The sequence below is a fragment of the Necator americanus genome, chromosome IV (genome assembly GCF_031761385.1).
Source record: "Necator americanus strain Aroian chromosome IV, whole genome shotgun sequence".
Lineage (NCBI taxonomy): Eukaryota > Metazoa > Nematoda > Chromadorea > Rhabditida > Ancylostomatidae > Necator > Necator americanus.
Genome location: NC_087374.1, coordinates 8832166 through 9078146, shown reverse-complemented (window position 1 = coordinate 9078146; position 245981 = coordinate 8832166). Strand labels below are relative to the sequence as shown.

The 245981-nt window shown below is 39.7% G+C and overlaps 17 protein-coding genes across 31 annotated transcripts; 8 read left to right on the top strand and 9 right to left on the bottom strand.

Annotated features, from left to right (window-relative positions):
• Nucleotides 1–2059: 2059 nt before the first annotated feature.
• Nucleotides 2060–39472, bottom strand: RB195_000721 (uncharacterized protein; the record flags this gene model as incomplete). Of its 2 annotated transcripts, XM_064197210.1 has the most annotated exons (22): nucleotides 2060–2236; nucleotides 2303–2467; nucleotides 2525–2629; nucleotides 4156–4243; nucleotides 4300–4463; nucleotides 12483–12530; nucleotides 12905–13010; nucleotides 13219–13317; nucleotides 16721–16847; nucleotides 16995–17160; nucleotides 17218–17331; nucleotides 17383–17562; nucleotides 18387–18516; nucleotides 18572–18695; nucleotides 18766–18885; nucleotides 20402–20516; nucleotides 20595–20678; nucleotides 20914–21033; nucleotides 23433–23540; nucleotides 35537–35661; nucleotides 35776–35863; nucleotides 39350–39472. In XM_064197210.1, 22 exons carry the CDS (start codon nucleotides 39470–39472, stop codon nucleotides 2060–2062), a joined length of 2676 nt encoding a protein of 891 aa, XP_064053091.1. The 2 variants fall into 2 exon arrangements, with proteins under 2 accessions (XP_064053091.1, XP_013297281.2); XM_013441827.2 differs by lacking the exon at nucleotides 39350–39472 and having other exon boundaries at nucleotides 35776–35842.
• A 9228-nt stretch (nucleotides 39473–48700) lies between these two features.
• RB195_000720 (uncharacterized protein) lies at nucleotides 48701–52765 on the bottom strand (the record flags this gene model as incomplete). Of its 3 annotated transcripts, XM_064197208.1 has the most annotated exons (5): nucleotides 48701–48850; nucleotides 48969–49103; nucleotides 51660–51847; nucleotides 51973–52122; nucleotides 52564–52765. In XM_064197208.1, 5 exons carry the CDS (start codon nucleotides 52763–52765, stop codon nucleotides 48701–48703), a joined length of 825 nt encoding a protein of 274 aa, XP_064053088.1. The 3 variants fall into 3 exon arrangements, with proteins under 3 accessions (XP_064053088.1, XP_064053089.1, XP_064053090.1); XM_064197207.1 differs by lacking the exons at nucleotides 51973–52122; nucleotides 52564–52765 and having other exon boundaries at nucleotides 51660–51929; XM_064197209.1 differs by lacking the exons at nucleotides 51660–51847; nucleotides 51973–52122; nucleotides 52564–52765 and adding an exon at nucleotides 49610–49714.
• A 2234-nt stretch (nucleotides 52766–54999) lies between these two features.
• Nucleotides 55000–55383, top strand: RB195_000719 (uncharacterized protein; the record flags this gene model as incomplete). Its single annotated transcript, XM_064197206.1, has 1 exon — nucleotides 55000–55383. One exon carries the CDS (start codon nucleotides 55000–55002, stop codon nucleotides 55381–55383), a length of 384 nt encoding a protein of 127 aa, XP_064053087.1.
• Nucleotides 55384–56200: 817 nt separating this feature from the next.
• Nucleotides 56201–73500, bottom strand: RB195_000718 (uncharacterized protein; the record flags this gene model as incomplete). 2 transcript variants are annotated; one of them, XM_064197204.1, is made up of 8 exons in its annotated part: nucleotides 56201–56272; nucleotides 56341–56412; nucleotides 57043–57133; nucleotides 62672–62784; nucleotides 64552–64661; nucleotides 67897–68009; nucleotides 68112–68224; nucleotides 73369–73500. In XM_064197204.1, the coding sequence occupies 8 exons, from the start codon at nucleotides 73498–73500 to the stop codon at nucleotides 56201–56203; spliced, it is 816 nt and encodes a 271-aa protein (XP_064053085.1). The 2 variants fall into 2 exon arrangements, with proteins under 2 accessions (XP_064053085.1, XP_064053086.1); XM_064197205.1 differs by having other exon boundaries at nucleotides 62672–62790; nucleotides 64558–64661.
• A 759-nt stretch (nucleotides 73501–74259) lies between these two features.
• On the bottom strand, nucleotides 74260–92775 carry RB195_000717 (uncharacterized protein; the record flags this gene model as incomplete). 3 transcript variants are annotated; one of them, XM_064197203.1, is made up of 17 exons in its annotated part: nucleotides 74260–74460; nucleotides 74523–74672; nucleotides 83915–83975; nucleotides 84057–84174; nucleotides 84238–84418; nucleotides 84475–84602; nucleotides 87062–87191; nucleotides 87251–87424; nucleotides 88951–89105; nucleotides 89164–89246; nucleotides 89629–89697; nucleotides 89824–89893; nucleotides 90190–90280; nucleotides 91236–91327; nucleotides 92274–92405; nucleotides 92512–92643; nucleotides 92703–92775. In XM_064197203.1, the coding sequence occupies 17 exons, from the start codon at nucleotides 92773–92775 to the stop codon at nucleotides 74260–74262; spliced, it is 2040 nt and encodes a 679-aa protein (XP_064053082.1). The 3 variants fall into 3 exon arrangements, with proteins under 3 accessions (XP_064053082.1, XP_064053084.1, XP_064053083.1); XM_064197202.1 differs by lacking the exons at nucleotides 89629–89697; nucleotides 89824–89893; nucleotides 90190–90280; ... (2 more) ...; nucleotides 92512–92643; nucleotides 92703–92775 and adding an exon at nucleotides 86771–86887 and having other exon boundaries at nucleotides 89164–89242; XM_064197201.1 differs by lacking the exons at nucleotides 74260–74460; nucleotides 74523–74672; nucleotides 83915–83975; ... (5 more) ...; nucleotides 88951–89105; nucleotides 89164–89246 and having other exon boundaries at nucleotides 89625–89697.
• Nucleotides 92776–94257: 1482 nt separating this feature from the next.
• RB195_000716 (uncharacterized protein) lies at nucleotides 94258–96870 on the top strand (the record flags this gene model as incomplete). 2 transcript variants are annotated; one of them, XM_064197199.1, is made up of 5 exons in its annotated part: nucleotides 94258–94299; nucleotides 94629–94861; nucleotides 96044–96109; nucleotides 96186–96285; nucleotides 96799–96870. In XM_064197199.1, the coding sequence occupies 5 exons, from the start codon at nucleotides 94258–94260 to the stop codon at nucleotides 96868–96870; spliced, it is 513 nt and encodes a 170-aa protein (XP_064053080.1). The 2 variants fall into 2 exon arrangements, with proteins under 2 accessions (XP_064053080.1, XP_064053081.1); XM_064197200.1 differs by lacking the exon at nucleotides 94258–94299 and having other exon boundaries at nucleotides 94656–94861.
• A 331-nt stretch (nucleotides 96871–97201) lies between these two features.
• Nucleotides 97202–101252, bottom strand: RB195_000715 (uncharacterized protein; the record flags this gene model as incomplete). 2 transcript variants are annotated; one of them, XM_064197198.1, is made up of 10 exons in its annotated part: nucleotides 97202–97366; nucleotides 97452–97582; nucleotides 98362–98559; nucleotides 98699–98725; nucleotides 98783–98921; nucleotides 99789–99875; nucleotides 99935–100003; nucleotides 100058–100187; nucleotides 100292–100430; nucleotides 101234–101252. In XM_064197198.1, 10 exons carry the CDS (start codon nucleotides 101250–101252, stop codon nucleotides 97202–97204), a joined length of 1104 nt encoding a protein of 367 aa, XP_064053078.1. The 2 variants fall into 2 exon arrangements, with proteins under 2 accessions (XP_064053078.1, XP_064053079.1); XM_064197197.1 differs by lacking the exon at nucleotides 101234–101252 and having other exon boundaries at nucleotides 98699–98921; nucleotides 100292–100428.
• A 248-nt stretch (nucleotides 101253–101500) lies between these two features.
• RB195_000714 (uncharacterized protein) lies at nucleotides 101501–102597 on the top strand (the record flags this gene model as incomplete). The annotated part of the gene is made up of 3 exons (XM_064197196.1): nucleotides 101501–101583; nucleotides 101661–101761; nucleotides 102488–102597. The coding sequence occupies 3 exons, from the start codon at nucleotides 101501–101503 to the stop codon at nucleotides 102595–102597; spliced, it is 294 nt and encodes a 97-aa protein (XP_064053077.1).
• A 14-nt stretch (nucleotides 102598–102611) lies between these two features.
• On the bottom strand, nucleotides 102612–109510 carry RB195_000713 (uncharacterized protein; the record flags this gene model as incomplete). Its single annotated transcript, XM_064197195.1, has 9 exons — nucleotides 102612–102741; nucleotides 105340–105476; nucleotides 107111–107246; nucleotides 107314–107414; nucleotides 107549–107650; nucleotides 107723–107907; nucleotides 108212–108402; nucleotides 108467–108615; nucleotides 109484–109510. 9 exons carry the CDS (start codon nucleotides 109508–109510, stop codon nucleotides 102612–102614), a joined length of 1158 nt encoding a protein of 385 aa, XP_064053076.1.
• A 2091-nt stretch (nucleotides 109511–111601) lies between these two features.
• RB195_000712 (uncharacterized protein) lies at nucleotides 111602–116018 on the bottom strand (the record flags this gene model as incomplete). The annotated part of the gene is made up of 11 exons (XM_013441844.2): nucleotides 111602–111616; nucleotides 111689–111764; nucleotides 111850–111975; nucleotides 112197–112372; nucleotides 112486–112697; nucleotides 112906–113015; nucleotides 115142–115272; nucleotides 115322–115377; nucleotides 115433–115535; nucleotides 115657–115719; nucleotides 115806–116018. 11 exons carry the CDS (start codon nucleotides 116016–116018, stop codon nucleotides 111602–111604), a joined length of 1281 nt encoding a protein of 426 aa, XP_013297298.2.
• Nucleotides 116019–120752: 4734 nt separating this feature from the next.
• Nucleotides 120753–132500, bottom strand: RB195_000711 (uncharacterized protein; the record flags this gene model as incomplete). 2 transcript variants are annotated; one of them, XM_064197194.1, is made up of 12 exons in its annotated part: nucleotides 120753–120863; nucleotides 120926–121021; nucleotides 121282–121504; nucleotides 123220–123344; nucleotides 123415–123516; nucleotides 123617–123697; nucleotides 124346–124417; nucleotides 130315–130470; nucleotides 130935–131005; nucleotides 131071–131132; nucleotides 131193–131203; nucleotides 132450–132500. In XM_064197194.1, the coding sequence occupies 12 exons, from the start codon at nucleotides 132498–132500 to the stop codon at nucleotides 120753–120755; spliced, it is 1161 nt and encodes a 386-aa protein (XP_064053074.1). The 2 variants fall into 2 exon arrangements, with proteins under 2 accessions (XP_064053074.1, XP_064053075.1); XM_064197193.1 differs by lacking the exons at nucleotides 131193–131203; nucleotides 132450–132500 and having other exon boundaries at nucleotides 131071–131110.
• An 833-nt stretch (nucleotides 132501–133333) lies between these two features.
• RB195_000710 (uncharacterized protein) lies at nucleotides 133334–155154 on the top strand (the record flags this gene model as incomplete). Its single annotated transcript, XM_064197192.1, has 7 exons — nucleotides 133334–133501; nucleotides 133613–133640; nucleotides 133694–133711; nucleotides 134955–135182; nucleotides 140799–140860; nucleotides 146618–146739; nucleotides 155142–155154. 7 exons carry the CDS (start codon nucleotides 133334–133336, stop codon nucleotides 155152–155154), a joined length of 639 nt encoding a protein of 212 aa, XP_064053073.1.
• A 57-nt stretch (nucleotides 155155–155211) lies between these two features.
• Nucleotides 155212–173522, top strand: RB195_000709 (uncharacterized protein; the record flags this gene model as incomplete). 4 transcript variants are annotated; one of them, XM_064197191.1, is made up of 19 exons in its annotated part: nucleotides 155212–155254; nucleotides 157452–157572; nucleotides 158164–158287; nucleotides 162470–162623; nucleotides 162684–162765; nucleotides 164788–164858; nucleotides 164946–165224; nucleotides 165485–165625; nucleotides 165713–165788; nucleotides 167074–167183; nucleotides 168483–168623; nucleotides 168687–168793; nucleotides 170409–170556; nucleotides 170617–170715; nucleotides 170779–170835; nucleotides 171311–171412; nucleotides 171606–171732; nucleotides 172995–173209; nucleotides 173293–173522. In XM_064197191.1, 19 exons carry the CDS (start codon nucleotides 155212–155214, stop codon nucleotides 173520–173522), a joined length of 2427 nt encoding a protein of 808 aa, XP_064053071.1. The 4 variants fall into 4 exon arrangements, with proteins under 4 accessions (XP_064053071.1, XP_064053072.1, XP_064053069.1 ...); XM_064197189.1 differs by lacking the exon at nucleotides 164946–165224 and adding an exon at nucleotides 161301–161333; XM_064197188.1 differs by lacking the exon at nucleotides 164946–165224.
• A 1367-nt stretch (nucleotides 173523–174889) lies between these two features.
• RB195_000707 (uncharacterized protein) lies at nucleotides 174890–181674 on the top strand (the record flags this gene model as incomplete). Of its 2 annotated transcripts, XM_064197186.1 has the most annotated exons (4): nucleotides 174890–174918; nucleotides 175545–175680; nucleotides 175808–175910; nucleotides 176161–176246. In XM_064197186.1, the coding sequence occupies 4 exons, from the start codon at nucleotides 174890–174892 to the stop codon at nucleotides 176244–176246; spliced, it is 354 nt and encodes a 117-aa protein (XP_064053068.1). The 2 variants fall into 2 exon arrangements, with proteins under 2 accessions (XP_064053068.1, XP_013297302.1); XM_013441848.2 differs by lacking the exons at nucleotides 174890–174918; nucleotides 176161–176246 and adding an exon at nucleotides 181532–181674 and having other exon boundaries at nucleotides 175537–175680.
• Nucleotides 180842–181243, top strand: RB195_000708 (uncharacterized protein; the record flags this gene model as incomplete). Its single annotated transcript, XM_064197187.1, has 1 exon — nucleotides 180842–181243. The coding sequence occupies one exon, from the start codon at nucleotides 180842–180844 to the stop codon at nucleotides 181241–181243; it is 402 nt and encodes a 133-aa protein (XP_064053067.1).
• A 9564-nt stretch (nucleotides 181675–191238) lies between the features above and the next one.
• On the top strand, nucleotides 191239–213983 carry RB195_000706 (uncharacterized protein; the record flags this gene model as incomplete). Its single annotated transcript, XM_064197185.1, has 29 exons — nucleotides 191239–191305; nucleotides 191915–192029; nucleotides 192098–192282; nucleotides 194455–194575; nucleotides 199649–199757; nucleotides 199808–199901; nucleotides 203120–203219; nucleotides 203376–203563; nucleotides 204700–204834; nucleotides 204888–205040; nucleotides 205101–205261; nucleotides 208061–208181; nucleotides 208239–208398; nucleotides 208607–208725; nucleotides 208788–208921; nucleotides 208981–209058; nucleotides 209120–209195; nucleotides 209482–209641; nucleotides 209701–209761; nucleotides 209820–209943; nucleotides 209995–210113; nucleotides 210166–210237; nucleotides 210290–210401; nucleotides 210900–211028; nucleotides 211078–211233; nucleotides 212008–212136; nucleotides 212202–212387; nucleotides 212643–212767; nucleotides 213906–213983. The coding sequence occupies 29 exons, from the start codon at nucleotides 191239–191241 to the stop codon at nucleotides 213981–213983; spliced, it is 3567 nt and encodes a 1188-aa protein (XP_064053066.1).
• Nucleotides 213984–215783: 1800 nt separating this feature from the next.
• On the bottom strand, nucleotides 215784–242836 carry RB195_000705 (uncharacterized protein; the record flags this gene model as incomplete). 2 transcript variants are annotated; one of them, XM_064197183.1, is made up of 38 exons in its annotated part: nucleotides 215784–215903; nucleotides 215955–216038; nucleotides 216096–216203; nucleotides 216531–216602; nucleotides 216679–216828; nucleotides 216885–217011; nucleotides 217073–217259; nucleotides 217316–217477; nucleotides 217572–217725; nucleotides 217787–217897; nucleotides 217961–218092; nucleotides 218938–219090; nucleotides 219164–219370; nucleotides 219611–219760; nucleotides 219816–219931; nucleotides 220365–220464; nucleotides 220739–220821; nucleotides 221608–221711; nucleotides 222561–222733; nucleotides 222893–223084; nucleotides 223150–223230; nucleotides 224168–224308; nucleotides 224374–224541; nucleotides 224783–224937; nucleotides 225079–225187; nucleotides 228038–228217; nucleotides 228293–228377; nucleotides 228477–228676; nucleotides 229153–229263; nucleotides 229328–229462; nucleotides 230227–230355; nucleotides 236556–236723; nucleotides 237294–237466; nucleotides 238626–238711; nucleotides 239850–240039; nucleotides 240101–240316; nucleotides 240378–240594; nucleotides 242717–242836. In XM_064197183.1, the coding sequence occupies 38 exons, from the start codon at nucleotides 242834–242836 to the stop codon at nucleotides 215784–215786; spliced, it is 5349 nt and encodes a 1782-aa protein (XP_064053064.1). The 2 variants fall into 2 exon arrangements, with proteins under 2 accessions (XP_064053064.1, XP_064053065.1); XM_064197184.1 differs by lacking the exons at nucleotides 240378–240594; nucleotides 242717–242836 and having other exon boundaries at nucleotides 240101–240221.
• Between the last annotated feature and the right edge of the window lie 3145 nt (nucleotides 242837–245981).

The following is a 245981-nucleotide window of genomic DNA, read 5'->3' as shown; positions in this document are numbered from 1 at the left end:
TAAGAACAATTTCTTTTAATGTTTTCCACCAATCATTGTCTTCACATTCGAGCAAAAGATTCTCATCAATTTCATCGCAATTCTGATGCTCCGGTACAGCTAAGCAACTAACACAAATCGGCCTTTTTGTTTTTCTTTTCTCACTGTAATAGATCATCCTAAAAAATACTCTGATGTGTTATGTATGTTCACGTCGATAGAACATTTACTTTGCGGAAAACCTTCATAATGCGCTTGCGCTTAAAACACGAGTGTACTATGAAGGCTCTACAGGGTTGGACTGGTGGGTTGGCGCTACAAAACGATGGAATAAGATGAGATGGGGCCCACCACCAGACTCGAATTGGTGTCAGAGTGCCAAAAAGCAGTGATATAGAATGATGTTGGGATTTCTTATGAAGATTTGAAGCTCGGGGTATAGATTACGGGTATGAGCGTGTTCACGCTCAATTGCCCCTAATTATCCTGGAAATGCCTAATTGTCCGTTTACGAAACCCTAGAACGGGCCACCTTCGTACACTCTCCGCGTCCGCAAGCCGCTTCCTACTTCGTTTTACATGACGTTTCGGGAATTGAGCTAAATTTCCTAATCTGCACTCCGAGGACTGTATTGTCCATGATCCCAATATACTCAATTTCGTGATGCGCTGTCTTACAAAAAAAAAAAAAACTATCGTGGGCGTCAAGTTCTGATACGATTTTTTTTTGAAGGAAAAAAGATGGGCACTAGAAATAACTAATGAAAAGAGTGGTTTTTCTAAAGAATAAAATTTCTCTGATATGTTACATTTTTTGAATGGGCATATGATTTTGACACCCACCTTATTTAACCATTTATTGCCATTGCAATTTACTAAGATACGCTCATTTTTCGGATTTACGTTAAAGGCAGCATACCACGGTAGTATTCACATCCTCAGTCGGTCACCCCATCATAGTTCTCCTTCCACGGACCTCAACTCTCCTATTATTTGTGGAAGTCATGAGGCGACAAAGAACAGCTTATTAAAGACATCACCCCACGAATCTGAGGTGGTACAGATTTCAGGTGAAATATTCGTATACGGCATAGTAGATTATGGAGAATGGGGTGATTCTGTCTATCTCTTCCTAGACGGAATCACCCTTCTCTCCATAATCTACGATGCCGTATACGAATACTCCACCTGAAATCCGTACCACCCGGGGTGATGCCTTTAAGCGATAGCAAAGCGATTCCTCTACGCCTCCACGGATATATCAGAAATGAACCGCAGAATTTGACCATAAGCAGCATAAGCAACGGCTCCGGAAGAGACATACCTATTCTTCATTTCTGTTAATGAAGCAGAACTTCACAGAGTCACTGTCTTTTTTTTTCCTCAGAAGGATTAGATAGATGGAGTACCAACGAATTCGTTCTTACATTTCAAAGGATATTACCAGTTAGTACTAGAAATAGAAGGAACCACTGAACATTATATAAACTTCATGCAATGAATAATAAAAGATTGATTACAGGGTATCTTCGAGAAAAAACCGTACAATTCCAGTAACTAGTAACATGACCATGCGCCGGTCACTTTCAACTTGTACTCTACAGAGGGAAGGAAAGAAAAGTCACTAAGAAAATACATTTCGGTATCTACAGTAAACATTACTACTATCATTGCGCGAATGAATATCACACAAATATATCTAATATGCTCAAAGCAAGGTATCTAAGCAGTTCCGAATGGAGAACAGATAAAGAAAAGTGAATAACTAACAACCTGATGACGATACAGAGAAGTAAGTAAGGTGCCAATGGCTGGGAATGGGAATGAGTTTGTGGAAGTGCAGTCATCAAAGTTACCGCGCGCATTGCCATTCAAGTATGATACTATTGAGCGAATGTAAAGGCATTAGCGCAAAGTGAATGCATATATAGTTACATTTACAGATATGCGGAATGGCACTGTCTAATTCAACTGAAAAGTCATGGACACAGAATGAGAGTAATGGTGAGATGAAAAAACAAAGTAAAGCCATAATTAAAAGGCATTTTCTCGATACATGTTAGAGACCTTTACAGAATAATTAGGTCTTGATTATAGCGGAAGAAGAAGTAAGATTGCTCGGACGTTTCGGCAGAACAGAACGTTCAACTAAATTCTCTCTAGAACGCAAATTCTCTCGCAGTCGGCTCAAACGATCTATGACTTCTTGCTGCTTTTCCGTTATTCTTTTCGTATTGAACGAACGGTAAGCTGGATTCTAAAAAGAGATCGAATAAGTTTTGCACATGAAAGAAAAGAATGGTGGTATACAGATAGAACAAACCATGCTTCTAAATCTGCTCAGATTCGGTTTCGCATCTTCCGCAAGGTTCGATATCGATCCGCGCCAACCAGCAAGGTTTCCAATGGAGCCGCGCAGCGACTGCGAGGAAGGAGTACGACTCAGATTCGCTTCAGCCTTGCGACGAACATCTGGCGCCAGAGCATCCTAAACAGGTGGAATTTTAAACCTCATATAAAATCTGATTGCTCATAAATCAACAACCTCAATGTGCACATTACAGCCTTTTTCCAACAATTTCATGGCATAGGATGAGGATCGTGGGGATGGACCGAGATATGCCGATGGCGAGCTCAACGCGCTGCGAATCTGCAAGAATAATGGATGATGATAATATAATAAGCAAAAGTTAAGGCGAGCATTCGAGAAGAAAATGTTTTAATCTTATGCACTGTTTGAACCTTCCTTTAACCTGAACTCCTGTCTCGTAATTAAAGTTTTTGGAGATCCCACTGTGAAATTAAACGCATCACCGCACGAATCTGAGGTGGTATGGATTTTCGAAGGCTAAAGACTGCACGGGGTTCCGGGATGACCGTTCCGCGACGCTGTTTTCTAAGGTGAGTTCTACTGGAGCGCGCCGCTCTTGCGCACGCACTGCATCTTCCGGGCCGTTTTTTTTTACGGTAATTAGGAAAAAAAGAGCATTATTCCACCCTTTTCTGCAATCTACGACCCCGCATAGCCTTTAGCCATCGAAAATCCATACCACTCCTTATTCGTGGGTTGATGCCTTTAATCCAGTATTTCAATCCACACTATCAATTTACATCGATCTCTAGGAATAAGTGAGAAGCACAGAAAAAAGAAACTAGTATCTCGTATCATTTTTTTCAATCACTCAAACGTTTTTGTTGTAATGGATTGATTTTCGAAGAAGTACATGCACGTGCATGTTTCTCGGCTAATACAGAAGCAGATGTTGTATGGTTCCTTCGAAATCTTAACTTTGACTACTGGGTAGTGGAACATAGGTCTTTTCACAGCTCTTGTTGAAAGAGTTTAGTGCACATGAGGAATGTTTCGTGACAAAAGTGCACGATGCAGTAAAAGAAATAGTGTCTGAGTGTGTTTTCTATACAGCATGATTATGCTTTGGCACGACATGCTATAACAATCACTATAGCGTGAATGCTCGCATGCACGCGTCACGAAATATCTTAAACTGCACCGTGAAAACTTTTTAAAAGTGTTGAACGACTTTACAAAACGCATCCTTTTATTTGTGATACGATCCAAAGAACCGGTTTTTACATCGCACTAACTTGACTATGAGAAGTTTATCGCAAAGGTCAAATGGTGTAAAGGAACGTTAGATGAGAAAGTAGGAGTAGTGGCATTACTATAAAGAAACGGAACGAAAAGGGTTGCGCTCTCCACTTCGCCTGTTGCTCCGAGCTAGAAACTTACAACCAAAGCGGTGAATCGGTGGATGGGTGGAACCTAAGGATTAGATCAGAGTTTTCGCAATTATTCAAGAGGGAAGGGTATGAAGATTAATATTTACAGAGAATGCTTCTTGATACCACTGCAAGTCAAAGTACACTTTTTAGTTGTAAACTATATGTTAGAGAAATTAAATCGACATTATTGTAAAAAAAAAACACGTATGAAATGAAATGTTTCTTTAAAAAGAACTTTAAAAACGTAAATGCGCTTTCCAAACTCACAAATGAGTCAGAAAGAACATATTTGATAGAAACATAATATTCCTTCTTTATCTCACAACTTTTTTCAGACCGCTCCTCAACTTACTTCACCTTAAATAACACCAACCCGAGATTACTTGATGAATATAGTAAAAAGAAAGAAAGCTGTAGATAGGACCAACGAACCTTCAGCTCATTGTTGTTAGATGTGAGAATAGCTTTTGGAGTGGCGTACACATCGTGATTTACGGCAGCGGCCGGGACAGGTGATGGTCTGAAGAAACAAAAATAACCTGAAAAAAATTCACTACAGTAATGCAATATACTTACGCTGCTTCTTGAGGACTGACACTTCCTGAACTACTATTCCCTTCGTTACTTTCCTCTGTCGACCCGCTACTTCCAGCGGAATACACATTCACAGGAGAATCTGACAAGCCTCGCATTCTTTTAAAGCGTCGATGTCGAGTGGCGACAGGCGAGAAGAGAGGATTCTGAATTTCGAAATGAATTTCTACCACGAATGACATAGATGCAAGAAATTAATATTTCTAGCGTTGCTGATGTTCAATCATATGTAATAACAGGGAGAGCGCTTTCCTGTTCGGGCAGCAACGATAGAGTGATTCCTAAGTTGCGTAGCTATGAATCACGAACTTTTCGAACATGCACATTCAAAACACAAAACAATTTAATGCTGAACACCAAAATGCTTGCAATGACATTAGATGCACGGAGGAGAAGAGCCTATTTAAAAGGAGATGCAAAGATGAGAAGTAGCTGATCGAGGAAAAGATGAATAAGAGAGAAATGAGGATGAAAAACGAAAGACGACAGAAACTACCTAATACAGATGAGCACAATCTCGTGTGGAAAGGAAGAGAACAGTAGTGAAGGAGCCAACAACTTCCTAGCGTGACAATGGCTCTCAATAACCCGCCATTTTCACGATCAGTGATTGATCGACCGCAACGACCATCCTGTTTGGTCAAATATCTTACCAGAGACAATCACATGCCTACACATATTCGAAATATGTACTGCAAAACAAATTAAAAAGCTTGTCGGGGGAAGTAATCCTTTTAAGAAGCGGTCATTTCCAATAGCAATTAAACGGCAAGGAGTGACTGACGAAAGTAATCTCGTGCGTGCCGTTTACGATTTAATAATGAACAAAATAAGAACTATGTCATTTTTGTTTACAAAGTAGATGTGTATGTGAAATTCTGCACGAGCATCCTAACCGATAAGTGATAAAGACCCGTGTGCCTACTCCGAAGGAAATCTCAGCTGATTTGAGGAAAAAAAGAAAGGGACTGCAGTATTTATAAAATCAGCGCCACATATGTGATGGAAACAAATGCGGAAAAATCCCAGATAGAAAAGATAGTGAATATGTGGATTACGCTGGTCGTTTTAAATGCTATAAATATAAGGATGACGATATAAAAAACAGGAGCCAATCGATCCAAATTGTTACATGGAATACATTCAAGTACACAAGTGAGCCATGCCATAAATAATTGTTCGCTTCGACGAGACAGCTGCGAGCTAAAGCCATATCAACCCAGTTTGGATGTCATTGTCCATTGTTTGAATGTGTCCTAGTTCGAAGCGCATGAAAATCCGATGAGAAACACCAGCTTCAAAGAAGTTGTTAAGCAAGAAAACTAGTGAAGAGAAACAATTCGCACATCGGGGGTGGATGCACGAATGTGCACGTGATTACCATTTGGAAACACACTAGATTTACACTTATATTGCGAAACGCTGCTGAATCATACAAGGAAAACGCCCCGTATTTGGCGTCAAATGGGGATGGAGAGCGGTGCAGAGCAGATGAAGACCGAGCCCGTTTTGATCGCTTTACTGTAACAAATGATGCGTTCGAGTCCGCCGCCTCACACACTAAATAGACGTCAACAAACGCACACAGCTTTCGAGGACCGACGTTTGTAAACCGCTGCAAAACAGTGTGAAAGACCTCCAGGACATTCTGCAGCTGATGACTCGGACGTCCACTTTTTACAAGGAGGAAACAGCTGCCTCTTAAACTGATACAAGCAAAAGACAGATGCGCAGCAAAGAGCTCTGAAAGTAAAGAAAAAGAAAAACTGTGGCTTTCAACTGGCTATGATTATTTGCTTTTCCGCAGCAGAATCATGAAATGCCCCTATAACATCCTACTCAAGCTACGAAAACACAAACTGCTCAAAATGGTGAAGGATACAGTGCTTGGCGTTGATCAGTCAGTTTGAAGTGTACTAACGCGTTCGAATTCAAAACAAAATCGTATGGGTTTAATGAGCGCAGATGCTGCGCATACGATGACTTACGGATACATCAATAATTTTAATGTCCGAAGCAAACCAGTGACCAGTTTGTCGACACCTGAGAGATAGAAGGGTTGGTTGACCTATGGAAACTTCTTTAGATGGAAATGCTGTGAGACATCTTACGTCTGCGTTACATGCACTGCTCTACTCAAAAAATCACCAACAAATTCGGATGTATGGTCGAATGTCGGAGAGAAGTTAGGAATCAATATTATTCTCAACACTATCGCGTTCCTACATCACTGCTTACCTAAGTCACAAACGACTACTGTAAACACAATGTCCACCTAAGAAAGCGAACTATTTAGGAAAGAGGGTGGTCCTACCAGGCAGACGTGTCAAAACGGTTACCACTAAGGAGCGCCGGCAACGGAGCAATGTTTACTCTATTCTACGTTCAATCCCTTAAATCAAACCACACCCACAATGTTAATCAGAACTTTTATGGGTCAAAATGAACAGTGATGTGAATAGAGTACGGGAACGCACAGTTTCCTTTACGAAAAACAACATATACAACGCAAGATAGGTGTAAGAGTTGGGTTTACACCATCGATATATCGGTCATTCTCAAAACAAGTCCACATTGTAATAACGTCAAGAGGTAGGTACTGAGATTTATAATTTGTCGTTTCAAATCGAAAATGAGCCCTATCCTGAGGAAAAGGAACAAATAGTCTGATGGCTTTGCGAAATGGTTGTTGGTGGGTTGTTAACAGTTAACAATGTCTGTTACAAATGTATCTTCTAAGAATAAGATCATTCTGAACCACTTTTTACTCCAACAATTATTGCCTGTATTAGATTACTGTTGACTAGATACGGCTGCATGCAGTAGAAATTAATGAGATAAGAGAACAATGTCAACAAATTTCTAAACCAAAATAAGCGATCCTACTGGTCCCGACTTTACGATTCACTTATGCTCGGAAACATCTCAACACTTTTTTTTTCTTTAGGAAAAGTGTTCACTAATAGCTTCAAAGCAGTTTTGACGCTCACATGTGCAAGGCGAGCAAGGTGCATATGTACATATGTATGTACCTCAGACCTCCAATTAAGTAATATGAGACCAATTCACTAGCGCAAGTATTGGATTTCATAGCTTCTTAGATCTCTGTAACATAGTAACTATCTTTATGTTATGCCAAACGAAGACTCTCGAAACAGGGATAATCCGTTACAGTTTGTGTCACTCATCTGTTAACGATGTCACATAAATGCGTACGTGAGTGGGAAAGTGCAAAAGCCTTTAAAAACACAAAAAATGTCTTTGTGGTGCCATCGATCATGTTTTCGCGAAAATAAGATTCCATGAGAGGACAATAAATTTCGACAATATCATAAGGTTATGCCGCTTAAGAAAATTAAAAAAAAGTCCAAAAACAGACATTTCATTATCCGTTCATAAAACATTTCGAGAAAACATGTTCGACGGTGAGAAAAATAATTACGTAGAATGGATTGAAATTTTAATTCAAATATTTGCATTCTAGAGTTGGCCAATTAATGTATTTGTAGTATTTCTATGGATGAGATATTTAAAATCGCTAAAATATACTGTTCGCATGAAGCTCGTATTCATTGTTATCAAAATTGTAAAACAAAAAATGTAAATAATTCACGTAAGAACTACATTCCATTGTTACGACCAGTTTTTTTTTCTCACGAAAAAGTTAATGTTTTGTAAACATTGGAAAATCATGTTCAGTACACCCCACGCTTTAAATACGGCTCAGAAATTGGAGCGCTTTATCCTGGAAGATCAATTTTTTGGTGCATCTTCCGCTAGCATTCGACAACTCTAGATGCTAAGATTTAAAGTAAGTCTAGCTTTATATTTATTTACTCCACTTCAGGCAAACCCTTTTTCGCATTCCGCTGCTGTGGTTTTCTGTATACCAGCTGGAATGTAAAATTTTTATTTTCTATCAATTTAAATAGTATACATAACGTATTCCGTACCAACCTTGCTATAAGATTTTCAAGTAGTAAGAGTGGCAACAAATTTATAAGTGACAACGATGACCAACGTCAAGCAAATCTACCACAATTTAAGCTTATCTAAACCTGCTGTCCGTAATGCTTATATATATATATATATATATATATATATATATATATATATATATATATATATCTTTTCATACTTCAGCTATGACATAAAATAAGCTAAGCGCGGAGGAATGCTTCAGATCCTCCTGTTCCACGCACTGATCAAAGCGATATACAACACTCTTCACCTCGGTTCCTTCAACAACATCACTTTCTCAAAGGAGAGCCGTCGTCAAGAACAAGGCGGCTTAGCGCCGAGAAAAATCAAGGTGCAAAGCTGCAAAGTTGACCTTGCCTAGAACTACATAAAATACTACTCTACAGATTCCAAAGTTCGTTGCCTCGTCGGAGCTGTTCCATAAGGAATTCTTCTTAGTGTTCTCGTCTACTTGTAGGTATGAGACACAAGAGTAAGCTTAGGACTTTCCTTGTTGAACGGATAGGGCGCTTGATCGGATAAATCGCGTTCGATTTCAGCCTTTCAGACTTTGAAGAAGGCGATGTTGCCGAAACGTCGACCGCGAATGAAGGACAATAACAGCCTCGAGTCCGGCTCAATTAAAGAAAACAAAGACTGAAATGTCCTTAGTGTACTTCCTAGTATCCTTTCACCCGATCTTCAGCGAAACACATCGCTTTGAGAGAAAGAGACCTGGTTCTCTATCAGAACCCTCCTACATGCGCGGTCAGTTGCTGGAAAAAACGACATGAACATCGAAAAGCAACGTGAGAGCTCTCACATCACCGTCTTGAATCTTTGTTCATTTCAGTTTATATTTCAGTAGGAAAATAAGGAGATGTTCTCGACAACGCTAATGTAGATATATATCAGATTAAAAAAGTTGATATATATATATATATATATATATATATATATAAAATTTTGATGTGCAATGAATTAAGGACGGATAGTACGCATTTTGAGACTTTTCTCTTTAATTCCGAGGGGGATGGTCCATTTTTTTTTCTCATGGAAAAAACAATTCCATATCAAATTGGGGAGCAAGTAAAGCTATTTTTTTGAACCGATACAAAAAGTGGAAATACTTGAGATACTTCTGAAAAGAACAAAATTATGTTTCGAGGGTGGTTCTGAAAACGGTTTTCGAAGGAAGTTGAATTATGAGGGAAAAGGACGAATACGTATAAGCTCAATATACTATCAAATTTCTCTTGAATTTCTAAATTGTAAACTGAGATGTTGAAAAAAAGGATTTCCGAAATGAGGACGATCGCAAGCTTACGAAATTTGCAGCAATCTCATACCCCTCGCTCTGCAAATTCGAATCAAGCAGAAATAAACCCCAATTTATCCTATGGTGAGAACTACATCGATAATCATTAGCTCTAATCAAGTGTACGTCTTCATTTTAGATGCCCTCAGGAACGCCAACAAAATGCATTCGAATGTTTACACTTACTTAAGACCCAGATCCAAAGAAAATTGGATAGTACCAAACAATACTTGACGACAGAAAACTCCCAACTCATCTTTGCGAAATATTAGATGATTTCTCGTGATTACAAGCGTCCATTATTACAGATTATACATCAGCGGATTACAAGTCAAAAACGTCCGAGTATTTCAATGAAAGGACACAAGGGCATGGACATCTTGTGCAGAAAAAAACTTCGAAAACACTTAGGCAATAATCGTTGTATGGCGATGTAATGCAATGAATTGAGGGGCAAATGCCTTACGAAACAATAAATCGGGACATAACAACTGGGAAAATGTCAATCCCTTTACATCTTTTACAGGTATACTGTAGAATTATAACCTGTTGTACTTTAGTACATGGGGAAATAAAAAAGCTGTGAACTGGACGAGAAAACAAGCAAATAGGGCTCATCGGGGAAGGTAAAAAATCCAGTTCAACTGCAGATGCTGCTGACCGAGCGTACTGATTGCAAACAACCTCCGCGTGCGTCAGTAAAGATAAAGGAACTGTGCGTTTGCGACAGTAAATAACTCTAATGAAAAGGAAATCATCACCTCAGCGCGCATGCCATAAACGCCAAGCATTTCATCATTAAGTGATTACGTTGACGCGAACGGAAGGACATTGTTCATGACACTTGCTGGTAGAGTCCTTGATTGACAAAAAGGAGGAAAACTCTATCCTACGAAGAACTTTGCAAAAGAAACCCAAAAAAGCTAATAGGGCAATCATTCAGATATTGACAACATCGGCTTGCTTGTTAGAGCAGAAGCAGCGAGCTAAACCGTCCAGATGAACATATGAAAACAGATGAATGTGAAGCGAGGAGCAAACGGTTACACTCTAATACCGATATCGGCCTCTTTGGGTGGCACAGCCTACTCGACCGAATGTTTTCTTTCCACTTACATATTTCAAATGCTACGGTAAATCCACGTTAAGGGCAGAATCTGAGGTGGTGCGGATTTCAGGTGGAGTATTCGTATACGGGATAGTAGATTATAGAGAGGGGGGTGATTCCGTCCATTTCTTCCAAATTGCCGTAAAAAATGGCTCGGAAGATGCTGCGCCGCACAAGGCTGGCGCGCTCCAGACGAACTCCTTGTAGAAAAAAGTGCGCCAGAATGTCCAAAGCCGTATGTTCCGGGCCGTTTTTACGGCAATTAGAAAGAAATGGACGGAATCACCCGGAAATCCGTACCACTCCAGATTCGTGGGGTGATGCCTTTAAGCTGGCAGTTGAGGACAAATGTCATGGGTTTTGAAATCTGGTTCTTCTAATTTAGTGTTTTAGCAAAGATTTCCCTTGCAAAAGGAGTACAATTCCACCATTTTTCACTACTTTTCAGAAAAGAGCTGCATATTTCACAAGCAGATCCTAACATGATTAACACATATTCAGAAGGAACATAGTAATGGGGGTGGAATTGTTACATACAGTTCTCAAAAACAAGACGAGACAAGAGCTAAGGAAACACAGATACCTTATTCCTTCAAAAATAATTTATCGCTGATCGCAAAACTGTCGCACAATAGGAGAGAAGAAAGCGAAAAAGAAAAAAAAAAGAAAAAAAAACAGAAAATTCCCATTTTCTATTCTGCTATAGTATCAGTTATTTCGAGCGAATCGTTAATGTTCCTTCTTTGGGGCGGATGCAGATGCATGGATAGGTGCCTTTTTACCCGAATAATAAGTATTTTCCTGGCCTCAGGATGGCTGAGAACTTGCAGAAAACAAGGCGGTAGGCGTGTTAAAAATTAACTAGGAAATTTTTAGATTAGAAAATGAAATTCCATGAAATTCAAACTGTAAATAAATAATATGAAAGAATATAAATAATAAAACAGATTTTTTACGTTACATATCTGTGAATATTGTTAGACTTTCAAGTGATATTCGTACTACCTATACTGCCTTGGAACCACTTACTAAAATGTCAGACAATCAATAACATTTGTGAGCTAAACAATCTCAAAAAGCTAAAAATTGCGCTTTAACCATGTAATAATGGTAATAAGAGGGCGGCTGCTCACTGCTTATTTGAGGTTTCACTGAGGAAAGTCATGCAATCTTCATCTGACTCATATACCATCTAATTTTAGGACTGGCCTCGCACAGCTGCTATTCGATGCGCCCGGTGACAAACAGATATTTGTCAATATATATTCCAAGTGTGAGCCTCACCTTTCTCGTGAATTTGCACACTGGACCAACAAACACATGAAAAACCATTTCTCATTTCTAGAAGCCTGCATTGGATTTTGGAAGTCCGTGACAGCGATACAAATGCAGGCGTTACCAATACATTATCAATTAAAATGAAAATATAGTGGGAATCCAAGAACCATTTTGAGGTTCCAGCAAACATACTAGTGTCCATTCGCGCTGAACTACAGTGCTAACTTTACGCTAATCATGGGGCCTAGTAATTCTCAGTTTCTGGGGCATCCTAGGGAACACCCTCAATCTGAGATGGTCAAACATCAATGATTACACCCAGTTTCTGGACCAGACTTTTTTCTTGAAATAGAGTAAACTCTAGCACTAACTTTAAAATGATTGCGAGTGATGATATTCAAAAGAAAATTTCAAGCCTTATTCACTAAGATGTACATGTAAAAATAGAAAGTTGTTTTGGCTGTAAAAAGAAGAGAAAAAATAAAACGAATAAAAACTTACATCTAACAATTCCTTAGATGGTGGTAAACAACTTGGGCGTGAGAAAGCCTAAATAGTACAAAATCCTGCACAGAAAAATCATAAAAAAAGGAGAAATCCCGCATAGAAAAATCAAACAGAGCTTAGCGCTAGCAAGACACTTCCAAACACCTTATCAGAAATGAACTATAACCCGGTACTCCACCATCAGCTCCACCATGTTTTCTTACTGATACGTACCTGATTACCGCTTAAATTTTTGTCGAGCCGTGTATTTACGCGATAAAATCAACAAACGAGACCGAAGAATGAGAGGAATTCACTTGAGTAATGAAAATACAAGTTCTCCGACACGTATTACAAATGTTCTCGCTCTATTTACCAAACAATACACAAAAAAGAATGTCTCGACCGAGATAAAAAGTATGTGAGAAAATACTCACAGTTGACAGACTTTTTGTAAGCTGTACTGGTTCTGCATCAGATTCTGATAATCGGTGATTGGCATGTCTAAGCGGTTGTGGAGGAATCGTGTCAAGACGAGGGGCACTAAACTACGTAATTAGAATCATAAAAATTCACAAAAATAGCCGCACTAAAGACATCAGCGCCACTAGCTTTAAAAAAAAGACAGTGGTTAACATCGTAGATAGTAGTTGGTCAGAGTTAGTAGTACGACACGCTTCTAAGGTACATATGTAGTGCGACAGCGACCCGTCGAAAAAAAAAACGCGTATAGCTCTGAACAATCTTTCACCTTTTGGTTCCATTCGTTATGGGTTTTGCAACTGGAATCTTCGAGGTCGGCATTCCCTTATCTCGCAGTGATGGAACAGGTGTGTGGTCAATTGTTCTGCTAAAAATAAGAGTAAGATATCATATCAGCAAAATGAGCACATCTAGAACGGCGCTGAATAAAACTACTAAGTAAGACTGAATTACGTATAAATTTTGAGGGGTTGTAGGAAAAATTAGAAAGAATGAAACTGGTGCTGGAATAAGAAGCTACACTGAACGGGAATGATTGAGAAGCGATTTCTATCAGAGTCGTATATGTATCAATAAGACTATCAATCCTACACCTATAAACAAGAAGAGTGATGAAGATGAAGATGTTTCCGTGGAAATTGCTAGTAAAATCCTCACCAATAATTAAGCAGTTATTTACGATTTTGGGAATGTTTCTGAACAGGAAATCACAATAAGTTCGAATGCATGATGTTTCGAAATATTCGATTAATAGAAATAAAATCCTGTCAAAGTTCGTTATTGAGATGTTATTGTAAAACATTCCTATTGGACATTAGTGATACTGTCAGAAACGACTAAAATTAAAATTTATTTCTAATTTACTTGGAATTTCTATAAGTCAAGATGCGCTAAAATCAAATCGTACTATGTTCTTTAGAAAATTGCAAATGAATCTTCTAAGAAGATAAACTTGAAAAACAATAGAAAATACTTTGAATCCTCATTTTCTGTAGGCTGAATGCGATATTTCGCATTATCCTAAAATGAATCGCCCAACATTTGAGCAAATCCCGGGGCATGCACTGAAAATGGCAGAGCGGGAGCAATGATGGAGAGGAGGGCTGAACCAATGTTGAAACTATTGAATAACCATTACTGTTAGGCTTTAAACACGATATTCGATTTAAATGGCTGCCTGTAGAATGTTTTCCCATGCTTGAAATGTGCACGTGGACATGTCGACGGTGCTTTTTTTAGCGGATGATTCAAAAGCAATTCCGATGAACAAATTTTGCTAAAAGTGAGGGACATGACATTGTTTACAACTAAGTTTGAATTTTGCTACTTTTCATAGCTATTGTCTTAGTAAGTTTTGTTGTAGTTTCCTGTATCTGCTTGCAAACAAGTCAATAATACTTCCAGATGGCCACATATATAAAGAATGCCAATAAGGAGACAATTTGAACAAAAAAAAAATAATTAGTAGAAAAACGATTACAAGCCTATAATCATCTCAGGTCAGTTAAATCATAATTTATCGTCAAACAACTACCTAATAATGTTCATTGGATTTACATTTGATAGAAATAACCAATGAAAATAAAATAGCTGGATATATTTGCGTTACTATGAAGAATGATGCGTTATAATATAAATCCCAGAAAAAGAAAGTTAAAACTGCTCTCGAACACTAAACATCACTAAGATACTCTCTCTTCAAAGAAAAAAACACTTTTTCTTAAATGTCTACCAAAATGACTATTTTCTTATTATAACACTTAAACGAAAGAAAATATGGAGTTCAGTTTGGAATAGAGTCAAAATGGTTGATTTTTAAATGTTTGTTCTACAACCTTTCGAATGATGTTCGCATAAGAGGCAACGATAGAGATTTAGTCGGAAATTCAGGAAAATGTAAAATAGAAGATGAAGAGCTCTTAGAAAAGAACAGTCTATAGTCTGAATCCCCTCATACCACACTCTGAATACGAGAACAGCATAACGACGAGCCTACGGCGATTTTGCATCTGAATACATCAGCAAAGGCATTAGCGTATCGACGACTACCCCGTTGATTACTAAGCCAACGCGCCATTTGCAAATAACGAATCCTATGGTTCAAATAATCCACAAAAGACTTTCAGTCCTGCAAATGCTCCCTGTAATTAAACTCACATTTAGCTAAATTCAAGTTTGGGAATTCTTCGAGAAATAGTAAAGAAATAGCTCTTAACCTCAACTGAAATCTTTTGGAACTAGACTAGCAGAAGCACGGGATATGACAAAGGAAAATAGAAAAAGGTGTATTGCAATGTGAAGAAAGGTGAATAATTAACGTAAATTCGAAAAATGAGCGCATCTTAGCAAATCGTAATGACAGTAAATGATCAAATAAAGTGGGTGTCAAAATCTTATACCCATTCAAAAAATGTAACACATCAGAGAAATTTTATTCTTTAAAAAAACCACTCTTTTCATTAGTTATTTCTAGTGCCGATCTTTTTCCTTCAAAAAAAAATCGTATCAGAGTTTGCCCAAGATTAAAGTTTTTTCTAAAGACAGCGTATCACGAAATTGAGTATATTGGGATCATGGACAATACAATCCTCGGGGTGCAGATTAGGAATTTGAGTGTGTTAAAGCTCAATTCCCTAAACTCAGTCCTGTAAAACGAAGTAGGAAGCGGCTTGCGGACGCGGAGAGTGTACGAAGGTGGCCCGTTCTAGGGTTTCGTAAACGGACAATTAGGCATTTCCAGGATAATTAGGGGCAATTGAGCGTGAACACGCTCATACCCGTAATCTATACCCCGAGCTTCAAATCTTCATAAGAAATCCCAACATCATTCTATATCACTGCTTTTTGGCACTCTGACACCAATTCGAGTCTGGTGGGCCCCGTCTCGTCTTATTCCATCGTTTTGTAGCGCCAACCCACCAGTCCAATTCTGTAGAGCCTTCATAGTTCATACACTCGTGTTTTAAGCGCAAGCGCATTATGAAGGTTTTCCGCAAAGTAAATATAGGTTCTATCGACGTGAACATACATACCACATCAGAGTATTTTTTAGGATGATCTATTACAGTGAGAAAAGAAAAACAAAAAGGCCGATTTGTGTTAGTTGCTTAGCTGTACCGGAGCATCAGAATTGCGATGAAATTGATGAGAATCTTTTGCTCGAATGTGAAGACAAAACATTTAAAAAATTGTTCTTATATTCTCGTTAATCAATACTAATTCACACGCACGCTGCATCCGTGATGCAAAAAATAGAAAAGACTCTATTAACCGCTAGGTCGTTCAACATCAAACATCATCACAGAAAAAGCATCGATTAATTGGATGCGATATTAGGTTTATTAAGTCACGAGGAAACTACTGAAGCTAAATGTTGAACCATGAGGCTTCTCTTTTTATACAGAATGAAAGAGATAGATGCTATATATCATGATACGAGATACGTTTAATTCCGCTGCAGAATCAAAATAACAGAATGAAGGTAAGGTTCCAACGTGTTCCAATTCTTCGCAAAGAACACAACTTTAAAGCGAAATGGATTGTTGTGAAGGTATCAGAGCTTTTTCTACAGTTAAGAACGATGGTCAACACAAGCTCCCAACAGATCCCAAATTCTTACATGCAATTTTTCAGGGCGTATGATAAAAGTGACTCGATAATGAAGTTTTGACGCACTCTCTGCTACTTAAAACGATAAAATAGTTCGAAATATAGTAAAAAAAAAGGTGGTATTAGGTGCTGAAAGGCGTGAAAGTGAAGCTTCAACTAACTTTTGCGATCGCGCTGTGCTCCGATGAAAATCATCCACAGGTGAGTTTTCCTTCTCTTTTTTGGTTACTCTCACAGACATCCGTCCAGGAGCCGCTCGCCTGATGGGAGTAGATTGGTGGTGCGTGTCTGAAATTCTTAACGAATGAACAAGGCTGCAATCATCAAGAGACGATAACTGGGGAGAGTCAACAAAGTATACCAAGCAAAGCTAATATCTAAAGATAAAGCTTGAATCAATACCATGAAAAGCAATGGGATCCATACAAAACCAACCTTGTGCCGCTGAAGCACACTGAGCATCTTGATCAAAAGTGGAATTGTAAGGACAAATGGATGCGGTCTGTTTCTTGCCAGATACGGTTCTCCTTCTGTCCGTATTCGATTTCGTGCTCATCATCGACTCCGACATCGACTGACTTCTGGATTTTGGCTGCACACTCTTAAAACCCTATTTCTCAAGTGTGAACAGCACAATGAAAACTTTACAATTGTGTACCTTAGACCGAATCCCAGATGGAGATGCTTCTCGTGTTTCACTTCTTCCAGAATTATTACACTTTTTATAAATAGATTCCTGGTCAAGTTTTTTGTGCCGCTCAAGTTGGGAAATCTAAATTGAGAGTTGCTTCAAGTTCTGCAAACTTTAGCTTGCCGAACAAACCTCTTGGAGTATTCTATCCCCAGTTTCCGGATCGACGCCAAGTAGACGTCTTTCCAATTCCGGACTTTTCTCTGCACCTTCGAGGACGTGCTTGAAGACGCGAGCTTTCCTGGTAATTTCAGCTTCTCGCTTGGCTCGTTCTAGTGCCTCTTCCAAAGTTCGTCTGATTCGCTCTCTTTCCTGAATGATGGAAATGGAAAGATATGAGCGAAGGAAAAAAAAATTCACTAGGCCCGCTAGACACTTCCAAAAGTTCCTTACAACAAATATTTGATTCTAACAGTTGTCCACCAGTGTACTTTGATTAAGAAGTTCATTCCCACTTCTTAAAACACAATCCACTAATCTACACAACTCTTCTACGTGTGCCATGTCTCCACTTGCATGTGTTTCCAAACCTAAGGCTTCTTTGACGTAACTAGCCAAGTAAAAAAAAAAAATTGAAAAACAGATATTGTAAAGAGCAGGTCTGATTAATAGATAATGCGTAGATAACAAATCTTTACTGGAGTTTCTTCATGAAGAACTGATAAGATGAAAAAAAGAGCATTTCCTCGACACCAATCACTAATTTGTCACTTCTTACCTGTACTTTCATCTGCTTATCATTTATTGATGGTTGTGATAAACCCGTGAATGCAGCTGATCCCTCCACGACTAGCAATGGTCTCACGCCCCGATTATTTAAAAAAGAAACTAGAATCATGGGATATATAGGTAGGGGTGTCTGGATTTGATGAATGCGTTCAAAAGTTCTAATTTTGTCTAGATTACAACACAATACTACCTACGTTGTGTACACCCAGTAATCCGATGAAAACTAGAGATCACACAAATCCATGAGGAATCTCTATGCATTTCTTGCATAATTACAACATTACTGCATGAATGTTGAAGAAGCAAAGATAAATTGACGGTGGGGCATCGCGGTTATTCATTACCGTTTTTCAATGATCATCCATAGTATTGTAGATTCTAGGACATGATTAAAACCAATAACAAACCTGTTCTTTCAACCGCTCTTCTTCTTTATGTCTACGATCAAGTTCTGCTTCTCGTCGTGCTTTCTCTTCTTTTTCTCGTTCAATTTTCTTCTCTTCATAACGTTCACGTTCAGCCTCTTCAGCTTCTATCCTGAACAAAAAAGAACTAGTCCTGTCAGTTTACAAAGCTGTGCACATAGAAATACCGTTTTTTCTCAGCTATTTGTTCATCATAATCCGTAACAGAGCTGTGCCTATCGCTATCATATTTCGACTCGGCCGTGCTTCGCCGCGATATTGTGCCTTTCGAACATGAACTACTCTCATAACCTTAATTTATATTAAATAATCAAAGCAACATTTCTAATTTAGTATCACGGTGACAAAAATGATTCCAAACCTTCGTGAGTACTTTGCTCCAGAGGAGGTACAACAGCGACATTTGAGGTATGAGGTTGCTGAGCAGGATCTATAGGAGCTCTATGGGGAACCGAAGGTGGAATAGGGTAAGCCATAGGTACTGGAAACACAATTAATAGCATATTATATATATATATATATATATATATATAACAACAATAACAGAATTCAATTATAAAATTACATATATATATATATATATATAACAATAATAACAACATTCAAGAAATTGTGCAAAAAACTGAAGGTCAAAAATAGCAAGAGACCTAATTCACCAGAACTTCAGATGCATGCCAGATGACTTCGTTTAGTGTAAGTATACGAAATCATTAAAAAAAATGCGAAGTTGGAATGGAGGTTCTAGAAATTTGAGTATTTTACACCAATCTCACAGCAAAAGAAGCCTTCTTTAAAAATATTTTACAGAAATGGATGGCTTCTGCAAAGAAAAAAAACATTTTGCACCAAATGGAGCAAGGAAACGATGCAAACTGCACATATTAACAAAACCACATGACTTAAAAATCTGTACTTCAAAAAGAATAAGACGAAGGTGGTGGGTAGAATATGGGGTACAGAAACTCTATGTTGATTTTTTCAGAATTGCTTCCACTTTTTCTTGAGTGAAATAAAAAAGCATAAGCAACTGATAATCCAGTCATATTTTTATTAAAGTCAACGCAAGAGATACTTTAATGCAAAGGCATGAGTCATAGAACAAAAAATTTTGCAGAAAAATCTCATAATTTGCAACAGGATGGGTAAAATCATATACAATACACAGTTTGCAGCGTCTCTCAAATCGAGGACATTTAATCGGTATAATATTTATGCAGCTGTTTTCTGTCATATAGTCGGCTCAAAAGGGTCAAAATGTTGCTGACGCGTGAGCTGCTGGCTCAAAATGGTGCAATGGACGTAGCGGTTGCCATCGAATTGAGATTTACGGTCACCCAACTGCACCGCGTGTCAGAATGAATTGCCCTGAGTGTGGCTTTGTTCGAATACCGCCATACTTTTTAACTCATATGGTTCAAAAGTACAGCGGCATTCGAACAAAGATATAATCAGGAAAAGAAAAAACGGCAGATGTAGAGCAGAGCAAAGAAAGCCCATAACGTCCGCACGGTTGAGAGCCCCGGGCCAACCAAACCTTTCATCCCTACGTGACCTCAAATTGTCAGGACTTGTCTGGAAGAGTAAGGACACTACTCGATACACCCATTCGCCCTTGCAAGTCATTTTACTGGTTTCATGATGAAAGGTTTGGTTGGCCCGGGGCTCTCAACCGTGCGGACGTTATGGGCTTTCTTTGCTCTGCTCTACATCTGCCGTTTTTTCTTTTCCTGATTATACATGTGTTCGTAGACCTCTACTATACTGAACTAAAGTCAGAGGTGTTAGGTCACATCGAAGGGACTGATCTACGTTATCTTCTACCTTATAGTGTGTTTTTTTGCCAATTCTTGAAATCAAAGTGTCGTTAAAGTACCAACAAAATACTACTACGGTTTGCTTAACTGAACCAATCTACTTCTTCAACAGATCTAGGGAAGAAGTAAGCCTACAATTTTCAGAAGAGTGTCACAAAAATCTTCAAAAACATATAAGATCACCGGTCGTTGGTGGAGTAGGTCCCCAACATGCGCTTTGTGAAGCCATCTGAGCTAGTTGTTCGGCAACTGCCACTGGACAAATCGGCGTACCTTCAGCTATAGATTTACTTAGATCCTAAAAATATGTGTGATAATCTTCATAAGCTAGTAAAAGATTCAAAAAACGCTAAGCTGGGGAGATCAAAAAAATCACCTGGATAGGAATGGGTATGGTGCCCGGCGGGACGACGTTGATGGGAATGGGCTGCAGGTAGCTCCACTGCATCCCGTTAGCGCTCTAAACGGTAGACAGCTGTTCTAACGATCTCTTCTATAGTTTTTTTTCGATTCAATCAATGAATGAAGCACACACAGAAACCATTTCAATGCTGCACATTACGCGTCTTACTGTCACGGCTCAATGCGTAGCAGAAAGAACAGAATAGCAAACCGGTTTCTTTCAATACTAACATTAAAAAAATGACCTTAAATCTACAGGCAATACATTCATGATTTTAGAAAAACAAACTCACTGCACTATTAGGAAACCCTGTGGAAGGTACAGGATAAGGGTACTGAACAGGGATGGGATACGCCATCGGTAGTTGATGCGGTGCAAAGGAACTGCCCTGAGGCATTTGACATTTCGATTGCTGAAATGGAAAGTCGACAATTGCTTCGACAATAACTTTTACTTTTCATGTTATTACAACTAATAAGTTATGGCTCAGCAGCGAATAAGTGAATATGAGAAAAACTAGGAACTGTAATTGTAATAGTCTGAAAAAAATATTGTTCCCATCTACCTCCCAGGCTTGAAAAAAACAATGCCAAAAAAAACAGTCCCCAGAAATCGGCCAGAAAGAAAGCAGCGGGAACCAAATCAACGGAAAGAAACAGCACTAATACTGGCTGGAGAACTTTTTCTTGATATCAACACTAACAAACTTTCGCTCAGCTTTAAAAAACAGAGCTCAACTTGGTTATAACTTTATTATAATAGAAACTCTCAATTTCGTAAAATCTCATTCTCTCATTCTATAAAAACGTACATTCATTATTTGATGCGTTCCAATTCAACCCTACCACACTCCATCTTACCCCTCTCCCAGTTTTTCGAGACTGCTATTTTGGGAGCTAATTATTTTATGGCAACCTCTTATCTCCTCCCGACGAAACAAATTGATAACATAGAGATGTGCTACTCATTAAGGCATGAGGGGATTCGTAAGGAAAGCACTGATTGAAATGACCACTCATAGTTGCAAATAATCAACTGTTCCAATGCTATCACGATAAATTTGATCATTATATAGTCAAGTCAAAACGACTGGTGCACGGTGTAGTTGCGCTGGCGGCTGCGCTCGAAGCAGTGCCTTTGGAATCTAAGTGGGACCGTAGCAAACCAAAGCGCAGACTGTTGTCAGCAAGGGTCTCTCCTAGATTCTAACCTCTACGCTTCGAGTGCAGCCGGTTATACAACCGCTCCGAGCTTCACTTCGTTCTGACCCTACTATAGTAAATATTCCTTAAGATCCAATACATTCCTCGGAACTTTCCCATTATAATTTGGAACTCTCACATTATAATTTGGAATAAATAGAGGTTGCTGAGCCAAATGCTTTGTTAAATATTACAAAAAGACGACATACAAGAAAAAAAATTCACCAAATTCTTGGAATTCTACAAAGAAAAACTGCTTCATACATTGCTTTTAGATCGATTTGCTGGAGCTTTAGCCAAGAAAATCATTCTTTCATCTCTCCAGGGTCGATAAATTGGTACTAGATTGGTGCGAGTTGCACGTTCGTAAACCTCAAACAATTCTGAATTGAAGTGAACCTGGTGGCGGGCGCCTCCCAAGCGGATTATTTAACGCCAGACACTCTATCTTTATTTATCCTTAACGTTTCGGGGTTGTCGCCTTCGTCAGAGCATGGGAAAATCAGAGCCATTAGTGACTTATCCTCTCAAGCGCCTCATCACCCTACAGAAAGTATGCAAGCGATAGACAAACTCGAAGAACAACACTTAGGCTAGCGCTTACCTCATTTGCTGAAACTGGTAACGTAGAACACCACTACGTTCCAAAACTACGAATCACAAGGGCTTTATAGGGATCTCTCCATAGATCAGAACATGCACAGAGATTTATAACGGCTAGATCGTTTGTGATCGCAATACACTCACCCTTTCCGCTCATTTTTAGACATGGCGGTTATCCAAGAAGCCTCTAGTGTTCTCCGCTTTATGATCTCGGAATCGAAAAATGGTATTGTAACTTCTACCTCCACCTCGGTATTTTGATTACATATTCTATGATATACTCCGAATCGGGTGGAGTTTAGATTTTGCGAATCCATCTAGGTGCTCCTTGACTCTAATACACAGAGAGCGTCCCCTTTCCTCCTTATAATCGGCACCACACGATCTGCTCGTAATACGATAAACCACTCCTGATACCATGCAATTACCGTCCCTTCAATATGAGGAAACCACGCAGCTTGGAGTTGTGCAGAGTCAAGCAAATCGATCAAAAGGCTACGCCATTCAAGATGCCAAGATTCAAGGACAGCCGAACATGGGCACTACTTCATACAATTTCTCCCCTTCCTCCTAGCTCCAGTGGTGAAACCAATTTTGAAACAATGCCTTTCCGCTTCAATAAAATTCAGCTTTATTTGGCAGCATTTGGAATTAGCTAATTGGTTCAATTGTTATTACAATTCGTCCCGCTGCTCACCTCGTGTGGCGTTTTTCCTTCTTAGATATCCACATGTTCTAGATATATCTTTGTTTTTGTCGTTTTCAACCTTTCCAGCTGTCTACCAAAGAAAGTAACCGGACGCAATAGCCAAATAAAAAATGTTACATTAACATTAGCTACAACCTAACTCACAAATCTAGGACCACCCATGTAATGAAAAGTAGTTTTTTTTTTATTAACATGAAGCTTTTGTCTTTGCATTACGAAGAGAAAAATTAGCAAATGATTTCTAGAGGAAAAAAAAAACAGAATTAATAATGAACATGTGAAAAACGATGAACTCACTCCGTTACTTCGATTTTCTACATCCTTCATCATTCTTAAATTAGTATCCTGTTGAGTTTTCGACTCCGATACGATCGATCCTTTACCAGTGCAATCTGCCGGCTGATCCTTAAATTCATAGCTTTACGGTTAAATAACTCAAAGAAACATAAAATACGCTAAGAAGAAACATCTTGATGAGATCCTCAGATGTATGTGTCAGGAGACCTACTTTGAAATGAATTTCAAGAAACCAAAGCACGCACCCGCAGTAGTGACACAATAGAGTATGATTCTCACGCACATTATCATGGCTAAGGCCGCCTGCTGCGCAATATTCATAACAGGACTTTTCACACTAACGAATGCCCCTCTCTCCAAATAACTTGAGCATAATTTGTGTCTGTCGCCTTCGTCGGTACCGCACGTAGTTTGCGTGGACGTCATAAAAACATACCGCCATCATTACGATGACATAAACGAACAAAAACAAACATGAGAAGGCTGCAAAATCGCATGCGATGAATAACAGCACTATGAGCTCTTTGCTCGAGAAAGAGCTGCAATCGTCCAAAGACCTAACCGACAACAAGTGATGTCCTGACGGTTATAAGCGGAAATTTGTACAAAAAAACTATATAAATCAAATAATTTTACTTCTAGAGAAAAAGAGAAATGCGATACAAGTGTACTTAACAAGTGAAAAAGAAAAACAACGAAGGGGAACGAGGGCATCGGTGAATGTGGTGAGGCGAAGCTATAAGGACTCAGTTAACAAGTGCAGATAACAGACCAAAATAGAATTCGATAAAGTAATCGACAGATGCTCTCCGACGCTAGATTTTTGAAATCGAGGTCATGGATGTACTGAATTAGATAGTCCTAGTCGTTATTAAGGAAAAAATGTTTCTGTTAGCACAACTGTGTCGTTCGTCATTGAAATAGCGCCATCCCTCGCATTTGAGCTCTACAGCCCGTTTGATTACATCTGTACGTCTCTTGTTTGAAGACTATTATTATAAAGGAGTTTTATTGCATTTTCAAAAGCAACGGTCAAAATTGCAGTCGTTCTCCATCTACCTACTTTTGTTGCTAAAACTTGGGAATGTATTTGAAAATGTTGAAAAGTTTGTCTACTCTTCTTTTTTTGTCACTCTCACCTCTTTTAATGTTGAAATGCTCCTACTTAAACTATTTTGTCTTTTTGTCATCATTAATTATCGTTATAATTCCATCTGCATCTGCACTCCATTGTTAGTTCATGCACGGATTTACAAATTTGTTTAACTATATACGTGTAGCCACGCTGATCTGTGCAAAGCATGCGAATTTTTTTCTATTTAACTGACCATGTGTTGGCATGTGGTGAGCATACAAAAGGTAGAGGTAGATTTCCCTCGCGCGGAAAATTTTTTTCTACTAGCAAAAGCCAGCAACTTTATGGGTTATCTTGAATTACAATGGCTGACCATTTCAACAAAGAATTCTCAAAAACTGAGAAAACAAAATTCCCAAAAGATTGAAAATATGACATCAGAAATTGTGCGTTTGCTTTGGAGCAACTAAGAGTCAAAATTTCAGTGAATCTGAGCTTCACCAACCGCTTATATATGAAACATATACTTGAAGGATGAAGCCACTGATTTAAAAGTATCTATGGTTCGTGTGGGTGCAAGAGATCCATACCGTTCTCGTTTTTGCGTTGGCTGCACATGTTTCAATGATTTGTGGATTACGAAATTTCGAAACAGAAAAGTTTGAGATTTCATCTTTCAAAGTCTTAGAGCTGAAAATCATCATCATTACAATGACCAATTAAAGTTAGTGGTTATCCACGTTTTCTCAAAAAATGAGGGAATGCAAATAAGGGATACAACAGAAAACGTGAAAGAAACATCGATATTGCCAACTAATGATAACCCATAAAGTTGCTGAGTTTGCACTCTTATATTTGCTCGCTACGAAAATAGTAAGAAAAAAATCACTTTCCGCGCGAGGTGAAGATCGACCTCATACATTTTAGTATACTTCAAAAAGTGAAGCGAATTACCTGGGCACTGTCAAGGCAAAAGTTTTCGCCTAAATCAGTCAGGAAAAAAATCTTTTCGTTGCTCAGATCTGACTGTGTCTATAACTCTTGAAACCTAAATAAAAGTGTTCACCTCACATCCTGGAAGAGAGCCCGTTTCCTGTTTTCGAAATCGTCGACATTTTCAAAAAAAAAGAGAAAATATCATGAGGGATATGCCGCCGCTATTCATTCTCGAACTCCACATACAGTGACTGTACGTCTCGTAACATTCAGTAAGGCAAACACCTTCAGCGTACGGTAACCGCTAACAAACTTTGTTTTTCATGTTCTAAAAGCTTAGAACTCTCACACTCTGAGCACAGAGAAGTTATGAGAATTATGCACTTCAATGTGCTGTTTGGACATTCAGTCAAAACAGCGCATTAAAAAGTGTGCAAATCCTAAAGCATCCAGCAGAGCATCAAGTATTTGTACACATCGGTTGAGCATCGAAATACCGGATTGTTGTCAGATGTAAACAAGACAGCAACGCTTCACAAATAGACCCATTCGGGATCTAACAGCTACGAGGAGAAAAATCGAAAACAATGGCAACAAAATGTTTGTTGGAGCTTAGAAAATTACCATCTCTTCAATGCAGATTAATCCAATGCTTTAATAGAATCAGCGCAACGGTTTTTATAAAAGTCTGTCCTTAAAAAACTTGCTGTTTCTGACGGAAAATTTTCTTTTTTTTCAAATCAAGGCTTCTTTATCAATACCCAATATCATGAAAAAGAAATCATTCTGGGACGCGTCAGCGCCAACGAGGGATTTCTGTCCAACTTTCATGAAGGCGCAGCACAGTAATGAAATCTAGTGTCTAGTCTAGGAGTGAAGAAAGTCACTTCAAATAGAGCAGAGTCTCTTCATATATCGTAAAGTTTCGTTAGTCCTAGAACGAGATTTTCGCTACAAAATGTTGGAGTGGCGCAAGTGCAATGAATGCAGGAATGACAATTTCCCTTTGAAAAAGTCGTTTTAACTGAATCCCATGGCTTCGACGATTTGCATAAACGATTGGGACTATTGCTCATCCAATTAACAGTGAGCAGGCTAGCCTAGGAGATTTCTTTGAGAAAAATCATTAAAAGAGTTTTCACCTATGTTGTAGATACTAACGTGTTGAAAGTGTCCTGGAGATTTCATTTCGCCTTTGAAAAAAAATCTGAGAACAAGCAAGAAAACTGAAGACATTGATTGAAAACAAAAGAATGTGCTAGGGTCACTGAGAAAACAAAAAGATCAGAAACTGGAGGAAGGTTCATGAACGAGCAATAATTTGTCCAGAAGATTAACGTGCTATGAGAAGCCATCTCCGCGGACCGTCCCGTCGAAGAATGAGCGAAACTCGAGAGAGTCAAAGTAAACAGGATTGGGTTATAATACAGGAGCACTTGACGGTTGTTTGCCGAATAGCCAGAGCACGGGCCGAAGTGGACAAGCAAACCCTGATCAAATTGAAAGAATAACATGAATGAATTTTTACAACGCATCCGCCGTCTAGTGTACCGATGCGATAGCTAGGCAAGATTTTCTGCCCATAAAATGGTCAAACATGGAAGAAACACTTATTCGTGGCAAATACAAGGCCTGATCCCCTTCGATCTCCATATTTTTCTCAGCAAGTGCCGAAATCATCCGCACTTTATTTAATCAACTTCACAGTCCCCTCATACGTTTAAGAATTCTTGCGTGAGAGGGATGAAAAATGGTGCTAAAACCACTGTCATTAGTTACAGTTTAGTGAAAGACGTATGAAGAAGTGGTGTCACTCAGAAAACAACGATAAGTAAAAGACGTTGGACGGCCAAAAGCTCAAAACCAAACAATTATTACTGAGTGAACAATGAACGTCGGGAAGAGTGAAGAATAGAGAGTTATAAGAGATGCATTGATTACATCACTGCTTAGCAGATATTTCCCACCAGATTACTGTATTGGTACTTCACATCTTTCATTGCTTTGCATTCCCTATTTGTGTGAGGACTGATGAGGAGATGTGGGGATGGAAAAAAAATATCTGATTCTTCAAAAGTTTGAGATAAAGATTTTCATAACAAAATTTGTAATACAAATAGTATGCCTATCTGTTATAAGTAATAAACATCAGTATAACCATGAAACGAACAAATTTCTGAAAACTAAGGATAAAAATCAATCGATGTTGGAGATAGGGCCTTTATAAAGGGTGTTTCTCATATTCACATGGTAAAACTTGTTCACACCTGTTATTTGTCAGAAGCACATGAATGAACGTGTGGATCTGTGATCGAAAAAAGTGAGCACTTTGCCTGAGGAGGAGTTCATAGCTTCCGCCACAACTGCATGTAGTGCCTTTAACCTCAGGTATTTTGTAATTAACGATCGATTCGTATCGATTTAACTGTGCTTCATGTACCGCACATTTCTTGAAATATGTAGGTCCGCACAAAACTGCGTAAGGCATAAGGAACACCGGAAATGGCATCGTTTTTAGTTTAAAAAAATCAAAATTATAATATTTTAATTACGAAAACCACCTTTGACATTTACGAATTCATGTAATGCTTCTAGATTAACACCAAAAGTGTTTTTTTTTGTAGCTTTTGTTCTCGTCTTCCTTCTTCATTGCTGCTTCCTTTCCGGAAGTCAACTATGCAACACTAAATATTCATCCCTTCTGGCTGTGGATTTGACATTTCAAACGGAGAATTATAAAAACTAAATCAGTGTATAAAATTAGAACAAAGAAAACACATTCGAGTGCAAAAACATCTTGCAAAGTTTACAGAAATACAAAAACCGCGAAATAGTATAAACCAAACGTAAAAGAACGAAACCAAAACAACATGGTTTTCCCGTTACCCATAATGTAATAAATTCAACAAACGGAGAACAGTGGTTCCAAGAAAACAACTACATTTTTTGATAATAAATCACTTGAATTAAGGACTACTGACTCTTGAGTGCCAAACATTAGGAGATTCACTTAATTAAGGACTCGACATTAAGTATACTTTATTTCTCCATCTCTGTTCCCAATTTCGCCATATCGTACTTACGATTGAAGATATTGCGACAGGTGTTGAAGCAACAGAAGTCCGTGTGGGATGCGGACAGAGGGTCCCTAATCCTAACACTCCCACAACACTTCAGATGGTAGCTATGTAAAAGAGAGCCGCTAGACCATAGCATTTTAAATGTACCTCTTCGTGATCTCAAACAAGGCTAATCTGATCACTCAATAAGCCAATAATACCAATGAAGATTGGATGCCATTCGGAGGCAGGATTGACGAGTCACGAATCCGATTATAGCCACTATGAATCCGATCTGTGTTATTGTGGTGTTCGGAGGCAAGCAACACGCTGACAGCGTATAGTTGGTCCAAAACCATTGACATAGATACATATATCCAACACACTTGACGCGCATGGAAACTCCGAACCGTACTATAGCGACTCCCTCACAAAACATCAAAAAGCATAGCTATGTATATTGACCACGGCAATTTAATAAAAAAAAACTTTCTGAGCAAACTCCGACAAAAAAAATGATGCAGGCTATTTCACATTGGTTAGCATTATTGGTTGGCGTTCTGGAAATATGAGCCTAAAAAGTTTTTTACATCTACAAAAAAACCATATTAACAGTGTATAAAATCTATGAAAGAACTTTGAACATGATAGCATATGAAGGTTCAAGAAATGACAGGGAAATGTCGAAGAACCATGATCACAAGAATTTTTTAAAGGCATCACTCCAAGAATCTAGGATGGTGCGGGTTTCCGGTGGGTTATGCCTATACGGTGTCGTAGATTATGGAGAGAAGGGTGATTCCGTCCTTTCTCCCTAATTGCCGTAAAAAAACGGCCCTGAAGATACGACTTCGAGCGTTCCGGCGCGCTATTTTCTACAAGGAGGCGCCAGCCTTGTACACGCACCGCATCTTCCGGGCCGTTTTTTACGGCAATTAGGAAAAAAGTACGGAATCACCCTCCTCTCCATAATATACGACCACCTATAGGAACTCTCCAACTGAAACCCGCACCACCCCAGATTCGTGGGGTGATGCCTATTCATGAGATTCCAATGAAACAAGAAAAAATGGTCCGCAAACTCTTCTTCGTGCATGGCGCATTTCGAATCAAGTATAGGTTGCATTTTAAAACGATCTTTAAGTATAGGGTTCCTTGATTCCAAGAATTGTCGTTGTTTGTGCTTGGCTGATTAAAAATGTATTGAACAAAAACTACGAGAGAACAGGAAGACGATTACAAAAAACATAAGAGGTTTAGTAGCTTAGCAGAAGGATGAGCAGATTCGACAATTTTCGGTAAACAAACCATAGAAGAAGAAGTCAATACCAGACGAATTCCACTACAAGAAGTCACCCAAGTCAATTTAAAATCCATGGTTTGCACAAATCGAATTTTCGAATGATCAATCGGATTCCATGCGAATCAATCAAACGCGAACCATTACGGCTTGTTTTGTTGAAATCTCATGTATGCAATGAACGCCATTTCAAAATGTTGTTTTGGATTCCAGAGAAGAGAATTTTCATCAGTCTTTGTTATTCCGGTGAATTTCGATAGTGCTCAAAACTAAAACAAGGAAAAGTCCTAGATGTAGATTTCGAAGAATTAAAAGAACGACGGTGATGGCTTCATTCAGGGATGAACTACAGAACGAGATCCTGAACAACAATTTCAAATAGCGGGTTTTGCATACTTCAAACCCATTCTTTCACATTTTCATCTCGACACATAAATCTGCAAGGGAAACGAATAATGTTCTAGGAAGAAGACTTCTGCTGGACAGGCTAAAAAAAACACATATGTCTCGTCAAGCAAACAAAACCTGATTAATGCTAGGGATCTAGCGTGGATTGTTGGATTCCTCAATCCTTTCACAAACAGATGTTCGCTTTTTTCTTAGTTTAAAAAAACCAATGAAAAAAGGCGAACAAGGCGAAACAAAGAAACCTTTCGATCAGTTTATCAGCTCTCATAACAGTGACTTGGTTGTTGTTGTTGTTGTTGTTGCAAAAACTCGCCTTTTAATCACAAGTGTGTTTGTCTGGATGACGATAAGTTCCATTTCAAGAGAATATGACTTTTTTGGGATAAAGCTCTACATTAAAAAAAAGGTTCAAAAGTAGTCATCAATTCACTGCTAACATAATGATACGACTGTTGTAACGGAGAACAAGCGCACTGAACTATGAAGAAAAATGGATAGAATCGCAAATGTGCATGCACTGCACTAATGGAGTGAAAACTGCGCAAAAATGCACACTTCAACAAAAAAGAAATGTCATCAAGCAACTTTATCGCTCAAATCTTTATCTCTGGGCCAGGAATACAACTGTCTTGTAAGTTTCTATGTATTTTGAGGAGACAAGCAACTTTAAATTTCAAATAGTCAGATAAATAAACGTACTCCAGGAGTGATCTTCTGGAACATCCATCACGAACAAAAATCCAAAGTAGGTGATGTTTAGATAATACTCTGACAATGGCAGCAAAGTTCTCTTAAATAATTTACTAAAGTACTTATTCTGAGACCTTTTCTGCTAGTCCATCAAGAATCTGAAGACTTCACTAGAGGTAGGGGCAAGATTTCCCCTATACACAAGGAAGTCTCCATTACTGAAACCAGTTCTGTGCTATAGCGATGCAGAATTTCCAGGTTGAAAAGGGAATCTTTTTTTCCATACGATGACGAAATATGCTCAAAGTAGAGGAGGATCAGGTTAGCAGACGTGACTAAAGGAAATACTTAGAACCTTCACATTTGGTGCACAAACTGAAGAACTTCACATTTTCTAGAGAAGCCACGTCGAAAAGTTCAACTATTACATGTTGTAAAGCATTCTTAGCCGTGAATGTGAAGACCGGCAAGATCTTGACTGCGATTAAACAAGAAAGAAAAAGAAACAAACAATATTTCAAGTAATGCAGTGCAATAAACATAAGAAAGAAAAGAACGTTCTTTGAAGTAACGAGGATTCTGGAAATTCTCTTCTAAATATTAGCATACACATCATTTCTAGGAAACATGCTAGATTTTGAATAGGGCATAGCGGAAAAACTACCAGTGTGGGTACCAAAAACAACAATAACATGAAAAATAAGAGTAATAAGAACGCAAAAGCACCGTAATCCTAAAATTCTGTTTTCTACATTCCCTGAGTATCCCTTTCTGACCGCTTGTAATTAAGTTCCGTTGCACCATCCATCATCACCATATGATGCAGCGTTGCAGGCTAATGGAACACGGAATAGGGAACACGAGAAATTAGAAAATGCGTGCGTTCTTAATGCATCACTTTAAAATGGACTTAAAAACTATGGCTTCCAGGAAGCAAGCAGACATTCCAGGTGCACCTCGTAATGCATTTTTTGCCAAGCCTTTACAATAAGTGTATTCATTCAATGCAACTGCACAAAAATCAAGACAGAATTGTACGCTTAATCTTAATGAACATAGCAAAATTCCTTGTATAGTGGTATGATTCTCGTTACAGATTTAAAAAAATTACACCGTGAAATACGTTTTATCGGAGAAAGGAATCCTGTCCACATTTCCAAGGGGGAAACTATACGAATTTTAAATTCCCGTGATGTTTTTGATTATCACAACGACTTTCATAAAACGAAGAGGCAGTAATTCATTTCGGTGCTCACCAGATATCCACTTTGACGTCTTTTGATTTCATCTAACGAAAGACTAACAAAATAAAGAGACTTGATCTCCTATTCGCTCTACCCCGATAATACTGAAGTCAACGAGTTCAAGTAGAGGTGTGCAAGCAAGCTGTTTTTCAGAGTCGTCTCTGTCAAGTTCAATCGATAAAAACTCTATTTTTTAGTGGATCTATGAGAGGATATTGCTTCTCGTGAAGGATCAGCTGTTGTCAACATATTTATTTAAAAAAAAGCAGATGACTCAAAAATTCTTACTAAAGACCTGAGCGGAAATTTGTGTTACTTCATCAAATTTTGTTTACTATTTGGACCTCAAGTCAAAGATTGCACTCACTCAAAAAAAAATCTAAATTTTCATATTTAAAATCTGGAGCAAACGATATCCAGGAAACGCTGAGTACAACTTCTGCAATGAAGTGGTAAATATCTACCAAGAAAAAGTGCAGAGATCGCTTGTTTCACCGCAAAAAAGGGAAGAAAAATCACTTTTACGGTAGCCTCTAATGAACCTCGTAGTATGTGCACACCAATGGAATTTCGTATCTTTCTTTTCAGAAAAAAAAAACCCTATAACTCTCAAACCACCATCACAAGAGGAGCAAAAAGGTTCTTAAAAATAGATTACATGAAATGCTTACTTCCAAATACTTCATTGTGTAACTCGAAGCTCTTCATTATATTTCATTTCTATTAATCTTTTTATATTTCACCGCAGAAATCCGTTTAGTGTAAGACAAATTTCAAACTATTCGTTGAATCTTTTTACTGATTAGCCAGTATGTTTTATACGCCATTAATCAACAAAACGAGAGAGACAACAATCACATTTTTCACGGGTTGTGTTGATTTCTGCCGCGCTTACTTTTTCGCCACTAATCAATCAAAACGTAAAAGAAAAACGTGTCGCTAGGAAGAAGATTCTACTGCCTACAATTCAAACAAAAGTAGTAAAAGTAATGTTAGTGATGATATAATGATAATATACAGCTATATGTTCTTGTTAAAAAAAGGAATTGTTCTGCACAACCTCCGCCGTTTTTCCTTTTCAACTCTGCGCGCCAAAAAACTTCCTTTACTATGACCTCTTATGATGATCCATAACCTTTTTTCCGACAGCATAGAAAAAGAGGAATGTAGAAATGCCGTTCAATGCATTTGAACGGAGGCAACTATACGAGTTATTCGAAAAACTTACACGACAATATCATAGTGTCTTACTTAAAAACTGCATCGCACCCATTGTTGTGTGAGAGTAACTGCCCACACGTGTTAGAAACACAATTACCTACACATACGTTCCTTGCCGGATGATAAAGACGTCAATAGCTTTAGTCATAGCGTCCGTCGTAAAACGATCACTTAAAGATTTAGAAAAAAAAAACTAGTTCGTAAATCTCTTCCTCAAGAAAGAAAATGAAGTTCGAAATTCGAAGACAAACTAAAGTTTCCAGGAACCGTTTCAAAACGATGAGAACTATCAAAAATAATTAAAGTTGTCACAATGAAATCATAGTGACCAACTATGAATCAAGCAACTTTTTAACTAACAACTACACAAGATTCAGACTGCAAACACCCGATCTTCATCCATTCATCCACTGAAGACGTCAACACATATACAATGTACATACATAAATATTTATTTATTTATTTGTGTAAAATAAAGCGGTTTGACAGTTTTAGAACTGGACCTGAATGAAAATCCAAACTATTCTCAACAGAAGTCAACTCCATGGTTATTTTGAAGAAAAACTGCAACTTTTCACAAAAACCGAAACAATTTATATGTGGTTTAAAGGAAAACGGAAACCAGATAGTAAACTATTTCCATGCAACAAAGCTAAGCTAGTTTTACTAGGAAAAAAAGTGACACGGTTTGTGTATTACCTTTCACATGCCTAATTAATGCTAGTTCAAACATTGATTACACAAGGCACTTAAAGGAAATGTCTCCAATAAAAAGACACTTGCAGCTGATCTTTGTTGAACCAATAAAACATGATCCCACCGCCTAACGTAACCGCAGTTCAAAGCGCTATCGCGACCTATAAGAAGCGATAAGGAGACAATGCATGCAAATAAGCGCATTCCGGGGAAAATTTTCGAGTTGAGTTAAAACGATCAATTAACGACACAAACTGGCGGTAGCAACAAAATAGAAAAAGACGACAGTATTGAGATTAATGTGAGATCTTACAACTTTGGGGAGAAAAACGTTTCAAAAGGTAGGAAGAAGATAAACACAGCAACGCCGAAAAGTGGAGAAAGAGGAAAAAGAGGCGAGCAAAGAAAGAAAAAAAAATGTCCTCTTCTCCTGGTTATAACCAAAACCAAGTTTTAGCGGAATTTAAATTCCTCGAAGCGCGAATTCAGATAAATTCGAATGTTGAGCTAATTCTTCATAGGGCAAGTCACAATCTTTGATATTAATCCCTTTGAATGATATGATAACCAAAAGGAAGGCAATGTTAGGAAAGGAAACAGAAACAAGGTGGTATAAGAAATATGCCAATGTGTATGATTGAAGGGGAGATTCGTTGTACAGCGCATTTGGGACCCGTCAGCGCCCCGGTTACGTCTGGACCCAGCTGTTGCTCGCAAAAACCATCGCTGGGCATCAACAGTATGTAGTGCCATCTGCACTTCAACGATCATGCGATGGAAAGACAATCACTAGCGCTTTGAGAGTGTAAAAATAAAAGATTGCAAATTAAAAAAATGTATGAAAAAACAATAGTTAAAGACGTAAGGAGAACAATTAGAGGAAATAGGAGGAGAGACTGTTACTTATACTACTCCTTTCCCTATAAATAGACAGATCATACAACTCTTCGATTTTTGAATGCTGAAACTCCCACGAAGAGCGAAGATGGGCGTGGGAAAAGTAGAACATCATAGATTCTTTAATATTATACGAAAAATCGGTGATAAATCAAAGCCAATGAGCACAAATAGTGTAAGAGCCAGATCTAATTGAATAAATTTGCACTACAACTGCAAAAAATTGTGATTGTAGTAACACGCCACATCAATCTCGTTGGAGTTGTTTCTACATTGGGATTAGGCACGATATTCAAATTAGTGTTTCGGGTATTCAACGATGCGCAACAAAACACCATAATAGAAAGAAATTACACTCGCTTGAAATAACAGGGGTTCGTAGAAGATACGCAGATAGAAAAACAGAAACTTGACAACGATGCGAACAAGAACATTAAAAAGGAAATAGCGACCACCTAATGTTCAAGTTTTTGCAAAAGGGAAATAGGTCAACGAACGGACTACAGTCGTAAATAGCAAGATGACCACAATTCAAAGCAATACCACAAATCAGAGGTGAATAAAAAGTAAAAACACACCTCCGACAACCTTTGCAGATCGTTCTTCGCCAACGGTGACGTGTAATCAATAGACTCAAATTTTCGATTCGGTGTACCTCCTCCAGGTGAACCGAAAGGAAACCAGATATTCTCCGATTCCTCAGCTAAATATGATGAAATTTTAAAAAAAGCGCACGAATTGTGTTCATGCTTGCGAAAAAAAGAACTCATGATATCCATGGAAACCAATGGCAACGGGCAACATCAAGAAACTCCACCTTTTTCTCGGGCCCACTGGTCTTGCTTTTTCCGAAGCAGCGATCCATCGCGTGGATGTGTACTCATAGCATAGGCTGTGAAGCGTTTCTACAATACATTTCCAGTTTTGAACACTCTTTAAAAAAAAATAACAACTTCCGCCATTGCAGTACTGGTAAATCTATGGAGAAGCTCTGTAGCCGGAATGAATATTGGGGATTTTTACCTTTTACCATCAATAGTATGAATGAAAACAAATAAACGAGCCGATGCTATTTGTATTCGAACAACAACGAGGGATGGACGAGTGAAGCCTAGAGTGCAGTCATATAACTGCGAATAACAAGTGTTTACGTCAACCTAGACTACACAAACCACCAAACAAAGAACAATAAGTGCAAATAGTTCTGTAAAAAGAAATCAACAAGCCGAAGTCCCACAAAAAAAATGTCATGTGACACGAGGTGAGATAGCGCTATCTCGTTTGAAAATTCGCATGCTGTACAAATACAGAACACCAGAGAAGCCAGAACGATACGATGACTATATACGGCACAACCAAATAATGCAGAGATTGCTCCACAAAAAAAAAACATGAGGTGTTTGTACGTCAACATATCCTTGGGAACGTAGCACGCGCCATCCGGGGAACGCAAATGTGGTAGATAGCATCGCCGCAGCCGCCGTCGGCGTGGCCCCGCCCTCGGCGTCCGTACCCAGGACAGAGGTTAGTCATGCCGAGGCCTCGGACGCATCGTAACTGCTCGTGTATTCCCATCGCACTGCGCTCAATAGTATGCGTATTCTGCGCGGGTCAACAGGTGCTCCTACGATCCCTGTGAATCGCCGGCGTTCTTTGTCCGGAAACCCCATGCTCGCTCCCGACGAAAATCAAATTAGCGGCGTGCTCTGGAATTCCACATGCATTTATACTTACACAAAAAAGGTTATGATTCACCGCGAGGGGATCATCGGTTAAGCAATGCACTAGATGCGGTAATTCCTCGTCGAAATCAACTTCTGTAATCGCAGATGCTTCCCCTCTTCTGCAAATGCATCTTAAATTTCCGACACACATGCGCATAAATCCACCGTAAAATGCCCGGCATTTCAGCTATAGCACAAACAAACTGTAGTAGGATCAAAGCGACATGAAGCACGGTACAGTTGCGTAAGCGGCCGCGCTCGATGCGATGCGTTGGACCGTCGCGGTCAGGATCGAGGGGGGACCCCTGCTAGCACCATCCAACGTTGCAGTTCGTGATGGTCCCACTTCGATTCCAACCGCTTTCTCCGCCGTGCCGCTTCGAGCGCAGCTGCTTACACAACCGAACCGTGCTTCATGTCCTTTTGACGGTACTAAAGGAGTGGAAACGGTGTATATATATAAGGTCCTACCACGAAGTTCCGAGCTTGGGTTGCAGTTTCCTTCATTTTGTTAGGAATTATTTCCATAGAAGAGTTAGATTTTTGTTAATTGCCCTGTATTATTAATTATTGTTCAATACCCTTGAAGTCACTAATCAAGATAGGATCGAACTTACTGTGTAGTGGTAATTTTTGGATTTCTTTTTGGTTTTGATTCTTTTACTTCTTATCCTTCCTTTTTTGATCCGGATTAGAATAGAAGTTAACAACTCTTTGCAATAAAAGTTACTGAATTCCACATCTTCCTAGCTTTAATACATTTACGGAAAACGGGTTCACTCGGCTCACTATAGTGGAACCGATCATCAGCACTACAGAGAAACCGATCAGCATGCGAAAGAGCTTAACAACGAGCCTTCAAGTGAAGTATAACAAGTGAGTGAGTCTACAAGAGGTTCGTGGGGGCGATCACGGTTGAAGGGGAGTGTCTCATTCATTCTCCTCATTTCCCATTCACATATTAAAACGCTTCCTTCTCTAGTATTCCGATGATCTTAGTCCGTGATTCGAATACAGCTCAGCCCTTCTCGGGTTCTGCTGCTGATTCATCCGATGCCTATTTATATTACGTTCCGTATTCAACAGATTATTGTCGGGGGGCAGTGGGAGGGGTGGGGTGGGAGGAAACACACAGGGATGAAGCCGTTTCCATCCAACACCATTTTTTCGAACCTTATGCCGACCGACATCGACATAAAATTACTACACCAGGTGCTTACTGCAGTCATGTCCGACAAAAACACACACACCAATTCGTTCCACCCCGTTAAGGTTGTTGAATTTGTTTAAAAAACGAATCTCAACCCAACAAAACCTCCCATACTATTGAAAAGTACGATTCAACGGAATTTTATAAGTTTTGTACTATTTTATAAAATTAGAAGAGATGAGAAGGAAACGAATAATTATTGCACTTGATTCGCATCACAAAAAATATCCTTATCACATTAATGAATTGGTATTGGTTCATTATATTAACATTATAACCGTCCTTAACCGTCACCTTGATACCGAGACCTCCGAAAAAATCACAACTTTGTGTCCTTCTCTTTAAAAAAAAACAGCTAAAAAAACAGCAAATAGCTAGTTTGTTTTTTGTAAATTAAATTGTTTGGTTGACTGGTTTACTGAATTTTGATTTTACTAACACTATAGGGACGAGCGCAAATACCTCTAGAGGCAGCACTCGAATAAATTTTTCCTTGTGTTGTATTTTTTCCTACTTATAGGCGAGGTTCAGGACGCAATTTCCAAGAGTTACTGCAAAACACACTTACAGATTAAAGAAACAAAGACCTAAAAAGCACCAAACTGATCAGTTTGCCCGACGAAACAACTGTTTACGCTCAAATCATTGACGAAATGAAACCGCGCTAAGGGGATTAATATTGAAACTTTTAAAATCCAAGTAAACCAACTTTCCAGAACCTTACTTTTAGTATGATAAAATCGACTAAAAATAAAATCAATAAAATCACACGCGACTTCATTTCGCCAATCCTATTGGTGTAAGGAGTTGCCTCAGTGGATGAGCTGATGATGAGTCGGACGCTCCTGAGACCTCTGATTCCTGAATTTGAGGGGTTGTGCAACGTTTTCGCCGTAATCTTTGCAAACTACGTCTTGACTCCTACCTATTACCTGAGAGAACAGTGGTTCAAGATGTTTTGCAGCAGTGGAAATACTTAATCATTGCGCTAGTTTCTTTTTATACTGTTTTTGCTGTTAATTGGCTGTTCTGCTTGAACATTCCCGCTGGAACAAAGAATCCCATAAACGAAATTCCAAGCCACCAATTAGTAACACCCCGGTTCTTTTTTTTCGGAAGTCATAATCTCATTGTGAACGTCCACGTCAAGCATCCGTTGTAGCAGTTTTTTCTCGCACTGGTAACACATGCTGATTATTGGAAATTTCATTTCAATACGTGTAGGTGCGAATTAACGCCGGGGAACTGTTGTTAAATGTTTGAACAAACTTGTGGACGGATAAAATCCTCATTCACATGGATATCGATTGTTTTTATGTAGTTAGCAAACAAATATAGTTTTAAAATAGCACCTTTCTCGTTCTAATTGAAAAATACCGCACTTATAGTTCACTTGAAAACAGCTCGAGACCTGAAGCGGATCATTTATGCGATCGATGGATGGCTTGGATAATCACCGCGACATTGGCTGAACTTCGGTTTATAGTGAGCGTTGGCTGCGTTGCAGCAGGCGCGTCGCCGTCAACGCTTCCACCCGCTTGAAGCCGTGTACAACGCCGACCATAGGAAATTGCTCCCATGGTGTGGAATAAATTGAAAAAAAGTGGACAGATCTTGCTGAGAAACTTTTCAAGTATAATTTCTAAGATTACGTTCTTTACTATCCGTCAAAAAAGACTCATCTCCCAAATTGACGTCAGCAGCAATTTTTGCTGGAGAGGTCTTGAAGTAACGCATATGGGTTGCTTCCAGACGTTTTTCTTACTTGCCTAATGCTACAAGCTCTTAAATTTCGCGTCCTCATAACTAGACCCGTCCAGTTCATTGCGTGACACTTTTACAACGTAGAACAGCTTTGAACCACTTTTAGAGCAGTGACTACTTTTATTACTCGTTATTTTTATAGTTATAAATCTTCACCCTTACAACGTACAACCACTCCTGAACATGATGCGAGCATTTCTTGTCACAGTAGCGGTGATAGTACTTCACGTTTAGGAATTAGTACCCGACGCCATCCACCTCCGTAATCATGACAGTTGATGTCGTCGTGGTGTCAGGGTTTTTTTCTTTGAAATTACACAACTATTCCTAATTTTTGGCGTTTACTTCGTGAAAATTTCTTTATTTTCCCAACTGTTTATATTTCACTCTTTTCTTTTCTTTTTCCCTAAAATGAACTGTTTTCCTACTTTCCTACTTTAGTTCTCGATAACCAAAGAGGTGATGCGGTTATGTTGATGTCATGCCCTGAGAGAACTTGGTCAGTCAAAACATTGCTGCGTATGAAAAATGGCAGTAACCAAGCAGTATGGTAAAATAGACAGTAGTCATAGTAACAGTAATCATAGTGGTAAAAGATTGCAAAGCTTCTGGTGCCTATGGGGCGAGAGGAAAAAGTCCGTCTCCACGCAACGCTCTGTTGATAGAACTAAAAAAAATAGCAGTGAAGAGTCCGACTCAGGAAGAGCCACCCTCCCCAAATGCGTAAGAGGACTTATGAATGGCTCCTCTGCCTATCCTATATTGATATTACGCTTTTCTGGCGAACATCCTTATTAGACATCCAAGGCGGTAAATCAAAAGCCCATTTCCTTCACATTCATCGAATAGATCTTCAGATTTATTGCATCCACGTTTAGCATCTCTTTTTAAGGAATTGACAAATGACATGAGATGTGTAGGACATGATTTTTGCTGTCACTGGATATTTACTCGATTTGTTGTATGAAAAAAGAGGGAATCCTCAACGTTTATAAGGAAAACTATGAAGAGACATAAAATTAGGTCTTATCCTTTTGATTTCTCACCAGTACTCCATTAATCCATAAATAAAAGTCTCATGGACTCCTCGGTAACTCCACGGTGCTCCCGAGAATATTGGTGTTACCTAGAAATTGAAGAACCCACGTAGTTGTACAAGGAAATGCACCATACGAGCACGGATCGAGGAAAAATTCAGAAATCATCACCGTCTTCCTGCAGATGGTGACTATTTTTTTAAATCGTACACAAGTGTTCGCAGTGAGTGCAAAATTAACAATAAATGCACAACAAGTCCAAGTAAAATCTCACCATCAAGTTTTTCTGTACTTTTTCCACCATTCTTTATCTAAATAAGTGAGGAAAAGTCCAAGTAAACAACACCGCCCTTTAGAAAAAGGGCAATGGCTACATGCTCGTAGGCAAATACAATTTCCACTGACTCATACCGGTAAACAACCAAATTTGAATTCCGATTTTACTGATCACGCTTTCTTTTTCGACCAGATAATAATCTTTAAAGTGCATGAAGAATAAAGTGCACGACGTTGATCAATCCTTATGCATAGGGTTGCGCCTACGCATCCGAGTTCAACTCAATGTTCATTTGAGGTTTATGAACGAGCGTACAGCTTTACAATGACTTCCGGGTGTTTGGCGAAGTATCACGTCAGTGTTTTTATCTTCCCAGACAGGTCTGATACCAATTTATCGATCTCGGGCACATGAAAGGCTTGGTTGACACTAAGAAGGTTTCGAACCATCGACCATTCTGCAACCACAACGGACTTTAAACAGTCCTTACTTTAGTTAATTGCCTAAATATCATAAAATCAATTTTAAAAGGCGGCAAAAATTTTTTAACTTGATAATCACGGTTAAATATGACTGGATTGGAATCTTAATTAAAAACCACCTTTTTCCAGGGAGAAATCGCCCCAGGTTTAGTCGTTTGGGACATACTTACTATGAGCGCTGTATCACAAACTTGCATAAATTTTCCAAAAAAAAACTTGCACTGCAAAATTGGCCAAGAAAGTCTCAAATCAAAATGTTGCCAGCCTAAAATAACCTTACATCTAGAAAAAAAACCACTACGGAAAATGACGTCTGCTATAAAATATGTGTGTGTTGCTAATCAAATGAATCTGAATTCAGCTGGAAAGCAATACGTTGCTGCTTACGCAGAGTTCGAGTACATAGCTTCACATGTTTACGTTAGAGAAGAAAAGTTCGACAAGAAATGAAATAAACGAAAACTTCAGTGCTATCGTGTTATGTTTGCCCCACAAACCTTAACGGTATTTTCGATGATGGCTGCATCATACTCTTGAGCTAGAAGTTTTCAAGTACTCACTGATTGATTCCAATTCTTTTGTACGAAATTCTAGTTTCCTCAGACGATCGCACAATTCTCGCTCTTTCAAACTCATCGCCATCTCTATAACTTCCTCAAGAGCACCTCCAAGAGCGAGAAGATTCTGTCGCAAAAGTCTCAGTTTAAGTGAAAGTCCTCAGCGCAACCGTTTTTTTCATACGCTCCTTCAGAAGATGAGAGATGCCGCCAAAAAAAAGTGGTGGTTTTTTTGTTGTTGTTTGATGCGTCGCTTCCACTCTTCACACACACATATTTCTTTCTAAATATATTCCTATTCTATTTTTGAAGGGACTGATGGAATCGAATTCAAGTGAAAAAGTGTGCCCATAGCAAAAAAAAAAACCTCTGCCCACATTAAATAACGATAGCTGCATGTGGAAAGCAGAATTTCAATTTGTGTGCTGATGACAGCAACCTCAGTGCTGCGACGACACTTTTTTTATTTTTCAAACGGCTGCGAAAAATAAGGTTTTCGTAAAATGCTGTCGATTACCGTGATAATTTGGTGGTTAGAAGGAGGAATAGATGCCAAACAAGCCGAAGTTGAGCTCGCAGTCGAACTGTAAGTCAGGTTCCGAAGAGGGGAATAGCAGCAGATGAATTTTCAGCTGTTACTTCCTCACCGAAGCTAGTTTCGAGTCAATAAGTTACACTAAAAGTTATTTTCTACTTTCATACCTACTTTCTATAGTTTTCTCTGCTGAAAAGTCTGTTGACATGACCATTTTCGCTTAGCTCGAGATTGTTGTACTACCGTACTTCCGCAGTTTGCAACCGATTGATGAATAAAACCAATCCATGTCAGCTTTTGACTATAACAACATGACGATGTTCGTCGGCTAATCTTCAATGCGCCAACAAACACCGGCTGCCGGTTTTGCTTCTTGAAACGAGCAAACCTTTCGAATTGTATCCAAGGACCTGTTTTAAAGCGTCATAAAAACTCGCTTCAGACAACCATGTGCAGTTTTTCTTTTGTAGAGTAAACACAGATTTCTTTTGGCTTAGAATATTCGTGCAGTATAATTCCACACACTAGTACTATGTTTAAACGTGAATACGAGTCAGTTTTTTCGTTATTTTTTTTGTCTAATTCCCTTTTGATTGGTCGTAATCGCAGGAACACGAACGCAGCACGTAATCGAAAAGAAGGGGCTCATCGATTTGTTCGTGAGAAGGCCTTCGTTGGATACTGGGCAAATGTCGTGGACTTGTACTATGCCCCGTTGACGATTCCATTCACAAACGTCTTATTTGAATACGTTGATCGTTGCGTGAGAACAGGAGCACCCATTCTTGATTCTGCGCTTGTTTTGCGCCTCAATGTTAGCGAATAACAACGACGTAGGACTAGGAAAACTCAAGGACACAGCTGAACCCCAACCTCATCATCTCCAATGCGTATATGGGGAAAGTGTTAGGGGTGACCGGAAATTACGTAGCACTTTCTTTGTTGAAATAAAACAAGATCAAAACTACATAATGTGAGCCTTACAAACCACCTTTGACGTCTACGAACATTAAAGGCGTCACCCCACGAATCTGGAGTGGTACGGATTTCAGGTGGAGTATTCTTGTACGGGATAGTAGCACAAGGCTGGCGCGCTTCAATCGAACTCGTTGTAGAAGGTAGCACGCCGGAACGCTCGAAGCCGTATCTTCCGGGCCGTTTTTTATGGCAATTAGGAAGAAACGGGTGGACGGGATCACTCCTCTCCCCAAAATCTACGTATCCCGTATACGAATACTCCACCTGAAATCCGTACCACCTCAGATTCGTGAGGTGATGCCTTTAAAGCTGCTAGATGAACATCGCGAATGTTTTTCTGGCTCTTTTTTTTGCATCACTACCTTTTCGAAACCTGAATGACTTTCAAAATCGAATATGCTAATTCTCTGACACTGCGCTATACATTTCAAAGAAGGATAACATAAAAATGTGTATGAGTTGCAAAATATGGGAGTTTTTCATTACTAAAAATATATTGCGGAACTTCGGTAAACGAAATGAAAAACGAACTAACCAGTATTAAGGAAAAGTTGGCATATGTAAGAAAATTTCTTTCAGATACTACAAGATAAGGTCAGAGGACGATATATGGGAGATTATGGTATTCGGCGGAGTCTGTAATAAGTTCGACTGTGACCTCACGACCGATCGATGGCCGATCGAAGCCGCCCTTCCATCCCTCCAGGGTCGATAAATTGGTACGAGGATGTCGAGGAAAATAAAAACACCGACTTGACACATCGAGAAATGGTTGTAACGCTGTCTTTCCGTTTCTAAACCTCAAACGATTATGAGGTGAAGGCGAACGCGGAGGCGTATCCCCTCGGGGATTAATCAACACCATGGGCTTTATTCTTTTATTCTCTAAATTGATGTAAACTTCAAGGAGGTTTATTTTGATGTATGCCATAGATCAAGAGAAAAAGATTATTGGACTTGGATTATTCAACTTTATCGAGTAAAAATGCGAACAACTATGAATTTTTTCGCGATAATGTTGCGCAAGATACGAGCAGCTCCGCGTTAGCTTCCATGCTTGAAAATACAACGTTGGAATGATTCTGAGGTGAACGTAAGCAAAAGGAGTATGTCGTCATTTTCATTTCAGATTTTTTTTCGTTTAAATTACAAAGTGGGAATGGAAAGGCCCGTCGTCTCTCCCCGCTTTCGCTACCCGACTAGCAATATATGGCGAGAAACGCAAGATTTCAAGCTGTCTGAGTAGCTAGTATATCTAATATTTTGTTCTCTTGTTACTGACCGCAGAATTCATCGTATTCGACTGTTTTTCCTCCTACCAAGTCCTCTGCTTTACCTTTTTTTATGTTTTAACGTTTCGTTCTATCAGTGTCTTTTTCAGAGAAAAACTGCCATTTTTTTGGATGAATAGTTCAGATATCGAGGTTATCGGTAAGGTCCTACAGTTCTACCCATTTTGAGCAATAGATTTCTCCATTCAACACTTAATTCGATGGAAAATTCAGTCAAAGCTATTGGTTAGAACTTCTTGCTCTGGTAAACATGATCCATAAAGAATTTGAGAAGCATGCGAAAAGAGGTTTGTGCTGGACTTCTAAATAAAACATACACTGCAATTCGTCTTGTTGCCCATTTGTTATGGCATGTTCATTAGTTTCTTTTAGTTGTAATGTTTTATATTTAATAAAAGCACGTGTAGGTGAACTGCCTGCCTGGATTGCAATTTATGCGTACATTTACATTTATGTTCATGCGTATGTTATGCGTAGAAAGGGTACAGCATTCTGCGTCGCGAGAAGACGTAGTGAGACGTTGACCGACACGAACCGATGTCTAACATAGGCTCTCTTTGTATGGTTGGTCCTTTTTTTTGTATGATATTCTTTCATTACTTATTCCGGATTGTTTTAATACTTGCTAATGGATATCTGCAGTGTTTTCTGATTTCGTAAGGATAAGGTATGATTTCAGTCTGTCTTATGTGCTCCCTTCTTTTACTTGCTTGATGTAATTCCTTATCTATGTAGTGGTGATTTTCCTGTGTTCCTTCCTTTGGTTAATCTCAGCACGGCTAATGGGTGAAATTTCTTCTCTTGGTGATGTTCAAAATTGAGCATCGTATTCGTTTGCGCGCTCTTTCGTTTTTGTTTGAGGAGACACCAGTGTTGAGAAGTCTTTGCCTTACTTTTTAAATCCAAGCGTTCGTATTGGAAAACCATAAAGCTGGTGACATATTTGGATTCAACCCAGTGTATTGCAGAATTCTGTGGAATTCAAAATTCGATGCTAAAAAAAGCGAAATCAGTATCGAAACACTGAGGTCAGCGTTAGAGTTAGGTTGCCCCCACTCCCTGATAGGAGCTCTATGTAACCTTCTCTCTTCATCATTCATAAGTGCGTTTATTCGTTTTATTGTACTTACAATCCACTTTTTTAAACACCATTTATGTTTTGCTTGCGACATAGCTATCGTCTTATATTGGAAACTTATTTTGCTATTAGTTCTGCTTATTACTCTTCTTTAATGTTTTTTCATTATAGTTCTGCGTGACCTCCATGTGTGGCTTTCGTTGTGGGTCAAGAATTCTTCCTTCCCTTCTCTCTTTCTCTTTCTTCTTCTTTCAGCGATGGGGACGAACCTCGGATAACTTGGCAGATATCACTCGGAAAACTAGGGAACCTCCACAACACTGAGAACATACGGCTGTCGACGCCACAATGCAAGAATGGAACCGAAAATGTAGAAGAAGAATAGAGCTGCTCTGCATTTGCTTCAAAAATACCTACCAATACTCTATACTAACCCATAAATACCCCAAAAATACCCTAAATGGTTTAGCCCATATTTGAACAGTTTCGAACCAACGACCAATCATGCACTCACAGCGGAACCTCTTGCTGACTGCGTTACACCCGTATTAAATTATTGTTTCAACTACCCAAATAACGTGGACAATTATTTTAAATAAGCTAGTATCGCAAGCAGGAGGCTGCTCGGATTAAGCAATTCAACAGAGAAGTGAAATCCAAAGCTGTTTTGTTAGCTGTTTTGTTTTCTTACAACTTGCTTGCTGCGTGGCAGTAAGGCATGAAGGCTTAGGCATCAAAAACGGTCCACTAAAGTGTTGCTGCCAGTTTCCTTACCATGATGGAAAACTCGGAATCAACCATCCCAACAACGACCAGATGCGCCGAGATTGATGGAATCAAGGTGGCAGAGCAACAAAAAAAAACAACAAAAACAAAACAAAGCAAACAATGTCTGTTGCGCATTGTGACTGTAGCTGGATTGTAACTCAGCAAGCATGAAAGCCTAAACGCACTGCAATCCAGAGATTCGCCAATTACAGGTGGCTACCGTTTGGTGGTTCATGAAAGTAATAATATATTTTTCTTTCTTGGTAGTGAGAAATTTCAAAAATTCGAACCAATATATTCAGGAAATAGAAGAAATGCAGAAAAGCAATTTTGGATTTAGATTTGAATCAGAATCACAAACGTAGGATCGTGTTCGACGACAACGTTCGCCTAGAACGGTCAAAAGTTCGAGCGACCTGGGCTACAAAAATTTTAGTCACTCACCTTGCTCACTAGATCTTTTTTATTTTGCAGACATCGAATTTCTTTGGCATCTGAGCCATTTTTTGAAGATAAATATTTTAAGACTCAAAGAGGAGCCGAAAATGCTTTTCAACAGTTTATTGGGCCGAGAACGCGCAGCTTTCTCTTCTGATAAAATTCGAAAATTTGCATCGCGTCGGCAATAGTGCATAGATGGTGGTGGTTTTTACTTTGAATAAATTCATTTATTATTGGCTTTCAGTTTTGAAGTTAGAGTCTCCAAATTTCGACAATTGTCACGAACCAATTATCCAGACATCTTTTTCTTGCACGAATACAGGTAAAACGCAGTTTGTTACACTAGTTTGTATTACAAAATATTTATTTATGCTACAAAATATTAATGTATGATTTCATCAGAAAAAAAACTAACTGAGAACTGTACTAATGAAAATGAGTGCAATATTAGTGAAATTGAAAAAAGAGCTATTAGATTTCAAAAACAAAACAAAAACAGTTCACCACAAATTATCCTTCAGCTATAACTTGATGCACAAACGTAGGCAGCATACTCCTCCTGAAGTTTGTTCCACGTCTTTTCCACATTTTTCTAGCACGAATACATAATATAGGACAAAATATATAAGGCAGAGTGGTTGTGAAAACAATTTTCGACTACAACATGTGCGTATGTACTACCAGGTTTGAGTTTTCGATTGTACTCGCAGAAGTTTCGTGCAACGATAGCAAACGGGAACTCATTTTAGATTGGTTTCATTTTGAATGATTTTGCGTTTTCGTTTTTTGAAATTATCTGGATGGACAGCACCAAAAGTGTGCTATTCAAATAAGCATCATATAGGACCAGGTATATGATTCTAAATTCTGGCGAGTTCTAGCCTTCGAGGATTGCGGGATGATTGTGTCCAAAGACGAAACACTTTGCCTACACTGCAAACTGCTGCCTTATGTGATAATATCAGCCTGCCGATTAACTGAAGTAAATGAAGTCAATGTGAAGCACAAACAGCACAAGGGAGGATGCAATTGAAGGCATGAAGACGAAACAAAACAGGATTGTAGAGACAAGCAAGGGATAAGAACCGTACCATTATAACAATCAACTAGATCGTTCTTCTTGTAAGCAACAAAAATGAGGACTGGTGCGTCTGTGCGACCATGAAATAGAACATTTGCTGAAGTAGTACTCCAGCTATAAAGAACAACCTACTATTTGTTTTCACCCACCTACTAAACTTGTTTAGATATTTGACGAGGGTAGATCTCGAATTTTTTATGTATACTGCAGTAGCTTTCATATAGTAAGTAACCAATATTTATTTATTTATTTATTGAAAACACCTGCAGGTGTGCTATAAAACAAAAAAAAACAAGATGGAACAGAGCTCACTAGAATTTTGCCTGAATTTTACACAACAAGACTGGCCCTTCAAAGCATGAGGAGTGGTGGTTGGGAATATCCTTAAGTAGTATTCGCTTCGGACTCGCGTGCCTTTGTCGTCACCTACAACAGCATAGTATTGATCCTCTCGCCAGTTGCGCTGATCATTCTTCTTGTGTATAAAAGTGGGGGTGTTTTTGCACTAAATGCATCAATCACTCAAGTCCTCTCCACAACGGTTTACCGCCTCTTAGTGGCGTGAAGGTGACTGGGTGTCGAACAGCGGAGTTACGTCCTCTGGCAACGTATGCAAACAAGCAGGATTGATAACTCCGACATTCCGAGTTCTCGGAATCGGAAGCTACCTAAAAGTAAATAACTGTCAAGATTCACCACAGTTTTGGAAAAGTGTCGTAAGGGTGCAACGGCAGTGCTGCTCAGCATGGGAAAAAGTCTACTATTCTGCTACTCATACTAACTGACCTCCCAGACGTAGGACAGTACGGCAAAGGGTGAGAGGCGATCAAATCTAACGTTGCTCATGATGTCTGATTCTGGACCAAGGCGACGCATAAACGATTCCATGCACAGACGCTGACCTACATGCCCTTCTTGGACCTGCAGAGCGTATCAAATACCATGTGATTGGTTTGAGAGCAGAAGGAGCGGCGTACGACAGATGAATGGCCGGTAGGTGGTGTTGGTTTTGTTGTTCTGATCTCTGACCATTCTTCGCCTCCGCCCTTTATGCCAAAAAAAAACCAACTGCTACTCATCACCATCAGCAGCTGATGAATCCGAATCGGACGCGTTTTATGACGAGTTGGAGGAAGTCATCTGTAACGAGAAATCTTTCTACAAATTCGCCATTGGAAACCAGGAAAAGCCATCGAAGAAGAATACAGGATCGGAAGATTTGGACTAGGGAATCGGGTTGAAAAAGGAAATCCTCCCGGCGGCTGTTGTCTGCCACCTGCCTCTTTCAAAAATTGGAAATTCTCTTTTCATGAAGAAAGATCATCGTCGGTGAACATGGGTGAATCGCCCAATGGCACGACACTGCACGTGCAGCATCTTCTCCATTCGTTTCGTTCCCTCGCCATCGTCATACAAAATGTTCTAACTTTCCGTGAGTGACGTTGATATAGTCCTTGAGCCATGACTAGCTGAGCTCTCAGCTGGTCTATCGCACCATCTCGTTGGCAGTCTCCCTTGAGGGCGTTTAGCATCTCTTGGGATTCACTCTAGCGTTCTCTTAGTCCATCTATCGTCGATTCTTCACACAATGTGGTCAGCTCACCTATGCTCTGCTTTCGATATATATATATATATACATATATATTCTGCTGGGTCGGGAAAACGGGACATTGCTAGTAAGTCGGAGCTGCGAAGACCGACTTACTAGCAATGTCCCGTTTCCCCAAGGCTAGGTATTGTGTGCGCCGGTTAAACATTAGAAGACATCTTTCAAGGGCTCCGTGGGTAGTGAGTAGGTTCCTGGACTGGATATTCAAAGAACGAGGTATACGTGTCGCGAAATTTCCACGATTTGAGAGCCTTCAAGTCGTGCTCTTCCGTCCTCGCAGTAGGCGCTCTTCATGAACTGTGTCTTCTTTCTGTTCATTCGCGGTTCTATTCTCTTTCCTGCTTTGTTCAATTTGTCGAGCATCGTTTCTGCTTCACTGGTGCTTCTCGTCCGCAAATGGAAGGTTGGAGAGGGATCTTCAATAAACCCGTATGCCCCTTTCTTCATAAGAAAGTGATTTCATTGTTATACAAGACGCTCAGCAAGCATATCGGACGGTAGTTGCGAAGGTCTTCCCGGTCACGTCTCTTATGAATAAGAACGGATAGCGTGGTCCCAGTACATCGAAAAGACGGGCCGTCTAAGTATTTAAGTAATGAATCAAGCGAAAAGATACTCCAAAAACACAAACAAACGGAAGAGAAGGCACAGAAAAAGTTAATGGATGTTTATTAGCTTAAATAGCAATAATATATGTTACACATTACGATATTTATGGGTGCTCATTCATTGGTGCACCTTTCGGCGGCCTTCCTCTGAAGCAAACTTGTGATGGTAACTAAGAAGGCTTGGGAACACAAAATGAAAGTAAGAGTAAGAGCGGAGAAGAATTGATTTTGTAACATAAGAGGAGAGATGAAAGTTATACAGTGCGATAGGAGAAAGATGAAACTGTTTTGAACGCTTTGAAGGTACATATAGCATGAAAAAAATAGGGAAGCTTCTTGGCTTCATGTTTACTCTCACTGAGGAGTCACAAAGAAAAAACGAGGAAGACAACTCCGAAAATGTGGTCAAACGGTTATGCGCTTAGATTTCAATTGTATATTTTCCCGAAATTGTGCCTAGACCTGCGTTAGGAAATCTAACCTTCTGTGGACTAATCATATTGGATAGCATAGCTGGAAACACGACGAGGAAGCTGTTAAATGTCCTCTTCATTTATCTCCAGAGCCCAGTTTGGGGGAACGGGAATGGAAATGGGCAGAAACACATCCCACATATCTCGGCTCTAACATTGATAGAATCCATTCTAGGTTATGTCACCCAAGGGTTTCACCTTTTCTGGTTTTTGGTTGACCGTTGTCTGTTGTCGCTAATACGATACAAGACAGTTGTCCAATTTGGGTGAAGGTGATGGCAATTTCTCATTTTCTGCAGAAGATCATAGAAATGGTTCATAGTGGCTCAAATGCAGGACCCGAAAATCGAAGACGAAAATGAGCAGGTTTCTGTTGCCCTGAATAAGTTTAGAAGAAAGACGTAGTTATTGCCTAGAGATCTCCTGCCACAACCGTCAGCACTATATGCAAGAAGGTGTTCTTATTAGATGGATTCAGTGCTAATTCGACAAAAGTAAATTGCAAAGTAGAACAAAGTAACAAGTGCAAATTATACTGTATCAAAACTCAACCCTTTTCGTACTGAACCCCTTTCGAAACCATGCTTGCTAGGAAGGCTGCCCTTCATCTAATGTTCTTTCTATCCTGCTTACGATTACTACTGTGAAGCTTGTAGATGACAGACAGTAAGCAGATTCGGCAATAGTTACCGATGACTTGTGGGTCTTCTTATAACAGCACGGTTTTGCTGGTTTTCCATTGCTTAGGAACCCTGTATTCCGACAAATAACGAGAGAAGAGCCTTACCAATGTGTTGATGACGACTGGCAAGAGATATTTCAGATGTTCAGGCTTGATTCTGTCCGGACCGGGTAAAGTACGATTCTTCACCGACATTATGACATGTCCGACTTCGGAAGGGAAGACGTTCGGAATGACATGTCCATCTTCCCTGAGATGATAAGGAGGCAAGTGGAAGATGCTATCGAAGAGATCTGAGTAGAAATTGTGAATGACCTTCTCCACCCCCCTTCTCGATGCTGTAGTTGTTCCATCTGGAGTCCGGAGAGCAGCCATTATTGTTTTACGATTGGCGAATTCTGACGGGTGGTGCGAATACTCTGTCCCGCCTCTGCAGCTTCAGCCAACACATCTGCTTTTCTCTTTTTGAGGTCTTCTTTTATCGTCTCCCTGCAAAGGCTTTCGAGCTCGGGCGTGAGTTCTTGGTCGTGGCCTGCAGCTCGAGCAGCTCCACGCTGACGTATAAGCTCTAGAATTCCCGGAGACAGGCGTCTCTTGGTGGTTTTGAAACTCTTCACTTTCTTTGCACAGCTCTAAGCTGTGTTGTGCCAGTTATGTCTTCCCCTTGAGCTAGAACAGATCGCACAGTCGTGAGGATACTCTACATGTTTGTCGTCGATGTTGTCCATAACAGTATCTTTCCAAAAGCCAACAAATGGAGTTCGCTTTGAGAACATTGCGGCTTTTCTCCTCTCCGTGTGAAAGAAAATCTTCCTCGAAGAAGGCGATGGTCCGATCTCGTATAAAACATTGGTACACCAACAACATCCGACAGGCAAAACCTTTGACTGACGATGATGTGGTCAATTTCATTATGTTAAGCCTCCCTCTCTGCTCTTTCCGTTGAAGGCCGTGGGTTCCGATGTGAAGTTTTCAAGCCTTTTAGGGCCAATTTTGGCGTTGAAATCACCAATTATGACCTTGTAGAAGGAATCTTCTATTTTGTAGAACTTCTTCAGGTCCATATAGAAAGCTTCGACTTTTTCTTCTTCATAGCTCGATGTTGGAGCGTAAATGACGAAGATACTCAAAGGCGTTGAACTACATCTTCTTGTCCGTAAACATCCAATTCGGGTTGCAAATTGTTCGAAAGAGTCGAGGTTTATTGCCATATTCTTGTTGACGCGGACAACAAGGGTATTGCCTCGTCTCGGTCAGTCTGATGATTTCGTACTTAAACTTTTTCATTAGCATTACTTCATATAATCATTACTCTAATCCGCTAACATCACGATTTTGTGGCTATCAAAGTGACCGCTCTGGTGGTGTGCTTTTCTGACGTTGTCTTCGAATAATCTGTTTGCTAAGTCATATCTTGTGAGATGACGAGGCGTTTGAGAGAGCAGATTACACGTGTCTTTAATTTTCCAGGCTCTGAAGAAGGCGACGACGCCGACACGTTACCCAGAATAAAGATCAATAACAATCTTAGTTCTGCTCAAAAAGTAGTGTAAAATTGATCATTACACTAGCTGTTTGTTCCACAAAGCAGACATGCACAGTTCCTCGTTGTAACGAATTTCGACACCAGCCACATTTGGCAGATTTAGTTGTTGTTCTTGTTCGTTGCTTACTGAACGACTCTGTTTGAATTTTTATTGCTACTTTGGGGCACCTTATAGGGCCTGTTCGCAGCGGCCCTTGTTTTACTGAACACGATCGAGGGTTCGAGTGCGCACTTTGGTGAGGTACGAGCTACAGTCTGCCCACCTGTATATTAGCTGCTGCAAAAAGGTGCTGTCGTCAAATACTGCCCATATTCTCACAGGTCAATTATCTAGAGAAAGAGCATCGAATTTTTGGCAACAACTTTCCATTTTTCACCTGAACATTGTCGAGTGAGCTCCAACAAACCTCTCTCTCCACCTCGAAGATATCTCTGTCTGTTAATTCCTGCGCCGTTGGAAACTTGCGGTGAGCGGACCGTCATCAGCGTTAGAGATCGCACCATCCACTGCTTCTATGGTGATTAAAAGAAGATAGAAGGCTGCGTGATAGCTATGAGGAATGACTACAAGTATCTGGTGAAAAAGTTGGCTCAACGTCATAACTCGAGCGCATTTATGCGATTGAGGAGTTGCGAAGATAGGACTTGAAAAACAATTCGAGGTGCTGGGAAAATTATACTATCCCGCAAAGCACACGTCGAATAACGTCTACCGACTTTTTGGCTTATGAGAGCAGACGGGCATCGTCATCACTTAAAAAAGAGTCATCAGCATGTGTGGCGAAGGCCATTCCTTCTAGGACTAACGCGAGAGGAAGATGAGAACTTTCAATTTTAGCTTGACTACATTCTGACAAGTAAAATTCCTCTGTCGGATATCGAAAAATTTAGAAGTTGAAAAATTCTATTCGGGATGTCACATTCGATTCGAAATTCGCGCGTATCTCTTCGTGATGGAGAACGAACCAAGAAGAAAACATTGCGATGCAGATACCTTCACAAAATGTATCCAGAATCTAAAGCCGAGGCGGAAATTTGCTTTTACATCTGCAAAGACAAGAACCTCGTATAATTTTGTCCGCAGCGCCAGTGACTTCAGCTAGCGGAAGCGTCTGAGAATTAAGTTGCATCGTCAGTTGCAGCAAGATCGCAAATACAGGTGGACATTAAGAGCAAATAAATTTGAAGGGGCATGGGAAAACATGAACTTATGGTTATGCAGGAAGCTTACTACTGGTTTACTAAAAACAGTTTAAGATGAAAAGATGTTCACAGTTCACAACACTACCAGTGAGCTCGCTGTCGAAGAGGCAGCCCTACCAATCTGGACGGATCACATCGGCACCTTGCTGAACTAGCAAACGCTATCAGTACTCGAGGGCACATCCACAGACCAACGTGCGCAGTCAGTGAGGAACCACCGGCAGAATTGGAGGATACCGTCTGTATCCAAAACATAAGGAAGGAGACTGGTAGATATGACGAAACTAGCATTCCAGAAATGCTTAAATGTTTCTCTCCAGACTAGATTTGTCAATAGGGAACATCGAAGATGAACGAAAGGATACGCGAACCGTGGAGACACGCTATCATAATTTTCCTACAAAAGAAGTTATGCGTCACGGATCCAAGGAACTATCGAGGAATCTCATTGCTGCGTGTTATGTACAAGGTCTTGGGACGAATTGTCCTCGTCCGATTTATTAGACATAACGAAGAAACAACGCGTAACGAGCAAGCCAGCCTTCGTCCTAGCCTATCTACGATTGACCAGGTGTTCATCGTCAGAAGAGGGATCGAAATCTGGCAGAGGTATTGGCAACCAATGCAGCCAACATTTTTGTATTTCGATGCCGCTTTCCACCTTCCTCATCGACGCCGTATTCTGAACGCGGGCTGATGAACCAGGGAAATTCTTTCGCCATCTTGATGACATGTATCAGCGAACAACTCCTGCGATTCGAACACCAGCTGATGTACAGTATTGTTGAAAGCTGTAATCAGAGTAAGACAAAGTACTGTGACAGAATTCTACCTGTTCAGCTTCGCATCGGTCGCGTCGGTGGCATCATGCGAAAAACTGCCGAGCAGTGTTATGCCGATGTCGTATTCGCAGAAAAATGGACGAAAATTCATCATGTCGTCAATCGTGTATCGAAGATAGCAGCAGCTTATGTACCCCTACGCTTTAAAAAGTGTCATGCAGATGTGGGTCAACTTGAGGCTTTTGACAGGGCTCACTGTAGATGGGAAGACGATCGAATTCCTGAATGGACTCTGTAACCTGAGCTGTACTTTAATGAAGGGACTTGAGGACACTCGGCGTGGATAGTCACTTTAAGCCATAGGTGCGATAGGGAGAAGCCGGACCCTCCTCAGGTGAAGGGAGTTTAGCCCACGAGGTGCATCTCAAGTGAAGGGGTCCTTTCGGGAATAATTGAAAAGTGAAGGGGGTAATTTCACAAACCGTTTAAAAGTGAAGGAGGTCCCTTCCCCGAGCGTTGAAAGGTGAAGGGGCACAGGGCACCGGCTCCGACTATCGCATCTATGGTTTAGGCGAGATGTCAGATTTCCCAGGACGTGGAATAGTGACGACAAGATCAATTCTGTGCAGGCTCTTGCAGAAGATCGAGAAGGTAGGACAAAGCTATGTTCAGGGAAGGCACATGTTGCCGAAGATGCGAGTTTTCGCGTCAAGCATTAATATTACCCCAGATAAAAAGTCAAGTAAGTCACTGTTACTAATATAGTATTATTAATTAATAAGTTGTTTTATAAACATGTTCTATCTCCAAGTCAATGGAGATCGTACAGTTTATAGAATATCCTGTCAGATATGCATGGTATCAAAGACCTCGAACCATTTTCAGGCCTTTGAAAAAGACGAGTTTGTCGAAATGTCAGGCCAATAAAAAAGTTTCACCTAAACCTCGTTGGCATAACAAGAAAACATAAATACATGTACGATGTTTTGTAAAATGTTTAACAATTTATTTCTCTTTCATGTACAGTGGGTAACATTTTCATAAATAAGTGTCCGAAACAACATATCGGAATGTGAGGCATTCATCAATTGTGACATATGAACAGACGCAAGTGGTTAGTCTATCATGATTTCTTTTCCCCTTGTGATCGGGTCTTCCTTGAGATCAATTCGTTGCTTCATTGCAAACTAAAATTGTTCAAAGATTAAAAGTGTATAGAAGTGTGTAAGCAGTAAATATACAGTAGTATAGTTACCTGAAAATGACATGTTCCTTTGCTTAACAGTCGCACAACTTTACGTTGCTCAATTGTAACAACCTGTTTCACCTGGAAAATCATTGCAGAATTATGTGGCAACACTATATGCATATCGCTGCGTATCTTGTTTATGATTTTTACTACATTAACAAAAAGTCCGAGCCCGACTAAAACATTTAAAGGTTATTAAGGGAATTTGAAAAAATGTCAAGAATTACGTTTTCCTCCGTGTTTTCATATTGAACGCACAGATGTTGATTATTGTTAAATCTGTAGCATTTTGGAAAACTTTGCAGTTCCGTCTAAGCTTTGTTAATAAAAATAAAAAAGATCGAGTATAAAGAAAAGTAGCACTCTGCCAGTTGTCCTCATTTATCTATTGCGGACGTATTACTAGCAACAAAACAACTTCTTCAAAACAATCGTTAGAAAATCTTAAATTTCACCCCATCCCTGCTTACTTTTTATTTCCTCAAAAAATGATAGAATAAAATAAATAATAAATAAAAGTAAACAATAAGTAAATAACGATAATAAATGAGTAGAAGATTGGAGAATAACTAAGAGTTAGAGTTTTTGAAAAAAAAAACCAGAGTCTGCTGCAGAATATGAACCGCCAGTGATTCTACTGCACTTCCAAAAAATTTCCATCAGGCGTATGAAATGCTGCTGCTGTTTTCGAACAAAAACAAGACAAACCTCTTTACGGCAGTGAGGACTTTCCAGATGGGAGAGGAATACTTCAGCAATATTCACACGAACCGGCAGGACCAGAGCATCGTCTTTTCTTCTGAAAAACCAGTCTTTGAAAATTATCATGGTAGACCTCTAGTGAATTTAAAAAGTTTGCTTGATTATTTGCGGTGCTATAAATTCATTTGTAACATCATATAGTCGAGTAAATGAATCAATTCTATGGTTTGTAGTGCAGTACTGGAGAAAAAACTGCTAATCTGTCTTTGTGACAAGCGAAAGACGAAGTTTAACAATAAGGTGAACAATAAAAACTGCAGCGAGTGCTACAACGGTTGAGACTGAAGTGACTACATGCCCCTGGATTGTAGCAAGCAGAAAATTATCGACTTATCAGAACTTTTACGAGTATCATTTGAAGAGTTCAAGTCAACGGTTATGTTATCCGATGTAATCCGGAATAAATATGGCCTATTTGGTCGAAAATGATGGTGAAAAGAATGTGCGAAGTTGCTAAGCGAGTTTTTCACATATCCTTTACAGGAGCTACACTTTCACGTAGTTTTTTTTCCTTCTTTTGCATGAGAGAACCATGAGAGACATCAAGATTACTGTAATCCTCAGAACTTCGTGAGAAAAAGTGGTAGTTAAATAATTGGAAATATGACACGATTGGGTACGTACAGTAATATGACGAGGAAAAACAGTGTATTTGGGTATAAAAAATGAAATAAAAGAATCTTGCAGAAGAGTTTTGATGTATGATCACCAAAATTACACATTCACATAAGAATTACTTTCTACTACGAAGGATTGGGATACTTCCTTCCTCGTGCTCTTGAAGAAGAACAGATAGGAGTGGTTTGGAAGGATTGTAAAAAAACCCTGGATTTTTCAACTTCCTGCTGGAAGCACTCAAGAAAATCCTCTGAATGGAGTGTCTTTCAAATGCTATCTAGTAGTTAATCCCTATGAGAATGAAACAGCAACCACTAGCCACATCGTAATCATCTCGTCAGCTCACGCCACCTGTCAGTCTTCCGAAAGGGAACTCATTAGTTCTAAGAAAAGCAGCAAAATCTCTGACGACTAGAAGAAGAGTATTAATGACGTACACGTTGTGTGCATGGATGAAGCGATTTTTTTTTCAAAGTACATGTTAGTTGCAATGGGAGAAATAAGATAAACGAACGACCCAAAATCCAGAAACCCAGGAAACCCAAGGAGCAAAAAATTAGCCTGTAGGTACATCATTATATCTACTTCATTTTGTTTTCTATGTGGCTAGTGGAGTGATGTATCTTTCCAGAATATAAACAACTGTGAAAATGATTGTGTTTTCCTGCTGGTTCATGGGAGTAAGTGAAAGACGCACGACATTCCGGAATTACCACGAAAGAATGGATAGATCGACAAAAATAATTTTTCTGCAATATTTCGCATGTTTAGTATCTAAATTGATTTACAAGGCTGCCTTCCGAAAACTTTTCATTGTACGAGAAGCCCTGCCACATAATGGAGCAGGCACAGGAAAATTAGGAAAATGGAAAATGGAACTCGGAAATACGCAAATTTGGATTCGAAAATGAAGAAAAAGTTTAAAAGTTTGAATTAGGGAAGACACCCAAGCTATCCGTTCCACTTAGTGGAGTTCCACTTTTTCCATTTTTCCGATTTTAGAGCCCATCATATTTAATCTCTGGTAGAAAACATCACCACAAAAGTGGTCAAATGCAAACTGTGGTAAATAGATCTGAACTATTGAGCAGATTTCATCTTACGGTGACTCAGGGATAACTGAAAGAATGATTTCTCATAGAGGAATAAAGAAATAAAGGACCTCTACTTTTGTACTATGAGAAGAGCAGTATATTACTATGAACTACATAACTACGTCAGATTATTAATCTTAGTGAAGCACCCCTGCGAATATTGATTGCATCTCCACGATCCAAGAGTTGTGTTTGAACGAAAATTCCATCAAGAACTTTCTAAAACCTCAGTTCCATATGTGTGGTATCATACTAGAAATTGAAGCTATTACCTCTAGTCCTCTTTCATTGGGTCTTGTTAAATTTTAATCTTTTCACAATCAATTCATACTGAATCGTTAAAAAATTTCTGAAGAAAGTAGACGCTGTCAAGCAGAAAACGTACAAATTGATGCGAACACGATCCTCCAACTCAGCAAATCTATTTTCTTGACAATATGTTTTAGATTCTACCGACAATCATTAATGGATACATGTTTTCTTTCGACAGGCAGCGCACAACAGCCTACATATGCCATTACACTTAGGAAAATGCCACAAAACAGCGCATTATACTGGTATAAGAACAGAATATCCGGATGAGTCACAGTATTTCCTGGACCTGATGAATCGCCTCACATTCGATTCATTGCAAAAACAGGTGAGTTACTGTAGCAGAATTTTCTATTAGGGAAAATTAGTTGGAATTAACAAGACAAATTTGAAATCGCCTATCATTTTAGACGTCAATTTTAGTCGCTACGTTAGTGATCGACTCCTTCACACTAAGGATTATTTGGAGTTTGTCCGTGTATTTGTTAAGAGATTTGATCGCTTAGGCTACATATGAATAGAATCGACTATTTCAGGCTCTGAGGAAGGCGATTTGCCGAAAAGTTAGTCAATAAAACCAATTAACAATCTCGTGTGGAGCTCAAAAAAATCAGTGTGATGCCATTTTATTTATTTTTTCAACATTTATTATTTTTTATTTTTTATTACTTATTATTTATTTTTTTTAAATTTACTATACTGGGGTTCATTGAAAGTTGAAAATTCCGATCATTTCACAATTACTCACCTCTCTAGACACTCAGTAGAAATTTTCTAAGGCAGCAATGAACTATTTCATTCCCAGCCATCGCGTGTTGCACAAAACCGGTACCGTAATTCATTTCATTTGATTAACCAATTGCAACTTAACCTTGCCTTAGTAACCGTAACTTTTTCCCGCATCAATAGCAAACGTTTCCGTCGCCGTGAAAAAAAAAACTTGTTCATCACCGCTCGACTTGACTGAGCCTAAGCGACCGAGCGAGTCCCTTTTAAAATCAGTCAGAATTTGAATTCGAAAGTTCGGAATCGACCAAAAAAGACTGAGAACTAGGCTAATTCAAAAACCTTCTATTCTATACGACCTGGGCAACCTTATGTAATTGCGAATGTTTGTATTTACTTTCATTCATTTGAATACACAAAAAGGTCAGAAAAGGAGAAAAGGAAGGGTCCACTGCTAAACTCTATTAATTTCTTCCTTTTTCCTTTTTCCTTCCTCTCATTTTAGAGTAAAAGTGAAGATGTATTAAAACATATTATTTTAAATTATGTAGCATAGTGTAAAAATACAATTTAAATAATATATATTCTTTTGGGGAGATGAAGAAAATTTTCTTACTCTCATTGTGGAATATGAAAAAAATCACAGTATTTCATATCCATCGAAAAAAAAAACTCTCTTTTCCAACATACATTGCTGAACAGAGTTTGAAAAATTGCACTTTTCCTACATGAAAATTATGACGAGACTCTCCCACGATTAAAAGTGACATTTTCTAGCTATCAACTGAAAATAACTCGCACATCATTCAAATTCAAATTCGTTCACGGCAGATGAGTGATCATCACCAAATAACGATGTGAACGTTTTCGATTTTCTATCTATAGTGCATGTTAATACTATGGCTCTAGAGTATTGATGATGTTGTTTCTACTTGCTATATGAGTTTAATGCCGACTACAGGGACATATAGATAAATAGATATGTAGATTTTGGGAGTATTTTACCATAGACCATGGAATATACTGCAATTAGCACATATAGTTTTGGTTTCAAAGCATCTACTCTATCTGACTACTGCTACCTCTGTCTTACTGCTCTATCCCGAATCTTCAAACGTACATCTTTTGTAGGCTTTGTCATCTTTGAAAATCTCAAAAATCTTAAAATTTAGAGGTATTACATTGAATTTCAGGTGTCCTTTCCGTTCCTCATAATGCCCTATAATAGAAGATCGTTAACTCCAAAAAATCTACGGTGGAGCCATCGCAGCAGATTTCATCAAGTTTCGCGCATTTTTGCACCAAGATGACTCTAGATCTAGATGACAGACAAAAAAGATTTCCACGAATGAAAGAGATAAGAGCAGAAATCTCTTGAATCCATTAAATGTCTTTTTGGACATCTGCGATAAAATTATTGGGCTAGTCCTTTGCAGTGTTGAGAAATTAGCCCAAATCTCCAAAATGCCGCAATACACGCGACGTTCAACAAATGCAGAGTCCTCGAGATAATTAATGAAATGGATTTTGTGAATTTTTCTGTGAGTTCATGAAAATCTAGAGCTAGCTTCTTCGTAGAAAACCTTTGCAAGTTAGCAAGTATAAATAATTTTAAAAAATGAATAAGAAGAATAAAAAATAAAAATGAATAAAAATAAAAATAAAATACATATAAAGATATACTACGTTTTTGATTATTAATTAATATATAATTCACCAATTACAGTATGCAATAATAATTAAACAATTGACTAATGTATACAAGCATATATTATATTATTATAGATATGTATAATAGAATTATAAAAAAATAAATAATTAACTCTTTATTCGTTTCCCACACTTGTCCACTCCTGAAGGGTTTTCGAAGCGCTCGTGTTTCAGGAATCTCTTTTTCTTGATCCTTTTGTTTATGTTTGAAGTAATATTGCCCTTTGTGGGAAATTAAGGTCCTTCATTTAAGGTTGCCCCATATTATCTATACACCGGTATTTTCACTCAAAAGAAACTGACATGGGAGAGGAGGTTATGCGTTCCTCCTCTAATGGGATCCACTGAAAGTGAGCGAAAGTATTTAGTCGTCGTTTTGTTCAATGACTGCCCTCACAATTGAGGTGACGGCGGCCTGCCGGACAGAGGCGGCGCGGACGAGCGATTGCTGTAATGGCGGCGCTGACTGGATGTCCTTCGTTGGTTCAATTAGGCCATTCAAGTCACTATTCGTTGAGCATTTACCGCATACTCGACTATGCAAACAACGACCTCTATCTGTTTGTGGAGGGCTTGACTTCCTCAACCCCTCACTAAGCGATTCCATATGCGTTCCCTAACAAAAGACCGACAGCCCCACCGAGGCACGAGTGCCGCACTCTGTAATTTCCGTGAAATATTAATCTTTTCTTCTTCTTGCGAGCGTAACCTTCAGCAGCATGGGAGAATCAGAGCTTGATGTTCCTTGCGCGAACAAAACGAACAATTTATTGCACGAGTGATAATTACTTTGCTAATTACCCCATTTCAAAGTAGTTTCATGGGAATTTTGAAGCACCTTTTCCCACAAATCCCTTAATTCGACACTAACAGCTGATTAGCACCCTACAGCTAGTGGAATTATCGCGTTATTTCAATTATTTTTATTTATTATTTTTTGTTTTTCAATATTTTTCGTTATCCACTTTTCACTTAGGAAATAGCCAGTAGGCGTCATTTTTTTTCAAATTCCAGTAAATTCTTTTGCACTACGAGAAACTAACAAAAAAGAAGAAGAAAAGATAATAATAATACAAGATAATTCTCATAATATAACTGAGAATTAGCTGCCTTACCGCTTTATTGAAACCACAACCGTTCCCGACAATTTCGTGACCACAGAGTACGCTCCTCGATAGTTCATCTCTTCAATAATTATTGATGCTTCTGTACAGTAATGTGGCGGTACCTGAAACTATCTTCTCTAAGATCTAAACCTACATTTCTCTTGTACTACTTTAAGGAACACATTAAGATTACAAAATTCGGAAAAAAAAAACTAAGTTTTTCATCTCAAAAACGTCTTAGTTTTTATTGCAAAGTTAAAGAATCCTTTAGAAAATTGCAGAAATCAATCAGATCAATTGCAGATCGATTAATCAGGAATACTGATTCTCCTGTCTAATTTTCAAGTATTTTTCATTTGTAAAGTATTCTCGACACATCTATTGAGTATTTTAATTTTTAAGCTCTTATCCATAAGAAGCATTTTTTTTCCTAGCAATGCATTTTTTTTCTAGCAATGCTTCTTGCCCGAGACTAGATATATATGCGATATGATCAAATATACAAATATATACATTATAGAACAACCTGTGTTCTTTAAAAAAAATTTAGAGAAATGCTTCCAGAAATTTAAAAAATATCTTGATATCTATTCTTTCTGTAACTTTCAAAAATTCAAAAGAGCCCCAGGATTATGTACTTTTTTTCCAATACGCGCAGCTGGTTTTCTGCTGCACTATTCTGCAGGTATGTACGTATGCGCATAAATAGAGCGGAACGGACTGTGTGTCGTTTAAAAAAAAAGTGCGTTGTTGGATGTCAAGTGGGTAAGAGCAGGTTATAGACAAACAGTAACATGAGATTATTATCAAAAAAAAAACGGCAATAGACATCTACTACTGATACATAAGAATGTTCTGCCTAATATTGAAAATTATTTGGTTCGATGTCCTAGTTTTCGATCATAACATATCACACACCCATAGAATCAGCTTGAAAAAACACTTCTCTACATTTCCCTTCACCCAGAGTCACCATAACCCGTCCTTTTCTAAAATTTATGAGAATTTTTACATAACAGAAGGGAATTAATTAACTTTAAAGTATAAAAAGTAGAAATGGATGCCTTTTTAACCATTGACTTTATGACCAAAATTCACTTAAGAGATTTACTAAACGTTACTACAGAACATACATCAAGATTCATATTAAAATATTCAAAATTCATATTCGATTGAGAAGACAAACCAACTCCATTTTCTTTTGTGTGATAATTTTTTCTCTCCTACGAGGGAAATTTTCATAACTCTTCTGTAGTAAGGTGGAGCCTAGTTAATTACACGCATTTATCCGAAAATTCAATATCTAAACAATAAAGAAATTTTTTCTATTTTTTCTTTCTCTTCTTTCCATTTTATTCTAAATTCAAAATAAATTCAAATTCGTAGTCGACGAAATGTCAATACTGCACAAGGCAGTAATGTATCCGTAATTTTTATCAGCTAAGCTTTTGGAGAATTTAGTCCAAAGATCATTTTTCTTCAGAAAGGTCACTTAGAAATTCTGCAACATTTGTTCCCGAAGGAAATTGGACAGGACGGTATTTTGTTTCTAGGATAGTTTGACAATGATTCTTTTTATCCGTAAGGTCAACTACTTCAACTTTATTTACAGAACGTAGATAAAAATATAAAAATGCGAACATAAGTAATAAAAAAAGTACAGAGAATGTTTAAATAATAAATAAACTTTGTTAGATGGATTTCACTTGCACACCAGTTATATTATCAAATATTGAAATTTATGCCATACATATCAGGAAAACCTTGTTGACTATTCCGTGTTTTTTCACAATGAATTTTCCGACTTTCGAAGCTCACTTTACCGGTAACGTAAATTAATAAATAGACAAAAAAATGAATTTCACAAAAAAAAATTTGTCATCGCTCACCTGGACATTGCTATCCACTCCCCATGTGAGAATCTCTGTTTGGCAGTTCTCATTAATGTTGTTGAAGTGCATTTCATGTTTGAAGCCTGCCTTGAGTTCAGCTATTTCACCTGAAAAGGATGTTCTCAGGATAATTCCGCCTAAACAACTTGTTTTCTTCACAAACTCCCCGACTTACTACTACACGGGTTCCCGTTTCGAAGCACTCACACGCTCTGCTTTTCAGCGTCACTGAACCGAAAGAAAATAATGACAACTGGAACTAGGAACTGACGTCCTTCACTAGGAAATTTGTTTCCAAACATAAACGAGCACAGCGTCCGTTTGGAGGGAAATAGAGCTATACGGTGGCGAAAGGGACTCGGTGTCCCTTTGATTGCAGGCGCCAACCTTGAGATTTCTATTGCAATTTCCCCGCTTACGTTGCGCCCTTGACTGTTCCATCCTGATTTTTAGGTGGCGTAGGCTATACCATAATGATGTTTTTGCATACATAACAAACAAATGATCCAGATCTGCGGCGAGAACGATTCGACCCTGTCCGTCGTCGTTCGAGCGCAACCAATTTCACTCAACAAACAATTTCGACGTTCTTTCGTCAGCAAAGATTTTTTGTGTCACAGATAGGAAAGATAGAGTGTAAATTATGTCAATTCCTACTGTACCAATATTGATTTTTATTTTTAAATTCATTTAGAAATATCGCCATCTTGGCGATACTCATTCCAATTCGCGCCAACGTTCTTTCCTTCCTGACCTTCAACTGCCTAAACGGTGTCCGGAATACCATTTTGTTACAGAACACGTAACCTTGGATGCTTTCCGAAAACCTTAACTACGTAGTTTTCTCAGATGTGATCTTCTTAGTCTTCTAGAAGCTTAGATCTACTTTCTTTTCCCATTTCTGACGATTCCTGGGGAAAGAGGTGTGCTTTTGACTTCTTTTCCGTATAAGTAGTTCCCAGTAGTATGAAGCGGGAGCTAATCAAAAACTAACTTAAACATACATAAGCATAAGGTCAATAATTCTAGGATTTTCTCGAAGCAGCCACGAAATGGCACTGATTCCCCAATATTCCCACGAGTCTCAGGTTTTCACCCGAAGATTTCCCTCCTTTGCTCGAATGTTCTCCACAGCAATTATGACATCTGTAAGATGTCATGCATCGTTCCAGAGAAATTTAGCAAAACTCTTCCAAATATGGCAAGATAGATTTGGTAAGGAGAACGTTTTTCATACAAAGCGTGGTTAAAGGAGTTTCGGGATTGAATAGATGATACTGTAGAGTTTCGAGAAAATTAAATTTCCACTGCATTACGTTTTCACACAAAGAGATGAATAAATAAATAGAATTAAATCAAATAAAGGTAATTAAATAAATAGATCGGTATCTTGGAAATCTATGCATCATTTCAAGAGTTTCATTTTTATTTGCAACCTTCTGACTTCTGTCTAAACTTGATATTAAGATTTTTGATGAAGGGGGGAAGATTTGTGAGTGGTTAAAAGGAATGGAAAGGGGTTTTGAACAAATTTATAATCTCAAACACTAAAATTACATTTCATTACCGTACAGGTAACGTATCTCATTCAAGGTCATCAGTCAAACCTCAACTTAATGATAAATGGAGCAAATTTTGCAACAAAAAAAAAAACGAAAAAATTCGGAAAACTACACTATTTCTTTGAGTACTTTGATTGATCACTGTGAGATTTTAGCTCTTAAAATCGGGATAGAAAATGTCAATCCACAAAGTTTGTTTGTAATGTTGTGCAAACTTTTCGTGAGCTTGAAGTTACGGGGAGTGAAAAACATATTTGATCATACTTGCAAAGCGGTGAATGCGATCATCGCAGCAGATTCATCTCAGGAAATCTCCGCAATTCAACGGTTAACTCATTCTGTAAGGTTTCCACGAGGTGCTTCAATTTTTTTCATCTTTCATCTTTTTACATTTTATCCAGTAAGAAAAGGTAGTTCAATTTCCTGCGTGGTTCCTGGTTTGGGAACCTTCACCGTATCCTACAGTAACTAACCGTTGACTGCTCGGTACCTTACGTACTTCCCAAACAACTCACCAATTTGCTAAATCTGTCCGCAGCGTATTAAAAGACCGAGCAGAAAATCAATTTCTATCAAATACATGCAGTTACTCTTCTGCTGCTTAATACCATCATAAGTACTGTAAATTTTAGTCATTGCAACCTTGGGAATCCCGAAATACCGTAACTCATTTAAGAAAACCCCACCAGGAAAGCTAGCCGTGATCCGTAATGGCCGATAAAGCGCAACATTGTGCGAGGAACCTCTGGGACTATTTGGTGAAACACACAACGGATCGTGACGGCCGTGAACGCGCTTGATTGGATTACGTGCAACCACCACCGATACACCCTTCCGATGCAATTTCTGACGCCTTCCGATAGAGTTACAGTACTGTACTTTCGCAATTCCCAGTGAAATGACTAAATTATTTGCAGTATAGAGTACTACTGCTACAGTATCCCCGAGTGAGTGAAATAACCGCTGACGTCATCAAGCCTCATTGCGCTCCCATTTCTCAGAACTATGAGTCATCACATTATTAGTGCCGTAGATCCTGGTTACTATAAATAGTGGTGTCTCAAAGGGATTTAGTAGTACTGTAGCTCTAAGTAGCGCAGTGAGTCATTCAAGGAAACCACAGTACGTAGAAAATACTGTAGCCGAAAAAAACGTGAATGAGGGTGGCCAGAAGGCAAATGAATAGGTTGATAATGAGGGGTGAGTTGGGGAAAAAATTCTTTTTCCTCACATAAATCTAATACGAGTACGAGTGGTTAGTTACGAGTTCATTTGAAGTGTTTCAAAAGAAAAATTGTTGCGGAGAGAACAAATAGGCTAGTTAAGTATCACGCTTTTATGAAGGATGCAGTGAGAACAATAAGCGTTAACGACTGAGAACGATTACGAAGGAAAGCAAAAAGATACAGGAAAGGAAATGTGTTCGAAAAAAAATCCATAGATCCATAAAATGAAAGCATTTAAGGTTCAGAGTTTTCCCTACTATTCTCAATTCTCCTATTCTTATTTTTACTTATTATTTCTCATCTCATTTCTTCAATTTCTTCTATTCTAATTCTTATTCTTAAGATTAAAATCAAAACGATAGAATATGTTAACTAGTCTCATCTAGCCATCTGTCCCGACAAACATGGAAAGATAAAGAGATTAAAATATTCTATTGCTTTCCACAAGTTTCAAAAGATTTTCTGCCTCAAGCAAAATGTTTATAAAGCATTCTCAACATTAAAAAACACTCAAATCTCAACGAACAACTGTAGAAAAATGAAAAGAAACTCACAAGGAGTTTTGAGTGTCAGCTCCGCTTCAGCTCCCATTGTATAGCCCTGCTCCCTGGCTATTGAACAAAGCGATTCAGTCGTCCGTTCCGTTTTGAATGAATACTCCTGAGGTCTGAAAAGCACCCAGTCGCTCATCTCATCTTGAATTATTGGACTTTGTTACGAGTTAATGAGAAAACGTTGAAACTGGTAGTAGGCAAATCCTGGAACGAACCTGTTCGTGTTGTTCGTGTAGATCGACTTGAACAATGTGTACGGTTTCGCACCAACCGGCACGAATTCTGTATATTTTGGCTCTTCATTCACCCATGAAAGATGTTTTTTGTTCTGGAAAATTACAAATTAAACACAGAGACTCTAAAAAAGAACGAAATATTTTCTTTCGATTTCTTTCACGCATGTGGCAAAGCGGCTCAAACATCTGTTTTGCTACAGCACTCCTCATTTTATCGAATTTCACGTACCGAAATCTAGAAAACTTTATGGAATCTTTTCTACAAAGACCCTCTCGTCTCTCCGTTACCACCGTAAGAACAGTTCTCCTTATGCGATACTCATCAGATGCCCTTTGATCAATCATTAACACCTGAGTGAACAGTAGAACGGAGTGATCCGATACTTCTCCGGATCGATAACGCGAAACAGCCAGCAATCGCCATTGGCACTAGGCGAGATAAAGGCTGCTGACAGAATTGACTTCGAATGTTGATGTTTTGTGAAACGAATGCATAAATACAAACAAAGTAATCAAATGGAAAATCCAGCCGTCTAAAGGATCCCAAGGGAACTGCGGGGTCAAGTGATATAGTCAAAATAAGGGTCGCTGAGGTCGCCGCGCTTGCTCATAAAGGAATTTGTGGAATTTCTGCTACGCACGAGAATGCGCTAGGGATATATATGAGGGTAAAGCTAGGAAACAGTTTAAGTTGCTTGTCACAAGTGTTTTTTTTAATAGAAAGAAGCTTCAGAGTACTTTTACACGGATTCAAACCTAGTATTGATTAGTAACAGTCAAAAGCCAAATTTGACGGTGGTTCAAGTAATTTTAGGGATATTTACTTCATTATATTCATCAGGTTACAGTAAGAAAGCGAAAAATATTGCGTTAGGCGTCAAACAAGATTTCTGCACTTAATTTGTGAGCAGCAGAAAATGTCATATTCCTTTTATTGAATTTATTGCAGTTAGAATCAGGAGACGATGTAGAAACGTTAGCCATAATAAAGAATGTTAACGATTCTGAATTTTGCTTCAGATTAATAACCGGGAAGTTGCATTCATTACGTCAAAATTGAAAAACGGACAAATTTCTTCGCTTCAGAATCCAGATATGTCAGTAAAAATTTGTTCGTTTTTCGTATTTCTTTTTCATTTCTTTCGAAAAATTCGTCCTTTTTTTGAATTTAATGAAGGATTTCGCAAGAGTTACAGTACATTATGCTGGTAATCATGTAGGTAAAACTATATTTTCGAATAATAGAGTCGGAAGGGATTCGTAAGTGCATCCTGCTTCTTGGATATTGGATCCCTCAGACGCGGTAGATGTGGTAGTATAACATATTTATACGGAGATGAATAGTAGTCGTTACATTGGTAATGTACTGCTATAAATAATCAAACCAAAGCACATATGTAGTAGTTATACGGCCACGGTTATAGCTAAGACATACAAGACGTAAACGTAGAACCTCCAGGAAGCCATTTTATCCCTTTCCGGATAGGTAAAAGTCAGTAAAATCAGGTAAGAAGCGCAAGAAGTGGTGTGCAATTGAATTTTATGGGATTTTCTCCAGAAATAGTGCCCAGCTTTATTTTTTTGAAAGTTCATACTCATATTCAGAGTTTTTTTCTATCTATCCAAGATTCTACCTATGATCTAATGGACGTTGATTTCATCTGAATCTCTGGTTGCTTTCAGTGAATGGGTTTGTTTCTCAAAGAGTTTCTGACACCAAACGGTACCTCCTCAATTGTGCATCCCTCAAATGTACTAAAAACCTACTCGATCAAACTCTAACCAGCTCCCAAACAAATGTTTGATGGGACTTTCCCATGGACGGAGATGCACACTCTGTTTGAACCTCAATCAGGAAAAAAGTGAAGCGACCACGTCTTTCAAAAAAAAGTTCCGTAGATTTGACATGGAGCACGGGAAAATCTCTCAGAAAACAGAAACGAAGATTGAAGGGGAAAAAGCATAGCATTAGTTTTTTGCACTTTTACTGGAGAGGGAAATTATCAGACTACAATTCCTGCTCCTTTACTCTTACAATTATATTCTGTAATAAAAAAATTCCATCAAGTTGGAATATTACAACCTGTATGAAAACAGGTGGATTGCCTGCAAATCTTTACATTGCAGGATGTCCACTGCTGAAAAAAGATCCAAGATCTTTCGAAAATCGCAAAAATATGGGTCAATCATTCGGTTCCCTCACTTCAACTCCGTAACCATATATGTGGGTGCGTGTTCATCACTTCTCGAAACTCGTTCCTCAGGCTACGGTGGCTCGAATTTTTGCCTCAATGGGCGATGAGTCACCGAGGACTACCGTATACTCACGTCAACACACAGTGACACATAACTGGTTGCGATAAACGGTTGCCGTCTCGATGAAAATCAACTTCACGATGACGCGAATGGTTAGAACCCGTGGAAGTCCGCCTACGTCAGCCCATACACGTAGTACATACTTGCGCAATCGATGAAGTCCTTGAGCGAGCGGGAGAGAGAGAGGTGTTATCTTCATGTGCTAATCGGATCCCCCGTGGGGATTCGCAGTCATTAAAGTGACGCTGCCAGTCGCACCACAAATGAATGTTTCCATACAGAGAGCTCCTCGAAAGAGGATCACAACGGAATTGCCAGCCGGCTGTCTGCCTTGCACAGCCACTGGCTGTTTCACTAACGACCCAATTTCCACAGGAGTGCCCGTGGTATGCATATAACTTCGGACGTAATTCGATATTCGCAGTGAAAACGAGATTGCTTGCCCGAATCGCCATTTTACTGCTAATAGGCGAGATTTACAGCACAATGAGCTGAGTGTGTTTGAGTTGGTTACTGAGTTACTTGCTCAGAGAATGGATACGTGTCGGTGCACAGCAATTAAGCGACATTCATCACGAACGCGACAGGGCAACGGGCTTCAGCCCGCTGGGCCGCGACAAGCATTAGATGGAGGCTTAAACTCTCATTCGAGCACTCTCTGAAATATGTGACATAGCACACACACACAGCACATAGAAATCAATTCGATCTGCCAAATTGAGGGAAGAAGAGGAGCGCATTCGTTTTGAGGTTGCAGTTTTAATCGTAGCCATTCAACGCGAGAACAACAGAAGAGGAGATGTGAACAGTCAATGTGCGTGTGTGTCTGTGTGTGGGGAACAAAGGCCTAACCAAACGTGGCCTCTTATTCAAAGGACAATTTTGCGCGTAACATGGCCAAAAATAATGGCAGTTCTACATCGGAGAATCACGTAAAAAGATTTTTTTTCAAAGGACTGAAAACGTACTTTTGCAAAAAAAAAAATCATCTGCGATAATTTCTATGTTTGCCTTACAAATTATTGAGGATGATTTTCTCAACATTTATAACGACAATCAAATTCCGATTCTACAGTAATACGCAAGGAATAATAAAAGGATTAAAATGTGATTAGTCTGCGTCATTTCTGAATTATTCGACCTATACGCCACCATTTTTCTAGTGGATCACCCTAGGGGAAAATTCGTATTTTCCCACTGTTAAAGTGGTTAACCCATAAAATAGTTCCTTAGATCCATCTTTAGGGGATCAATATAGTAAGTATTGTCGTAAGGAAGCAACGTAGCAACTTTATTTCATGCGCACAGAAGTTCTGCAACTGAAAAGATTTGTCCCAAATCCAAGTTGTGCGTACGCATCTCCGAGAATTCGCAGTTGCCACCAATCGTGGGGTAAAGACGGTTGGTGAGAGTTAACCAAACAATGCGAAGCACCCTCGAAGAGCAACTGATTGGACTCATGGGAACAGCCGAAGTGGAACGAACACAATAGCTCATAGTGATGAATCATGCTTAAGCGCCTATTACAACGTGTCCATCCGCCTGACGGCTCATCTACGAACTGACGTTTTCCCGGCTTGCAGTTCCCGCATAGTAGCGGAACTATCTGAGAGCATATGTGTGGAACAGGTAGCTGAAAACTCTCCCGGGTGGCAATTCATTGTTATCCGAACCGAAGAGACTCAGCGGGAAGTCGCACGCGACCGATCAATCGTAGCATCAAACCCGCCTTGTCTCTGTATCAGCCGTATGATCTTCAGAAGTCAACTGTTTGCCGCATAGATGAAAAGATTGCGGACAAGGCTAAGCTATTACGACAACGGATGGAACAAGGTCGATCTCGCTAACTACAAAGTGAGAACAACTGTTTCGCGCAGGTGCAAAGTTTTTTTCGTTGTTCCGTCGCCACTAGCTTCACAATACCTGGCACACTGATAATGAGGTGAGAACAACAGTGAGACGAAAAAAAAGCAAAGTCAGCTTTTCACGCAATCACTACGGGAAGTCGAAATAACTTCGTCGCTTTTTTTTGCGAAAAAGCAAATTTTACTCCTCTGAGGATAGGAGTCTTAGCGTTGAACTCGTCGTTCATCTACCTTTTTGTCCTTTATTCATTATAACGTTTCCCACGAACATTGATTGATTTACTCTTTCGATTGACTTTCTCAGGAAGCCGTCAGACAAGCGAAACAATGTGGAGGTAGTGCTTGAAAGATGGTTCTTTTCGAGGAAAAAAAGTTTCTGCAAACATGGTATCAGGAGAAAGAGATCGAGCATGGCCTTCTCTAGAGATGGTGTGCACAGATTAAGGCAAGTGAACATACTGGAAACGGAAAACGATCGTCGTTCAACGTATTCAAGGAACGCGCAGAAAATGGACAAAATGGTAGAATCACATAGATAAATGTTAAACTATAATAAACCACGGAAAAAAGTTCTCGAAAACACCTTGAAGAAACTTTCCAGGTTTTGGACAATTTCCTGCAGACAATATTTCTTACGAAATTGCGTGGATAACTTTAGATAGTTGCAATTGTCCCGAAAATTTTTAAAAAGAAATTTTTCTGCGACCACCCCTGTGCCCCAGACATAGGAGTCCTTTCTGCTCCAATTTCCTCTCACAAATCCTTGCACCTAATCCTATATAAACAAATTTCCAGCCCCCTAACAATCATATGCGTTCGTCTTGCCGAAGACATGCGAGCCGAACCCCACTAAGCGCCGGTGTTAGCCGCTTCGCAATAAGAGCAAATAAGGAAGCGTCAGTTATCAATGTTTTCGTCACTGATAGGTCCGATTTCAACACTCATGGAACCAAACAAATACACGCGAAAGCGTCCAGCAATTGCAGGAAGGAGCATGATTTGTACAAGGATTATGTATTTGAACAGATGTATGTCTATGAATATGTCTCACTTACAATAATAAACTCGCACTCATCACGATCGAGTGACTTGAACTCATCCAGCCGAGTTTTACGTAACGATTGAATATCCTTGAAATGAGACCATGCATAGTCCTCAAGCAGTTGATCCACATCAACGTGGTTCATTCTGTACAAATCCCTGAAATTCTACGCGCACAGCTTTACATTGACAGACAATGAACAAATAACCGTCGCCACGTCTCCGAACATGGCGTTACACAAGAGAAAAAGGAAAAATCAATAGATTTGAGGGAAATTTTCCGAGAATTAAGTTCACAGCTTGAGATAAACTAGTAAACTGTGAATACCAGGAGGCACTTCATGTGGCAGTCGAACGAAAGCTGAGCGATTCACGTTGGGGCGGAGCATATGACAGGCCGCGCCCCTCCGAAAGACCCCCTCACCGGGGCCGAGAGCGACACCTCGACTACGCCACTGACGGCCGAAAAATCCACCCCTCCCGGCACCGCGAATTACTTCCGATACTTACTACAAATTACATGCTGAGGGCGAGGTGTGTCAGTGTGTGTCGAGACGAGATACGGAAAAAAAATCACTTTATTATTGCGCAGAAATGCTAATATAATACAAACGGAGGTAAACAGTTCAGTACACCTCGCAAGTGAATGCAATTTAGTGCCGACTGAATGCAAAAAAAAATTGGCTTAAAAGAAATAGTTTGCATATCAACAAGTCATAGACTAATACTCTCTGTATTTTCGCTTGAGCACAACACATTAATGTACGATTCGTTTGTCATCACAGTGACGAGATTACCATTATTCAATCAACAATCCTAAATGATCCATGAAAGATCTTATTATTTATACAAACCAACTAAACGAAATGAAATAACACGATGGAAAATTTTCTGAGTCGATCGAGCTAACTCTTTTCCGCCTTCGATGCGCTAGTAGCACTCTCATCACCACTTCTTTCCGAAGATTCCTGTTGAAATGGGTACTTGTCAGTAAACCGAACACAAACTCGTGGGAACCATCCTTTAAGCTTGTCGTTATCCTGTTTATAGCCGTACAACCACCCGCGTTGACCACGTGTGATCACATATTCATCTCCTTTACGTATCTAAACGTGATTGATTTATTGAGGCAATTGGGAAATTCGGAATCGGAAAAATAAGAACCCACCTGTAGACGAGGTTCTTCACTAATCGGTTGACAAACGAAAAGACGACATCCAAATCGAAGCGAAGCGAAGTAACCACCTCGGAAGTCGGTCGCCACAACGACCAGTCGAGACAAAAAGCGCTTTAGCGCCTTTTGCCGTAGTTGCTCGCGCTGCAAACACCAACACCAATTTGCGTAATGAGGGGAAACGAGAGGTGATTCTCATTTGACGGCAACCATCCACTTAGTGGAGTGGAAGAACCGATTACACAAGGTATCTTGGGAAATCAGTCTCTAACCTTCTATCTACTCGTACAATTTTCTCGAGGAGTAGTTTGTAAGTTCAGTTATCAAGAAGAACAGTAATAAAAAAATTTTCTAAGATATTTTTCTTTTCTTTCTCTCTATTTTCAGTTAATTCTCTCAAGCACCACAAGTTTAGTTTTCGAGAAGAACATTAATAAAAATACTTCATAAATTGTTTTTCTTTTTTTTTTCTGCAATCAATTTTCTTAAGCATTATAATTTCAATTTTCGAAAAAAACAATACTAAAAAATTAAGAAAATGCGGTTTTACCTACCAAAAAAGCAGAAGGAAAACAAGGAACGACTATTTCTCATCAAAAAGTATTAATGAGTGTCATTGTACAGAATCCCTACCCCAGCGATATATCACCGCATAAACGTCAAGTGCTGAAAATATGGTAGCACTCTGCCAGGAACATTTGCCTACTACAATACTCATCGCTGTATTTCGCACAAAGCAACAAATGTTGGCTTCCAGGCAATGACTAGGAACATTTGAATCACATGGGCATCAGATGATGCGTCAATTAAGGCAGTTTTCCTATGGTCACTTCGTTTCGAACTAACTCTCGTTAACGTACGTTAATTAACTCTCGTTTTGGCGCATAAATCCTCCTCATTCGAGCTCTATGAAGGTTACAAGAAATTGATCTATGAATACCCTTTCCTTGATTATTCATTCACTCATATATTCTTTCTTTGATTCTATTCATGGTAGATCTTAGGGTAAATTCACACAAATAAATAAATAAAGGGCACGACGTTGATCATTTCAGGATGCGTGAACACGTTTGACTTCAACAAAGAAACTGGGTGGGACCAGCCGATGAGTTAAGTTAAAGGATAAAGGATAAAGTTTCTGGCGTTTGAGGTTCACGAGCATGTAATTACAGCCTATACAGTGACTTGCGAAGGTCAGCTGATATCTCAAGTCGGTGTTTTTATCCCCCCAGACAACCCCATACCATTTTATTGACCCCGAAGACATGAAAGGCTTGCAGACAGCGGAACCTCTAACCGCTACACTACACCCGCCCTGATGAATTAAGTTAGTATTTTTATTCTTCTTCTTCATAATCTGGCACCAATTTATCGACTCCGAAGATGAATAGCCTACTTAGCGGGGAGCGGTTTCGAATAATCGAATTTCGAATAACCACAAGGTAATTAATTAATTAAGCGGATTCTGGATTACCTTTAATTCCCATGTTTCCCTCTTTTATCTCTTTTTTGTTTATTTATTAATAAAAACTCGCTTTCTAACCAGCGTTCATTTACATCATTGAATTCTTCAAAGCACATCACGGTAAGCTGACAATTTTTAGGCAACGGTGTGGAGCTTTTGCCAGACAGCTAAAATTTCAAATTGCAAATTTTTAGCTCTGTGCATCGCTGGGTTACGTTCCATTCTTTGCAAATGTCTGATTTTGACAGGTTTAAAGCAATCTAAATTAATACTCTCAAAGTACCATCTTTCTGCTTTCAGCCTTGTGTGGTTCCCTCACGATGCTTCAACTTCGCCACTAAATTATATTTGACCTATTTTTTGAAAGGTGTGGAATTTTTCGCAAATTTGTCGGAGTGAGTTCCATTTGAAATGTGTTGCACACAGCACATCTAAGAGTAAATTCGAGCAAAAAATGCAATATTTCGTAATATTACACTTTTTGCGCATCTATAAGTAAGGATGAGTTGTATCATGAGACAAATATCTGTTAATCATAGACTCTTTAGATTTACTGTGCTGTGAAATCTGTCCACCAAAGCTGAGTCATCTCGTTAGAAATCAACTTTTTTATGATACAGTAGGCTGGAGTCGTTAGCAGTGAAAAATTGGATTTGCTTTGTTGTTGTTCATAACTATTCAGTGGTCGAATATTTCTTATTTTTCACATTTCCCACAACAATAAAATCAAACATTCAATCACTTTTTCCGTCGATCTTGAAAGTAACATCGCTACATGAGATAAAGTTGAGCTGTCTGATTTGTTTATTTTCTAGGTACGTTTGCAAAACGAACCATTAATTTATGACTAACGTCCGAAAAGAGGATTTCAAGAAGAAAACCAATTACAAATGTGTTTTTGCAAACCCTTAACCATTATGCGCTTCGAAAAGTTCATCTACGAACGATTAGCCGTCATTAGAAATTCCATCCTTAAATAAAGTGAGTAATTTTTTTTCTCTTTATGTTTATTGTAGATTAAAATAAGCATACAGGGTGCGGCAGGAATAGCTCTCACATTTCACAAAAAATATCACATCACCAAAAACTTTCTACTACCCCAATGTGGATACAAAATTTTTTACTTTAAGTGATACAGATTATTTCGTCCAAATGATGGGGTTAATGGCTGTTACGCATTTGGAAGCATTCTTGGAATTTTCACTAGCATAAAGTAAAAAAAAGTGGATAAAGCGCTTGATGTTAATCAATCCGCTTGGGATGCGCCACCACGTTCACTTCAATTCAGAATCGTTTTGAGGTTACGAACATGTAACTGGCCTATACAATGATTTGCGGGGGCTAGCCGATGTGTCAAGCCAGTGTTTTTATCCTTTATCGATCCCGGAGGGATGAGAGGCTTGGTGAGCACTAAGGCGGATTCGAACCTTCGATCGATCGTGCAGACAGCGCAACCTCTAACCGACTGCAGTACAGCCGCCTTTGCGTAAACTTTCACTAGCATGTGAGGCGAAATTCTTTCAATTTCTTCCTGAATGGACCCTTTTAGGTGCTCCAAAAACCGAGGAATATGTTTGAAACTAGACAGATTCCCCAACAGAATAAAGTCGCAGGGACATAAATCAGGCGAGTGCAATGGCCATGAAACTGCTTCGGATAAGGAGACTCGGCGTTTTCGGGTGTTCCCACATTTTTGCAGAGGAGTTTTCTCATCAGTGCAGATCCTGTTGCTCTTACTCTTTCAACTCACAGCAAAATCGTTTTCCGGAATAATCTCATTAAACCGAACCGCGTACGAAACAACCCCTGCGTAGCAGTTGCAGATTCGTCTTTTTCGAAGAAAAAAAAAACACCTTCCCCAGAAATCTTCGATGTTCATTCGACCACGGCATGCTCGACTAAAAACTTTCTGTATGTGCGCTACATAACGCAACGGACCACGGCCATTCACCTGCTTTCTGGACCCCAGGGTGATTTTTCGAAATCTGGGAGTTATTCTGCCACACCCTGTACTTCAAGTCATTTAGTTTAAGAATCAAACGAAGTCCTAACACGCGCGAAATTACCATGAAACAAATTGAGTTATGGTGTCGTCACGACCAGAACACATTGCCATAGCGACAGCCAACGGCTGTACACTCAACCTCATCGTATGCGTATACAGTAATGATTATGCAACATATAATAAGAAGAGTAAATCCCAGTAATAAAGTATTTAAGCGCTCAATAAATCTTGGGTCTAATCTCATATTCGTCTTTGAGATTTCAGGATAATATTGAATACTAACAAGACGGTATTTCTAGTGAACCAAAATGATAAGATGGGACAAACATATATTGCGACGACTTAATTCTTCAATAAAATCTTGCTCATTAACTTGAATTACACCTTTCTCGACCCAAGGTGAGAATCGCCAAAAGATGACGCGTCACGAACTTCTAACTCTTCCGATGCCCCGCCTTTCTCCATTATTTCTTTATTTTTTTCTAAAGAGGTTTTTGATATTTTTACGCAACTAACGTGTAGCAAATGATTTAGCACCTCAAAAATCGACATGATAAAAAATATCTATAATATTTTGATTCCAGATATTGTCTTTATTGGCGTGGAAGAGCGAGTGGTGGGAAGAAGTCCATGTGCGCGCAACATAGTAGAGTTGTTTGAAAACATCGAAGCTTTGTTAGGAAGCTACATAAGCCAAAAAGAACAACATACCAGAAAATGTAGAAGAATTCATAGTCAAAACAAAATCGTCAAAGACGCTTAACTGCAACGTTTTATAGATTACTATGTATGGGTACAACGCATGTATATGTACAACTGCGTGACACTGCACTAGACTTAATTTCGGAGCAATCTATTAATTTTTTTTTAGATAGGATTAGAACAGAGGATTATTGTAATAGTGATAATTTACATGTATATTTAGAAATATAGCAGAAGAAAATGTCTGCACCGTATCCAGTGCGGGATGACCGCGCTGGTAAAAAGATATTGCCTACAGAAATACTACGGAAGTGGCCAAACAACATTCAACTTTTTTATTGGAGAAGTTATTCGGTGATGACATTTCTTACAGTGCGAGACTTAGAACTAGGACAGCTTTCTAGAAAATTAGGCTCTGTTTTCCGAAACCGTGAATAACAGCATTACAAAGATTTTTTCTTTGCATTTGAACTGAGAAAAATATGTAGCGGAATCAAGGAATATCAGATGAGGGAAAAATATGAGATACAAATTGAATAGAAGCTAGTATACTACACCTATGAACCTGGAAAAATGTGCTCGGTGATGATTTCTGGTATAAAGCCGTAAAGCAGAGCGCTGTTGTTAGACAGGATAATATAAGGAGTGGCAAATGGCTATACAGGTGGGAAAAGATAATGACAATTATTATTATTACTGTAACATTACTTTCTATCAATATTTACTACTTTTTTTAATCATTATTTTCATTCCATATCCAAATACCGCATAGGATGTAAATCGTGAATTTGATCTAGTTTAATCAGGAAGATCCGAGTACTGCACCAGAAAATCGATCGGGAGTTCGATTCCGCTCTAGTGCCAACCTCTACCTTTCATCGCTCCGGTGTCGATAAATTGGTACCAAACTTGTAGCAGAATAAAAACACTAACTTGATATTTCGGCTAGCCCTCGCAATTCATTGTATAGGCCAGTTACACGTCCGTAAATCTCAAACGATTTTGAACAGAAGTGAAAGTGGTGGCGAATCCCAGGCGGATTGATTAACATCAGGCATTTTATCATTCATCTAAGAAAACGAATCTGGAGCAATTGAAGATCCGCTAACAAGAGAACAACTTAGTTTTCCTTTTTGTGAAACACAGTAAAATAAGATATGCAATGATGAATCCACAACACAACTTATTTTTTTCAGGCCAAGGTTGAACACTCTTAATTGAGTCTTACGTTTCAGATTTTTTACGTGTTTCGGCGTTAACTTCACAGATGAGTCTAATATAAAGATGAAATTTTACTATCTACTCGCTAGAACAGCCTATTTCCGCATAATTTCTCGGTAACTAGGAAAGAAAACGCATAAAGAGGAGATTAGAACGAAAATTATCCGCTTCCGGGTAATTCTACTGCAGTGTTTCTTAGATCAAAATTTGTGAAGAATTTCTATGTGATTGTCTCGTTACCTACTTTCATACACTCTCTTTTTCAAAATTATTTCTGATTTTTTAAGCCATTGACTGAAACGCTTTCAATTTATGCAAGGTAAAGTTTTGAGTTAAGGGTTTTACAGCAGGATTGAGAGCTATGTATGCCAAAAATGCCGTAATTTTAACTTTCTCGCTGAATTCCTGTAATAGTTGACAGTGCGCAGTTTTTCGGGTCACATAGATTCTCTATATCAGAAATAGGCACTTTTTTTCGTACCGAATTCAAACATCGAAAAAACTAACCGGCTGCAGTCGAGAACCCAATTCCAAATTAGCTGCTCCTTGTGATTTATGAGCAAATCTAAGGTTGTCATCAAAAATAGACTTTCGCTCACCTACGTTCAAACTAAAGCTACGTAAATTTTGCTCACCCTTGAATACATGCGAAGTTTCACTTTGAGAAATCGTAATTTGAAAGGAAAAAATCAGAAAAGTTACAAAGAGAGAGAGAAAGGAAAAAAGTTTGGTTTCTGGATTTTCTTATGTTTTCCTATGGGTGCGGATTTCTTTTTAAAAAAAAGGTGCTGAAATGGCAAAGATGGAAGAAAACGTCGAAAAATGACTGGTAGGATACTGAAACACCTTTAAAGTTGTAACTCAGGGAAAAAACTCAGGGAAAAATAATTACCTAACAATGCCATAAATATACTAGTAATCATGTAATCAGGACACTTCAAGATTGCAAATTCCTACCGTAACTCTAAAAAACATCACATAACAATAACAATTATTTGAAAAATTCTAATCAAAGGCCATTTGGAAAATGAAGAGTGCCACGCAAAACTGCAATAACGACGGTGGTAATTTTGCATTCCTTCGAAAAATTATCGAAAAATGACATTAGTTCCCCTAAAATTCGGAACTAAATGAAATGAAAGAAGAAAGGAAAGACTGAGAAGAAAAAAATTACCTGACTATTTCCTTTTAAACATATTTAAAACAACAAAATAGAACAAAACAAAAAATTTCTCAATTCTTCTATTGTTTTTTTTTCATCCTCTTCGATGTTCATGTTCATTAATACATCGACGCAGTCCATACATTCAGGTAAGACATGCATATATTCTCTTTAAAAAAATGTATCCTATCAAAATGAAGCACAGCTTCACGTTCATCTCATTCCAGTCCGATATCGCTATTGACAAATTTCAGTGACTGGTCATCCTTTGCTCCGCAGTTAATAATAGCGGCGGGAAGCAGATAGTATTTGTCAACGGAAATATCGGTTGTTTTGCCCAGTCGATAAAGGAAAACGATGGATTAACAAGAAAGAAACCAAATATGTAGAAGGCATTTTATAATTCAGAAGTGAACATAAAAAAGGACTGCAAAGCAAAATTTGGGAATAAATCCGAATTTTGCGTTGCCCGCCCAAATTTCCTGATGAGAAATCCACTGAAACCTCAGCTAGCAATGCAGCTTCCTCGTTGTCACGATCAGCTTCGTGGATAACTGGATAAAAATGCAATACGCAGGATGTGTGTTGTTCCAGTTACTTCGTGCAATATTTTGCAATTTGATATGTGCGAATTAATCTAATTGACATTAGCGTTGGAAATTTTCACGGCAGAAGAGGTAAGGAGCAGGTCGAGAATTCGGGAAAAAAGTCCCGCATCTTTTTGTAAAGCTATTGTAATCTACTACTACTGTAAGTACTGTACTTCCTGTATTTCTTCAGAATCTTTCCAAACTTTGTCTAGCGAAGGTTTTTTGGCCGGCTAATCCTGGATAAAACATTGATTTGCGATGAAAACTTTGAGTTCGAGACCATTCTGTGGTACACTACAAAAATTCCATCGCAACCAACACTTGAACGAAACCTTTCTTCCAGAATCTGATGTAAAAATAATGGATTATCATCAAATGTTGACAATGCAATTTTTTTCCCAACCTCACACGCCGAGCAACGTATGTCCCGTCTGGTAATGAGCAGTTTTTCAAACAGGCCCAAAAAGCAACATCATAAACACTAGATCAAAAGAACACAATAAACCTTTGCTCCTATACAAACTCGAGTTACAGTCTTTCGCGGAATGGGAATCAACGAGCTTTGGAGGTTAGGCTTTGGAGGAAGCTATAGGTGATCCTGAGAGCGGGGATCTACTGTAACTGCTAAGTGCTCGAATATCTCAGCAAAGGAAACTCCACTGCGTTTATCTTTCGATGAACTACGATTAATGTAGCTGTGGGACGAATTTTAGATGCCTTCGTGCTTAAGCCTTCAAAACTGGAAGCCTGTACAACTGTGCGAGGCATAAAAGACTAGATCTTGAGATACATAACGCCTCCTTTAAAAATAACTAAGATATTATTGAGCATTTCAGCTTCACAGCCACAATTGTGTCGGTTGACTCAGTGACAGGACCTTTTGATCTATTACTCGAATTACGGATTATCGGAACAGACAAAAAAGGATAAAATCACATAAGACTTCAGAACTATGCATGAAAATCTCAAATAGCGTTTAATACAAAAGAGATGTTGTTCTACATGTCTCGCACAATGTTCCCAGTACTTTCGGAGACTTACAAGTGAAAGTGTCTGGTGTTAATTAATCCACTTGGGATGCGCCACCACGTTCATGTTCAATTCAGAATCGCTTGAGGTTTACGAACGTGTAAATGGCCTATACAATGACTTGCGGCAGCTAGCCCATGTGTCAAGTCAGTGTTTTTATCCTCCCAGACAAGTCTGGTACCAATTTATCGACCTCGGAGGGATGAAAGGCTTGGTGAGCACTAGGGCGGATTGGAACCTCCGATCGTACGGTCAGCGGAATCTCTTACCGACGGCACTATTAAGTTTACGAGTAACCGAATAAATCGAAACAGTAAAAAGCATTTAAATATCTACACCAGTATAGTATTTTCAACTGTCAGATGTTACTTGAACGCTGGCACGTCCCATCAAGAACAACACTTTTTCGAGAACCGTCATCTCACTCTTACCGTCATTGTATTCTGAGCACAGTCGGACAAAATTTGCCCCGTTAGAAAATTTCGTTCCAGGAAACTAGTTACTACCAGTACTAATGTCTTAGATTAGACAGAATTGAAGCACTGATCCCAAAAGTTGATAATGTTGAGATGGCGTAACAAGTCCTAGCTTTGACTTTTTTAAAACTTTTCAAACAACACAGAAATTTGATTATAATTGGAACTTTTGCACTACGAAATCGCCTTAGAGCCCAATCTCATTTAAAGGCATCACCCCACGAATCTGAGGTGGAGCAGATTTCAGGTGGAGTATTCTTATAAGGGATAGTAGATTATGGATAGGAGGGTGATTCCTTCCATTTCTTCCTAATTACCGTAAAAAACGGTCCGGAAGATTCGGCGGCGCACAAGACTGGCGCGCTCCAGTCGAACTCCTTGTGGGAAATAGTGCGCTAGAACGCCTGAAGCCGTATCTTCCGGGCCTTTTTTTACGGCATTTAGGAAGAAATGGACGGAATCACCCCCTCTTCATAATCTGCTATCCCGTATACGAATACTCCACCTAAAATCTGCACCACCTCAGATTCGTGGAGTGATGCTTTTAAATTGTTAGAGTTTTCAAAACTTCGCCCATGAATACAATGTCCAGAACAGAAGAGGAACAACCGCAAAAGAATGACCAGAACAAAGCTCAGGTCTCCAAAATTTTTCCGATTCTGAACTGAAAACTGAAGGACAAGAACAGTTCGCTCAACTGTATTCCTGTGCATGTGATAACATAACTGGAACATACCGAAAGGGTGAACTGATCACAGCCTTTCTGAACTGGCCACCATACTCCATTCCCATTGGTTCTGAAATAGAAGTAACGGAAAAATCAGAAGCCTCACAAAAAATAGCTCTGACATCCGAGCAAACTGTAAAAATCCACTAACTCGCCGGACCATGTCCAAAGTACCTCACGGAAGTTCCGCCTCCATCCTAGGTCATATGGATATACAAATTTCTCCCAATCGCATTCCTCTTCTTGACGATAAGATGCAGCTTTTTGTTCTTTAAATAAACATGCATCCACATGATTCAACTAAGCGGAGAAAGTTTCAAAATAAAGGTTACCTATGTACTCTTCAATGCCAGTTTTGTTATTTTTGATGTACTTCAACTGCAGATAAAGAAGTCCGCCGACTCCAACAACAACTCCGAACGCAAAAGCGCTTCCAATTATTAATGCAAGTAATGACCAGAAAGTTAATATCACTTCAGGCTCTGTTCCATCACCGTACCGGTAGTAATAATTCTGTAATATAATGAAGTACTTAGAAGGCGAGGGTTATCCGAAAAAAAAAAACATACCAGATTAATAGCATGATAGAAGGACGCGACTAGAATAATTATCGCATGAATGCAACCAATTACGGCTGATACAAGAAATCTCACAAAAAACCCGTGATTGCGATGTCCAACACAGTTGTTGATCCAGGCTAAACCGATATTTAGTAACTGGATAGATTGGATAGAAACCAGAGAAGAAAATGAAAAAAAAATGAAGAAGTGGAGAATTACAGTTAATTACTATTACAAATTTACTTGAATTAATTAATTTAAAAGAATTACAGTTAATTATTATTAGTTAGGTCAGAGAGATACGTCTAATGCAAACTGTCCCAAGCGATCCACAAAGGATCAGTGGCGGATTCTATTCCAGAAGTTTTCAGACGCAGTGTGGTTTCTTTCGAATTATACGCCACCAGATAGAATCCTTTCTCTACATTTGTTCGCACGGTTAGAAGCTCTGCCAAAGGTCTCATTTTCAATCCCTCATCAGTTACATCACTTTTTGTAAAATCGTTGTTACATCTTTGGAATGCCGCTTCCGCACCATTATTTTGCACTTAAAAGGATAGAAAGAAGTTACTGAGGGCTGCAGCCACAAGAATTCCCTTCCAGTTTCAGAAGAAACCTAGCACTTTCTCAGTTGCTAATCGAGTCTCATCGCAAGACAAAAGTAAAAATGGTTTTAAATTAATGGAGGGTATTAAACACACGTTTCCATAAATTAGGAATGTGAGGGGCCGCGTATCAGAGTCTGGTTGTTGTTTGTTCGCGGTGGCACTGCTTATACTACACACTGCGTGTGAGTGGTACTGGGCAGCTAGTTTGGCTAGGAATTTTCGAGGAAAAAAAGAAAGGAATAGCGAAATTATGAAGTACCAGCACTTTGCGATCTTATCTAAATGAAGAAGGGCTTCGGTACGGACGGGATTTCACAGAAATATTGGGCAAATAAAATATCTCTGGGTTTTTTTTTTTTGGTTTTTTTTTTTTCTTTTTTCTTTATTATTTTTTGGTTTTTCCCCCCCCCTCTCCACCCCCCCCCTCTTTCCCCCCCCGGGGGTATTTTATTTGTTATTTTTTTTGGGGGGAAAAAAAAAATTTTTTTTTAAAACATCCCCCCCCCACAAATTTTTTTTTTAGAGGAAAAATTTTTTTTAAAAAAAAAAAATTTTTTTTTTAAAATTGAGGGGGGGGGGGCCCCCAAGGGGGTTTTTTAAACCCAAAAAACTTTATCCTTTATCCTTTTATCGATCACCATAAGTGAAGAGTTGTATTGCAACCTCACAAGAAAACTTCAACCATTCTGCACTAACACCACTATGAGCGTGAAGATGGTAATCCGTCAGGATGATACAATCTTACTCAAAATTTTCAGCTTCATGGGATACGGATGACTAAGTGGTATCTCTGATTTAGCAGAAAAACACTTTCATCTTTTGTTTTTCCATAGCTTATGGGTGACACATGCGAAACTGCAGAATTCAACACCAGCTCGTTCGAATATTCAGCAGAAAAAGGCGCACCACTACACCCACCACTACACCTACCTATGACGAGCATCAAAACCGCAGAACCGATGTTCTGCTCCGCACCAACCCGCTTTCTGCACAACTGCACTTTTTCTGGGTATTCTATCAATTTCTCAGCAGGGCAATGGGAACATGTTTTTTGATATAAATTTAAAACCTCAACATGCAGTACCTTATGTTATCAATGTCTTATTGTCCAAAGGTTACAATAGGTTAGTTGTCGAACACTTTGGGTTTTCAGTTAATTGATTGAGCAGTAGCCAAGATTGGCACTGGTCTTCATTAACAGCTAACGTTTTGAAGTTATCGCCTACGTCAGAGCCAAGAAAAACCGTCTGTGATTTATCTTCTCAACCTCTTCATTGCCCTACATTCAGAGCATTAAAACGGTTCGTATTCCTTCCTTTTCTATGAACAACACCTCGACCAGACACAACCATGAATGATAATAATTTCCACAAAAGATAGTAGCATTTCATAAATGAAAATCTGCAGAGGCCCTGATATGGAGGTAGTTCGTCTGCGATTCTTTAGCAACGTACTCATCCTTTCTGCTCATTGATGGACTTTTGGTAGTTATCCAAAACGTCTCAAGTGTTCTCAGCATGCTATGATCACAGACTCGAAAGACAAGATTGCAGCTTCAACCTCTATTTCGAAATTTGTATGGCGTATTCTCCGATTAGATCCAAGATGGGTGAAAAGTTCCGAGTTTGTGACTCATCTAGATGATCTTTTGTCAGAATACACAGTGGGGGCTTGGTTTTCTTCTAGGTAATCCTCACCATATGACCTGCATTTGATACGACAAATCACTCCTGACGTTATGCAATCACCGTCTCTACCATATAGGGAGTGCAAATCCGAGCATACGATCACGATTATGTTCCAACTGTCGTATTCTACAAACCTCATGTCATTCTGTAAACTCTCTCCCAGGCTTACACTGTTCCGTGCCATTCTGCTCATATCATTAGGGATGTAAGGTAGACAGAACTTTGAGTTTGTTAAACATTACTTTTAAAATAACAGTAATGCTTAGCAACAACAGGAACATTAATAAATTCTATACTTACGACAATGATGGTCCATCTTCATCGAACACCGACCGCAGTTCGAGCAGTGATGAGATCGAGGCACCTTATAACCAGAACATGGTTCACACCACTGCAACAAATCATCGAAAGACTCTTGTTGCCTCGGAACCTAAAACGAAAAGATTTACTTCGGTGTTAGCTCTTATTTATATTAAAAAAAAAGCAAACTTCGTCATCAGGTTTCCATCCCACTGGTACGTGACCTGCACCTACAAAGGACGCTCGAGCAAGATTAACCATCGTTGAATAATTCCAGAAAAAGAATATAAAGAGGTTCAAGAAGCCTCCAAGACTCGTCAATGGCCACCACATGATTGCAAAATATGAAGAGACAGTTCCGATCTTGAATAGTCAATGTCATAAAGATTCAAATGTGTCCACTCAGATATGTGAAAATATGACTCAAACGTCTTCAGTGTAATACCAGTTAAGCTACGATAAAATGGTAGGATGATTCTTTTATACGTGCAGCAGATAAGCCTTCATGCTCTAGCTTTTTTAGATGATTGCGGATAATTTTTGAGTTACCCTCATGCAAAACATGAGGATAATTCAAAAATTTGCGTGGTAAACGCAAACTTTTACTACCTTGTAGTTCAATTGATAAGTGAAAAACCCGAAAAGTTGTTTTACTCGCTACTTTGGACTTTGAGCTCGAAATTTATGACACTTCTAATTATACTTATTCTATAATATTTATTATTAACTTATTTTTCTACTCTATACTTATCTTCTTATTTTTTCTATTATAATCAACAAGCTGGGGCGACCTGCAGGTTACGCGAAACAGCGAAACTGATCTAGGATGAATCACAATACTTGTTATCAAACATGACGGGACCATTATTTGAGTGTTTAGCAAAACTTATAGTTGTTGTGTGTTTCGTCTTCGACGAAAGCACGCACTGGTACCCCTTCTCCATCGATTGATATGGATCCAATGGACTCATTGCAGCCTTGATTTTTGATTGATTTTTTTTTTGACAATTGTCAATGATTAGGATTGCTTCGTATTCGCTACCACAGGAAAATTTTTTTTCTAAACATTGCCGCAATCGCCCTATCGAACGCCTCACCACCAATTTAAGGACTCAAGCGCCAGTGTACACCGCAAATGAGGGCGTGACGATTCAGTTCTTCTCACAACACGTTCGACTACGTAACAAGATAGGTAGTTGAAACTTTGTACACACGTTTAAAAACCTCTTTTCGTGTCTCGAATACAATTTTAGAGATAATTAGACTGGAAACGTTGTTCAATTAACGTATAATAGATAAGGAATTAAGTAATGGAAAACAGGAGGAGCTAAGCGGTCGAGAATCTAACTATGCTGCGGATACGGCATTCGAGAGCGGCATTCCAGTAAATTTCTTCTGTTAATCCTCTATACTTCATTTTAACAGTTATAAGCAGCCATTCAATTATAATACTAATATGGTGTGTCAAACCGTCATAATTCGCAACCAGATAGTTCAATGAGAAACGAAAGAAAGAGTGACTTCGGCACTCAATTATAGTAGAGTCGAAACGGCATGAACCACGGTGCATTTGCGTATGCGGTTGCGCCTGAGGTTCGCGGACGGTGAAAATAGCAGTTGGAGAAGCAGTTCGGGGGAGCGTAGCGGTTTGAATCGAGTAAGCACCCCTTCTATCATCGTTCATGGTTGCAGTTCGAGATGGTCCTACCTCGATTCCAACCGATATCTATACCGCGCTGCTTCGAGCGCAGCCGCTTACGCAATCACATAGTGCTTCATGTCGCTTTGATCCTACCATACGTCGCCTATCTTCCGTACTCCCTCAAAATTTCAACAGAAACTGATGTCAGTATTAAGATGGATTCATTCTGCCACGATTTCAAACTCACATAAAAAGTGATGGAAAGAGCGAAAATCGGACCCCAGTGAAGAAGGCGATTCCTTGGTAAATGTGCTTTCTGTTTGATTTCAAGATTCGCTTTCCATTGGGGTGCCTCTATCACCTCGATTGTACACCGTACATCATTCGTGTTTCTGCAAAAACCTGAAATGAGTATGTTTTTCACTTCAAATCTTGTTATTCACTGAAGGTGAGAAGATACCGATAAAGCGAAAAGCTCTACTAAACCGGGAGTTTCTTTCTGAAAGAGATTTTTCCGAGGAAGTAGAATCTTGTTCCATGGATCTAAAACAAGTCTGTGACGCCTAAAGGCAAATAGCTAAAGGGAATTAAAACGTTCAAACAAAATGTGGTGAAACAGAACCAAGTGGATTAAGCACGTGACTTCTGACACAACTAAGCCTTATTGTTCAAAAGCAAAAACACAAATGTCCCACATTCTTTATCGGCGAAAAAAAAACAGCAACAACATCATATGAAGACAAAACAACTTCTATGGACATGCCGATAACACAGCTTTCAGCAACCACCGACTACAAACATGATGTAGACGAAATAGATCAGAGCATAGGTGAAATAATCGAAACAAAATAAATACAGTTCTAAACATGGTTTAAGAGAAGCTTGCAGATCGCAACGCTCGCAAGAGTCTATAATTTTGTATCACTGTTGCGCTCGAGGTTTCGACATGTATGCTTCCAGTTCGGCATCCAACTCTGCCTCAGTCATTTTAGACCTGCAAATGATCAAAATTACGCTAAAGCCACATCAGAAGGTAGGATACATAACAAGTAAGATATACGACACAAGTCAAGTAAATTAAACGTGATAAAATGAAGACTATACAACTGAAAAAAGTAACCTTCTGTCAGACCTTGACCTACGCCCGAAACCTCCGCTTCTTCCTCCTTTGTTGAATTCTCTACGTTCGCCTAAATAATTAGAAATAAAAGCAAATAAAAGTACTACTAGAAGATATAGTATGAGACCAGGACTTGTACATTGCAAAAATCGAAGAACTAATAGAAGTTGAGTTGAAACAGTAACCTCTCAACAATACTCGGTCAGTATTTCCCACGGTGAAAAATTAATGTGCACAATGTCATGAGAATATACGAGCGATAATTACAATTGCAAAAAATGGTCATTTCACGGTGGAATCGAAAAAAAAAACTGTAGCGATTCGAAAACGTTAGCTATAAAAACTGCTAGAATGAATGAGACATACCTCCACTCCTGTAACTTCTTTGTGCACCACCACTGACTTGAACCCGTGATGCCAAAGAATCGCTACCGTCAACCAATACCATCCTCATTACCTACAATCCAATCTAGAACTTCCAAGATGCACTTCAATACCAAGTGCCCTGAGGAACAGTAAATGAACTTTCTTACACTAAATTATCAAGGAAAAACAAATAAAATAACAAGCGAACAAACAAAAACATCACTTAAGGATATGAAAAATATCAAAAATGAATTGACATATGAACAGTTTGTTTTTAGCCTCCATTTTTAGGGAAATCCAAAACACTGTTTTTCTTCCCCACATTTTATCGTTTTGCTTAGATAAATAGTTTAGGAGAAGCACCTCTTAAAAAGGTTGCTCCTAATCCGGAGCAGTCATAATAAGAGGCGAAAATTTCACTTCTGTTCGCGAGACTATGTAAAACTAGCTCTATGAGCAATTTATTTTTTGCAATAGACTTTTTCTACGAATATCATGATGTTCGGAAGAAACTTCAAGAATTCCAAAATTACGTCGGTACACCTTCAAATTGATATAGCAAACCATATCCACTTTGAAGTGAGCAAACGAAAAAGATAGTAGGGAAGCCTTGAGGCATAAAAGGACAAATGTAGTACGACAAAAATCAGCCCGGTTTGCATTTTTCCAAACTAGCGTACCGTCCAGAAAAAAAGATATGGATACACTGCGGACATTAATTTCACAGAACATCTTTAATCCAAGAAACAGAAGCATAAGGAGTATAAAATTCTCCAACTTGCACATAGAAACAAGGGGCTATTTGTGGTTTTAGTACATGAGGAGGTAACAAACATCGGTAGAATGTAAAAAGGAAAGAAGGGTAGAAGAAGCCGAAAGACTATCATAAACTGCAGCAAACACCACGATTTTCGCGTGCGGGGCCACCTATTAGTAATTAGAATTTTCATATCAGAAAAGACAAAGAAAAAAAACTAAGTGTATTGGAGTATTTGATATTAAAAACTGAGCAACCACTAGTAGATGGAAAATTTATCTCAACATACCTGGCCATCAAGCGCCACTCCTTTGAAGTCACTCATGACGTTCTCCGCATCAGTTTTGCGAAGATAAATATCACCCGTACCAACCGATACTCCTAAAAAGGAGAAAATGAGGCCATATTTAAAGTGCTCTCTCATTCGGTACAATGGCACGAAAATCTACTTATACACTTGTACAATTCCTGATTCGGCCATTTAGGATGAATATATTTGACTAAGCGGAGCAAAAATTGATTGAATTTTCAAAAGAAGTCGAGCGCATGATAAACAAATAACAAGCGTCAGATCAAGTCAGTAAACACATAAGACTTAAATAAATATGTTAAAGTAATAAAAAAAACATGTTTGAACTAGGAACTGTAGTAACATGACTAGTTTTCAGTTCTTTACGGGACCGAGTATCCAACGCTCGAGGTCCTACTGTCGAATCTCTTGAACATACGTTGTGTTGTATTTTTTTTAAAGATGCTCGTTCTCTTCTCCAACGCCTTCCCTGTACTCATCGTTATCCCGATACAAAACTTTTTCCGTTGACTGTATTTTTATCGCAATGGAAATCTATATGGACATACGCCTGAACATTCATTTTTTTCTATTTTCTTCTTCAAGAGGCGCGCAGTAGACAACATCTTTACAGATGTACAGAATTTTTGTTCCCCGATAACAGATAATTTTATAATTTATAAGATGTATTTCCAAAATGACTCATTTCGTGCGAACAAAATCTTCATACAAACGGGAAGTATGACGAGGACGGACGCACGAACGTCTTGAGAAACTAGACTCAGTCGAAAGAAACGATGCAGCACTTAACATTTCAGCGAGAACTACGCCAAAAAGCGAAACACGTGGATTTTTGCATGCTTGCGCAAACTTTTCGTAGAGTAATCAGTTCATAACCGACATTAAAAGACGATATTTCTGTCTGAACTTCGCGCGGTAGATGAAGGAAGGAATATTGAGCAAAAAAGTATCTAAGCTAGTGGAAGAAGCAACTATCTTCCAAGGAATAGCAGTAATATAGAACAAAAGCATACAAACCTGACTCATTGTAATTCACAGTAGCTGCCTCGATCCTATAGTTTGCAAAGAGTTCCTCCAAGTCGGAAGAAACCACAGAGGGTGCGAGGTTAGAGATGTTGATCCTTACAGTTTTGTTCGGGTTTCCAGACCCTGAAACAGTCTCCTATACCACACAAAACTCCTATACTCCTTCATAAACTCTACGAAAAAACAATCAAGTCAATATCACTACATAAAACAGACATCTTCTGCTCACCTCCAATTTTGGGCACAGAAATAGGAACAGGTGCGTCATAGTCGATATATGTTTTGAATGGCCGTTTCGAGAAACGTCCACCCGACCCTCCTCCTGACCGACCACTATTTCTGCCCAACCCTTTACGAAATCCTGGAATCCAATGGATTGGAAACGGTGACTTGACCACTATTCTGAATTTCGAAGCTTACCTCGTCCAGGTCCCCTTCTCTCTTGCCTGGTTTTGGCAATGATTTCATCAAGAGACATGTCCACAGAAGCCATTTCTTCAAACAAAAATGTTTGTAGAACAAGAAAAAAAATAGTTTCGAGGCTGACACAAACGGAAAAAGAAAACCATAACAACTGTTACGAATCAAGAAAGCGAGACAGTTCTCCTGAGGACATATCAAAAGGAACTGCAGACTTGAAATTGTCCAGGAACAAAGCAGACAATATCTCGAGCCTTACAGAATTCAACCGCAAAACTACAACTCCAAACATATCAGACATGCATGACATACAAGACAAGATAAACCGAAAATCCACAAGAAGACGCCGTGAATTCAGCGTCAGTGACGGTCCGTAACTGCGTACGAGGTATGACTGTAATTAAAACGACAAGACAGACACTGTGAGATATTTTGTGGTTTTCATTGCTGAGTGTGCGATTAGCAGGATCAGTCGGAGTGAGGAATAGTGCTTTTCTCCCAACATCCTTCCGACCGTTGAGGTCAGCGGGATTTTCTGCTTTTCTTCTGTATTTGGATGGAAATCTTGTGTAGTACTTCACTAACTTTTCGGGAGTAGCGTTTTTGAGTGATTTAGGCCGCCAGCGGAGTTCACAGCGACGCGGTTTGATGGCTCTGTGGTTTGGTGTTTATTGAATATTCAATTCTGTATGAAGAGTCTAAGTTGTTCAATAATAATTCAATACATTCAATAACCAGAGCCGGCGGAACAGGCCACTGTGATAGTAGACATAGAGTTTAGAGGTCTCCAAACTCAAAGACTGTCGCTGCCCGTGTTTGGGTAAGGTTTTAGTTAAACCATGCGATGAAATGATATCCTCGTAGGGATGAAAGATAAAGTAGTTGGTGTTCATCAATCTTGTTAGGATACGTCAACCTGTTCGATTTCAGTTCAGTGTCGTACGAGGTTTATGAACGGATACGTGGCCCATGCAATGATCTGCAGTGATCAACCGCTGTCATTTCATTCTCTTTATCCTTTCAAATGAGAGTTCCACAAGTGTATCGACACCTGAGGGTTTGAAACGCTGGCTTGGCACTTCAAAGCTATCAACGGTGTTGCGCCGCGGAACCTCTTACCACTACCTTAAACCTACTCATACTTGTACGACAGATAGTAAATCAGGAAGTCACAAATGTGACTTGTCGTTTTTGCAGTGAAGTGAGAACATTGTTTCTCTAAACACGACCACAGTAGTTACATCTGTAAAAGTCCATACAAGAATGGAATTAAGAGTATTCGACCTTGGCTAGAAGGAAATCAGTTGTGTTGGGTACTCATTGCCGGTGTGAGGTTACTGTGTTCCACAAAAAAGGGAAAACTAAGTTGTTTTCTCGTTAGCGGAACTTCAACTGGTCCACATTCGTTATCCCTGTCTCATTTATGCTCTCTTTGCTCCATTCAGCACGAGTGATGTTTCAGAATTTTTAAGATTTCTTTGCTTTTACAACAACGTGCTCTTGGAGGATTCCTTGATAAAGGATAAAGTGTCTGGCATTAATCAATCCGCTTCGGATGATGCTTCACCACGTCTACTTCAATTCAGAATCGTTTGAGGTTAACGAACGTGTAACTGGCAAATACAATGACTTGCGGGGGTAAACCGAAGTCTCATGTCAGTGTTTTTATCCTCCCAGACAACCCCATATCACTTTATTGACCTTGGAGGCATGAAAGGCTTGGTTGCCAGTAGGGCGGTTTTGAATCATGGAATGATCGTGCAAACACAGCGGAACCTCTAACCGATTCCGCTACACCCGGCCCGTTCAGAAGGAAGATAACAAAAATTCTGGACTTCCATTGCAATCTAGGACCCTTCAATATATCACCAAAAAAATTGAAAAACACCAAATACAATCTTCTTGGCTACAATTTTGCACATTCAGGTCTCCAAGCTAGCGAACAACCACAGGATGTTTCGCTTCACTGTGCGGTTAGCTACAGGTGCTTGCGTTGCTGCTACGATGTTCGATGTGATTGGTCATCCAGCTGTCGTAACTGGAGCTTCTATGTCACCGACACTAGAAGGATCAGATGCTCGATGGTGGCATAGGGACCTTGTCTGGCTCACTCCATGGGGTGTACAAAAACCCCATACTGGAGACGTTATTACATTTGTGTGAGTTTTGCTCTACTATATCGCTTTTCAAAAAAAAAAAAGGAACTATCCGGATGAAACTACTTAGAAGAATAGTCCGCGCTAGTAATGTCCCATTCTTCTGCATGCCTACTCTTTTTAAGGCAACGAGAGCATCCTCTCTTTCTTAAGTGTTTCGATTTGTCGCGATGCGGTATGAAGAAATACAGAGGTGAAAAATTACTCAGCAATATTTCGCCAAAAATAAAAGTAAAAGCTAAACAAAATTAATAAGACCACAGTCTCGTCCAGTATTTACGTCAAACCTGGAACTGCCGTTATTTCCACTGGAATGCTTGGGGTTCGCTGTTTTGCTAATTCTGTAAAGGTTTTAAGTAAACATTAGATGATCTGAGTATTTTTTCTAGATATGATATAAATGCTACTACTCACATCATTTTTGAGTGTTTTTGTAACAAGTAATATATAGTATCCCAAAAAAAAAAACAAGATTTGTGCTTAAACGGGGGGCCCCCTTAGATTATGAATACAGGAGTGGTTCAGCTCATCTCTCCCTGCATCACTGTAAACAGAAAGCTTCGGAATGCGGTTCCTTACGACGTCCTCTATTGCGATGCGCCACCCCTCTCTGTGGTTCGCCCGAATGAAATGAATTACCTACCGGGGCGTCCGAATGGATTTTGGGCGAATTGCAGCCGGGGACGGGGCGCAGAGGTGGCGCGTTGCAATAGAGGACGTCGTAACCGCATACCGAAGCAATATAGGTATACTCCAACGAAACATACCACACCAGATTCGTGGGGTCACGCCTTTAATTCTCCTCCTATATTCCCACCTCCGATTGGGGAGCTTTTGTCCTTGGCCTCCATTTCTGACCCTTTACTCAAAATAGTCCATGATCTGGATCAAGCCCCACAAAAGTGCTCTTTTCCTCATTATATAGGAGGAGAGACGGAACAGACTCACCTTATATCCGTTTTTTTTGACTTTTTTTATTTGTTATTCGTCCAAGAGTTCTATCAGATGGGCGAAAAAAAATCATTGGCTGAATAAGATCCCGGTTCTGCACATAATTATCAACATTCTATTTGTGTTAAAACATTGATAAACTTACCGCTCTCCGTTGTATAGTTCTTTTCTGGGCACAAGACCATCTCCATGATTTTATGATGATCATTTACTGTCAGATTTGGTTGCTTTCAGTTCACCACGGGAGCCCGACAAAGTTCACATAAAACGTGTGACAGCAGTGGAGGGGGATATAGTAAGGTCGGACCAATGACTTCTCATGTACATATGTAATTGATTTAAATCATACAGAATCAAACTCAATAGACTATTTCAGGCCAAAACACAGAAACGAGCTACTACTGGTCCCTAAAGGTTGCTGTTGGATGGAGAGCGATAACCCTGTGAACGCCAATGACAGCAATATATATGGCCCCGTAAGATTATACTTCCTAACAGCTTTCGAACTCTAGTAGGTAGAAGTTAGATATAGAATCTTCACATTAGAAAGCAGCAGAAAGCAATGCCAGTTTCGACTGAGGTCATTATACTTATATTGTTCTGTGCAGTCTTTGTTCGCTGACAACTACGTTTAAAACTGTGAAGTAAGCAAATTCCTCTTGAAGTCAATTTTGGCAACAAATTGAAGTAGTAATTCGAAGATAAAATACCGGAAAACCCATTTCTGCGCCTCGAAATAATGGTGGTTGTAGATTAGAACCTACCGGATCGTATAATATTTGCAAGTACTAGGCGTTCGTTAAATCATAAAGAGTATTCTGAACTGTAAAATCAATAAAATATCTAAAGCTATCTGACTTACTTGAGGCTTTACCATGTTCGTTTTGGTTGAGAAAAATGTAGTCTTCCATCTCCTTTTTTGCAGTGGAAAAACCCGTTATATCCCACAGAAAATCATATTTTCTAGTTTTTCATGCTGCAATTTCTAGGTAAGTCGTGGGCTGATGAAGAATCGTGCAACGCACGTGATATGGCCGCCGAGTAGATGGCAAAGATTATGAGGCAGTCGGATAGCGGAGATACTCCTTCGATTACAGAACACGTCAGTGTTGATTATAACATTATTGATGGAGAGCCTTTGCATGAAAAGTGCAGAAGTACCAAACTAAAATCCCATGAATAAATTCTAAAGAACAAACTGACTAGTCGCACGATGGTATCATCATATTTTCACATGAAACTATAGCTTTATAAACGATGGCATGATGGTTCTGGGTGTTATATACCAGTGTTGCAACGAAAAACGTATGTTTGGGAGCCACTATCGATTTTTTCTAGATCACGAGCTGGGCTTTTTTCAAGAGAAACAACATGCGTTCCTCACTTATCTGATCAACCTTTATTCTGTCCACTATACATGTTCTTTTCTATAACGGCTAGCGTTTTGGAGCGTAAGTCATCGTTGAAATTGCTATTTTCCACTGCTTCTCGTACTCTTTCGTCGCAGTGACCCATTTCTGCTAGGCGAGAAATGCATTCCATGCACTGAGATCTGATCTGAAAATGTGGTTTAATGCGGAATTGGGTATTCGCATGAAACATCTATGTTCTGTGTTCATGGAAAATGCAAAGGAATACGAACCGTTTTGTTCTCCGAATTTATTAACTCTCTTGCTAAAATATGCGATAAAACGTCAAGGTCGTTTCTATAGAAAAGTTGGCTGTATAAGTTTTCTTGTGCAATTATGTCTTTCAACAGCTTAAGTCGTCTCCCTGAAATGTTCATTTCATAAGATTGTTTCAAGTATTAGTAATCGTATTTTAAAGAAACATGTGATAGCTCACGCGGCAGACTAAAGTAAGGGCATTGAAAAAAGCCTAAAGTTGTGTTGACTTATTAAAGTATTTGTATATTCACGTATCTTTTGTAAAGTAACAGCATCAGTGATAGCATGGAGGCAGGTCAGTTATAGATGTCTAACCAAATTAACTAATCTTTTCGACAAAAATATTGGAAAAGAGAGGGAAAGAAGAGCTTATCGAAAGTCACGGCTTGGAGTCGGATAACACATCTTCTAAGCTTTGAAAATATTGTTTCGTTGAATATGCAATCATCCATGTTATCTCAGGGTCCCCATGTAATACACTAATTTCATGAAATATGTGCATTCCAAAGTGAGCAACACAATGATAACGTTATTTGAGCTGCTCAGTAGTTTGGACCAAAATAAAACACCGTTTCAGATGAGAACTGAAAAACTTCAAATTTTTCCTTCTCGTGAGAGTTGAAGGTAGAAGAGGAGTAAAGCCGTTCACAGCTAAAAACCACTGAGAATCCTGAAAGGACCTAGCTAGCACAAACGCAATTGTTTTCAGATTTTTTTTAACGATTTCAAGGGTGTTTTGTGAATGCCGCTCCACATTATATCAGAGTTCTCCCGAGAATTGATGATACTGATTCAGAAATGGGTAGAAAATGGAAAAAAAAACTGAAGCCGACGCGATCAGCGAAGATGGCCCATCTAAGATCACTAAGTCAGTAGTTCGCTTACCAGTCGTTTGATCGTTCACAACTTTCACGAGCAGTTGTCCCAGGAATGGACACGGATTCTCGATAAGAGCCGCAACAATTGTATTTCGCTGGTTATCTCCCAAAATCCCATTAAAATTCACGATGAAATCCATTATTTCAGAGGGATGCACTTGAATGTGGTTCAATAATTTCATAAACATGGAGACATCGAAGATCTCTGAATTTTTTCGTCACGAATGTAAATGATACATTTTATACAAGCACATTTCATACAAGAGAAAAATTTTTAAAAAATAAAATAAAGCAGGAACTAATGCTACTACTTCTTCTCACTCTTACCGTTGTTGATAACTGACCAAAGTGATGTAATGGAGGTGTCTCCTCTGTAGAATATATTTTAGTCAGTAGCTTTATTGCTGTTAATTCTAACTCTGACAAACTAGAATCTTCCGATTGAAACTGTGTAGCCACAATTTCTGGTAGTCGTGAGTTGAGGATATATGTAAGTAGATCGGAGCACACATCCACCAGAGAAACTATGCAACGTAAACTAGCCAATCTAACTGCGTTATTCTGATCCTGAAAGTATTCCCATGGATCAGGTCCTCTTCATACCGAAACCAATCACTGAAATCTCTTTAGAATGAACGCGACTTAAATCAGTAGTATTGCAATCTCACAACATTGTTTCACTTCACGTACGCAGCTTCTTGCCCAATTCTTTTCCGTATAATCGATAGAAACTTTCGCACTCTTGGGCGTTTATACTTTTAATCTTCAGCTTTAACGTCACTTAAGATATATTCGGAGGACAGGGTGCTCACAGTCAGCGTTAACGTCCTCGGCGAAGGCGAGTTTACCGGCGCCATCATCGTATCGATAAGGCGATACTGCCGATAAAATCTCTGGAGTTTCTCGTGTTTTGAAGTTTCTCCTTCTTTTATCATGTAGCTGCGTATGATTAGGATTAATCCGTAGCTCTTAACAGTCTTTTTCGTTAGCAACGGTGCCGTCACTCTATCGGTTATCACCCCATCGCTCGCTGGTTAGGTGTCAGTGCCTGCCTCCACCAAGGAGGTATAGTCAGATCATACCGACATGAAGGTCGGTGCAGTTGCGCAAGCGGCGCGGTGGAGCTAGCTGTTGGGGTCGAGGAAGGACCATCGCACCGGCGAGTGATGCTACCAAGAGTCCACCGTTGATCCTAACCCCTTCACCGCACTGCTTCGAGCGCAGCCGTTTATGCAACTGGACCGAGCTCCATGTCGTCTTGACCCGACCATAATGTGCGATGCCGACACAGTGCGCTCGGAGACAAATGTTTGTAGTCGAAATTAAGTTTTGTTCGAAAAAGAGGAGATAAATAACCGGAGCCAGAAGTAGAATAGATGCCGGCTCATAATAAAAGGATGTTTGGAAGAACTAGAAAAATATATAGCTCCTCACCATGTGATATACATTAATAAGATGGTCCATCCATTGGAAATCATCCATCGAAATAAGATACTTTACAACTAGGGGATCCGTTTTTGTCTGTAAATGTCAGAACTACAACTTGATAAGAACAGGTTGAAGATATGCTAAGTCCATACCACACCGGAAGCAAACATTTGAAGATATTTCAATAGGATGTCATCGTCCTGTTCAGTTGAGAAGCTGAGCTAAAGTGTAATGCTTGAAAGATTTACTGGAAATGTATTGGAATGCTACTGGACCTCATATTTTTCTTTGAATATCTGCTCCAACAGTTCCTTCATCTCCGTAAGGAGCCGATAGTCATAGCAATCGTCGACTTTTACAGTGTAAGAGTTCACTGCCTCTTGAATTCGCAAAAACGAATCTCCTCTAAAGCACTTATTTTTTTTCATAAAATTAATTATAACTTATCCGAACAACAGTTATGTTCTCTATAGCGACAATACGAGGCAAATAAATAAAGAAAAACTCACTGGATGAATGGTGCCATAACTGCAATACAATTCCTTGCTGCTTCTATACACGAACTTAGAGGGGCATCTGTGGTTGAGCGAATAGCGTCAACAATATCAGTTGCAATCTGCCCCTCATTGAGAACACGCTCATACATAACTATAAAAGATCTTGCAGACATAAGGCAGTCCAGAAAGTGATCTGTGTTTAATAAAAAAAACTGTTTAATTAGGAGACAATCACTGAAACAAAATATAAAGAGAGCTCTTCGTGTGAGAGAGAATACTTGATACACCACAATATTCAGAGACTTTTTCTGGACATGTTTCTTTGTTTTCCTTTAATGTATTCTGTAAGAGCCCGATCGATAAAGGAGATCTGAGATAAGCACATTTTACGGGAAAACAATTCCTTAGCTCACCGCTGTTCAGTTGCCAGAATGCAATTGGCAAAGGAATGCTATGAAATCATACTATGTGTTTCAAAAATAAATCTCCACAAATTGATAGACGACTTTGGGGAAATCAGCGTCACAGCTTCATTTGCTTCATTCTTTGGGACAGCTCCAGACAGAGATTTTGAGCAATCTCTGTTTTAAACAGTCGAGCGCAATCTCATTGGTATTCGCCATCAAAAGCTCTGTAAGAAATATCAGGAACCGGTGACTACTCAGAAGGACTTCAGTTCTATTCCCTTTTCAAAATCCAAGTTTTGATCTTCTGTGGATGGATCCGCCACAGCAGTAAGACAGTTCTACAAATTCCCGTGTTTTTCTCTAAGGCACTATCCCCAACCCGTGTTTTAACGACTTTTACTTTTACGTAATTTCGTCTTCCAAAAGGCGGACCAAAAAGATCACCCACACAGAACTCTCTTCAGAAGGTTTTTTTAAGCCGCTTCCTTTAAATCTACAACCCTTAAAAAATTAATGACTTCGCCCTCTATACAGTACATCACTTTACCAACACTGATAGTAGTCATCGAACCAGGCAAGTTGTTGAAGGACTGCACGATTGGCGTACTTTTCTAAAAATAACTCGGAACATATTTCGTCGTGCTGGTTTACTCCATGCCTTCAAAACCACTTTCTTCTATCTATACCATGAAATGGTCCGCGTATGCGAGCGTGACCGCTGTCAGCTCGCACTGGCGCTCCTTAGACTAAGTGCAATAGGACATTTGAGTATACATTTTGGTATACATAAAAGCTATATAACTTGCACAATTATATGGCGGCGGCTATGTTACCCAGATATTGCAAAAAGGTGTTGTTGTTGTTGTTCAGCACACCGTCAAAGCCCAACGCTAATAGGTCAAAGAGGGAGCATTGAATCTTTCCTAACAACTCGTTGTTTCGCTAATTGCTGGACATCGACCTGTGGTACTTAGGTCACTCGGTGTCGAAGGACAGTTTCAAGCGAGACGCCAATTCTCGCAGGCTGCTGACGAATGGATGGATTCTTTGCGAGCCTTGGCTATGGATCGAGAAGGTTAGGCAGAGTTGCATTCGAGGACGACACGCCTCAATGAATATGTGGGCAACCTCATCTCAATACTACCAACACGCCGATTAAATCAAGTAACTTAATGTAAGTTAGGAGTTAATGAATGTCATCAATTTCACCATCAATCCAACACACATATACGCAAACTCATTTCTACGTAAAACCGATCAACACATGTCTGCCCTAAAGAACTGTTAGCACCTCAGAACTCAGGTGCCAGCTGAAGTTGCACATAGTTAATTTGTACGAGACGTTGCTTTCAATTGAAAATAACCTTCTGCGTCCTTTTCTTTTTGTTCAGGTAAATCACGTCAACGTAAGAAATATCGACCTTTTCATTGAACAGTTTGATGTTTTCTGATAAACTCTGGAGAGACATCTGCAATCCCAGACGTGTTAGGATCTCCATTACACACGCACAAAGTTTCTTCAGGAACTCATATACATAGAAAACTACCGTATTTCATCCCAAACACTAGTAAACTCCTCTACAGGTAGTTGCATGGACTTTCCGGGCCATCTCAATTCTAATGGGATTGAAGGTATGTTGTAAACGCAACAAAAGTCGAATATTCTGCATTCTTAATGTTATTTGAAGCGCATTTGTTCAATTACTTCCACTAAGACATAGAAGTTAAAAGCACAGCATTCAACGTGATGCATTACATGCAAACATCAAACATATAGTAGTTTGAAAAAACAACAATGCAGCTAACATAGTGGAATTTCAGTTCAATCTTTATAGTTATGAAGAGTACGTCAATCACTCACATATCGATGCAAAGCGAGAAAACACCGGTCACCGAGAAATTCAAGATTAATCTACAGCTGCTTCTTATTCAGCAAGCATCGCACGAAGCCGAATTCTTAACATATCAAGTCTTTCTAAATCGAACCATGAGTCAAGTGTTTCTCGGCTGGCTGCGTCACTTTCTTCTCCGCCATCATCTGATCCAGATCCATGTCTATAAAAAAAACTTTCCGCTTAGTTCGTTCAATCGTTGAAGTGCTCCTCTTTGACACTGTAACAGTGTGTGGAAGTAACAAACAATTTTTTATGTTAAGTGCATGCTTCGAGCTATAAGCTGTATTGATTCTTGGAGTTTGAAATGCAAGCAACTGATGACAGCTGTGAACTTGAGCTCGACTATGTTCTGATATGGAGCAGCCCTTTATGAAGTGTTCGAGAAGGGTTGTCGGCACCTCCTAAGACAGTGTTTGTAAGACTTCTAATCACTCCCTCTGTTTTAGTGGTTTTGGCGATCTCATATTCATTTTCTAAAGCTACCTGTGGTGTACAAACACGGACCTCATTTTGAAAAAAAATCACCTTATGAGTGTTGATGGAATAGCACAAAGGCAAAACTACGCGGAAGAAATACTACATAACTACAAAGAGTAGGGTTTAGTAATACTGGACACCAGTATTGAAATTTCATAATCCAATAATTACTACTATTTGCTTCCTTTCTGCAACAAAACGCAGTTTATTTCCATGTAATGTTTTGTAAATGGAGCGCAATTCCCAGAAGAAACGGGTGCATTCTTTCAATTGCTGATCCTTTCCTTAAATTATACAGTAGGACAGTAAATAAGCGCGATAGAGCGGATGTGGCGCAGTCGGTTAGAGGCCCGTAGTAGCCACACGGTCGAGGGTTCGAAACCGCCCTAGTACAAACCAAGCCTTTATCCCTAAAGGGTCGATAAATTGGAACCAGACTTCTCTGTGAGGATAAAAACACTGACTTGATCATCGGCTAACTTTTATACAACTACATTGTGTGGTCGGGCCAAAACGGCATGAAGCACGGCGTAGCTGCACGAGAGGTCGCTCTGGAGCAACGCGGTTTTTGACCACTCCCAGACGGCTTCCGAGCGGTTTGCTTGGCTATTCATTGTTTCATTTCGTTTGGACCCGGCTATATGTAGCATACTATGCATAGTAGAGTCAAAACGACATGAAGCTCAGTGCAGTTGCGTAAGCGGTTGCGCTCGAAGCGGTGCGGATGGGTCAGGATCGAGTGAGAAACCCTGGTACCACCGTTCATTGCTGCAGTTCGCGATAGTCCCACCTCGATTCCAAGCGCTATCTCCACCTCGTCCCTTTGATCGCAGCCGCTTACACAACTGCACCATGCTTCATGTCGTTTTGACCCGACTATATACTACGTATATACTAGTAACAAGTTCAACGCTAGTATAGAAGTAGAGAATATATTAACAAATCCCCAATGTAAACCAAAACTGTAGCTCTTTACAAAGAGTTAAGAAATAGAACAAGTTGGATCTCTCTACAAACTGAGAACGGTGGAGGTGTAGTTCATGAAAAGGAGCATGATCTCGCTCAATTCCTCTAGTTATTCTGAAGGCGCGTGAGACAGCCTTACGTAATACCGTCTCTCCCAATAATGTGTCTTATTACGTGGAATAACGTAGTCTGCTTGGTCGCCACCAGTCCAATGTCCGCAACAAGTATAACTAAAATAGGCAGCGGAATTTGCCCACCTTCACGATAATACATGCATCGCGGATTGATAGGGTGCTGATACATGACAAGTTGAACTGTTGAAGAGACAGGCTTACATAGGGCTGCTTCACGTGTCTTTTTAAAAGAGTATTAAGGTGAATTGAGCGCGATGACGCTCATACTCGTGAACTACACCCAACTTCTATCTATTCGTGGAGAGATCCCTACATCGCCAATTTCGTGATATGCTGCTGCCTTTAAACACAGATTCTGAGAAATCAAAAAGAATATCGGAAATCTCGAGACTAGAAGATATGAATTTCTCATGTCCTTGAGCAATCAATTTGAAAGAACTTCCTAGCGAATTCTTAATGCAATCTTTCTTTTAAAGCAGTAATTATTCTAAGTGGGCTTTTGAAAGGATGTAAACTAAATACGTTGTATCTGCAGCTGTTACGTAAAACTGCAGACGGCAACAAACCAGTGAGCAATGCAGAGAATGAAGTCGTCGATATTTGGTATTGCGGGGGTACCTGGCACGACGGTGTACAAGCGCAAGTTTCTCTAACAACGCCCAATATTTGTGTGATTATTCTACAATCAACTTCGTTTTCTAGCAAATTGGAGATGGGATAGAGGTCGAGAAAGTGAGATAAAGATGAGTTGGAATCGTAAATCCGAACAGGTTCAACGCAACTCATATAGGAATTAACAAGACAAGTGTCTCCGCGATTTGCTTAGTCAGCGAAAATGAGGAATCGTCGCTTTCTCAAAGCGAAGTAGACTGCACCTTTCCGAGTGCGTGGAGTTCAGAGAGTAGATGATGATTGACTAAACCGAAAATAAGCGGAAAAAAATGAGACGGCTCATGTGCCATCAGTATATCGCTGTTGAAATTCTCTAACGGTTTTGAGGGGTAGTTCAAAGGAGCGTCCCTCGCCCATATATTTGGGTATATACACTACCAAAGAAACTTTCAAAACGGCATTTAAAAACGTCACAAAATAAAATCGAACACGTATCGGACGAAATCGTATTGTATGCCTTCATGACAGTTCAAACAACGTAGTCAGGTTAATCCAATCTATGAACCAACCTTTGAAAAATGAAGTCAGCAAGATGTGGCTTTCGACGCGCGTGAGGGGCTTCGCCAGGATCAATAGACCCATCAGGAAGCTGGTGTTTGTAGAAGCATTTGTTTCCAAACGGACAGCCTTCAGCAGAAGTCCCAATCTGAAATGCAAACTTGTAATTTGTATTCATAATACAACATGCAAAACGAAAGAAATTGATGATGTGATAATTGAGCGTTAAAACCTTGTTTCGCTTTCTTTAGGCAGTTTCACCGTTTTGTCGTCCCTCCATACGCTAAGGCAAACGGAAACGGCAATGCGAAGCAGTAAAAGTAAGCCACGCGCGGCAGAGGAAGCAGTAGAAGTGTGTGCACACTTTTTATCTCGCTCCTTGTCTTATTTTGCAAGCCTGCGAGGCATCGAATGCCCATCATTAGTTCCAGCGCGGCAAACCAAACGCGTCAAGTTGTATAATTGCTTGTGCCCTCTCCGTCATGTCCTCTCCGAGGAAAAACTGAAAAGGGCTCAACCACTTCAAAAATATTACTATAGCGTATATTTAATTCCATCTACACATGATTCGCTACCTGGATACTTGTTATATTCTGAAATTTAGATCTTATCATAAAATCTTCCTGATATGGTGTGTAATTTCGTCGTTGTAACACGTCTTTCCTGTAAATATCTCTAACGACAATGCCAACGACTAAGCTTGTCCGAAACAAACTAATTGACAGAGTTTTTACTCTGAAATGTTGCGTAATTTCTTTGTATAGCTGAACGGAGGATTGCGTAAAAGTAGGAATGACAGAGCTGAACGGCTATAAATATTTTTGGTTGCGTATTCAACCAGATCAGCTTCCGAACGGAGGAGTCAGAGGATGGGAAGTGTGCTTGAATTAGAGAAGAGGACTTTAAGGTAAAATAAGACCGGTTAAGTAAACAATCCTAGCTCCAAATGCGATAACCTCATTTAGTTAGGCTTTTGGATTTTTGCGTTGAACAACAGGAATTAGCTACTGTTGGGAACCTATTGTTGAGATATCATGTTCTTCCTTCCGCTGTAGGTATCAGTGCGTACTTATACGTATTGCTACATTTAAAACGGCTCACTCTATCACCAGTGATAGCCATTAACAATCGGTAAAAGAAAATTTTTCAGATTGGGATACTCTTCTGAACACAAGTTTCACTATAGTGTGAGTGAAAAGAATAAAGCACACATACGAAACGAGGTGATAAATGACATAGAGTTAAAATCTTGAACATTTAAATATCTTCAAACCTCTGAAGGTGTTACGTCCACACCTAAGGTCAATGCTTCATAACATACTGTGAAGAACACGTATGTTACACTCGCAATCAACAGAATATTCATAGTGAGTTCTATTCATACAGGTTGATGACAGGTTGTTCTGTTGGACATAATTATCACTAATATAAATATAATATTCCCGTTTTCGTAACAGCACCTTCAAAATCGCCATGACACTACCGTAAACATGCGCAAATATAAGCGTCGATAACATATACACAAAACGCACTGAGAGTGCTGTCAAACTTGATATTTACTGGAATAACATAGTGAGGACGGATCATTTGATCTTTTAAGATGGTCCGAAAAAAGAGTGAAGACTTATTTACTGCACAGAAACGGAGCAGTGAACCGAGAAGGAATAGAGAATATTAGGCTCACGGAAGAGGAAACAAGGAAAAGGAAGTCAAATATAAAAAAATCTCAGTAAGAAAATCACTGCGGGAAAGTACAGATAAAGTTGTTAGAAAACACTGCACCTTATAGTATTTGCACTGTTTCTGCGCCATATTGTTGCGATAGACCTCACACAAAATCTGCTTCTCCTCTTCCTCCTCAACCCACAAAATAGATGGAATCACAAAGTTACTATGCTGTCGACATTCAGGACATGATCTGCAAGAAAAAAACAAGAGTAAACAACAGCTAGAAATTTAAAGTGAGAGGGTAGAATCTGACGTACCGCACAACTTCAGTTTCGAATGTTTGATTACGTCTCCACTCTCGAATACAATCCAAACAGAAGCAATGGCGGCACCCTTCTAATATACCGAACCGAAGGGACTTAATATCGTTCATTTCTCATCGAATACGTGCCTATCTATTACTGCTATTACTATTACAGTACATAAAACGATAGAAATTCACGGAGAATACTAAACAGTAACATCAGCAGCAATCTAGATACACGTTCATACCTTTTCCATAATATTCTCCATGCATATCCCACAACATTTCCCTACACCTTTTGCTTCAGCAAACGCCTGTTCCATTGCCATTTCATGTTGTTTTAAGCAATCCTAAAAAAAAAAACGATGCAACGAGGAAAACAAAGAAGATGCAAAAAGGAAAATAGAAGAAGTGTAACCAACTGTGAAATGCTGCTTCTGCTGCTTCTCATCGTAAGGATGAATACAAGCTCGTAAACACATATCACAAACGAGACCATGCACAAACTGGCACTGTTCGTTGTTGCATTCACCCATTTCGAAGTATGGACACAACGGCAACTGCTGTTCACTTTGAATCGAACCTGCTGCCACAGCATAAGACGCTCCTAAAGAAAACCATCATCGAGTTTTGAATGGAACAGAAATAGTTTGAGTTGTTACGTATTTCCAGGAATTATCACTTGTTCTGCAGTTCCCTAAGGCTGCGGGTACACATATGGCAAGTCACATTCTATGAGCATAAAATAAATCCACCGTCTTCGTTTCAAGTATTTCACCATTTGCAAACATTCATTCCTTTTCAATATAATGATTGGAGAAGAATAACCACTGTTTGCAAAAGCACAATTTATCTTACCACTAATAATAATGTAATTCAACTGAAATGTTGCTATTGCTGTGGCTACCAACCAGGTGTCGCTCTCTTCCAAGATGGCACGAACTCGGCTGCGTCTATGTTAAGGCCAGGCTCTGGCAGCTTTGCGGGTTTCGGCAATTTTGCGGACAAGTTTTCCTTGCAACTGGCACTGCTTGTAATGTCAGTTGTAGCATCTTTCTTGGGTCGAACATGATCGTATCTGCAGCGCGTGCCATAGCAGCAACTAAAATGTGTAAAATATAAGACAAATCTACGGCACATAGAGAATGAAAGAAATAATAACGCACCTGCCCTTCAAATAATAGCGGCAAACATTATCGGCGGGCTTGCTCCTATCATGGGAATACGAACAACGCTCACCAAGAGCGCAGCAGCCGTTAGCAAAATATCTACACAGAATGCGACTAGAATCTACTGTATTTGCGGACATGTCTACCTGAAACGATAGTAAAAGATTTAAAACCTAAGTGAGCTAACCAGAAATTATCTAATCTACTTGTTACAAATCTGTTACCATCTGTTTCACTATTTTAACAATCTGTCACACCATCCATTCTTAACATACAATTTTCTTTAGGTGCAAGTGCAATCACTTGCATAGCACCGGACTGTGCGATACGTCCCCTGCAACTCAGTCTGAATGCGCGCTATTCTCTACCACACGACATTGTAACGACATGGCCGCACCGCGGCTCAAATGTACAACGAAATCAACGCAGCTGTCTTCCTTTTCAACCTCGGCTAGTGGGGAAACTAGGACAAAGCATAGAGAAATCTAGGGAATATAGTCGGGTCAAAACGACATGAAACACGGAGATTTGCGCAAGCGGCTGCGCTCAAAGCGGAGCGGGGGAGCGTGGCGGTGTAAGGATCCACGCTACTGCCACACACCTCTGCAATTCGCCATGGTCCCACCTCGATTCCAACTCTCCACCGCACCGCTTCCGAGCGCGGCCGCTTGCGCAACGGTCCGTGCTTCATGTCGTTTTGACCCAACTATATTTTGTGAAACCACATTAATTTATCCGAAAAAAAATCATAACGTCATTGAATGGCTCCCATTTGAGACATCCACAGGATTTTCTCCTATGTAATAACTTCTACAAGCAACACAAAAAAGTTGATGTGAAAATGGTTCCACGGATGTAAGGCGCAACATTAAATATCGCAGATTATATAATCAATGCCTAATAGTTCCATCCGATGAGTAGAATGCCCTTTCGGCTGAGATAGAACGTAAAGAAGGGGGAATGAATGCCAAGGAAAGAGAGAGCGTACAATTCTGGTCACGTGTTGTGCCCCACCTGTTGAGCACAGTATGTGTGTAGCATATGTAGATCGAAGGATACGAATTGTCACTCCAATTTCGGGAACCGTTGCCACAACATTTTTCTATGCAGATCCGACACCGGTATGACATACTGTCAACTAAATAAGTCTTCAACAGCGGACTGGCTGGCCAGTTCAGAAGTGAAACACTGTACAGTCGGGTCAAAACGACATGAAACACGGACATTTGCGCTCAAAGCGGAGCGGTAGGGATCGTGTAAGGATCCACGCTATCGCCACACACCTCTGCAGTTGGCCATGGTCCCTCCTCGATTCCAACCGCTGGCTCCACCGCACCGCTTCCGCAACGGTCCGTGCTTCATGTCGTTTTGACCCAATTATAATACAAGTGCCAGAACCTATATTGGAATGAGCAGCCGTATCTTCGCCTAATTCTTGCACGTTAAAGGCAGCATACCACGAATCTGACGTGGTGGTGGAACCCTAGGAAAAGGTAGAGAAGGGTTTGTAGACTGCGGGATCTGGGGTGGTTCTGCTCATCTCTTCCTAGTCATCGTAAAAAAAGGTGCAACGCCTCCAACCAACTCTCCTCTCGCTCCTCTTCCACTCCAACTCTCCCGTCTCCCGCCTGCGCACATGCCGCATTCGGTCGCTCAGCGTTTGAAAGCCAGTAAGTTCTCCTCGATTCACTATTCAAACGAAACCAATGAATAACCTGCTGAGGGGACAAGAACGTATACATAGATTGGCGTCCTAACGTAGGAACTAAAACGGTTCCCACCCCATTATCTCACCACGTCAGATTCGTGGCTACCTCTAAACACATTTAATTTCTCCAACTCGAAGCGGTGGTGTGGAGCGTAGCGGTCAGGAACGAGTGCGGGCCCACAATAGAACCTCTTATCACTACAGAATTCTTCTAGAATACTGTTTTGCATTCACTCATATTCCGCAATTGTCCTACCTCCATTACAACCACTATCTCTACTGTGTCGAGTGTTTTCGAGGCAATCTAATATAGTTATAAGCAACTAAAATACTGTTTTTGAATTCACTATTATTCCGCTGAGTGAGGACAGTTTGCGATCTCGACGGTAGATACTGGTATGTCCAACCATCAAACAAATCAGTGATTTGTACAAAACGTAATGTGTAATATCTCTGCTAAGTAAAACTTCTTTCACCACTGTCTGATGCTGTCGTAGTGAAGCGCAAGCTCGGTAACAACTGTTCGATACCTTAAAGATGTGGCCTGACTCCTACACCCGCAATACAAATCCCTCTAACTATTGGGTCGGAGACTGCTGTTTCGAGGAAATTACTTTCGTAGCTGCGCATCAAATTATACCAAGAGTCGGAGTGGACTTGCAGAACACTCCGACTCCTGGTATAATTTGATGCGTACACGTATAATCCATTTTAGATTTCAAAACAGAACATATGTATTTGGACCAAAACCCGCAGAGCCCTTGGAAAGCAAAAAGCCCCCAATATATGATGGTTATCACACAGCGTATTAAACGCTTTCACATCCCACAAAGCAGTTTTAGCACCTGCTCCTTTTCAGAACGTAGCGAACCCGTAACCGCCCAAACAAAAATGCAGAGATCACCCGTTCACATTTTCACAAGATTTGAAACACTTCCTGTGCAAGTTAAAAATGTTTCGAAGAACTAAATGATCGCAGCAAAAAATCGTGCGCGGACTGACAAACAGTTGTGCAAGGAGAGAGGTCAAGAGTCGCTCATTTTCAAATTCTCAACTATACGACGGAAACTATTTGAAACAAAGAATAAGACTGCGAAAGCGACGCCGAGGTATAGATACGATCAGTCAACAAAATTCTCCAACCAATTTATTCAACAACCGAAAGGCCACTAACCGCTTACGCGACTCGTATTAAATATCTGATGACCAGAATTCAGTACAACATGCGGTAATATACAATGTGTACAAGAGCTAGGCTTCACAAATCAATTAGTATGAAAGCATAAAGCTGAAGGTTTATATATCTGAAGACTATGACACCCTAGGTCAACAACGGTGAAGAGCAATGCATGTGAGTAACTAAAACCAGCAGTGATTCGAAATGTTGAAGAACGAGTATGCTGCCATGTTGCCATGTGATACGTTCACGAAATGGTACACTAAACGACTAATTATAAATTCCAAAAAGCAGCTATACTTGTCACTGTCTCTAAATGACAGTTTCTAGGCACCTTTTTATCTTTTGATCCAGAACTCGTGACAACAGGTCTTCCATTCCTGTAATGAGTCCGCTCGTATGAACGTTGGCTAAAATAAAAGTTCAAGCAAGCTAAAAATCTCAGTGAAAAAAACAATCAGGGAAATTCAGATCAAAGGTTTCATGAGCTCTCACCTTGGGCTAGTCGGAAGCGAACACTGTTGAGCTGGGGAAGCCTCTTTACGATTTGCTCTTTCTCTTTCGGCTTCTTGTCGAGCAAGCTCTTCTTCACAAGCTTGCATTTTCTGCGCCAACAAGAAACTAAAGTTGTAAGCTGCACTATTGATGTTGACTGTTCAGAGTACTTGTCATCTCTCCTGCTAATGTCATGATGAGGGGCAAAACATGAGTTGCGAGTTCAATCCTCAGGAACAATATGAATTAGTGACCTTCGTCATATGTATGTCCATTTATGACACGCTTACTTATCCTACCTTACGCAAAGATGAAACTAAAAGATGGTTGGAAATGTAGAATCTTACTCTGCTTCAGTAGATGACAGCACTTCTGACTGGTTTAGAACAGTACCGGGAAGGGAACTGACATTGAAGTCACCAGTGAAAAAAAGTGAACTTCCGTCGATAGTGTTAAAAGACTCCCAAACAATGTTTGATTCATTTGCGTAGCCGCTATCGGATACAAGGAGGTAGAGGAGATCCTAAAGCAGTAAATGATGGACAAATATAAGTACAGGCTAGGGTTATACATGTTTGTGAAGGACGAAAGTCTTCAAAAAACATGTATCAAAATTTTCCATAACTGTAAACAGACCTTTCTTTTATGAATAGTGTGGAAATGGTTATTTCGAAAGAGCACCGCCAGTTCACCGTCACTCATCCCTTCCATGAGAGCTATCAATCCATGATAGGTCAATTGCGATATGTTTTCACTCAGAAACTCCTCAAAAAGAAATCGGTTCGGATCAGCTTCATCGCAAATTCTCTCAACCAGCTGGTTGTAAGTAAGTTCGCCTATGGCATTTCCTGAAAAAAAAACTATGTAGAGCGCAATTCTTTCAACTGGAATTGTATACTTCTCATTACCCTGCTGCTGTTATTTCAGTGCTCTGGAGAACCCCTATTTCAACCGAAACTCGAATCGAACCGCTTAATTTATATTCACTGAAGCCTGCATCCTCATTGTGGGAATGTATCGGAGGCACCACATTATCATAAAAGTGCAAAAACTTACTAATTTCCACAAATTGAGGATCGGGAAGCCATCCATGATACAAATTGACACGAAGAAGGTCGAACAATGACAATGCCGGGGTGAATTCGAAGTCGCTGATATGGCGGAACCTCAACATCCAATAAATAGGAAATAAATTATCATATATTGGAAAAAAAACAAGTAAACATATGTATAAAAGGATGCAATTTCTCAACAATCGGTATCGCGCCTGAAAATTTAGATGGGTGATGCGCGGTGAAGCAAAGATTGGAACAGCAAATTTTTGTGCTCAAGTGAGGGTGTGCTGCAGCCTGCTGAAGTTCTGGAAGTGAGAACGCTGCAGCACTCTGCAATTCTGAGACACTGGTATGTTTTCTGGCAAATCATTCGAGAACCTACAAATAATGATGATCAGACTTAACCTTGTACTGCAGACTCATTTAGATAATATAACTCATATGGCAGAGATGTGCGTACCCAACTTCTGAGGAAATATTCTTAAATAACCTTGGCGTCAAAGCCTTACACAAATAGGTTAGAGGAAGCGGTAGGAGGAGGAAAATACGTGTGGTTTTGATGAGGAAACACGGATTCCAGAGTGCAATCTAGAAACAATGCACCTCAGCATCACTACAGTTTCAGCAACAAGTAACAAAAAAAAGTGTTTTTCAGGTGAGGTCAGTTGCATGGTTGGAACGACTGCATGCATTAGTTAATATTATCAGACAAGAGCTGAAATAGCGTCGCGAGACACCAAAAGAAAGGAGGGGAGGTAGACAGGAGATGCCACTAAGAGTCACGTAAACAAACAGAGCATTTTTTTGTCTAGAGAAAAGCTAGAGCACATTGTCCGATAAAGGTCAAGCGTCATATACTCATCATGTATGCAAATGAACCTACTAGTTGTAGTCTGTATAACTAAAAGGAGTGTATACTGAACTAACCATATACGCAACAACATTCGCTTATCACAAAGAAAAAAGTAAGCGCAGATGTTGGATTACAACTTTCCATCAATCTCTTTTTTGCATACAAACATAAAGTGCGAAATGGAGAGTGCAATGATAATCACATGGGGTGAAAATTGTACTATTTCAAGACTATCATAGTGAATATTGAAAAACACACTAAAAGAGACGTACATTATTATCTTTCAAAAATATTCGCTACATGCTAGGACAAGAAAATGGAACTTGAATGTGAGATCCTTCTTCACATATTAATGATAAGTAGCAACTAATCTGCTCCCGGAAACAAACACATCGCGTGACACAAGCAACTGGATAAAATGAATTACTTACAAAGTGGTAAAGTCGGGTCAAAACGATCTGATGTTTAGTGCAGTTGCGTAAACGGCTAAGCTCGATGCCACGTCGATGCCGTGTTGTGTAGCTAGTGGTCAGGTCGTTTGACCCGATAACAATTTCTTTAGAAAAGAACTCGCTAAATTCTACAATTCTGGTAATGATAGTCTTGGATAAATTGGACCCTAATGTAAAACTCGAAAGAAAAACGCAAGAATGTTGGAAGCAAGAAATTCGTAATGGTTGTTATGTCAGAATAAGATGCACATCACAACAAATGCACATAATTTTAAAACGAAGTGCTTCTTTCGCGCTGTCCTCAGTTCTCATGGACGTAAACTTGCATGAATACCCAATGGAATGAGAGGCGCAATTAATTCAGAGCAAGGGTTGAATGCCGTCAAAATTAACCTCGAAGTAAGTTCAACTCCCCTTTATCTAAGGGTTAAGGTGGAACTGGAGTCTCTACGAATACTATTCCCACCTCACTGTGAAGTCTGACGAGGAGAAAAAAGCCTAGAGAAATTTAATGAGTACTAGATAAAAGGATAAATTTTCTGTCGTTAACCAATCCGCTTGGGATGCGCCCTCACGTTCACTTCAATTCAGAATCGTTTGTGGTTCACGAACGTATGACTGGCCCATACAATGACTTGCGGTGGTTAGCCGATGTGTCAAGTCAGTGTTTCTATCCTCCCAGACAAATCTGGTACCAATTTGTCGACCTCGGAGAGATGAAAGGCTTGGTAAGCATTAGCGCGGATTCGAACCTCAGATTGATCGTGCAGGAAGCGGAACTTCTAGCCTACACTACACTCGCTCCATAAAAGACATATTTAATGTAATTATCAATTGCAAAAAAAAAAACATACATATATAAAGAAAATTTTAGAAAAAGGAAACATATGAAGAGAATATAAATAGCCTTGCATATGAATAGCCTAAATTACCTTATATTGACATCCAAACCACTCCCAAGATCGGGGAGCAAGTTTATCACATCATCCAAATTCCTGTTGTAATTACTTTCCACAAATGTATTCATATTCTCAGGTCTCATTTGCAGCAGAGTATCAGCAACCTAAATAATCAAAATCGGTAGACGTATCAAAGCCGAATACGAAACATACCAAGTGTGTGAGAGCGTCTCTGGTGACATGACCGGAAGAAGGAAGTCTTGCCTTACCTTAAAGGAGAAACAATGGGTAAATATGACATGATCTAAAAACTGATTAACTGACCTTTCAACACCAAAACGTTCACAAGAGCTATAAGAGGGCAAGGACCATTCAGATTTTGAGTTACAATAGAGAATCTTAGTGAGTCGAATTGAATAGTTTTCAGCTGAAATCTGTTGATTAAAACGACTATGTCACAAAATAAAATAGAAGTCTTTTAAAAAAAAGGAAAACAAACTAGGTTGAAAGTGATTTGATGCGCTAATAAGATTTAACTTCAAAAACACCTTGAAAATGTCACGATCATCATCTTCTAACTTCGAATCTGAAGCAGCATATTCTTCAGTCCCCTAAACTACGAAATAGTGATAATGAACAAATCGATCAAATCCATGCATATACATGGAATACAAGGAAGAACAAGAGGTTTACTTACCTTATATGCCTCATGATTGTGTGTCGATGACTGAGGCACAGAATCTTTAGATGCGGAACGAATATAGTCTGTATCAGTTCCAGATTCTCGAGAAGTTCCTTCCACTAACAAATCTGCTTCGATGCGATCCAGTATACCGTTAATTACATCAATGACGACGGAATCGTCTGTATCAAGCACAGTTTGCTCAGCTTCGCTAACAGAAGCGGTCATAGTCTAACACTGAAATCACTGCCGATTTAGAGTACAACGAAAACAATTGAAAACAGAAATCGGCGATGCTTCACTGCCTATAAATCCTAAGCTTACAAAAGTCGTGAACGTTCAAAGAATATAACACACAGAGACAACAAAAATAGTAACACGACATAAATATCACCAGGCGATCACAAGATTGTGCATCACCCAGTGGCCAGCTTTGCGAGTGGAGCACACAATCTTCGTGAATTAGTGTGCGTGTTATGAATTCATGGGAGCGGAACGGGACAAAAAGTGCCATAATGTTGTGAACATGACTCAGTCGTTCGATGATGGCTGACCAAGACGTGAGGCCCTTGTTAAAGATTAAGATATGTCCTCTGAATTGTCGCCGTAGCATACCGTACCGCACCCAAGGGAGGAAGTGTCAGTTGCTTACGCTCATGTGCCGACCGTAAGGTCGCTCTGACACATTATATCCGCCTATCACTACCCAGTCTTCAGTTTTTTTTTTTTCAGATTTTTTCTCTTCTTTCCATTTTTTACGATTAACGCGTAAGGACAAATAACTCAAGTTGACCAGAAAATTGAAGTAAAGGGAATTCCGTACGTTTCCACGAGGATCACCGCTACATTGTTGTAGGCGTGGTTATGGTTCATTTGCGTAAGCTAGTGTTGTCGAAGTCTTGGAAGCGTAGCGGTTAGGATAGGGAGAGGACGCTTGCTAGCATCACTCATCACCACAAAGCAGCATGTATTCAGCTATCGGTGGTCCCACCCAGATCGCAACCTCAAGTTACAATCCGCCGCTTCGAGCACAGCCGCCCAAGCAACTGCATCGAGGTTCGGGTTGTTTTAACCCGATTATACATTACATGAGCTAGTGGCGAGCATTTCACCAGGTGCTCTATGATTGGATTTTGAGAAACCTCCTTTGGGAGATTTTTTTTCGGGTTTGTGAACATTCGTTTTGATAAACTTAACAATGTGTGGGGGCGAGTGTGGTGTAGCGGTTAGAGGTTCCGCTTCCTGCACGATCGATCGGAGGTTCGAATCCGCCCTAGTGCTCACCAAGCCTTTCATCCCTCAGGGGTCGATAAATTGGTACCAGACTTGTCTGGGAGGATAAAAGCACTGACTTGACTCATCGGCTAGCCACCGCAAGTCATTATATAGGCCAGATACACGTTCGTAAACCTCAAACGATTCTGAATTGAAGGGGGCGCATCCCAAGCGGATTGATTAACGCCGGAAACTTTATCCTTTATCCTAACAATGTGTGGCATAATATTCGAGAAGACGAGCATTTTGGGCGCGCCGAACATTCGAATTCTTCGAGTGCTCTGTTACTTTAGATATTTTGGATGTTCGAATAGTCAAAGTTACAGCACCTAATGTTTCGTAATGGAAATTACCAGGATACTCGAATTAATACTGGAATAAAAAGTCAGCCCAGATATGTTTGGCAGGATCCTATTTTAATCTAGATACAACGATTTCCTCAATTTTGATGTAATTCTTGACAATTTTCCGTGTACAGATGAGGCTTGACTCTGACTACTAAGAATAAATTAGGATGGATTCATACACTTAAAGGCATCACCACACGAATCTGAGGTGGTACGGATTTCAGGTGGATTATTCGTATACGGGATAGCAGATTATGGAGAGGAGTGTGATTCCGTCCATTTCTTCCTAATTGCCGTAAAAAACGGCCAGCAAAGACAGGCGCGCTCCATCAGGCCGTTCAAAAATGGTGCGCCAAACGAACGAAGCCGTATTTTCCACCTTTTAAGGAGTTGGACTGGAGCGCGCCAGCCTTGTGCACCGCCGCATCTTCCCGGCCGTTTTTTTTTTACGGCAATTCGGAAGAAATGGACAGAATCACTCCCCTCTCCATAGTCTCCCATCCCGTATACGACTACTCCACCTGAAATCTGCACCACCTCAGATTCGTGGGGTGATGCCTTTAAGGGATTCGAAGTTAAGCAGGGTCAAAACGACATGAAGCACGGTGTAGTTGCGTAAGCGACCGTGTTCGAAGCCGGGCAATGAAGACAGCGGTTAGGATCGAGGCCTCACGAATTACGACAAAGAATGGTGCTGGTGAGGGTCATTCCCCGATCCTAACCGCTACGCTTCACGGCGCAGTCGCTTTCGCAACTTTCGCATCGTGCTTCATGTCGTTTTGACACTACTGTAATTGTTATCCGGGACATTTGAGTTGTTAACCAGCGTTATTTAGGCCTGCCAATTCCCTTGACGACTCTTGACCCAGGTCATTGTGAGTGATCCGCTTACAAGACCGACATGGCCGCTGATCTGGTGTTTTACAGCTGCGCTTGAGCAAAGGCAAATTTCTATCGACGGGGTCTGTTTCCATTCGCCTTGAAGCTTTGCAATCAGTTCATTCCAGAATGATAATCTTCAAACACACCACTTAAGAATTCCAATTAGAGATGGATTAATGTCTCACTGAGTTAGTGAACTTAAAGAAAAGGAAAGGCAATATAGCAGTAAAATTTTTGGACAACTTGAGGCTGATTGAACGCATTATATGCACTCAATTCAAGGTTGAATGCAGCATACCAGGAATCTGACGTGGTAAAGGAATCCGCGGGAAACTCTACAGTTACGGTTGTAGATTACGCGATCAAGGGTGGTTCCCCTTATCTTTGCCTGATCGTCGTAAGAAACGGCGCGGAAGACGATGTTTTTTTTTAAAGACGATTTCATCTGCAACGCAGCCACCCTTTTCACGCTCCGCATGCACGTGCGTACGGGCGAAGATTGTTGAAACCTTCTTACAACCCTATTCAAATAAAACCAATGAATAGGTTGCTGATGCTGATCAACGTGTACACGGAGGAGCGTTCTAACGTACCTCGTAGGAAATAAAGCGGTTCCTGCGCCGTTTTTTTAGGACAATTAGGGCGAGGTGAGCGGAAAAACCTCAGATCCCGCAATCTATAGTCGGATCAAGACGACATGAAACACGCACATTTGCGCAAGCGGCTGCGCTCAAAGCGTAGCGGTTGGAGCGTAGCGGTTGGAGTCGTGTAAGGATCCACGCTACCGCCACACAGCTCTGCTGTTCGCCATGGTCCCACATCGATTCCAACCGCTGTCTCCACCGCACCGCTTCCGAGCACGGCCGCTTGCGCAACGGTCCGTGTTTCATGTCGTTTTGACCCAACTGTATATCCCCGTCCCTCGCTTTTCCCGTGTATTCCTTCACCGGGTCAGTTTACTGCTGTGCTGCCTTAAAGTCAATTATTTCTTGATCAGTCCAGTAATCAAATAATGCGGTTATTTTATCCCATGATCGCCCCTACCGAGACGCGATAATCAGAATTCTCTTCCAGAATGGAATGTTCATAATAGTTCGAATAGAAGAGGAGCGTCCCATTTAGTTGGGCTGTTGTTTATAGTCCCCGTCGAACGTGTCAGGTTAACCTGGCTGAAGGCGACTATAAGTGGCGAGAAAGAAGAAATAATGCGTGTCAAAGTCGCTCGTCCATCCGATTGAACGCGTTAGACTACAGTTGAGTCAGAAAGACATGAAGCACGGCCCAGTTAGGTTGCTATTGAAGCGGCGGGATGAAGCCAGCGGTTGCGGTCGTGGTGGGACCATCGCAAAATGTAGCAATGAATGGTACTAGCGATGGTAGACCCTAACCGCTTGCACAACTGCACCGAGCTTCATGTCGCTTGGACGCTACCATATGTAGACGGACCGTTGCGTAAGCGGCCGCGCTCGGAAGCGGTGCGGTGGAGACAGCGGTTGGAATCGAGATGGGACCATGGCGAACCGCAGAGGTGAGTGGCGGTAGGGAGGATCCTTACACGATCCCAACACGCAAGCGGCGGCGCTCCACCGCTCCGCTTCGAGCGCAGCCGCTTGGGCGAATGTCCGTGCTTCATGTCGTTTTGACCCGACTATACGACATAGTACCATACGCTTTAAATCACAAATCAATTGGGCTCTACTGTTTGTGGTAGTGCTAGAAGACCTCTATAATTCCTCCTTCCCTTTCTAGATCAACTAAGGTAGAGTACTCGGCAACATTTCATAAATTTTGGGTAGGTAGGCCTTTTTGGCAAACATTAGGTTGTTCAGGTGTCTTGGATATACTCACATCGATTATCGGAAATACGAATATACAATTCTAACACACTTCTATAGCAATTGGGGTGGCTGTTGCGCAGTCGGTTAGAGGTTCCGCTGTGTCTGTACGATCGACCAGAGGTTCGAATTCGCCCTAGTGCTAGTGCCTTAACCAAGCCTTTTTCTTCCTGGGTCGATAAATTGGTGTCGGGGTTGCTCGGGAGAACAAAAACACTGACGCTACACATCGGCTAGCCCTACAAGTCATTGTGTAGGCCAGTTACACGTTCGTAAACCTTAAATTATTCTGGATTCCAGTGAACGGATTGGTGCATCCCAAGCGGATTGACTAATGAAAGACACTTTATGCTTTATCTATAGCAATTACTTGACTATGGTCGTAATTACTTTATTTCTTGACATGGAATTTATTTCTACAAAATGAAGAAGAAGTTCGGAGTGCTTTTAAAACAATAAATTGTAGTGGTTTGTAAATTTATTAGAACCTCGTATTGGTGCGATGACATAGATGAAAATTAAATTATTCTACAATTGTAGAAAATAAGTGGATGCCTCATAGTAAGTGGAATAACTATTGAACGGAACAAAAGAAAGGCAGGGATTTTGTCAAATTATCTTCATCAACATGACGGAATATTGAAGAACCTGGAAGCGAAAGCGATCGCGTTCCGTTCCGCATCTGGTTTGGATGGTGCGAGCGGGCCGTCAACTCGAATACAGCCAATAAATATCTGAAAAACAACTATAAGGATTCAAATAGCGGGCAAACGTGTTCATATGAAAGAAACCTCACCGCAGTTGTATAAAAGACGAGATTGTTGAGGAGTACAGATGAAGTCATTGTACGAAGTTCACCTAAGCCAAGACTGCGAACGCGTTCAGAAAAGGACTGCAATGAACATTGAAATTCACAAAAGAATTTTTAGCGCAAAGTACCGTATCTCAGCGCTTTATTGTTTTGATGAGTGCACAAATTATGGCAAAACTCCTCGCTCGGGATGACGTATTTTGTCGCTGATACTGCTTTAAAACGTTATATGCTTGGTAATAATCAAAAAGAGAAATTGGTGCGACCTCAAAAGAAGATAAATGTAGCACAACGGAAGATTTGTGGCAGAAATATGTCAAAGGATTTCTATGTGTGCTTACCGTAATCATAGCCGACTGATCCATAGCTGGAGTTGCCTGAAGAGGCAAAGGTGGCGGTGGAGCAAAGTAGGCTATCGGCACAGCGGACACCACAGAAGATGGCATTGGGGTGTTTGTGACCGGAGTGTTTGCCGGCGTGAGCAGAGAAATATCGAGAAGTGGAGGCGTGAAGAGGGGAGCTTCAATTTGTTGTAGAGGAAACCCTTCATAAGTGTGTGTTGAACTGAAATAAACGTTTTACGAGGATATGTAACCTTTATTTATCCAAATTTCTTTCTTACACTTCTTCGGAAAACCACTCCATATCAAAGAACAAGAAAATGGACGTTTGGAATTCAATTCAACGGAAATAGTCTAGTTTTACTTTAAAGGCATCACTCCACGAATCTGAGGTGGTACGGATTTCAGGTAGAGTATTCGTATACGGGATGGGAGACTATAGAGTGAGGGGTGATTCCGTCCATTTCTTCCCAATTGCCGTAAAAAACGGCACGGAAGATGCGGCGCCGCACAAGGCTTGTGCGCTCCAGTCGAGCTCCTTGTACAAAATAATGCGCCAGAACGCCTGAATCCGTATCTTCCAGGCCACCCCTCTCCATAGTCTCCCATCCCGTATACGAATACTCCACCTGAAATCTGCACCACCTCAGATTCGTGGGCTGATGTCTTTAAGACCTCTGATCATGTCAAAAATTGGGTGAAATCTAGAGCTTTCCCCTAGGGAAGATTCTCTGAGAATTCAAAACTCTTATGAGTTAAAAAACCCAGTTCTCACACCAACAACAATTTTCGCGATTCAGGTGAATTTATCAATGCAAACACGAATTCGAATGCTTCAAATGCGATAGAAACAGATAATTTGACTGTTATAATCAGCACAAATATTGTACTGTCCGAACGGGTTCACAGCATTGCTGGACAAATGGTCGTAGCAGAAGGAAAAGTGTGCAAAAGTGACAAAAATGCGTTCGGAATTTTTCCCGAGTTTTTTTTTCGGAGATTCGGAAGAATATTCGGGATCTAATACACATATATGTTTACGTACATGACCGGATATTTTGTGGTGCGGTAATGATTTACAGTCGGATCAAACCGACTGATTTTTGTTGCAGTTTGGCGGGCGTTTGCGCCCACAATGCGTCCATTGCTAGCTCCGAGCAGACTGTTCAACTCGGAGGGGTGCACCCGTGCCATGTTGAACGCACCCGCTTACGAAATTGCACCAAAAGTCAAGAAATTTCAACACTCTAGTAAATTTATGTGTCGAAATAAATTGTTAAAGTTCTCTAAATTCTCTAATTAAAGTTCTCTATTACAGTGAATGTGAAAGTTTTAAAGATTTTGTGTGATAACAGTTAGCATTAATACATGTGGCACTGATGATTTTCGTCAAGATCTATAAGAATCCAGATGAGTAAGCATATCTTGACTGCTGCTGCCGGGCTAAATTTCACTTAAGAATTTTTTAAAGGCTAAACTCAAAAAAGAACTACCAGAATAAAATCAATTCTGGCTACAGATCTCTTAAGATCTCTTTGACGATCGATTTCTTGAGATGGTTTTTGATCTCACATTAGCTGTGGACAGCATCGTTCATGACAATATTTTACATTTTTCACCGGTTCCACCCAGAGGTTATCCGTTCTCTCTACTAAACATAGAAAGTTGGAACCTCTTAGGTTTCCGGGATTTCGGAGAAAGAAATGAGCGATTTTACTTCAACTTCAAAAAAATCACTTTAAGTTGGATACATCTTCATAAGAAATTTTTGATGATGCGCCTACAATGCTTATTCTTAGCTGAAGTCGAACAAAAAAAGATCATGATCATTGAAAATTAGAAATTGTTTCATAAACAGCAGCAAGAACCCCGTATACATATAGGACAGAATAGTACACCTTTGTAATCCATTACATCTCAGTTAAAACCGATACGTACACTGGATGTTGGAGAATTTGTTGTGGAAGTGGGACAGGTTGATGTCGTACCACTGGCGGTGTTTTTTTCGATCGCCTTCCAGGAGGAGGAGGACGAGCCCAACAAACTTCCAGTCGGCTACCATTCTAAATTAGTAATTTTCTCCAGTATCTTTTCTTATTCAATGGGTGAAAATTGCATCAGAAGATAAGATACCAGGACTGCTCCGTTGAGTTTTTCCAGAGCCGCTTCCGCCTGAGCTCGTTTGTGGAAACGTATGAACCCGAATGTCCGTTGAATTTTCACTCGAGCTACTCCCTGGAATGGTGGATAAAACGTCGTTTCGTATGCTTTCCTAATTCCAAAGAAAAAATAGAAAGAGGCATGAAGAACCCATTGATAACTACGGATCACTTACGGCTTCCTCTGCGCCAAACAGCTGCTTCAGTGCGTATTCGGACGTACCCGGCGCTATGTTCCGTATAAACAAGTTGGCAACCTGCAACACCATTTCAGGATTCTTATCGATGCAGAAAATTCATTCTTTTTTCACGTAATTCTTTACCTTTCATTGCACATTTAATCCTTTATACATCTTCTCTTTTAAATTTTTTTCTTTGAAAGTTTTAACGCGAAATAAAGTTTCCTTTTTAGTTTTTTTACACCTTTCTTTAGTTTTTTTGGTATAGTTATTTTCTCCTACAAAATTTGTATTAGAGCTGCTCGTAGTTATTCTGGAAATTCACTCAAACCTATATGTTTTCGATGGATTGATAGACATAGCTGTGTAGGTTCCAGCTACTAAAAAAATCATTCATGTTCACTTCTTGACTTCTTTTGCTCCGAAATCAATATGTTTTCCCCTAGAAACATTTCAACTTCTAAATTCGTATTTGATCTTAAATTCTGCTTGTTCAACGGCCTCTAACAACAATTCTACGGAAGAAAAATTGGAATTTTTTCATTTTTTTTACAATGTTTGGTTAAAAAATAGTTTTCCTGTTTGTCTAACTTGTATATTTGAAGAAAATCCGAGAAGAACCAAAATCACAGGTATACTCCAGGTTTGCTACATAAAAAGAAAAGAAAAGAGTGAAAAGTGGTGGCTTTTTACGAAGTGAGTATGAGAGATGTACGCATCTCTTACCGTCTTCATAATCTCCGCGGAGACAGTGTGTTCTGCTCGAGCCCAGTCCACAGTTAGTGCACGTCCACCCATCTGGAAGACATCGTTTAGCTTCTCTGCTCAGTCCCTAATGATCTCTGTTATTCTGTGCATTTCTCAAGGCATTGCAAATCGGAATGCTCTCCTGAGAGTTTAAAGGCATCACTCCACGAATCTGAGGTGGTACGGATTTCAGGTGAAGTATTCGTATACGGGATAGTAGATTATGGAGAGGGGGGTGATTCTGTCCATATCTTCCTAATTGCCGTAAAAAACGGCCCGAAAGATACTGCTTCGGGCGTTCTGGCGCACTATTTTCTACAAGGAGTTCGAATGGAGCGCACCAGCCTTGTGCGGCGCCGCATCTTCCGAGCCGTTTTTACGGCAATTAGGAAGAAATGTACAGAATCGCCCCCTCTCCATAATCTACTATCCCGTATACGAATACTCCACCTGAAATCTGTACCACCTTAGATTCGTGGGGAGATGTCTTTAAGGAAGCGATCGATACAGAAACATTGAGTGTTCTTACATCCCATCAATACATCTGGTATTTTTGTGGAGAAGTTTGCCTTATTGCAAAAACGGTTTCTTTCGCTTGACCTCAGGACACGTCTATATGTTAAGCAAATACATCTAATAGCATACTATTTTCATTTTTCGCTAGCGTATTTATGTGATACGTAGAAGTGCTACATTCGTTGGAATTGTGTGTGCGTGACCCTGCCAGCGAAATTACTCCTTCCATCTTAGGTGTTATACATACAAGGAATTAAACGAAGCAGAGAAGAGAACGACAGAGTTTAGAAGCTCTACTGCGAGGACTGAGAAATACAACTTCAAGGTTCCCAAATCTCGGAAACTTCGTCATTCGTATACCTCGGAGATTTTATGGATATAGAGAATGAATTGGATGGAGAACTGCGTAGAAGGATAAGCGCAGCAGCATTCGCACCCGTTAGGGAAGCTACGGACCAAGAGTTCCGCGTCCATCTCTTCAACCTGACAGCTCTTCTAGAAAGTTTCTGTTACGCAGCGGAGGACAGGGACCGTTGCCACGTCCAGGAAGCCGCTTACTATTCACAAAGCATTTGTGAGATGACTTCTGAAGTTTAGCAGGCGTGAACAACACTGAGCCGCTGTTCGGAGATCCAACTTAAAGGTATCATCTCACGTATCAAGGGTAGTGCGGGTTTCAGGCGGGTAATGCTTGTACGGGGTCGTAGATTGCGGGGAAGAGGGTGATTTCGTTCATCTCTCCCTGTATCAGTGTAAACGGACGACCCCGGAACTGTTTCCTACGACGGCTTCTGTTGCAATGCCCAAAGTTTGCGCCCCGCCCCGCCTGCGATTCGTCTGAATGGGTTTTCGAAATTGAATGATATAGGCATTAAAGGATAAAGGATAAAGTGTCTGGCACTAATCAATCGGCTTGGGATGCGCCCCAACGTTCACTTCAATTCAGAACCGTTTGAGGTTTACGAACGTGTATCTGGCCTATATAATGACTTGCAGTAGCTAGCCGATGTGTCAAATCAGTGTTTTTATCCTCCAGACAAGTCTGGTACCAATTTATCGACGCCGTAGGGATGAAAGGCTCGGTGAGCGCTGGGGCGGATTCGAACCTCCGATCGATCGTTCAGGTAGTGGAACCTCGAAATGACTGCACTACACCCGCTCTGATATATGTAGGCATTACCCGCCTGAAACTTGTACCGTCTCAGATTTGGGGGGTGGTATCTTTAAGTGACGCAAAACATAGATGGGCCGGTCACTTGTGGGAAGAATCGAGGATAGAACACTTAAGTAGATCGCAAGAGATCCTCGGGGAGGCCCGTGAGCGAGATGGGGTAATTCGCTGCACATATGGACCATCTCAGCTCTATAGGATTCAAGGACCTCGTCGATGAGAAGGAAGTTGAGGACATTTTGCATAGCGACGGAATGAAACGGCTGGATGCTGGGGCCTGGACAATCTGTGAAGCTATCTAAGTAACTAGGTATAATAGTACTTTCGCATCTTAGTTGCATCCATGTGTTGTCAGTTACTTATCAGAAAAGTCTGTTACTGTCGGAGAGGAAATTGTTCTTGACTCTAGAAACACATTGTCATGCTAAGCATCCACTCGATAGCAGGTTTGTAGTTTTGCTTTTGAAAAAAAGGTGTTTAAATGACTATACAAACTCAAACGAAAGTTTTCAAAAGGTTTCACTTTCTTGCAACGATAATCATTTATAGGAGGCTTGGTTCAAGCCTCTAGGATACTATGAAATCAACCTTGATGTGTTCATTCGGGATTGGGATAGATAAAAATTAGTTCGCTCTCAGTTTGTTACACTAAATAAACTGTCAAAACAGCGACGAAATCCCAGCGGAGAAACGAGAGAAAGAACTCTTAAAGGATGCAAATGGAATATTAGGTTTGTAACATACGGTGATAAGTTATGCAGGTATAAACAATAATTATAAAAAAATCTGAACACCTGTAATATCCTGGTTTTTTTTACTATGTCTTACCAGTGGTACTTGTATCCCAGGCAAACGATTTGCACCTAGTATGATTAACACAATGGAAATTACATTAAAAGATAGATTCAACTAATGAATGAAGGTATTAATAATGCTGATAAAATTGCGGTATGACGAATATAGCAGATATTGTGGTTTACTCCACGTAGGGCTGCGTATACAACTTTGACTGTTACCTGCACGTGGTGGCCTTGCTTTCGCAAAAACAATCAAACATCTGAGTATACGCTTTGGGGCTACAGCTATATAACTTGTACTGTTATGTGGCGGAAACTCGCTATCGTGTGGACTTCACACTGTCCAGACTGCTACGTATGCATATGTTGTTTGCCGTATTGAAGGAAACACGCATTGAGGACGTCAGTCATTAGCACCGAAATCTACCATCCAAGACAGAGTTGCTGATGAGAAGAAAGAAGGAAGAGCACAATAGCTTTGAGGAAAAAAGAAATTTAGTTCAGAAATTTGGCTTGACGTCGCCAGAAAGCGCTTTTGTACGACAGTGGGATCGCAGAGGACTCAAACCCTGGATCATAAGTGCCCACATACCTCTCGAGACAGTTGAAGACCATTACAAAGTCCTTTTTTTGATAAACTCAACATGCAAAGTCGAAGATACCCAGCCAACAAGCGGTTATGGTTGGAATTAATGCGAACGCAAGACCGGACTGGAACAACGGTCAAAACGGTATTAACCGGTGGAGCAAACGTTGGACAAAGGTAATCATCTGAAAGATCTTTGCGAGCAGATGAATCTCATCATTGCTTCAGCATTCGAGAGGGATCATTGACACGATCAGCTTAGGTGGCAAGGGTCAACCCTTTTAACGCCTAAAGTACAGCACCAGCGGAAGATGACACTTCTTAAACTTCAGCTCAACTACGCTTTTAAAAAAGAACATTCGCTGGTGTGATATCCGAAAGTCGGAAGGTGGGACGTTGCATTCGATTATGACCACCGCTTTGCCATTCTCAGCGTGAAGGTACAGTTCCTGAAGTGAGGTTGAGGAGTTCACGAAGAATGCAGGAAGAAATTGTGCCAATTTGTGTCCGTAAATATAGGAGTTTTGATGAAAGGAAAAGGTTGGCCTTTGCATCTGTAGAAACAAGATCCGCGTACAACTCTGTATTTATCGCCCACACTATCAGCGATCTCAGCCAGAAGAAGCGTTTAAAAAGAAAACCGCATCATCAGTTGAAACGCATCATCAGTTGAAACGTGATCGCGAGAACTAATGAGCGTCAAGCGATGAAGTTAAGAAAGGGGTGGGAGAATAGATGGAAGCCTAAACTCTACTAATGCAATGTAGCGGCGAAACGTATGAGAGGTAACCTGCCAACATTGCGAATGGAGTCGCTGTCATTGAGGCAACCATGCCAATTTGGAGAGACTGTAAAAAAGACTGTAAACCCTCCCTACCTGGAGAGAGTATTTCGACTTCTTGCTGAATCGATAAGTGCCTTTTGTTCTTGAACTCGAGCAAGTCCAAGATCAATGTACACAGTGGTCAACAAAGAACAACCAAGTGTATCGGAGATACAGGTATGTGTTCACAAAATGAGGAATTGAAGATCTGGCAGAGACCATAGAATTAGCTCAGAAATGCTATCTTCCTCGTTCTGAGATTACGAAGATTATCTGTTCAATATGGTTTGACGAAAGGATACCAGATTCATGTAGACACAATGTCATAATTTTATTCCACAAGAAGAATATCATAATTCTATTCCACAAGAAGTTATCCGTCAAGAAACCCAAGAGCTACCGAGAAATATTTTTGCTGCGTGTAATGTACAAGGTTCTCGAGCGGATCATCCTGGATCGGCTAACCTAACATCGCAAACGTGATGAACAACGTGATGAACAAACCGACAGTAGACTCCTTGTCGATCTACGATTGATTGAGCAGGTTTTTGTTGTGGTTGAAGTATGGCGCTCGAAGCTTTTGCATATAGCCTTTCCGAACTTCTGAAGCTCCTGACTCTCTTTATCGAGGTCTTCTTTTTAAAGCGGTTCGCGCGGGTAATTAAGGAAATGACTCAGAGAACTGCTGCTGTTCGAACACCAGTCGGATGTACTTTACCGTTCGAAGTAGAAAATGGAGTAAGACAAGGGGTGGGGGACCTTTTCTTTTCAACTTTGCTGTTCACGGTATCATACAAAGAATAGTTGAGCAATGTCACGTTAATGTGGTACTTGCACTATGTGAACGTCCCTTAGTCAACCTCGAGTACGCGGCGATGTAGTAATATTCGTTTCAAACACCGCGAAGCTGCAACATGTCTTCTACCTTGTATCGAAACTAGCTGCAGCCTACGGTTCACGAGTCCGCCCTGATAAATGTAAGCAGATATGTGTTTCCGCGAAGCGCTCAACGGAAATCACGGTGAACGGACAATCAATTGAACTCGTGGGCGAGTTCTGCTATCTGGACTACATGAAGGAAAGCGATAGCAGCTATTCAACAAAGATGCGCTGAGGCCAGTTCTGGATTCAACTTATTAACGGAGTGCCTTAGGTCGACCCCTATCGCCAACAAATTCAAGCTGCGAGCCTGCCTACCCGCAATTCGCCTCATCATGATCTACAAATCGGAGATGTGTCGACTGTATGGAAAGGAAGCGTTTTAGACGGATGTTTGACTACTAATGGTGGGCCACAACAAAGAACTCAACAAAAGCGGACGGAGAAAACATCGAACTTTCGTTTAGGCCTCTAAAGTGATTGCAGAAAACCGTCTTCGCCATCTTGGTAACATCAGAAGGAGACCACTACATCGACTTGTCCAATTTGCTTTAAGGACGCTCCCGGATCCGAACTAGAAAAGGCCACCTAAGAGTGAAAGAAAGTTCTGGACGGAAGTGATGAAACAAAGTCTTAAGAAGCTTGGCATCTGCAGGTAGTTCCAGCAAAACGTAACGCTTCGCAGAATATGGAACAGCGATAGATAGATAAATTTTGTGTGAGTTCCAGCAGAAGATTGATCAAGATGGGCTCGAAAACTTCAAAGGCAGCTCGGCGAAGGTGCGCACGGGACACGTTAGGCCATAATTTCGGTTCGCTGTTTAGGTCAAATAAGTCATTCTACACAGGAAAAAATCGTGGTTCCAATATTGAAAAAGTGGTTCTTTTTTACTGGCGGGAAAATATGAGCGAATATCATTGGATTTTCAAAGGTTAATTATAAAGGATGAAGAGGAGAGATCACAAGAATACACAAAAGGAAACAAGAATGTGTTTCGTTAAACTGATAAAAGCAAATTTATTACTGAATCTAATCTCAGTATATTTCTGCAATGCTTCTGAAAATGTTACGGAAAAGATCGAGTGCAGAAGGATATGATTGAATCGAACATGTCCAAAATGCTACTTTTTTCACGTGGATTCTATTTTTTAGGTACTACTGTTGAAAAAACCTACCTTTACGGGTAAATTCAAAAGTTTTTCCTTTGCACGTACTGCTGCCCCAACATCGGCAAAGCTAACGAATGCGAATCCACGATTTCGTACAAGAGGACTTCCTTCGGCGTACGCATCAATTGATATCGCATCAGGAAGCAGACCCCGGAGAAACGCCTAAAATGCCCTCTATTTTTTAAAATCCTGTCCTCTAAAATATTTATTTAATTGAATTTTGTAAATTAGAATGATGTGATCTTAAATTAGTAGCTGTCAAGTACGTATCACATTGAAAGGAAAATGATTCAGTCGAGCATTTAAACGATGAAAAAGACAAACTGGAAATTAGAAACTACTGGGTTGCGCCTTAGTTCCAAAATACGCGAATTTTGCCCGTCCTTAGAATGTTTAAAAGTTTTTTTTTTCAAAGATTTTAAGCTAAAATTGCTTCTGTTTGTGTCTACAGGTGAGAAACAAATAGTGTCTGATATTTTCCTGGTACCACTTCAGTATCTTGAGCATTAAGCATGATATTAACCTAAGTACTTGGTCACTATGATATTGGTACGCATGATGTATTTAAACAGAAAATTTCCGTCTCAATAGAAAAATATCGAAACCGTACTTCCCTAATGACTAACCTCCACTCGTTTGGGCTCCCAATCACGCCTTATTTCTCCAATAAAAAGTCGATCACGATGTTCGGTTGGTGCTGAAAGGATGGAATAATTATGAACTCAAACATTTATTCATTATTATCGTAAAACTTAGACTTACAGTCAGTTTTGTGCATTGTGTCATCAGCATCGGTAAGCATGAGGTTGTTAGAACGTAGTTTACTGAAATGTCACTTTTCAGTACCACCGAAACGAATAAATGGGAAAATGATGAGAATTGACCTGTGAAGTATCTAGCGGACGACACCAAACCGGCACGAAATTGTCATTGCTTCAATGAACCACTATAATTTACTACTACTTAGTAGTTGAGCAATGCAGTTTAGATAGGCGAAAGCTATCTAATGTCCACTTCCAAACCAGTTGAGTCGCTACATACTCTTGCAATAATTTATACCTAACGCATGATAGATTTCTGCTACACGCACTCTGACATATCTAATGATGCAAAAGCAACTATTGATCAGTGAAGACTTCGCTGAAATTCATGATTAACCGCGCAGGATGATGAGGATATTGAGGATAGCTGGATCTTTTTGTTACTAAATAAACTACTGTAGACAATATATGACAAGTAGGAATTAAAATATTCCGAAGGAAGATCTCAACTGGAGCAGTTATCTCTCAGCAAAAGTCTGTGCATGAGCAAAGGAATATTTTCACGGCTTTTTCGCACGGAGATGAAGCGATAACAAGAGGAAACATCGACTACTCCAATGGCTGTGAAAAAAAAGGTGGTTGCTGATTCAGCTGGCTAACTTTTCACAGCACAGTCATCTGCGCAGCTGGAATTTTGTCCTCATGACGAATATTGTCGTTTCAGCAAGAAATAAAGACAGCTTATTCGAAGTCTTGTGATCAATATGATGTATGTTATGTTGAGATCGTTTATCGAAGGTATTCTGGTAGTGTCACAAAAGAAACTGACGTTTTCTCAAGAATTCTAACGCTGCCAAAATGGTAGAATTCTTGGTTCCTCTTTTTTGGATTGATAGATTTAATTTTCGGTTGGTTCTGAAAATTTAAAGTACGAGAAAAACAGTGGTTTTATTTCCAAGGTCTAGTCACTCGTTTAAGCCATCGTTTGTTTCTCAAATTTACTGTCACAAAATAGTGCTTACAAAATTTTACAAAGAAAACGTTCTCATTGTTTTTTCGGGGCTCTATGAAGAGCAAACATTTGTACATACATATGTCTTTGCATTTCCGCAGAATAAAACAACAAGCTGAGGAAACAAAAAAGCAGCAGCAGCATAGCAGCACCTGAGGAGACAAAAAAATTGACGAATAAAATCCAGCTCACCAAACAATCTTCTGAGAGTACCAATTGAAAGGAAAAAAAAACAGGAGGAGGAATTATTTAGCGAAGCAGATTTGAGATTACTAAAAAAACTGGTACTGGAGTAACTTCCGCTTGGTTTGGACACCCTGACCATAATAATTCTGTCGATATTGTTTGTTACAAGTTTATTTTACTACCCGTAGGTCGTGTCTCTGAGTGCTGCTCCAAATGTTGTACCACGTTTCCATGATCTCCATACAACGGAATTCCAACCGAGTGGTATAGTGGCGACACAAAAGTGGTTGGAACGGTTATGAATCTTATTACCAGAAGGAGACGTGCGAGCACAAACCTTCGTAGATGAAAAAAAGTGGTAAGGATTTCTAAAGCATTATCCGAATCTGGGAACAGGTTCCGAGGAAAGGCTGCACATAATCCGTTTACGATTCCTTTGCTGATATTTGTCCACCTAGAATCCAAACGATCATAAACAGCTGAAGCAAATGCGTTGCGTGAGGCAAAACCAAAAGGGTGAATGAGACTGTACGTGTAGCAATGTTTATGTTGACATCAACCTGGTTTTTCTAATCAAAACTTCCCGGAAAATCTTGAGGAAAAGTCCGTGAAGACGAGGTAGGTCCTAAGACGATTCATTGTGAGTATTCACTCTGGTGAAGGATTCTCTTCTTTCTGTGCCTTAGAAAAATGGCGAAAAAAGTTTGAAGATGTGAAAAAAGTGTGGATGCTTCAATCGCTGTGGAATTTTTAAGAGCAACCTTTTCTTCACGTGATTCGTTGGTGTTAATAGTACCAAAAGTTCTGAATTTCATTTTTTCCCTTTTTTTTTCTCTGTATGTGCTTAATCGTGGTGCTGGTACTATCAAAGAGTGGCCTTAAATCTATTAACGTGAACTTTATAAGTGCTGCCCATGTACGACTGTCCTCCCCACTTGGAGCACACCGTAGAATATGTCATTCAAACTCCGAAGTGGAGGTAGAAATTCGTATATTATCCTATGAGTCCGAGATCACAGCACGCAGAACACTAGAGGCCTTTTGGATAACCGCCAAAAGTCCCAAAATGAACAAGAAGGATGAGTGCATTGCTATCACAAACGAGTTATCACCATATCAAGACCTATGCGGGTTTTTATCTACGGAACGGGCCGTGAGGTCCTTATATAAAACCCTTGTGACTCGTAGTTGTGGTACGTGGTGGTCTGCTGCGTTAACAAGTCTAGCTAATGAGGTAATTACTAGCCAATGTGTTGCTGTTTGATTTTGCCTACCGTTTGGGTGCTTTCTGTAGGGTGATGAGGCGCTTGAGGGGATAAAACACTAATGGCTTTGGACTTTCCAGGCTCTGACGAAGGCGATAACGCCGAAACGTTAGCCGTTGTTTAATAAAAGCGATCAATACCAATCTTGGCTAGTGCTCAAGGAAACCAATTAAAAACTTGTAAGTGCTGTCTTTTCCACAGTTGGATAGACCTTGCGAGGATGATTCCATGTGTGGGCGGTGCATGTGTATCTATAGTCGGGTCAAAACGACATGAGGTGCAGTTGCGTAAGCGGTTGCGCTTGAGGTTCGCGGACGGTGAAAATAGCAGTTTGAATCGAGGTGCGCCCATGGGGAACTGCGGCAATGAACGGTGGTAGCAGGAGTCCTCACTCGATCCTAACCGCTACGCTCCACCGCACCGCTTCGAGCGTAACCGCTTACGCAATTGCACCGTGCTTCATGTCGTTTTGACCCGACCATATTTATATTTCATGAAAACCGACCAATTGAAAGGACGAGTTTTACTGTCTTTTCGTTTGTCCGCGACGCGTTCGGGATAAGCGACTCATTTTTATGATAGGCACGCTATACATATGTGCTGCAGGGTGTTTTAAAGCTCAACGACTGCGAGTACTTTCAAAAATATAACAGACTTCAAAAATTATGGCATGAAGTGAGTATTCGAGTATGTTCAATGTTGTTAATATTGATAGCGTAATTTGTGGAATGCAGCACCAATACTACTCTGTGAAATCACCTCCTTCCATGACATTTACAGCGTCCAAACTCGCATAGAAGCCGTATCGTTTTTTCTGGATAGCGATTGAATTTGTGAAGTGAAGAAACTCTGTGGTGGTACATCTTTGGCAGAGGTCACCTAGCAGCATGTCAGCAGCTTCATTTCCATAGAGTGAACTTCATCCTAATTAGAGACGGGGTTGTCCATATTGTCCTTCAACATGGCACGGTCAATGGATGAAATGATTCGAAGCTTAGTTTCGTTGACAAAAAGAGTCGAAGTCGGCTACTGCATCTAGTTAAAGGCATCACCCCACAAATCTGCGGTGGTGCGGGTTCTAGGTGGGTTATGCTTATACGGAGTCGTAGATTATGGAGAGAAGGGTGATTCCGTCTATTTCTTCTTAATTGGCGTAAAAACGGCCCGGAAGATACGACTTCGAGCGTTCCGGCGCGCTATTTTCTATTAGGCTTTAAACGAGACTTTCGAAACTTTACGAATTTCGAACAGCAATTTGGACAGTTTTGGTTTCATTTTGTTCCTGGCGTTTTCCTGTATATTTTACTTTCTTTTTTATTTATTTTTGATTTCTGTAATATTTTTTATTTCATAAAAATAAAATTTTTTATTTACTTATTTATTTATTTTTTACTTATTATTTTTATTTTTATTTTATTGAAGATGTGATTTCACGAAGTCAATGCTACAAATGGTTTCAACGCTTTGAAAATGGAAATGAGAGCTTAGAAGACGAAGAACACCGACGTCGTCCTCAAGTGGTAGACGACGAATTACTGAAGAAGGCGATCGAGTCTGATCCGACACAAACTGCAAGAAAACTTGCCCTAGAGTTCGGATGTTCGAATTCGACAATTGACGAGCACTTACATACAATCGGAAGACAAATCGGTGCGGCAAATGGGTTCCTCATAAGCTGAGTGATGAAAATAAAAGTAATAAAGCTGTCCGTAAATCGAAAAAAAAATCGAAGAGTTGGGCTGGAAAGTTTTGCCGCATTCGCCGTATAGTCCGGACTTGGCTCCTTCGGACTACCATTTATTTCGATCAATGCAACACGGATTGTCGGAGAAAAAGTTCAACAATATCGACGAAGTCCGATCTTGGGTCGCATCATACTTCGACTCACAACCAACCAAATTCTTTGAGGACGGCATCCAAAACCTGCATGATCGATGGCGAAGCGTTGTTAATAGTTGTGGAGAATATTGTTAGGAATAAAGACTCGTTATAAAAAATTTTTGTGATGTTTGAAAGTTTGAGTCGAAAGTCTCGTTTATATCCGAACAACCTAATACAACGAGTTCGATTGAAGCGCGCCAACCCTGTGCATGCGCCGCATCTTTCCGGGCGCTTTTTACTGCAATTAGGAAGAAATGGACGGAATCATCCTCCTCCCCATAATCTACGACCTCGTATATGAACTCTACACCTGAAATCTGCACCACCCCAGATTTGGGGGGTGATCCCTTCAAGGAGGTGAATCTTCAAGCGGCTTTAGTTCACTTGCTTTGCTTCATAACCGTTGTATGGTCCCGCCATTTCGCTGCATCTAACTCATTTAATTGGAAAAAAAACACGTCCAAGCTCAAATCTTTGTTTGAGTTGATTGCAGTTTAAGCTCTCTAAGAGCTTTTCTTAAGTTTTCTCATATTTATCATTGTGAAGTACTCAATAGGCTGAAATAATGGGAACTTGTTGCTGCTTCATGAAGCGAGGTATTGCTACACCGTTTGTCTTCTCGATTTGGAAATTTTGGAAAAAAATGGACCTTTCGAAGTTATCCAGACGATTTTAGCAGAAGTGTTCTTTTTATTGCGTCATAGGTGGCAACGGCAAATATAATGGATTTCTTCACAGCCTCTTCTATCATAGTAGAGTCAAAACATGAAGCTCGGTGCAGTTGTGAAAGCGGCTACTTTCGAAGCGGCGCTGTGGAGATAGTGATTGGAATCAAGGTGGGATGATCGCTAACTGCAGCGAGGAATGCGCCATGAGCTCATCACTCCCGTAGTCAGCTAGCGGAACAGAGCATTCCTACAAGCCCCAACTCCTGATCGCTCGCAGATCAAAGAACTAAAATGTTTTCGTACGTTGTTTTCATACGCAATCGCTCTTATTTAGAAGGATAAGAGATAAAATCTCTGGTGTATCAATGCGCCATCGCGTTTTACTGGAATTCTTAATCGCTGAGGTTTTGGAAGAAGTGTAGGCCTATACAATGACTTGCAGGGGCCAGCCGAAGACTAAAATAGTGTTTTTACCCTCCAAGATAAGTCTGGTGCCAATGTATCGGCACCGGAGGGATGAAAGGATTGGTTTGCACGAGGACGGTTTCGAACCCTTGACCGTGTGGCTACAACGGATCTCTAACCGACTGCGCCACACCAATTAATTAGTTCATTAAAATAAAAATAACCTGGAGGGATGAAAGTCTTGGTTAGCACTACGCACTAGTGTAGTCTCGAACCATCAACTGTGTGGCCAAAGCGGACCTCTTACCGACTGCGCCACATCCGCTCTATCGCGGTTATTTACTGTCTAAAAAATCTTGTCCGCAAATTCTCGTAAGCCTCTCAGCTGCTTTAAAAACCCGTTAGTATCAACATTTGGTGCAGAATTGTTGGCATATCAGAAATTTGACTCCACCATTTATATACTCACATATAAAAAGCTTCGAGATTATTCTACAAGGTTCTTGCAGTTGCTAGAGCATTCGACTTGCTTCCAGAAAATCTCTCTGATTTTTAAAATTTTTGGTGCCAGACTTCCTGAATAACCCGATACACGTAGTACACACCGAATGTGTTTCATTTCATCGAGTGCCAGCAACAATTCGGGACAAGCCACACAATTTTAAATTTTTTCGCGCAAGGCACTCTCCTTTTCCTGGGCGCCTCTTCCTGTACTTATATACCATCAAACCAGTCCCATGTCTTGTTCACCCTGTTGAAGATTTTCTATTCCTAGTTTTAGCGCAAAGTGAAGAAAACAATTTTTGGGAGTAGTCGTAGTAAAAGTTCTTGTTTGCACGTTGATATTCATTCCATTTTTCAATCATTTTTCCCTTTTTACCGTTCAGATTTCTTAGTTGAAGGTAAAGTCGAGTTGCTACAGCTGACTGTATCACCTTTTACTGGGTGCGAGACAAGAGGTACCCGTGAAAACCGGCTGACCGCTCCTGTCCTCCCTTCAACACCGCGCTCCGCGTAATTACTACCGCTCCCATCGCTCCGATCAACTTCGCGCCGCGACGAAAAGCGGTAGATAGTGCGAGTTTTGGAGAGGGAGTGAAGAACGAATTGCCGCAGCGAATTCTGATGTACGGATATAGTAAACTAAGCGCATATTATTGGGAATAAAAGAGAAGAGTAGATCCTTCTATCCAATGTAACTTTACATAAGTAAAAATTATCTCAAAAAGATGCTCTAGGGAAAAGAATAACATGCATATACTTCCACACATCTCATAATTTAACACATTTCATGCCCTATGTCTTCGATATAAACTAGCAGTGCATAAGTATTTGTTTGTCACGATGCCATTCAGCGAATTTGTGTTTAGCTTCAACTGCAGCAGCTATAATAACAGTAAATTTATGCGCTTATTACTTTGTATACATTCTTTAAACTCCTTTCTACATTTTACCTTTTCAAAATTTTACATAGATATAATGTTTATATACAGCACATGTCAAATATTTCAATACATGCTTGTACGTTTTATACAGTTTTATATAATGGAAATTTGAAATTGTATGGTTCTTCAAACTTCTTTCAACAGCGTTTTATCGCTTCATTTCTATCTATTCTCTGTATAAAATCGATATGACAGGTTAGGTATATTAGTGGCGAACAGAGACCTTTGTATCTTCGAGATATACCTTTAGGTACAGTGTATGTCTGTGAGGCATTATTCGCGCCTCGTTGATCGTTGGACGTCAATTTTACCCAGCTAGATGAGCAAAAAGAAATCCTTAGAAAGCGAAGAAAAAAAGTAAAGATGATAGCATAACACCGATCAGTGGGACATTTTTTGAAACATCTCTTGCATTCCCAGAGATGAATGAGTGTTTCCCACCTAACAAGTCGAGACAGGATAATTTCATTTTCACTCGCATTTCTAAATGGCATATCACTTATACAAATCTATTTCATTCTTTCCTTCTATTATATTAACATGCAAGCACACTTTATGTACACCTTCGAACAACATCTAATATCATGTTCTTTCCTTTCCATTCGATTTTAAAAGCGCATCATAAGAGCTGTAGGTGCGGCGACAAAAAATCGTCGTAAGAGCGGTAGACGTGGCGAAATGGGAGGGGAGGGAGGCGTGGGCGGGGCATCTTGAAGACGAGCACAAGAGGAGCAGTCAGGCTACTGTAGCGATTATGACGGTATCAGGAGACGCGCGGTGCAATTAACGACGCTCATTAGCCTCCTGGATACGCGGCGGCACATCATACGGGTACCTCTTGACCGTTCCCCCCTTTTACTGTCATCGTTCCATCAATTGTGCACGTTTTTTTAAAAATTTTTTCAATGCGAAATACGGTCTATCTTTTTGTGTGGTCTGAAAAATGGTTCGGAAAAGTAGTAAAAAAAAACTTTTCACGAGCTTTTAAAATTTTGTTCCAATCAAGGAGAATCAAGAAAAACGGCAGATTTACTATCTGGTAGAGGATTTCCATATACCAGGTGAAATGTCGCAGCTGACTGTATCTCCTTTTACTGTCATCGTTTCACTAATTGTACACGTTTCATACGTAGCTTGTATTTATTTGTTAATATTAAATTCACTTCTGGACTTTAGCGTTCACAATGAGTTGGAGACCTGGAGAATTATCCTTTCTATTTATGAACATTTCTGAGTTTTTTTAAAAAAGATTTCAAAATACAAAATACAGTCTATATCTTTTGTGGCCTGAAAAGTGGCTTGGAAAAGCAGTAAAAAAAACCTTTTACGATTTTTCAAATTTGGTTCCAATCAAGGAAAATTTAGAAAAACTATAGATTTGCTGACTGGTTGAGAATTCCCATTTACTAGGTGAACTCCCAACTTTCGGTCGGATAGGTCGATTTTTAGTTTGGAAATTTCGAAAGCAAATATTGGCCCGAAATTGGTTGCAATGTCTCGTAAATTAGTCTGAGAAGAAACGTGGGGAGAAGAAAAATAAAACCAAAATTTAAATGAAAATGTACTGTCATAGATGCAGGTGCAATAATTATGGCACGCAAAGCCTCCACAACGCAAGAGTCGTGCCATGTCCCACACCATCTGTGCTCCAAAATCACTATTGCGCCCGTTTTCATTCACATTCCTCAAAACTAGATTATCATTATGTCGTTTGACAGGTGCGAAGTAGACGCGTTTCCTCATTTTGACTCAAATTTCCGAGAATTTATGATGTAACCAATCCTTCATAGTAGTTGTGGTAAGGGTCAGGCAAACTGGAAGTAACCTTTGAAAAGGAGGACAGGACTGAAAATCTGCTTGGAAAACCTACTTGGACCCTATTTAAGAAACTAACAAAAAACTTATAGCAGTAATTAGCTGTGCTTAGCACACAAAATTGTTGATTAGTTGATGTTTTTTGTTGATTTTGAGTTGATGTTGTTTGTTGATTGTTGAATTGTTGATTAATAGTAAATTATTTTATTTTATTTTATTTTTCTGTGAGTGCTTGTAAAACGTTAGTGTAATTGTGACGGCGAACAGAAACAACAACAGACTTATTCTTTTAAAACGTAATGCATTTTAAGTTGACAAGAAATAATAAAGAAGTATACACTCAAGTTCGAGTTTTTCACAGACTTTTCCAAATTTTTGTAGCAAGAACTGAGTGTCAGCTGTTCTATTTCTGCACTTCCTTTGAAAATAGAATCAGTACGCGTTCTCATATTTCCTAACCTCGTCCTTTATTGCTGAAGCGACAGCTATGAAGAAATTTAAGCGTTGAAGTGCATTCTGGAATTTTCCAGACACATGTACTTTATAATTTGTCTGCATTATTCTCACTTACATTTTCTTCGAAATTACAACTAGACGATTCCCTCTTCACAAATTCTTTTTTTAACATTTTTTTAACATACTTTTTGCTACTTTTTTCACTACATGATGCTATCCTTCTTATTCTGTTGCAGTAATTGTCAGCGGGTGCAGTAAGCCACTACTGGTTGAGGTGGGAAGATGTCCGGGCCGTTGAGTCTCACAGAAAAAAGGAGAACATAGAATCACTTTGAAATCATAAAAAAAATTCAACGCGAAATGATCGAAAACTCTGTGAAGTAATCATTTTAAATGAGTGTTGCTGAAAAAATGGCATAAAATTCAGCCAAAAGTCCAATTTTCATGTTTTCAAAGGTTCTGAAAAGACCATTCTAGAGGAGAGAAGAAGAAAATCCATCCAGAGAAATGATGGTGTCCTAAATCGAAATACGTTGCAATATGTGTTCTATGATATGAACTTCCTGTATTCTTTGAATTTAAACTTTGTTGCGCAGTTCCAAACGAGTGTAAAGCAGAGAAAAATGAAGGAAAAGGGAATGAAAAAAGAGTTGCCGAGGTTTGTGCTTGAAATTACCTAGTTAATTGATTAGTTACCTTTCCATATACAATGAAAATTACAAAAAAAAGTCTAAAAGTAGTTATGCTTCGTCGCAGTTTTAGTGGCTGTTATTTAAGATATCTTTCCTTACAATAAAGGTTCAAAATAAAGAAGAACCATAATTCCACATGACAACCAAAGTCGCACAAGTTAGGGAAAATAATGAGTAAAGAGTTTTACGTGGTTGTATTCAAGAATTCTTTGATGTATTTGTGATATGATGATAATATTGAAAGTTTTGCCCTTAAAACTTTCAACTATGACCTGAGGCTACGCAAGGTTGCAATAATTGTTTTTTAGGCGGATTTTTGGTGATATTTCGCTTTGTTCTCAACGAGATGTAAGTAGATGTTTGATGAATTTCAAACTGAGGATCTCTCAATGATATAAATAATACTCAAAAAATTTCACTTTAAGAAAACTTACGAGGAGGCGACGGTGGAGCACCGTCACTCACGCACTTCCCTTCCACCGCTAGGAACCCGCAAAAATAAAAAAAATCCGCGTTAAAAAAATGATGGCGATTAACTCCTGCGAACGTTTGTAGAAGTTGAGATAGAAACCGGTTTCTTACGTCTTTTTTGTCTTTTTCGTCGTTTCTCGTCTTCGTCGATTTTTTTCTTACGTCCACGAAATTTCGAAATTTCCCCACTAGAACAAGGAGAGCATATTCTCTTCGTAAAGCACACCCCCTGGAAAATTTTTGAAGAAACCAATAAAAGTTCAAGAAGAGAGAGGGAAAGAATTAGACTCTATATTCAAAAATTGAAAACTGCCAACAGAAAAAAGCGTTTTACGGAGTTTCAGCGTCAAAAACCACCGATATGAAGCAGTATGTTCCTTGTTCCTGTATAAAAATGTGCACAGGTACGTGAATAGAATCCATGAATGCGGCAGGATCGAAATTATCGGCTTCTCAGTGTTCTAATTTGTAGTCGACTAGGATTATTTATAGATGCAAGCAGGGTAATCTATTAACTGCACCTTAGCACCTTAGTTTCGATTTTAAATCAAGTTCAATAACATTTTCTTGTATAATTACGATGTGTTTCGAGCGTTACGTTATCGGCCCGTATTCGAGCGTTCATTATCAAGAAATTGTTCCTTTCTCTTCGAACTGTCACTTAGATATGTAAACATTGCGTAATCATATCTGAAAATGCACACAATGAGACGATAGCCGGGCACGTTATAGATTGTCGTCCTTCGGGCTTCGCCTCGTTCCCAAAGATAACAACATTTGATTAATCGCTCGTTTACAAATTTCTCCTCCAAGTATACGCGAAGACGTCAATTTCGTGAAGTGACGGTTTTAGTTTCTTTCTCGTACTCTCCGGTGAACCTCGGTGCTCTCGACGAGAGTCTAACGGAGTTATGTTCGTATTGTTGTGTGATGTCGGCACAGCGATCAAAGCACTCATTAAATCGTATACTGCTGCGCTTCAACATGCTTGACTACTATACTTTCTCTTTCGTTTCTTTTCCAGAATTTCCTATCCGATATAAGTAAACTAGGACTGATTAAACCATGCTAGAGTTCTGATAAAAATGGTTCTAAGCAATTTTAGTTAGCGCTATCATCGAGTACTTTGGAATTAAGCATCTATTGATTAAAATTTATGAGATAGGATACTTTTTTAAGATTTTAGAAGACTAACGACTATAAATGAATATAAGTACAATGTGTGAAGTCCTTCGTGGCCCTATGGACACGTACAAAAACAAACCTCTCAATACTAATGAGGTAAAGGCATCTGGTTTGAGTTATTGGTAAAATTATTAGCCTTCCATGCATTTCTAAAAAAAATTGAAAAAAACTAGAAAACGTTAAATTTCCCACCATCAGCTACATCTTTTCGTTTCTTCCCCGCAGAAAAATAACAATAAATGATAGGAAAATTAACAAGAACAACATTCACTTACTTTTTTGCTGAACATTGCAACTGGCCAGGGGAATAGTGGAAAAGTTGCAGATATAAAGGATAAAGGATAAAGTTTCTGGCGTTAATCAATCTGCTTGGGATGCGCTCCCACTTTCACTTCAATTCATAATCGCTTGAGGTTTACAAACGTGTATCTGGCCTATACCATGACTTGCAGGGGCTCTTGTGGGGATGCCAAGTCAGTGTTTTTATCCTCCCGGACAAGTCTGGTACCAATTTATCGACCTCGGAGGGATGAATGGCTTGGTGAGCACTAGGGCGGATTCGAACCTCCGATCGATCGTGCAGGAAGCGGAACTTCTAACCGCTACACTACACCCACCCAACAGCGTATATTAATAGTAATAACAACTGATAATACCCCCGCGCCTGAAAAAAAAATCACATATTAGCATTTTTCTCTCTAATGATAGCTTTGGAGGAGAGCACTCCTGACCTTCTTTCGCATCGATTCCTTTTAAATTTATGCTTTCTACGAATCTCTTTGTTTTTGTAGAGCCTTAAAACGCTTTGAACTCATTTTTTCTACTTTTCCGCTATGACGACAACCACTTCTTATAATATCCTTGTCTTCATCAAAGCTAATTTTCTCCATCTTCTCGTCACAGTTTCTGGTTGTGTACAGCACCCTTTTTTGTGTTCTCGTCAAATTTCTCCCCCGCTTGAAGTATGACATTGACGTTAGTTATCATTAGCCAAGTGTTCGATAACTAATGATTGACTACTGTGGAGCAGAGGTTTCGAGGGCGGAAGTATTATAACACTTTTCTCCTGTTATAAATGTGATATTAAATCATACAGAAGCACTAAATTTAAAAAAAAAAACTAACTAAAATTCGCTATTAGTATAAAGGTCTAAATTCAGAAAAGAAAAAGCTGTAGGCAGATACAAGCGCTGAGTTAGGGCACGATCCTTCCAAACCGGACCCACTCCTCACCACTGTTTCTCATTCTCCCTAACATAGTCGGTCAATCGCTGTAGCAAATAAAAGTCAACTATATTGACGTTAAATCCATTAGAAAATGAATAAAAACTAATCAGTTAATCAAAATAAAATGACAACAACATAACGAATAATAACTAAAATAAATAAGAAGTAAGAAAATAAATTTACAGCAACGCGTGATTTGGGGGTGATTTTAGCGATGTACTCCCTGACTCAGGATGAGTGCGGGACTGATGGCAGCTTCGGTAGATTGAAGTAAACACTTATAAATTGTAAGCCAAAAAAAAAACCAGAGATGCAACCAAAGGTGCGTTTTGAAGAAGAAGGTTTGCGTTATAAAATGTTAAAATTATCGTTCTTACTCTGGTTTTTTTTTTCAAAGTCAGTTGAGAATAAGTTTGGAATTTTAGCAAATTTCCCGGATTTTTTTCAACTACTTTTTGATAAATCAAATTACTAGAATATTTTGAAACCAAACAAACGTGAAAAAGTAAAGCAGGATCACATGAATAAAAATAGTCTCTCATAGCATATTTCAAAACGAGTATGTTTTCAAAAGGTATGAACCGACTTAATGAATTTTTTCGAGGTCACACACGTCTTATCAGAATCGGAAATACGAGTTTCCGCACTGTTTCTCGACAGCGGTTGTGCGATCAAAAAGTCCGCTCTGATTTTTTTTGACGGGCCATCGAGAAAAAACTTAAACTGCACATTTTTATTCCTAGTTCTCTCGAAAACTAATTGTGAGAAATCAGAAAATAGATGGAAACATTTACTATTCTTCTCAGCGATGTTCCAAGAAAAAAGAGAAAAAAAGAAAGAAAAGGTCGAATTATTAAATGTTACATGTAGAAATGTGGATAAAATGTGTGTGTAACCTGCAAAATTGTAATTGTGTGAAATCGTGTGAAATTGTGTGAATTTTCCTGTCGTTATTCAGCGTCTCATGCCAGTTACCCTGCGCTAATTTTACCTCTTCTTCCAGGTTTAGATGTCTTTTTTTTCGCACGGTTGCAACGATGAAAATCCCTTTTTTAATGTTGTATAAAAAAGCATCGTTGTTGGATGAGAAATATGCTCATTTAACTCTTCTACGCTGAATTCAACTACCTCACTTCTGTCAGGTATTAATAACTGGAGCCCTGCACCGCGCAGTGCCAAATGAACAACGAATGCTTCTCCTTTTGCTTCCGCTCATTATGCTGCGTTTTTTTACCGTGCACAAATTCTTATATGACTTAAGAAAAGCCTATTTAACAGCGACTCCGCTCTTTTCTACTCCCATTTTCTGATCTCATCTCTTCCCCCCCCCCTTTCCTCACTTTACGACCTCTGTTGGGAGAAACTCGACGTATCCTTGACCCTGTCTGTAGGATGGATGATGCTTTTCGGAATGGAACTTTCATTTGCTTGGTACGCGGTGTATGGTATGCAGCTGAGAGAGTTGGTTAGAGATCCGCTGTGGCCGCACGGTCGATTGCTGGAAACCACCATAATGCCAACCGAGCGTTTCAGGTCCTCCCTCCAGATCCCTGAATTGGTACCAGACCTGCCCGGAAGGGTGGAAACACTGAGTTGATCATCAGATGGTCCTTACAAGTCGTTGTAGAGGTCCACACACGTTCAAAAACCCCAACGATTAAGAAGCACAGTTAAAGGCATCTCCCCACGAATCTGAGGTGGTACGGATTTTAGGTGGAGTATTCGTGTACGGAATAGTAGATTATGAAGAGTGGGGTGATCCTGTCCATTTCTTCCTAATTGCCGTAAAAAAACAGGCACGGAAGATGCGGCGCGTGCACAAGGCTGGCGCGCTCCAATCGAACTCGTTGTAGAAAATAGCGCGCTGGATCGCTCGAAGCCGTATCGTCCTAGGCGTTTTTTACGGCAGTTATGAAAAAAATTGACGGGATCACCTTTCTCTCTATAATCTACTATGCCGTATACGAATACTCCACCTGATATCCGTACCACCTCAGATTCGTGGCGTGATGCCTTTAAATGCGTTGGCGCTTCCCAAGCGAGTTGATACGCTAGACTTTTATGGCGAGACACCGGTAATACGGTATTTTTGTCGTTACAAGCTCGTGTTTATACACAGTGCAGGCTCATACGCAAGAAAATACTACGGATTTATCATGTGATTCTTTGTGGATGGACATGTGAAAGATGGATGCTCCTCAAAAGTAGAAACACTCGAAAAGAAATTGGGAATCGAAAAGAATCGTTGAATCCATGAAAAGGTTCTTCAAGTTCCCATCGAAAACCCCAAAAGTGTGCCTTCAAAGACTCAACGGTTTCATGGATGGAGTAAGCTAATAACAGGAAAATTCAGAGCTACTCGAATTTTCTTTACATTGCCGAGGTGAAGATTACAAACCGTGATCAAATATCCACTAAAGAGTCTACGAACTGCACGCTTGCAGTGCGTTGTAGTACTTTCCTAGTTTTTCGAGGAAAAAAACCTCAAAGAGCAACTCTGTACTTTACGCATGTCACGACTCAACCGCTTGTCAGAGGTGTAATTCAGATATCGATGTAACTACTGTCGAACAACTACATGGCAGCATGTTCTTTCTTTTTGATTTTACCGAGCAAGAGATATTTTTAGACGTAATAGTTCTCATTTAATGTGTGTACTTTTTGTATTTATTTATTTATTTGTCATATACAAAAATACGATATGTATATTCCATGACTCATAAATGCAGTAAACCATTGTTAGGTGTTTTAACTGGTGGAAATAAGCTGCTTCGAGGGCACCGCTTTAAACTTTCTTGTTATCGGATGCTTCGCACTGCATTGGTGTGTTGCTATTTCAGCGAAGTAATTCTATTCCCAAACGACAAAAATTGTCGGAACAAGCATCCGCAAACGTCTCTTTGTCCTTCAAAACGCCGCATTTCTCGGACTATTCGGTTAGAAATCTGTCCTCTGTTAGAAGGTATGTGTGGAATTTTTAGTTTCATGGAATTTCTAGTCGTACGCGAAACCCGTACGGTTATCTTTATGTGCTACGTTATCTTGGAAAAAAGTTGGTTCCATTTTTAGCCATTTATGAAGCGTTTATCGACGTCCACTGTGAACAAACTAATGGAAATTTTTTTCAAAAAATTGGTTATCAAAGCTGATTTCCAACGTTCTCTTGAATTGTTCCATTTTAGAGAATTTCCGGATTGATTTTATTTCCGTAGTAAATATGATCATAAAGATACTGTCACCAATGATTTAGTGGATTATGAGTTACAAATCGATACAAATCGATTGCTGGTAACTAATTACAAGCAGCACCTTCATCCTTCTTCTATCCTTTATATCTTCATTAATCACTTCCTCCATTATCATTTATCTGTTCATTCTAATTATCGCGATTTTACAGCAGGAGGGAAAGGAAATAGCATAGAAATTATTTTCTTCCATTAATCTTTGGGCACTTTAATGAAAGATTTTACATGCTGCATTCAATACCAGGATGAATTCCTGTAACGGAAGGACATCAATGCCTCTAGTTTCATATTATTCCTTGCTCGACGACGAAACCGGAGAGTAGAAATGAGCCTCCAACCCTAAATCTGAGTGTTTTGACATAGACAAATATGTTTCCATTTTCTTCTTTGGTGCACCATTTGTGTATGTGAATAAATAAATGAATAAATAGATAAATGAATAAATTTGACAGTAATACATGTAATGCTTGAGAATGTTACGCACATTTTTTTTTGCACGAAATCAGGACCCTAGAAAGTTTAAGAAAGTTTAAGATAGATTGAGATAGATTTAAGTTTAAGATAGTAGATACACATGAGCTTACGCTTTTTTTTTGCACGAAAATTGAAAGTGGCAAAGTTTCTCATTAAGAAATTAAACCGAACTACTTTTTTTGAAACCTAAACTCTTTACTTTTTTGGCTAAATGTTATTACCTAAATCTTTACTCTTTACTTTTTTACCTAAATGTTATTGGTCACTTAAAACAATGATAAAAGTACTTTAGGGAACCAAAAAAATATGGAAAAGCAGGCAAATAACTGTAGCTGCTTTAAATATTCTATATTTCTAAAATCGCAAGCATTTCATATTCATACAAACACTCATAAATCACAAATAAATGAATATTTGAAGGAACATGAAGAGTTAATGTCTGATACAGCCTTTACAGTAGTGTATCGTCGCTAAGTTCGCTTCTTTCAATTCTCGGGGACAGCAGCACAGAGTTAATGCCATACGTGTTCAGCTAGGCTGACGCGACGCGTCCGTTGCAACTATCTAACGCAAGGAGAGCTTTACCGAGCTGATCGTCTGGAACCGGTGCTTTCATTCTCTCTCTCTCTCTCTCTCCCCGCTGGCTTTTTGTTTGTATGCATGGAGAAGAATTAGGAATGAAATTAATTTTATTTTTTATTTTATTTCTTTTTTTAAGAGCAAGCATCTGTACGTTGAAAAAAAATGATCATGAAAAAAAGATGGTGGGAATATAACAAACAAGCAACCTAGTCGAAAGGCTTAGCACCAAAATTCTTGTTTTGTTCCTTGCTGTAAATTAATTTTGTTTTCTTCCGTTGTTCCTGTCGAAATGGAATAGATCCAGACCTGAGAATGGAATATAAGAGAAGGCACATGTTGTGTTAAAATAAAAATAAATGAGTTAATAAGGTTTTAAAACTTTTATTCAAGTAATTCATATAAAACACTTGAAATCTTTAAAATGAAAGTGAAGTCACAAGCACATGTTGTCGTCATTACTGCGCAGTTGCCGTAATAAATCATGAAAACGAACATCGGCGTTTTGATCTCCGTCTGATATATTATCCCAGTGATTTTTTTTATTATTATTATAGAATTTTCAGAGGAGATGTAGGAGACATCCAAACAATAACATTCGGAGGCAGTTCCCATAGTTTTTAAGTTCATTCCAAGCGGATAGTTGGTTGTCATGCCCCTCCTCAAAGAGTATCATATGTCCTCAGGCGATAGCATATGTTGCTTTTTGTCATGTGTGCTGCTGTATACATACATCGTAGCCTACATTTTACATACTTCTCGTGCGTCTCGTTTTTTTTTTGGTAATTTTTTTTCTGGTTGTCCGTAATACTCATTCTTCACCGGGGAAACAACACGAAACATTCACGAAGCATGGGAAATTCATAGAAACATTGTAAGAGAAATAAAAGTGTAACACATGGGAATGAATTCAATTTCGCTCCTACTACTTCTGAATGCAAAGTGAGAGGAATATAAAGGGATTATTTTCGGCAATTGAGAGAAAAATATGGGTCCCACGAATAAGAAAGAATAGCGAATTACGTCGAAAAGTACGAGGGAGCAAACCTCCCACATATTTTTTGGTGGCCGAAGAGGATATTGATCAACCACATAAGAGTTATAAATAACAAAGTAAAAATAGCAAGAGCTTTTCAATCGTTCATCCTATGCTCTCTCTCTCTTTTTTTCTCTCTCTTTCTGTCACTTTCTCTATTCCTGTGATTTCTTTTTGAGAATCGTGACTGTACAACAGCATAGTGATCTTGATATCTTTTCATTGCGCTCCCTTCAGTTGTAGTCATCTACTTTTATAAGAATATACATCTTAAAATATATAAAACACAAATACAGCATACTAATCCTTAACTCTTTTTTTAAAATATAGTTTGAAAGTTGTTAGTGGGTTTAGTTTGAAATATTAGAATTGTCGGGCTATGGTTGCTTACTTTCTTACTTGTACTTCGCCAAACGTATTTAGGAAGTTAAATTCATCACTCTCATTTGATATTCATTATAAGTCTCCTTAATTGAGAGCCTTTCCTCCTGTTAAGCCCCGGATCCCATAGGGATGACGCTGACAGTCTCCTTCATGAGACTGCAGAACTCACTGAGCATGGCTGCATGGTTCGAGATCACCTTAGATCACATGTCTACCTTTTGACCTTAATTCATTGCATGATAAAAAGAAAAATTTTCTAGAATTGAAAAAGAAAAAGAAAAAAGTTTGCTTTGCATATTCTTTCTCATGCAAAATTGCGCTTAAAAGTAGCATTTTCAGGAACTCTTAGTGAAATTATGTAGGTTGGTGCAAAAGTTTTCGGCTACGACTGATTCGGAAATATTTTAAAAACGAGCCAGTTTTTAAAATCGTCATCCCAAAAGGATCCTGGCTTCCTAAAATCCCAAAGCTTCTTAAAATCTCAGCGTCATCCCAAAGGGATCCTGGCTTTTTAAAATTTTTTTACGAACTAGTCGTGGCAGCCCTGAGATCAGAGTTATGCACCATCTCTGTCTATCAACCGATGCCATCGTTCTGGCAGCTCCTTTCTCCAAGAACGGAGGATGGAACTTGAGAAAGTTGAGTACGTTCAGCATGTGGCGGAAAACTTATGCGTCAAACTGGTATTTTGTTTCCATTATTAGGTAGGATCCGGGACGTGGCTGGCATAAGAGGAGGCGAGATTAGGAGTAGTCTTTGCAAGTTCTGGAGTCAGAATCAACCAGGAACAGCTGCTTACCATAGTTTATCAGACGAGGAAACGCTTTGACACTTTTCAAGTGACGAAGTAAGAGTGGTTTTATTAAAGTGGGTGTAAACTGATGCCTCGTAGGATAAATTCAAGCCTTTCTCCGATCCTATGCGTTATGATCGTCCTTTGTAAGTGTCACTGAGGCATTGTCACTCAGGCCTTTAGTTGCGCTTTCACATTTATTCTTGTTTACTTGCTCTCCGCCTTTTCAGTGCTGTTCTTAAGAACTCCGTACCCTACTTGCCTTACTTATTCCATACATAAGGCTACTGGAAAGAACCCAGAATTAAATTTCCAAAAACGCTGTTTCTAAGGATCAAAGCAGGATGAGGGAATGAAGATTCCTCGATCACATTTTCATCTTTGTACTGTTACCACGGTCCCTGTAATTTCGGTACTTTGTAATATTTGTTTGATGCGTTATAAACTCACACTACACCATTAATTCTTGCATTGTTACTTCAAACGGGGAGTTTTGGGGAAAAATCTAATATCATCATCAGAATAATTTGTTGGCGGTAATTCTTGATGAGTGTCTGGTACTTCTTGCTTGAGACATACATCAAAACATCCTGGAAACCGTATCTTTTTGGATATAAGTGTACTTAGACACTAAATCGCTTTAAAAAATCGGGTCACATGAGCCTATGGCGAAACTTTATGATGACTTGCTAAAGCATAGAAATGGTCGGGGATCAAACAGCTGTTGTGATTAATTTGCTTTTTTTACTGTGACAACATCTGGACGCCCCGGAAACAAAAGCAGCGGCTTAGTTTTTGAAAGCCGCTGCTCAAAATTATGAATCCCCTTCGTTTCCTTATCCTCATTTCTTTTCATTTCACAAAGTGCTAATACCTTCGCTTTTGCGTCTATAACTTTCACAGTGGTTGCGATTTAGAAAGATAGAAAATTATGTACCTTTAAAATATTAAAGATGGTTTATATTTGTTGAATATGTTCCGTTAAGGGCGGGTGTTGTGTAGCGGTTCGAGGTTCCGCTTCTTGCATGATCAATCCGAGATTCGAATCCGCACTAGTGCTCACCAAGCCTTTCATCCCTCGGGGGTAGGGAAATTGGTACCAGACTTGTCTGGGAGGTTAAAAACACTGACTTGATACATCGGCTGGCCCCGCAAGTCATTGTATAGGCCAGTTACACGCTCGTTAACCTCAAAAACGATTCAGAATTGAAGTGAACGTGGTGGCCCATCCCAAGCGGATTGATCAAGGCCAGATACTTTATCCTTTTATGTTCTGTTAAGTCAGTTCAACATTTTGGGTGCACAATGGAAAACACTTAAAGCGCCTGAATCAAGCTTGATTTAATTTTTAGAAGATTTTTAAGAAGCAATTTTAAGATAATAAAACTTTAACATTCTCTTTAAATACAATGATTGGTTTCAGTAAAATAGAAATTGTTTTGCAGTTGCGGACCCGACCAGTAGCTCGTTACTTCGTTATTTGCTTTAAAAGAATTATTGGAAGCGTTATTCTCCGGAACAATCCGGCAGCGACAGGAAATCCTTGGTTGGTGCGAATCTCCATGTTTTTGAAATTTAAGGGTTTGTAGGAAGAAACAGGTCATCGATCATTCAATCGAACTATCCTCCTATATAAATAATTTACTCAACTAGGTTATGGGAGAATGAAAGACATCAGAGCACTCAGAAATCAATCGTACCTCTGTTTAAAAGCAAATTGTGGTTTGTTTTCGAAGTTGTAGCCTATTTTAATTCGTAGCACATAATTCTTAATGTATTAATTGCGGTGGAGAGTATAAATTGCTGAAAATCCTGCGACAAATGCTTTTTTATGCTTATTTTTTATTTGTCAGGATTGAGAGTAAAAATAGCGTTGCCTACTTTTGCCTTACCATTATTAGAGTGTAAGGTATCGCACATGAAGATAGATCCACCGGATCTTGGGCTCATCCGGACGAGCGCGACATGCGTTCGATTTGGGTTAAAGGCAGCATAACACGAATCTGAGGTGGTGCGGATTTCAGGTGGAGTATTCTTATAAGGGACAGTAGATTATGGAGAAGAGGGTGATTCCGTCCATTTCTTCCTAACTGCCGTAAAAACGGCCTGGAAGATGCGGGGCGTGCACAAGGCTGGCGCGCTCCAATCGAACTTCTTGTAGAAAATAGTGCGGCAGAACGCCTGAAGCCGCATCTTCCGGGCCGTTTTTTACGGCAATTAGGAAGAAATGGACGGACTCACTTTCCTCTCCATAGTCTCCCATCCTATGCGAATGAATGCGAATGCTCCACCTAAAATCCGTACCACCTCAGATTCGTGGAGTGATAATTTAAAAAAAAAGATCTGGAATTGTAGCGGAAGTATGGTGCTAGCCTGTGATAGAAAACAAGTGCCGACGTCTTTGTGTCAAGTAGGATGTCTGTAGTGAACTTTTCGAGCAAAGCCGAAAAAAAAGTGATTTCTAAACAAAAAACAACTGGGGAGTACAGCTTTTCCCTTTTAATAGATTTACGGTAATTCCCTTGTTCTGGAACAGGAAGGATTTTCTTCTTCACATCAGTAAGCCACAACATGGATCTTGGTTCTATCCTACATCACTGTTCTGCTCTTTTCAGCGGCTGCGAAATTATTTTTGGAACTATTAAAAAATTGGCTGATTGCCGTGTCATATTAGGAATCTAAACGCAAGACCCCATCAAGACGTTATTACTGTGATGTCCGTTGATAGAACTTTTAAAAGATACAAATCAAATCTAAATTTAGGAAAAAAGCAGCACTCCTCAGTTGTTTGCGGTTCAAAAATCACTTCCTTTCGACTCGAAAAATCCATACCGCTCTCTTCATTTACGTCATTCGACTTGCATAAGATAGAATGACATGAGGGAGAAACGTTTTTTCTCAGAAGGCTTCTCAACTCTCATAAGTGTCATTCAATTCTGCTCTTATATTGTTTTGTCAAGCAAAGTGTGAATTCGTCTCCTAAGTCGACTTATCTCTTGTAACCTCTGGTATGTACCTAATGTTAAAGGCATCATCCTCACGAATCTGGGGTGGTACGGATTTCCGGTGGAGTATTCGGATACGGGATCGTAGATTATTGAGAGAAGGGTGATTCCGTCCATTTCCTCTCAACTGCCGTAGAAAACGGCCCAGAAGATGCGACGCGCGCACAAGGTTGGCGCGCTCCAATCGAACTCATTGTAGAAAATGGTGCGCCGGAACGCTCGAAGCCGTATCTTCCGGGCCGTTTTCTGCGGCAATTAGGAAGAAATGAACGGAATCACCCTCCTCTCAATAATTTTCGATCCCGTATATGAATACTCCACCTGCAATCGGTACCACCTGAGATTCGTAGGTTGATGCCTTTAAGTAGGTTCAACCCACTAAAACCACTCCCCTCCCCCCATGGGACCTGGGTTCGACAAATTTTAGTGGGTTGAACCTACTTAAAGGGCTGTGTGAAACAACATGTATGAAGGCTGTAAAATGCAGTTGAAAGAAATTGTAGTTTTAATTATGTAACTTATTCGGCTTTTTAAGAGGATGGATAGTGTTTTAAGTACATTTTACGTAGTAATGCGTAGTAATGCGTAGTAATGTATTGCTTCTGGGCCCAAGCTTTAGATTATAATGAGGGATATTCAAGTTAAAGAATAAAGTATTATAAGATATAGATATTCAAGTTAACATATTTAAAATTCCATTTCATAGTTAAAAATTAATAAAATCGAGTTTTTTCTTGGATAGGTTCATGTACTGCCTATGAAGCAGCTCACATGCTTTTTTTTCGCCTTCTGCTGTTGTGTTTGTTTCTTCTCAAAGAACTTCTATCATGAGATCACATTGTTCCGATGCCGATATGGGGCCGACTTCCATGATCACGAAGAACTCTTTTCATAGAAAAAGAGGATACGTTAAACTCGTTATAACAGCTGAAGTTCACTGAGAAATGTGCAGTGATCAAGGGTCCCATATTCCATGTCATCCTGTTTTTCTAGCTATAATAGAATCCAAAGTGATATGCCTGTGCACACGGTCATGCTAAAGTGTGGAAATTTTCGAATAGTTCTAGAAATTAATTTATTTGTACTGCTATTCTCGTTTCTCTTTTGAATTTTCTTCCCACTCCTTGATTGTGAAAAAATCTACTTCATTGTCTTCAGTCACACCATGGGTGAGAAAAATCGATAAAGTGTTTTTTTAAATACTTAATCGATTTTTCTCACTATTGACACTCATCCTAAGTTTTTACCGTAGTAACAACTGTGAATCGTTACTTTTGAAATAACTTGTTGCTGTTTCCAATAAGTGCTTAATACAGCTGTTTAACAATTGTACAATTGGTTATAATGAAACGTAATTAGCAATATTATATAATTATGATCAATTTATTATATTATAATTAGCTGTACTTCCTCTCACCTACTATATGTTTGACCTGTTTAGACTATTTCAGTCATTGCATACGGAGAATTAGAAACCGTGGCGTTTTTTCTTCATTTTCTTATTTTTTAAAATATGTAATTAATATGTAATGAATATTATCTAATTAAGTATTCATAATAAGAATAAATAAATTAATATATATATATAATCTTCAATATTTCATAATATATTTAAATGCTGTGTGCCTTAACGGCTGGACTCCTTTTTGTCATATATTTAAAAAAATAAATCAAATTAAAAAACAATGAATCAGGATGATTGCAAAAATATTAATGAATCGTTTTGTAGATCGAAAAGATCGAAGTGTACGAATTAGATTGTGGCTAGGACTTCGCATATGCATTTGCAACTGCTTTTTAGTACTTTGTTGATATGTGCATTGTTTTTCTCACGTCGTTGTTTTTCAGGAAAGGCTGTTGAGATATCCAATCTTTTGAGAGGAGCCGTTTTAGTTGTAACAACGAATCCAATCCAGCAATGAGAGCCACAGAGATACATATTTTATGGAGCGCGTTTTTAGGTTCGTTTCATTTAGCTCTAATTCATTTTTTTTTGTTACGGTTATGGTACAACCAAATCAATAGGAAGAAGATTCTGTTTTCCAGCAGAATTTATGAGCAGTTTCCAAATATGAAATACATATTGCTTATTTTCTTCTTTGCGCATCGCACCTGTCTGGATTTTGCTGATCACTTGAAGGCAATCAAACATTCATATTGTGCTTGTTGTCTACTTTTTCTATTTTAGACACAGGCCTCATACTTATCTCTCAAAACAAATCTTTTAGAAAAGATTTGTTTTGAGAGATAAGTATAAGGATTAGGTGTCTGGCGTTCATCAATTTGCATGGAATGCGCCTACGCGTTCACCTCGATTCAGAGTTGTTTGAGGTTTACAAACATATGTATAGTCTATTCAACAAATTGCGGGGGATAGCCGACGATAAAATCAGTGTTTTATCCTCCCAGACACGCCTGATACCAATTCAATGACCTAGGAGGGATGAAAGGGTTGGTTGGCACTGAGGCTGGATCGACACTCTGATCGATCATGCTACAGCCACAGCGGAGAATCTTACCGACTGCGCTACACCGCCCCAATTTTGAGGGAATTTCCTCTTAATGAGGCAAGAAAATAGCTTCTCGCTGATCGTTGGAGGAAAAATGCTTTAGATACACTGTCATAGCAGAAGATCTCACTACTATTTTTGCAATGCCCCTAACTTGAAATTTGGTGCAACAACTCTTGGTGACTGCTAAGTTAAGACGGCAGATCCGATTACTCGTACTTGTCAAATAGATAACCGATTTGACTAACCGGTTCTCCCTACTACTACCAGTGTTGATGTCGACTAAGCGTAGTGCAGTCGCTAAGAGGTTCGGCGGATTCATTAACCCAAGACACTTTATGATTTTATAATAGTACAGGAGCAGATGAAATGGCGCGCACTTCAGCTCCAAGACACTGCTCATATACCACATGGCGGGGGTTCTAGAACACTAAGATCAACATATGAACTTAAATACACCACCATGTGGCCTGCCCACCAACGGGGGTGTGCTATGAAAAGTGATCTGCTGTAGTTAAAGCCAGCGTATCACGAAATTGACGCGTGGTACGAAAACTTCAGGGAACCCGTATAGCTCGAATTGTACATTACGGAACCCAGCTTGGCCTCGCTCAGCTCCTCTTAATCGTCGAAAAAAGGCACAGGGACAGCGTTTATTCTACGAGGGACGTTAGAACACGTCTCTTTGTACACGTTACGGTCCATCAGCACCCTTGGTATTCATTGGTTTTACTCGAAAGGCTGGTGACAGTGCATAATTGACCTTCGATCGCTCGCTCATGTACGCGGCGCGTGAGCAGGAGAGATGCATTGTATAATAACTTACCTCGTAAGAGGGTACGCCGTCTTTCACGCCATTTTTTACGACGGTTTGGGTAAGCTGAACGGACCCGCAATGGGTTCCATAATCTACAACCCGGAACTCTACGGGTTCTCTGAGTTTTCCGTAATACATCAGTTTTCTGATACTCTGCCTTTAATTAATTTTCAAGGGATAAAATTAGACAATGCATCATAGAAGCGCATAAAATAAGTTGAGTTCTCAAAGGGAACGAAATAATCGAAACATAAAGATGTTGAAAAGAAAAAAGAGGGAAAACGTAGAAGGAAGAGCTAGCTCCTAGAAACTTAAATTGATTGAATTACGTGCAAGCGTTTGATCTTTGGGCATTTTTGGCATTTCATTTTTTGTTTTTTTTCTAGCATTCCTGAGATTTTATGCTGAGTGAACGCATAATCCTTTTTAATAATAATGAAAATCATGCAAAGTTATACGAAGGAACAGAAATGAAATCCAGTTCCCACAAATAGATGTCTAGGAGCAGGACAAATGGCGAACCTACATAATAGAAGGAGATTTTGATAATACTTTGTAGTTTTATCCTAGACTAGAATAAGTAAAAAAAGGAGGAAAACTATCAGAAATAAAAAGGAGGTAGTACGAAAATACTGGCCATGGTGCAAGACGACCAACGGATCGATCTTATGCGGAAGATCATTAGATCATTACAAAATTAAGGAGTCGTGCGCAAAAATTAGAAACATGCACGGTTGTCGATGGGTCATGTGAGTTCAACGGTGTTGTTCATCAATTCGAAAGTTTCATCTTTCCATTCATGATACTTCATATACAAGTGATTGATTCCAGTCAGCTATGTCAGAAGCGCCAACGAACTTTCGAGATGTTGCTCGGGCGGATCTCGACATTTCGTGCAAACGCAGACGTGTTCGAATATTAAAGCTGAAGGAACGAGTGCTACTTGCGTCAGGTATTCCCCTGCTCGATATGTCAATCCAGACCAACAATGCGATCAGATACGGTCGTGTCATGACTGCTGCTTGGAGTGCTGCTTCCGAGTTGTCCTGCGTGAACCCATTCTCATCTCCGTAATTCAATTCAAGGCATCACCCCACGAATCTGAGGTGGTACGGATTTCAGGTGGAGTATTCGTATACGGGATGGGAGACTATGGAGAGGGGGGTGATTCCGTCCATTTCTTCCTAATTGCCGTAAAAAAATGGCCCGGAAGATGCGGCGCCGCACAACGCTGGCGCGCTCCAGTCGAACTCCTTGTAGAAAATAGTGCGCCAGACCGCCTAAAGCCGTATCTTCCGGGCCGATTTTTGCGGCAATTAGGAAGAAGTGGACGGAATCACCCTCCTCTCCATAATCTACTATCCCTTATAAGAATACTCCACCTGAAATCCGTACCACCTCAGATTCGTGGAGTGATGCCTTTAAAACTAGCGATGCCTTCACCTCGATCGTAACCGCTTATCCAAGCGCACTAGGCTCCAGGATGTCTTGACCTGACCGTATTCGGTGATTGTTAGTCTGGCAAATATATTTTTTTTTCCAGAACGGCTTCTATCTGTTGTTTACGGGCACTGCTTGACTCAGCCTGCGAAGAAGGCACCTCACTTGCTCGACAGGACGAAATGTGTCCATCAAGTATAAATACGTTGGGAGGCGGTCTACGGAAGGTTCTCCAATTTTTTTCTTTTTTTCATTGAATATCTGCCAACGGTAATTTCGTGTGAGGATCCAGGATGCTGAAAAATTGGACGAAGTTGCATCGTTTTAGTCGTTAGATGAATTCTGGAAAGTCATGTATTGCGCGATCCCTTTGTAAAGAAGTTCACATTGACTGACATTGACGTTGACATTCTGGTGTCAAGGAGACTTTTGTTACATTTGCACTTTATTCAGAGTCAGAAATTCAACAATTCAAGTCAAAAATACTTAACACATTGACAGCCGACTTTTTTTTTTTATCCACCCGCGTGGTACCACACATATCTTCTGTCCGATCCATTTGTTCGATTCATCGTGGGACGATATCTCGAAGATGGTCTTTATAAATCTTTCTGAAAACTGATCAAATTTTGAGTGAAAAAGGGGATTGACGATAATTCCAATTTCAGAGCTTAGCTGTGGTTTTCAAAGATTTTTTCAGTAGTACAGAAAAACATGGAAACGTTTCAAAGGTTTTGAAAACGCCTATGAAGTTTTTGAGATTATCTAAGACTTCCACGGTGTGATGGCCATAAATACCCAAATAATCTCAACATCAGCGCTCAATCGAGACTCAGAGGAAGATTTGCTGATGCACGTCAGTAGCGATGAGTTGCTGATTGGAAGTGATGAACAAGAACCCTTCAAGATTGTGCATGGAGAATCAGACCCATACGACTACGGTAGTGATGACGAGAGTGACGATGAAGAAGGAGGAACGTGAACTAAGGATACGGTCATCCACGACTGATTTGTTTTCGCCGATGAACGCGACCCCATATGAATGTCAAAGATAGTGAGACGTAAGTCGATTGATTCCTCCAATACTTCCTGAATGATCAGTTGTTGAAGCTCGTGGTGTTGGAGACAAACATCAGAAGGACGTCAGAAGACAATGGTGGTGCACAAGAACCGAGGCTACCGTCGATGAGCTCCGATACTTGCTGAGCATCTGTCTGTGTAAGGGAATTGTTCGGGTGCCAGCATTTTGTAACTACTCATTCTAGGATCTCATTTTTCTTAACTCTTGAATGGAGAGAATCGTGGTCAGGGACCGTTTCGACGCTCTGTTGACATATTTTGCTCTTATCAACAACTATACTTAACAACATAACAAATCAGCTTTACAAAGTTTGGTGGTTATTGGACCTGAAGAATGCCTCCATCCCACGCAGGTACAACTCAGGACAGAAACTCTGCAGTGAAGAAGCAATGGCACCACACCGTAGGCGACTCGTATTTAGCCAGCTCTCCGAGGACAGGAAGTATCCATGTGACTGTGAAGATGTTTAAACCCTGTTCGAAAAGTGGATACTGTAAGAAAGTGAAGGTGTGTGTGCTAGAAAGGACAAAGGACAAGTATTCAGACCTAAGCTGAGGACTCTATGCGGATAATATCTGTACATTGGTCTACCACTGGACCACTCCTTGAACCTCAACAATTACGAACTCCAGTGAAACGCGTTGGCGCATCCCAAGTGGATTGATACGCCAGTGACTTTATCCTTTTTACGAGTGTATGGAAGCTGAGCACCATAGCGACATCGAAGCATGTTCAAGGCATCACCCCACGAATCTGGAGTGGTACTGATTTCCAATGGAGTAGTCCTATACGGGGCCGTAGATTATGGGGAGAAGGATGATTCCGTTCATTTCTTCCTAATTGCCGTACAAAACGGTCCGGAAGATACGGCTTCGAGCGTTCCGGCGCACTATTTTCTACAAGGAGTTCGACTGGAGCGCGCCAGCCTTGTGCGGCGCCGCATCTTCCGGGCCGTTTTTTACGGCAATCAGGAAGAAATCGACGTAATCACCATCCTCTCCATAATCTACTATCTCGTATACGAATACTCCACCTCAGATTCCTGGGGTGATGCCTTTAAAGGCAGCATATCGCAGAATTGAGGCTATCGAAACCTCTCCACGATTAGATAGGGTTACAGGTTTAGTTCATGATTGTGACCGCGATCACACTCAGTTCTTCCCAATTAATCGAATAAACGATGATGGGACTTTTTTTAAAATCAGTTTTCAGGAAAATCAGGAAGTGAGTGTGTCATAATCGTTAACTATACATCTTACCCTTTCTATAGTAGAGTCAAGACGACATGAAGCATGTACGCAATTGCGTACACGGCTTCTCTCGAGGAGCTTCGGTGGAGCGTAGCAGTTAGAAGCGTGGTGAAATCGTAAAGCTAGCAACACCCACCGCTGCGGTTGGCGACGGTCCTTACTCGGTCCCAAATGCTGCCTCCACCGCGTCGCTTCGAGCGCGTACGCAAATGCACCGCAACTATGGTCGGGTCAAAACAACACGAATCACGAGTGTAGTTGCGGTGCATTTGCGTACGCGCTTAAAACAGCACGGTGGAGGCAGCAGTTGGAACCGGATTGGGACTGTCACAAACTGCAGCGATAGGTGGTCCCAACAAGGGTTTCAACACGCTCCTAGCTGCTACGCTCCACCGAAGCTGCTCGAGAAAACCTGCGTACGCAATTGCTTAATGTCATTTTGACTCTATTATACACTCGTGGTTCATGTCGTTTTGAATATACTTCCAATGGAGAAACCCCAATGTTTCAGTTATGCTGCCTTTAACAACCCGGCATTTGAACTACACTTGATTTTTATCGGCAGCGCACACTGCAAGTCTTTTGAAATCACATCACAGAAATGATTGAGCGATTTTCATATGATTCCGCATTCACAAAATAAACAAGTTCAATTCGGGCAGCTTAGCTTCAGCCCATGTCATCTCATCGCCTTCGTCGATCCTCAATGAGTCTCTTTCTCTCAGCGAGCATTCCACTTTTTGTCGGGATAACCAATAGTTGCCGGGAAAGGATTTGGATCCACAATATTGCTCTTGTATCTACGGAACGGCAAGCGTAATGAATCGCACAAAGCACTCAAGTCGTTCTCGAACTTCTTTCGAGTCCCACATGAGTGCATGTTTCTACCTAAATTAGTGTGCACTTCAGAGGCGTCAATCGGATTATGACCGTATTTCGTCGGTGAGTGCTCCAGCTTTTTAGAAATGCTTCAATCAGTGCGATAGGCCATAAAAGCTGTGGATGCTATTACTTAAGTTGTGCATTAAGTTGTGCAATCATTTTTCCTAATTAGACATTCTTCAGTACAGAGAAAAAGCGACATCTTCTGCGCTAATGTACTTTTCATAACTACTTCCTTTCATTTGCGATATTTAATTCTACGAAATTTCCTATTTTTCAATATTCGATAACACGCACTGTCAAAAAAAAACAACAGAAAATGGACTAAGAAGACTGGTCGCCACTGCCAAACATAATGGCGATCAGAGTGTTTACGCAAAGGCAGCAAGCCAGCGAAGTAGGGAATTTGACATTTGGTATCTGATCACAAATACATAGGGTTAGGGGTAAAGAATTTGATTATGAGCACGATCACTCACATTTTCTCCTAAATATCCCAAAAAGATGTAGTATGCGGCGAAATTTTTCTTCGAGGATTACATTACACTGTATCATAACGGGCTTATCATAACACGTACTCATCTACACTACCAACCCTTCCTATGAAAATTACAACATCGTCAATTTCGTGTTATGCTGCCTGTAAACGTTAAGGTATAAACTCTGTCGGTCGAGCATATATGAACGTAGCATAAATTTTTTTTTTTCGAATGCAGCCCTGCCACCTTTCATCTGAAATGCCGTAAGCATTATGAAACCAAACAACGTGTGTTTTAAACTCAGGCTCTTTTAAATGTCATGCTGTAAATAATGTTTAATATTTACAGTGAGGTTGGAGGAAAAATATCACGTCAGCTGATGTGTCCTAAAGATTCCAACTCCCTTTCTTTGCCTTCTTTCTTTGTTTTTCACTAGATTTATCTAAAATACTAGTAAATGGAAGCAGACATTCTTCTTTTTGACCAGGTCGTGAGCATGTGCATTTCGGTTCTATTTTAGATCTGTTAGATCTGCATGTGTGCTCAATAGTTCCACGTAGTGCTCTTAGAAATAGTAGTTTGCACATGAGATCGCTGCAAAAGCGGCTCTCACAAATTGCCGGATCTGTTGCTCGCGCAGTAACGCTTCAAGCGCTTACAGCACTTTCTAACATTCAAGCATTGCTATTTTTGTCTTCTACTAGGTGTTTTTTCTAGGAATGTTGCGATTGTTGTCTTCTTGCTAAGGATCTTCTCCACAAAAACCAACCCTGTATAGCTCCTACAGGATTCTCTGCTGCTTGCCTGAAGTCGTTCACACGTTGCTGCCAAGGGTCGCTCGAGATCACTCAGCCATTCCCACAAATTACTGGTTTGATAGGATGTTAGGTCATTGTTTCGAACATATACAGATGACATTTTTTCTTACTAGGATCACCAACATCAGACAGTGGCGCAGTGTATCTCGGCGATAGATGTGTGAATGCGAAGTGTGAGCATCTGTGCAATGACAGGTGAGCGCATCTTCTTCCTCAACCACACAGATACTTCTGTACATTACGAATGAGATACATCAAAAACGGTTGCTTCAAATTTGAAATCGCTATTCACTATTTCATGACGCTGTACTGTATCCGAATATCCGAATTTACATCCTCAAACGCATCACCCCACGAATCTGGGTTGGTGCGGATTTCAGGTGGGTTATGCCTACACGGGGTCGTGGATTGCTTCGAGCGTCCCGGTGCGCTATTTTCTACAACGAGTTCGATCGGAGCGCGCCAGCCTTGTGCACGCGCCGCATCTTCCGGGCCGTTTTTTTTAACGGCAATTAGGAAGAAATGGACGGAATCACCTTCCTCCCCATAATCTACGACCCCGTATAGGCATAACCCACCTGAAACCCGCACCACCCCAAATTCGTGGGATGATTCCTTTAGGTAAGCACAATATTGATTAAACACGCATGTTTTCTTATTCTAACTCGTTACATTAGCTTGCTTTAAGCCTTTCACTCATATGTCTGAAAGTTTCTGAGAAGGTGAGGAGTATGGTCGGGTCAAAACGACACGAATCACAAGTGCAGTTGCGGTGCATTTGCGTGTACGCGCTCGAAACGGCGCGGTGGAGCCAGCAGTTGCTACTGAGGTGGGACCGTCGCAAGCTGCGCAAACTGGGTGGTGCCGACAAGGATTCCACTATCCTCCTAACCGCTACGCTCCACCGCACCGCCACGAGAGAAGCCGCATACGCAGCTGCGTACGTGCTTGATGTCGTTTTGACCCTGCTATACGTATAAGGTTGAGTCATAAGTATTTATGTTTTCTTGTTATGCCAACAAGGTTTAGGTGAAACTTTTTTATTGGCCTGACGTTTCGACAAACCCGTCTTTTTCAAACGCCTGAAAATGGTTCAAGGTCTTTGATACCATGTATATCCCATCAATCTCCTCCTCTCTCCTTGCCAAGCCTCGATATTGTTCCAAGTACACTACGCAAGACCTTCAAAAAGGAAAACATCTGACCAGTTCCACCGACTAGCGGGGCTCGTAAACTACCGCGTACTTAAAGACCGTTCTTAAAAATTAAGAAGAAAGACAATCGTCAAGAACGCGGTGGTTTACCAACCCCGTTAGTCGGTGGAACTGGTCAGTTGTTTTCCTTTTGCGTGGTGTACTTGGAACAATATTGAGGCTTGATAAAGAGAGAGGAGTTTGATGGGATATGCATGGTATTAAAGACCTTGAACCATTTTCAGGCCTTTGAAAACGACGAGTTTGTCGAGACGTCAGGCCAATAAAAAAATTTCACCTAAACCTCGTTGGCATAACAAGAAAACATAAATACACTCTCAAGTGCTGAGGTCTCAAGAAGAGAAGACTTGGAGATTGAGTCATAAGTAAATTCTGTTTTGTTTTCCGTATACTTACTATGATTGAGCCCTATTGAGCTTCTTTACTCTCTGCTAACATGGATAATGTTCCAATATTGACTTCAAAAGGCGTCATCGATGTCTGAAAGGCAACACCGTGGTTCGTCTTTCGAGGTCCCATCTACAGAACGGATTTTGACAAATCAATTTTTAACTGCCCGTTAGCACTCCTTTACCTTACGTACTGGATATTTTTTGAGCCGTAACCTCTACACCATTATCTTGTTTAGATCCCGAGACCAACACGACACCAACACATGGGGTGTATTTTTTGATTCTCCATTCCCAAGGCGAACAAAGAAAAAAAATTAAATGTATCGTGCACAACACTAGACTACAGTCTGAGAACCTACCAAAGTTCTTATTAAAAATATAAGATATTAAAAATACTTTGTTTGTGTAACCAGAAACAATAGGCACGACATACGTGTTGTTAGAACGTTATTTATGGCTCAATCTAGTATATAACAATTTATAAATACTTTTTATTTTTATGTGAATTTCCTTTTCTTGTTGGAAAAACTCACTCGCAACTCACACCTCTACTTAGTATTTATTCGGCTAACAATCTTATTCTGAGCAAAGTGTTGGAGATAAACATTTAGAGGTGGCGAATCGATAGAGTGCAGTTGTCGTTCCGGATACGATCTTGGTCCAGATGGATATAGTTGTGTTGGTAAGAATAAATTTTATTTTTTTTAACGAAGAATTGGATTAGTTTGTTTGATAATAGCTAAGGAAAGAAAACTAATTTTGTGAAAAGATCGCAACGAATGTCGCTCGTCGACACCACCGTGCGAGTGGGGACGCGAGGTTTGCGTGAACATCATCGGAGGATATCTCTGCCAGCCGCTGAAACCTCTGTCCGGACGTCCATTCTCTGGGAACAGACCAAGATTTGCAAGAAAATGGGAAGACAATCGAAGAGCTGCTACAAAGAGAGCACAAACATTTATTCCGTACCCGACTACTCCGGCTGGTGGTGAAGCTAACGCTCCAACCTGCCCTTCCGGATACCACTCGCAAAATGGTCAATGCGTAGGTGGGTGGCCACGAAGCATGCGACTCAACAATTCTAGCATGTTGTGATCCAGAATGCTCCCTTTCACGTGATTATCGTTGACTCTTAAACGAAATGTCTTCTATTCTCACTCCACCGGTAGGCGCCGGTTCTCAGAACCTCGACACAGTGGCGTCAAGTAAAGCGACTTGTCAATGCTATGGTTTCCTTACTAATCCTTCTCAGGTGTTGTATGGTTCTCTTCCATTAATCGCATGTAACAAATTAACAAGCATGTTCAGACATTGATGAGTGTCTCCTACTGGCTGATGATTGTCTCGAGTCTCAGCGTTGCCTGAACCTACCTGGGTCTTTTAAATGTATCAGAACTTTATCGTGTGGCACCGGATACGCAATGGATTCAGAGACCGAGGAGTGCATTGGTTTGCACAATTTTTGCGTGTTACCGCTACTGTTACCGCTTGCACGAATTTTTTCGATGATTAACACTGGTAATTAAAATAATTTAGATGTTGACGAATGCAATCTTGGCTCACACGACTGCGGTCCGCTCTACCAATGTAGGAACACTCAAGGCAGTTACAGGTAATCGTAGGAGTAATAATGGCAGAATGAGAAGGAAGGCATGTACTGTTCAGAACGCAGTGAACTGTTTAAATAAACCTAAGCATGAAGATGATTCGGTGTTTGTTTTTTCGAGCTAAGCTCGTTTGTTCCTGGCTACCGTTCCTACGAGTCCTCTTTGTTCAGAGCTTGGATGAGTGAAACAAGTGATTCTTTGACCAGCACTAACACTAAGGAACAATACTGTTTTAAAGTTTACTGACCTCTGAGAGACACACTGTACGATAAGTACTTTGTTTTTGCCTTCACAAAAAAAAAACAAAAAAGTCTATCCCGATCTATTCCCCAGAGTACTGCAGAAGAGGAGAAGCTTCTCAAAGCAAGCAACATTGCGTATTTGAATTAACCACGCTGAGAAGTGCTCGCATATAACGTTATAGTGCAATGTTACACAACTATGACTGACAGAAAGAAAATTGCTGAAAATGGTTTGAAATTGTTCGAAAATTTAAATGGTTTGAAAGTGACATAAATTGTGAAGAATTACCTTTAACGAGTACCAACACCGAGTATGGGAATCACTAAAGTTATGGTCCCCTCCTCGAAATGATCGAAATGCGGGCAACCCTTCATGCATTAAAGGCATCACTCCACAAATCTGAGGTGGTGCGGATTTCAGGTGGGGTATTCGTATACGGCATAGTATATTATGGAGAGGGGGGTGATTCCGTCCATTTCTTCCTAATCCTTTCTTCCTGGCTGTAAAAAAAAACGGCCAGGAAGATACGGCTTCGAGCGTTCTGGTGCACTATTTTCTACAAGAAGTTCGACTGGAGCGCGCCAGCCTTCCGGGCCGTTTTTTACGGCAAATTAGGAAGAAATGGACGGAATCATTCTCCTCTCCATAATCTACTATCCCGTATACGAATACTCCACCTGAAATCCGTACCACCTCAGAGTCCTGGGGTGATCCCTTTAAGTGTGAAAAATACTAAGTGGAAAAATCAAAATATTGTTATTCCAGAGATCGTTTGATCTGGACAAAAGAAACGAATAAACGAGAAGTGGAATGTTTTAGAATGCAAGACCCTTGTAAATGATTTCGTGCACTGTCTGCTTAAAAATTTCACAAATTTCCATCAGCATAGAAAGACCGTGAGGTTCGTACTATTACTATCAGAGAGACGGGAAAATGGAGTATTAAAAGAAACTAGGCATTTTTTAAAAAAAATCTAAACCCTTTTCAAATCTGCCCTGTTTAAGGCTTTCATTTTTGAGCAAAATTTTAATTTATAATTTATTCCAGATGTGATCCCAAGAAATGTGGTGAAGGCGAATTACAAAATCCACAAACAGGAGAATGTACAAGTATTGATTGTCCGCTCGGCTACTATCCTTCAAACGGGATGTGCCATGGTGAGGAATCCCACATCTCTTCCCCATATCTTCACTCCTGTTTATGAATTGTTGAGCTAATTTTTACAGAAGCAGCTAACAGATACCTTACTTTGAGAATTGCGAACAATTATAGAATCTACTTTTTTTTCTACAACTTAGTATATAACTTTTCTGAGCAGAATCAAAATTGTTATGGATCTTTATCCTGGACAGCATTTCGGCGTCGTGACCTTCTTCAGAGCGTGGAAAATTGGAGGCGCTGTAATCTATCCCTACAAACGCCTTGTCATCTTACAAGATATGAATTAGCAAACGGATTTCTCAAAGGCAACGTCAGAAAGACAGACTTTGCCAGGAAACCGTAGTATCAGCGGACCATCGGTTGCTAGAGTTGCGCCGCTGATAGCCTATAAAGGATAAAGGATAAAGTTTCTGGCGTTAATCAATCCGCTTGGGATGCGCCACCACGTTCACTTCAATTCAGAATCATTTGAGGTTTACGGACGCGTCTCTACCTTATAGAATAACTTGTGGGGCCTCCCGATGTGTCAAGCCAGTGTTTTTATCCCTCCAGACAGGTCGGTACCAATTTATCGACCCCGGAGGGATGAGGGGCTTCGTGAGCACTAGGGCGGATTTGAACCTCCGATCGATCGTGCAGGAAGCGGAGCCTGTAACCGCTACACTTCACCCGTCCAATAGCCTATATTAATAGTAATAATAACTGGTAATAATAATAATAATAATAATAATAATAATAATAATAATAATAATAATAATAATAATAAATATATTTGGAACCATTGCACTAGGTTATCATAGATATGGTATGAGAGTCAAAATCCTAAAATAAAATAGCTGCGGATCTTGTAACATTGACTAACTCTTACACCAAGGCACAGCTGGTCTTTTTGCTAGTGAAAAGGGGTAAAACTCTAAGAATTATTTACTTTGAACAACGCGTTAGTAGGGTCAAAACGAGATGAAGCACGATGCAGTTGCGTAAGCGGTTGCGCTCGAAGCGGTGCGGCGGAGCGTAGTGGTTAGAATCTAGGCAGGACCCTCCCTGACGCCATTCCTTGCTTCATTTCGCGATGGTCCCACTTCGATTCGACTGTCTCCACTGTGCCGCATACGCGCAGCCACCTACCACAACTGCACCGTGCTTCATGTCGTTTCAACCTGGCTATACTATGTTTTTAGGTCTCATGCGTTCATTGTGTTGTTTGTATCAGATGTTATATTGATTGAATCAACTCATCACTACAAAAACAGTGTTGAAGGAGCCATACGCGATGTTGTACACTTCTAATTCAGATGTTGATGAGTGCGCGACTGGAGAAAGATGTGCTCCTGGCGAAGAATGTGTAAATACTGCTGGTTCATTCCGTTGTCAACAGAAGGGGAACATGTGCGCTGCTGGTTATGCTATTAACGAAGCTACTGGTTTCTGTGATGGTGAGAGAAAATAATGTCCCTTCACCTTCCAAACTAGAAATAGCCCTTTTCGACTTTCTACAGACATCAACGAATGTCTGGATTCTACAATATGTGATGGTTTGATGTGTATCAATTTACCAGGAAGCTACAAATGTCGATGCAATGCAGGATATGAATTCAATGAGAAGGTGAGCAAGTTGTTAGTATTGGCTTACTTGACCTAATCGGCGACGGGTGTTACGGCCTTACGCGGCTATCCGCAACTTCGCCGGGTGAGTCGTTCTTGAACATATCCGGGCCCATCCTTTTCAACTAGAGTTCGCATAGAATCTACCCACCCGTCGCTATTCCACAGACGGTGGAATCTTACGTCTCGATTGAACTGCTTGTCAACGCCAAGTGTCCTGAAATCTTCCTCCACCGCCTTCGTCCAGAACTTTCTTTTACGACCACGGGGCCTTTTTCAATTATCTCCGGATTTGGAAGCATCCTCTGGACAAATTTAACAAGGCCATCAGACGGTCTCCTCATAACGTGACCAAAGAAGCCGGCTTTCTGTGACTACTTCAGAAGGTCGGGCAAGATGTTGGCGTTTTCCACATGTCATCCGAAAGTAGCCTAAGCAGCTTTCCCTCCATGCAGTCAAGCTTCTCCATCACCGTCGACGGCGCCGCCTACTCCTCTGATCCGTACATCAGAGCGTACAGATCAGAGCAATGTTGCTAGTATAAAAACCCACTTAATCCTATCCTATCGGATCGAATGGAAGCCATCACCAGAGGCAGTGAGCTCACAATTCGATGGTATATAGAAAATGAAAGAAATAAGGCCAACTTAAAGAAAAAATGGTTTTCCATTGGTGTGCATGTGACCTCAAGAGGTGTCAGTGACGAGTTCATTCATCCCTATCGAGCAGAGTTACTTTTTTTGAAATCTCTCTGCTCAAACGATACAAAACCCCTATGTTTCTTCATAGGTAGAATTTATGAAAGGATCTAACAACAGATTTAACGTCCTCACTGTTTTTCGTTGTATGTACCTCTATCTCCATTTGTTCAATCTTACTTTCCTCTGGATTCTCTTTTCTCCTGGTTCCATATGTTTTCTCCTGATAACATCCAATCAGCCCTGTTGATGAGCCCTGTTGGTGAGGTCTATGACCTTCTGTCGTATTCCTGGAGTGTGCATCACTTCTCTGCACTAAGTTGAGAGAAATGAGTTCTCGGGAACATAACTCTAACTCTGCAACTTGGTTTTTTCATTGTACTCGCTTCCTATCCCTTTTATTTATCGCCTCGAGACAAAACATCGTAATAGTTCAAGCACAATCGGATGTGCTTCCATAGGCTGTTATTCGTGTAAAATATTTCATCTATCCGCAAGCTAGTAGACGAAGTTTTGTGCGCTCTGTTTTTAAATGTAAGTGTAACTGTCGGTCGTAACGAAGAAAACGGATGATCCTGCGGAATCTGGAGATAGAGAGAGAGATTGAGATTGAGATGTTTGCAAAATGACACTAATAACTTCTTGTCGACATTCACCAGATGCAGATGACTGCCAGCTATTTGTATCAGCTAATTTCGTTTATATTCGGTGAAATAAAAATTAAATGACTTAAGCTTCAACAATTTGATACTGTAAGGAGCATCAGTTGAGCATTTAGTGATGGAAATGTGCGGTAGAACTCCTCCGTTTTGTTTGGAATGAAAAGAGTCCAATGATATTTCTTGTAACAAAATAAATAATACGGATACCAGTTATTACAGCTGAGTTAGCACTGTAGTACCGTTTCCTTCTTTTCAGACCAAACGTTGCGAAGATGTGGACGAATGCGAGAAGTTTGCCGGACATGTTTGTGACCTCTCCGCTGAGTGCAAAAATACAATTGGTTCTTTCATTTGCAAATGTAAAGAAGGCTTTGAGTTAGCTGCAGATGGTCGAAGATGTGAAGGTATTAGTAGGACAGATGTATTTTTGGAACAGCACCCCAATTAAATAACTCATAATGAAGATATCAACGAATGCGAACGTGGGACCGCACAATGCGAGCAGAAGTGCATCAACATACCCGGCTCCTATCAGTGCATATGTGACCGAGGTTACACAGTCGGTGAGCACGGTTGAAGGGAATATTCTTAATATAAATACTTACATTAATGTGATTGAACAACAGGTAGCGATGGAAGAACATGTGAAGACATTGATGAGTGTGCATTGTGGGCAGGATCCGGTGAGTACAGCATAGGTTGATTCAATTAGCACTTCACTAACTAAAAATAATATCACTAAAAAATTAAAATAAATTGTAATACTATACTACTAAGTACTAATGATACTAATAAAAATACCACTAAGAAAACAAGTTTTTTTTTTCGTTTTACATCAACAATAAAAGAGGTCGAGGTGACAATTTTTTCTACCTCAATTTTAGCGCTTTAGATACGCCGGTAAATCTTCCTTTAGCAATTTCGCTCATGCTTGGTTTACCTTTTTTCGTCAAACAATTTGTTGCAGAGCATTTTTTTTTTGCTCCTTTTTCCTTCTAGAAAAGGAAAAAATCCTTTTCTTCCTTCAAAAATCTTTTCCAGAAGTCAAGATAAAACCATACAGGTCATTTAAAATATTTCTATTTAAAATAGTTTGAAACTGTAATTGATTGCAGTCAATTACTCAAACTTCGAGCTACAATAAGTTTCGATGTTTAGGTAATGACCTCTGTATGGGTGGATGTGTGAACACGAAAGGATCATATCTCTGTCAGTGCCCACCAGGCTACAAAATTCAACCTGACGGAAGGACGTGTGTTGGTAAATGATCAGGATTTTCTATTCTTTGATTATCGTACTAATGCGTTAACTTTGACAGGATAATTCTCTAGTTTAATTAATTTGTTGTACTATTTTCCTTGAGCAAAAGCCAAGAGTGTTATCGATCTTCTGATTCTGATTCACGTTTCAGAGCCGTTAATTAATTTCTCTAATTTACTTGTTTTTTTTTTAGATATAGATGAATGTGCTCTCGGAGAATGTCAAGGGCACGAGCGGATATGTGTTAATACTCTCGGACAGTTCAAATGCCATCGAATAGAATGTCCGACGAACTACGTTCATGACAACAACTATAAGAAGTACGTCATTACTTTTTGTTTTCGTGGCCTGGATTTGATACCTGGTCGGTCTGGAGCTGTGGTCGTGAGGTAAAATGGTTCACAAAGGTGAACCGAAGGTATTTTACCCTCACAACTATACTGGACTTATAACACTATATTATTTTGTTTCGTTGCATGATTTTCAGGATAATACACTGCTTGAAAATTAGGAATTTGAACGTTTGTCCTCATCTAAAATTTAGTAATTAAACACATCGGGTTTCTCTATAGGAACTTTTGTCGACAAATTGTAATATTTCCAAAAATCTTAACTCTTAACTTTCAACTAGGGGCTAAGAACTACAAACTGTAGGAGCGCATAATTACTTTAAGTTAGAAATTGTTCGAAGAGTTTCCCAACAAGAAGGAGGTCCAGCTACTGAATATTAATTCTTTGTTTCTTTTGTGATATTTCCAAAAACTGCAACTCTTAAACTTCTTTGTTTCCGTCTTTTTGGGAATACGTCGTTTCCTCATTTATCATATTCAAATGTTCTCAGATAAAAAATTTCCACTAGATAACCTCTGTTCCTTTCTGCTCCTTCAAAGGTTCACGAAAACTTTAGACTACTAAAAACGGAGAAAGAAAGTGAATTTTTACAGATGTTAAAAATATAACAAGTCATGATGAGCGTTATTAGATTCGGAAGCTGGAAGTTTAGATATTTCTTATTCTCAGGACGTAGGGTGTAGGTGAAAAATGCTAAAAAAAAATCTTCGATAGCAAGAACTTGTGATTTTACCTGACGGAACTGCGAATTTTCAAAACGTTTTTACTTGAATTTTTTGATTTTGAAAAAAAGTTGTGCATAACTTGTTGACAATACAACAAACGAAGTCGAACAGTCGAACACTCGAAACAATGGTCGAAACGAAAAGCGTAAGTAGCTTGTTTTACGGAAAATTTTATCCGTTCTCAATAATTTTTTAGTGCAGTAAAAGCCGCGAAATCCTCACTTCTGCTTCAACCATGTTCTTTGTAGTATCGTAGGAGTCATTGCTCTTGCTAGCCGTTGAATGAGAGCACTGCTCGCACGGGTTAAGATATCCTTTTATACTTAGGCGAGCGTCAAGATAGTTGCGTCGGGGAACGTCAGCATCAAGGATTCTGTAATAGATCTGTTTAGTGATAAATTCTCTATGCAGAGAACAACTAAATTGCTCATGTATTTTCTAAGCACATTGTAGATAATTTCATAGCGCAACTATATTCTTAGATGTGTGCTGTACTAATTTTTTAGTCGATGCAACCGTTTGCGTACGGTGTGTGAAGGAATCCCTGAATCAATCTGCAAAGCACGATATCCTGTTCATATAACATGGCAATACATCGCAATCCCGAAAGGAATCGTTATCTCATCACATCGACCAACGATCACTCTGTTCACCATCAAAGGACCTTCTCATAACGATTCTATCGTTCAATTTGAACTTAACCTTAAACGAGCTATTCCTGGTATGAATGAATGTGTATTGCTGTTTTTTTTTGTGTTTACTGCATGTGTTTATTTCCCAATACTAACATTCACATTTTCACAGAAGCACCATCGGTACTGCTAGCGATTCGTCAGAATTTTCTCTTACAAAAGGGAAGGGATCGAAACTCGGCTGTGGTTGCCGTTCGAGACACATTGGATGGTCCTCAAACGATTGAAATGGAACTTATCCTTAGACTCACAAAGAGATCGCAATTCGCGGGGAAATACGTGGCTAATTTAATCGTGCATGTTGCTCCATATAAACGACATTCTAGTTCATTCGGTTACTAATCGATTAACCTATTCCTTACATTAAAGGCATCACTCCACGAATCTGAGGTAGTACGGATTTCAGGTGGAGTATTCTTATACGTGGTAGTAAATTATGAAGAGATGGTTGATTCCGTCCATTTCTTCCTGATTGCCGTAAGAAACGGCCCTGAAGATAGGACTTCAAGCGTTCTGGCGCACTTTTTTCTACGAGGAGTTCGACTGGAGCATGCCAGCCTTGTGCGGCGCAGGCGCATCTTCCGGGCCGTTTTTTTACGGCAATTAGGAAGAAATGGACAGAATCACCCTCCTCTCCATAATCTACTATCCCTTACAAGAATACTCCACCTGAAATCTGCACCACCTCAGATTCGTGGGGTGATGCCATTAATCCTCTTTAGTCACTTACTAGTCAGTTACTTACTATTGTGTCACTTTAACATATCAGAAAAAAAATGCGTGATATCAAGTTATCCTCTCCTAACGTTGTTGAATATTCCATTTTAACTCTCTTTGAGGTGCCTTCACCAGAATTTTATTTTATTTTTTCTTAATTGTAGAGCGCTAGTAAGATAGGATCTAGAGGTTTTTGGGCAAGAAATTTACAAATGCATGATCTCGAGTTGCCTAATTAATATATGACTTGCTTTCTTTTCTAATAAAATTTATCTTTGCGTTCTAATGGTTGGAAGTGGATTGTTAAGCACATTTTCCCCCCACAATTTCCGATTTTCTACCACATACAGATGCAGCGTTTTACAATGCGTGTTATAACTCCCATCATAGTTGTTTTTTTTTTCTTTTCGAGAAGACTGAGAAACAAAATTTTGCTTGCGCAGAAAAAAAAAACAAAAAAAAGGACCTGAACGCAACTTTGTTCTTATTTTCTATCCCCTTCTCTATGAATTGAAGGAAAATCCACCTTGGAATACATAGAACCTCGCTAACAAGGCTCACCTGTGAATTGCTACAAAATTATTCAACAAACTTTCGGATAACAAGCTACCTTGTTATCCGCGCAGGTTCCCTCAGCAGCCTCGCTATTTATTTTTCTTAAATAAGCGGTTGAGGAAACATAATTCAATAAAACGTAAGAAGTATTGTGAACTAGGTAGAGTTGTCTTTAAATTAAGTTTTAAATTAATAAATTTTTCGGCTAAGGAGAAATAATTGTGAAAAAGCAGCACGCGGTAACGCCTTTTTGACCTCGTGCAAACAGAATGTGGACTCACCATCATTTTTTATCCAGGCTTTGCGCAACCCTTATTTTCGAATTTCAAAAGAAATATGAAATTAAATGTGTTACAGAAGACTATGAGATGGGAACTTATTCCCCTAGTAATTCAACGTAAATGATTGGTTACCACCGTGCTGTATCAGGCTGACAAATGTTACCGTTCCCTAACAAGTACCAGAGGTTTGTACAGAATAAAATGATCTACAATTGTTGTAAAATTAAAAATGAAATGCACAACTCAGATGGGTAGGTAGTACAGAACTAAATAAGTTAAGGTTAGCTAACTAGTTATTTAAATTATTTGTGGAAAGAGTTCCATTGAGCTACCGTATTCGTCCTTGAAAGGATGCCAAAACATTATGTGTCTGGTATCCTTAAGGACATGTATAGAAGAACTGGTTTTATATAAAATACGAATATTTTTCAACAGCAACGTACGCACAACATATGTGAAACACAGATGAGTGAAAAAACCCGGACCACAGCAGTTTACTCAATGGAAAAATTCTTTACTACTGTACAAATGAAAAAAATGAGAAAGAGTATATTTTCTAGCTCATTTACAATGGCGTAGATAATTATATGCAACAACGATAAAATGGACCACTAAGTGTGGATTCTCTTTCCAAAAATCCATTTTTAAAGTGTAAGAAAAAACCAGAGTTGAGTGAAATTTCTCTTTCTCCTTAACACGCTAATATTAATTATTGACAAAAAAAAATGAAAACGTAAAAGTGTGGTACGTTACGTTATTCTGAAAGAATTACATTTATTGTTTCACATGGAAAAAATTCGCCGATGTTTAGCAATATCCAAGATGGCTACTCATGCATCAAGGTGTGCAATAACGAGGACGCCAGATGTCTTGGAAATCACACCAAAGAGATCCTCTATCAGTTCCGAGCTCTCCCGTCTACGAGCTTTGTTAAGTACCCCATTGAGGTTTGCGTATTTTTCCCTTATGCTCTCAGTAAAACTACAAATCTTTCTTTCTCAATGTAAACGTGACCTTTTTAGATTTTAAGCGAATTGTTTCCCATTAAAAAAATGAAAGTGATCTAACATTTAGGTGTCTAGGATTCGTACACATATGGATACACCATTCTCGGTCGATTACAGCCTTGACACTATCGGGATGCGATATTTTATTGTGGAACAGGATAGGAACATTGGTTAGTTGTCTTCGTGCTACCTACTAATGGTTCTGTTCCAGCGTGGAGCGACACCTCAGTTAGGAGCTAACGATTGCACTTTAGAAGGCACTTCTTAAAAAGTGCTTTTTAAAGTGCATTCGCTTTTAACTTCTTAAAGGATGTTTTTAAGGACTTCTTCACAACCTTGAAGTGTCTTCCTTTACAAGTATCTTACTTTTTGTGGGGTTCAGAGTTCTAGCTCGGAACTACTGCTGCTGAAGTTTTTCAGCATCCTGCTTGAAGTCGAATGCTGATTTCGATCATTCATTCGGGTTGGCGACCGAATTTAGTGAATTCGAAGCAGAACTTGCTTAGCACACCAGCTGAACCTCACCCGGAAGCGCAACCTTTTACTCAGTTCCGTCGCAAATCAGGTCGCTTTGACACAACTGTGTCAACAAAAGAAATATATTGCACATGCGGAAGAACGAGGATTTTTGAAGGCAGTATACCACGAATCTGGGGTGGTACGGATTTCAGGTGGAGTATCCGTATACGGTGTCGTAGATTATGGAGACCGCGGTGGTTCCGCTCATCTCTCCCTGAATCACTGCAAGCAGCCGGCCCCTGAATGCTGCTTTGTATGTTGTGTTCTACTGCAGCGCGCCACCCTTGCACGCGTAGCGTCTCTTACCGCCTATCGGGGCAATCCGAATTGATTTTCGACGAATCGCAGGGCGGAGGAGGGGCAAGGGGTGGAGCGTTGCAGTAGATGGTGTCGTACAAAACAGCATTCTGGAGGCGGCTGTTTGCAGTAATGCAAGGAGAGATGAGCGGAGCTCGGCATCACCTCAGATTCGTGGTGTGCTGCCTTTAAGCACCAACGTATCGACACCGGAAGAATGAAAGTTTTCGCTAGCACAAGGGCGATTTCGGAAAACCGATCGATCGTACAGTCGGTGTGGAACCTCTTACGCTACGCACGCACTATGAAGATATGTAGTTGGAATAAAGCATGCTCATTGATAGCGAAATATTATGTATCAGAACAATAAAAGCTTATAAAGAATGTTTATCGCCGCAAAATTAAGTGCAGTATAAGGACTCAAGTTTAAGTTAAGTAGTTTATCATAGCCCCTCGGACTTAGAGTGCCGAAAATTGCTCGAGGAATCAGCTAAAGTTAGGAACGAAACCATACTGTATCTCTACTCGTCACGGAAGCTTAGACAAAGTCATATCAAGATTGCTGTTGGTTTTTATCATAAGCTGACGCTTGCGGACGCTTATTCTTCTTAAAGAAGTAAAACAGAACGTTAGAGGTCCTCCTGGAAATACTCATCATCAACACTTCACAGGAAGTTCTTAAGTGGATAGCTAATATAAGAGGCAGGATACCACAAATCTGATGTGGTGAGAGAATCCGCGGAAAAAGCTAGAGATGGAGTTGTAGGTTGCGGGATCCTAGGTGGTCCCGCTCTTCTCTTCCTAACCGACATAAAAAAAGGCCGTGGACGACGGTTTCGGTTGTAGCGAGCCACCATTGTGCACGCGCCGCATCCACGTGCGAGTGGTCGAAGATTAGTGATGTGTTCTCACCGGCCTGTCCAAGTGAAACTATAGGTAGGCTACTGAGGGTACCGGAGCGTAACGTGTTCGTAGAAGAGAGCTTTGAAAATTCCTGCACCGTTTTTTTTACGACGATATAGTTGCAACTTGTCCTAGAGTTTTCTTATAAGATTGACCACATACCGTCATAAATCCCTTAAAGGCATCACCCCACGAATCTGAGGTGGTACGGATTTCAGGTGGAGTATTCGTATACGGGATCGTAGATTATGGAGAGGTGGATGATTCCGTCCATTTCTTCCTAATTGCCGTAAAAAAAACGGCCCGGAAGATGCGGCGCGCGCACAAGGCTGGCGCGCTCCAATCGAACTCGTTGTAGAAAAAAGCGCGCCGAAACGCTCGAAGCCGTATCTTCCGGGCCGTTTTTTTTACGGCAATTAGGAAGAAATGAACGGAATCACCCTCCTACCCATAATCTACGACCCTGTATACGAATACTTCACCGGAAATCCATACCACTCCAGATTCGTGGGGTGATACCTTTAAACTTTTAAAGATAATATTTTGATCTGAAAACCCTCTCACTTCCGTTACTACACAGCGATGATATCACAAAGGAGCATTTGAACTCTTTTTTTTTATCGTAAAAGAGCTCCCTCTGAAGTATTGTTTTGTGGAACCTCCGTCATTACTTTTTGTCAATTTCTACTCTCTCATTAGCCCTCACGCCCTCAAGATACCAGTTTTTTTTCACAAATATTACCTAAAATCCACATTTGACTCGGGCAACATTCGCCTCTTTTCGCTTGTTGTTTCGGCACAGCGTTGCCTTCCTCATTTTTGAGTCAATGCTGTTCACAAATGTGTTTTGTGTGTTGTGTTGTGAAGCGCGTTGTGAAGTGTAACACAGAAGAACACGTAAAAACAACCGCATCGTGTCGCAAACGCCGTAATCTGCAATAGGTGAACAGCTGAGGTCAAGGATTCTCTCAGGGAACAGCGGCTTTCGATGAAAATAGAGTTTTCAACTATTGAAAATAATATCTTGTTTTTTATCTACGATAATTTTTTTTGCTAACAGCGCTTCTTCTACCTAGATAGGCGCACATTTTTACTTACTACCGGGGATTTTTTGTGTATATTTATATTTTTTATTATGTGCGATGAGTGAACAATTTGTGAGCTTTTTAACGAATGGTTTACAAACTTTTTTCTTTCTTTCGTAAACCTCAAACGATTCTGAACTGAAGTGAACGTGGGGGCTCATCCCAAGCGGATTGATCAACGCCAGAAACTTTATCTTAATTTTATCCTTTTTACGGAGACATACAGTATACCGCAGTATAGTAGGGTTTAGAAGAAAACGTTCTATTCGCATATGAATGTGCAAAACGTCCACAATTCATTTTCTACGCTGTTTACAACTGTTCTGGATAGTAGTTCGGTCGATTTTCCACTGTTAATGACACAATAAGCGTCATTTTCTGGAAACGATGCCTAGTTTTCCTCCGCACTTTCGTCCATATGGGTGATCTGTGCCGAATAAAATTTGTGACTAGCAGCGGCAACGCCTTTTATCCGCTCTGCATACACTATTTTCCAGAGCATTTAAGGAGGAGACTCCCAGAATTACAAATTATTGCCTAGATTGAATCTTGATTGACGTGAGGATTTACTAAATATTTACTATTATATTAATTTCCTATAATATTAATCAATAATATTATTATTACTTTTTATTATGTCTAATTTTATTATATCTATTTTATCAATGATATTATTATTATTACTTTTTCTTACTTTTTTAAATACTAACATTAACATTAATATTTTATTACCTCTAAATTGGATAATTAAACTCAGTAAAATGCAAAAAGAAACGAACATTTAGAAGAAAGCGAACAGAAAGGTAAGAAACAAAGGACCAGTGTACAAAATATTAGAAAACAGTAGTAAATATTATGAAAATACAAGGAATGTGACGGCCTGATTGGGCTATTTGTTTACACGGGTCAGCAAACGATATTTTGTCCGTTGCTGTGGTCAAAACAAAGTATATTGTGTTGCTAGCAGCGAAGATTTGGCTGGTACACAGTCAGGAATATATTGATATTTGTTATATTTATATTATATTTATATATTATATTTATAATTATTTGTATTCTCGTTATATATTATATTTATTATATATGTATATACTATTATTTACATTATTTATTATTTTTTTGTTATTATATAATTTATAATATATATGTATTGAAATTGTCTAAGAAGTAAGTAAATGAGTAGGGAAAGCTCAATTCACTCAGTTCGACAGTTGGTTGAGAACGAGTTAAAAAAACGAAACATTTGGAAGTATTTGAACTCGATTTTATCCCTTTAATCCGTGTATTCGACTCGGCTTTTATGAAAGAGCAGTAAAAAGAAATTAGCGTTGCCCAGTTTATGCAATGATAATATAAGTGGAGCGCACTGCTTCAGTCAATTTAAAAAAAATCATTTGATCAACCTCAAAAGCACCTAAACACAATTATTGCGAGCATACGAGGTGATCGAGGTCGTTTCTTCAGCTTTTGAGCGTAAGCTGGACCCTACCACACGCTTACAATCCACTAAAATTGAAATTTCGAGGAAAAAACGAGTTGGGCGGTTTGTTAAATTTGATTTTTATTGATTTTAACTCTAATAATAGTTCAATAATCAACTAAGTTGAAAACTTCTTAGAAAAAAAGCAGCTGTACAGTTTTTCTTCGCATTTTTGGTCAAGAGCTATTATGAGTGCCAAGGTAGAGGACCACCATGAGAGGTTTGGATACATTCTCGTGTCACATCTTCTGAATAGGACTTTTTCATAAATGATAAGATGGTCTACGGTAGTTCCGTGGATTTACTGAAAGGTTTTCTTCAAACAATTGCAGTGCAGTATTTTTCTTCATCGTATGTATTAGGTTGAGTCGAAAATTCTCTTCAAAGTGTAGGTTAACAATTACACTGAGCTAGTTCCTTTCCTGCTACCATGCCGTGCAATTTCAAGCCGTCGTCACTCCACCTCCGCAACGTCATAATCTTTCTCCATCTATCTCTCAAAGAACCCGCGGATATCGATAGCCGTCTGAAGGAAGTTTACGAGGAGCACGCTCCCGCTAGAAGTACAGTCTACAAATGACACTCGAAGTTCGCGTCGGGCGACTATTCCATCGAAAATGAAGACCATTCGGGACGCCCGATGGAGTTGGATTTGGACTTGCTGCGGAGACAGGAGGAAGCCGACCCGTATCAAACCACTTGCGGACTGGCAGTCGCTCTTGGGGTGAGTCAAACCGCAGTTGTTCGCGGATTGAAGTCAATCGGCAAGGTGCGAAAACTAGGTCGATGAGTTCCACATGCTCTGACGCAGTATGAGATGGACTGCCGCGCTGACACGGCACTTTCTCTCCTTATGCTCTGCATCTGGTGGAGCGTACACGGCGTCGAATACTGGGAACTGCTCTCTGAGGGATATACAGCGACCGCAGACGTCTACGTTGAGCAGCTGAGGAATTTGAAGACAAATCTCGAAAATGCACGCCCACAGCAAGCCGAAGTCTACTTTCAGCACGACAACACTCAGTCACACATTGGAAAAATGACAAAGACTGAACTGAAGAAGTTCTTCTGGACCATTTCACCACACCCACGATATTCCCCATATAAGGCTCCCTCGGAATACCACCTTTGTTCCTATCTCCAACGTCATCTGGATGGTCAAGACTTCCAAACGCGCGGCGACATCAAAAAGGCACTCGAGCAGTTCTTCAAGGAATAGTCCCCAGCGTTCTGCAGCAAAGGTATCTACGATCTGCCTAGACGTTGTCAGAAGATCATCGATGCCAATGAGGCATACTTCAAGTGATTTGCAGTTATCGTTTGGAAATTGCAAAGTGAATGAAAATATTGTCAATTTGTCCGAAAACTTTCGACTCAACCTAATACATTACCTAGTGGATTCAGGAAAAGTTTAGAAAAATCTCATAGAATTTGCTATTCTGCGCCCATGCCCCCTAAAGTCAATTCTTTATCTGAAAACGGCAATGACTAGTGGTTTTTTTTTCAGGAATAGTTAAACTCGCAAAGCCGTTGGCTGGGCCGACCACACAACGAATCCGTGTGAACATTCATACAAAGTCGAGGACGGGCGTTATCCTTGCCTACAATGTCGCGATTATTGAAGTTCATGTGTCACGGTACTATTTTTGACCCATGCACCGATGCACCCATCGGCCATGGCTACTCTCTATATGTGTAACAATGTTTGTTGCGGTTCTTCGCTTGTGAATGTGTTCGTTCGTTCGTGATCGTTGGGCTCTCGGCACTGATGAGTGCGTGCCCAGTTTTTTCCCCCCACCCGTTGACATATGTATATTCGAATTCGTGTAGCTAGTCACTAGCGATACTCATTTTCATATGCTTTCACATGTTATTAATTTGGTATCTATTAATAAATATAAAAATCCCAATATTTTCCTCATTATCCTAGTGATCCTTCATTTATAACCCTTTGTTTCATCCCCGAGAAATTTTCTTTAGTTAATTTTAGAATTTAATTTAAAATCTGAAATTAATTAAAGTAATTTTTTCAATTCATTCCTTATTAATTATTTATTGAATTTTAATTGGACTTTAAAATTTAATTTAAAACTTACTTATAAAAAAGACATCGAGGATGGGTCCCTTCATTGTTTTCCATTCCTCTTTTTCACTTTTATTCTTTTCTCTTTTCAAAGTGCACAAAGACGAGACAGGGGTCCCAATCCACAGCTCCACCACTGCTGTGAATTAATGACTGCAAATCCGAGCCATTATTCCACTGCCTCAACAGTGTCGATTTGTCACAACGCGGATTCCTACAAAACATCCCTCCTACTCAATGGAATATGAACTGAACAAAAAATTTAGTCCTGTAATTCTCAATTCTTTGATATTTTGCACTGTAACGAAAAACAAGTGGGAGGCACATCAGTAGATATTAAGTATTGCAATTGAAACATGTAAATAAATACTGATTAAGAAGTATGTATTACAATAATGATATGTATTTAATTTTATTGTAATAATAATATGTATGTACAGTAATATGTGTTTAAAGGCATCATCCCACCAATCTGAGGTGGTGCGGGTTTCAGGTGGTTTATGCCTATGCGGAGTCGTAGACTATGGAAAGAAGAGTGATTCCGTTCATTTCTTCCTAGTTGCCGTAAAAACAGACCGGAAGATACGGCTTCGGGCGTTCCGGCGCAGTATTTTCTACAAGGAATTCGACTGGAGCGCGCCAGCCTTGTGCACACGCCGTATCTTCCGGACCTTTTTTACGGCAATTAGAAAGAAATGGACGGAATCACCCCCCTCTCCTTAACCTGCTATCCCGTATACGAATACACCTCCTGAAATCCGTACCACCTCAGATTCGTGGGAAGATGCCTCTAATCCATTGACTGACTATTTTAACTGTGGTCTGAAAATCCTTGGTCTTCCGTTTCACTCATTTTACTTTCTTTTTCTTTTTACTTTCTTCGTTTCAAACTCGAATTACAAATGCTTACGTTCCGCCCACCTTAGTCTTCAATACATCATTCTTTGATTCCTCCCCTCTTTTCTTTTAAATTGTGAATAAATGTCACCAAATTGACGATGTTGAGATCTCTCCGGGAAAAAGCAGGGGTGAGGGTGTACATAGTTCACGAGTTTGAGCGTGATACCACTCAATTTCCTCCAGTAACCCAGAAATAGTCTCGTGAAGGCAACACTCTGCAACATTTGCGTGTATCCAACGATGCAACTTATAACACATTCTCACCACTTGTTTTTACTAATTTCGCGAGCAAACTAACCCATTAAAAAATTAAATCCATCTACTAAAGCAAGCTTTTCCAGCTATCAAGTTAAGCATTCATGCGTTTCGTTTCCCTAATTTTTGAGCCTTAAGGTGTGTAGAATGGGTAAAAACGGAAGATCAGGGGTTCTAGACCAGACTTAAAACAGCTAGTGGATGCGGCTTCTTCCAGAAAACGTCACCTTTACACAGAACATTCTAAGAAGACACGTTAACGAAGAACTTCCCAGAACTTTAGCGAAGTACTTTTGAACCCGATCTCTTTGATCTAATCTAATCAGTTGCAATCTGCTTCTTTTCTCAAAAAATCAGTGGAAATATGTAACCTTTATGATGAGCATAATCAGATCATATCCCCATTATTTTTGAGGAATCTGTTTCTTGTTGTCTCAAACCGTTGAGCGTTGTCACATAGAGCTACAAGAGCCACTAAAACAGCACAGAACCACATGTTTCGTGGACATTTAAATATTTTACTGACTCAGAGTAAACAAACAAAATGGTCCCATTTCAAGTCTTTTGCTTTGTAATAGAGTTTTTAGAAGAACATATATAGCCGACGCCGAATGATTACTTCGACCGGGCAGTGGAGAGGACAAGGGAAGTGTTAAATGGAAGAAGAGAAACCGCGAGCATTGCAGCAGACACGTCGCGCTCAGATGGTTGAACGCATTTGGAACCGGCTATTAATGCAAACGATCATGCAGAAATAGAAAAAAAAACGTTCCTCACAAGAACTGCTTTATTTTCCTCACTGAGCTGAGAAGTTAGTGAAAAGAGAGATTCCTTCGGGTGACAGCCGTAACGCATCAAAGACAGCGTAACACGAAAAAGCCAATGTTGGGGTCTCTGCGGCCTAACATAGAGTTCGGAGTGTAGATTATGAGTATGACCATGATCCCACTCAATTCCCTCTAATCTTCCTGAAAAACGGTGTGGGAAGCACTTCGATTACTACGAGGTAAGTCATAGCATGCCACCCTTGTACACGCTCTGATTCCCTCATCAGCCTATTCACTGGTTCCATTTGGATGGGCTGCTTAGGAGACCTCATTGATTTTTGACCGCTCGCTCGTGGATGCGGTGTGTGCGCAAGGGGGACCCGTTCTCACGTACCTAGTAGAGAGGAGAGTCGTTTCCCACACCGTTCAGGGAGACGATGAGCAGGACCAAGTTCGTACTCGTAATATACTCCTAAAAATCCATATTTGCTCACAGAGACCCGACCATCGTAAGTTTCGTTCCCTTTAAAATATTGTGCCTGGCTGTTTGACATCATCTGCTTTGCAAAAATATTGCAAAAGTTGCAGAACTTCGCTATATTTCTGGGACACCTTGACACCTTTCAGATTTTATCGAAGAAAAGAAATTTAATCGACCTTTAGGGAAAAATATGTGCACTCGGCTACGTGGATGTGTAGCGGATTCCCTCCTCGTGATTTATTCTATAGGTCTAATTTCTCACCCTGAGCTGATTTTGTTATTGATCTTCCCACAGCTAACAAATCAGACTAAATCCTCCACCGACGTGGCCAATTTTTTTCTCACCTCTATTTTTTTTAGCGCAACGTCTGTGCATGTATGTTAAAAAAGTATAAACATTGCATTGTTTATCAAATATGAGACGAGATCTTAGCTGATTATTCAAATATTGTTGAGCTTTTTTTCGCTCGGACGTTTCAAACTTTCTTCCACTGTAATCTTGAACATTGTTTTGTGGAATTAATTCCACTTACTGGAAATATCCTCACTGGTAAAGTGGTGGATTCAATAGGTTGCTCCTTCCCTTCACCGCCAACTTGATATCAGTTTTGTTTTCATATTTTGCTTGTTTTACATTGTTTTAATTGTTTAATTATGTGTTTAACTTTTGTTTTGTTAGGATTTTCCTTCCTCCCCCTACTGAGGAGCCTCAAGGAAAGCTAATCCAAAAATGGATCGTCTAGGCAGAGGCGAAACGTTCCATACTTCAATTTTATCCTCTACCTTATTTATTTTGACTTTTTTTGAGACGTTGGGTTGGGAAATGCCATCCCACTCTATTTCCCAGACGTCACCGCATCAGACCACTTTTTGTTTAGGTGCCTTAGGCGTTCCTGAAAACAAAAACTGTTCAATTCTATCACTGACTTCGATACCGCTTTTAAGTTGCTCATTGAGTCTCAGCCTCCCAGGTTTTGGTTCCAGGGAATTGTAACATTCCCAGAAACATTCCCAGAACACCATGATTAACCCCTATGGTGTACCGCATCGAATTATGATCATCAGTGTTTGATCAAGGAACTAGAAAATTGTTAAGTGTACACGAGTGTAAAAAAAATATAGTCAACCAAACATTTGCATACTTAATCGGGCACTAACACTGTTTTGCATTAGCGCAATACTTGGGTTGAAATTAATTGTTATTGGTTCACCGCTCCAGAAAAGTGCACGTGACCTTCCATAACTTACGCAAAGTATATGAAGAAAAACTTTTAAAACCTGTTGCCTTGGAGTCGCTGACGCAGCAAATTTTTGAGGTAAGTTACGACTGTACTTCCTCATGGATGCAACTGCTCTTCATATGGAGTAGTTAAAACCGTTTATTACGGTATTTTGGATTTATAGGAAATGTTTCTCTAAATTTTAAGTCTTATAGCAATAATTATCCACTCTCATAAGTGATCACGACAAAATGAGCAGTGTTGCTCACCTCTGTGACGGAAAAGAGTACATAAAGGATAAAAGGATAAAGTCATTGGAGTATCAATCCACTCGGGATGCGCCAACGCGTCTTACTGGAGTTCGTAATCGTTGAGGTTTTGGAACGCATGTTGGCCTATGCAATGACTTGTGAGGGTCAGCCGATGATCAAGTCAGTGTTTTTATCCTCCCAGACAAGTCTGGTACCAATTTATCGACCCAGGATGGATGAAAGGCTTGGTTTGCACGAGAGCGGTTTCGAACCCTCGACCGTGTGACTACAACGGACCTCTAACCGACTGCCCCACGTCCGCCGTAGACTACATATATTAAACTAAATGAGAACACCTGCTTTCTTTAATTGATCCGGACACGATGTTGTTATAATCCTTTATTCATTAATCATTTATTTATAATAATTCAAATGAGAATAAATGAGACTGTATTATTTCTCCACCATAGCAGCGGAGATTTTTTGTGCAGAATGCTACAGTTCCTTCTACTAACTTACTTTCCTAAAAAAGAAACTCAGCTACAAAATGAACCGCAACAAACTTTCTAGAAGAAAACTAATTAGATTTGTGCACCATTCAACCTAAAATCCGAGATCTCTAAAAAAATTGTAAAAATTAAAAAAAGCAGTTATAGTGAAGTACATCTAAGCGATATTAATGGTGATCGCAACAGAAAGAAATGATTGTTATTAATGTTGAGGAAAAAACATTAAATTTCCTGAAATTCTTTCCCTGCCGTGTCAACATAGGTATGCAGAGCTTTTTTTTTGTGGAAGGTAGCTGTAGATATTTCCTAAAAGTGAAATTAGCGCGGTATTTAGCGTTTCTCTGTCTACACTCACCCAATAACGTAAATAATCTGCATAAGATGGAATTAAGTGCCTATCTCCAATCCTCAAAGTGCAGTTATCCGCTCAGAGACTGGTCGCTTCATTCGGCAAGCCACTGCTTCTCCGGAAAATGCAGTGCTATCGTTAAAATTTTCCAAAATTTAAAATAAGCAAGGTGGATAGATCTCGCTATCACAAATCGATTGATATTTGTTGTGATTGTTCACTTGTGGTGATAAAGAAAAGAACGATCAACAATGAATGAACGATGATGAAGCAAAGAAAACGGAGATACGCTTTTTTTGTTTTGTGGCGACGAATTACTGTGGGTACTGTACTCTACATGTGCGGATTTTATGGCCATTTGTCATTTTAATACACAAACATAGATATGTACCTCCTCATTGCCTTTTTAGCGTCTTGTGTCCTTCTTCTTTCTGATGTGTTCGAGTTTTTCAACAGATTTTTTTTAGAGAATATTTATTCCAATGAATAGTGCTCGTATTCCTGGGCATTTTTTCCCGGCTATTCATTTCGTTTTATGAGTTACCCGAGTTATATACTTGCTCACGCGACATTACGCTTTTTTCAAGAAAAAAAAAACTCAGAAGTTACGATCAGAATAGCGAGTAAACCAAAGGATTTCTTCGTTCATGCTTTCTGCGAGAATTCCCGCAGAGGATATTCCGATGGGAAAATCCAAATTTGTATTCGGATTCCTCGTAGAAGAACCACAAAGAGTACTGTGCTTTTTTGAATTTTATTCTCACACTTCAAATTTCATTCTAGCTCTGACTTTTGTCCAATTATGTCATCGTTATTGTCCAAGTATTTTGCAGTCTTAATTGCATCTTTTCCAGATTTTTTTTTCTAGAATACATGCATGCAGAAATTCCAGCCATTGAAAGTTGCCCAAAAAAGTTTTTCTTTTTCTTCTGAGAAATTTCTTTCTACGGGGTTCAAGTAGAAATTCGAAAAATTTTTAAGGCAATAACGAAACGTGTGTAGAATATAGATTCCTCCTAAAAGCACTGTTATCTCCACTCTTAAGGTCTGCAGAAGGTATTTATGTGTGTACATATGCTATACTAGTTATTTTTCATATACCGGATCAATACTCGTACAGTGTTGCCATTCCAAGAATGAATCATAGAAATTTTTGCTGTGACGAGTATGTGGCGCTCTTTCAATAATTTGGATCTATACATCTACGTACTTGTTTATTCATTTATTTTTATTTATTTATTAAAATCTATATATGTGTATATTTAATATCCCATGCAACAGTAATGCCAGTATAACAATAACAAAGTTTACTATAGCAAATATTTGGCAAAAAAAACATCTATCACTTAATTCTCTAAAAGAAATTTTAGTGCGCTAGGTCCACAAATTTCTTCTGTTTTTCTTATCGTTTACATCGCTAATCCCGCAAAATTGAAATTTCACAGGAATTTATATGACTGTGACATACATAAGTGCACGCTAGACTACTTTTTTATGAGTTATTGGGATAAAAACACGCCACATGTGTCCCGTAAAAAGGAATTTCGCGCCATTTTCATTAAGTTGAATTTTCCGTGCGACGAATTTCAATTTGAAAAAGTGCGAATTGAAGACGCGGTTGCACTTGACAACTAAATATGTATTCGTTGGTTTCATCTCCTTTTAAGGGTACCGGAAAGTAATGTTGTTTTCGGATTGAATTAAAAGAAAAAAAACGGGGAGAAAAAGAATAGAAAGGATCGAAATTACTCGATGCAAGCCTAAGAAACCACTTTTTTGTATTTACAGACTTGTAATATGGCTAACAAAGCTTTGCAATTATCTCTTTCAGTTTTTTGTCTTCGTTATCTTTTTTGAGCTCCAAAAATATGTGGAGTTTAAAATATCCAACCCTTTTAGGTTCGGGTTTGACATTTCCAACATAGACATTACAAAAATGAAAATTTGACCCGTAAAGCAGAAAAAATAGAGACTTTCATCCAGGAATCGGCGTAAAAAATTTGCTGACCTGTACAGGGTGATCCCATTAATAATGCGAGTTTCTCGAACCTCACTGGAGGAGGATTTATCGTCCTTGACATCTGAGTTCTGGAGGGAAAGACGTGTTCGAAGTCTGCCGAATGGTTGGAAATAATTGTAGAGAAAAGAAAGTATATATTAGATTTGAAACAAATTTAAATTCTAGAGAATAAAGGGACCGTGGAATATCGCATTATTCGTAGGATAAGTCAATAAAAGTGAGCAAATCACCCTAAGTTACAAAAATATCTTCTACAATTCCGGGAATTTTTGTTGATTACTGTAGTAGATATGAATGAAGTAATAATAATATATGAATAATATTGAAATAATAATAATATAATTAATAATATGATTAATAATAATACAATTATAAATAATAATAATATATGAATAATAATGAAATAATAATAATAATAATAATAATAGTAATAATAATAATAATATATGAATGAAATATGAAATATATCATCCTATGAAGATTCAAAAAATTTAAAAAATAAAATAATTAAAATAATTAATATAAAATTGACCTTTGACCGACCTAGTATCTCACAAATATTGGCGCACATAAAAACTGTGTTACTTTTTGTGGATTCGTGAATTTTTCCAGCGGATTTTTAAAGGTTTCGTTATTGAGAAGGTGTGACATGTATAAGTGTAGTATAATACGCCAAATTGTTCGCACATCAGGCGAACCACACATAGTTGAGGCATGTTTCCGGGCATATCTACCTACGAAGAAGTAATTCTCGGTCCTAATATAATATTCTAAAGAAACGAAGGTTTCAGATCCATGAGCAGAAATCCCACTTTCGCATGAAATTTCGTTGAGCTCCGCAATATTATTAGGAAAAATTTCCTTCAAATGTGCTTTCGAGAAATGGAGAGTTAAATATCGTTGTCCCCTCCTTATTTTTGAAGGCTTTTTTAGAGAAGTCATTTTTTAGGAATCATGTGCAAATTTAATAATTGCACAAATTTTCATAAAAAATAGATGAAAGGGGGAAGCGAGTATTGAACTGAGTACCCATGAAATTTGTTCTGTGAAATTCTAGTGAGCTCTGTTCTATTTTGTTTTTGTTTTGTGACACACTTGCAAGTGTTTTCATATAAATAAATAACTAACTAAAATAAATAAATAAATTGTAAGAGAAATTGTTAAACTTGTGAAACTGCTTACAAGATCCAGTAATTTTTTAGGAATCACGAGAAAAGAAATCACCTGAATATTCCCGAAAATTAAGGAAATCTCGAAAATTAAAAGATTAAGAAAATCAGTTACTCTCGAAACACCCTTTCCTCTAATAAAGTTTAACTGATGAGTTCTTCCCTAACACGATAGAAGGAGCAGCTGAAAATGTACTACAAAGACCTTCAAAAAATCGTTTTAAAACTTGCCGATCTCTCGTTTGGCTTATTTTTAGGTTAACAAGCAAGTGTACTCGCCAGCAGCTGTCTGTGTATCTTGTTACCCTAGTCTCGACGTATTTCTACTCTTATTCTGTGCTCTGTGGACTTTGATAGCGGAGTTTTCCTTGGAGGCGACGAATTGTCATCTCATCTCGGCCGCTGAATCGAAGGTCGCGTTGAGGTCCCCGGGAAGCCACTGATTTACTCTATTCAACTTTATCCTTTGCTTCATGTCGGAAACGTCCAATAACACGGACCCTTGCAAAATCATTGATTCTTTCATCGTTTCAACGTCGACGAGTGCAGAAGCTAATTTTCAAAGGTTACAGCCACATCAGGCCTACACGGAGGAGGCGTTCCCTTTAACATCGAGGAACCACAGTTCGATTCCTAGGATGGTGGCGTACTTGGGTGGCTCGCAGAGGGCGGTCTGCCTTTGGTGCTTGCAATTCTCTATTCCGGAAGGGCACGCCGCTGCTGACGAGCGTCACAACCCATTTGATCCATCCCATAGAACATCAAATTCCTCCTCTTCGTCCTTCTTCGGACAATTCCGCCCTCATCTTTTCTTCTTCATCCTCACTTTTTTCCCGGCTTAGCGCCCGAGAGACAGGCAGGTGTTAACGAAGAAAATGCGTGTGCTAATGTCTTCCGGCTGGTCTATCCCTAATTGCGGTGGATGTCGTAATAAGGAGATATGCAAATACACGGCAATTGCTATTCTAGCAATGATTCTTATTTCGATTGCAAATTAGCTCGTCCAGATTGGGTTGTTTTAATTTTCTCCTTCTGACTGGCACCACCACATACGCATGTTGTGTGTGTGTTCCCTGAATTTACACTTCTTCGTAATTTTTTCGTTCTCTCATTCATTTCCGTGATGATATCGGGATTTTTTCTTTGATTCAATGGAAAAAATTTTTCAGGAGATTCTCGCTGACCATAACAACGCCGTGGACCCAATGAGATGGTGGTGGCAGCATTAGCGTTGGCATTTGCAGTTTGGGAACTAGCAAATGCCGGAACAGCATTTGGTTGGTTTTGTTTCAGCGTGTAGTATGATTTATATTTTTATTTTTTGAAATTTAAATATGTTTCTTCCACCTTTCCTGAATGGAGGTCTCACCGTGGAAAAGTTATTCTTAGAGGATTACGTGCATTTCCACCTCCGAACTTTCATTACCGTTACAGTTCTTGAAAAAAAAAGAGGAAATTTGTCGAAATAATTCGATATTTTGCCGGAACTGTTGATTTGGCTATCAACGAAATGGGAATTGTCAGGCCGGGAGCGTTTTTTCTCGCAAATAAAATGTCGTCCATCTAACCGCTGACGACTTTCCATGGTTCTAGTTTCGAAATCTTGCAGAAAATTTAATTTGGGAACAAGATGTACGAGTTTGAGAATATTTCATGGCAGATGCAGCCTCTTGTAACTGAATTAGCAGTTTCTACCTTTTTCTCACGGAAAAATGGAGATTATGAGTTAAGGGATCGTTCAAAACAGATATTTTACACTTCGTATATGTATCTGAGTGTTATTTACCAATAAAACTTTTGCTTTTATTTATATTTTATTGAGTTTCGGTCCTGTTTCTTACCTACCTGAGTGAAGAGAAAAATTCTGCAAAGTATCATCCGTCTAGGACCTCCTAAATTATTAGCACAACCGCCGGAAGAGGTCTGGTACCAACTGGACGATAATCTCAGCCCCCATGCTCGGCCAACACTGAAATGCCAAGCGTCAGAGAACGCAGAATCGTGAGTTGTACTCTTTGCATGGAACTCATCATCTCCCTCCTCGCCTCGCAGATTTGCAATCTTTGCAGATTTGCATGGTTTAAGAATGGAGTGCCACTGAAGGTTGGCGGCGACATCGAATGGGTTCGAGCTGGCCAGTCCGGAAGTATACAGTTTGTTCGACCACGAAGACATCACGAAGGATACTACCAATGTTTTGTTTCGAATATTTTTGGTACTGCCGTCTCAAATAAGGTTCATTTAAGGCTTGGAGGTTTGTTTGCTCGTTTTTTTTTGTCTATCTTGTGACAAGAACATTTCTATTCAATTTATGCTATCAGAATTTAATATTGAAAGTTAGTGGGCACTTGTTACCGTAATTTCGCGATTAATTCGGAGAAATATGAAGGAATATTTTAAGAAGACTTTTTTCTGCTGGAGTATTTTAATAGCTCTCAATCTAAATCTTGGAAACGTTCTCATTCTCAAAGGGTTAAGCAATCATTCCTGAATTTTTGACTTATTTATCGAATTTATTTCCAACTTTTTCCAAAGGGGAATTTCCTGTTTCCATCTATATGAAATCACGAAAAGTGCGTTGCGTTTTCTTGTATATAGATCTATTCCATGCATAAAACCGAGTGCATAGTTCGGCTAAGAAAAGCGGACCAAATCAAGGGTAATTTTAATTTTAAATTTTCAAATTTCAAAAAGATGGACCTACATATTTACATAGTTATTCATGCGGTGTATATGCTTTAAAAAATACAAAGCAAATATAAGAGCTTTTCAAGCAGAATAAGAAAGACAGTAGTATCGCTAGCAAAAAAATTATGAATGCTTTTGTGTGTTTTTTACCTCACAAATATACAATATATATGATAAAATAAAATAAATAAATATAAATAAATAAAAAATATTTATAAAAAAACAAAGTGTATGTGCATAGCAGTACTCTGCTGCTTCCTGTAACACCGTAATTTTACCCACGTACATTAACTTATTCATTCGCTATTCACATCCAGAAAAATCATTGCCGCTGACAGCGTTGCGGTTTGTCCATTTCTGACGTGCCAAAGCTTTATTTAATTAGACTCGAATAGACCATTTCGGGGTGGTGAACAGAATTCTTTGGTCTCGTCTTCGAATTGACTTCTCACACGCTGTGTCGGAGGGGGAAGAGATGGGGAGTGCATTGAGGAGCTGAGCTGGATTAACGCTGGATACTTCATTTCGTCACCGTATCCCCTAATAGCGCACTGACCGCAGCGTAATGTCACGTAATTATGTTAACAATATTACCGAGAAAATAAACGCATTCACAACGTAACGTGACCACCGTAACCCAATGAATCAGGGGAGTTTTTTGCTTTTCTCCTTAAGAGCTGCCACATTCGATAACAATCCCAAAACAGTACGTAGGAAAATTCTCGAAAAATTCACAACTATTACAGGAAGGAAAATAACACGACTATTATTCTGCCTAACCACCGAACAATGTGTTGGGTTTTGCAGGGAAGAGCGTGCTAACCTGGATCTGACCATGGTAGTCACGCTGAGCGCTGGATATTTTTCTTTCATTTTCTTCATTTTCATTTTCATTTTCATTTTGTTGTTGTTTTGTCATTTTTCTTCCAGTAAGAGTTTCTATTTGAGTATTTTGGTCTCTAATTAAAGGCATCAGTATTCGTATACGGGATCATGCATTGTGGAGAGAAGGGTGATTCCGTCCATTTCTTCCCAATTGCCGTAAAAAACGGTCCGGAAGATGCGGCGCATGCACAATGCTGGCGCGCTCCAATCGAACTCGTTGTAGAAAATAGCGCGCCGGAACGCTCGAAGCCGTATCTTCCGGGCCGTTTTTTACGGCAATTAGGAAGAAATAGACGGAATCCATAATCTACGGCTCCGTATACGAATGAATCCCGTACACCTGAAATCCGTACCACCTCAGATTTGTGGGGTGATGCCTCTAAGCAGACTGAGCGTTCACGAAACTCAGCGAATGAAAAAAAAATGAAGTAAAATCTATTCCGGAAGACGATGAAACAGAAACTTATTTCCCTACTAATTTAGCATGTGAGATTAATTATTACTTATTTACTGATTACTGATTTTTCGTCCACTAAAAAAAATGAAGTACCACCAGAAGAAATCTTAGGGGAATCCTCCGAAGAGTTTTATTGTCCTTTATCACAGAGTAGGCTAGAGATCGCTTAGTGGTCTGTTGGTGACGGGAAAAACACTCTGATTAGATGAGGACGGGTTGTGGAAGTCCTCGTGGGAATCCTCCTCGGCTATGCATACGACTGCTCAATGACAAAATCATCATGTGTACTGACGGGGCGCGCGAGAAGCAATTACCGATTGCTCCGGTTGTGCGGTTCATTTCAAAAGAAGATAACAAACACACTTTAAAAAAAGTGCAATTGTCCGTATATTTCAGCGTTGGAACATTTCCCACAACGACCGGTACGACGAATTCAAGTGATCGAAGGCGAATCGCTTACCGTCGATTGTGTTGCTCCACGTGGAATTCCGCCACCGACGTTATTTTGGCTTTACAGGCATGTTAATTCTCCTGGGAGAAAATCGAGAGAAAAAACGACAGAAAGAAAAGGTAGAAAAGAGAAAAATACTTGTGTAAGAGTGAAGAGAAGCAAACTTCCAACTTTATGAGACGGGTATCGGAAAAAAACTTCTTATAAAATGCATACAAGGGCAAATAATTGCGGTAATTCCGTGTCCTTTCTTTCTGCTCCCCCAAATCTTTTCATCTGAAAGTTAATCCTGGTGGAATTTTGACATATTTACACAATTGTTCTCTCCTATCAAAAAAACGGTATTCCAGTTTTTTTTTCTCTTTTGAAGTCATTTCACAAAAATGACTACCTTACCCAAATGTTCCTGAAACCGAAACCAAGTGGTGGTTAGTGGGATCGCTGGAAGGAAATACCCACAAATCATCCTCAAGGTCTCCATAATGGTTTCCTTGAAATTCTTTTTTTTTTATTTCATCCATTTCCACAAAATGTGGGGACGTTTTGACTCATTGACTCTTTGATTTACGTTGATTTGATGTAACAGCTGTTTATCCATATACATATTTCCATTTTCACGCCTTCTTTAGCCCATCCCAAAGCTCTTCACAATGCTTCCTTGAGACTCTTTTTTTAGCTAATTCATTTCTTTCTCGGCTGCTCACCCTGTTTTCCAAAATTCTCCTTCCCAATATCATGCAACGCACCATTATTGGAGAAATATTGCGGTCATAGAGCCGTGGTTCAAATCTTTGTAGTCTCGACCTGAATTTTTCTGTCACTTTATTTATTATTAATTCATATTTATTTATTAAGAAGTACCATGAGAGACGATGCTAACCGTCAATGAAGCGGATCTACTGGGATTTAGTGACGTTTTTAGTTTCTTCCTAAAACGCACCGAACAGATCTCACAATCATTGCACTTATGAGGATTTCAAGTAACAGTGGTGTAGTGCTCTTATCCTTATCTATTTTTTTTCTGGAAAGGTCGAGCTTACATACTTGTAAACAAACAACAATGTGCTTCACATTCAGAATATTCGTAATTCTTCAACAATTTTAATATCCTCAGAGAGAAAATTAATAGAGTAGTGATTCCACAATCAAGACTTCTTGAATTCTCAATGAAAATAATTAAATTATCACCGCAACCGAAATAAATGTGTTTATAGAGGCTGAGTCAAAAATTAGGATGTTTGTTGAAGAGTTCACTGGCTGAAAGGTCCCTGAGATACGGTATTTTTCGATCGCTATCTCGGAGCGTTTCATCATAGGAAACGATCGCACATCTTAGCCTATATCGTTAACAAATGCACTATATATCCTAAATTTTTGTCTCTGCACGGATTTTTCATTTAGGTACTAGTAAAATTTGTAACTTTGGCAGTAACTTTTTTTTAGTGGAGAAGCAGTGAATTTTTGTTCTCGCGGCGCCGCGGTCTACTAGTGACAAAGCGACTAATTGAGTTCTCGCGTGCATTACCCTTGCCTAATTCGTTGAGCCACGCGCTCCGGCTCTGAGGTATTACGGGAATTTTCTTGAAATTGAATTGATGAGTAATTAGTTATTTGTGTTTGCATTCATTCTTCATGCCCTGAATGCACGTTGCACTGAAGCAAAGAAAAGGTGAAGATACTGTAGCAGCACCGTCTCTATGATCTATGTGGCTAATTTGGTTTAGATTTGGTTTGGTAGTGGTTATATCTAACCTATCTTTGAAGGACCGGTCTTGTTGTGTGAAATTCAGGCGAAATTCTAGTGAGCTCTGTTCCATCTTGTTTTTTTTTGTTTTATGGCACATCTGCAGGTGTTTTCAATAAATAAATAAATGAATATCTGGGTTAAGCTGCTCATTTTGTGCACGTGGACTAGTAGGGACTGAAATTTTTAAGCAGAATTACGCTTCAACTAATTATAAACGACAACTATAATGTTAACTGTAATCCTTAGCTGTAGGTAAGGAATTTGGTTTGGGATATTATTTGTCAGGAATAGCCTCGGGAAAGCAAAGCACTCCTACGAACCCTAGAATCCAAGGTCTCAATTTATCCTATGAGGTAATTCACACCACCCATCGGAGTAATGGACTACACCTTTCGGGATTTCACTTTGTCATTCCTATGAGCGTAAAGAGTTGCCTCGTCGGGAAAATTGAGCACTGCAGTTCTAGGAACTCTAGGAATTGAATAGGGAGTCCGAGTTCTCGCTATCGTTATTGAAAACCTCTCCTAAAGTCACCGCTACAAAAAAAACTTTCTTTAATTCTATACGCAGAAACACTTTACAATAATTTGTTAATTTAAGTGCTTAATGTTAGTTTAAACTATTTTATTTGCAATATTTTCTTTTCTTTTTCTTTATTTTTTTTTCGTTTTCATTTCTCTTAATTTCCTCGCAGGGCGTTCCCTAGCTCATTTTTGTATTAGTTCTTGTGGAAACAACAAACAACATCAAAAAAAAAACTTCATAAACTTTTTTCGGTTTTCCTTGCAATATCCCGGAGGGAATTGTTCCCAGTGTTGCACGCAAATCCATATGTGAAGACATGCAAGATGGCAATTTCGAATGTATTACCAGTAAATGACACTTTTTCCCGAGAAAATAAGATAGAAAATTGTCTGCAAACGTGTTGATGAGTTTCAGACACTAGTCAGCACATCTTTTTTTTCGATTTGTTTCACAATTCGGGCTGATCGAATGTGTACTATGCAAGGGATTCTGGATATTTCAACACCAGACGTGCCGCTACTAGAGATGAGCGATAAAATTGAACAAAATAATTACAACTTTCTAGGGAAAATACTTGAAAATACACAAAATAATTACTTTCCTTTACCTATAAACTTTCTTTGAACGACTATTTAAAAACAGGGGAAAATTATTTTTAGCCATGCACAAGCCTTGGCTCTGAAGAACACTAAAATTTCATAGCCTCAGAGAGATATCCTTATTTTATGAAATGTTCGACTTTCAAAGAATCTCGGCATAATTGGAGGTCGTGTTGATTTTATAGCTCTATAAAAATAAATACCGCATCATAGTTTTTGTTGGTGAATCGATTGGGAGTAAACAAATAAGAAAATACGCTTTTTTCGACGGAAGTTCGGAAGAGCAGCAGCAAAGTCGATATAAGTACGCAGATAGACATGTTTTTCTCACATTTGGTTAGTGTCGTCGCAGAAAACGGCAAATATTGACTAACACTCAAAAATAGTGCGGTGTTCTATATTTCTTCTATTTCTAGAAATTAAAAGAACAACTTTTTTAGATTGTTTTTACTCTCTTTCATTTTTCACAATTTTTTTTCATCTCTCAATCTAGGTTTCGTAAAATTCAGCTGCCTATAATGAAATGTAATAGAAAAAAATGACTTATGCGACTGCCCAATATTTTTGCTCATAAAATATGTATTCCTCGGTCAGGTTTTTGAGGCACCATAAATTTCGACTATGTCATCTCCGTCCTCTGTCTCGGTCATCAATCTAATATGTTCAACATCGACATTTCATCTCGCTGGGGGTCGCGGACAAGCTTCTATGAGCTAAAAATCCATCAGCTTGATCTATGACTTTAAGTAGCGGCACCAAGCAAAATCTCCAAGGTGAAGGATTGGAAACAAATTCCTCTTCAAATCTGAAATCTCTGCAAAATAGGCTACCGTGCCTAGCTTTAGAGGAGTTGACAAGGGGGGGTGGTAACGCAAAGACCAAATAAAAGGCTTTTTTTACAACGGCTAAGGAGATATGAGCGGAACTACCCAGGATTTCTCAATCTGGAACTTTATTTCTAGTTTTTACCGTAGATCCCCTCACCACGTCAAATTTGTTAGAATAATTCTTTTTTTTTTTAAAAATTTCTAATTAAAAAACTCTACAATCTGGTAATTTTGTTCTCCTTTTCACTTATCTCGCAATTTTGCGACTTTTTAGAACTGATTTTTATGAGCTTGCGACTGAGCTTTTGGTTTTTTCCTGCATCTCATCTATTTTTCTGGAATTAATTTCGTAAAATATTCGTATGATACAATTTGGAAACTATTCTGTTGGTTGCACTAACTTTCCTAAGACCTTCACGATTCTGAATTGAAGTAAAAGTCACTGGTGCATACAAAGAAATCAACGCCTGTCCTTCTTCATGTTTTATCATTTGTGGACGGCTCATAAAGAATCGCGGTTGGTCGCGGTAGGACCACCGGAAAAAAAAGATGGTGTTCTGCTCAAATGCAAAAAAAAAACATAATTGTAGGGGAAAATCTGTGCTTTATGGAGTATTTCTACTTTTTATTTTTATTTATTTATTATTTTTCCCACTTTCTTCTATTTTCCCAGTATCGTTATACCCGTTGCAATTTTATTCAAATTTAAGGAGAGATCAAATCTCCGAAGGTCTGGTCTTGCGGAAGTGTTCGGGGACATTCCCAATATTGGTTCCCATCAGTAATCCTTAGAGCTGAGGATTAGTTTGCATCTGGATCTTGTTGATCAGCAAATACTCAAAACAGAAGTCCAGGAATCAGAGTTTTAGGAAATTGATTAATTTACGCAACGAAACAACTTTTTACACCTGTAAGGTCGATGAAATGAAAGTGTTGTGGATACTCACTATTCGCATGGGTGTGAAGAGTTGTTTTCAGGCGGGTAATACCACAACAAGTGCACCTTACCTTAGGCTTCAGTTGTTCAATGAAATGGGTGTAAACAGTTGCCTCGTCGTGCAAATTGAGCTCAGGTTTTAGTTTCCTAGGGGGTGTTTCCTGTCATTCGTGGAAACTCTGTCTTGAATCTTGCCTGCCAGTGAAACGAACCGAACATCGAAAACTTCCAACATTTATTTATTTATTTATTTATTTATTTATTCACATACACGAATGGTGCACCAAAAAAGAAGAAGGAAACACATTTGTCTATGTCAAGACACTCAAGGAAAAATCGGCAAACTCGTTGTCAGTGGGGCCTGGCGCAGTCCTTTCCGTGGCAGATAAGCGTCAAACATTTCCGCTTCTATTGCCGTTTACACTAGCACTGTTCTGGCCAAGATGAAGTCATGTTATGTTGGTAAATAAATATCCTGCTTGTGGATCAGCTATGTTCGTTTAGGGACACAGAACAGGGATCAGTGATCGAGACGATCCGAAGACGTCATATAACTGTCGATGGCGATGGTAGACTGCAATTCTCTTTCGTAGAACTTCACGATGGACGACCGGTATATTCGTAATTCTATATGTTATCACTAAGAAATTCAATGTCTCTTAGAATCTCGTGTACGAATGCGCTGCCGCTTCTCCGGTTCTGCACGGAGAGTATCGATCAGGAGACCATGTGCAGTTAGAAGTGACAAAAAGAGAAGGTTGGTCATCACTATTTTATTCCATGTGCTTCGGCGAAAGTATCCCACGTATTCGCACTAATAATTTATCAATTCTGTTTCGCAGAGGAATGGGACAAGGAGAGAAATGTGCACTGGATACATCGAGGCATCGTATGTACTTCTGGAGGGGAAAAAAAACTCGAGAGAACTTGCAAAACGTTTTTTTTTTTGCGGAGTCCTGCACAAATCACTCTCTAAAAATCATGTCAGTTTAGGAAAAAACGGGGATTGAAATTGTGGAAAAGATGCACTCTTAATCCATAATTAAGATGGCTAATTAACAACAATAACTTCCAACGAACCCCAAAGAATGAAAGACCGTCTAGAAAGTTGTTGCTGAACAGTATGCATTTCTGTGCTACGTCGCGCCACCTTACGTCTCCTCATTCTGATGGATGCGTTATCGTAGGGTTCGGTGGTTCGGTGAACTGATACCTCTAAATCTTTCGGATCGTTATGGACTTATGGCTGGATTCCATTTTTCTCATGATATTTGTGGATTACGTCCAGGCGCTTATTTACTAGTGATAAAAGCAACGAAAAACAGCGAAAATTATTCCAAACGTTCAAAGCTTCAAGGCTCAAAGTTTGGTCATGAATAGCACAGCTCAGGAGGAACTGGAGCTTACATCCGATCTCTCTTTATATTCGAATGTTAAGAAAACGGTTGGATAAAAGAGCTAACATTAACTAACACTAACAACTTCGGCTTTATCGCCTTAGTCGGAACCTAGGAGATCAGAGCCATAAGTGACTTATCCTCCTAAGCACCCTATTACTGTAAGCAAGATATTCGAACGATGTGCATACTCAAAGAACAACCCTTCAGCTAGTGCTTACCTCATTTCCAGGATCTCGTAACGTAACAGACCACCACATTTATGAATCACAAGGGTTTTTATAAGGGGCCTGACGGCCCGTCCCGTACATGAAAACCCACACAGAGCTTGATATGGGGCTAGTTCGTTTGTGATCGCAATGCACTCGTCCTTTCTTTTCATTTTTGGACTTTTGGCGGTCATCCAAAATGCCTCAAGTGTTCTGCAGTCTCGGACTTAAAGAATAGTATCGTAACTTCTACCTCCGTTTCAGAGCTTCCATGACGTTTTCTACGGTGCGCTTCGCGCGAGGTGGAGAGCTTAGATTTTGCGAGCCCTTCTAGATGCTCCTTTATTCGAATATAATAGAGTGGCCGTCCCGTTTCCCCATGTAATCGTCCCCACACGATCTGCACGTGATACGATACACCACTCCTGAGAACATACAATCACCCTACCTGCCATATGGACAAACCACGCAGCTGGGAGTTGTGCAGAGTCGGTCATACGCACGATTACGGACCAGCTGACAATTGAGGTTCATTGGTAGTATTTCCGCAACTCTCACGTAATTCTGTAGATCCGCTTAGCGTAGACACCTCCGTACCGCCCTGCTAATGTTATTAGAAATGTAAGGTAGATAGGATGGAACTTGTTTGCGAAAAGTCGCCGGATTTGTGCGAGTAATGGCTTTCTTCCACCTAGACACAATACTTGGTGCTAAGGAAACTAGGTAAAAAGATGAAGTGGTCAGCATTAATCAATCCTCTTTATAAAGTATGCATCAGTGCATTCGATTTCAATTCAGAAGCGTAGAATTTTTTTATGTATCCCGTAGAATGACTTGCGGAGGCAAAAAATGTATAATGCGTCCCTTCCCTTGCCCTCGCGTCCCGTCCCCGCCCTAGTCGAATCTAATTAATATTAATTTATTACTACTAATTTATCGATCACGAAGGGATGGAATGCAAGAGGCGTGGTTGGCACTGGGGGATTTCGAACTAACAGGAACGACCGCGTAGAGATAACCTCTTATACCTGCACCACATCCACTGCGCTATAAGTGGAGTATATGCATGAGTACTGAGTTGGCGATAGAAAGAGGACAACTTCTTTTTTCCATTGCTTCCCTGCACGTATGTGAGCACTAATTGGTGGTCAAATTCACCAAAAAGGAAGTTGTCGGAAATTTCTGCTAGGTTATTATATTCTAGTTCATTTTTCTCTTCTGTGTGCGTGAAGAAATTATGCGTTATATCGTTTATCGACATAACTACAAAATGAATGAATAGGAAGAATGATGGAACCAGGTTATGATGAAGAGTTATCAAGTCAGTGAAGAAAATCAAATCTGCACAAGAACAGTATGAAGAAGAATTGCAACGAAGACAGGAATTGATTCTGAAATATCGTCAGCTAGAGAAGATCTTCTCGGAAAAACTGCTACAGCTGGTTCAGTTGAATGTTTATCCATGGTGCTGCTTGTTTCCGGCTATATCGGTCTTCAGAATTTCTCTTGTCCTTATTAGAGCTAAAAAAACCAATTAGAATTTAGTTACGGCATCACAATGTTACCATAACCAAGTTATTAGCATTTTATAATACTCTTTCCATTTTCAAAAGATTACCTCAATTTCCATTCCACATGCAGACACCCAGTTCGCACTGAACGGCCATCTGTTCAGAAATTTCTCTAATCTTTGACGCGATGTGCGTTCGCCTCCTCGTGTGCTCCAGAGAAAAACTAGCATTGCGCCATTAGTTGAGTGGCCACTTTGATTTGTTGGATAGAAATGCTTAGGCAGTTTTATGACCGTTTTTACGTAATCAATCGGCACGCCATTTGTGCGGAACGCAACGAGTTCGATGAGTTATGGACTCGCCAACCAGAATGCAGTGCGAAAGCACGAAAATAACTGCTCTCCGCTGGGGTCAACTCAGCGATGATCAGGGATAATGGGATCCATCGTAACCGTTGTAAATCGAGACTTTTACTCAAGAATTTCAAAAGAAAACCTTAGTTGTAGGACCTAATAGTGGTTCGGCAGAATCGAAGGCAACATTAACAATCCATCCCTGAAAAAAACCATGCAGTGCCATCCACAGTTTTCTCTTAGTCCCAGTAGAATCAGAAAACTACCGTAGCTCAAGGAATATTCTAAAACGTTCGGATTAACCCATTCTTTAGTGCGACCCCTCCACCATTTAGGTGCATTCAAAACGGACACAACTACTTCAGTTCGTTCATGCAAAAGAACCTACTTTAAATTCTTTTTTATTGTTGATCTGCTGACCCAAAGTAATACGAAAGCTGCAGCCCGCTGTGCAACACTTAGATGCTGCTTGGACTCGCTACCGTAACCGATTGATTCCGTTTAGGACCAGTCGAGGAAGAGGTTCATAAGCTGTACGTGAGTCCTGGCGAAGTAACAGTCAAGGCTGGAGGTACGCTGCGACTGCAATGCATCTTCGGGGGAAGGTTTGTAGACACTCAATTTGTGAAGTTTGATTTGCATTGAGTTTGCAGGTTAGCCCAGTTAGAAGGCTCAATTTTGAGGCTGTTCCATCAAAACAATAAGAATGGAAGTCAAGAGTAGAGAATTGAGGACATAGTGAGAGTCAGTGTCGTTTTCAGTCCTCTTCCTGTAGTCTTCTGGTCAAAAGTGGATGGGAACTTACCAAAATCACGTCTGAAAGATCTAACATCACCGGAAAGCGACTACGGAAAGACGTTATTGGTAGAGAATGTTCATCCGGAAGATGCTGGACGATACGAGTGTCGAGCAGGGGATCTCTCCCACTCAGTGAATGTAAGAGTTTTGGGTGAGTGACTTCGCTGCTATTCAATACTTCAATTGAGAAAAGGTGAAGAAAGGTTTAATTTCAGCGAATTTATCTGGATTTTTGGTAAGATCTTCATTACTAGCTGTAGTGCACAGAACACTGTAGCTCACCATCCTTACTTTGTCTTTTTTCAAGTAATCACCATTAACAAAACCATCTTTTAGAATTATGTCTCAGGGAGCACAACAATTGTTTCTTGACGGTGCACTAAGATTTTTATTTTGACTTCTACTCAACCCATAAATGTCCTTGTTGTACTTGTTGGAATGAATTTTGGCTGTTTTGAATGCAAGCCAACTTCTTTGTGTTTTGAGATGAACGCCCTGTTTATATATGCATTCAAACTGGCTCAGCCTAAATGGCTACAGAGGTGTTCTTGAGAGGGGAGCGTGGGGTAAAATGAAGTTCAGGCGGAGGTGGGGGGAGAGGGCACTCAATGGCGCCCTTATTTTTGGAAGTAAGTAACTAAATCAATCGGGGCCCTAGGACTGAAGCATTAGTTTTAGAGGATCTAAGCACATGTAAGCTAAAGTTACTAAGAGAAAAAAGTAAGATGGAGCGTCCAGAAATAAGGGCCCCATTGAGTGGGCCCCCTTTCAACTACAATTTCCCCGTGCCGAGATATTCGAAGTCAAACAGTCCATATAGTTTTTCTCAGACTCCTCATTGAGAAGTAATGTTTAAGCAGAGGTTATTGTTGTTCGCCTGATTCAATTTACTTCATTCCTTTGAGGGCTCTGTCAAAAAGTGATCCGCACTTCCTTGCCGGTGAAAAACAAGGCATTTTTTTTACATTTTCATACAGATTGTCCAACTAGGATAAAAATGCTAAGCTCAATGTGTAATCATCAAATCAAAGGCATTCAGCCAGACGAAAGCAATCCTCTTACGGTAAGGGCAGTGCAAAAAGAGGTTAGAGGAGCCTACGCTGCAACGGATGCGCAGCTCTCACCGTGGAAAACATATAAATACAACGTCTGATTCATTTTTGTTTTGTTTCTTTTCTTTCAAATTATACTAAGTTATAGAAATAAAAAAGAGTAGTTATCTTGATGGTGCTATTACTGCTAACTATTTCGTTTTTTTTAAATGGATTTTTTCCTTTCAATTTCCAGCTGCCCCATATTGGGACTTCGATCCTCCAAAAGACATTGAACAATCGGAAGAGAGCACCACTGAACTGGAATGTCTTGCTTCCGGGCGTCCTGCACCCATAGTGCGCTGGAGTATGAACGGAAAGCCGCTACACGGTAACACATCTACCTTTCGCTAAATGTAAGTATCTGCTGAAACGCATCTTCAGAACTCGGAGAAGATCCTCGCCGACTGTTACTGGACAATGGTCGCGTACTGAGATTATCCTCACTGAACCACGATCTCGACACTGGAGTTTATCAATGTAATGCATCCAATCCACTGGGTTACGTCTATGCCAATGCATTCGTGAATGTCAAAGGTAGTCCTTCCCTTTTATGGACTGAAGTTATCTTTATTTTCCAAATTTTACTCTTTTTAGCTCATGCCCCTCGTTTTCTAATGCCTACGCATCGAGTTTGGAAGGTTGTACTGAGAAGTACCGTTTCCTTGAACTGTGATGTAGAAGCAGCACCGGATCCGGTCGTGAGATGGGTGGACGCCGATGACACTCCGCTACGGGTTATCGAAGGGAAAACACAGGTATAGAAGATGCTATCACAGCGACTTATTTGCTGCGTACAAAGATTTAAAAAATGGTCATTTGCAAACCTCCAAGAACCTCCCAGTGGGAGGCTTCGAGAATTGTCATTATTTATTTTCTCATCTCTGATCGTAACTCATTGCTAAGTGCATCATTGTGAATCATCAGAAAAAGTGAGTAGTACACTAAAATGATTTATGCTTCCCTAATTCTTTACCACCCTTAAAAACTTTTTTTTTGCGCCAGACAGATGTGTGGTTGTTCGAAATCGCGGTTGCTATTATTCCATAACAATGCCGCTAGTGCCTTGAGTCCTACTTTTGCAGTCTCTCAGAAACAATCGTCTAAGACATTTTTGGATTGGCGAAATCTTGCACCTACTACAAGATTATTTTGTTATATTTAAATTATTTCATATGCAGGTGACGGGAACTACTTGGGTAAGATGCTACTTTCAGAGATTCACTCGGTTTCCTCTTGGCTGTAGCCAATCTTTTGTTTTCGGCAAGTAGAAGAACTATTAGACATTTGCACTTAACCGTTAAAGAACGTTCAGAGATGTTAGGAGTGAAAGGATAAAGTGCACGGCGTTGATCAATCTCTGTGGGGCGTGCCGCATCCGACTTCAAATCGTTTGAAGTTCATGGACGCGTGTGCTCACTTTCAAACCCTTGCAATTCGCTGTAGTGTAACCATGTGCACATACAGTGAATTGCAAGGGGGAACCAATGTGTCGAATCAGTGTTTTTTATCCTTCTAGACAAGTTTGATACCAACTTTTCGATCCCGAGAGGATGAAAGGCTTAGTAGTTTCGAACCGTCGACCGTGCACTCACATTGGAACCTCTTACCGATTCCGATCCTCATGCAGGTATCCCCTAATATGCAGATTAAGGAAGAATTATTCTTCATAACATACTGTTGTGACGTGTGAGACATCTGGCCGGTCAATCCACAAAATTTATGCTTTTGGGAAGACGCTAACCTACAGAAAATTCCTCAAGACAACGTGGAAAAGCCGATCTCATTTGTTCGTAATAATGTGACCAAGAAAGCGAGAACGTTTTTCTGCGACTACTTTAGAGGTATAGGCGAGATGTTGATGTTTTCCTCATGTGATTCGCCGATACATCGTATCCATCTCTTCGTAAAGTTCTTCGTTATGGCACATCATTGGGCAGATGTAGCCAAGTTTTCTCCTAAGCATCTTCTTTTCCAAGCAACCGACACGTCTCCGATTTTTTGATCATGATGGGACGAATTGCAGTTTGGTACACTTGCAGCCTGACAATCAATGGCGATAAGGGCCGACCACAGGCACTAGATCAAAGAGGCTCCTCTTTGCTGAATATCTCTCTCGTAGCTACCTTCGTTCTTTGGCATACAACCAAATAATAGAACTCATCCACGAGTTAAGGGCGGGTGTAGTGTAGCGGTTGGAGGTTCCGCTTCCTGGTTCACGATCGATCGGAGGTTCGAATCCGCCCCAGTGCTCACCAAGCCTTTCATCCCTCCAGGGTCGATAAATTTGTACCAGACTTGTCTGGGAGGATAAAAACATTGGCTTAACACGTCGGCTAGCCACCGCAAGTCATTGTATAGGCCAGTTACACGTTCGTAAACCTCAAACGATTCTGATTTCAAGTGAACGTGGGAGCGCATCCCAAGCGGATTGATTAACGCCAGACACTTTATCCTTTTATCCTTTATCCACGAGTTAATTTGGTGGTCCTGATCAACTTTGAGGAGAGTCTGCTTGCATTTGTCAGCTCATGCAATTAATTTCGATACGAAGTTGACGACATGTTGCAACTTTGCACTACTTGGAACGAAAACTACTACAGTATCGGCGTACTCGATCGACCAAGGAGGAAACCGGTGGTGTTAAGGCGACATCAACGGGACAGTGCTCAACTGTATGTTGCTTCCACGTTTCGATTACTCCTGTCAAAAAACACCTCAATCGTTGATAGTTGAACGAATGACGACTTGTTCATCGCGGATGGTTTCTTTGCGATGTTTGAAAATCCTACTTGACTCCTCCTGAACCGCGGCTTCTTTTCTGGAACCTTGCTTTCAAGCTGAGAAGAGCTAGGCAGTGGTCGAAATCGAATGTGACGTCCCTGACAACTCTACATTCTTGGATACCCGACATGGGGATGTTCCTTGTCGAAACGTAATCAAGGAACGTCCTTGTTGTTGTTCTCAGCGGTCTAAATAGGTGTGTGTGTGTGTGTGATCATTTACAGATCCAGAGTTTGAGTCGTCTGCGATCCCGCAATCGTAGAAAAGCGCATCTTGACGAGCCAAACTCCTCCACAAGGATGTTGTAATCGTTCCTATTGCAGCTATTGCGCAGCCTCCTTTCCTTTCACCAGCATCGCCGCAATAGATGGTCTTGGAGTCTTCTTGGAGTTCACTCGATAGTGACCGGCATTTCATCATTAATGATGTTTGCTGCCAAAGATTCGATATTCCTTCCAGGAATCTAGCCTTTGAGGGCCTCTGACAGTATCCTGGACAACAACACCTTTTAGTAATGTCTGGAGAACATAGTTCATGTAATAACGCAAGTTGTATAGCTTGTAAGGAGAGGAGGGGAGGGATAGAGGGACGGGCGTATACTCAGATGCCTGATTGCTTTTAGTAAAAGAAACACGGACAGATAGCAATCAGGCATATATACGCGGCCCGTTACAATCATTGATAAAATAAAATGGCTGTAGTCAAATAGTGATGAGATTCCATTTCCTTCTTTTAGATGAAACGCTTTCTATTCACGGTAAAACTACTTTTAGCTTCTCGCAAACAACACCTTTATCATACACGACTTGAGCAGTGCTGATGAAGGTCTATACTATTGTAATGTGTCAAACAAGTATGGAATTGGGCGAGCAACGAACAGACTTCAAGTGTTTAGTAAGTGTTTCTTTTTTATACCCATTACGTCTTTTTCTCATTCCGCCCCTTTTCCAGAACCGACATACTTCGTTAAAATTCCTTCACCACAGAAGTTGGTTCTAGAAGCTGGGAGTTCAGCAGAGCTTCATTGTGAAGCTGTAGCAGATCCGCGATTGGAAATTCATTACAAGTGGACGATCAACGGCAGGCTAATAAACGAGAGCAGCGTATTTCAGTAAGTATAGATGTTCAATCTCAAACCTAGCGCACGCCCGGGACGGAGGGTGTTCGACCAGGTGGACGCGACGCGTCGCCACAACACACGCGCCTCTCTACTTTACACACTTTCTTTCTTGGATCAATTGAATGAGCATTGATATAACTCGGTTGAACACATTTGGAGTTGATATATTAGCAAAAGAGTATTTCTTCCTTATATTTAGCGTGCTCTCGGATCGACTTCGCATAAATTCCGTTAGAGGTAGACATTCGGGTACAGTTGACTGTGCTGCAATTACCGACGTTGACGTCAAGTTGGCGTCGATGAAGCTTATTGTGAAAGGTAGGTTTTAACTCAAGAACTCTTGTGAGCAAATAACTGGGCTGACCCGAATATGAATTCAGATGTTCCTGCTCACCCAATAGTGGAGCCAGTAATATGTTCCGAAAGAAAGGCGGTAATAAAATGGAGAGCTGCTGATGAGCATGGTGATCACATCAAAAAGTACACCGTTGAAATGCATACTGATTTCCGAAAGGTTCAGCTGAATTAAGGTGATTGGGTGCTGCATTACTGCTTACAATATTTTTAATTTAGAACGTCTGGGAGCGCGTTGTCGACGAGTTGAATATTGAAAAGGAGTTTTTTGAGGCTGACGTCACTCTAACTCCTTGGGTAAGATGCTGCATCGTCATGATACTATGTTATTCTTTATTTCTATATGTTATTCTTTCAGGTAAACTACACGTTCCGTGTTATCGCCGAAAACGCTCACGGACGTTCGGACCTGAATGCCGCTCTAGACGACGAAGGTACGAATTTTGGGCGTTCTAGTGACTACCTAAGTCTGCTAGTCACCTGCGTTCGACATCTATCGGTGTTCCTCCGACCTTTAAAAATCTTACGGTGGAAATAACAAAAGAATGCACAATTTTAGATGAAAACTCATGTGGAATTGTAGTGTTTCATGAAAAGTTATGGTACGCATCAAATTTATTCAACTGAGGTAAACACTCCGCATTCAAATCGCTGCGCTGCACGAGCATTAATGGTCAAACTAAACAGTTGCAGAATAAGAGCGTAAGTGTTCCTTTATAGATTTGATGCAGACGGTTTCATGCCAAACGAGGCCGTCGTTCCCCTATTCAAACCCATCAAATGTTAGAGCTGATGGCACCGAGGCGGATAATTTGGTTGTTTATTGGACCCCTATGGACAAATATTACTGGAATGCACCTAATTTGCAGTATCTTGTGAGGTATGACGACAGTATCTGTTCTTCTGATACATACTTTTCTGAAATCGGTCTAATGTCAGGTACAAGTTGAATGAGCCTCATTCTGCCTGGACGGAATTCCTTGTGGAAGACTCTATGGCAGTTAGTTTTAACACATCCGTTGTTCTCTATGGTAGATAATGACAAAATTGAATCCTAGAATCATACAATCATTCGCGAACAGCCAACCTTCCGCGAATTTCTTGTACAAGTTCGCGCTGTTAATGCTATTGGTCCTAGTATTCTGGAGCCTGAGACGATAAAAGGATTTTCAGGAGAAGATGGTAGAATTTTGCTATCTGTTGTTTCTTTACATTGAAATTCAATCTTTTCAGTGCCCGAATTTCCTCCTAGCAACTTCAAAATTGAAAAGGTGGTGAATTTTTCGTCTGTAATCTTTGGGTGGGAACCCGTACCTGAATCCAGTGTGAGAGGCCACTTCCGAGGCTACGAAGTACGTTGTCGATGTTTCTTCAGGGCAATTTTCTCAAGAATGGTACTTTCAGATCGAATTTTGGCGTGATACTCTCCCTGCTCGTAAATACCGCTTGTTGATTCCTTCGACGCAGTCCAAAAAGGTGACATACGACAAGTTTACGAGAATGTTAAGGGTAATTGTGCTAGTTTTAGTTAATCACTACTCTCTCCGCCAACTCGAACTATACGGCGGTGATTCGAACGAAAAATCGAAGGCACGCTAGCGAACCGAGTCCAGCTATCCATCTTACAACTCCTGAAGGATGTGAGTTAGGTTTGCCGAGTTTTGCAAATTCGTGGATGGGTCATATTTAGTGGATTCTTCCCTTGGCAAGCCTCTTTAATAACACTGAAAGGAGGTTTTGGGAGTTTGAAGTCATTGACCCCTATAGATGTTGCCTTCGATTTTTATTGAATTTCCAGCAGTTCTATTACTACTGAATTTTTAGTCGCCACTCTAGTACTTTGGGTTAATCATTAGTCATCAATTTATCATCATCATTATCATCATCTTACTTACTTACTTACTTACTTACTTACTTAGAGTAAGTACTTAGAGTACTTGGAGTATTAGTTTCAGGTAATGGTCCCTAATTTACAGATTCCAGCTCATAAAGCCTTTTTTCAAGCACTTCAGTTATGTATGGTTCAGTTTCAAGCCTAATTATTTTAGTAGTAGATCCTTTTACAATAATAATTCCTCATGTTTATATATTTTGATGATTTTGAATATATGTCCTGCTCATTTTTCTTGTATTTTCAGTGCCTTCTAAGGTTCACAATATGCGGGTATTCGCCGTGGGAGCCCATGCAATTCTCACGTTATGGGAGCCGCCAAAGCATCCGAATGGACAGCTGCGAGGCTATTTTCTCTCCTTTGAGAGCGAAAAAAGTACTTACTTCCATTACCATTTGAAGATCTCAGACAATCGCTTCTTTAGACGAAACCGAGGAGACCTACGTGTTGCATCGTCAGATGGCCTACTTGCACGAGAAATGCGAACCAGATTCCGTTTACAAAGTGTCTGTATGGGGTGAGACGAGCGCTGGCGAAGGAGCGAGGACTGTGAGACCTGTAAGAACCTGGCCGACTAGAAGTGAGTTATTTGATTTAGAGGAGTGGATCATGCATGTGCATTGCTTTTCTCATATCCCATTCATAAATGTTTGACTCTCATTTGTGGATACTAGAAGATACAGCTTGTATTTGTTCTTTTTAGGATTATTTTACATCCACTTCTTGGAGATTTCCTACATAAATGCAAATAATTACAATAATCACCGTCAACATCCTGCAATATTTCCAAGAGACCAAAAATTACAGGGTTTCACTCATGGTAGTCTTTATTTTTGCTCATGAGTAGAAAGTTCAGGCTTCTTGCAGGTTGACATGTGTGACCATTTGTTTGAAAAGATAATTGTAATGCAACCGTTATTCATCCGATTATCCATCCACCATACCTTGTGACTTTTGACTGAATTGCACCTATCGTTTGAACTGTATGGTTAGGTAATCAAATATTATTCTCCAAAGTCGGCCCTCCATCCAGAGTTGACAGTTTGAAGAGAATATCGCAAGTCTATAATCCCATAACCGCTTTGTGGGAAATTTATGGACTATTGAAAGTTGGTCTCTTGCCTAAAAGGCCGTTTCTAACAAATCTCCAACGTTACCATCTACTGTCGGAACCAGAAGGATAGTTTGGTCTTCATCACCTTAGATCGTACTCTTAAACGTCCTTGTTTCGACATTTTTTAATGATATGATAAGAGATATGATAAAGTACTAATTCAGTTTTTTTTTTTTGTGGAGAGTTTTTCCTCACTATTATTTTCAATATTTTCCAAAAGCTTAATTATTTTTGCTGCAGATCCTGATCCCCCTGTCTTCGAAGTCAAGAACGTTTTGCTGGATCGGGTGGAAGTGGAATGGAAACCATCAAATCACAATGTTTGGCGAATGCCTGGATCTGCATTCTTTGTGAACTACTCATTAGCAGGTTTGTTACAAAGTTGAAAAGAGATATTCAACGCCCATGAAGCAGCAAGACAATTGTACTTGTAGATTCCACGGAATATTTCGAATCACCTATGATCTACCTTCCTCATGAACGGCTAACTATAACCGGTCTACGTGAGGGTTCAAAGTACCAGCTGACTGGTGTTTCGAAGGACGGAAATCGTATGTCCTATAGTCAACCGAAGTTTGTGACCACGATGAGCAGTGAGAGCGTCTCTCATCTAAATCAAGGTAGCAATTTAGGAATTATTCCACATTTCTCCAATGTATAATCAAGGCAGAATTTATTTAATAAGCGTGTGCAAGCAATGCATCGCATGTTATTTCTCTTTCGACACATACTCCTGTTTTCCTCTACTTCAATCAGAAGAGCATCACACTTTTCCAATATATTCTAGATTCAGGAGAATATGCATTACATTACATCGCACTATATTTTATGATATTATATTATATTATATTATTATTATTATTACTGATTTTCAGAATCACTGCGGAACGCCGCTTGGTTCATTGCTGTCCTCTGTGCTGTAGCAATCGCTCTCCTTTCTATACTTGTCACGTGTTGCTGCGAAGAAAGAAGAGGAGGGAACTACGCCGTTCGTAGGAAGGTTCGGTTTTTTCACATTTCTTGAACTTTCTCTTTGAGATCAAGATGATGCTGAATATATAGGTTTTCTTACTCGTAATTTCTAGATGTTATTTTCTTGAAGTATCACCTAGAAATTTATAGTTCAAGTGTAGTCTGCTCAAAACGACATGAAGCACGTACAATTGCGTAAGTGGCTGCGCTCGAAGCGGCGCGGTAGAGACAAAAAAATCGGAAGAATCGAGGTGGGAGCATGGCGAATTGCAGAGATGGGTTGCGGTAGCGAGGATCCTTACACGATCCCAACCGCTACGCTCCACCCCACCCCCGGTTCGAGCGCAGCCGCTTACGTAGCTGTCCATATCTCATGTCGTTTTGGCCCGACTATATGAAGAGCTCATTTTGCCGCTGGAAATCGTCCCCGTTCCATTTTTAAATCCATTGTTTTTGTTCTTCGATTGTGTGGGCAGCAATACCATCATCTTTTACTTGTCTAATAATCTCGCTACTCCACATTTACGAAAGAAAATTGAACCTTCACTTTGAGATTCCGTCGAAATGGTTTTCAAGGAAGCTGTTCGTGATTATGACATTACTTTAGGAAGCACATTTTTGCGCAGTTCCCCAAGTTACATAATGGTAGATGGATTCCTAACAAAATAACGTTAATGTACAAAACACACATCATAGTTATGACCAACACCCCGTAGGTGAACATCTGGCAGATGAACTTCTCCAAAGGAGGAGGGCGAGGACGAAATTATGGAAGTGAACATAGAATAGAATAATGGGAAATAATAAGTTGACGTGGTAGTAATGCTAGTATTATGTAAATTATCTTAAAGCGATTCTTTTAGATTTTACTAAAGTCGAAATTGAACGAAAACAAGAAATCGATCAAATGGCACCACATTAGTTAAGTATGAGTAATTCTCATCCGCTTGATAGCTGCGTTTCCTGATCTCCTTAACAGTAAATGATAATATTCGAATCGTACGAGACACCCTCTAGAATGGGAGTGTTAAACCACTTCTTTTCAGTTCTTTTTGAAAAAGTATTGTTTACCAATGAGCTGTGAAATGCTACCACATCCAAGATCAAGTGGTTAGGCTTTGAAAATTGGAACTGAGTAATGAGGAGAAAAAAGCCTTTTGATTTAGGAAATGGAGATTGGTCACCAGTTGGAGACCGATGAAGAACGACAATTTCTTGAGTATCAGTATGGGTATAAAACGTAGCTCAAGCACAAATTTCTCCTAAAAAAAGAGACTCGCTCCGCGAGAGATTGTGCAGTATCTCCAAGCTTGTTGTTTTTATCTGTTGACCACCATGTAATCACTGTTTTTCCACGGTCAATGCCTGTTAACACGCAGTCGGTCGTGGCTCGAGCTATGCGATGAATGCGGTTGTGTATGGATTTTCTGCAAACTCTTTGTGTATCTAGCTGTGAATTACTTTTGATGCTGCCGTTTTCTGTTGCCATTTCGCTGTCGTTCTGAATATTCTGCACTGTCACACTGCTGCCATTCTTTCTTGTTTTCTATGCGTCTATCTCGTTTTCCGTTGTTATTTTTTTTTGTAGATTTTGCTGTTGCATAAATGACTGCACGTGTATCTAATTGCTTTATTCACACGAAAATTGTTTCTTCATCTTTCATCGGCGAATAAAGCAGATTGTACGTACTTTGAAACGTTACAAAAAGTTTCTACTGTCTATTTATCCCTCCGAAGACGCCAAAACATGTTCTACATTTGTGATTTTTTATATATTTTGAAATCATTTGAGGGAAGCCGGGGCTATAGTCGGGTTAAAACGACATGGATCAAAAGTGTAGTTGCATTTGCGTACGCGCTCGAAACGGCGTGGTGGAGGCAGTAGTTGAAACCGATCAGGGACTGTCGCAAACCGCAGCGATGAGTGGTGCAGCAAGGATTTCACCACTTTCCTAGCCGCTACGCTCCACCGAAGCGCCGCGAGAAAAGCCGCGTACGCAACTGCGTAGTGTTTCATGTCGTTTTAACCCTAGTGCAGCTCTATTTGTCATTGACAATAATGCTGCTCTTTTCAAATTGCTAACTGAATTTTTCGTTTCTGTTATCCGGTCAACTGAGTTGCTCAACACTTCGAACTATTCAAAAGTAACTAATTCTCGATTTACGGATACTCCGTTTCTAAGTACTTCAGTCACTCAAATAGATAATAAGACACCTTCAGAAAAGAGGCTGTCTTTCTATAATAGCGTCAAAACGTAGTTTCTATGATAGTTGGGCAAGCGCCTGAGCTCGAAGCGGCGCGGTGGAGCGTAGCGGTTAGGATTCATGTGGATCCTTACTACCACCATCTATCGTTGTAGTTCGCCATAATATCCCACGTCGATCCCAGGTTTAGAGCCTACTATACTTTCTTTTTTTGTGAGCTTGCTTTAGGTTTAAGGAAAATATGTACTCGAATACATCGCTCTCTTAAAATCTTGGTATTGTAAAGTTAAGTCTTGTAACAGTTTTCTCAGCAGAGGACTAAGATTATCATAGACTTTTATTTCGGGTGGTGAACTTCTTTATTGCTTGGAAAATCAAAGTAACCTACATCTATCATTGCACACGTTTAATACTCTCATGGATTTCAGGACTGTTAACGAGTAAATCGTTCGATTTTTAAGTGGAATTTTATTGAACTTATCAGAGAACTTGTCAGGTGCATATAATCGAGGAAATGCAGATATAATTTTTATTTGATATTTAAAGCATGAACAAATTTTACAAATGAAGAGAGGAACATCTCGGCAGGCAAGTGAAAGACTAGAATGAGGCTGTTGGCCGCTGAGTTTGCAGAAAAGGAACTAGCGACTGGGACTCGTGGGTAAAATCACTTCGAGAAAAAATTAAAATTAACGTAAGAAGAGTGGAAATGTTCGTGTCTAATGTTTAAACAGCCTATAATTCTCTGGAAAATTTCCAAGGGATCACTCGCAACCCTGACCCGTATGCAATGATATGATGTAATTGTCGAAATTTCAAAATAACCGGTGTTTGGATATTCAGGCTTCGTCAAGAATAGTGGAATATATGTGATCTGCTGGATCAAGTGACAAGTTGATAACCTGAGATAACCTTGACGGCAAACGTTGCGAGGCACAAACGTCATCCGCGGAGAGCACCTGAACCAAATTTCTTATGTAGCACAGAAATGAATGTTGTAAATAACGTACTTCGATTAACCGGACACCGTTCCCTCGAACCCACGTGAGCAATTCAGACAAGGCAACCGTGGAACGGGTGCAATCGCGCAGATCCTGGAAGGAATAGATGTCAGGGGATCGCGGTGGATTTTGAAAGGATATGGAGCTCACGTTCGCTACATCATTCAGGCTCTCAATGAAGGTCTCTTCACAGACCGGTGGCTGCCTTCGAATCCTTCGAAATAGGTCGCTTGAAAGGGGGCGAAGACGTGCGACTTCCTGGAAAATCGGCTTACGTTGCATCCGTGTCCCGAATGTCCTGATGTTTCAATCAGGATGCCCAATTGAGTATAATTTATCCCTTGTGCACACCTTTTTGGTATTATAAAGATATTTCTGGTTTCTTAGAGACGACCGCCCACTGTAGGCAATCCCGTTTTTGTGGCTCCTAGTGAACAGTCTATTATCCTTATCTTATTAATTAACGTTACTACCATTGAAACACTACCACTCTAGGGCATAAGCCCAATCGCACTATTATTTGTGCAAAAGAAAGAAGCTAATATTTCTTCGCACCACTACACAACATGTGAAGCGCAAACTGACCTTAGCAAAAAGCAACCTCGAACTGGGTGAATGAGCCCCAAGCGCTTGTTCCGAAAAGGAGAAACAATCCATCTAAACGATATACTTAGTTAGTATAGTTACTGACAGACCGTAATACGATGTCTTGTTTTCGAATTCTAATTCTCACCAAAGTCTGAGCGACCACCGACAAATTTCCATCCTGACTTATCGATTCTGAAACATCCAAAAGAATCTTTGGATTCTTGATCAGATGGACCCACACTCGCAGAATGTACAAGTTCGACTTCCACTGCTGCGTAAGCTGGTGGTCGGTCATCTAGAAAAACAAGAAATTCCTTTTTAATTGGGATTTCGCAAGAATGAATGTTTTACCCCATTGCGAGCTGCTTCCTCTTCCAGTAAATCAAAGACTCTTTTAAGAATAGGTGGGTAGGTCGATGATTCTAGGAATAGCACGGACTCGAGGAAGTCTTCGATGTATTTTTGCACTGTTCCCTTGCTGAAATTGTAATTTTCCTCGTTTAACAATGTGTTTTTACTTTGAAACAACCAGTTCTCACCTTGTGAGAAGCCGTGTAAGGTACACTTCAGGTATGGATTTCGGGATGCTCTCATCTATTTTCTTCTTCTTTTCCATTGTCAAAGTTCGTGATGGGCTTGATAAATGACAGAATCGGCCGGGTGGATAAACAGGAGAAGAACGATCGAGTGATGACCATGAGGACTTGCCCGAATCAGCGAGAGAATCTGAGAGGTCAAATAAAACTGCCGATACAAAGTCTCTGAAGGAGTCAGAACAATACTTCTGTAGTTAGCAGAACCCTTCTCAGAAGGAACCATAGCAATGCGAGATTGATTCGAAATCCCATAGTGTGACAGGGTGTTTAGTTTCGTTGGCCCTTTCAGCGTGTTTGGTCCTGACCAGTCAGAAAGTAGCATTCGGCCACGTGATGGACAGAACAGCTCTAAAAATCGTTATTGAGGTTCTCCATTGATTCAGTTCGATGTGACTTAATGTAAATCGACAATGTGTCGCACTTACATACTTATTAAACCCACCTAGATCAAAGCTAGTTATAGCTGGGCGTTGACTATGAGGGGTTCGCTTGAAGATGTTGTCCAAGATTTTTTGCTTCAATTGAGAGATAGTATCGCAAGCTATTGCTCTAACAGTATAGGGACCTCGACCGTCCAAGTTTGTAACTAAGCAGTCCTACAATTTGAAATTAAATTCAATAACACAAAAAGACCTAAAAGTAGAACGGATGAGTCACCACATAAGAGCAATCCACAATCTCTCGAAGAAGCTTCGATTCGTTGATTGTATATCGAGCATTGCCAGTCACAGCATCCACAGGTCCTCTCTCAGTTTGATATTTGAGCGCCTACATTAAAACTCTGACTATAAAAGGCAAAAAAATTGGAAGCATATTACGGAAAATCCTGACTTTGAATAAGGTGTTGTACTTGTGCGCTTGATATTGTGAAATGGATTCGTAGAGACAGATTGTCAACCATTTCGCGACCATTTTCTCAACGACGCTGTCGCTTTTGCGGAAGAGTAACTCACTATTTCCAGCCTTAAATGTGGCACTTACTATGTATCACTATTGTTACACAACACTGGAAAATGGACATAGAAAAGCGAAAAATTTTCAAGAGAAATGTAAAAAGTCCAATGCACAAATATACTAAGTGACAGATGTTCTCAGCCGCAAGACTGCCCTTGGCTTCAGAACAGCGACCACATGGTTTAAAACATTTGGCGCTGACTATACGTTTCAGAGGCTGGGTCAAATCGAATATAGGCTCGAGACTTCGCTCATGTATCAGAGAGGAGTTCCTATTCGACTTAACACGCTATGCGCCGACAAAACCTTAGGTGATTCTCTACATTCCACAGGGGATATTTCATGTCTTTATTCCTCTTTTTCCACGGATTTCTCTTACCAGAGGGATCAGAGGGGTCCCTCAAGGAAAAGTTTGGAGCTCTTTGTGTTTCACACGAAAGGAGAAGCTGCTTGGCAAATTCTACCACGTGATCTGGGCAAATGGAGGTATTATCGGCGCCCGCTTGAGCCAACCGATGTACAAGGGGAGTTAAGGTGATCAAGATGATCAAGGTGATTCCTTTCTGCTCAAGATTTCACTTTTGTTTAAGTAGGTGCAGTTTTCCTAACTAAAGACCAATGCTTCTAACTTTTAATAATTTATTGAAAGGAGCAGTAACACTTCCTGCACAAGTGTTACTGCTCCTTTCAATAAAAGCCTATTCAATACGCGAAGCAAGTTTGAACAACGTGGCGACCCACCACACGGCCACAGTAAATAAGTATAGAGATGAAAAAGAAAGGGATCAAAAGATTCATTGCTATAACGGTCTTTTTGAGCTAACGTTATAGTCCATATCGAAATAAGAACTTACGTGGACACTCTTAGCAATGTGTGCTCGCAGAAGCGAAAGTACGATGTCCGTGCAGTACTGGAAATTTCGAAGCAGTACTGCAATTAATAGTGATGAAAGCATGCTCTTCTCTCCAGGCGACATTGTTGGCTCCGACTCGGCTGTTTCAACAATCTAAAAGCTCAATTAATTTGGTTAAGGTAAAGAAAGAGGAAGAAAGGGATAAATCTCGTGGTAATTTCCTCACAGAAAAAACGAATTGCTTGCTACTGAGTAGAGCGTCGAATTGGGCCAATGTTACAGGTAATGTAGAAACATAAAGTGATGTTGAATGTGTCCACCCATTGTCCTCCCATAGTAGACGATGTAGAAATTCGGGAAATGTGGTGACATCCATCCCTTCATAGTCGTCCTCACCGCAACTTTCCATTGTTGTTTGCAATTCAGCGAATGCCTATACTCAAGGATTACACTTCTGTACTCGTACGTATCGTTGCTGTGCGTACAGTGGGGTTGACGCAACGCGTCCGGGGAATATAGACGCTAGTTCCCTGAGGAGCATACCAGCACAGCAAAACTGTGCTGTCGATCAGCTGCGCCTCAGTAAGACAGGACACTGCTGATGCTTCCTTCCATTCGGACGCGTCGCGTTAACCCAGTGGAATGCGTTCTATGTGCTGAGAATAACGCAAACCTGTTTGCACTCTTTGCGCACGTTACTCTCAAGGTGTTCCATCTGCATCTGGATTTTCCTGTAGTCTCTTTCCCGCTCCGTTCTTCGTTTCTTCCAGAGAAAAGCAAGAAGAACAAGCACAGAACACAATGCAGCAAGTGCTGTGATTACCTAGAAAATGCGCTCTCAGAGTGAGAAAATTAAGTTGAAATGAGCAGACACTCACGAGGACCCAAAGACGAAGAGTCGCTATTGGATCAACATATTCGATTAGTCCCAGCTCAGTCCGAAGTCGTCCCACGGTCACCGACACCAAAGGAAGTCCACCAACGATAGGAACACCTGTGGGAATAGTAAATAAAGGTACACTCCTTAATTTCATGATTATCATAATCCGAATCACCGGATGCAAAACCGGTGAAGTCTGTATCTATACACGGCGCTGGCCTGTACGCGAGAAAAGTGGCGTACTTTTTATGATTTTCTACATAAGGACAGAGAGGCTTAACTGTTCTCAAACAAATTACCAACAAAAAGGATAGTTAAGCCTATAGATAGGTTGTTGTGGTTTGTGTTGAGCCTAAAGATAGGTTGTTGTGGTTTGTGTTGAACCTAAAGATAGGTTGTTGTGGTTTGTTTCGAAGTCTCAATATGAACCTGAAAACTTCCTCAGGTTCATATTGAAACTTCGAAAACCTAGCTGCTGAGAAAACGTGGGCTCACAATAATGAGGGAATTAGGGGCAGGGTAAAAGGGTTAGAGCTCAACAACAAACCACGCTCATCAGTTGCCTCAGGTTGCGTTGCTGGACCAGAACAAACCAGTTGGCGGGAGTCGACCAAAGTGACGTAGCATCTTTCGGATCCAACGAAAATCTGAATAATTAGATGCGGGGAGCGGTCACTATATCAAAAATAGGGCAAAATGTAGTTTGTGGGAGGGGCACGCAGTGACGCCCTTATTTCTGGAAGTAAATAACTAAACCAGTCGGGAGCCTAAGACCTAAGCATTAGTCTTGGAGGATCTATGACGTATAAGTTAAAGTTACAGAGAAAAGTAAGATAGGGTGTCCAGAAATAAGGGTGCCAATAAATGCTCGCCAACTACATTTTCCCCGAAACATTTTCAGAGGAAAGTTCCAATGGTAACCTTGTAGTCCTGCGGCTCTGCTGCCTCATTTAGATGTGTACCATCGAGAATCAGCGGTTGATCACCTTGATGAATACGAACTCCTGGAAAGAGATCATGACTTGGATGTTGCCGAATTTTCGCACCCTCAGTTTCGAAATTTTGTGTTGGATGCCCCCAACAGCACTCAAGTGCAAGTTAATTAGTTCAGCAAATTATTCCTAATGCAATCGGAAGAACGGAACCCAGTGCCTTCACTGCGATGTACTTTTATGATTTGAGACCTTGAACACTTCAAAGTAAGATAGACACTGTAATAAGACATATACCATAGATAGAGAATGAAAAACTGAACGTGTCCGTGCTACTCAGAATACTCTTTAAAACCTTAACTTCACAATTTTGGAAGGATTTGTCCTCATTAAGGACCTATTTAAGTTGCAGTGAGATTTCCCACGAATGTCTGTGTACAAGCATAAGACGTGCCTTCAAAGGGTGAACGATAAAATGTCTGTAGTTAGTCGGTCCTCAAGGGATTCCCAACGCGCTCACTTCTTTTAGATTTTACGAACGCGTGTCCAGCCCGTACAATTGCTTCCGCGAACAAGCCGATACATCAAGAATCGTTTATTCGAGCCGTTCATGTCTTCAATTGAGAATCGTTTGAGGTTTATGAAAGCGTGTGCAGCCTTACAATGACTTTCGGGGACTACCCTATAAGTACCCTACAAGTAAGTGTTTTTGCCCTCCCAGACAGGTTTGGTACCAATTTATCGACCCCGGATGGATGAAAGGCGCTAGGAAGGACTTCGAACTATCAATCGATCGTGCCCTCACTGGGGAATCTCTTACCAACTGCGCTACACTCGCCCCTTACACTTCAAACGTACCTTTAAAAGGAGCGAATTCCGGATCCGGCACCACCCTCATTTGTATGCGATGGCCGAGATTTCGTACTGATGTCACGTTCTCCATTGCGAATCCCACCGGGAACCTTTAAGAAAGAAGTCGATAGTCAAGAGTATGGGCATATTTTGCAAGGTTTGCGAGAACATGGAACAATTTGAATAAGTGAATGTTGCATTGGACCATCTATTGCTAACTTCTCATGAAGTGATTGAAGGCAGAGTTTGAGAAATTTTTGATCTTAATTTCTTTCCAGTATTCATTAGGGATCGGGACGTAGTTTGAAAAAGGCACGACAAAAAACGTTCCTTGCAAATTCCAAAATGTGAATTAAAAGCATGGGACAGTAGCATTTATCCGAAGGGACAACTTTTTACAAGAGCGTGAGTAAAATGAATGCGCTTTAAGTTGATAACATCACTACATCACGGATTACATCACGGATACTACAAGAAGTTGTTTTGTCGGACAAACTGATCATTTTGCGTTCTTCTGATCCATTTCTACACTTGAAAGGAGTGTTCTGAATCTTTGCAGCCGCTTACGCAAGTGCACCGAGCCTCTTGTTGTTCTGACGCGATGATCAACTGTCCCCCAATGGAAATAGAAAAACCGATGGCGTTAACCAGCGGTAGCTTGTTACATTTGTTCCGAAGTTTTAAATATTCTACGGTTCCTATAGGGATTGGTTTTAGATTTACAGTGCAAATTAATCCAAATTAAATGGATACACTGTGAAGGACATTCACGCTTTAAGGATTTCTTGGATGTTAAAGTCTTAAAAAGTTTGAACCATTTTTTAAGAAAGCATGATAATCTCTTTCTTTTAATGCTTACTAATTTTTGAAGGCTTGTTTAAATATTAAGGAACAAGAAGTTGTATCGGTTTTAAAAGTATTCTTATTATCTTTCAAACATTTCATAAGATGCGACAAACCTTGCATAAGCGGTCCTTGAATGTGGTCCTGGAAGTAGTTGAGGAGTCAGACAGAACATAAAAGTTGCATTTTGTATTTGACACGAAGAGAACGTAGAAACCACTTCGAACGGTGGTGCCGTGGAAGAAACGAAGAATATCCGCGCCGACTGCACTACATCGAAATTAGTCCCCTAAATCAATCGTAGAGGTAGTGAAAATAAACCTGAAAACAAAAAATTGGCGCCGAATGTGTTCCAGAAGTAGAAGGGAGGAGCGCGCGTTGCGGTAGACGCGTTGCGCTCGCTGTCGGATGAACACATTCGGCGCTTAGTGTAAACTGCGGTTTCTACCTCAACGGTGACCGTCCTTCCTCCTGATTTGAAGCTTACTAGAGGATATACGGAAGAAATTGATGGATCTGGACGGAATTCGAAACTGTTCGGGACATTCATGGTGGCCTGATCAATTTTCACTCTGATTCGAGCTTTCATAGCCGATGAAGCCTTCGTAACAATACACGTCAGCGAGGAAGTAGAGTTTCGCTGGAATTTTTCCAATTGCTTGAGGAATCTAATGCTTGGGTTCTTGAAATTTTCTCACAACTCACCACAATGCTACCACATGGAACATCTCCGATATCTACAGTAACATTCGAGCCAGCATCGAGGTTCTGTCCATGTAAGGTGATCTGAAACGTCGAAATTCGGCGATTTTCATCGGTTAAAGTATTTCCTTAGCCGAACAATCTTAATCCTTAGCCGACATAAAACCAATCTTTGACCAAAACCATAAAACCTTACAGGGCAAAGATTGGTTTTATGTCTAACTTCAAGAACTTTTCAGTCCGAATAATGTAGCTAGGTCTTTTCATATTCCAATGTTTATACTATTACTGATGATGTGAGGACATCTGGAAAGTTCCTTTCTCAAATAGTTTTTGTAAATAGTTTTTAGGAAAAAAACTATTTGTACGTCGAAACATTTTGTTTCGATGTGATGCAGAAATTTTCTAGTTCTTTTCTTTTGAAACTCAGTTGATATTTATATTTAACCTCAGTCCACTGTGTAATGGCATCTGTCTTAAGTAATCACTAAGCAAGATTGTCGTAGGGCAGATGTAATGACGTTTTTCCTTAGAGTAAAGGATTTTTCTCCGTTCAAAAATTCTTTAATCAGCCACTGCATTATAATATTTAAATTGAAGCGGTTTTGAAGGATATGCGCTTGAAAAAATAGCTCCATTGTCAAAGTAGTTATAATAATGCAGTATTTTTCTCCGTAGCCGTTCTTAGTATCTTCGTTTAATTTCTAGCACATATGTTGTAGTACAGTGTCCTTGCAGAGCCGCTTTTTACAGGAATTTAATTTATTTTTACACATTTTCAGCGCTGTTCGTGACGATAGTGCCTTAAATTAAATGTGTTACTGTATTTCCAGCGGCAAATCGATTTCGCCCAACTCCCAGTGAGAAAAAAATGGGGAAAAAAGTCTTTCTTGCTCTATGACAAAATCTTGGTCCGAAGTACAATCGTCGGTATCGTTGGTAATTTTGGCAAAAAAAAAAACTTCCTGATCAATGAAGGATTGATATATCATTTAGCATAGAGAGGCAGGTCGGCGCTAACCTTTGTTCCTCCAGAAACTGGAGCGACAAGCGGATACGCGGAGAATACAGCGACATCCACGAATGAGTACAACATAACTGATTCAGCCGCTCTCGAACTCGCTCTACCGATTGCGACACGAATCGGTCCGGATGAACTGCCCTAAATCCACAATTCCACATAAACCAGATGATCATATATGACTATTTTGAGAAGCAGATACAAACCTTTTCGACTCGACAGACGATCTTCTTGGATATCTCGTAATGGATCACTGAACAACGACTTCCAGCGACAAATACGCGGTCTTTCACGTCTTCGACTGACGATCCTAGGTCTCTTCCGTAAATTGTGATTTCGGTGCCTCCTACCATCGGTCCACTGCTTGGTGAGAACTACAACAAGAACATTCAATCATCTCTCGGTGACAAATTTTTTTTGAGAAACAAAATATCAGTGATGCATGAAAAAATTGACTTAGTCTGCTAAGGTTTTATATTAGTGACCCCTTCAAAATCCTTAGTTACTTCACATAAACATGTTTTTCCACCATTTTGGAAACCCAGTCACAACAAAAAATTGAATTTGAAAATAAGCAAGGTGTTTTTTCTAGTCTATAGAAATTTGTTAACGAACCGAAGTGATCAATGGTCGATCACAGACGACTTCTTGAGCTGGTTGAGGACAATCGTGAGAACAACGTCCACTACACCATGAACAGTTCCAGGAGGAAGAAATATAAACACATGAGGAACAATCAGCTGCCAGCATGGAGCACGAATACACCAGCACTGAATAGGTTCAGATGAAACACACGTATAGTCGGCGCAGAACGCGTTCAGCCGGGTGGGCGCGACGCCTCCGCACCGCAACCGCAACACTCTTTCTCTGCTTGATGAAGAGTATAAAGAAGGTTTTGAATGAGCACAAACCTTCCGTGCTGTCCACGACATCCTCATCTTGCATAAATTCCAGTGGAGCAGTAACGTTCGGTAGTGGATCGAGATATGACAACCGCATCGGCATACATTTGACTGATTCCTGAAAAGTCTGCTTTTATATAATGATTCAATGCTTTCAGCAATTTTTGGAGTTTACAATATTCTAGCATTATATCGGAATTTAATTAATTGTTCCGTAGTTACGTCGTCATCTCTCATAAATCCATTAAGAACTAAAGGTCAGGAATTGCTGCCTTTTTCTGGAAGTTTTTAAATTGTTTCATTTCTTTACAATAGCGTAATTGCTTCACGTGTGTGGTGTAGATGGACTTCCACTTACGGTGAAAATCAATCGATCCTGCCGTAGGAACGTATCTCTAACGTAATCCAGAGATCTATCGTATAAAGAAAGTGCAGACTACACTTTGAAACCAATTACAATCTTGGTATACAAAAATACGTGAAAAAATAGAGTGGAGTGAAGCAAATGAGCAGTAAAAATAATCTAAACTAAAAGGTATACGAAAATACAAGTATTTAAGAAGTATTCGATGCATAAGAGCTGTTTCGGAGAATTTTGAGAAAAGACCATTTGGACACATCTTGTTGAGTTTTTAAGGTTAGAATCATTAATTTAAGGAACAACCAAGATTGTTAACAAACTTTATTACGGCTAACGTAGTTTAGTTTCGCACTTTCAGAATCATTAATGTTTTTAACATACATTTTAGAGTTAAAGGTAGCCGTATTTCTGTGATAATCGGATCGAAAGTGAGGGCAATGAAGCCTCCGAGAAAGTTACCGTACTATCGTTTAAAGGCATCACCCCACGAATCTGAGGTGGTGCAGATTTCAGGTGGAGTATTCGTATACAGGATGGGAGACTACGGGGTGATTCCGTCCATTTCTTGCTAATTGCCGTAAAAAACGGCCCGGAAGATACGGCTTCATTCGTTTTGGCGCACCATTTTGTACAAGAGGTTCGATTGGAGCGCGCCAACCTTGTGCGCCGCCGCATCTTCCGGGCCGTTTTTTTTTACGGCAATTAGCAAGAAATGGACGGAATCACCTTCCTCTCCGTAGTCTCCCATCCCGTATACGAATACTCCACCTGAAATCTGCACCACCTCAGATTCGTGGGGTGATGCCTTTAAGATAAGGGAGCGATTCCACCACGCGCATTTCCGCTAACATCACGGCAACGCGGCTACTGAGGTGGGCACAGCGGTTTGGGGTCTTTTGGTTTTCGTTTCCGGGTGTAATAACCTAGGGGGTGATGACTTGTTCTGGATTAGGCATTTGAGCGGATATATTGCAAATGGTCTGACTTTCTAGGCTCTGACGAAGGCGACAACGCTGAAACGTTAGCCGTAATAAAAACTGTTTACGATTTTGGCTACTGCTTGACATTGTCAATTGAAGAGCTGTTTCTTCTTCCCAAAACTTTACGTTAGTATATTAAACGGATCCCGCAAAGCTATCCTAGTCACATCGTATTCGTGAAAGAAATTCTCAACAATGCAGTGCAGTGGTATTGCATTTCTGAATACTTTAGTGAAAGAATGTCCAGCACAAACGTTGAAAACGTAAGAATCCACTTGACCAACTCGAGATGTCAAAACACTTGAAAAAGTGCAAGTACAGTTGACGCAGGTCCATATTTTCACGGAAGAAATCTTATGCCTATGCTAGAGCAGGCGTACTTCTATAGTCACAAACAAATAGAGCAGTGTTTGTTCATGAATTACGGTACTACGGTTGTTGTCTCTTAATTAATAAAGCGAAAAAAATCTCCTCACACTCAAGCCTTTTTAGGGCCGAAAAACAAGAAATATTCATGGGCGAGAAGAGATCTATTTTATTTCGTAATGAGTAGTCACTTCCTCTAATTTTCTGAAACTTTCTTTTGTTTAGTAATCCTCGAATAACAGATTTGATTCAGTGCCAAGTGGAAACACGTAAGTCGAAGCAACCATCTAGTAACTCTGAAGAAACTCAATCGGAACTAACAAGAGTTTTGAATCTTCCGTAGAACGTTTTTCTTTAAAAGCAGTGGTATCTTCTGTGCGTACCTTATTCAAAGGGAAACTCAACGTGGAAAGGAGGAGGAAAATCCAACTACCGACAAAACGAAATGAAACGAGAACGGATTGCTGGATTAATCGTCGGACCAATATAATCTTAAAGGCATCGCCCCACGAATCTCAGGTGGTACAGATTTCAGGTGGAGCCTTCGTGTTTTTTTTTTTTAGTTTTTTTAAAGTTCAAAGATTTATTTAATTTTAAAGAGTATTGAAGATGAGATGAGATGAAAGATGAAAGAAAGATATCTAAGAATTTTAAAGATTATTAGGTGAGAGGATAGAAAGGGTTTTTCGCCGATTATCTGCAGAATCAAAATGGAAAAAAAAACCGAAGTGGAAACTTGTTTGTGAAATTAAGGAAGCCAAATTTTTTCAGCGCTTTTCATTCCGTGTAACCTTTTTTCAAATTGGCATTAGAATACCTCTCAAAACTATGACAAGAAGGATAACCTTTTTCAGTTCGGTTTGGATTTTCAGTTTAATTTTGATTTTCAATTTGGAAATTTGGAAATTTGAATTTTTCATATTGAAGACAATCAATCAGATCAATACAAATCTACGCTACAGCTCAAGCAAATCAATGGAAAAAGTAAAACCTTTCTAATTTTTATTCGTGTTTTGGAAGAAAAAAAAAAGAGGGGGAAATTTTTTTTTTTTTTTTTTTTTTTTTTTTTTTTTTTTTTTTTTTTTTTTTTTTTTTTTGGGGTTTTTTTTTTTTTTTTTGAAAAGAGGTTTTTTGACGGATAATATCTGCATGTTTGAGCCAGTTAAATTCGAGTAAATGCTGTTTATTTCAACTCCAACAGCAAGCAACGAAACTGAACCAGTTCTGGAGGAAATCACCTGGAATACATCGAATTCCCTACCTTTAGAAGAACTGCCTTAGCAGAAATCGGTACCCCATCCAGCAATATCCTACAAGAGTAGTCGCGATCCGTAGGTAAACGACTCAAGTGAGCCACAGAGAACGAAATCTCTTGCGAACTTCCCCTCGGAATCGAAAGTTGCGACGGTCGCTTGATGTGCACACATTCTTCGGATTTCTCCTTTAAAAAAAGTACATTCAGAAAAAAACTAGTTATCACTCTTGAAGTTGTAAAAAAAAAGAAAGTCAATCAAACCCCAGCACAGTTTCCACTTGAAACACATTTGTGTGATATCGTACACCAATCGCAGCCAGTTTCAGAGGAACTGCATGAGGAGCAGCTGCAATATTCTTTTTTTTGCAATATTCTTTTTTTGCAATATTTCTTTTTTTAGGGTTAACCCTAGGAAAATGGGGAACAAAAAAGGAGGAAAATTTACGTTTTAAAGGCACCACAGTTGAAGATGGTGAAATTGTGTTCCACTATGTGATAAGAGCCGGCAGAAGTAGTGAGCACAAGCAGTTCGGTAAACGACGATGGCATTTTGTTTGACAGACGTACGGGAGGAGACGAGCATGAGACGCCAACCTCTGTCCAAGTGGCAGGGCTTGATAGTGACCCGAACTGGCACACGTATGTCTAAAAAAGTTTCTCCTGCTCTTATTTTCTCCATGTTTACCGTCATTTATTTTCATATGCAAGAGACTTTTCAAGAAATCCCGCTTAGGTTTATTGAAATTTTTGTCCTAGTTGAGCCGACACACATCTCTGATCTGTGGGTCAAACGCAGGTCCTAGTTAGTATCAAGGGAGCAGTTTTACCATACGGTAGCTTGCAGCAAGCGACACAGCTACTGTGGTAAACACAACAAATGGTTTTTTTCGTTTTCAGTTTTTGGTTTGGGATATCATCACTTTTTCAGCGAGGACTTAAAAATTGTACTCTTCTGTACTCTTGTGATTTGACCAACCACATCAGATCGTAAAAGTATAAACCACTGTAACACCCTGTACAGCAGAATATTTTTCTAAATGTAATACAAGGACCTTTCGACCTATTTATCTTTGGCCATAGAGCTAATAATTTTCCGTAAATCGGTGGTAATCTGAACTCACAAATCCATCTGGTTGAGGCAGATGTTTGACGGGAAGCGAGATATTCTTCGGATTGTCGATAGAGATAGAAGCAGGTGAAGGTGGTCCATTCTTTTCAGGACAAACGCTTACCTAAATCATTTAAAACTCCTTTACTTTTACTATCATGTTACTCTGTAATAATATATTCCATTACCGTCGTTGAAGGGCAATGCATTGCCGCAGTGCATTTTCCGGTTGCCGGACACCATCGGCACATCGGATCGGGTGACGAGATGCAAGCTGAGCACGACAAAAGAGTGTGACACGATGCCAATGGAAGGGTCACTATCTGAAACATCCAGAAAGAAACATGAGCTCGTTGAAAGCCATTGAGCTTGAGCATGAGCATGAGCAGGAGCCCATAACAACCATCATCTTAAGCCCCCTCACGCACACTCCCTTGCTTTTTCACTATCACAGCTGTGTGTTTTCAGGAATCGTTTTCAGTGCATCCACACAGTGCACTTTCGACAGCACAGGAAATTACTTTAGTGACTTTCATTAAAAGGTTTCTTAATTATATAGCCTAACTGATTTTTTTAATCATGAAACATGAAGACATGAAAGAATAGCATCGATTAGAAAGAATAGATATGAACAAAATGGAAAAAAGCGGGGTAGATCAAAAAAAAACTTTGTTCTAGTCAGCAACTGGAAACGACTATTTTGGCGGGTTACAATAAAAAGCACCAAAAACAACATCGGTTCAAACAATTGTTCTTGAATAATTAGTATTCTTCTAGAATTTTATATTCTACTTTGTGTTTAGCATTTTTTTAAATTCACTTTTGTACGAGTAACTGCGTAATGCATGCGACCATCTTCTTTCACAAATCTATTTTTTTATGATGCCAAGGTACTGAAGGGATCAATTCCATGTACGGAACTGTATTCTACTTTGTTGTTGCTACTTTGTTTACTCCCTCTTCTCTTTTTTGTTTTTTTTTTCTCTGCACGCCATTGAGCCCGGTGAATAAATAAATAGTTAAATAAGAAGATATATAGAAAAAAGTAGAGCAGATGCAGATACAAAGATACAGAACGACAACAAACCCCATTTGGCAGCGTTGCATATATCGTAGTCTCTCGAATATCCAACTGCTGTACACGTGAACCTAATCGATCGTCACCAATACTCCTGCGGTCGTACTGCTCCAGACTCGATGACGACTTGGACTTGAACTGAAAAAAAAAAATCGTTTAGTCATTACATGTGTGTTGCTAGAACCTCCCCAGGGAATCGTATCTGTTGAAAAATCGAATTAATGTTTTTTTTCTGGTACAAAAAAAAATTCCTTCGAAATTGTTGAGTTGCTACATCCTCCTATTTTCGCTTAAATACTGTATAATTATGAGATATAATAAGTAAATGCAAATCAGTAAATTGCTCCTTCATTTGTACGTCCACATGGACGACGAATTTTTCCATTTCCGAACCAAATGCATTCAACCTTCTATTATTATTTCTATTAAAAAGTCACAAAATCAGAAAATAACATCAATTTTAGAATGATAAAAACTATTGGGATTTTCTCCTCCAATCCAGATAAATTCCAGTGAAAAGCTTCGAACTAAAATCTACTTTCTCGTCGGATTTCCAGGTAATTCTCTTTCTCTCACAATAATAATCTGCTTCTAATTCTCTTTCTCTCACAATAATAATCTGCTTTAGCAGAATATTTCATTATTAGTTGACAAACACCTGATATCTTTCATTCCTTATCTGCTCTAAGTGCAAATTTTTAGTGACTCTCCTAAAAAGGTCATTAAAGAATGAATTATCGAATTGTTGGCCTTGGTCAATCCTTCTGAAGCGTGTCCGATTCGATTTCGATTTCAATCCCGGATCGTTTGACGTTCTTGATCGTGCGTGTATGGTGTATTAAATGACTTCCATAGAGTCATCTGACGTATCTAATCAGTGTTATTATCCTTTCAAAGATATTCTATACCAATCCAGTGATCCCAGTTTCATGGAACGTTTAGTTCGCCTGGGGCACTTTCGTACCGTAGACTTCGAATACCTCGTTGCGAATCCTCTTACCATTACACCACGTCGCCCCCAAAAGGATATTCATACACGGTGATATCGGTTTCTATTTGTATGCAGGAAATATCCACGGTTTGTTTTCTTCGATGGAGGACGGCGGCGTTAAAAGCGCATGAGCAGCATAAGGATCAATTTCCAGTTTAGTACCTACGCACTCTTCCAAGTGTTTCTACATTTGCATTCATCCTGGCCGAGTGGATCCTTACCAGTGTTTGTGAAGTCAACCTTGCCACGCAATCGAATCGAATCTGAATCGGAATAGTGAAACATAACATCCGAGCCGCGTGTGTGTCCATCCGTGTGACACACACGCGGCTCGGATTCTCAACACGTTCTTAAAAGTTGAACCAGTCAAGATCGGAACAGCTGAGGAAGCTCTGTGTGCTGTTCCTTGAAGGCCTCGTTTACGGGAATTCTTATCGTTGATTTATTCGCAAGGATAACTACGGTTCAGAATGTGGTCTCCACAAGTGGCAACGAAAGTACGGAACGCTCCTTGTAAATTCAGTAAACAGATGTTCCAGTTTATCCGACGAGGCTTCTCTTTACAAGTGTGGGAATGATAAAATGATAACGTTTAAAGTTATGAAAGTGAGTATTATCTGACAAAACAGTCCCTCACATCTGTAAAAATAATAAAATACTATCTATGTGTTTTTAATTCATCAATCGTATAGGAGTTTAGAGTTACCGTTCTCGTTAAAAGTAAGTCTCGGTAAAGGGACCCCTCGAGTGCTCCTGATACTGATCAGTTATTCCATACGGTAGGGAAGATTTCATATTTTATTTATTATTTAAAGAATTATTTAAAGAATAAGGGATCAAGTGCACGGCGTTGATCAATCTCTACGAAAGTGTGCTTAAGCGTTCGATTTCACTTCAGAATCGTTTAAGATTTATGAAGGCGTGTCCAGCCCTACAATCGCTTGCCGGAGCATCAATTTATCGCAGAGAGATGAAAGGCTTGGTTGGGGCTGGGACGATTTCGAACCATCGATCGATCGTACAGTCACAGTGGAACCTCGTACCGACTGTGCTACATCCGCGCAACGTTTCTAGTTCTTCATTTACTTAACTTAATCAGTGGGCTGATGTCATCGTCTGACGCGATTACCCGCATCCTCGCCGAGGTGTGCATGGCCTTGAACACCTGGCTCCGCTCGATCTTCTCCGAGAGCATACACAAAATCAATCCCTTCGTCGCTATTTTTTTTAGCTAAAGATATTCGTATTTTCTGAAAATACCCAGTTTCAAAGGTACTCTCAAAAACTACCTACATCATAAACCTTATTTAGCAGTGGAAAGAACTTAACATGGAAAAATTCCACGAACTTCTGTTTGCTGCTTTCGAACTGGCGAGAAGAATGTGAGAAATGGAATGCACTAGAAGTTCAATGATTTGGGTGGCACGCATATTTGCAACGATGTCTGGTTTCTTCATCCGAAGAAAGAGTTTTATCAAACCCGGAAAAACTCCCCGGCTATCGATCTGCGATTGTCAAGAAGACAAACGAACTCGCGCTGCCATTGAGGCCTATTCACACATCAAAAGAAATCCCCGCATGTTTACGGTTTACCGCTGGCACTAATTTGAGGAACGGACAAACAGACAAGGGTCCCAGAATGTGGCGAGGAGTAGTCATTTGCGGATTGGTGGGGTTCGTCCAAGTTTTTAGTAAACGCTGTAATCTAGGACCTGATTGTGTGACAGAGAAATCGCTTTGTTCCTAACAAGTTCAATTAATCAAGGACCCACCGCCTCGAATATCTCAAACTAGCCCGAAAAGCGAGATCTCATTTGTTCACATAATTCAAGAGGAAAAAAAATGATAAAAAATGTAAAATAAGTGGTAAAAAAAGAAGAAAGAGAAGATTCTTCGGAAAAGATGAATCTATTTGAATTTGATTGTAGTTTTGATTGAATTTTTTGATTGATAGATTGAATTTGATTTTGAATGTAGCAGTCTTCACCGCGTCTCGTGCTCTGCAACAAATACGCCCGCGAAAATCATCACAACCAGGTTCTAGGAAGAAAAGGAGAAAGATGGACACTGAAGTAATTTGCAGATATCCGGAGAAGTACAACTTAAGATCACATGTATCAAACCAGATGTGCGCTAAGTACACGCAATTTCTGTTTACTAGTAATCCATTTATGTGCAGTCCCCACTAATGCAGTTTCAAGTAAAATATTTTTCTTCTCTCCTTTAAAAAACGCAATAATCAAATCAGCATTTTTTCAATAATAGTTTCTAGAAATGATTTTCACACGAAGAATTAACTGTGAGGACCTTTGAAATACGTTGAAATGCTTAAAGGCATCACTCCACGAATCTAAGGTGGTACGGATTTCAGGTGGAGTATTCGTGTACGGGATGGGAGACTACGGAGGGAGGGGGGATTCCGTCCATTTCTTCCTAATTGCCGTAAAAAACGGCCCGGAAGATACGGCTTCATTCGTTTTGGCGCACCATTTTGTACAAGAGGTTCGATTGGAGCGCGCCAGCCCTGCGCGGCGCCGCATCTTCCGGGCCGTTTTTTACGGCAATTAGCAAGAAATGGACGGAATCACCTCCTTCCCCGTAGTCTCCCATCCCGTATACGAATACTCCACCTGAAATCTGCACCACCTCAGATTCGTGGTATGCTGCCTTTAACTTTAAATCTTGTTTCCATATCTAAGCTGTTCCACAAAAAAAGTAGAATTCTTATGAAAATTAAAAGGGAGTGCTTAAATTGTATTTGCTATATTCTAGGATTATCCAGCCAATTCTTTCAAAGACACATCGAAAGGAATTCTCTATGCCCTTCATTAACTTCAAATACAGCTATCGGAGTTTTTTTTCTCCCCGCCATCTTCCAATGGTTGTCATTTCTGAACATCAGATATCTCGGAGGAACGAAGGAGCTCTGCAAGAAATTTGACCGCTGACTTATAAGAAAAGATCTATAAAAAAAGAATATATTATTGTTAACTAAATTCGTTAAGGCGTTTTTTTCCGAATGTTTTAAATATCGATAAAAAAAACAATACATATTTTCCACGGAAGAGAAATATAGCAAAAAAAAATCAAGAAAAGTTTGTCTACTACTCTTTTTCTACTGAAAAAAACTCGATGATTTCTTCTATTTAAATCAGAGCTGGTTTTTCTGAGCTCATCGCAAAAAAAGAGGAACTAATGTTGGAGGTTTATTTGTGTTTTTATTTATTATTCTATAATTTTAAAAAATTTTTTGGTGAAAATATAAATACAGTTCCCAATGCCGAATAGGTTTCTAGAAGAGAGGTCCTGGAGATAGTTGGATAACTCGTGTAAAAATTGAATTCTACAAAAAATCTCTTTGAAGCTCTTAAGTTTTCGCAATTCCAATAGTGGCAACGGCTGGATCGGCGGCGGCGCGCCCTCAACTTGACCCTTTTTGTCCGTGGAGGAGGCGAAATCTATTGGGCAGCCCTCGAATCCGTCTTTTACTGGCAATAAATCATGTCTCTAGAGACTCGTAACAGCTGATTGACACTCCATCCTCTCGTCACATCCTAAAACCAATGGAAGGAAGCTACGACAATCTGTTGCCTGAGATGGATTTGCTCTGTCTTACGCATGTATGTAGATCAGATAATGATGCCAAAAGAATGGTTGGTTTAAGTGTGAAGTGGAAGTAATCTACGAAGAAATTCCGATGAATATTTGCCATTTCAATTCATCTTGAATTGTAACGCCCATCTTTTGTACGGTAACTGTCATACCCACTACAATGGTTGGTGTTATTTGTCTTAATAAATGGATCCGACATATTTATTTATATTTATATTTATATTATCTTATTATTATTATTTATCATCTATATTTATATTACTATACTTATTATCTACACTAATATGATTATTATTTATTATCATTAATGTATATTATTTATATTTATATCATACTTAGTTACTTTAAGCATGAAGACAGGCACAAGGGGTGAATCATCAATAAAACCATTTATTACCACTATTCACTGTAATTATTATTTACATATCATTATTTATTTATTTGTCCATTCATTAATGCACCTAAGATGTTCCACAAAATTGGAGAAAGTCCACGAAGATGTACAAGGAAAATATAATGAAATGATTTATAAAATAATAAAATCAAAATAAAATAATAAAAATAAAACCAAAATAATAAGATGATAACATAAATAAAATATAATATTCATAAATGTGCGCCTGTATTTCATTCAAAAATTCTGTATAAATTTCGCGACGTAGTCAAGTGAAGTTGTTCAAGAAAATATAATCAATAAATTTATAAAATAATAAAATAAAAATAAAATAATCGAAATAAAATTAAAACAATAGAGCAATAATACAAGTAGAATATAACGTTCATAAATGTGCGCCAGTATTTCATTCAAAAATTCAGTATACCTTTCGAGTCCTTTCTCAGCTTCTCTTGTAGGAGAATGACTTGGAAACCCAAACACATGAATGTACTAATAAGCCCAATGGTTCCTCCTAAAGGTTAGGCAACATTCTAGTGAACTCCGTCGTTTATTTGTCTTGTTTATGGCAGATCTATGATTGTCTTCAATAAACAACAAGTGATATCCATATGGATGTAGTGTGTCCATGCATATACTAACTAAAAATCTACATTTTTGAATTTATGAGACATTTATGGCTATGATCGAAATAGTTACGTCTAGGATGCGTCAGTGGAGAGACTAAACTGGTAGGATTACGGTATTCCAAGGTCCTGTATCACTTAGTACGATATACATATGCCCAAGTTTAAGATTTTTTGGAATTTGCCTTAACTTCTAACTCTTTCCTTGTGTAGATCAGACTTTGGGTAAATCAAGAAAGGACTGCAAATATCAGACAAATAATAGTTGCCCAGATCCTTTTTCTCCAAAAACAACATTTCTTCTTCTCCCTTTTCTTCTTATTAACCATATAAGTTTATTTTTTCAGAGTTCATTGAGTTTTTTTTTATTTTTTTAAATGTTTTTTCATCACGAGATGAATGCAAGAGAGCAGGTGAACTTATTAATTTGGAAATTAATTGACCCATAAGGCTATTTTTGCCGAAAAACTACTTTCGACGACGTTCCCAAGAAATCCGCAATTCTCGGACGGGATGCATTAGTTATTGTGAGTTGATGGGTCATGGCATGTGTTCGACAAATCACACCCGCCAGCCTTTGTTGGGTCCTCGTCGGCAGCGCAAGCCAGATGGCTCCGCTGACGCCACAAAAAAACAATGCCAGATTTGCATCGAATAGAGTCGCTCACAAAGGAAGTTATTGACGAGAACATCGTTGAGATGAGGATGAAATTACCTGCAGTATTTCTCCATCTTCTGTTCCAGCTAAAACGATTTGCGGTGAAATGAAACCGCTCAGCGCAGTGATTTTCTGATTCAACTCAACGCTTGCCACCTCCACAGCTTCGATTGAACCGCCAACGCCCAACTCACATGTGTCCTCATCCAGAGGAATGCGTGATTTCTGAAATTCTACCGGGTAGTTCCCCAAATTTGAGAATAAATCAATAAAAGGCAGCATTCGAGAAAATTTTCATGTTGGATTTATTCCACTAGTAAATAGGTATCAGATGTAGTTTGCATGTATCAATGCAAAAATACGAAACAGTATGGAGAAATACAAGAAACACAGAGATCAGAGGTGTCAAATGCACTGAAAGCCGCAGATCACCTAACGAGGCAACTCTTTACACCCATAGGACTGACTAGATGAAACATCATTAGGCGGCTTAGTGATGAAACTATTCGGCAGAACAAATTTTTACACCCATGGAAGCAATCCGCTTAACTAGCTCTTATTTTGTCGATTTTAAAAGTGTAAGGAGTTGCCTAGTTGGGTAAATTGATACCTCTAATTCACAAACTTGTATCCAGTTTTTCGGGCTTTCCTTGTCATATATGCACATTTACCGAACAAATTTTTTCCAATTTAATTTTAATATTTAGTGTTCGAATCTTATTTGTGAGAGAAAAACTATCGTAAATTTCTCTGGATGCTGCCTTGTTGTCTTTAAGAAAGACTGAACGAACGTACATTGATGCACTTCGCGTCCCTGCCGACATGAGGGAGTCCGATTGAGTCGGCACCACCTCGACAGCGGTCGATGTTGTACCAAAAGGTCAACTTCAGTCGTTGCATAGAAAAAGCGCAGATTGCAGATCGTGTTTCAGATGGAGAGGGTGAGAAGGCGCCGATGAGGATGTCTCCTGAAATACGCGAACACAATCTGATTCGCAATAACATAGCTTGATAGGTAGATAGCGCCGTCTCTGTGAACTTCATAGAAAAAATCCTAGACAACTAGTGCCGCCTGCGGAATTCACAAACCATGGAAACTTGTTAGTGCTGCATCCAAACCGGCCGTGTAATCTATAATCTATGTGGTTTTTTCGAACGGTTTTTGTAGTTTTAAGAAGCGAAAATCTGGCGCGCTCTGACATCAGCAAAAAAAAATTGGAGGAAATTTTTGCGCACAGCGCAGAACAAAAAGCGAGTCTAAAATGAAAAACGAGTGCAATAGAATTTTGCAAACTCGTTGCACTTCGTAAGTGCAATGTTTCTAACGAATTTCCTGCAAACAACGAATAATACGTGAACACGAAAATCCCCTTTAATGGAAGAATAAAGTGGGATGGCAGCGGAATTCCATCGATTTGATTAGAACACAGAAGGTGTGAGAAGAATCCTAATTTCATTTCCCAGAAAATTTCCCAGAAACTATTGAAGACTTTGAGGAGTTCAGAGGAGAAATTTATTTCATATTTCTTTATGATCTTCCGTCGCTGTAGAATTTGGATTTATCTTGGAGTTTTGGAGCTAAGTAATATGTATAGCAATATATGTAGAAAATATGTATACAATAAAAAGCAGAATTACAACAAATAATGTATGCGAATATAATATGATATAATACAGTATAATATATATAATAATATATATAAACTGTATGTATAATCTGCAGCTTTTTGACTTTTTTGTAGTTGAATAAATGTTTTGTTTAGTTTCTATTTTCACTTAGTAAGCTAATTTCTAACACCTTGAGGATATTCTAAAACAAAGCAAAAAAAAAGAAAACAACAATACAAAAAACCTTGTTTTCTATCTTCATCCTCTTTCTTCGAACTAAAATTTTCAGTAAGGTAGGTTTAGAAATAGAAATTTAAATAGAGAAGAAATAGAGAAGGAAAAAGACTTGGAAATTTCTTCCACCAACTTTTTACACTTTTTGGATTCCTATATTTCATTAATTATTTTCGATCTTTCTTTTTTTTCCAATTACGTCGTTGAGTTGTAATTTTGGGTTTTCCCCCTAAAATTTGGTCTGTTTCACAAACTTTATATATTTTTTCTATTCTTACCACTCACCTTGAACATATGCAGCGGTCATGTACGGAAAATTTGCGTTGTCCTCCGTCCGACATTGTAACTCTACTTCAGAGTAGGAGACAAATCTGAAATTCACAAAGTTTTTCGGGTTTGTCCTCGCTCTTCTCTTAGATTTGCTCATATTGTAGTGTGGTGTCGCTATGTGTCGCGCCGCATTCATGGTAATCCAATTAGAATCTTTGTTTGCCGCTCACCGTATGGATGCGACGTAGCGTAAACGAAAAATTGAAGGATCCCGCAACGACCGCAACGACCAAACCATTCCTTACCATCATTATCTCAGGTACACTCAGGTACTAGCGCATAAGAAGGGGAACTAGCACCAACTCCTCACACCTCTTACGCTCACCTCCACCCGGGCTTTTACGGCAACCGAGGGATTGATTACGAGCATCGCTTTGGCCGCATGCCAATTAGCAAATAAGCAAACAATACGACGTGCGGTAACGTAAACAGCTCGGATGGTTCAAGAATGCGAGCATAGAGGTCTAACTAGCACCTCAACGAGCCGTGCCGCGTATATAAACACAACTGCCATTGTCAGCGATAATTACGTCGTGAGCAGAGTGAGGTTCGAGGACGTGCGGTGTGTGTGCAGAACACAAAGTTCGCTTCACGCCTCATCATCCTCATTTCCGGGCTCGTTTCGTTCGGAAAAGTTCGCCACGCGGACCGCAAAACGCCGTTTAAATGCCCCCGTCGAAAGCCATCGTCATCATTTCGTCGTTGATCTCGACGTGGCCCAATTGCTCATTTGGGAATTCATCAACGAGAGGAGGTGGCCCGAGAAGAAAGAGGACGCAACAAATCCTGGAATTGGATCTTGGAATTCTTGGAAAAAATTTTGCAACCCAGTCAGAAAGATGGTTACATAAAGTGCATCGGAATTATAGCCATAAGGACGACTAGAAGAAAAAGTAGAGGTGTCACATGATACTTTGCGCGAAAAAAAAACGGATAGCTGTGTTCAGAAGGATTCCAGGAATGAAAATGAATACCGATTACAAAAGCTGTGGAAAAAGAAAAGGTGAGAAAGTTTTCAAAAACCTAACGAAAACAGTGCTTCATTTAATCGGAGCATAAGTCAATTGCCCGAATTTTATAGTTCTAAATATTTTGTATTCTATTTGTTTGTACATATATCTGCATCTAAATAATACTGAGTAATATAATAAAAATTTTTCCTAATTAACCCACACCCACCTCGTATCGTTATCGCAAAATCTCAACAACTTCGCAACTCTCGTAGCACCCCGAATCTTTCGAGTGTCCTGCGATTGTACCGCAGCAATATACACATAATGTTGATGATGGAATATGTTCAGATAGTGAATAGAAAATGAGGATCGGACCTCAGCTCGTAGAAATACAGCCGCTTCACCTTCGAGGCTACCTGTATAGAGTAAAAAAGACGATGAGATCAAGAGACGATCAATCAGGATTCGTTCACTCACCTGAGTTAACCACCGAAAAACTGGGCAGCTCCCGAAGCGCAACCGCCGGGAACGGGTCCCTGTACGGTGAATCGCCAGAATAGGATGCGGCAACGGCAAATCGACGATCCGGTAAAACCATGGAGACACACGATGCGCCGGGAGAATTCGACGCTACAGGCACCTCTCCGGAGTATATAGCGGATAAGTTCCGCCGTGAACGCACCGAACATATCCCTAAAATTTCAGGATCTCCGTTTTTGTAGCAGTGATGAGATCGAAATATGGCGACCCTGACCTTGTCGCACTGATCCACAATGAAGTACTCCTTCAGGAAGGACGTGCAACACCTTGTTGTGATTGTCCGTATCTTGTAGCACTGCATCTTTCAAACAACTACTTCCATCTGCATTACAAAGTGGAGAATCCTTTACGGGACCCGTGGATACGGTATGTAATGGAAGAAGTTCGTCAACTGACAATATTGTCAGCTCATTCACCGCTCCTATATAGATCTGCAAAAAGAAAAGATGAGAAAAAAGAGGTTTTAAAAAGATGATAAAAAAAAACACTTTTGAATTGCTGGATTCTAGTTTTTTACAGGATCGGTCATAGAATATCCATTTTAACTTAACGAATTGAAACTTTTACAAATTTCATGCGCGTCAAACCTTTTCAGATCAGGTACTCAAGCGTCGGAAGGTCATTAATTAATTAATTAGAGGTTAATTAGATCATTGAAAGCAAGAAAATAATAAAAATAAAGTAAAAATACAAAGAATATGAATATAAATATGATACGCTGAAAATATAATGTAAATAGCAGTAAATAAAAATAATAAAACATTTTTTTTTCTGGAAAACTACCTTTTTATCTTACAAGGATCAAACAACCCGTTGTTTTCAGTGTAATACTAAAAGCCTTGATCCAGAAACAGATGCGCGTCATTCTTGAAGGTGAACTCGATCCTCTCTGTTCCCTAAGCATCTTCCTCATCTCCCTATTAAGGATATTTTTCCTGACACACCGTTGTGATGGATGAGACACTAGATTCATTGGTTAAATCGCAAATTTTAATTCCTTTTGGGGGAACGCGCTAGGCCACAAAAAACAACAGACTTCTGCTCCAACATCTAGTAAGAGAAGAAATCCTTAATATGATTTTTATATGTCTCAGAGTACGAATTGATATTATTAGTCTTAGTGAAGCCAAACAGGTGTAGATTAAAGTACTGAAGTTATTACTTAGTTACATCTTATTATTAGGATTATTATTTTTAGTTATTATTAAATTATTGTTATTTATTATTGAAAATACGAGCAAAAAACTGCTGATTACTTTTAACACATTGACAGCAGCGTTTTCTTTTTGCGTATCCGGAGCCTGGGGCAAAGCCTAAACGACTTGGGCTAGCTATATTTGTAATATATTCGAAAATAATAAGTTCCGTAAGTATGAAAAACCTTCACAAAGTTAGGAACTCTTGAAAAATAACCGTTGAACCGCGCTATCGCCAATAAACAACTACATAATTAAACCATAACAGACCACGGCTAATCCAAGTGAGAGCGGAACGACGAATTCTCACTTGACAGAATTCAAGGGGCCTGACATGAAACGGGCTACCGACGAAGTTGAATGAGAATGCCGCTGAACGTTTCACACAAAGACAGAGACACTCTCACGGATTCTTTGATCCTAGTGATGTGAATTTTAAACGAGTGATCGATCTTTACCAAAAGAAGTCACTGGAAGGAATCAAGAATTCTGGAAAGGTAGGGCCACCTTTAACCCACATCTTTCTTTTTGCTCAACTCTTTAAAACAAAAGGAAAAATTTTAGATCCTCGTGAATTATTTTTAGTTCGGGAAGAAGCCACTGTTTCTCAATCTCCCTCTCTTTTTTTCTACTAATACCGCCAATTTTTAATTTTATCAAATCCACTAAGATCTTTTAAATTAGAAATACAGCAAAAGGAAACTACGTGCTGTCAAGGACGAAGAAGAACAGTAAAATAAAATAAAGATAATGAATGATAAAAAAAAGATAAATAATGAAAGATATAGGTAATGATAAGATTAATAGTAAAGAAAGAAAAAAAAACGAAGAAAAAAGTATAGATCCTCTTGAATTCCTCTTGGAATGTTTTTGAAAATAGTCAAATGCTCAATGGATCCTCAGCGTTCCCATAGAAAGTAATGTTTTGCTACTGAATTCTTCAATTCCCACATAAATTCTGGATTCTTTCGATTTTCCAAATTGCAAAAATTATTCCATTTTTTCGTTTCCTTCCTCCGATGCACCAGCAAACGAATTGTAAAGTACATAGTTTCCCTTTAAACACGAAAGGCAATAGCCGATTTCCATAACGACACGAGGAATCTCTCTAATCTAAAGATCGTTGCTCTGATTCCCGCAACGAAGTCCGTGTACGTATATATTAAATTGCGCCAGCTTATAACGTATTCATAGGCCATTACCGCTGATTAACCGAGCTGGTCCGTAAAAGACCATGGAAACAGCAGCGATAGAAGCCGTCAGATGGCGTCGTCGGAGATGTAAAAGCACTATAGTCGTATACGCTAAGCGAATGAAAAACCCCTAACGACAAATAACAAAAAAAAAGTGCACTAACCTTGTCTTCGTCTAAAACAACATGATTAATGGGATTTTTCGAGAAATAATGATGTTGTGTGGAAATAAGAACATTGTAGAAATAGGATGCACAAATCAGTAGACGAACGAGAAGTCGCATCGCAACATCTGCAATGAATGACCGAACATTTTCCCTGGCCGCCACCCCCCAACAACCGAACAACGTGCTTTCATTTCCGGATGGAAGCAGAAACGATGGAGCGAACAAGCGAACGACACACATAGAGAGAGCGACGGAGCGAGCATTAACGATACGGTAGAGAGGTACGGTAGAGGTTTGTTCTTGTTTGTGTCAGCAGCATGATTTCGTTCAGAGGGGTGAGGGAAGAAAGGAGTGCGGGGAAGAAAAAAAAATAGACGACTCAATGATTCTACCATTCGCATTTCAATGAATGTGCGATTCGGAGGACGATGCAGGAATGCGGGCGGTCCTAAACGTCTTAAACTTACGTTTATTATTTATTTATTTATTTATTTATTTATCTATTTATCTATCTATTTGTTTACTTTTCTATTTGATTATTTATGTACTTATTATGGGAATTATACAGTAATACTGACTTCTGGCAGTACGATACCACTTGCATTTCCGTTAAGGAACCATTTAGACTAAGACGTAAACGGTAAGAATCATTGGACTAAAAATCAATAAAAAATCAATCAATAATCGTTAGATTAAAAGGTCATAATCATACAGTGCTACTGCTTTTCCCACGACAAAATCGAGATATTCGGAACCACCCTTAACACCTCCATTCATAGAATGGCTCTGTTCAACGAAATCCCGAGAATCCCGAAGATTCATGTGGATTGTTGTCGTCCTAGGGAACTAATAGGTTTTTTTTCCTGGAAAAAAAACTCCATGGAATGTCTTGTCGTGAATTGGATGAAATGTTTAGGATTAGCGCTAGCACTTTCACGATGAAAAAAGTGTCGCGATAGCACTTCGCTTAACTGCAATTGCCTGCCTCGGATATTAAGATGTATGCGTGACGGAATCCTCAGGGAAGATGGAAAAAAGATCCATTGATTTGCCGTTGATCTGATATCATTTTAAGAACATTTTAAGATTAATCCAGTAATGCGAAGAGTTTGGAGAGGATCAATATTTATAATGAGTAGCAGTTTAAATGAGGAGAATTTGAATAAATGATTAAATTTCTCGACGACTTCACCTAATTTTGAAAACAGACTTCAGAATTTATTTTCTTCAGGATTATTTAATCTCCCAAGCTTTCACGTCCCTGGGAAAAGGTTTCTGTGTAGTTATTCATCCAAATTGTTCTTAGCGTCAAAAAGAGGAATTTTTATCCTTCTCTGACCTTGGCCACAGTCTTCTCAGATCAAATAGGACTGTTTGATCACAGTCAATGCCGTAATTTTTTAAAATTCATTCTATATTCAGAATTATAGTGTTCTTAACCTTGTATTTCACATTTGCAAAAGTAAGAGATCGAGTAATCGAATCGAATGATCGAGCTGAACGTTCAAGAGTTGAATGCTTCCTAGATGTCTCAGATATCTGCTGGATCCTGCGAAAATCTTTTCACAGGACTGACGTTTGTAGGCAAAAATGTCGCTTATGGTCCCCAATGGAAATTTGGTACGATTTCGTTGAAATCTTCCAAAGTTTCCAAATTTACCACATATAAATTGGTCTTTATCTTGTCATATATTACTAGGAATACCTGGAAATCCTTATTTTTCATTCATTGGAACAGAAATGCAGAAAAGAAAAATCTTCGAGCTCTAAAAAATTTCTCGACAACAAATAGCTACGATTATTAGTTTATTTAATTAATGTTTATATTTAGTAGCGAATAATTCAATTAATATTTGTATTAAATTTCAAAATTATTTTCATAACCGAAAGAAACTCGTACGAAGCCATATTTTCATATGCTTTCAAGTGAGATATCTATAGACACGCAATCAAAAGGACAACCTTATGTTCGGTTGAGTTTTCAGATTTCCAAGAGGAGGTTTCCATGAGTGTTTAATACATCGGAACGGATTTTTAACCATGAATGAAGATTATTTGGAATTACAAAGGCGACAAGCGTATTTGCGCCGCTTAAACACCCCCGATTTATCCGAAAGTACAACAAAGTGGAAATAAATTACAAACAACGAGCAAAAGTACGTCGAATCCTTTCGACTACAATCCGCTATGGATTCACAAATTTTCCCGAATCAATCACGACTGCAATAGTTTCGAATACTATTGCAGTCGTTGATGTTTTCCACGTATTAAACGAGAAAAAAAGAAGTGTGAAAGAAAAACATTTACAGGAGAAACATTTTTGAAGAAAAAAGCAGTAAAAATCAAATGAGAGCGGAAAAACTCTTCGTTCAAGGCGATTTTAACGACATTCAATTTTAGAATATGCAGGTAAATTAGGAGATTAAAAATTGATAAAAAAAAAAAGAACAGAGGGAATGAAATAGGCTGAAGGTAAAGTAAAAAGGAAAAATGATAAAGTATTATATGATAGAAATGAAGAGGAGGACAAAACGATTAAAAAAGAAAATATATTAGGCTCCAATACTTCTGAAATAAGGATCAACTGAAAACAATAGAAAGAGGTTAACTTCTGGACAATATACGAACAACGTACACTCCATGGAACGCTTGAAACAACAATTAGGACGCAGAAAGAACAAAATCGTAAGCAAAAAAGTGAAAAAAGTGAAAAATTGAGTGATTTGGACCGGAAACCTCCATCGTAACCGCTCATTTCTGCTCATTTCCACCAACGATCATCCAAGTCATCAACAAGAAAGGGGACAGCTTGTCAACAAGAATTATTCTCGATGAATAACCGATTTTCTCGGCAATACCCTCACTAGTTATACGCTATGAAATTAGCGCGTCCGATGTCGATATGCAAATGAGAAGAGTAGCGAGGGCGAGGGCGGGTGTGGGGGGATCGTAGTGAGATGGTGGTATTGGTATGGGAAACCGGGCTGGATTACCCTAATGGATAGGAATGGGCGGGCACTAAGGGAGTACACGAGGCGGGCGTCCGGCCGGCCGACCGGACGGGGGCTACGGCAGCCGTGGTGGCTGGCTGGCCGCCGTGTGAAGGTGCCAACAATAAACAGCTCTTCGCGACTCAATCGCTCAGTTGGTCAGCGAATAAATTGAGGAGCAGCTAGCCGCTCCAACCACAACAACTAATTGCTGAGCAGACAATGGGATTTAGTTGACGAGGATAGGAGTGAGACGATTAGAAGGATAGTAT